At 58.6% G+C, this 230,217-nt stretch overlaps 9 protein-coding genes, 2 long non-coding RNA genes and 1 other non-coding gene across 30 annotated transcripts; 6 read left to right on the plus strand and 6 right to left on the minus strand.

Annotated features, from left to right (window-relative positions):
• Positions 1-9,885: 9,885 nt before the first annotated feature.
• Positions 9,886-39,690, plus strand: PLEKHG5 (pleckstrin homology and RhoGEF domain containing G5). 13 transcript variants are annotated; one of them, XR_009700415.1, is made up of 24 exons: positions 9,887-9,951; positions 10,857-10,933; positions 28,030-28,159; positions 28,241-28,360; positions 29,094-29,196; positions 29,581-29,641; positions 29,997-30,088; positions 30,542-30,678; positions 30,960-31,105; positions 31,692-31,907; positions 31,986-32,174; positions 32,478-32,573; positions 33,272-33,322; positions 33,646-33,795; positions 34,142-34,252; positions 34,381-34,530; positions 34,614-34,751; positions 34,918-35,037; positions 35,649-35,781; positions 35,875-35,990; positions 36,082-36,281; positions 36,750-37,526; positions 37,783-38,877; positions 39,475-39,690. XR_009700415.1 is itself a non-coding variant. In XM_061185054.1 (23 exons), exons 1-23 carry the CDS (start codon positions 9,948-9,950, stop codon positions 37,790-37,792), a joined length of 3,249 nt encoding a protein of 1,082 aa, XP_061041037.1. In that variant the 5' UTR covers positions 9,886-9,947; the 3' UTR covers positions 37,793-38,966. The 13 variants fall into 13 exon arrangements, 12 of the variants coding, with proteins under 12 accessions (XP_061041037.1, XP_061041046.1, XP_061041035.1 ...); XM_061185054.1 differs by lacking the exon at positions 39,475-39,690 and having other exon boundaries at positions 9,886-9,951; positions 31,038-31,105; positions 37,783-38,966; XM_061185052.1 differs by lacking the exon at positions 39,475-39,690 and having other exon boundaries at positions 37,783-38,966.
• Positions 38,515-43,427, plus strand: TNFRSF25 (TNF receptor superfamily member 25). The gene is made up of 13 exons (XM_061184143.1): positions 38,515-38,561; positions 38,869-38,877; positions 38,959-39,125; positions 39,280-39,478; positions 39,590-39,783; positions 39,982-40,116; positions 40,472-40,639; positions 40,731-40,809; positions 41,563-41,618; positions 41,717-41,824; positions 42,000-42,037; positions 42,495-42,675; positions 42,861-43,427. Exons 1-13 carry the CDS (start codon positions 38,515-38,517, stop codon positions 43,181-43,183), a joined length of 1,704 nt encoding a protein of 567 aa, XP_061040126.1. The 3' UTR covers positions 43,184-43,427.
• A 990-nt stretch (positions 43,428-44,417) lies between these two features.
• On the minus strand, positions 44,418-75,153 carry ESPN (espin). 3 transcript variants are annotated; one of them, XM_061187150.1, is made up of 15 exons: positions 74,860-75,153; positions 71,539-71,732; positions 61,009-61,195; positions 60,701-60,883; positions 60,421-60,552; positions 57,786-57,987; positions 56,495-56,766; positions 53,654-53,815; positions 53,365-53,563; positions 52,002-52,028; positions 50,748-50,893; positions 50,409-50,672; positions 45,786-45,865; positions 45,684-45,695; positions 44,418-44,571 (listed from the first exon to the last, which is right to left on the minus strand). In XM_061187150.1, exons 1-15 carry the CDS (start codon positions 75,151-75,153, stop codon positions 44,424-44,426), a joined length of 2,502 nt encoding a protein of 833 aa, XP_061043133.1. In that variant the 3' UTR covers positions 44,418-44,423. The 3 variants fall into 3 exon arrangements, with proteins under 3 accessions (XP_061043133.1, XP_061043132.1, XP_061043131.1); XM_061187149.1 differs by lacking the exon at positions 52,002-52,028; XM_061187148.1 differs by lacking the exon at positions 52,002-52,028 and having other exon boundaries at positions 53,365-53,815.
• Positions 75,154-78,002: 2,849 nt separating this feature from the next.
• LOC133088989 (uncharacterized) lies at positions 78,003-80,731 on the minus strand. The gene is made up of 4 exons (XR_009700568.1): positions 80,686-80,731; positions 78,868-78,978; positions 78,189-78,249; positions 78,003-78,045 (listed from the first exon to the last, which is right to left on the minus strand). It is a non-coding gene; the product is annotated as an uncharacterized LOC133088989 (long non-coding RNA).
• On the plus strand, positions 80,072-83,175 carry HES2 (hes family bHLH transcription factor 2). The gene is made up of 4 exons (XM_061187151.1): positions 80,072-80,265; positions 80,360-80,455; positions 80,753-80,852; positions 80,944-83,175. Exons 1-4 carry the CDS (start codon positions 80,221-80,223, stop codon positions 81,192-81,194), a joined length of 492 nt encoding a protein of 163 aa, XP_061043134.1. The 5' UTR covers positions 80,072-80,220; the 3' UTR covers positions 81,195-83,175.
• A 2,562-nt stretch (positions 83,176-85,737) lies between these two features.
• Positions 85,738-88,677, minus strand: LOC133088990 (uncharacterized). The gene is made up of 3 exons (XR_009700569.1): positions 88,406-88,677; positions 86,037-86,149; positions 85,738-85,823 (listed from the first exon to the last, which is right to left on the minus strand). It is a non-coding gene; the product is annotated as an uncharacterized LOC133088990 (long non-coding RNA).
• A 387-nt stretch (positions 88,678-89,064) lies between these two features.
• Positions 89,065-182,014, plus strand: ACOT7 (acyl-CoA thioesterase 7). Its single transcript, XM_061187152.1, has 9 exons — positions 89,065-89,236; positions 108,019-108,136; positions 115,321-115,477; positions 119,403-119,494; positions 124,750-124,864; positions 132,260-132,346; positions 147,218-147,334; positions 165,438-165,622; positions 181,602-182,014. Exons 1-9 carry the CDS (start codon positions 89,082-89,084, stop codon positions 181,698-181,700), a joined length of 1,125 nt encoding a protein of 374 aa, XP_061043135.1. The 5' UTR covers positions 89,065-89,081; the 3' UTR covers positions 181,701-182,014.
• Positions 182,015-185,278: 3,264 nt separating this feature from the next.
• GPR153 (G protein-coupled receptor 153) lies at positions 185,279-194,621 on the plus strand. Its single transcript, XM_061187154.1, has 6 exons — positions 185,279-185,382; positions 189,259-189,725; positions 190,066-190,495; positions 192,234-192,426; positions 193,032-193,216; positions 193,674-194,621. Exons 2-6 carry the CDS (start codon positions 189,370-189,372, stop codon positions 194,340-194,342), a joined length of 1,833 nt encoding a protein of 610 aa, XP_061043137.1. The 5' UTR covers positions 185,279-185,382; positions 189,259-189,369; the 3' UTR covers positions 194,343-194,621.
• A 3,556-nt stretch (positions 194,622-198,177) lies between these two features.
• Positions 198,178-199,191, minus strand: HES3 (hes family bHLH transcription factor 3). Its single transcript, XM_061187155.1, has 3 exons — positions 199,111-199,191; positions 198,927-199,008; positions 198,178-198,551 (listed from the first exon to the last, which is right to left on the minus strand). The coding sequence occupies exons 1-3, from the start codon at positions 199,189-199,191 to the stop codon at positions 198,178-198,180; spliced, it is 537 nt and encodes a 178-aa protein (XP_061043138.1).
• A 7,394-nt stretch (positions 199,192-206,585) lies between these two features.
• ICMT (isoprenylcysteine carboxyl methyltransferase) lies at positions 206,586-213,487 on the plus strand. The gene is made up of 5 exons (XM_061185071.1): positions 206,586-206,841; positions 207,675-207,763; positions 208,678-208,847; positions 209,635-209,852; positions 212,381-213,487. The coding sequence occupies exons 1-5, from the start codon at positions 206,647-206,649 to the stop codon at positions 212,561-212,563; spliced, it is 855 nt and encodes a 284-aa protein (XP_061041054.1). The 5' UTR covers positions 206,586-206,646; the 3' UTR covers positions 212,564-213,487.
• Positions 213,488-215,941: 2,454 nt separating this feature from the next.
• Positions 215,942-216,014, minus strand: TRNAG-CCC (transfer RNA glycine (anticodon CCC)). The gene has a single exon. It is a non-coding gene; the product is annotated as a tRNA-Gly (tRNA).
• Positions 216,015-216,483: 469 nt separating this feature from the next.
• Positions 216,484-229,954, minus strand: RNF207 (ring finger protein 207). 5 transcript variants are annotated; one of them, XM_061185067.1, is made up of 17 exons: positions 229,473-229,954; positions 228,693-228,825; positions 227,363-227,507; positions 227,179-227,260; positions 227,029-227,104; positions 226,825-226,950; positions 226,330-226,376; positions 225,983-226,055; positions 225,848-225,916; positions 225,261-225,329; positions 225,078-225,175; positions 224,113-224,299; positions 223,755-223,940; positions 223,431-223,482; positions 222,993-223,110; positions 218,554-218,634; positions 216,484-217,336 (listed from the first exon to the last, which is right to left on the minus strand). In XM_061185067.1, exons 1-17 carry the CDS (start codon positions 229,661-229,663, stop codon positions 217,168-217,170), a joined length of 1,902 nt encoding a protein of 633 aa, XP_061041050.1. In that variant the 5' UTR covers positions 229,664-229,954; the 3' UTR covers positions 216,484-217,167. The 5 variants fall into 5 exon arrangements, with proteins under 5 accessions (XP_061041050.1, XP_061041049.1, XP_061041053.1 ...); XM_061185066.1 differs by having other exon boundaries at positions 224,113-224,311; XM_061185068.1 differs by lacking the exon at positions 216,484-217,336 and adding an exon at positions 217,343-217,808 and having other exon boundaries at positions 224,113-224,311.
• Positions 229,955-230,217: the final 263 nt, after the last annotated feature.

Genomic DNA, 230,217 nt, shown 5'->3' on the forward strand with positions numbered 1-230,217 from the left:
CTGGGGACAGACAGAACCTCTGGGAGGAGGCTGTATGTGCCCCGGGGCGGGGGAGGGAGGGGCACAGCCAGGCTCAGCTCTGCAGCACCCGGGGCTTGAGCACAAGCAACCCCTGAGTGGGGCTTCCGCAGGTGTGTGTGTGGTCGGGGGGCTCCTCGTGTTCACCCAAAGCAGAGGTCGGGAAGAATCTCCCACCAGCCTCCGGGCGGGGTGGGTTTGGGGCTTGCAGTCGTGAAACCACAGCCAAGTGTAGCCCCTCCAGGCCTAGACGCAGAGGCATCTGGACTAGGTAACTGCTCGGGGACCGCTCCTCACTCTGCAACCCTGGCCCCTCCGGGTGGGCACCGAGACCAGCCATGGCTGCCGGGGACAAATCATCTCACTCCCCCGAGCTTGGTCTGGCACCCACATCCCCGCCTCGTGTGGGCCCAGGCTACGTGGGTGCCAGTGATTAAGGACCAGAGGGCCCCGCCGCATTCGTCTGGCCCTGGCCCTGGGCCGGAGGAGGAGGAGGAGGGTGGGCAGGCAGGCAGGCAGGCAGGCATCTGGTTTGAATTACTTGAGCTGCCTCTTGGCACCTTAGCCCTCAGCTGGGGGTGTGCAGGCTGCCTGGTCGGCTACCCCTACCAGCCTCCAACCCGCCACAGCCCTGGGGTGCCCCCCACCCGGAAAGTCGAACCTTCTGTGGCCAGTTCCCCCTGTCTGGGCCTCGTGCCTCTCTGTCGCCAGGCAACTGGTCGGGCCAGGGTGGGGGGCGGCCAACTCTACCCCTACCCAGGCTAGCTCCTTCGGAACCCCGGAAGGTTGGGGAGCCATGGCAGGGTCACACAGAGGGGGCTCAGCAACGTGGCAGAGGCTGGCTGGGAGGCCGAGCAAGGTGCCCTTCCCCCATCCAGGCTGGATTCCCGCAGGGCCAGCCCTTTGCCCTCCAACCGCTGGGCCTTCTCCCCCAGGTAGCTGTCTGGGCCCCCAAGCTGGCTTTGAGACTAGATAGTCCTGGGTTCAAATTCAAGTCCTGCTCCTTATCAGCTGAGTCAGCGTCTTCCCCTGCGCCTCATCTGTGCTCTGCGCCAGCCGGCTCCTCCATCCCCCGGCCTTCTGACCTCCCTGCCCACACCCCACCCTCTGCCCACTGAGCAGGGGGCTGGGAAGCTCTGTGACGATGCCCGAGGCCTTTGAGGCCTGCCCAGGGCTTCATGCGTGGTGCAGCCGTTGGTGTAGGTGACACAGTCTGGGGAGGGAGGCGGGGTGGGTGGGCAGCCTGGGGAAGCTTGGCCAGCCCAGGGAGGGAGGGCCCTTGGTGAGAGCCCAGAGGGCAGATGCTGAGCCTCACTGGCAGCTGAGGCTGAGGCCTGGCCCGCAGCTCCTGCCCTCTGACCCTTGGAGGCCTCCCTGGGGCCTTTGCTCTGGGGAGCTGGCAGCCATGCCTTGTGTTTCCTGGGGAGGGGGCCCAGCCAGGCAGCTGAAAACAGCTCTGGGGTCATTCCACAGCACCCCATGGGTGCTTCCACTCCTCACTGAGAAATCCTGCAGGGCCCAGCTGGGGCTGGGGGCTGGGGTCAGAGGTCAGGAGTGGGGGGCTGGAACTGCTCCTGGAGCAGCACATTTTTCTCCTCTGAAAACTTATCTTAGCACAGAGATCACGGAACAATCGGACTCTTTTCCGGACCTCTGCCGTCCCCAGACGGCCAGCCCATCCCCTTGGGGGGGGGGCTCCGAGGGGGCCGGGAAGTTGAAATTTGTAAAATGTCTGTAGGAGGGGAAGAAAGGCGCTTTGTGTGGGGCTGGGGCCCTGGCCATTGGTCAGCTCCGAGGCCCCCGGCCGCTCCCAGCATGCTCCCCTCCCCAGGGAGGGCCGTGCTCGCCGGCCCTTGGCCAGCCCCAGGGTCTCTGCAGCCCCTCTGCAGTCCCTGCACCCACTGTGTCCAGGCCTCGGGGACCCGGGTCCCCGGGGCCGCCCAGCCTCTGAGGGCACGGGCCCGGCGGGGAGGCCTCCCCGGGCCTCAGCATGTTTCTCTACTGGAAGAAGCGGGGTGCCTACGCGCTGGAGGCCCTGCCCGGTGGCCTGGCCGAGCTGGAGCTGGGGGCCGTGGAGCGCTTCTCCTGGAGCTCCACCCTGGACATCATCGAGGACCTCGGGGGTAGGTGCAGTCCCACTTTCCCAGGAGGGCTCTCGGGAGGGCCGGACAGCTGGTCTACCTGGCCGCCTCCCTCTGGCCAGAGCCTGCGGCCCGCTCACCGTGCACGTGATGCTGCCCGTCACATCAGCAGCGGTGGGGGGACAAGGCCCCTCCTGAGAGCCGCTGCTGGTGGAGGAGAGGGGCCTGAGCATGAGGACCCTGGGGGCCTCGGGGGCAGACAGGGCAGGCCGGGCCAGGCAGTGTGGGCCCCGCAGCTGGGCTGGGAGCAGGGCAGCAGGGGCTGGCTCTAGGCTTCAGGCCTGGGCTATGCCTCTGTCCTCTGCCTCCAAGATCAGGGCCAGGTGGTGGGACGAGTCTTTCTGGAATGTTCGTGTTCGAGGCCCCAGGACACGTGCCATTTCTCGTACTATCCCCATTGCAGGTAAGGGAACAGAAACACAGAGAGATTAAGCCCCTCGAGAGGCAGCACAGGTGGTGCGGGATGCTGAGCCCGGCGGCCGGTGTTTGGATGCCGACCTGGCCGTGGCAGTGGGGATAAAGATACAGGTGGTGTCGTGCGGTGGCTGAGAGGACTTGCTGGGGTGACACGTGGAGCCCTTCAAACACCGCACGCCACAGAGCAAGGGCATGGTCCATGCTGGCTGTTATCGTTGCTGTTTTATCGTAGCTCCGCTAATGAGTGGCCCAGCGGAACGTTCAGCCTCGGGCTGGCGACTCCCCTTCTGTCAGGACACCAGTGCCAGTGATGGAAGCCCAGGTCTGGCTGGCGGAAGCCAGCAGGGCGCGGCGTCTCGGGCCTCGTTTCTCTCCTCTGTCGGCCTCATCTGGGGCCCCAGGCTCTGGCACGCCCCCACCCCAGGCCGCAGGCCTGGAGAAGCAGGAGCCTCTCAGGGGCACAACTTCCCAGCCTGGCGTGGTCCTTCCCTGACCCCTCCCTGCAGCCAGAGGGCACGGAAAGTGATGGCTAGGCCTGGGATCCACCACAGAAAGAGACCACGTGGGGCACGGGTTCCACAAAGCAGGGCAGGCAATGTTGCTCTCAAGAGGGAGAATGGATGCCTGGTGGGCATAAACGACAGCTGTCGAACCTGTGAGGAGGCCCCTCTGGGCAACCTGTCCCATTGGCCAAAGTGGACAGAGGGATGTGGCTGCTTGGAGGGGTGGGGTGGGCACAGCGCCCTCCTGTGCAGGAGGCTGGGAGAGAGGAGCCCGTGGTGCTGGGCAGGGCGTGGAGCACGGGGAAGCGAGAGGACCGCTTGGGGCAGGCGCGGGCCAGCCTGGCAGAAAGCTCCCCCTCTCTTTCAGCCGGGCACTGTTCTGGAACCAGAGGGTGGGTTGGGGAAGTGGCCTGGGGGGCAGACTGAGTCCTGTCTGCTTGTACGGCTTCACCCAGCAGGTTCCTGTCTACTGAGGCAGGGAAGGTGGCTGAGGTCCGGCATGAGATCACGCAGCCAGTCCCAGACACAAGCCAGGGAGGCCCAGCAGGGGTCTGTCCCCCTCTTCCTATTTGTCCTCTTCATCTCAGTCACTGCAAAGTGCCAGGCTTTCCTGCTGCTGGGCCCTCACCCATCCCCGGGGCTTTGGAGCAACCCCTGGGAAGCCGGCTCCCCCTCCCCTGCCGCCAGCCTCTCCAGGCAAGGCAGTCCCTGCCATCTGTGGGGCCTCACAGCTCACATTTAGAGGGGACTTGCCCCGTGCCAAGACTTCCCTTGGCTCCTTGCATCTTCACGCCCACCTTTGGAGGCAGGGACCATTCTTGGTGTCCCCTTTGCTCTGGAAGGGAAGGCAAGGCTCAGTGGGGTGGTGAGTGGTGGTACCCAGATCCACAGTTCCCGCCCTCAGTCTCGGAGCCACAGGACCAGGCCCTGGTCACCCACCATCACGACCCCGTGCCTCTTGGCCCCGGCTGGGAAAGAGGTCCCGGCACACGGTGGGTGGGTCACGGCGCGTGAGCCGGCCTCGGGGGCGAGCTGAGGCAGGCGGGTGGGAGAGCCGGGCACACAGCTGTCTGTGTGGGCTCTGTCCTCTGCACCCTGCCAGCCCCTGGCCTGGGCCCAGCACGGGTGGGTGGTGGGTCCCAGCGCCAGCGCAGCCCCGCGATGGGGTGGGGCTCGTGCCCGGAGCGTGATTGTCCCTGAACTGGAATCTCACACCCGTTTCTGCAGTCCTGCTCCTGCCTCGGCCACTCTCTGCTCCTCTGAGGAGCCTGGGAGGAAGCCCGTGGTGGTGGGCAAATGGGCAGGTGCCCACAGCAGCCTCAGCCAGAGGAAGTGGCTGGCTGGCTCCAGGCCTGTGGGCAGACACTGTGTGGACGGTTTCTCGGGCCCCAGAAAGGAATTCTGAATGTGTCCTCCCACCTCTTCTTACTGAGTCCAAGGCGTGTGGGTGGGAAGGGCAATGCTTGGGGGTCTCTAGGCTCCAGGGGACGATGACATCTTTAGTCTGGGCTGCAGGCAGGGACAGCATCAGAGGCCATGGTCCGGACTCCTTCCTCCAGCTGGGTCCCCACTTGACGGCCCTACCCCACAATGCTACATGGGGCTTTGGGAAGGGGACCACATGTCTTTCCCAGGCCACCTGTGATGCTCTGACCAGAGTCTGGGGTAGGGAGAGGCGGATGGTTCCTGGGGTCAGCAGCCATTTGCCCAGGACACACCCCTCTGGCTCTTGGGCAGGTTTGGGTCAAATCTTGCCCTTCTGCAAGCTGCCCTGATGACGGGGTTCAGTCCTAGCACAGCCCGCAGCAGCTGCCCAACCATAGATAGGCTCTCAGGAGGGCTGGGTTTGCATGGGAGGGGGCATTCAAGGCCACAGCTGCTTCCTGGGAGGGGCAGCCTTTGCCTGGCCAGGCCCGGGGTTGGGAGGTGATGGGCAGGGAAGCTCTGCCTTCTTGAGGTTCATTATGCCAGGGGGTGCTCAGAGGTGTGGGGCTCCCCTGAGGAATGACAAGGGTGGTTTCTTGTACGCTTGTCTCAGCCTGTAGCCAGCTGGGAAAGGAGGTCTTATGTGACAATGGGGGGATCATTTCATGTGTGCCAAGCACCTAACCATGCCAGGAACCATGGGGGCACCATGGGGGCAGTGTGGCCTGTTGGTTAGGAGCACAGACTTGGAGTCTTCCAGTCCTAGGCTCAAGTCCCAGCCTCATCACTCACTAGCTGCATGACCTTGGGCAAGTCGCCCAACCCTCTGGGCCTCAGTTTCCTCATCTGTAAAATGGGCAACAATCAACATACCTCCTTCTCTCAGTTGTTTAGAACAGTGCTATCCCCTAGAACTTTCATCATTTTAATTTTTTTACTAGCCACATTAAAAACAAAAAGCAAAAAACCTAGAAACAAGCAAGTGAAATGAATTTTAAGAATATATTTAATTAACCCAGTCTATTTCAAAAACATTACCATTTCAACATGTAATCCGTATAAAAAAATCATCAATGAGATTTTATTTTATTTTACTTTTTGGCCGTGCCGCATGGCATGTGAGATCTTAGTTCCCCAACCAGGGATTGAACCCACGCCCCTTGCAGTGGAAGCACGGAGTCTTAACCACTGGACAGTCAGGGAAGTCCACATCAATGTGATTTTACATTCTGGTTTTTTTTTTTTTTTGCACGAAATCTTCAAATTCTGCTGTGTATTTCACATGTACAGCACGTCTCAATTTGGATGAGCCCCATTGCACATGCTCAGTAGCTACAGTGGCCAGCAGCTGCCCTTTGGGGTTAGACCATGCTGCAGAGGGTTTGACGGTGAAATGAGAACACGTGTGAAAAGCACAGGGTGCCCAGCAGGTGCTGAGTAGGTCAGAGCTATGGTTATAGGCAGGTGTTTCTGGAGCAATCTGGCGGGGAATATAGGTCCAAAACAACAGGTCAATTCAAAGGCCCATCCCAGGACAGTGGGATCTAGGAGGGAGAGATTCATCTGGAATTTGGATATTCTGAGATCAAGAGGCCTTCCGGAAGGTCGCTGCATTCAACTTGGGCCTTAGAGAGTGGGCAGGATGTCAGTTGACAGTAGACAGCGATGGGAAGGATGTGGCAGAGGCAGAGGAACAGAACCAGGAAGGGCTGGGCCGTGGTCAGAAGCTCAGTTCCGTCCCAGGGGAGGTAGTGAGTAACAGAGGGAGGGGGCTGGGGTGAGGCGATAGGGAGTGGTGGGGACTGTGGAGGGTGGAAGGGTGTGTGCCAGTCTAAGGCAGACACAACTGGGGAGCTGGAGCCATCAGGAATATGGGTCCAGAGCTGCCAGGCTCCTCTGGTTTGTCCATGGAAGCCAGAAATCTGGATTTTTATGTGAAATCTGACTTTTCAAAGTTGGCAACCAATTCAAATTCTTTTGAAGCACTGTGCTTGGCCAAGCAAAACATGTCTGCCGGCCGGCTTCTGCCCAGGCGCCCTGTCGGCCAGTTGTCGTAGAGATCGTGTTGGAGAAGGAAAAACGGCATCGTGTGACTAAGATAGAGGGTGGGGGACGCTGGCATGTGGGCTTGTCTGCCTGGCTGAGGGGCCCTGGCTTTCCCCAGGATGCTGGGAGCCGCAGGGGCCCGAGGAGGCCAGGAGGGCAGCTGGGCTGTTTCAGACCCGGAGAGACAACATCTGGCACCCTGGGGGTGGGCAATTTCCAGGTTCCAGGTCTGCCTGGGGCTGGCCAAGGGCCAGCAGCCAGAGGGGTACTCCGGGGTGGGGACCCTGGGGGGAGCGAGGGCAGGTGGTGGAGGCGGCCCCTGGGAGCTGCCCCGCGGTCACAGAGCTGCTTTTTGCCCTCCCTCTCTGCTCTAGGGCCGTCTCCACTGACCAGGTGCTCCTATGGGGCCCCTTGTCCTTACTCCCCATCAACTGCGTGGCTCGTACCCACTCAGACTGACTTTCTGTGACCTCAGGGCTCCAGGGCCCAATAGGAGTTGCCCGTCTCAATTCAAATTCTCAAGAGAGCAAGTCGAATTGAACAGGCTGGCCCAGGCGGCCACCTCTGGCCCAATCAACTATGTCCAGGGTATGTACCACCTGGTACAATGTCTCCCCCTTACCAGGCCCACCCGTTCTGCAGGGCTGCAAACCGGGCAACTTGTCAGAGGGGAGCCCATGGCAGGCCTGGGGTGGGGACAGCCCGTCCCGATGCCTGATTCCTCCCTGGCCCCCAGAGGCCCGTCTCCGGGCCCTGAGAGATAGCAGGGTCCTCAGCGACGTTCCTGTGTTTGGAGTCTCTGGGGAGAGAAGCACACCTAGGGGCTCTAGGAGGCTGTAGCTTTCATGTGGAGTGCAGGGAAACTAGACTCCAGAGGGGCTGGGGCCGAGCAGTCCGCAGAGGGGGCGTCTAGAAAGCAGACTGAGCACCTTGGGGGAACTGAAAACGGGGGGGGGGGCGGGGGGGGGTGGGGGGAGGGCGGGGGGGGCGGGGGGGGCGGGGGGAGGGCGGGGGGGGCGGGGGGAGGGCGGGAGGGCGGCGGGGGATGCTAGAGGCCAGAGAGGTTAGCCAGGTAGAACTCCAGTGCTTGGAAGAACCAGGATAAAGAACTCCACACCCCACGACCACCCCACGGTGGCCGAGGGGAGTCTGGCCCTGGAGTGGCTGTGGCCTGGGGCGGTCATGGCAGGACCCAGAGGGCTGGCAAGGCAGCTCCAGGACCCTGTGGTGGAGGAAGTAGCCCAGAGCCTGCTGAATTTAGGACCAGAATCCAGAAGTCTTGGGACAAAGGGTGTTAGAACCCAACCCCAGGCCCTGAGTTGTGAGAACCCAGGGACTCAGGGTTACAAGCAGTCCTCATCTGGCTGAGTTCCCCAGATTCAGGTAGGGTGCATGGGAAACTCCCCCAAAGCTGGCTGCGGTCTCCAGGTCCCTGGAAACCCAGATGGCAGAGGAGATGCTGCTGGGTGGTGGAGAAGAGCCCTGCTTCCCATCCGACCCTTGAGCCAGCTACGGCTTGACAGGCAGGGCTGGGGCAGGGCCAGCAGGATCGCTGACCCCAGGGACCCCGTCAGGGTCCTCACAGGGCTGTTTCCCCCCTCAGCTGCCTCTGCCTCCGGGCTAGAGGCAGGGCAGGCATCCCTGGCCCTTCAGACAGCTGAGATTCCGAGAGGGAAATCAGAACTGTGTGATTCTGTGAACTGAGTGAGGCAGGGCCCGCCTGAGAGTCCTGAGAATTAGCAGGGGCCCTTCTCAGAACGCCAGGTTCCCACTGCACAAACAGCAGACTGGGGGACACTGGGGGACACTGTGCTGTCGCTTCCCTCTCAGCCTGGAAGCTTCGGAACACCGAGCAAGGCCTCTTGTGCAGCTGCTCCCTCAGCCTCCTCGCCCCAGCCGTGCCAGGCCCCACATGAGGCCCTCAAGACTTGTCAGGGTCACCAATGGGTCCCCAGTGCCCAGCTTGGGGCTAGGTACATGGTGGGCCCTCAGAGGACCCTTGCTGTGTGTTTGCTGAGTGAATCCAGAAAACCCAGAAGACTTGGGATCCATCACAGTTCCCTCTGTCACGAGTCCCTGAGGGCAGGGACGGGGTCTTGGTCACCCCTGAGTCCCCAGGGCCAGCCCATGAAATAGATGCAGGTAGAAAGGCAGGCACCCTACTCTGGTTGGGGAAGGGACCAGGGGAGACTTTGGGAGAGAGACCCGGGTCCCATGGGAAACTGGATCTTCCATACCTGGATCTCATCTACCCAGAGCCTCCCAGCACCAACTTGCAGGTGGGATGGGGTCTACGCAGGCTCAGGAGAACTCTGAGTCCCTTGGGAGAGTCTTGGCCACCTCCCCCCAGGCTGCATTTCTGTAGTGAAAAGTGTTTTGTAAACATTAAAATGTTGTCCAAGTATCTCATGGTGCCATTTACATAAAGTACAAGACCAGGCAAAACTAATGGAAACAGAGGTCAGGACAGCATCCCCTGGGGGGTGGGGAGCGGCTGGCAGCTCCCATGAGGGAGACTTCTGCAGGGGGTCTGGTGATGCTCTGCTTCTTAACCTGGGTGCCGGTTATTTTGTAAAAATACGTTTTGTGAAAATTTTCTGAGCTGTGTACTCATGAGAGCTGCACTGTTCCATACATATTTATTTTATACTTCCATAAAGTTTTTAAAATGCTAACCAACACAGAGATGACAGTAATAAAACAACAGTAGCCACCAAGCCCACTCCATTTATGGAACCCTTACCCCCACCGCTGACAGCATCTCTAAATGAGGGGAGGGTCCTCTGCTGGGGGTGGAGGACAAAGGGTGCAGGGAGCTGTCCTGACCTGCATGCCTATCTACAAGAGGACACCGTTTCCACTTAGACGGTACCTTTGGGGCCAGGAGAAATAGCAGAGTTGTCTAAAATGCCTTCATTCCCACTTTCCAGGAGACTGAGAAAATGTCTCCAGACCACATCAAAAACAGAGGTGTTTTCTTTTGAGGTGGCTGGCAGGCTGAGGGAGTTGGGGGGCGGAGGGATGGCCTTTGGTCACACCCACGACTTTTCAGAGAGGAGGGGGAGGCTCCAGTTTCGGGGAGGGAGGATGGGTCGCTTCCTCCCGGCAGATGCCCCGCGCCCGGGGGCAGGCTCTGCCCAGCGGGGGTCCAGTCGGAGGGGCGCAGGGGGCGGGGCGCGGAGTCCCGCCCTCCGCAGCCGGGGCCGCCGCTCGGCTCCTCCCACCGCCCACCTGCCCCGCCCCGCCTCTAGCCGCAGAGGGTCCCGCGGCCGCGGCGCTCCGGCCTCTCCCCCGGCGCTCGGCCGGCGTCCGCCCCACGCCGCCGTTGCGCTCGCCCCCGGCCGGCCCGCGGCGGCCCCCGCACCGCCCGCGTTCCCGGCCTCCCGGCGCCTCTTCCATGGGTGAGTGCGGGCCCCCCGGCCGGGCCTCGCCATGCAGGCCGGCGGGCCTGGCCGCCTCCGCGCCGGCTCGGGGAGGGGCGCGGGCGAGGGGCATCGCGGGCAGGCCGGGGAGTTTGGGGCGGGGGAGGATCAATGGGAGGGCAGGGCCAGCTCCTTACCCTCGGCAGGCGGGGGCTCAGCCTGCCGCCTCCTTTGGGGAAGGCCTGCTCGCGGTGGGAGGTAGACGCCGGTCTCGGAATCAGGGAAGCGGGGGTCCAAACTGTGCCCCGTGTCGGGGCGCGCTTCATCACCCCTTCCCCTGGCCCTGCAAGCTGACCGGGGCGGGCAGCCTCTTTTCCCCCCTTCCTTGCCCCCTCCGCTGCTGCGCCCCAGGAAGAGAGGCAGCTAGCTTGGAGGGGACCAAATTCTGGGTCAAAGACGGACAGCGGGTGAGGGGGACCACCCCAGGCTTTTGCGGGGGAGACCATCAATAGAGGCAGCGATGTGGAGGACAGGGGTAGGAAGGGATCTTGGGCCCCTGGCATCCCCCTTCCCCCCGCAGTCTTGCAGGGATCCCCCAGGAACCCTGGGGCCCCAAGGTCACTGAGCCATCCCCCTCCCCAGACTAGTGGTACAGAGAGAGGGAGCTGCTCATTTCCAAAGACGTTTTCTCCCCCTGGAATCTGGATACTTTCCCTGGGGAGCTGCTACAAGAAAAGGGCTCTGCTAACAGATTCCCGTGCAGATAAGTTGGCATTTAAAAGAGAAAGGGACACTGCCCTCCTTTGAAGGGTGCATTGAGGAGATGGCCCCACCCATCCTCTGGTCAGGAGGCTCCTGGGGCCCCGGGGAGCCTGGGTGCCCCCGCCTGGGGCGCACCCTCCCTGGGCCCCGCCCGACTAGTAACCCTCTTCTCTCCTTTGCAGAAGACCGGAGCCTGGCTGAAGAGAGGGGGCTGTGCTGTCAGAACCCCGACTGCATGGACAAGGGGCGGGCGGCTAAGGTAGGGCGGCTGGAGGGCCTGGGAGCAGCTGGGGGCAGAGGGGACAGGGCTCTAACTGCTCTCTCTGTCCAGGCCGGAAATCCACAGGGCCCTGGCAGGGGTGCAGCTGGCCTGGCTACAGGGTCGTGTGGGTTCAGGGGTGGGCAGGGCCGTAGGGTGGCTGGTTTAGGAGGCAGAGGGGCTGACCCCGGTTCAGAAACAGTGGGGCGGGGGGGACTTCTGCAAGGGCGGCTGGAGCAGGGGTGCCCCAGAGCCCTTTCCTGCACTGCAGTCCTTACAGCCCTGAGGTGACAGGAGCTGCCGCTCTATGTCACGGATGAGGAAACTGAGAATCAGCAAGAAGGGACACCCCCCCCCCGCACCCCCCCACCAAGGTTCCGTTCCAGTGCCCAACGGGCACTCTTCCTGGGGCACCAGGCCACTCTTCAGGCCTGGGCATGGGTCAGGGACACTTTGGGGCTTTGTGATAGTGACTTTGGGCCTGGGGATGACAAAGGGAAGAAGGGACCAACTGGTCATGGAGTGTCAGGACTTGGGAGCTACGAGTGGACAAAACAAGAGGGATAAGGATAACAGTGATGGCGGGGCACTTCTGCCTGGTTCGTGCTGGGCTCTGTGCCTTCTGTGCTGTGGCAGCTCTGCTGGGAAGGCGTCGGTCGTTGCCCTGTTTTCCAGATGAAGATACCAAGGTTCAGAGAGGTCCTGTGACTTGGAGGAGGCCCCACAGCTCAGGAGAGACCGAGCAAGGGTTTGAACCCAGGTTCGGCCCCTCCCAGCACGCATCTGAGTGACAATAGTTGTAACTGCCACAACTCACTGTGGGCACTGAGGACTCTGTCTCCTCCCTCTGGCCTTCTGACATCTGTCCTGTCATTATTCTCATTTATAGTTGAGAGGTAGCAGCCCACCTAAGAGCATATCGCTAGGATGTGGTAGAGCTGAGATTTGAACCCAGAACCCAGATCTGTATGGTGCCAGTGCCCTGTTCCTAACCACTGTGTGGCTCAGCTCTGCCAGCTGCAGGAAATTAAAAATGCCACCCTGTTACCCCCCTCCATCCAGACACACGCGCTTACATTCTGCACAGGAAGACCACGGTTAGAAGGAATGTGGAGGACTGTTCAGCGGGCGGGGAGAGGAGAGGGAGGCTTCCAGTTGCCGTGGTCACCAGGCAAGGGGGTGGCTGTGATGTCAGATGCAATCTGCTGGCACGGATGGTGCCTGGCATCGGGGCTCTGGTGTTGGCTGGTTGCCTCTCCCTCAGATGGGGGCTCCTGGCAACAAACTGGCCTCAGTTATCCTCAGTTACATCCTGCCAGGGGCCTGCAAAGCCTTGGGCCCTCTGCCTGACGCGCAGGGGTGACAAAGGGGGCCAGGCCACACTGTCCCAGCCTCTCCTGTGGGCAGCTGCTCCTCCTGGGGCGGGCCCACAAGCTGCCGCAGGAAGGGCCAGGGGTGAGGCCTGTGAGATGAGAGCTGGTGTCAGAGCATGTGTGGGCTCTCTGCAGCTTCCAGGTCCCAGCCCTGGGCTGCCTGCAACTCAGCATGGCTGACATTGGCATCAGCAGCCAGAGGGTCACCCAGCCTGCAGGGGGAGAGCCCAAGTCCTATCACTGGTGGGACCCACTCTGGGACAAATGACACAGACTTGGAGGACAAGGATGCCTGAGCCATCAGATGGAGAAGGGCTAGTCAGGGAGGACATCCCAGAGGAGGTGGCCTCTGGTGGAAGTGAAAATGTGGATAGGCAGAGCAGAAGGCAAGGGCCCTCCAGGAAGGGGGGACTGCCACAGGCAGAAGTGCAGAGGCAGGAAAGAAGGGGTGGGAGGCAGGTCTTGCCAAGGGTATGAGCAGGCTGGAGCAGAGGGTGAGAGGAGGTGAATGACACCCAGGTTTGGTGAGCAGGAGGAGCGAAGAATATCCTATTGTTGTTTTCTATTTTCTGGCCGCACCGCGTGGCACGTAGGATCTTAGTTCTCCGACCAGAGATCGAACCCGTGCCCCCTGCAGTGGAAGCACGGTGTCCCAACCACTGGACCGCCAGGGAAGTTCCAGAATATCCTATTGTTGGTGATAATAATAACCACCAGGCAGGTTGTTAGGCCCTCATGCTTGTCTCACTGAACCCTCGAGAGAACCTCAGAAGAAAAGCATTATTATTATTCCCACGTGAAACGTAAGGAAACTGAGGCTCAGAGAGACGAAAGAACTTGCCCACATCACACAGCATGACTGGCACAGCTTGGCCTGGAGGGAGACAGAGAACATCGTTCTCACTCTCCTCCCCAGCCATTCGAGGAACGGCTAGCAGGATGTGACTAGCTTTCTGAAGGAGATGATGTCATTCATTCATTCACCAAATCAGCTTTAAGCACCTGCTGTGCCAGGCCTGGTTCTAGGCCCTGGAGATCTCCAGGGAACAAAGGTTCTGCCCTCCTGGAGCTGCATCCCAGCCCCACTGGGAGGAGGAGGGAAGTGAGGACTTGGGTTTGTCAAACTGGCCCCCCAGGCTACCCTGGGGAAGGGCCATCTTCCAACAGGGCTGGACCCTTCCGTTTCCGGGCCCACCCTTGAGGGTTTTTTTTGTTTATTTATTTATTTATTTATATTTTTGGCTGCGTTGGGTCTTTGTTGCGCGCGGGCTTTCTCTAGTTGCGGCGAGCGGGGGCTACTCCTCATCGTGGTGCGCGGGCTTCTCATTGCGGTGACTTCTCTTGTTGCGGAGCCTGCGCTCTAGGTGCATGGGCTTCAGTAGTTGTGGCTTGCGGGCTCTAGAACTCAGGCTCAGTAGTTGTGGCACACGAGCTTAGTTGCTCCATGGCATGTGGGATCTTCTCGGACCAGGGCTCAAACCCGTGTCCCCTGCATTGGCAGGCGGATTCTTAACCACTGTGCCACCAGGGAAGCCCCACCCTTGAGGTTTTATTTGAGCCTCTCCTGGGTGCTGGGGCTTTTGAGATGAATCAGCCACCCATGCCTACCTCCTGTCCCTGGAGTTCACTCTAGAGGGATGGGGATAACCAGGATGGACTTCCTGGAGGAGGCTTCTGGTGTTGAGAGAAATGAGGGGGTATTGAGCTGGAAGAAAGCTGAGTGAGCCAGGAGGCTTTCTGAGGATGTAAGGAGTGAGCAGGGCTGAGGAGGGGATGGGGAAAGGGAGGCAAAGCTGAAGAGGGAACACCCTGATGTCCAGGTGAGATGTCTGGATTACCTGCCTTGGGGATCACCGGAGGGAAGTTGTGTCCCTACCCTTCCCCAGGATGAAGATGTATAGAGTAGCCCATACCTGGGAGCTCCAGGGTCACAGCCCACCCCTTTCCCGCTGCGTGACCCTGGGCAAGTCACTACACCTCTTTGAGCCTCAGTTTCCTCATCTGGAAACTGAGGCTCCTCAAGTTGCAACAAGGATGAAAAAGAGGGCTCACATGCCAACTGCTTAGCACAGGTGGCTTGCTGCAGGTGTTCAAGAGGATGCTATCTGCAACCACGTGTCCATCTTCCTTGCAGGGGGAGAGAAACCCCTAGACTTCGCGCGTGTCCTCCTTCCCCTCCCTGAGATCTGAGACCTCCTTGGGTTCCATCCCAGACCCCAGCCAACCCCACCCAGCCAGACAAATGTTTATTGCACATCTGTCCAGTTCCCAGGGCAGGTGTCCTGTCGGGGAGACGGAGGAAGTGTTTGCTCCCTCTGTCCCAGGGGCCCGGGTGATGACACGGCGGGTGACCCCGCCCTGCTGCAAGTTAACCACAGGGCAGAGTCTGGGCTCCCTTGAGCTGGGCACTCTGATGAAAGTCTGTATAGGGCACCTCGGGTCAGAAGGGGACATGGAGGAGGGCTGACACTGGCCTAGGGGACCACATTTGAGGGGACAGAAGACTTGGGGGTGTTTATCCTGGAGATGGGACCCTAGGGCGTCATCCTTAAAGGTATTAGTTCTAGCAGCCACCATTTACTCAGCACCTACTGTGTGCCAGGCCCTGCTTTAGTGCCTCACCACAGGGACCTCATCTAGTCCTCATCCCCACCCTGTGCAGTAGGGACCACCCCATCGCCATTTTAGAGACAAGACACTGAGAAGCAGGGAGGTGCAATGACTTGCCCAGGCAAGGCCAGAACTCAACCAGGTCTGTCTGTCCTCAGAGCCTACCATTTCTAAGGAACTGTCAGGAGGAAAGGGAGGTGAGTTTTTCTGCATGGGTCCCAAGGGGCCTGGCAGGGAGGTGAGCTTTGGTTCAGTATAGGCAAGAGTTTCCAACAGCTGAAGCTGTTCCCTGATGCATAGATAGTGAGTATCCCATCCCTAGGAGTATTTAAGCAGAGAGAGTGGAGATTCAATTTGATGACTTCAGAGCTCTCTTCCAGCTTAACAGTGGGCTGTGAGGTGGCAGGGATGAGTCGGGAGGGGTGGTGTGTGTGTCTAGGGGAGGGGTTGTCAGATGAAGACCAGTGGCCACAGGGCAGAGGAAGGGGTGGATCTGAGGTCCTTGTGGAGAAAGAATGGGCAGGATGTAGTGAATAATGGGAGAGGGAGTGACCTATTCTCCTGGGCAATGCTTTGGGGGTAAGAGGTAGGAGTCCAGCCAGGGTGCCCTTGAGAATGGCCAGATTCTGGGGATCTCTGGAGGTGGCTGGTCTGTGGAGATGCTAGTCAGCTGTAGACAGGGGGCAGTCCAGTGTGCAGCTGGAGAATGGGGCAGGACCAGAGGAGCAATGCAAGGGGAATTTGGGGGCTTTGGCTAAGTAATTTGGAGGGGAGAAGGTGAAGGCCCGGGGTGCCCAAGAGGCAGAGACAGAGGACCCACCTCATGCTACTTGGTGGAGATGAGTTGCTCTGGTGTGGACCAGCCCCAGGAAGGTCAGTGCTGACGAGGAGGGTAGCTCCCATTAGGAGGGGGCTCCAGCAGCCTGGAGGCCCAGGCCTGGTGAGGGGCATGATGGAGGTGGTCTAGAATTGGGAAAATGCAGGTAGGCCTGAACCCGGAGGCTCCCACGGGGGTCCCAGACCAACCACGCCCATCTGCTAGCTTCGGTAATTAGGGAAGCAGGGAGGTGTGCTTGGGGCTGGGTGGCCTGCCTTCTCAGTGGGATCCCTGTGTCCCCAGACACTATCTCCACCTCCAGTCCTGAGCACAGAGTTATTCTAAACTCAAGATGCTGGGAACCACCAAAGGGCAGAATGGCCCCCTTTTTCAGGACCTGCTAGGCGTGGGCCAGGAAAAAAGAGGGAGGCACGGAGCAAGGCGGGCCCGTTTCTCAGGCGCCGTGGAGGGCGCCGTTCAGAATCCAGCGGAAGCGAGCCTGGCTTGGGGCGATTCCCGGGACGGGCTGGGCCTGCGGGTCCCCCCCGCCTGGACCCCGGGGGGCAGCGTCCCGCCGCGGGCCCTAGCCGGGGGCGGGCGAGCTCGGGTCTTCAAGCCCAGGTTAAAGACTACAGACTTTGAGCTTTCCGCAGGTCTGTAAAGGGCAGCCCCCTCGGAAACAGTGACAAGCGCCTCCTCCCCTCTGTCCACAGCGCGGACCCTAGATTAGCTCCAAGCGCCGGCCGGCCCTCCTGCCACCCCCGTGGGCCGCCGGGTGGGGCGCCGGGCCCTTCCCGGGACCGCAGACCCTCCCCCGTCCCAGCCGGGCGCGCCGATGGTACGTCCCGGCCCGCCCAGGTGGTAGCGCCCGCGCCGGCCTACCGTAATTCCCCTACGCCCGGCGCCCCTAGCCGGCGCAGAGCGGACCGAGCCCGCCCGGCGGCTCCGGTCCCCCTCTCCCTGCGGGACCGTCGGAGCTTTGGCAGCCTTGGCCCGAGCCCCAGCCACTGGGGAGGAGACCCTTGTCCCTAGGTGAGTCTCACGGGGAAGCTGGGGTCCGGACGGGGGTGGGTCCGGGCGCCAAGACTCTCCCTGAATGAATGGACAGAACCCTGGGTGGAGGGTCCCGCACAGTCCTAGGCCAGCAGGTGTGTGTCGATGGGCGCCACTGGCCCCACCTCCGCTTACTTGAGGGTGGAATGGGCTCCAGCGCCCGCCCCCACAGTGACTCTAGGGTGCGGTCGGCTGGGAGACATGATCGTGAGGAGTCTGCAGGGCCCCAGCCCTGGTGTGAGGGCTGCTGGTGGGGCGAGGGGATCTGAAGGGGCTTTGGCGCGGCTTGGTTGGGCGGTTTCGGCGACCTTGCCCCATCTGGGCGTCCGAGTCGGTCCCAGGCGGAAAGCCCTCTCGAGGCCGGCAGGGGGCGTGAGAGTCTGCACCTCAGGCAGCTTGGGCCAAGCCTGGCCCCCGCTAGGGGGAAGGGCAGAGGGACAGGACGCATGAAGCCAGGAGAGGCCCTGGCCCACCTTGATGAAAGACTGAGGACGTGGAGGCCCAGGGGGCCCCGGGCCTTACAGGTTCCTCCATTGCCTTCCCCAGGTTTGGGGAGCTCTAGGAGGATTTCACTATTCCTCTGCCCCTTTGCCAGAGTCCAGGCACACAATAGGACCCAGCAGCCATCCCTAGATAGAAAATTCTAGAGAACTGGCCAGTGCCCTCTTCACACAGGTGGGGAAGGGCAGAGGGGTAGATGGGCCCCAGAAGCAGGTCTCCTGCAGCCCAGGCCTGTGCTCTCTGCCCCACTCCCTCCCAAGGAGCCTTTTGTGTGGCTCTGAGGAAAGAGGCGCCAGGAGAAGGGCACAGCCTGCCACGCCGGGGTCCTGGCTCCAGGATCTGGCATATCTGTGCAGGGACTGGGCAGGAGGTGAAGTTCATGGACCACAGCCTTTCCTTCTCCCCCTAGCACCGACCAGTCCCAGCTGGTCAGCTCCCTGGGGAGGAAGGGGCCTTGCTGGCTTCTGCAGCTGGTGCAGTGGGGCTGGCCTGCAGAGAGGTTCTCTACACCCCTGCCATCTGCCCGGCACAGGGCAGGGCCGTAGGGCAGGCTCTGCGTCCAGGTGGACCCCAGAACCCAAGGATGAGGGGTGAGGCCCAGGCCTAGGGGAAGGGAGGAGCCAGGTGGGCCACTGGGAGCAGGAGAGCAGCCTGGCAGAGCTGGCTCCCCGCCGGCCGACATGCCCACGCATGCAGCCTCCGCCCCTGGATTTCCAAAGTACCAGATGGGGCCCTGGGGCTGGTAGGCTCCCAGGGGAGCTTAGCTCAGGTAGGCAGCCCCTGGGCAGGAGTGTCCCCCTGGCCAGGGAGCCCCAACTCCTGGTTCTAGGCCAGTCTCCTGTGGACAGAGCACAGAACTGGCTCCAGACCTTGTCTCCAGACCTGTGACCTCTCCTAGACAAGGAGCTCCCTCTCCCACTGCAGACCAGGCTGGGGCCCCAGCCCATTGTGGGGGAGGGGATGCCCACAGGCCTCTGCTTTTCTGGGGCTGGGGAGGTGGTGCTGGGCGGGAGTGGGAGGGGGGCTCCTGCCTTGGCGACTCCATTATTCATCAGCCCCAGCATCTGGTTTCTGGGTATCAGTTTCAACAAGCCAGTCCTGACTCATGAGCCTGGAGCTGCGGCTGGGCTGGGGAGGGGCCCCCTCCCCAGGGAGTCAGGGGCCGGGACCTTTTGGGCCTGTGCATGGGCCATTTCAGCTCTCTCGTGTAGAGAGGAGGTGGGAACCTCAGAGCCTGCTGAGGCCTCCTCCCTCCCTCCCCTGGTGCAGGGGCCTGGGGTGCCTTTCCTCCCTTGCTCTGCAGGTTCCTTGACCCTGCACTCTTGGCTCTGGGGCAGCAGGGCCCTGGCCTTCTAAGGAGCAGCCCCAGCCCTGCATGGAGGACCCAAGCAGGAGCATGATTCAGGGTGGCCAGAACCTGGTCACTCAGGTGACCTCTGGTGACCTGTCCTGGCCCAGCCCTGATGGTCTCCACTTGATGCAACCTGGTTACCCCAGGCCAGTGGGCTTGGGGATCTGCCCTGTCCCCAAGGGGGTGGGCCTCAAGGCCCTGCTGCCCAAACCACCACTTGGCTGGTCTTCATGTCCCCATGCCTTCCCTGTGCCTGAGGCACATGGGTAGTGGTCCAGTGGGCATCTGCTGTTAGAACAAGTCGCTTTACCTTTCTGAACCTCAGTTTCTTTGTCTGTTGAATGGGGGTAGTACCAGTGTTTCCTCCTTATGATCTTTTAGAAGAGTGAACAGGACTTGGCACAGGCCTGGGCACTTGAGACTGCTCAGCGGCTGGCCAGGGGGGGCAGCAGTAAGGGCAGGGGGCATGTGCAACACCTCCAAGCTTTGAGGTGGAAACTGACCTGCCTGGGGCCAGCAAGCCAAGGTCATGGATGCTAGGAGGAAGGAGAGAACCTGTGGACAGGCAGTGGGGAAAGCTTTGTTGACTGTTGGCCACAGAAAGGGACATCCTGGCCAAGACCTTTCAGGCCCCAGTGGCCTTCTCTGGCATGAAGCCCCTTCCTCCGCTTTCATTCATCCATTTATCATCTAGTCTGCACGGAGCACCTATGGTGGCCAGGACTATTCTAAGTGCCGAGGATGAAGCGTGGGCCAGACAGCCAAGACTCCTGGCCACTGGAGAGGATAGTCTAGCAGGGAAAAGTGATAATCAAGAAGTGAACAAAGAAATAAAATAATATCAGGTAGTAATAGCTGCTTCGGAGGGAATGATTCAATGTAAGGGGTTTGAGAGTTCCAGGGTAAGGGGCTATTTATTTTGAGAGAAGGGTGAAGGCCTCCTTGGGAGGTAGCAGTTAAGGTGGGGCCCAGTGCCAGCTGTTGGAAGATCAGGGGCACATTGCGTCCCAGACAGAGAATGCAGAGGTGCAGGCTCTGAGCTTGGTTAGTTGTAGGGATGAAGGAAGCCAGCATGGCTGGACCACCCTGTGGAACTGGCCAGAAGGCACGGTAGGAGCCAGGCCACAGTTGGGATTTTATTTTAAGCAAGATGGGAAGCCACAGGAGGGTTTGTGGGGGAGAGACATGATCAGGCTTTAGTTTACAAGAGATCTGCCAGTGGTGTGGACAGTGGATGGCTCAGGATTTGGGAGCAGAGGGGGTCCTGGAAAGCTCCTGGCCCGAATAAATTGCTGCTCTCTCACCCTCTTTCCACCCAGAACCAGATTGAGGAGGAGCTGACTAGGGGATGGGGGGGCTGATGACAGCATGTCCCCCTCCCCCATGGGTCCTGAGGAGTTCCCCAGGGAGGCCATTCCAGAACCCCAGAGTCAAAAGTCTGGGTGTCAGTCCTGCCTGTGGACTTTCCCCTCACTTTATCCGCCACGCGATGAATGAAGATAACAGTGCCCGCCTCCGCCTCCCGGGAATGAGTGTAAAAGCGCTCTGAGAACCTACAGTGGGGACCCCGGCACCACACCCCAATCCTGGTCGGTGTCCTCGCCAGTCTCTGATGAGCGCCCCCTGGCGGTAGGGCACCCGGAAGCTCCCGCGTGGCCCCTGGCCCGGAGGGACCAGCCCGCAGCAGCAGGGGCCTCGCGGAAAGCTGAGTTGGGCTGCGGGGTTTTCCGCGACAGCCCCGTCTCACTCTGCTCCTGGATGCTCCCCAAGGACCACCCTCTCCGCACCGCGCGCCTGCCTTCCGCCCGCCGCCTCCACCTGTGGTCACCGGCGCCCCTCTGCTCCTCTGCCAGCACCACTGGCCTGGGCAGTGGGAGCGGGGGTCCCCCGGGCTCAGGCTCTGAGGCGGGGGTCTCTTGGATTGTGGGCGGGCACTAAGATGACCCTCAGGAGGGCCTCTGAGCGCCGGCTGTGGCTGAGGCGGGGAAGTCGGTGGTCAGAGCGGAGACAGATGTCCTCGGGGCTGCACAGGGAGCAGGGTCTGAGGACCCGGAGGGGGATGTGTCCCTGGTCCGGTCCCCCCTTTTCTGCCGCCAGCATTAAGGGAGCTCCCTCGGGGAGGGGGAAGAGGTCCCCCGGGCTGAGGCTCTGGGGCGGGGGTCCCCAGGGCTGGAGGGAGGGACTGAGATGCCCTTTCGGCCGGGAGGGATCTCCTGTGCCCAAGCCGTTTGCGTTGGGGTCGGGATGGAGGTGTGAGCACAGTGGGGCGCCCGCGGGACTGGGCGGGGGCCGGGATTCCGCAGTCAAGGCGAGGGCGTGTGTCACCGGCGGGCCCCCTGCCCCCAGCATCCAAGGAGCTCCCCTGGAGGAAGGAGGAGGTCCGGGAGGGACCCTCTGAGCTCGGGACCTTTGGGCTGGGGGTCAGAGCCGGGCTGCGGGCGGGAGGGTGGGTGTTCCCCGCCCCCGGGGTCCCGGTGCGCTCAGCGGGCGGGCGCGGCCGCACAATGGCAGGAAGCGGGGCTCCGCGCTTTGTCCGGCGGGCGGCGCAGACCGCCGCTTCCTCCGGCCGCCATGGGGACTGGACCCGGCGTCTCCGGGCGCCGCGCGGCCTCCAGGCCGAGCCCCGGGCTGCCCTCCCGGGACTCCGAGCCTGGCTGGGCGGGGGGTCGCGGCCGCCACGGGGAAGGCCAGGTAGGGGAGCGGGGGGCCGGGCGGGGAGGCCGGAGCGGGTGCGCGCGCCCTCGTCCGCGCGCGTCTTTAAGCGGATGGGCAGGCGGCGGCCGAGACCCCTGCCCCGGGTGCACACCGCGGGGGTGCGGGGGGCGATGAGGGGCTGGGGGCCTGGGATGTGTCCCCCACCCCGGCACCAAGGGTGCCAGGCAGCGGAGGAGACCGCCAGCGCCTGGCCTTTTGTGTCTGGGCCTGACTCCGGACACACCTGTGGGTCCCAGGCCCTGGACTGGGCCACCCCTCCCCCTTTCCTTCCTCTGCCCAGGCCCTGCCCACACCCCTCCTACTCCTGCCTCTGGCCAACACCCTGGTGTGACAGGGAAGACTGACTTCTTGTGCCCCCATCCCTGTGGGGATCAGCCTAGACCATGCTCCCCAAAGGGCCCGGCCCCCCGTTATTTGTAAAATTGTGGTCCATTCTTTGCCTTTGGAGATGCAGCGTGACCTGGCTGTTCCATCTGGTGGGCTCGCCCCTCTTTGGCTGAGTCCTGGGAGCGTTTGGTCCTGGACCCTGCTATCCGTCTCTGGCTGGCTGGGGTGCTGTTGCCCTCAGAGGGTGGGCGTGGTGGGCAGCAAGGAGGCGGGGAGTAGACCCTGGGTCTGAGAGAAGAGGCCCAAGCATCTGGCTTTGGGAAGGGGCTGCCCTGCTATAGTGCTGGGGAGACCCCCAACCCTGGAGGGGGTGAAGGTGAGAGAAGGGGTGGGGAGCAAACAGTGTGGGCTCTGCCCACCCGAGCCTCCGCCTCCCAGTTGGGCTGGGGGTTCTCGGAACTTCATCCTCAGCCAAACCTGCTGAATACTCACCTGCTTCCGATCCTGGGCCTGACTCACATCGCCCCTGGTGTCCCTGAGCCTGGGGGCTGCTGGGAGGATGGGAGCAGAGGGGGTCAACCACCAGCTGGGTTTCCGTCGTTATTATTAGCATTAGTGTCTGGTAGTAACAGTAGTAGCAAGAGGAGAAGGAGAAGCTGTGGCGGAGTTAAACAAGGCCCACCACAGTGCTGGGAAATGAATATTCCCGAGTCTCTCAAGCCCAGTGTCTTTGCAGGGCAGGGTACATAGTAGGTGCTTGATAAATATTTGTTGAATGCTATATCTGCCTTAAAGAGTGAATCTTTGTGAAATCTGCCATATACTGGATTGGTTTAAAAATGAGATTGTGGTACAGAACCAGGCACTTGGGCTGGAAGGGTCCCAGAGACCCCCCCCCCCGAACCCTTACAACCCTTACATGGCTCCTGCCATGTCACCCCCCCCGCCACCCACTGTGAGACCAGGGCCTGGGCAGCTGGTAGGTCCGCAGTCCCACTGCCCAATGCCAAGCCTGGAACTAGAAAAATGAAGCTGTCAGGGAAATGGTGAGAGGCCTGGAAGGGGTCAGGGGGGCACCTGTGCCAGCCTGGCTGCCAGGCTGGACACAGAGGGCGAGAGGGCTGCCGAGCTGGCAGGCTGTGGGACTCCTGGGAGGAAAAGACAAGTGCTTTCCCCAGATTTGTTGTCAAGAGGCGATGCTCACGGCCGTGGGTCCCAGCATCTGCAAAGCTAGGCCCTCTGTCAGAAGTGCCCCGGGGATGCCAGAGGGTGGGGGGCAGAGCCATGGAGGAGAATAGGGGTTTTCACACTTTTAAAAAAATGTTTTGGTTTGTTTGTTTAATCTTTTGGCCACACCATGCGGCATGCAGGATCTTAGTTCCCTGACCAGGGATTGAACCCGTGCCCCCTGCAGTGGAAGCGCGGAGTCTTAATCACTGGATCACCAGGGGAGTCCTCACACTTTAGCAGTAGATCAAGTGAAGATAGAAACAGCTGCTTTGCTTAGAGTGCCCCTCACCCTTGCCTCCAGCACCGAGAACACACTTGAAGACCCCTCAAGAAGGGTGTGGAAGTGCAGGGCGCCTGGTGCTCAGGCTGCCATCGGGAATATGGGCCATACTGCCCAGGGCCCAGCCCCCCAGAAGCCAGCGCCCCCTGGAGCAAGTGGCTTCTGTAGTCTGCTCCCTGCCAGCTGTCATTTCTGTGTCCATGTTTCCTTTCTGTGTGATGCAGGAGTGGAAGGGACACAAGAGCCAAAACAGCAACCATAAAACTATTCAATATAATTGATTTCCTCTTGTCTCCTTAGCCCCCCAGGCTGACCCGAAGGCAGCCTCCCCCACTCCTCTCTCCCTTCTCCACTACCCAAGAGATGGTGTGAATGTGGTGAAAATGTGGGCTCTGAAGCTACATACCCTGGGTTCAAGTCCTGACTCCACTGGCTGTGTGACCTTAGACAAGTTACTTAACCACTCTGAGCCTCACTTTCCTCATCTGTAAAGTACAGACAATGGTAGCCCCTACCTTCTGGGATGAGGAGCCCCCCAGTGCAGCCCCAGGCACATGAGGACCACGTTATCAATGATCAGACTTTTTCAGCTCCCTCTTTCTTCCTCTCTCGGGCCACTTTCTCTGCTGTCTAACCCATCCTCACCCTGTCTGTCATCTTGAAAATCTCTGATCGGGCTCTCTCCAGCCAAGATCTCCAGTGATCCTCCATCACGCTACTTAATAATTGAACCAGTATTTATTGAGCGGCTAGGACTGGCGACCAGGCAGCGAACCCGACGGGACAAAATTGCTGTCCTTGTAGTGCTGGCGGTGTGGAGGCAACAAAGTGAAGCACACTGACTGTCCACCAGTGGGAAGCGTGAAGGAGAGAAGGGCGGCGGGGTGGAGGAGGTGACGGGGAGCGCGGAGAAATGAAACCTTAGAAGGGTGAGACGAGGACTTTTGAGTGAAGGTCTGCAGGAAGGGAGGCGGCTGGTTAGCTCAGCGTCTGAGGAAAAGCATTTCAGGCTGAGGGATTAGCAGAAGCCAAGGCTCAGCGGCGGAACACGTCCGAAGAAGCACGTCAGGAGGCGGGAGGCCAGTGGGCGCGGTGGACAGAGCCAGGATGGGAGAGCAGGACCGGAGGCCCCTGAGGTCACCAGCCTCGGCAGGAGATGGGGAGCCGCTGCGGGGTTTTGAGGAGGTACGTGTGACTCCTCTTTGACCTGGGTCCACCGTGGCCGCTCACGGAGAGCAGACTGGGGTCAAGGGCGGAAGCAGGGAGACCAGCTCTGAGGCCTTGTCACCCTGCTAAGAGGCCATGGGGGCCGGGGCCGGGGCCTGAGGCGGCCTGGAGAGGGTGGCTGGGTTGAAGCTACAGATATTAAGGGTGGAGCCCGCAGAAGTGTTTGCCTGAGTTGGGGAATAACAGAAAGATCACGGGTGACCCCAAGGTGTTTGGCCTAATGTATTCTTTTCCTGGGGCTGCCGTAACAAATCAGGGTGGCTTTAGAACAACAGAAGTTTGTTCTCTCAGTTCTGAGGCCAGAAGTCTGAAATTAAGGTGTGGGCAGGCCGTGCTCCCGCTGAAGGCTCCAGGGTAGGATCCTTCCTTGCTTCTCACAGCTTCTGGCACGTCTAGGAGCTCCTCAGTATTCCTTGGCTTGTAGATGCATCAGTCGTGTTGCTGCCTCCGTTGTCACATGGCCTTCTCCCTGTGTGTCCCATCTCTGTGTCTATTCTCCTCTTCTTTTAAGGACAGTAGTCATACGATTACTCCATACTCTATGCTGTATGATTGCAGACCCCAGTATGACCTCAACTTAACGAATGACATCTGCAATGCCCGTCTTTCCGATAAGGTCACGTTCTGTGGTGCTGGGGGTTAGGACTGAACCTGTCTTTTTGAGGGACACAATTCAACCCATAACATCACCACACCCGGAAGGCGTTGCTAGTAATTGAGATGGGCGGAGCTGCGTGGAAAAGTTCAGGAGCTCATGCAGACGTTTTATTTTTTTTATAAATGTGTTTATTTTTGTCTGGGTTGGGTTTTCGTTGCTGCGCGCAGGCTTTCTCTAGTTCTACGCGAGCGGGGGCTACTCCTCGTTGCAGTGCGTGGGCTTCTCGTTGCAGTGGCTTCTCTTGTTATGGAGCACGGGCTCTAGGTGCGCGGGCTTCAGTAGTTGTGGCACGTGGGCTCAGTAGTTGTGGCTCGCGGGCTCTAGAGCGCAGGCTCAGTAGTTGTGGCGCATGGGCTTAGTTGCTCCGAGGCACGTGGGATCCTCCCGGACCAGGGCTCCATTGGCAGGTGGATTCTTAGCCACTGCGCCATCAAGGAAGTCCCTGTGCAGACGTTTTAAGTTTGAGATGCTTGGTCCCGACTGGAGAGTTCACTGTGGGAGCCTGCCCCATGAGACTGACTGAGTCACTGGAGGGTGGATGTGGATAAAATGAGAAGGGGTCCACGGATGGCGAGAGAGCAGGAAGCAGGCAAAGGGACTGAGAGGGGAGGGAACCAGCAGAGCACGGGTCCTGGGGGCTGAGGAAGAAATGGTTCCCAAGAGACCACCTGTGTCAAATGCTGGGTCCTGGGAGAACAGACGAGAGGACTCAGAAACGTGGACATCATTGGGGACCTGAGAAGAGTGAGTTGGGGAGGGGGCCAAAGCTTGATGGGAGAGGGTCTGAGGGAAAATGGAAGAATTAGAAAATCTCCAGTTGCAGCCATCATAGTAATAATTGATTTAGGCAAAAGCCATCAACAAGGGCTAAAGCCCTGGAGTGTGCGATTGCTGGGGAGCAGGGTATCTCAAAGTGTCACCCCGAGATGACTTCCTCATTACAACGAGAGAATGCGACTTTACAAAGTACAGCGAGATCCCCAGATGATCTGACACCAGGGCACACTGAGGAGGACACAGTCCACTCTCTGGCGTCCTGGCCCAAATGCTCAGCCTGAAACTCTCCCAGACCTCCAGACAAGTCCACGTGGAGGACCTTTCTGCCAGACTGCTGGCCTGGCTGCTTCAAATATATCAGTGTCATGAAAGACGGGGGCAAAAAACTAGGGCGTTCATTCTTTTTTTTTAAAAAAAAAATTTATTTATTTATTTATTTTTGGCTCATCGGGTCTCAGTTGTGGCATGCCGGCTTAGTTGCCCCGTGGCATGTGGGATCTTAGTTCCCTGACCAGGGATCGAACCCGCGTCCCCTGCATTGGAAGGCAGATTCTCAACCACTAGACCACCAGGGAAGTCCTGGGCATTCATTCTTTTTTTTTTTTTTAATGTTTATTTATTTATTTGGTTGCACCGGGGCTTAGTTGTGGCAGGTGCGCTCTTTAGTTGCGGCTCGCCAGCTCCTTAGTTGCAGCACGTGGGCTCCTTAGTTGTGGCGGGCAGGCTCCTTAGTTGCGGCACACGGGGTCCTTAGTTGCGGCACACGGGGTCCTTAGTTGTGGCATGCGAACTCTTAGGTGTGGCATGCTTGTGGGATCTAGTTCCCTGACCAGGGATCGAACCCGGGCCCCCTGCATTGGGAGCGTGGAGTCTTATCCACTGCGCCACCAGGGAAGTCCCCGGGCATTCATTCTTAAAGGGATAAACAGACAAAACCAAATGTACGTGTGAACCTTGATTGGATCCCATGTGGGAAAAAAATCTATAAAGGACATTATTTAGACAGTTGGGAAAATGCCAAGGTAGACTCTAGGTGGGCTAAGTATCATCGCTCAGTTTCCCAAGTGTGACAGTTGTGTTGGGGTTTTGCACGAGCAGGTCTGTGTTCTCAGGTGGTGTCATGATTTCCTCCCCAGGGGAAGGGGGGTCATGAGCCAGTGCGGCAAATGTGAACAACTGGGGAAGCCAGAAGGGTGTATGGATGTCATTGTACTATTCTTATAACTTTCTGTAGGTTTGAAATATTCTGAAACAAAAAGTCAGGGAGAAAGAAAATAGAGGGTAATGGGAGGAAAGAACAGGAAGGGGTGAGTTTAGCTGTAAAGGGAAGGAGAGAAACAGGTTGGTTTGCCCGTGGGAATGATCCGGTGAGAGGGATGAATGCTGAGCGGGGTCCCCGTTCTTAGGCTGGAGACGGGGGTCTCGGTGGAAGGCTGGCCTGGGATTGGAGCAGGGCAAAGCCCCTGCAGCCCGGGGCAGGTGGGTGGACGTGGTGGTAGGAGCTCGTGGACTGCCTTCTGATGGCTTCTGTTCCCCTAGAAAAGTAGGCAGTCGGGTTGGTGGGGAGTGAGTTAGGGAGGGTTGGGGGATGGAGAAGATAGGACAGTCATCCATGGTGGTGGGGATGAGAGTAGCCTGGGACGATTGGGTAAGTCTGGGATCCTGTCACTAAGCAACGGCCCGTGGGCACCACATAGGCACCCAGAGGCCAACACCATTCTCTGACTCCTCCATAACCCCCTTCACACCCTAACTTAGAAATCCAGGCGGGGTCAGCTGTTCGGGGCCACACAGGTCATAGAATCGAGGGCAGAGGCCCTGGGCAGGGAGGAGGGGGAGGCATTCTGTTTCAGACACTGAGTTGGGCAAACCAAATGTCCTCCCCAGCTCCACTTTTTGGTGCCCTTTCTGCCTGCGCTCCGGAAGAGGCCCTGGTAGCACCCGCCTCGTGGTTACCTACTTGAAATCTCCCCTTTGGCATTGCGTTCCTTGTGGGCAGGACTTTGCTTTCTCTGCATCTCCCAGAATGGACACCTAGTAGGTGCTTGGGAAGCATTTGACGGGCGTTCTGTGGGGCGTGGATGGTTGGACCTGAAGAGTCACCCCCGTAGGGGCCAGGAGCCCCGTGTACTGCAGTGGTCTGGGTCCACCCCACCACCCCATCCTTCCCCTCACAGGTATGCCACCACGCCGACTGCCAGCAGCTGCACCGCCGGGGCCCCCTCAGCCTCTGCGAGGCCTGTGACAGCAAGTTCCACAGCGCCATGCATTATGATGGGCACGTCCGCTTCGACCTGCCCCCCCAAGGTGAGCACAGGGAGGGGGCCTAGCCCCTAGAGCTCCCTGCCTGGGGGCACAGTGTCCTGCTAACTGTCGGCATCACGACAGGGCCATCAGAAGGACACGAGTTGACTGTAAACGATGAAACCCAAGTCCACTGCCGTCCCTCTTGTTCCACAAGTTTTTTAACAGGAGAAAAAGTTGGGGACCGGCCCAGCTCGAAGGCAGGTCTGTCTCTACCAGGTGCCGGGTCCTTCTCGATGGGTCTGCACCTCCCACAGCTGCCCCTGCCTCTGTCCCTGCCCGGCCCAGCACGGAGAAGGTCCCCTTCCCTCTTGTCCTCAGGGCAGGGGATCTCTGGGCAGATTCTCCAGCCAGGCAGCCAGTGAGCAGAGGGTGGCTTGGGGATGGGCAGGTCGGAAGGAACCTGCAGCAGGAAACAAGAAACCCCTCCTGCTGAACAGGGACCTGGCCCAGGCCTACCGCCAACTGGCTGTGCTGGGGTGGCTCTGATCTCCTTTCCCAGCTGGTCAGAGGGACCAAAGGCCTCGTCCCCTCTGCCAGGGCCTCCTGGGACTTTGGGTGTGGTCACCGTGGTGGGGGAGGGGACGCCTGCAAGAAAGAGCCATGGACTATGGTTCCTTCCTGCAACAATCCCAGAGGCAGGGCTTCTTTATCCCTATTTAATAGATGGGTAAACTGAGGCAGACTTGTACTGGGGGCAGGGCATCACCCGGGGTGTCATCCCAGGGCCCTTGTGTCTTTTTGAGTCTGGGGGTGGATAAATGATAAGCAGTGACTGAGTCCCTCCCCTCACGGAACTGAGGGGCCCTGGCTAGTCTGGGGTGGGGTCCGAAGGTCGGTAGCAGGCCCTGTTCCCTCTGGATTCGGCTGTGTTGGAAGGCTAAGGAGGGGGCCAGGGAGGGAGCGGGCACAACCCCACTCCCACTTTACACCGAAGGCTCTGTCCTGGCTCGGAATGTGTCCACCCGGTCATGCCCCCCGCGCACCAGCCCTGCAGTGGACGTGGAGGAGGAGGAGGAGAGCTCTGTGGATGGCAAGGGGTAGGTGAGGGGTTGGTGGGCACGGCAGACACCTGGGGGGTCCCAAGGCTGGGTCTCAGGTCACAGAGCCAGGGACTAGAGGCTTCAGAAGAGCTGACTGGAGACCCCGCCGGGCCCCTGCTGCTGCCCGGATTCCTGGAGGGTGAGCCTCTAGGGCTTCTGGGATCAGACTGTACCTGACTAGGTACCGCTGGGTGTGACTCCCGGGTTGGCCACCAGAGGGCGAACAGCCCCTCGTGAGTCCTGGCTTGCCTGAGCGAACCTGAGTTACCTGGTCACCTAGGGCCAGCAACGGGTGGGCAGCCAGCTGGGGCCCGCCCATATCCCACCCTGGTGAGGGCCCACCCACGCCTCCAACCTCTGCCCTCACCGGCTTCCTTGCAGGGACCGGAAGAGCACAGGCCTGAAGCTCTCCAAGAAGAAAGCCTGGAGGAGACACACAGATGTAAGGAGCCCCCAGGCTGGCAGAGCAGGCGCCCACAGCCTCTGCCCCTCCCGGGCCCTTTCCGTTCCCGAGGCTGGGCCCGTCTGCTCTAAGTTCCAGGACGAGGGATGGGGCCTGGAGTGAGCGTGTCCCTCCCTCGCCCCCCAGCCCTGTAGCCCAGTCCTGTTTACCTTAGCCCAGGTGGGGGATGCTCCAGGAGCTCCTGCCTCCACGGAGGGATGCCAGGTGCCTCCCTGGGACGGAAGAGGGCTGGGAGACCCCTGCGTTCACTTCCCTGCTGGGGTTCCCATCCGGAACCCTGGGGTGGGGAGGCTAGGGGGCGAGGGGTGCGGAACTGAGACCCCTGTCCTGTCAGGACCCAAGCAAGGAGTGCTTCACGCTGAAATTTGACCTGAACGTGGATATCGAGACAGAGATCGTGCCAGCCATGAAGAAGAAGACGCTGGGGTAGGGCTTGGTGGGGAGAACGGGGCTGGGGGGCAGGTGTGGCCTCCTGCAGGTGTGACTGTGTGTGTCTGTGTGGTGACCTGTGAACAAGCATGTCCCCCACCTGTGGGCACCCCACCCATGTGCAGTGAGGGCCGGGGTGCCGTGTTTGTATCCCAGCCCCTGCGCATGGTCCAGTCCTGCGGGGGTGAACGGGTGTGGACGGACATGCAACGGTGTCTGTCTGCCCTGGTGTGTAGACGTGAACATGTGAGGGCAGGGGCGTGTTGTCTCGTGTGTAGACGCACGCAGGAGCGTGTGAACCTCTGTGGGAAGGTGTGTATGTGCGCACGGACCTGTGTGTGATCCCCTGGGTGTCTCCCTTTTGGGTGGGCGGGGTGGCGCTGGGGCTTTGGACAGGGTGGAGGTCCACGTGACGGCCCCCAGCACACACGCACCTCCTGTCCCGGGCAGGGAGGTGCTGCTGCCAGTATTTGAAAGGAAGAGCATTGCGCTGGGCAAAGTGGATATCTACCTGGACCAGTCCAACACGCCCCTGTCCCTCACCTTTGAGGCCTACAGGTTTGGGGGACACTACCTGCGGGTCAAAGGTGAGCAGATGACTAGATGGGCCGGGTTTCTGGGGCATGGCTGGGTCCCTTGGGGAGGGTGCTTCTTCCCAGGCTCAGGTTCCCATTGGCCATGGCCTTGAGCAAGCTCATTACCATACAGGTGTCTCTGCTGGGCGGCAGTGCCAGGCGTTGGCAGGGCGGGGCTTCAGGGGAGAGCAGCCAGGCCTTGGTTTGGATCCTTGGGGGAGAGGGTACTGGGGCCCCCTTCTCCACTGGGCCTGGGCGTTGAGGACCTCTACTTGTCCCTAATGCCACCCCAGCCAAGCCAGGGGACGAAGGGAAGGTAGAGCAGGGGGTGAAGGACTCCAAGTCCCTGAGTCTGCCAATCCTGCGGCCAGCCGGGGCCGGGCCCCCCACCCAGGAGCGCGTGGACCCGCAGAGCCGCCGGGAGAGCCTGGACATCCTGGTGAGGAGGGGCTGTGTCGGGGCTGGGGACGGGGAGGGGCCAGAGGGGAGGTCACCTGGGCGCCTCGCTGCTCCCTCTGGGGGCTTTACTTTCCGCTTCTGGGAAATGGGGCTGGCCTTGAGGATACGGGGCCCTCTCTGGATCTAACCATACCCCACGGTGATGGGCCTCGTCTCTGAGAGTCTGCTTGTGCCCGAGGACTCTGTGTGTGTGTGTGTGTGTGTGTGTGTCTAAGCAGACATTGCGTGGGGAGCGAGACTTTGTGTGTCACTGGTTGTGTTCATGAGTATGTGTCGGGGATCCACTTGGATCTGGGCTGCTGAGTGCATCTGAGTGTGTGTGTGACTCTGCGTGTTCTCCCCACCCGCTTCATGCTGCTGGCTGGGGCGGCAGGCGGGAGGGGGATCCAGCTGTGTCTGTCTGGACCTTCCAGCCCCCAGAGCACGTGTAGGTCTCAGGAGAGGCGGCGCCCCAGGGTGCCGGGGCGTGCAGAGACCCTCCTGCCTCCCAGGCTGGCCAAGGTCCTGGAAACCCACCATGAGGTGGGGCTGTGGGGGTCTGGCCCTGACGCCTGCTCCCCGGCCAGGCCCCTGGCCGCCGACGCAAGAACATGTCGGAGTTCCTGGGGGAGGCGAGCATCCCCGGGCAGGAGCCCCCAGCGCCCTCCAGCTGCTCTCTGCCCAGCGGCAGCAGTAGTGGCAGCAGCAGCAGCAGTGGCGGCAGTGACAGCTGGAAGAACCGGGCGGCCAGTCGCTTCAGTGGCTTCTTCAGCTCAGGCCCCAGCACCAGCGCCTTCGGCCGGGTATGTGGGCGCGTGGGCCCTGGGGCAGGGCAGCTGGCTGGCCTTGACCCCTGACCCTGACCACAGGCCTGCTTTCAGGAGGTGGACAAACTGGAGCAGCTGGAGGGCAAGCTGCATGCCTACAGCCTCTTCGGGCTGCCCAGGCTGCCCCGGAGGCTGTGCTTTGACCACGACTCGTGGGAGGAGGAAGGTGACGAAGAGGAGGACGAGGACGACGCCTGCCTGCGGCTGGAGGACAGCTGGCGGGAGCTCATCGACGGGCACGAGGTGGGTGCCGCCCGTGGCCTTCCCCTCCCTCCTCAGGGAAAGGGGGACGTTATCCCCCTACTCCACGGGGCCCTTCCTAGGGTGACGGGATGTTCCACGGGACAGCCCTGCCAGGCTGCTCTCACCGTTAACCCGCTTTGGAGGAACTCAGGCAAGGTGAAAATGTGGCTGGCCCAGAACTTGGGGGACCCCTGTGTCTCAGCTGGGAAAAAGGTTGCGTGCAGGGCCGCTCACCCTTCTCCCCCTGCTCCGGCCATCCCGGCACGCGCCGGGGCTCCTGTAGACACCCTGCCCTTCCCACAGAAGCTGACCCGGCGGCAGTGCCACCAGCAGGAGGCGGTGTGGGAGCTCCTGCACACAGAGGCCTCCTACATTAAGAAACTGAGGGTGATCACCAACGTGAGTATGGGGTGGGCCCAGAGCCACTCCGCCTACCTGCCCTCCCGTGGCCTCCTCTGGGTGCCCCTGAGCAGAGTTTGGGCCTTTGCAGAAGAAGCAGGTGTTAAGCAACAGAGGGGAAGGAAAGTGGGAGAAGGGCCACACCCTGGGGTGGAGGTGATTCCCAAGGGCCCCGGGGAACCTGCGAGGGGGCTTGGGGTGAGTTTGCCAGGTTGAGCTGATTAATACAGACCTCATCCTTTCACTCATCCTTTCATCGGCTGTTTCTAAACACCTGCTATGTGCCAGGTGCCCAGCAGCCCACACCCTAGACGAGGAGGCAGAATGGGTAGGCACTGGGGGATGTGTGTAGGGACTTCGACCTTGGGGGAGCACCTGTCCTGGGCTTGTGGGTTCAAGGAAGGCACCCTCGGGGCAGAAGCTCCAGACTGCGCCAGGGCAGAGGTGGAGGAGAGAGTTCCAGGTGTGGCTGCAAGGGCAGTGTCCCAGAGCTTCCCTCCAGGAGGGGCCTGGGCAGGGGGACCCCCAGGTGGGCCGTTGGGGCCGTCTTTTCTCAAAGTGTGAACCCTCTCTGTCCCAGGCTGCCTCAGGGCCTCCCAGGATGGGGAAGGGGTAGAGGGGAGCCTAAGAGTCTGGGTGGGGCGTCGGGACTGGGACACCCCCCCTCCACCAGCTGCAGTGCTCCCTGCCCCCCACAGCTGTTCCTGTGCTGCCTCCTGAATCTGCAAGAGTCAGGGCTGCTGTGTGAGGTGCGTCAGGGCCTGGGGGTGCGGCGGACAGTACCAGAAAGTAGCGGGGGAGGGGGGAGGGGCTAGAGCAAGGGAGGGGACAGACAGGGGCGGGGCTGACTGGTGGAGTAGGTGAGGGGTGGGGCCTGGCCTCAGTGGGTGGGGCTGGGGCTGCAGAAAGGGTGGGGCGGCGCCTGGAACCAGGGTGTGGGGATGGGGGCGTGCTGAAGAAAGGTGGGAGCGGGGGCCAACGGGTGGTGGGAGGGGAGGGGAGGGGAGGGGGACGGTCAGGGGCGGGGCCCGGTGGAGGGGCGGGGCCGAGCGCACCTCCCACCCACCCACAGGTGGAGGCGGAGCGCCTGTTCAGCAACGTCCCGGAGATCGCGCGGCTGCACCGCGGGCTGTGGGGCAGCGTGATGGCGCCGGTGCTGGAGAAGGCGCGGCGCACGCGGGCGCTGCTGCAGCCCGCGGATTTCCTCAAAGGCTTTAAGATGGTACGGGCCGGGTCGGACGCAGGCAGGGACACTGAGGCGGGGCTGGGCGCCGATCCCATCTGCCCATCACCCCAGCCTCCCCCTGACCGATGGCCCGAATGACCCTTAGTGGTCAGAGGCGTGGAATTCAGAATCGGTTGCCCTGGTGTGAACCCCACGTGGCCATGTACCCTTGCTACCTGGCCGAGGGTGATCGCTTTCGCTGAGGCTTCCTCACGTGGAAAACAGGGACAATAAGCTTGCCCCCTGCGGTGGTCGCGAAAGGCAGTAAGGAAGAGCGAGGGCCGGGCCCAGCCCGCGGGGAGCGCGCGGTAACCGGTGCTGTGCTTGTTCCGCCCTGCGACAGTTCGGCTCCCTCTTCAAGCCCTACATCCGATACTGCATGGAGGAGGAGAGCTGCATGGAGTACATGCGGGGCCTACTACGCGACAACGACCTCTTCCGGGCCTACGTCACGGTGAGGGCGGGTGGGGCTCGCTGGTGGGCCCGGGCACAGGACGGTGGGCCCACCTGGGCGGCAGGTGCAGGGGGGGCTGGCGGTGGGCGTGGCCTGCCATGAGCCCCGCCCCCGCCTCCCCGCCGCAGTGGGCCGAGAAGCACCAGCAGTGCCAGCGGCTGAAGCTGAGCGACATGCTGGCCAAGCCCCACCAGCGGCTCACCAAGTACCCGCTGCTGCTCAAGTCGGTGCTAAGGAAGACCGACGAGCCGCGCGCCAAGGAGGCCGTCGTCACCATGGTAACTGGGGCGGCGGGCAGGGTCCCTCCCTGGCTTGCGGCCCCTCCCGGCCCTGTACCTGAACTGCCCTGGCCGACCCGTAGATCGGCTCGGTGGAGCGCTTCATCCACCACGTGAACGCGTGCATGCGGCAGCGACAGGAGAGGCAGCGGCTGGCGGCTGTCGTGAGCCGCATCGACGCCTACGAGGTGGTGGAGGGCAGCAACGACGAGGTGGACAAGGTGGGCGCCTCCATCTGTGCGGGGGTCGCTGGCCCTGCTGGGAGCGAGGAAGGGCCAAACTGGCAGACAGATGGGAGGCTATGCTGGGAATCTCTCTGGAGGACTCCCCGCTGAGATGAGGAGTCAGACTCTGACCTCTCCAGCACCTGCCCCCTCAAACCCCCAGCTCCTGAAGGAATTTCTACATCTGGACCTGACGGCACCCATCCCTGGCGCCTCCCCTGAGGAGACACGCCAGCTGCTGCTGGAAGGGAGCCTGAGGATGAAGGAGGGGAAGGACAGCAAGGTGACTCCACCCCACACCCAGGGCCCTCGCGCCACCCCCTCTTACCCTGTGGGTTTCGAACACCCCTTCCTTGGGACCTCTTGTGATTCTTAGCTGCCCAGTCACTTGGGTGGCAATTTAAGAACTGGTGACTTTATGATCGTATGAGGGATGATTATCTGCCTGCCGTTTACTCTTTACAAATACAGCAGCGGGGTCCCAGCCCATCAGGTGCCATTCTAGCCCACTTGCCAGTGCCACATGTGTTCCTGGTGGGAAGGAGGGGGCACCTTCCGTGAGCAGGACAGGAACAGCCCAGAGTCTTGCTACTGAGCTATTAATTTTTCAGGCACTGTGTAACCCAGAGCCTACAAAGCGTGATTTTAAAACCACCTTCCTTTTCCTCTTTAATGTAAACTTTTAACTGGCATAAATCACAAGTATATCGCTTGATGAAAGAAAATCGGCTTGCCCTTCATTTGAATTTTACTCTCAGATTCGTGGGGAGTCGGGGAAGGGAGGTGTTTGACACCAGTACTCCCAGGAGAGGGTGTTGCCGCAGACAGGCTGAGGGTCCCTGCCCTGGCCCTGACCTCTGGCTTCTCCTGCTTCCACGGCCTCCCGTCCCCAAGATGGACGTGTACTGCTTCCTCTTCACCGACCTGCTCTTGGTGACCAAGGCGGTGAAGAAGGCAGAGAGGACCAAGGTGATCAGGCCACCGCTGCTGGTGGAAAAGATCGTGTGCCGGGAGCTTCGGGACCCTGGTGAGGAGCCCGGCCCCGCCGCCCCTGGGCAGGGCCTGGGACGGGCAGGGGCCGTGGTCTCAGCCAGCGCTGAGGCGAGCCCTTCCTAACCAGGGTCCTTCCTTCTCATCTACCTGAACGAGTTCCACAGCGCCGTGGGGGCCTACACGTTCCAGGCCAGCGGCCAGGCTTTGTGCCGTGGCTGGGTGGACGCCATCTACGATGCCCAGGTGAGAGCAGAGCGGTGGGCAGGCTGGCAGGGCGGCCTGGTGGGGGCCGCTGCTCACAGCCCGCTGGGGCCCTGTGCACCCACACCCGCAGAACCAGCTTCAGCAGCTGCGCATGCAGGAGCACCCAGGCGGCCAGCAGCACCTGCAGAGCCTGGCAGAGGAGGAGGATGAGCAGGAGGAAGAGGAGGAGGAGGACGACGAGGAGGAGGAAGGAGGGGAGAGTAGCACTTCGGCGGCCAGTTCCCCTACCATCCTGCGCAAAAGCAGCAACAGCCTCGACTCGCAGCGCTGGTACGTTTGTCCAGGACCACCCAGCCAGCCAGAGCAGGGCAGGTACTCCAGCCACGACTCTTGACCCCGAGGCCATTAGCACTGGACAGGGCCGGTCACATCCGTTTCCTCTGAACGGCTTTATGATGTGAACCCAGTGGGGGTGGGGATGGGGGCTCTGTCTCCCACCAGAGTCCGGGGGAGGATGGCAAACGGTTTTCAACTTGAGTGCCAAATCTGGTACATTAGTGGTAGCTGCCTGGAGCTGAGCTGAAGATTCTTAGACTGTATCCAACAGGAGATGCCGTGGTCACGACAGACACCATTATTGATACCTGTGTTGTGGGCTCAGGTGTCACCTGCTTGCCATCTCTTGAGCCTTGAGCTCCAGGAGGGCAGAGGCTGTAGACTTCTGCATTGCCCAGCGTGGGCTGCACCAGGCCATCTCGGTTTCCTTTGGCTGGGCTGACTCTCCTCTCGGCTCCACAGTGTCTCGGATGGCTCCACGGAGACCCTGGCCATGGTGGTGGTGGAGCCTGGGGAGATGCTGTCCTCTCCTGAGTTCGAGGGCGGCCCCTTCAGCTCCCAATCCGACGAGACCTCTCTCAGCACCACCGCCTCATCTGTCACGCCCACCAGCGAGCTGCTGCCCCTGGGCCCAGTGGATGGCCGCTCCTGCTCCATAGACTCCGCCTACGGCACCCTCTCCCCGACCTCCCTGCAAGACTTTATGGCCCCAGCCCCTACGGTGGAGCCAGCACTCCGGCCCCCAGAGTCATCACAAGCCCCTTCACCCCCACCCTCGCCCCGCCTCCGCCGACGCACTCCTGTCCAGCTGCTGCCCTGTCTGCCCCACCTGCTCAAGTCCAAATCTGAGGCCAGTCTCCTCCAGCTGCTATCGGGGGCCACCACCCGTGGAGCGCCCCCAGCCCCTAGCCGCAGCCTGTCGGAACTCTGCTTGGCTGCTACCGTCCCTGGCACCAGGACTCAGGGCTCCCCTCAGGAAGCTGGGCCCAGCTGGGATTGCCAGGGGGCACCAGGCCCTGGCAGTGGCCCCGAGCTGTCAGAGCTGGAGGGTGGAGCCGGCTACCCAGGTGGGGAGCCCAAAGGACCCACCAGGAGGAGCAGAGAGCTGTCCTCGCGGGCCTCGCCCAGGGTCCAGCCTGAGCCCCCCCCAGGGACCTCTGCCCAGCACAGGAAGCTGACGTTGGCCCAGCTCTACCGAATCAGGACCACCCTGCTGCTTAACTCCACCCTCACTGCCTCGTGAGTGGCCTGGCCTGGGGCGGAGGACAGGTGGCCCAGTGTGCTGGGGGCACTATCATGGCGGGGAGCAGATGGCATTTGGGGACGGGTATGGGAGAGGGAGCCTGAGACCGGCCTCAGTGCCTGGTGAGGATGAAACAGTGGGCAGTGGTGAAGAAGAGGCCTGAGGGTTCCGGTCGGGAGGAGAGGGTGGCTGGAGCCCCTCCGAATGCCTTCAGCCAAGGAAGGACCACCTCTCCCCTCCTCTCCACTGCAGGGAGGTCTGAGCAGAGGGAGGCTCCCAAGGGTGCCACTGACCAAGGGACAGCAGACAGCACGCCTCCTGGGGTGTGCCGGCCCCTGCTCCAGCTGCCGCCTTAGGTGTGCACGAGCGGAGTGCTGGGCAGGACCCCTGCCACCGCCCCCAGGGCCCAATTTGCACTTTGCCAGACTGGATGGAAGTGGAGGAGGGCTCAGCAGAGGCCCAGGCCCAGGCTGCAGGACCCCCTCACAGTCGTCACTGTCACTAACCTGCCTGTGCCTCTGCCCCCCAGCCTAGGCAGGGTCCCTTGCCCCATACTCCCTGAAGTCACCAGCTCCTAGCCTCTGGGCTGGGCTCCAGGGCTGGGATCCCAGGCAGCCCTTCCCACCTCCACCCTCATCTGGCCCCAAATGGGACGGTTCCCCTGCCCTCACCTCCCTCCCTCCCTCCCTCCCTCCCTCCCACCTACCCACCCACCTAGTCCTTGGGTTGGGCTCCGTGTAAAGTTGCATATTTATTGAGCTTTTGATTCTTTTATAAAGACTTGTATATACTCCACCGGAAAGAGTCCTTTGCTTTTGGAACGCCCCCCTTTCGGGACTCAGGTGCACTTGGGCGCCTCCCTGGGCTCCCGCCCCCTCCCTCCGGTGGGGCCCTGCTGGAAGAGACTGTGGGAGAAGTGAATTAGTGGGGCGGAGATCGCCTGACCTGTACTCCCAAGATCAACCCCTGTCCCCTGCCGCAGACATGAGGTCCACCACTAGAGCCCCCCACGAGGTGCCCTCCCCCACGTGGTACCTTAGAGGGCCCTGCCCTGAGCCACCCCTCTGAGCTTATGCCAGGGTGGGCCATGGTCTCAGGCTCTGCTGAGAGTACCCCCTAGAACTCCCCTCCAGGGCGGGGGGGGTGGGCACGCAGTACGTGGGGAGGGTGGGTCTCCCACCTGGATACTTCTGGCCCAACCCCTCATGGCTGAGGGCGGGCTCTGAGGCCCAGAGAGGGGAGGTCACCTCCCTAGGAAGCGTTGGTCTCAGGGTTGAAGCTAGAACCCAGGCGTGGGACCTGGCTGCAGCCCTGTGCTGTGTGCACCTCGCCCACCAGCCGCCTCAGGTGAGCTCAGGTACGGGCTTCGGCCTGGGGGCTCGCTTCCCGGTACCGGCGGCCCCGCCCTGCCCCTCCCCCTCCCCCTAGGCGGGCTCCTCGGGCGGCGCGGGGTGGGCGGGGCGGGCCTGCGGGCGCCGGCCTGGGCCCCACCCGCGGCGGGCGGAGCGGGGAAGCCCGGGTCGGGTCGAGGGCCCAGCGTGGCGCCCAGGGCCATGGAGCCGCGGCCCAGGGCGTGTGCAGCGGCGCTGACTGCGGTGAGTGGGGTCGCGGGGGCACGACCTCGAGCCTGGCTGGGGCCTGAGTCCCCGAGGCGGCGGAGGAAGGGGACGCGGGGATGGGGTGGGGGTGGGGATAGGAGTCTCCGATCCGGCCTCGCTGGGGGCTGGGCCGGCCCCTCTTCCGACCTAGTTAGAGGTTCAGCCGGGGTGGGGCCCTTCCGCCGAGAGGAAACACCCTCTCGGGGGCCGGAGGGATCTGGGGGCCCCAGGCAGAGAAAGATCAGGGCCCCCCACCTTACCAAGGGCGTGGGTGGGGGTGGGGACCGCCTGATGCCCAGCCTTGTGAGAGGGGCTGGCGGGAACCCTCTTCTCTGCTTCTCCCAAGCCTGGTCTGTGCACAGGGGAAGGAAGTTAGTCCAGAGCCCCACCCATGGGCACCCCTTTGGGGCAAGAACCTGAGAAGTGGGCTGCTCTGTGGGCACGTGCTGGAGCCTCTGAAGGGTGGGGAGACCGGCTAGAGAGAGTCCCCTGCCTGGGCAGCCAGGCTGGGAGCCAGCAGCCCCTGTCCCGCAGGCCCTCCTCCTCCTCCTGCTGGGTGCCCAGGGCCAGGGCAGCACTCCCAGCCCCAGGTGTGACTGTGTGCACAGCTTCCAGAAGAGGAGTGGTCTGGTCTGCTGCAGGGGCTGTCCAGCAGGTGAGCAGCTGAAGGGGTGGGAGGGACGTGGCGGGAAGTGAGGGCCCATGGGGCAGGCGGGGGTCAGGAGGGCTGGGGAGTGGTGGTAGGCAGGCCAGGGATGGGGCGAGGGGGGGCTGGGAGGGAAGTAGGGAGCCCGGGATAGGAAGGCGGAGGGGAAGGCGGCAGCCCTCTTTGACCCCAGGTTGGGTTCCACAGGGCACTACCTGAAGGCCCCCTGCACAAAGCCCTGTGGCATCCCCACCTGTCTCCCGTGCCCCCGGGGCACCTTCCTGGCCTGGGAGAACCACCACAAGACCCGCTGTGCCCGCTGCCAGGCCTGTGATGAGGAGGGTGAGGGGCTGCCTAGTGCTTGGGGGCAGGGCGGCTCTGGAGGACAGGCCCTGGCCAGGGTCTTTCTGAAGAAAGTGGCTGGCTCGAGCCCAGCCTTTGGCTGGGAGAGCCCTGTGCCCACCCCACCCCGGTGCCCTCTACCCTGATCCTGCCTCAGGATGCCTTTGTGCCCTCTCATCCTGGTGACCTTCCAGCTTCTGGTCTGTGGTGATCCCCACACTTCTCTCACTTTGGGGGTGGCCCTGTCTCTGCTCTCCTCATCTCCATTCTCCAGGGGACCTGTCCTGCCTCTCTGTGGGGCTCTTTGGCTCTGACAGTCTCTGCTCTCCCCCGTCTCCCCAAATCCCCCTGCCAGCCTCCCAGGTGGCCCTGAAGAACTGCTCGGCGGTGGCGGACACCCACTGCGGCTGCAAGCCAGGCTGGTTCATGGACTGCGTTGTCAGCCAGTGTCCCCACAGCTCTCCCTTTCGCTGCCACCCGTGCCCAGACTGTGAGGCCCTGCACCGCCGCACACGGGCCCCCTGTGGGTACCCCCGATCCGGGCCGTCTACTCCCACACCCTTCCCCTGCCTCCTTCTCTCCCGTCCTGACCCACACCATCTCCCGGACCACAGGTTCCAGCGGAGACACTCACTGTGGGACCTGCCTGCCCGGCTTCTATGAATATGGCAACAGCTGCGTGTCCTGCCCCACGTAACTTCCTGGCTGCCCTGGGCTGGGGGAAGGGAGGCTGGGAGCAGAGTGGGGATCGCGGGTCAGGGAGGAGGGGGCTTGGCCCTGTGGTAAGTGGGTCCCACTTCAGGCAAACACTGGATGGTAAAGAGAAATTTGAATTCACCTTATGTCAGATAAATAAGGGGGCATATCTTCACTTTATGTCATACTTTCCTTTAGTAATCCTTCCAGCCCTACGTTAAGGATAGGATGTGTCACTTACAGAGAGAGTCGCGTTAATATAGTTTCAAAACTTGGGCTGAGATTCAAGATCTGCCCCTTGTTCTCGGAGGGATCTTGGGCAAGTTACTTCACCTCTCCGATCTGTGGCCTCCCCACCTGAACGTGGGGGTGTTAGTGGCTCTCCCCAGGGCTCTGATTAAGGGGTGACTAACTTTATTCACTCATCTGCTCCACAAGTGTTTCTTGAGCATCTATCATTTCCAGACACCGTTCTAGGTGCTGGGGAAACAACAGGGAACAAAAGAGGCAAATCCCAGAGTTGACATTCTAGTGACCCTCAGTCTAGTCTAGAAGAAGCTCAATAAGTAGTGTTTCTTGTTATTGTTATGGACACCAGTGACGTTTCAGCAGTACTTGGGGAACATTCTTGGGTAGAGTGAGGTTCTCAGGAGGGAAGGGCCTCCTGGATGGAGAAGATGTCAGGTGGTCCTGAGCAGTCCCCCGCGGTGTGTACTCCCTCACCCTCCACCGCATCCCCTCCCCTTGCAGGAGCACCCTTGGGGGCTGTCCTGTGCCCTGTGTGGCTGTCTGTGGCTGGAGGCAGGGTAGGTGGTGAAATGGAAACTCCAGTGGGAGAGCTGGGAGGGGCTGAGGGGAGGGTGGGGGATGGCTACCACCCACCACCCACCAGCTGCTCTTTCAGTGTTCTGGGTCCAGGTGCTCCTGGCAGGCCTGGTGGTCCCACTCCTGCTTGGTGCCACCCTGACCTACACATACCGCCGCTGCCAGCTTTGCAAGGCCATGGTTCCTGGTAAGCGCACACGCGCCCACGTTCCTAGAGGCCTGGGGTCAGGATGGGTAGCCCAGAGCCCATTCAGCCTGATGCAGTGGGGGAAACTGAGGCAGGGAGTGCTGGGAGTGGGTGCAGAGGGACGCAGGTTCCGGAGCCTTGCCTGGTTGCTGATTAGACTCTCTGTGTCTCTCAGCAGGTGAAGCTGGGGTGGAGGCCCTGACCCCCCTGCAGGTAAGATTCTCAGTAGTGTTCTAGGATGAGAGTGAGCAAGCCTTCCGGAGCTGAGCGGCTGGGCCTTACTATAACTCGTGATCCCAGCGCGGCGCCTGGTAGCTGGCACGGAGTAGACCTCACGAACACATGTGCTGAGTTATCAGTGAGTGAGAGCAGCTCAGGGCCCATCCTCAAGTGGCTCTGAGTCTACGGGGGTCCAGACAGGTAAACAGAAGCGAACAGTTCAGTAGGAAGAGTATCACCACGGCGAGGCCTCTACCAGGATTGGCGGAACAAGGAGGGGGCAGCAGGGGCAGGGCATTCCAGGCAGAAGAGATAGCTCTGCTACTGGGTCACAGTGAGAGAGCACGGCCACTGGGGGATGTTTGCTGACTGAGCCAGGGATGCCCACCCCTGGCCAGAGGCCCCAGAGCCAGGCAAGCGAGGCTGACCTGGGGCCTCTCTTGGCTTCCAGGCCACCCACCTCTCACCCCCGGACAGCAGCCCCACCCTTCTGGTAACACCCAGCAGCAGTGAGAAGGTCTGCACCGTCCAGCTGGTAGGCAGCAGCTGGACCTCTGGCTCTCCCCAGGCCCAGGAGGCGCCCTGCCCGGAGGTGACCTGGTCCTGGGACCAGCTGCCCAGCAGAGCTCTTGGTAAGGGATTTCAGGGCCCTGAGGCCTTGACCCCATTCTCCTGAGTCCGAGGTGATAAGCTGTGCTTTCCTGAGGCCACCTGCCCACTTCCCGTCCCCTAACTGACCAGGTGGACCTCCCTGCCCTGCCGGGCCCCTGCCGCTTGGCCCCTGCCCGCATTCCCCATTGGCTCTCTCTGGCCGCAGGCCCGCCGCCCCCGCCCTCGCCAGCGCCCCCTGCAGGCTCGGCGGCCGCCATACTCCAGCCGGGCCCGCAGCTCTACGACGTGATGGACGCGGTGCCCGCGCGGCGCTGGAAGGAGTTCGTGCGCACGCTGGGGCTGCGCGAGGCGGAGATCGAGGCGGTGGAGGTAGAGGTCAGGCGCTTCCGCGACCAGCAGTACGAGATGCTCAAGCGCTGGCGCCAGCAGCAGCCCGCGGGCTTGGGCGCCGTCTACGCCGCCCTGGAGCGCATGGGGCTGGACGGCTGCGCCGAGGACCTGCGGAGCCGTCTGCAGCGTGGCCCGTAACGCCGGGGCCCACCCGCCACTTCGAGGCTCTGGTGGCCCTTGCAGAAGCCCTAAGTACGGTTACTTATGCGTGTAGACATTTAATGTCACTTATTAAGCCCCAGGCACGGCCCTGCGTAGCAGCGCCAGCCAGCCTCACCCCTGCACCCCCCCAGGGTTCTAGTTAAGGCGAGGAAGCGCCAACGACCATCAGCTGTTTCTCGGCCTGTGTTTGGCTGAGGCCTTGGTATTATTAAATCTATGAAAAAAAGCTGCTGCTTGGTGTTTCCGCGGAACAGGGGGTGTTAAGTGGCCCAGGCTTGGTTTCCCAGGGGCGTCGAAAGGGCCAGAAGTCTTGCCACACACGGTGGAGGCCAGTGTGGCCCTTAGCCCAAGCCTGCCCCTCTGGCTCCGCCGTGGCCCAGTTACCCCGAGGAGCGGAAGTCGCGGTGACGACGAGTGAGAGTGAGCATGAGCCCCGGGCGGCTGAGAGAGCTTTAATGCGGGTGCGAGGTGGCGGGGACCGGGGAGGCAGCAGTTGGAGACACAGGTTCAGGATCCCTCGTCCTCCACTCACTCCACCAGGACAGTGAAAGGGTCCGGGGAGTGCGGGGCCTGGCTGGGGACGGCGCGCAGACTTGGAGGTGGGGCGCCGGGAGCGGCAACTCTGTCCCGACGAGCAGTTTGCAGTTTTCATCGTTTCTGGTAAACAAATGACTGAGAGGAAACCCTCGGCGGGGATGGGAAATGCGGCCGGGGCTGGGCCGGGCGCTGATCTGGGTCAGGGAGAGAGGAAAACCCCTTCCCCGAGCGCGGGGCCTGCCTCCGCCCAGGATGCGCCAGCGACGCGGGTTCCGGGGTGCAGGGGAGGGGGCGGCAGCCGGGCGCGCGACCCGCAGGAAAACAAAGTCACCACCCACGGGGCTGGGGAGAGCTCTGCACACTTTGACATTCAACGAACATGCAAATATATGTAAGTAGGCATGCAAATAAGCAGCGTCTTTTTGCGTCAACAGCTTGGGCACTTTTTCTGGGCGACTGCGGCGGCGGGCGCGCTCCAGCGTCGCCCGGAGCTGGGGATGCGGGTGCCGGGGGGTGGGGGTGGGGGAGGGGGGGTGCCCGGGGTAGGGGGTCAAGGAGGGGTTCCAGAGCGGGAGGGGAGGGCGGCGCGGCTCCCAGCCCTTCGGCCTGGGCCTGGCAGGCCGGGGCGGGGTCTGGGGGCGGCCCCAAGCTCGCGAGGCTGCGAGCAGGAGGGCGGCGTCTAGTACTTAGCGATGTCCCCCTTCTTCAGGATGATCTGTCGCTGCCAGGGCGCCAGCTTGCTCTCGTCGTAGCCGAGCGTCCGCAGCTTCTCCGACTGCTCTTTCTCCCGCTGCATCTCCTCCTGCTTCTGTCGCGCCTCCTCTTTCCTGGGCGTGGGGTGGGGGGCACAATCCCGGGCAAGGGTGAGAGGGTGGGCCAGGCCCCATGGGGGGGGTCACCGGTGGCAAGGAGTGGGTTACTGAGGGCAGGGGCGGGGTTGCTGGGGACAGAGGCACTAATGAATGGTGGGCAGGGCAATGGGTTGTAGGGGTAGAAGGTGACTGGGGACAGGGGGTGGGTTAGGAGGCATGTGGGCGGGATTGCTGGGGACAGAGGAGCTTGACTGGGGGCAGATTGGGGTCACTGGGGGACACACAGGAGCTGGGAAAGCGAGAGGCTGTAGCTGGGTTATTGCTGGCTGGGGGCGTTACTGGAAACAGAGGTGCTGGGTGACACTGTGACAGAGAGTTAGGAGGGCGTGGTGCGGGGGCTAGGACCCGAGTTCGCAGGGACTGGGGTTGGGCTGCTGGGGAACAGAGGGACCACATTATTAGGAGACAGGGGCTGGGTGATTAGGGGCAGGTTATTAGACCATGGCTAGACCTGCACTGCTGATGAGGTAGCCGCTAAGCACGTGTGGCTGTTGAGCATATGAAATGTCGGGACTGAGACGCACTGTAGGTGCAAAATGCTCATCGCATCTCGCAGACTTAGTTTTAAAAAAGAGTGTAAGACATCTCAATGATTTTCATAATTATTATTATTGGGTTAAGTAAAATAGACTATTAAGTTCACTCATCCTTTTATTTTTTCACTGTGGCAGCTAGGAATTTAATATTACATATGTGGCTCAACTTATACATCTATCAGACAGCACTCGGCTAGATTACTAAGGGCAGAAACTAAAGATCTGAGGGACAGATGCTCTAGGTTATCGATACTGAGGTTGGGTTAACTGCAAGGCAGAAAGAGTAGGTTAACGGGAGATGGGGGCTGGGTAATTGGGGACAGGTCATTATAGCGTAAGAGCAAGACTTTGAGGTGCAGTGGATAAGTTCCTGGGGGAGAGGGGTCTGGTGGCATTACTGGGAGCAAAGACACTGTGCTAACAGGGCTGAGTGACAAGGGGATGCGCTCAAGATGGGGCTGGAGGAAGGGGCAAAAGGACTGAGACTGGGTGGGGGGAGGGGACACAGGTTGGGCCCAGCCCCACACTCACCGCTTCTGCTCCCTGGAAGAAAAGAGATGGTGTTAGTTGGTGCCACCACCTCAGGGACACGATCAAGACACCCTGCCAAGCCCCGCATCTTCCTCAGCTCACCTCTCCTCTTCTAGCTTCTTCCGCAGGATGTCCCGCCTCCAGGCGGGCATGCTGGCCAGCCAGGCCTCCTCCTCCTTCTCCTGAAACACAGCACAAGGCTTCAGGGCCAGCATGGGCTGGGACACGGGGGTCAGCGGGGGTGTTCCCCCACCCAGGGGACCTGCATGAGTCAGGGACAACGGGACACAGATGGGGTCGCACGAAGAGACTCTTTTGATGCCCTTCTATAGGGCAAATGGATGAAGACTCAGGCCCCCGTGTCCCAGAGGCGGCGCCGGAGAGGTCAGAGCTGAGTGTAGGAGGCGTAGGAGAGGAGCAGAAGGGGAGACTCCCCAAGGTGGGGGGCAGGGGGGGTGGATAGATGGCTCCAGGCCCCTGGCCCAGAATCTCTGGGCAGACTCATACTTGGGCCTCCACAGATCCTGCCTGCTCAGAGAGGCTCAGGCCGGTCCCTGGTTCCACTGTGAAGGACCTTCTGTTCCATGCCTGTCCTATTCTGAGAGGGGGTAGACGCTAGCTCTACAATCGTGTGGCTGCAATGACATGGGGGTGGGGGCATCCAACACAGGCAGCTTACAGCAAAGTGTTTTATTACTTGCATGTTACAGAGGAGAAAGGGTCTGGACACGTCACACGAACACTGCACATGTGGCTCCCTTGACCTCAGCCAAACAGGTAGCTATGAACTCCAGTGAAAAACCGAAGAGAGAAAGAGAGCCACACTGCCCCAAGGGGGACCCACAGTCCCGCACTCAGAGGGGCTGCTTCTTCCACCTGGCTCCACACGGAGCCAGGCATCGCTGGAGAGCCAGAGGGGGACACCTGGTTGGCTCTGTGCCGTGCCCTGCCCATTCCGGCCAACACCCCACAACTGGCCACCGTGGGATCTCAAAGGCTGAGGCAGCCTGGTTCTGGGCACTCTGGCTTTTCCAAGGCCACTCGTCCTGTCCTGGTTTCTTCCTGCCGTATTCTGACCTCTGGAGGGCATCAGACAGGCATCCAGGCCCGGGTTAAGACGCTCGAAGGTAAATTCCGAATTCTGCGGCTCAGATGTCAAAAAGCTCTGCCTCCTTCTCCTTCCAGAAGGAGAAGCTGCGGTCGATGTACCGGCAGATGTCCTCATTGCTGAACTCGCCCATCTCAGATACCAGCTCCAGGGGTTCTTCGGCGGGGGCTTCGGAACTAGGAGGGTCCGGCGTCGGGGGAGGTGCGGCTGGCGGGGGTGGGGACGGGGGCTGCGGCGCAGGGGCCGGCGCCTCTGGCTGCCCTTCTGGCCAGTCGCCCGTCTGAGCTGGAGCGGCCTCTTCGGTCGGCTCCCTCTCTTCCTTATCTGTCCCTTCCTTTTGCTCTTTCTCCACCTCTTCTTCCCGGGCCGGCTCAGCCTCCGGGGTGTCTCCGAAGAACTGGCGCCTGAGGTCCTCGAAGCCGTCGCTCCAGCCGCGCCGGCCGGCCTCCACCTCCTCGAGTACCACGCGGTGGAAGAGACGGATGAGCTCCCACGGGTGGCTGCCCAGCCGGTCGAACATCTCGTAGCACAGCAGGTGGCGAAACTTGCGCTCCTCGCGGCTCAGGCCCATTTCGAGCAGCTGGAAGTAGCCGAGCATGAAGAGGTCGAGCGTGAGGCTGTCGTAGCGCCGGGGCGCGCCGCCGTCGAGGGGCGGCAAGAAGTGCTCGGGCCAGTACAAGCCGTGTGCCAGGCTCGGGCCGCGAGGCTGGCGCGCCGGCACCTGCCGCAGCAGGCTCCGCCAGTGGCCCAGCAGCTTGCCCACCACCTGCCGCTGCTTCAGCAGGCGCAGCAGCCGCTCGTCCGGGCCATCGCCCGCCGGCGGCTGGGAGGCGTCGGCGGCCTCCGGGCCGGGGTCGGCGCCGGCGCCGGCGCCGGCGCCCACCACGCGGGGCAGCAGTCTGCGCAGGCGCACCTGGGCGTGGCGCCCGGGGCCGCGGAAGGTCCACTTGCGCCAGTGCTCCAGGAAAAGGTAGACGATGCGCTCCTTGCGCATGTCGATGTAGTCCTGGACGTCTCGCAGCTCGGTGGAGGGTGGCGGCCTGCGCGCCAACTGCTCGGGCTCGGGCAGCGCCGCCTGGCGGCCTGGCGCCTCGGGCGGGCCCAGGACGCCCAGGGGCTCCCCCGCGGCCGGCAGGCCGTTGGCGGCGGCGGCGCTTGGCTCGCCGGTGCCGGCCGCCACGTAGTCCTCCTCGAGGATGGGCTCGCGGCGCGGGGCGCCGGCGGGCAGCGAGAGCTTTCGGGGCGGGCCGCGCGCGGGCGCCGAGCCCTGGGCGCGCCGCTCGTAGGTGGCGCGGAGGTGCCGCACCGAGACGCCGCACTCGAGGATCTCGCGCGCCACGGCCTCGCGGCACCAGCTGAGCGAATGCGAGCGGCCCAAGCAGAGCGGGCCTGGCCGCCAGGGGGCGTCGGTCAGCGGCGGCAGCGGCTGGCCTGTGTCGGCGGCAAGTAGCTCGGCCAGGTGCGCGGGCCGTCCGCCCAGCGCGGCCAGCAGCGTGGCCATGCTCTTGAGCAGCGTGGAGATCTTGCTGCACCAGGCAGGCAGGCTGGCGGCGCGGCCGTGCATGCGGCGCGGGTCGACGGTGAAGCGCGGCGCCGACAGGGCGGCCGAGATGGGCAGCAGCTGCTCCAGCTCCAACTCCAGCTGCTCCAGGCGCGCCTCCAGCTTCTGCGCCTTGTGCAACACTTGCAGGTTCTCGATTTGCTGCTCGATGCGGAGGATGTCGGCCTCGGTCATGAGCTCGCCGAAGGGCCCGAGGATGGCGTTGTGCTCGCGGGAGTACCTCCAGCCCTCGCGGGGGTAGCAGCACGAGCTGGCGGCCGTCAGCTAAGGCGGGGAAGACAAGAGAGGGGAGGGAGGCGCGTCTCCCTCTGGCCCGGCTCTCGCAGCGGCCGCCGGGGGCGCCTTTTGCATGTCCCGGGTGGTGTAATGGCTCCGCGGGGCTGCGTTTGCAGGGACGGGCCGCGCCTGGCCGGCGGGCCATTACACTGGGACGAGGCTTCGGCCCAGGCCGCCGCTCCAGGCGCTGGGCAGTGTCCACTCTGGTCGCTGGCGGGGACACAGCCGGTCGTTGGGCGCTGTTGCAGAGGCAGGGCCGGCAGATGGGGTCTCCACACCTGGCTCGGTCGCTCATTACACCACCAAAGGAACATGCAAAAGGCGTTGAAGCTGCGACAGACGGCAGCCCTCTCCCTCCCCATCCAAGGTCTGCGATTTCTAGGCCAGATCCCAGCGAGGCCGCTCCTCACCCCAGACAGATGACCCCTAATCAAACTCCCCTGCGGCCCAAGACCTCCCCGTCCATGCTGTCAGTTTTACTGCTGAATGAGAGGCCCTTAAAGTGGCTGAAGCTGTGGCTTTCACTCCTGTTCCCACCCTCTCTGACTCCTGGAATAATAATACAACTTACAGAGCTAGGCTTGCCGGGCACTTATAGTCTCATCTGTTCCTCATTTTAGTGCCAGGTTTTTCCAGCCCAGGTGGGGGGGGGGGCTGCCGTCACCTCCTCACAGGCCTCCCAGTTCATCCTGGCCCACCACAGTCCCACACACAAAGAAGTTTCCCAAATACAAATATGACGATGCCAACTTCTCCGCTTAACCCCACTCCCAGGCTCCCCACTACTCCAGGAGAAAGTCCATTGTCTTCAAGGCCAGGCCTTAGTGATCTGGCCACTCCTGACGTCTCCACTCCACCCCCTTCAGTGGTACTGTCTTGGAGCTACCACACCCACTCTGACTGTCAGACCTTCCCGGTCCTTCCTGCTCGCTCTTTGACCCACTTTTTCCCCTGTCCACTTCTTCCTCATCTTCCAAGTCTACCTGAGACATCACTTTCTCCTCGCCTACCACCACCCCAAACCCAAACAGGATGGTCGGTTTAGGGCTGCCCCAGTCCTCTGCCCTCCCCATCAGAGCACCTCCCCACTTGCTCACTCTCTCACATTGCCCTGTTTTGTCTCCTTGGGGGCACTTATCACTCGACTTATCACTTGCTTGTTGGTTGACACCCCCCGGCCCTGACATATTCACCGTGAATCCCCAGAGGCGACAACAGTGTGTAACACATAGACGGCGCCGGGGGGGATGTCTGTTGAGCAGATCAATGGCAAACTATCCTGCCAGCCAGGGATGATCAACCCATCCGACAGATGAGAAACCTGAGGCTGGATGAAGCTCAGTATCAGTGGAAAGTGGTAGTTCAGGGAAAGAGCCCAGGCCAGTCTGACTACGACCAAAAGCCTCTTGGTTACTCATGTGGTCCCTTGGATGAGTCAACCTCACCCGGGAGCTTGTCAGAAGCGCAGAATCCCATCCCCACCCAGAGCACCTGAATCAGAAAAAGCATTTTAATAAGATCACAGGCGATTTGAGGGCATCTTAGACTTTGATAAACACTGCCATCTCATTAAAGGACAGGCTGTTGGGGGGTGGTGCTGGCGGTGGAGACTAGGAACCGTCCCAGGAGAGGGGTGGTGGTCCAATCGTGCTTTTTCCCAAAGGTAATGGGAGCCGTCTGAGGCTGAAAGGTCCCGGGCAGATTGGGGGATGATGTAGGGCATGGGCTGTGGACCCAGGTGCGGACCCCAGGGCCCTCTGGGAAGCCCAACCCCGCCCACCTTCCGCCTCTGCTCCTCCTCCTCCTGCATCTTCAGCTGCAGCTTGCGCACCATCACCTGGCGCTTCCACTCGGGGATGGGCCGGCCCTGCTCGTCGTGCGTGGGGATGAGCGCCTCCACGTCGAGCTGCACGCCCGGCGCAGGGGTGGCAGGCGGCGCCGGCGCCACACTGCCGTTGAGCAGTGGCTGGGACCCCGCGGCCGGCGGGGTGGGGCTCCGCGCCCGTGACGGTGCCGGCGAGGCCGGCGGCAGCGGCGAGTCGGGCTGCGGGGAGAAGCGGCGGGGCTGAGTGCCGGGTGCGCGGGGTCGAGGGGCTGGGGCGTCTGTCGCATCGCCTACCTGGGAGGCCGGCTGCCCACTGCCCGAGAACACCGTGGTCAGCCCCTTGCTCTGCGGCGTCGGCTTCAGACTCTTGCCCGCCTTGATCTCAGCCAGTAGCTCTGAGTTGTCGCCCGTCGGGGACATCATGTTGAAAGACTTGGTGCCTGCGCGGAGGCAGGAGAGGAGACGCTGGCCTGGTGTGAGGCTCGCGTCCCCGCCGCCCCCTACCTGCCCTCTGCTGCCCCCTTCCCCAAGTCAGCGCAGGCCGGGGCCTTCCCTTGGGCTCAGAGGACAGCTCTCCAGGTCCCGGGTCCCGCAGGCAGCTCTCGGGGACCCCAGAGGCGGGTCCTCAGCTGGCAGCCCGCGCAGCCCAGCCATCCTCCCGACCCTACTCACGGGGTGTGGAGCCCCCGCCTGGAGGCCCCTGGGAGTTCATGATGGCTCCTGGGCCGGCCCTGGGGCCTCTAGCGAACGTCTCCGCGCAGCGCACTGACTGCCCAGCTCCAGAACACTACCTGGGGCCAGCCACCCGACCTTTGTCCCGGCTTGCCCGGCCCGGCCCCGCCAGGGTGGAGCCTCCCTCTGGCCATCTCTCTGCACCAGCAAACCCCAGTGACCCTTGGACTGAGTCACCTGGGGCGTCCATGGCTATAGACTCGGGACCCTGGATGCCAGAAGCCAGCCGGCCCCCTCCCCCCCCACACCCACAGACAGACACACGCGCAGACGCACTGGTTGCAAGCCTAGACGGAGCACACTTACGGCAAAGCGCAGCGCAGCTCTGGCGGACCCGGGAAAGCCGAGACCTTACTAAGGATATGGGGTGGGGGCACTCAGGACGAGGGGCCAGGCGGACGACATGTAAATGCGCGGCGCGGAGTTTGCATTTTCCGACGAGGCCGGCGGAGGTGAATGGAGTTGGGGGAGGGTTGCCTTTAGAGACAGACTGAGGAAGGAGTCAGGACTGGGTGAGGGGAAAAAAGGGGGCCAACAGCTTCTGGGTTCCCCGGGCTGGGGATCCCAGAGCGCGGTAGTGGGAGGGGAAAAAGGGAAAAGTGCCGGTGGGCGCCGGCTGCGGGCTCATTTCTTTAGGCAAAACCGTCTGCCCGGCACAGAATGCGGGTAGAACCTGTAGTGTCCAGGACCCCTCGCCTGCCGGACCCTGGTCCCGTCCTTTCCTCAAGACCCCAGCCCGTCAGCCTGGCTCCTCCTGAGCGTGCCCTGCGCCCCGCCCCCGCGCCTCAGCCAGGAGCCGCGCACGCAACAACTCACTCTTCCTGTGTCTCAGCACTCTCACTTCTAGGGGCCGAGAGCAGAGAAGTGACAGCGAAGTTGGGGGGGGGGGGGCTGGGGTGAGGCTAGGACATCACGGAGAGCAAGAGAGGGCCAGGGAGGGCAGGAGGAGGGGAGATGCGCGGGGGCGGGCGGGGCGGGGGGGCCGGTGAGAGGAGGAACTTTGCGGTCCATCTGACCCGGGCTCAGGCTGCTCTGGGGCTCCACAAGGGTGGTCCGCTCAGTTCCCAGCTTTGTTGGTGCCCCTGAGGGCTGGGCTGGGCTGCCATTGGCCCTGGCCCCCCTAGCAAGGGCCTCAATCTTGGCATTGGGATGGGATAGGGCACCCAGCCCAGGTTCTGCTGCGAAGGGGTGTCTGGAGAAGCCCAGAGTCTATTTTTCTTCTGTTCCTAGTTTCAGCCTTGCTGAAGTCTGCCAAGGGAAGACACTGACCTCAAAGTTGGGGGCCTTTCTGGAGGCTCAGCTGACGGTGGACATGCTACCATGGGCTGTGGTCTGCAGGGGCTGCGGCTCCATAGGTACCCCAAGGAGCCCAGGCTGGCCCTACCCTGGACGCTACTGCAGCCTTGCATCCCTAGTCAGGGAAATGAAGCTTTGGATGCTACCAGTAAGCATGGTCCCCGAACCGAGTGGCTGGGTGAGGAAGGCAGCTCGGCCACCCCCTGCCAGGCTGGAGTGGACGCATCAGCACCCAGATACCACCTCCTGGGCCTTCCAGGAGCCCTGGCATGCAGGAGACTGTCCCGCATTTCAGAAGAGAAGCCCAGGAATCCTGGTCACCAGTCTAGCTCTTAAAAAAGGATGCTCAGGGGATTCACCAGGAGGGGGAGGGCAGAGTATGATGGGTTACTGGCCTTGACCCTATAGCCAGGCCCTGGGCTGTAGCTAGCTTGGGAGAACAAGAGAAAGCAACCAGGAGTGGAAGAGTGACTCAGGATAGGCATGGGGCAGGAAGAAGGTTGGCCAGCAACCCTGCCTCCTTGAAGCTAATTCTACTTCTCCGAGCTTCCCTCTAGCACCAGCTCATCAGAAACAGCAGCCACCAGAGCTGGGAGGCCTTCCCTACTGGGTGGAAGGCAGGGCCAGAGAGGGAAGGGGACTTGCCCCAGGTCACCCAGCCCAGTCCTGCTCTGGCAGGACCTAAAGCAACTCCAAGCCTCCCCTTAGGGTCAAGTCCTCATTGGGGTGGGGCTGCAGAAAGATCGAGGAGGAAAAGAGGAAGCACCAGGGCAGTGGCAGCTGCCCGGGGCGGGGGGTGGGGGGTGGGGAGGAGGGGGGTCTTGGTTTCCCTCCCCCTTCAGGGCTAGCGCCGCCCCCCACCCCTCAACCCGCCCCTACTCACTGCCAGTGGACGAGGAGGAGCGACGCTGCCCGCAGCCAGGGCCAGAGCCCTCGAAGGACAGAGGAGGAGCGGGCGGCGGCGAGCTCAGGGCCTCGGGCAGGGGCGGCGGCGGCGGCGGGGGCGGCGGGGGCAGTTCCCTGGACGTCTTGGGGTCCGCGCCGCAGCCGTTGTGCACGTGGTTCCCGGGGAGCTGCGCCGCCTGCGGGGGAGCGGAGGGGCCAGCGAGTGAGACGCGGGCGGCCCGGCCGGGTCCCGGGAGGCCGGCGGGTGCGGGCTGGCGGGCACGCACCTCCTCGCTGTGCGCCATGCCCGGGCGCGCGGCCAGCGGCTCCCCGGGGTAGCGGCCCAGCTGGCGGTAGTAGTCCCCCGTGCTGGGCTGCTTGCTGAAGGCGCGGGGCTTGCGGCTGGAGTCCTGCCTCCGCAGCCCGTTGCGGCCGTCGCGGGAGCTCAGCTGCGGGAAGACAGCGGGCGGAGTGAGCTTCGGACACTTGTCCCTTCCGCCTCCCACATCCCCCCCCGCCCCCCGCCCGCCTTCCCAGCTCTTAACCTTCCGGGGGCTCGTGGCCAGCCGCGGTCCCAGACCCTCCTGTTCTCAGAGCGGGGATGGGGCGAGGGTCCTGCGGGCCTCGGTGAAAGGGCACTCTCGGTCGGCCCCACAGGGAGGGGTTCTGGGCGCGGGCCAAGGGGCGCAGGGGCCCCCCACTGTGGCTAGAAGGGGCGGGCCGAGGGGCGGGGTGGCCCAGCCCAAACGCCAGGGGGAGCTGGAGAAGGGGTAGCTCCCAGCTTAGGCAGCGCTAAGGACTCAGCCGCACCCCACTCCCGGCGACCAGACGGTCCCACGCGAAACCAAGGCTTCGCGGAACCCTCTCTCGCGGGAGTTCCGCCCGGAGGAAGTCCACTGCTTGCCCAGGGCCCTCCGTCGCCCGGCCCCGGCCTGGGGCTGCTCCTACCTGCGACCGTGCCGGTGGCCCCCGTTGTGCACCTGGCAGCGGGGGCGGCATGGCCTCGACACCTGCGCTACCTGATCCTCCCTCTCAGGTTACAGCCCAGCCCGCCCTCCCGCGCCGATGAGCGCCTAAGAGCTCTGTCGGCCTGACATCACCCAGGGCCTGCCAATCCCGGGCCGAAACCCCCAGCAGTCGGGAATGCCACGGGGGCGCCCACAGCTCTGTCAACACGTGGCTGCTGCGCCGCGCCTACCCCGCAGGCCAGATGTGGCCCCGCCCCCCTGCGCCTCTCTCCCTCCGTTCTGGGCTGAGCACCCCAGGCTTCATCCCCCCACTCACCCCCTCCATCCGCCAGAGACAGAATTTGGGCCTCACCACGGGCAGTGGAGCCCCCCACGTCTGGCCCCCCGGGTTCCGGGTCACGCCCCCGCCCTTTCCCTCCCGCATCTGGAAACCATCGCCGGCTGCGTAAGGGACACCGACACCCGCGCCCAAGCCTCGGGTTTCAGGGGCGGCAGGCCGGGCTCGGGTGACAGCGCGGGCAATCCACTCCGTCGCAGCTGCCCCCCACTAAGCCCAGCCCGGGAAGAAAGACAGGAGGCGGAGGGGCCAAAGACCAAGTCACCTGGCAGGGGCTGTCCCCCGCCCCACCCCCAGTCCGAGCGTCCCCACGGTGGCCCCGGACCCTCCAAGCCCCACCCGGCCGGGTTCACGTTGCAGGGAAACGCGACACCGCAGGATTTGTTTTCTGGGCCAGCCTGCCCCCTCGGCGCCCCCTGCAGCCCCGAGGCGCTGGAGCCACGACCCTGCTCCTGCCCGCGGTCCGGAAAAAGCTGGGGAGTTGGGGGGGGTGCGGGGCACACAAAGGGCCCTTGTGGAGCGGCCCAGCGCCTGCCGCCGGGCACGCACGCACCGGGAGAGGCACGGGACCTCGCAGTCCTGGTGCTCTGGCTCAGGGGAGGGGCCGCAGGCCGGGCCGCCCGTCCTGTGGCTTGGGGCAGGGCCCACACGCCTGGCCTGCAAAGTCTGCTGGCCTTATGCCCCCTGCAGGCCTCTCCTGGGCCCCCTTCACCTTCTGGAGATGAAAGAGGAACCCACTGAGAGCCTGGTCTGAGGTAGCAAGAAGAGTTGCAGTGGAGCTGTGTCCTCCCCTTCCCCCAGCCGGTGGCCCTGCGATGTGGGTCACCTGTGGGAACTGTTTACTGAGCTTGGCCCTGGAGCAGCTTGCCTTGGGCTCGAGAGAGAACTACAAGGTCAGGGCTCCCACAGGACCCTAGGGGGGCTCTGTCTGCTATCCCACACTCAGCTGCCTGGGGCCTCAGGCTGCCCTCCCCTCTCAGACCAGCCTCCCTCTGTCCTCTTGGCCAGAACCCCAGGGCTCCCTCTGGGCCTCCTTGCCCAGGACTCTCAGAGCTGTGCAGACCAGCCCTCTGCCCCCTCCCCTGCTCCAAAGCCTTAGCCAGGAACCTACAGGCCCTGCATCCGGGCACCCCACACTCAAAGTGCCCGCACCGGATTCGGCCCCTTCTTACAAGCTTGCTTCTCCCCAGGGCTCCCATCTCAGGACTGGCTTGTCTACCCACCTGGGAGCTGAAGCCCCAAACTGGGGAGCCAGCCTCCATGTTACCCCCACGTCCAGCCCCCAATGCTGAGAGAGTGCTGAGCCCTGCGGGTGCTCCCTGCCCTTGCCTCCACCCTCCTCCTCCCAGCCCTCACCTTCACACTGCCTGCATCTCCCACCTGGAAGACGCTCCCTTGGGACCCTTTCTCCACCTGAGCCCGGAGCTGGGCACGTGTACGTCTGTGGAGAAGCAGTTTGCACGTATTCTCTGCCGATTCCATGAGCTCCCTGCCACTCTGTGCAAGAGGTGGTGAGGACCCAGCTCCCGGAGAGGCATGGCTATCTGGGTATATGTTCCTTCCCCCCGCCCTGCCCCCCAACTCCCCAAAGGGTGCTGGCTTTGTCTTCCTCATCTCTCTGTCCCCAGTGCTCAGCCCTGAGCCGCCATGGGGCTGACCAGAAGCTTTGACTCCTGAACAGGCCATTGGACCAGGGACCACCGCCCCCCGCCCCCCGCCGCCCGCCCTGTATCCACGAGCCGGGCCACTTGTTGGCCTCTGCTGCCCCCCCATCAGCCCACTCCCGGGGCCGGAGGGCAGGCAGGTTGGGGAGAGTTCACTACCTCCTTCTTGAAGGCCTCGGTCTCCACGTGGCGGAGTTTGTTCTTCGTCTGCGTGTAGATGTCAGCTGCCTGTAGCCCCGCGGGGGGTTTGGGAGCTGGGTAGCCTGGCGGGGGTGGGGGCAGCTGGGTGCCTGGGGGTGAGGGTGGTGGAGGGAAGCTGGGTGGTGGCGGTGGTGCTTTGGGTCTCTCCATCCTGCTCCGGGGCAGGCCCGGCTCTGGGCTCAGCATGTCCATGTAGCTCTGTATGTCTGCAGCTCTCGTGCTGGGAAGTCCTGGGACAGAGGGAAGGCTGGGTTTGGGAGTTTGCAAAGAGGCTGCCCCCAGGCCCAAGACCCTCTCCTGCCCGGAAACGACCTGCCACGAGAGTAGGCAGGCTCCGGGTGCAGCCTGACACGGCCCCACTGTGGGCCCCACTGTGGGCCCCGCAGGGCTGGGCCCACCCTCACCCTCACCCTCACCCTCACCCTCACCCTCACCCTCACCCTCACCCTGGCCCTGCCCACCTGCAGCCCTGCACTCGTTGGGGAAAGGCCTGTGCTCAGGTTTGAGGGGAACTGGCAGGGGGCCGCGGGCTCCAAGACAGGGCTGACGGAGCAGAGCCACCTGGAGGGTGGAGGGGTGGCTCCTCGGAGCAGATGTGGCCGGGCAGGCAGCAGGAGTATGGACGGCCACACCGCATCTTTGCAGGGGGCCCCAGCAGCTCTGCAGGCCACCACCTGGCGGCGTAAAGCAGGCATCGCAGGTGGACAGACACCTAAGCTCAGGGCGCGGTCAGCATGTGTGAACACGTGTGCCTGGCTTCTGCCTGAGTGTGCATTTGTGTATGTTCGTGAATGTGTGTACGTGCTTCTTTGTACTTATGAATGTGTTTGCACTGGTCTGTGGACCTGGGGTGCATGAGTGCGCACATGTAGCATAGGTGTCTGTATGGTTCTGTACGTGTGGCTGTGCATTCATACCTGTATGTTGTGTGTACACATGTGTAGGTGTGCACTCTTTGAGTGTGGGTAGGTGTGTGTAATGTCTGGGGAACATTTTGTGCGTGAGGATACTGAATTGCGTGTGGGGTGCATGCGGCTTTTGTTGGTGGGAGGGTACCTGTGGATGTACAGGCATGTCTGTGATGGACACCCACAAGCGTGTCACCTGTCCTCACCAGAACCAGCCCTCCTGGTGACCTGGGCAGGCTCCAGTGTCAGCTGCAGGCAGAGTGGGCCCAGGGATGGTCCTCAGGGCGCAGTGGTCTGGCTCCAGTTTGCTCTCCCTCCTCCCTCTTCCCAGGCCCACTCACCATGCGGGGGGCGCCGGCCCTTGATGCTGGAGTGGCTGGAGGAGCAGGAGTCGTAGTTGGAGAGGGTGCTGGTGGGTGAGCTGAGGTCAAAGTTCGGTGGCTGGACCGACATGGTGGTGTTGGGTGAGGACATGCCCGAGTCAGGCTGCTTGGTCTCCAGGTCAGCGGATGGATCCCGTGACAGCACGCGGTGCTCCACGCTCTGAGCGGGAGAGGGGGCTATGAGGGCAACCCCGCTCCAAAGACCAGCACACCCTGGGCCAGGGTCCTGCTCGGGCACACCCTCGCTGTGTGACCTCGGTCAAGCCACTTCCCTTTCTGGGCCCCCTTCCCCATCATCTCTCAGGTTCTTCCCAGGCTAAGATTCAAACCTAGCCCCCCAGCGGCAGGACCATGGATTCCTGGGAAACTCCCAGCCCTGGCTGGTCTCTGCTCAGGGGGGTTGAGAGGCTAACAGAAAAGAGAGAGGACGCTGGGCTGGACCCCAAGCGAGGGCGGCCACGGCACCAGTCTTACTCCTTTCTCATCAACGGGCAGAGGGCCAGGCTCCGGCGTGGCAAGGAGGCACAGGCGCTGCTGCAGCGGGTGGGAACATTTGCAGCAGCTGGGGATAGGGGAGGGGTGCATGGCACCTGCAACTTGCAGGAAAGACTGATCCCCCGACCTGGCCAGCAACCACCCTGTCTCTCCTTGCCGGACTGGGGCAAATCCCAACACGAGCCTAGCCCCTGTCTCCTGATGGGGCCTTTGGGGAAAGGATGGGGCCTGGGGTGGCCCAGCTGAGCTGGTGCGGGGGCAACCTGAGCTCAGCCATCCCCCACCACTGCCTCTCCCCTGCCCACAGGCCTGACCCTCCCGCCTGGGAGCGGGCTGGGGTGGGGGCCATGCTTACGTTGCCCATGCTAGCCCTGCTGCCGGCAAGGCTGCTGCTCGCTTGCTTGCTGCCTTCTGCCCAGGCCGGCTCCTCCCTGCCCTGCGCCCCCTCCCTGCCTGAGAAGTGTCACAGGTCCCCCGGGAACGGGAGGCAGGCCTGGCACCAGGTAACGGCTCAGCGGCCACGCTCATTGGCCCCGTAATTAGGGGCTCTACGGGAGGGTTTGCCTTTTCTGGGCCAGTATCCTCCATGGCTTGGATCTGTCACTGCCTTGTGAGGGGGCCAGGTCCTCCACACCCCACCCAGTTCGGGGGGGCCAGGCCCTGCTGCCTAACCCCTGAGCCAAGGGGAGCCATAGGAGCTGGGCTTGGGGGGCAGCCCGAACACGCTCTTTCCTTGGCTGGCTGCAGTGGGTACTTGCCCAGCCCTGACAGAGATTAGGGGCAAAGGCTTTGCAGCCTGGGGGGATGGCTTCAAATTTCATCTCCTCCACTTACTAGCTACATGACCTTTCCGTCACTTGTCCTTTCTGTCTGTACCTGAGTTTCTTCATCTGTAAATGGGTATAACAGTACTGCCTGCCCCATTATGTTATAACAAAGATTTTAAAAGTTAGTGAAGTGCCAGGGCATGGTAGCCAGTAAATGCCATATGTGTCAACTGTTAGTATTAATTCACTGTGAAGATGAACTGAGATTACATCGTAAAGCACTAGGCAGGGTACCTTACCGGGGTCAGAATTCAAGGAATGGTGCTTGTTTGCTCATTGCCTGCAGCTAAAGCCTCCATCAGGGGGCGCCAGAGGGCGCTGGAGCTCTGTGGACCACTGCTCTCTCCAGATGGCCCTTTCTTGGGGGGAGTTCTTCCTTGGGACCAGATGCCATCTCTGACCCCTGGACCTTGCTGTGCTCTGGAGTCCCCAGAACCAGGGTGCCCCCATATACTCGACGACAGGGCAGACAATGCTCTGGGCAGGGGGTCATCGGCCTTCTCTCCTCCAGCCTCATTCCGCAGCCCCTCTCGTGGCCAGGCTGCCCCCCTTCTGAAGATGCCTGTGAAGCCAGCCCTCTTTCCTCCCTCCTGCGCCAAAGCAGACGTTGCACCAGAGGAGCCAGAGCCCAGGACTGGGAGCCACCCACATCTGCGCTCAAGTCCCAGTGGGTTCCTTCATGGCTTTGTAACCATAATAAAATAATTTGAAAAGAGTAACACAGGTTTTCAATTATGAAGTAGCCACACAGTGAGCAAACATACAGAGTAGTGGTGAAGAGAGGTAGCTCCAGGCCTGGACACCAGGGCTCCACCATTTAATGATTGGGTGATTGGGTCTCCCCAAGACTCAGTTTACCCACCTGTGAAATGGGGATACGAGCACTCCCTGCCTCAGAGTGTGGTGGTGAGAGTTAAATGAGCTAATTAATACCTGTGGGCAGGTGAATGCACTTTACTGTTCCCACTGGTGTGTTAAGTGTCGTTGTTTCTCCGAGCCTTGGTTCTCATCAGGACGAGGCTGGTCCTCCTTCCCTCGACATTTCTGCCCGCACACCCTCACTCCCCAGTGGTCAGTGGTTCTGGCCTGAGAGGTCATGTGGGGTAGTGATCTAGGGCACTTACTCGTGTGACCCCGGGCAAGGGGCTTCACTTCCCTGAACCTCAGCTTCCTCCGTGGTAAAAAGGGTAACAACACCTACCCCTGCGGGGAGGTGGGGGCAAGCTGTGGGGGTAATGCAATAACGCGGGGGAGCAGCGCCCGGGGCGTACCAGGTTCTCCACGGTGCGCAGGTAGCGGGTGCAGTGGCTGTGGCCGTTGTAGTCCGCGAGGTCGGCGGCCGTGTACCCGTCGCGGTCGCGGACGTCCAGCTCCGCGCCGTTCACTACCAGGATCTGGCAGCACTGCAGGGGCGCGCAGTGAGGACCCCCGGCCGACAGCCAGGACCCTGGCGCCGGGGCAGCGCTGTGCTGAGAGCGCGGCGCCAGCAGAGGGCGCCCGCCCCTCCCGTGCTCGCCCGGCCTCCCGGCCACGCCCCCGGCCCGCCCTCACCTCCAGCTCCCCGTTCTCGGCGGCGTCATGCAGCGGGGTCCCGCCCCACAGGTCGGCCGAGATCTCGCCGCCGTGCAGCAGGAGCCAGCTGAGCACTTTGGCGTGACCGCGGCTCGCCGCGAAATGCATGGCCGTGGCGCCGTCCTTGTCCTGCTCCGACAGGCTCACGTCGGTGCAGCTCACCTGGGGGGGGAGGGGACGGGGCACAGAGGGGCGGGGGCTGGGCCCAGGCCCCTCTTGGCCCCGCCCCCGTCCCGTACAGGCCCCGCCTCTCCCGGGCCCCAACCCCGACCTGTCCCGGAGCTCACCAGCCACACGATGACTGGGCTGTGGCCCATCTGCGCCGCGGCGTGCAGCGGGGTCATGCCGTCGTGGGCGCGCAGGTGCGGGTCCGCGCCGCACTCCTGCACCAGGTACTGCGTCACCTCCAGGTGGCCCTCCTGGCACGCCAGGTACAGGGGCGTGGCACCGTTCTTGGTTTGGGCATTCACTCCCCTGCGGAAGACGCAGCACCCACCGTGGGCTCTCAGTGCCCGTCCCCCTCCAAAGCTTTCTTCACCCCTCGCCCGCTTCCGGGGAGCTCTGGAGGGCTGGGAGGGTGGGTTGGAGAAAAACCTAGTGGCTGGGCCCGGCTGCCCAACTCCCTCTGGACTCAGTCTTGTGCCAGCCTCCCTGGGTGGGGGGGGGGGCCCTCTGGCTTGCTCCCCACCTCCCCCCGGCAGCCTTCTTTCTGCAATGCACATCTGACTGAGCTAGTCTCTGCCCTCAGTAAATAGCACACCTTTTTACCAAGGTCTACAGGGATGTGGTGACCTGGCCTCCCCCTACCTTTTCAGCCACACTGACCCACAGTCAGTGTGAGTCCTCACATCTGCTGTCGGACCTCTGTGCCTTTGATCATGTCCCCCCTCTGTCTGGAATGCCCTTCCCGTCTCTCTTGAAGACTCGGTACAGATCCCTCCTTCATGAGGCCTGCCCTGATTTCTCCAGCAGAACAGTCCCTTCCCACCTCTGTGCCTCATACTGCCCTGGGCTCACTCCATGGGCCACCTGTCATGCTCGATCATAACTTATTTTGGCCTGTGCCTCCCCCAGAAGACTGAATTCCCAGAAGGCAGAGTGGTAGTGTCACCAGATAACACACAGGATGCCCAGTTACAATCTGAATTTCAGATAAACAACAAATAATTTTCTAGTGTAAGTCTACCCCCAATGTGGCATGGGATGTGCATATACTAAACCATTATTTGTTGTTTATCTGAAATTAAAATTCAGTGGAGTATTCTGGTTGTGGTTGTCATCAGCCTGGCAACACGACAGGTGCCGCCGTCCACTGAGCACCTCCCATGCGCTACGACACTAGCACGCAGGTCCTCACTGCACGTCCTAACTTAGGTCCTACTGTCATCCCCATTTTGCAGTGGGGCAATTGAGGCTCAGGGGCTGTGACTTGCCAAAGGTCACACAGCTGGTAAGTGGCATTTGAGCACAATCCGTCTGCGTGATGCAGGCCCAGACGCACAGCAGGAACGAAGGGAGCGAGGAGAGGGATTGGGGGAAGGGCCATTCCACGTCTTCACTCCCTCAGCCTTCCCTCGGGCCTAGCTTGCAGCTGTCACTGCCCCTCATCCCTGCTCCCCAGCTCCCACAGAAGGGTCCTAACTGGGGAATCAGTCCCATGAAGTAGAGTGCTGCTGGGAAATAGGGAAGCTGTCCCTGCCACTGGCTTAGCCTCAGTTTTTCTGACTTCACAATGGGTGTGGATGCCAGGGTGCAGTTACCAGATACAGGCACTAGGTGGGGCCACAATCTAGGCCCAGACAGAGGAGCTCGCAGCGGGTCTAGGACACAGCGGGTGCGGGGTGGGGAGTAGGAGCTGAGTCCCTCTGGGCTGGATCAGCCCTCTGGGCCCCAGGAAGCGCAGTTCTTCGTCCGCCTTCATATCCTCCCACCCACCCGCCTCTCCCATCTATTTGCTCACGGCCTCGATCACACGCTCCACCCCCACCGTCCACGCCCTCCGTCCCTCATCTAAGTGCCAGCCGCGTGTACGGTAACGTGGGCACCAGGCCACCCACTCCTCCTCCATCTTCCCCCTCACCCACGCTCTTGTCAGCCACCCACGACCCGGCCCCTCGCTCTCACACAGCCCTCGGACCCTCCCGTCTGACTTCTCCCTGTCCCTAAAGCCCCAGCCCTGTCCACTTCCCTGACCCCTGACCCCAAGCGGCCTGCAGCGCCCACCAGGCACGCAGCCCCAGCTCTCTCCGTCCTCCCGACGTGGGAACACCCCCTCCTCAGACACAGAGCTGCCACTTCGGGGCTGACACCGAGTCTGGGACGGTGCCCGGCTGCCTGCCACTACCCGACCCGCGTCGGGGGCGCAGCGGCGTGCCGAGCACGGCGCACAGCGGCAGACAGGGTCGCGCCCACACGCCGCACCTCAGGAACACGCTGGCTCTCAGCCACCGGCCTCCACGCCCCGGTGCCAGCATTGCCCCCCTCCCACCTTCACAAGCTGGTGCGTCAGGAACGGCCCGTTTAATATTTCATGACCGACACTCGATGGCCTGAATTATTCACCCCGTAACCAAGGCGCAGTGAGTGCTGGGGTCCTGGGGCTCGGAGACTGGAGGGGCCACCGCCCAGGGCCCACCGGGCTGTCTCGGGGGAGGCCTGAGGCAGTGTACACAGCTCAGGGCGCTGGATCTGCCGGCAGCCCTGTTCTCCCAGGCCACCCCGCCTGGCTGGGATCCATGACCCACGGGTGCCCAGCCAGCCTGAGGAGGTCTCAGAAGGTCTGATAAGCTGGCACAGGGCAGGAGCCGAGCAGGAGGGGGAAGCTGTGCTCACAGCCTCCTGCCAGGCCACTGGCTGACAACCCCGGTTGGCGTCCCTGGTACGGAGTGAGCGCTCAGTAACCCATTCAGGAGTCACAGCCCCCAGCCTGGGAGACCCCAGAATAAGGGGCAGGTTCGCTGATGAGCTGGGGTGGGAAAGGGGGTCCTGGTCTTGTTCCTTTCTTCTGTGTCGACCTGGAGGCAGGAAGAATGGGCACCCTCAAACTCACTCGGGTAAACTCTAAAAATATGGAGGAGGGACTTCCTTGGCGGTCCAGTGGTTAAGACTCCACGCTTCCAATGCAGGGAGTGCAGGTTCAATCCCTGGTTGGGGAACTAAGATCCCATATGCTGTGCAGCGCGGCCAAAAGATAAAAAACATATATATACATGAATGAGCACAGGAACAAAGTAAATTAATGAATTTCATCCTTTTTTTTTTGGCGGCGCTTGTGGGATCCTAGTTCCCTGACCAGGGATTGAACCCGGGCCCTGGCAGTGAAAGCGCCAAGTCCTAACCACTGGACCGCCAGGGAATTCCCAACACTAGTCTTTAAATTAATGAATTTAGATGGCGAGAGAGTGAATTTATATAGTAGTAGAGGTGACGGTAACGGGTGACAGTGACAGTGGGTACCACCTACCGAACTGCTCTGCTCTGCGCCAAGCACTGGGACGATGACGATAACGGGTGACAGTGACAGTGGGTACCACCTACCGAACTGCTCTGCTCTGCGCCAAGCACTGGGACGCACACAGCACACATGCTCTCTGTCTAGTCCTCCTAAAGACCTTACCCGGTAGGTGTCCGCATCGTTCCCCTTTTACAGATGAGGAAACTGAGGCACAGAGGGCTAGGATCACTTGAGAGGCAGAGCGGGACCCGGTGTGAGAAGGACCTGGCGTGTGTGCCACCCACAAGTGGTGTCTTGCTTCCCACCTCTGTTCACAAAGCCGTCCACGAGTGGGGAGAATGATCGTCGCTGAGACATGCTTGCAGAGCCCCCAGCAGGGCCTGGCGCCGTCGCTGTATTTTAGGATCCTTCCTCCCTGTGCCTCTGTGAGGGCACTGCTGACCTGGGGTGTCCAGGCCCCAACAAGCACGGGTCAGGCCGGGCGGCATTTCTGCTGCAGAGAGTCGCTGCCTAGAGCAGAGGGATGGGGTCTCGGGAGACCTCTGGCCTCAGGACCTGCCCGGCTCCAGCCCATGGAGTTCTAGCCATAGTGGCGCCATGGGTGACTGGTCCAGTCCCAGCCCCTGCCCTTAGCCCTGGCCTCCACCCACCACCCCAACTCTGTGGCTCACTGTGCAGGGCCCTGGGGCGTCCTCTAGCCCCCCCGCAGCCTCAGTTTCCACATATGGCAAATGGGCATCACAACTGTTGCCTCTCCAAGCCTCTTGTGAGAGACAGAAGAGGAATCTTTGAAAATTGCAAGGTTCCTCCCAGGGAAGGCAGGGCTTGGCTTCCTGGTACCGCTGCCACAGCCTGACCCGCCAGCCCCCTCACCCGTCCCCTGGGCCTCCACACCGTCACCTCCACGCCACCAGCCTCGACTGACGTGGCCACACCCTAACAGGCGCCCCTCACCCCGCTGAACACCTGCTCCTCTTGGCTACGGACAGGCACACACCAGGCCTTCTCAGCCTCCCTCGATGGGCCCTCGACCCTTGCCCAATCTCCAAATGTTGGGGTGCCCCAGGACCTCCTTTCTAAACACACTCTGCCCCTGGTGAGGTCACCTACTTCCCAGGGTTAAAGGTCACCTGTTCCCAATGCTGCCCATCCCCCCAGCTTGGTCCTGGAGTACATGCGGCCCCTACGTCAGCTCACAGCTCACTCATCCATCTGTGCATTGAGCAGCTTCTTGAATTTTACTTGCCTTTTTTTCTTTTAATTAAAAAAATTTTTTGGCCATGCCACGCAGCTTTCGGGGTCTTAGTTCCCCGACCAGGGATCGACCCGCGCCCTTGGCAGTGAAAGCAAGGAGTCCTAACCACTGGACCGCCAGGGAATTTCCCCTTTACCTGCCTTTACATGGAGCAAATCTCTCCACACTCTCCCTCAAACTACCTTCCCCCCTTACTGTCCCCATTTCAGTAAAGGACACCAGGCCACCCTCCCTTGAGTCCAAGCTCTAGGAGTCTTTGGTAACACTTGACCCTTGAGTTCTTTATAAGTCTGAGTCTCCCTAGCAACCATCACATAAATCATGATACTTTTCTTCCTCTTGGGAACAAAGATGATATAGACAAACTATAACTATTAAGCAAGTCATCCTGATGACACAAAAGAAACATGGAATGCTCGTAAACATTTGATAGAAATCTCCGTCCAAGATTGGTGCCACCTTACTGTGACCGTTGCCACTAGGAAACAAGGAGTGATCTGCCCACAGAAGCAGACTCCGGTCAAAGAACAGCATTTCCAGTGGCCCTCCCCACTGGCAATCATTTCTGCCCCAAGGGAGGTCTGGCAGGGGATGATCTCCACAAGGATTAGTTCTGGCTGTGAGGTAAGTCCCGCTCTGAACAAAGACTCGGAGCCTTTGGCGGTTCTACCTCTCTTATCCTCTAATCACGCCTCCTGACTTATTTGAAATGAACCCAAATGAGGCCTGGCCCAGTGAAGCAATGCAGCCCTGATTTAAGGAAGATTCTAGAACAGTCAGCTTTACACCCAATCCATCAGCAAGCCTGGAATATCCCCAGAAGCCTTCACTGGTCTGCAATTCTCCCAGCCTTCCAGGCCCTCCTGGCTCGCGATGAAGCCAAGCGGGATCCCCCCTCAGGCCTCTGCCCCGGCCAGTTCCACCTGCAACGCTCCCAGGCCAGGTCTTGGCATGGCTGGTCCTCTCCCATTCAGCTCTCACCTCCTCAGTGGGGCCTTCCTGGACCCCCTCAATTTAAAGAAACCCCCCAACCACTTCCTACGAATACTCCGTTTCACTTCATAGCACTTGTCCCTCTTGAATTGTCTTGGCACTTTTTTCATGCATTCCAGGGATACATATCACGAGGCTGCCACAGGCCAGGGCGGGGCAGAGCTTGAAAACAGTGGAGACCTGCCCTCTCAAGCTTGGTTCCACCAGGGCTGCCGGACACACCCTGACACACTGGAAAATAAGAACGTCTCTGCGTGTACACGTGCTCTTGACGTGGCTCCTTCTTTGCCCCTGGGAGACCCCCAAGTTGGCTCCATGAAGTCGTGAGGACTCACTACATCCCTAACGCTAGCGGGGCTGGGCACTTAGGGTACATGTGGATGCTAGTTGTTGAGTGGATAAATGTGGGGGTGAGCGAGACGGGCAGCCAGGCCCGGAGCTCTGTGATGCCGCCTCGCACGTGGCCTCAGCTGGTCCATTTGCCAGACGGGCCCTGGGAGGCCCAGAAGGGAGTTCCGTCTGAGGTCACGGGCAGTGAGCTGCTTGCAGGGCCGGACAAGACCCAGGGATCCCAGACTCCTCAGTCCTTCAGTGAGTATTTACTGAGTATCAGGCACTGGGCATACAGGATGTAGAAGAAAAAGAGATGCTCTCATTGCCCGGGGAGACAGACGGTAAGAGGATGTGCTGAGATGCACAGAAAGTAATGCCAGGTAATGAGGAGGGTGCGGGAAATGAGGCGGGAGAGGAAGACTGGGAGGGAGGGTGCGGGAAATGAGGCGGGAGAGGAAGGCTGGGAGGGAGGGCGTGTGGAAATAAGGCGGGAGAGGAAGACTGGGAGGGAGGGTGCGGGAAATGAGGTGGGAGAGGAAGACTGGGAGGGAGGGTGCGGGAAATGAGGTGGGAGACGAAGACTGGGAGGGAGGGCGTGTGTCTTCTTCAGGCGGGTGATGATCTGAAGGAGGCGTGGGGCCGGCCTTACTGAGAAGCGGAGATGGAGCAAAGACTTGAAGGGGAGGAGGGAGCGGCTTTGGGCTCTCTGGGGAAGAGAGTGAGGCAGTGGGAATGGCCTGTACAAAGGCCAAAGGTCGGAGGGCAGGAGCAGCAAGGAAGCCCAGGAGGTAGAGTAGAGGAGGTGATTAGGGCGCAGCTGGAGGTCAGGTATGGGGGTGCCAGAGCGAGGAGGGCCTCTGGGCTGCTGTAAGGAAGCAGCCTTCCCTGTCCGTGAGAGAGGAGCCGCTGCCCGGTCCAGGGATCTGACTTGTGGTCTCCCAGGTGGGCACAGCCAGACAGGAAGTGGGCAGGGGGAGGGCAGAGAGGCCAGCTGGGGCCCCAGTGACATGACAGGCTTGGACCAGGACTTACCGGTGGAGGTGAAGGCTGTCCCCACTGAGAGGGGCTTCTCATGACCCCACCAGGCCCCTCCTTTCTCAGAGCCTCCACCTGGGTCAGGGCCCCCAGTGTGCCAGTGTGGCTCCCCCCAGGCCCTGCTGCCCAGGGGACCTCAGCAAACACCAACAAGTGCCCGGCAGGGAAGGGCAGCCCCAGGCCCAGGCCTTCTAAGGGGGAGCTGAGCCATAGGCCTGGGGCTCCCTAACAGGTGAGCAGCTAAGGTTTCCTGTTCAAGGCAGGGGCTGCCTGAAGCCCTTCCCTGAACGGGGCCCCAGGAGCAGCCAGGCTCCATGAGGCTTGGCACTAAGGAAGGAAAAGGGGGCCACCCAGGTGAACTTGAAAAGACCCTCAGAGATGAGCGCCTGGCCCAGGAATGGGAGACAGACCCAGAGAGGAGGTGCAGTTTGGCCAAGGCCACACAGGGAGCTGGTGGGACCCCGGGTGGTCAGTTAGCCTCTCGGAGACACCATTTCTGTATCTGCAGCACCATGAGGCAGGGACATTTGTCTGTTTGGTTCACCGATGTATCCCTGACACTTGGAATATTGCCTGGCCCAGAGCAGGTGCTCAAGAAACATTAGTTGGATGAGTCAATCTGTAAAATGGGCTGATTATAGAGCTACTGCCTAGGGTGAGGCTCAGACTACTGCTTGGTGTCAGATCCCTAGTAGGCATTCAGCAGGTGGGAGCTGGTCCGAAACCTTTGCGCAGACTGGTTTTCCAGCTCTCTATGACTGGTAGACCACGGTGGGGCCCCAGGAGGAAGGAAAGGCCTGGAGCCCTGCCCCCAACCCTCCCCAGCCTCAGTGCTCAGGCCTAAGGGTCCCAGCTGAGCCCCAGGGCTCCCCTCTGGTTACTGAGGCCCCAGCAAGCACATGGTCGAGGCATGAGATGGTTCCTGGGCCCCAGGACCCTGCTGGCTGGATGGTCAGGAGCTCTGAGGGCTACCTGCTCCTCGTCCCTTCTGAGCCCCAAATGGGGATGTGGACTCGTGGCTCTGCTCCACCAGCCACCAGAGCTCCTGGCCAGGAGGGCTGACCCTCCTGACTCTGCCTCCCTCAGACCCAGGGCCTGAAGCAGCCCCAGCCCAGCTCCTGCCAGCCCCCGTGCCTCTAGCTGAAGGACTCTTTTCCCCAGGGGGCTCAGAGGGCGGGTCCCATGGGGCAGCAGCCCCTGAGGTCACGGTGGCAATTCCTCCGCCTCTGGGAGGACTTGCCCAGTGGACGGGGAGAGACTGGAGGAGGGGTGGGAGGGTACAGGCCATTCCTGCAGTCCTTTCTAATTCCCCAAGGTGCAGCCCAGCATTAGCTGGGCCCTCCCCCGAGGCCGCCCAGCCCTCCTGCCCCTCTGTAGCTTGTCATGGCCACAGATCATGGCTGCCCACAGCCTCCCGGGCAGGATCGGGTTTCCCACCGGTAGGAGCTCTCCCTCCATCACCTGCCGCCAGGGAGAGCTGAGCCCTTGTGAATAATTCACAGTGTTTCACAGCAGGCCAGGGAGGCTCAGGAGAGCGGGGCTACGGCGGCCTCTAAAGCCAGGCTGCCTAGGTCCCCTGATTGCACCCTGCGGCCTGGGGCAGCCTGCACCTCTGCGCCTCCCCAGCTCCCAGCCCTGGGGTCCCCACCCTTGAGGGGCAGGAGTCGCTACCTCCGAGTTAGGGTGTGGGCACTGGCCCCCAAAGCCCCCCACCAGCAGGCCCTACCTTAATTCCCAGCACCCCCTCCTGCCTGAGCCCAGCCTGGCAATCACACAAAAGTGCCTCCTTATCAGCCAGGTCACGCGTCGTCGCTGTGGGAATGGAGCCCCAGGCCTCTGTCCGCTTCCCTGAGATTCACGGGGGGCTGGTGGCTCATCAGCCCAGGCCATCTGGCCACAGAGTCGGCGCCAGGGCCCAATCACGGCCAGCACCACAGCCTGGCCTGGGAGCATCAGGGTCTCCCAGGCCCTGAGCCTTCGAGGGTGTCCCCACCACAGCCAGAGCCTTCCTAAGGCTGGAACCGCAGCCCATGGAGGCTCATCCTAGGCCCCAGCCTTCTCAGGGAGGAGGGGCTCAGGGGCCAGCCTGGGGCTTCACCCCTGCCCCCCACCAGCACTTCCCGGGGCGGGGCAGAGCCCCCTCAGTTCACACCATTGGAGCTAAATTGGCATGGCCATCAGCCTGACTTCCTGGGGCCCATCATGCGTGACGGGGGAGGCCGGCGGGTGCGAGAGGATGACCACCGCCTGTCTCTCTCCTCTTAGGGCCTCAGTGCCCTCCGTGATAAGTGATAAGTGAGGGGGTGGTGTCAGAACCACCTGGGTGGGGGGGTGGGGACATGCACAGGGGCAGCGCCCCAGCCCCTACCTGGGGAGTCTACGTTGAGTCTGGGACCAGGCCCCCAGGGTGCTGATGGCTGCAGGTTGGGAGCCTGCACTCGAGAGTGTTTGGGGCCTCCTCCTTGAAATCCCACTGATTTTGGTGTCACCCAGACCCTAGCTTGTCCAGGAGTAGAGGATTCACGCCAGAGTGGTGCCCAGTGGCCTCTGGCAGGGACGGCTGTGAGGAGACCCCTGGCTGGTCTCCCACGAATCAAACCAGGGAACCCCCTTGCTTAGCAAGAACGAGCCAGGCTCAGCCGTCCTGGTCCCAGCCTGGGGGCTTTAAGCTGCTCTGTAACCACACCAGCATGCCTGCACCCGAGGGGCTGCCAGACGCAGCCACCCTGCCACCAGGCCACGGGGCCAGGCTGGCCTCCTGCTGCTCCCTGGTGCCCAGTGGCCGGGCAGGCGCCCTTAGGAGTGGAGCCAGGGGTGAGGACAGACCCTCCCGCCTTGTGACTGCTCTCCTCCTGAGGCTGGGTCCTCTGTCACCACTTATTTCCCAGGTACCCCCCTTGAACTGACAAAGGTCACCAGTCAGAGCCCCGGTCTGTTGGGTCCCCAGGGCCACTGATGTCCCACTCCCTCAGACAGGGTCTGGGTGGCTTTCCCCCAGGACCCCTGCCTCCCTCTGGGTGCACCTAAGACCTGGCTCCCTCCCTCCCCCAGGACCCCCTCCCCACGACTCCCATGATCCTCAGTGAACCCCATTCTTCTGCACACCCCACCCCACCCCGGGGCGTGCCCAGACTACTGCTCAGCTGCGTTCTCAGACCAGCCGCTCGCCGAGGGCTGGGGAGGTTCGGGAGCCCCATCCCCCTGGGGAGTGGGAATGAGCTGCCGGCCACAGGAGAGGACAAGCTGCCCTCTGACAGGCTGGGGGCTGAGGGCCCAGGAGGCAGGGTGGGGTCTGGGCAGGGGGCCTCTCCCATCACTGCTGGATAACTGACGTGGCTCCTCCTCCTTCTTGACTGGGGGTCCAGGAGATGCTCTTCATCCCTACGCCCCACTTAGGACAGTCTTGCAAATTAGCACAGGTCAGAGCCAGAGAGCCGCCTGCTGCAGGCTGTAAGCATCCTGGAGACGAGCAAGGGGTCTGCATGCACAGCCGCTGCAGCTCAAGTGCAGCTCGTACTGGGGGAGGGTCTGCTTGCAGGGCTCTGGGGCATGTGTCTGTGGGCAGCCCACCAGGAGGGGAGAACTTTCAGCTTGGGTGGGAGCTGTCTCTGGCCAGGCCCCTGGCCACGGGGATGGCCCAGAAGCACTAACTCCCCTGGCGTGCTGGAGGCGCACGGCCGACTACAGGCACCCTCCAGACCCCTGGCCCGCCCCACCCAGAGGCCCCCTGAAGCGGAGGGTCCTTACTCAGGGTGGTGGCCGACGAGAAGCCTCAGGGAGGGGAAGTCTCCTTTGGCGGCGGCGTAGTGAACAGGCAGGGCGCCCGTGTCTGTGGCCACGGTGGGGTCCCCACCGCCGTAACGCAGCAGCCAGTTCACCACCTCAGGGTGGCCGAAGCGGGCAGCCAGATGCAGGACTGTGGCACCAGAATTGTCTCTGTCCTGTGGGAGGAGAGCCCGTTAGTCCTAAGGCCTGGCCCTGCCCCCATCCCTCGCTCAGACCACGTCCTGCATCCCACCAGCCACTGGGGCAGTTCTGTCCTCGGGCACCTAACTGGCCCTCTTTGAAACTCAGTCCATAGCGGCAGCACGGGGCCATCCATGCTGGGCTTTCTGAGGCTGCAGGGCACCCTGTCATCGCCCCAGCAGGAGCACCTGCCTGTCACCCAGGTGCTTGGGGAACACCTGAAGGAGCCGCTGGGCCAGGAAGAGTGCGCTGTTGGGCCCTGCTGTCAGGGGTCAGGGAGCAGCCCCTGCGCCCACCCCCTGCCTCCTTCCTCTCCTCCTTCCCAGGTCTCACAAGGGAAGAGGCCTCCAGGTTGACACATCTCCAACGACCCAACCTCAGTGCAGAGGACTGCCCCACCGCCAGCAGACTCCCTGCTCGCAGCCCCCCGCCCCAAACAGGCTATGTCCTTGCCTCTGGCTACTGGTGGGCAGGGCCGGGGCAGAAGCCAGTGGTGGTACATGTGGGATAGAGGCAGCCCCTGGGAAGGGCTTGGGCAAGACCCCTCCCAGGCACCCCAAAGGGGACGGGTCGATGGTTTAGGTGCTGAATGAGTCTTCCGTGAACATCCAGGTGTGTGTGTGTCTTGCGGGAGGGGGTTGGCAAATGCTGTTTATGTGACCTGCAGGCCAAGACGGACAGACACCCAGAAGCCTGGACTCAGAGGCTGGGAGTTTGGGAGAGTGGGCACCAGTTCTAGAACAGAATGAGCTCCCAGCACCAAGCACGTGGGGTGATGGAGAGGTGGGCAGGGAGCTGGGCAGGGGCACGGGGAAGGGGGTGGGGCAGCCGTGGAGGCAGGCACGGGTTACCGGGGTCAGAGAAGGGAAGCTGCTCTGCATGCCCACCCCCGCCCCCGCCCAGAGAGAGGGCACCATGGGAACAGGTGTGGCCGAGGCAGGGGGCGCTGGAGAGACCCCGAGCTTAAGGAAGGTGAATCTCAGTAGCGTGAGAAGCTCCTCTAAGAAATGCAGGGAAAAGAGGGGACAGAGGGAATGGGGCCCAGGGGCATGACGGGGAGGTCACAGTTAGGGGATACGGGGTGGGGGGCAAACAGATGGGGTGGGGGGCAAACAGATCGGCTGTTGGGCAAGAACAGAGGCAGGGAGGAAGGGGAGGCAGAGAAAACAGTCCAGAGGAAGCAGAGGACAATGCTGAGACTCCTCTGTGTGTGGAATGCCTGGGGAAGACCAGAGACAGGTGTAGTCTGTCCTCCTGAGCCCAGGGGACAAGGCTGGCTAGAGGTGACCCAGACAGGCCCATAGTGAAGTATGCCCTGCACCCCAGCTCTTGAGAAAGGCCCTCACTTCCCACTGGCCTTGGGGACTGTGGGTCTGAGGCTCCAGGGGGTCCTGATGGCTCTGGGCCTCTGGGTGAGGGTGGCAGTAAGGAGAGAATCACAGGCCTGTGACCTGTCCCCAAGGCTCCAACAGCTACGTAGGCCCCAGGAGCCTCACGTGCTATGGCCCGCACCCTAAAGCTGCTTATCTCCCTGAGCTGAGCAGGGCCCCGGATCTAGGTCATTCTCCCCCTACACACACACTTCGCCCCCAGCACCCAAGCCCTCCAGGGCGAGAGGACGGGAGACTTGATAAGCTGGGCACAAGGCCGCCTGCTCCTCCACCTCCTCTCCAGTGGCTGGGGAGGCTTCTGGCCAAGGCTGGACACCGGGATCGGGGAGGCATGCCACCTCCCAAAAGAGTGGGCAGGGACCATGTGCCAGGAACTCCTGATAACAGAGCTAGCCCGGAGATAAGGGGCCGGGCCACCTCCCAGGAAGGGTGGGATGGGAGGCCTGGCCATCCTGAGGCCAAAAGGTGGGGGGATGGGGTCTGGGCACCGCCATGACACAGCCAGCCAGCTCAGAGTCGGCCCTGCTTCTTCTCCTTCTATATCCAGTTAACACAGCGGTCCTTGTAAGTGGGAAATCAGTTCTGTTCCTCCCTCCACTGGCTTTGCCCTACAACCAGAGTATCGTGCAAATTCCTAACGCCAGCCTATGAGACCCTCTGGGACCTGGCCCTGTGGGCTTCTCCCTTCCTCACCCCGCTGCAAACATGCTCGCCTCCCTGCCGTCCCTGCTACAGGACAAGATGTGTCCCCCTCAGGGCTTTGTACTTCCTGCTCCTTGGGCTTGGTCATCACCTGGCCACTTCCCTCCCATCAGCCAAGACTCCCTTCAGACGTCACTCCTCAGAGGGGCCTCCCCTGGCCACCTTGCCCACGCAGCTCCTGTCGCTCCCCACCACGTGGCCTAGCAGTACCTGGCGTTACCTGGTCTACTTTCTAGACTGCGTGTTTGCTGTTCATTGCCCCCATGGACCGGCAGCTCCCGGAGATCAGGAGCGCACCTGAATCCCCGGGCCTAGAACCTGCTGGATGCTCTGTGTCCAGCAGGATAGAGCAGGAGAGCTACACATGAGGGCCTGAGGTGCCTTCTCCAGCTCAGGAGAGGCCAGGTTGGCTAACACCAGCCTGGTGGCCATTGAATGAGACCCACTGGGGTCTCAGGGCAGGAAGACTCAGGCTGGGCTGAAGAAGCTGGGAGGCCAGAAGGTGCTGATGTCCTGGGATCAGCTCAGGTCCTTGGGAGGCACCCCCCCATTACCAGCCTCCACCCTCCCCTCACCTTAGGGACACATGCACCTCAGCCTGGGGTGGGCTGTAGGATTTTGTGCAAACCCCCCCACCCCCCCCCCGCCACTTCCCAGACCTGATCCTGGAGGACATGGGCTTCTGACTCCAGGCCCTTTGTCCCCCTCCCCTGCCCACTCTCCGGGACTCCCTGGATCACTGTGTTTCCCCCACCCCCCAGCTTAAATACTATCCCAGTTGAGCCCCATTCCATTCTGGTTTCCTATCACCCAGATGCTCTTCTAGGCGGTGGCCAGGGCTTGCCAGGGCATCTGCCCGGGTACTCTCAACCCGGGGAGCCCACCCCGCCCCAAGCCCTCTGGAGGGAGCTCCCAAGCCCACCCACCCTTAAGACCCGAGGGCTCCAGACCAGAACTCTCTCCTGGGGAGGAAGCCCCCCCGGGTGCCCCGTGCGCGGCGAGGACTCACCTGCACTCCGCAGCCGCCCTGAGAAAGCAGCCACTTCAGGCAGCAGAGGTGGCCGGTGGCGGCGGCGTCGTGGGCCGGCGTGGCGCCGTTGCGCGCGCTGGCCGCGGCGGGCAGACCGGCCTCCTCCACCAGGAAGCGCAGACAGTGCAGCTTGCCGGCGCGGGCCGCGTGGTGCACTGGCAGCGCGTCCAGCGGGTCGCGCAGCGAGGGCCCCAGCAGGCGGGCGGCGTGCAGGGACCTCAGCACGTCCAGGTCGCCCTGGCGCGCCGCCTGAAGCGTCTGCTCCAGGGCCATGGTGCCGCCCGCGGCGCCGCGACCCGGGCTCAGCGCGTCTCCCGGGGCGCCATGCGTCTGTCCTCGGGCACCGGGAGAGCCCGCGGCGCGACCGTCGGGGCCTGCGAGTGGGGAGGCGGAGCGGCTGCCGGCCCGGCCTCTGCCCCGCGCTGCCTCGTCCGCTCCACTCCGCTCCGCCTCCGCCGAGCTCTGGGGCTGGGGGCCCCCGCGGCGCCCAGCCTAAGCCTCGGGCCCGCCCCCCGCGCCGCCTCCGCCCGGCCCCGCCCGCCGCGGTCCGAGTCCCCCGCCCGCCCGCCGCAGCCGCGCCGAGGACCGGACTCCGGCGACAGAGGAGGTGCGCCCAGGGACTTCTCTCCAAATTTACCTCCGGTCAAAAAAGCAGCCCCCGGGACTTCCCTTGGTGGTCCAGTGGTCAAGAATCCGCGCTCCTAATGCATGGGGCGCGGGTTCGATCCCTACTCGGAGAACTAAGATCCCACAGGCCGCGCCCTGCAGCCAAAAAATTAAAAAAAAAAAAAAAAGTGGACCCCGATGATCAGAGCCGTCCAGGCGCTGGCGGGCAGAGCCCCCAGACGAACTGACTCATCGACCCAGTGCCAGTTCCTAGGCGCTGGGGACACGAGCCAGCAAACGATGACCACAGTTCCAGAGAGTGACAAGTGTGGTCAGAGCCGGAAAACGGGGACTTAGTAAGTTATAGGGGCTACGTGCGCAGTCGGGGAAAGGGGGAGGGCAAAGGCCGTGCGCTAAGAACAGGCCTAACAAGTCCCTCAGGGGTTCTGGGGCTCTGGGTCTATGCCCTGGCAGGTGGCATGGGTGCTGGGCCCTCAGCCCTCCTCGGTCCCTCCAGACCCCCAAGAACTGCCCACGTAGCCTCCCCGAGGCAGGGAGGGAGAGAAGGGAAAAAGGGCAGGGATGCCTAGTGGGCTCTGGTTTCCGGCTCTAGAGACCCTGGCCTCAGAGAGCGCCCAGAGCTGCCGCTGGGTGTCTGTCTGAGGCGGGGGAGTCAATCGTGAGCTTGAGGGCCCAGGGCTGCCGAATGGAGAGAGACGGGAAAGCAAGGGCTGGGGGGCAATGGGGAGGTGCGCCAGAGCAGTTGCCCGGAGAGCAGGGCCAGGACCCCTCCCCAAGGGGGCAGGATGGCCCTGGGAGGGCAGCAGGCCAGGAGAGCACACGTGCGCCAAACCACCCTGCCTGCTTGGCCGGAAGCCCTTCGTGGGAGCTGGAGGGAGGCACAGCAGGCTGGACAGGAGGAAGAACTGCTAGAAGATGGGGGCTGTGTAGCTGTGGGAGCACAGTCAGCACATCCTGTGCCCTTCCTCCCCGCCCTCCCCGTCACCCCCCACCTCCCCACTGAAGCCCCGTGAGGGCTCTGCACTGGGCTGTTTCACCCAGAGGGTAGCGGGGCAGGCACAGGATGGTGCTGGAGATGCCTTAGAGGGAAGCGGCTTCCAGGAACAGTGGGAATCCAAGTCCCTGGGACCAACACCAGGTGGCGCCATGTGCAATGGGCTCCAGCGCTCCATGGCACCCTCCTAAACTGGCGCCTCTGGGCCTGAGTGGCCAGGTGGGTTTCCAGCTACTTTCACCTCGCCAGACCCACCTCACTCCCCCATGGGACCTATGATGGCTGGGGTCTCGGACCCCTACCCAAGGGGACAAGGGGAGGGAGGAGTCTTATCCTGGCAGCCTCAGTGCTTTGACTGGCTCTTGGTGCCTGCCAGAGCTGCCCTCCTCTAGCCCACCGAGTGGAGCTGTACCCTGAGGCCTGCGAGTGGCAGGGGTGCTTTGATGACAAAGAGCTAAATGGCTTATCTTGAGGGCCCCTCCCTTGTGCTTCCTCCATGAAAAAAAAAAAAAATCCCTGCACTCCCATGTTGGCTCCCCTGCTCCTGGACACCCTCAACTATCACATGGTTTTGTCATTTTGGGGTCCAGATCAGGGTGATGTGCTGCTGCTATGGCATTGGGCAAGGCAGGAGAGACAACCCTGAGCCGCTCCCGCTGCTGATAGGGACATCTCCATAAAAGTCACATGTGAGCACTCATCCTTGCTGACCATCTTCTCAGACTCCTTTCTGAGGATGCCACTCAAAAGTCAGGCTGAGATCCAGGCCTTCTCTGTCCTCTCTGGGCTGCACTGGGTCCACGGGGTCCTGCTCAGCATCTCTAGCGAGCCCACGCCAGCAAGAACATATTTTTGGAAACCCTATTGCTTACCAGGCACCATGCCAGGCTTCACCTGCATATTTAGCCCCATAGTGATGCTATGAGAGAGGTACAACACTATACCCATTTTACAGCTGGGGAAACTGAGGCACAGGGAGTTTTTGTTTGTTTGTTTGTTTGTTTGTTTGTTTTTTAATTTGTTTGTTTGGTTTTGTTTATGGTTTCCTTTGCTGTGCAAAAGCTTTTAAGTTTAATCAGATCTCATTTGTTTATTTTTTGTTTTTATTTTCATTACTCTAGGAGGTGGATCAAAAAAATCTTGCTGTGCTTTATGTCAGAGGGTGTTCTGCTGATGTTTTCCTCTAAGAGTTTTATAGTATCCAGTCTTACATTTAGGTCTTTAATCCATTTTGAGTTTGTTTTTGTGTATGGTGTTAGAGAATGTTCTAATTTCATTCTTTTACATTGTTTGTTTGGTTTTATTTTTTAATGTATCTTGTCCACACTGGCACTCTGTCACTGTGGCAAATAGAAAGGGGCAAATTCAGGGGCTGACACTCACAGAGGCTGACCCTGCTGTGCCCTTCTTCCCTCTGCACCTGAAGTTCCCCCTGCCCAGAGCACCCCCAATGTCTCCCACCCTCCAGATGTCAGTTGAGGGGCTCCCTCCCCCACCAGGAGGCTTCCTCTCATTCTTCTGCTGGGATCAGGCCATCTGCCCACCTGTTATGTGGAAAACACCTGTTCAGACCTCTCCCCCCACCCAAGAGCAGGCACCCAGGTGGAGTGCGCCCCCACTGTACCCTAAGTGGTTCCAGCTTCCCTAAAACCTGCAACCCCATACTCCATCCACTCGGTTGTCTTACCTAAGTTCCCCTGGTTATAAACGACTCCTTCCTCCAGGTAACCAGCAAAACCCCCAGAATCCTTTGGTTGAAGGGAACAGCAATGGGAGAAGACAGGAGAGACTTAAAATCTGGGGTAACTGAAAATGCAGTCTGCTTCCCCACCCTCCAGGCTTCAAACGGTGGTCCACAGGCATGGAGGGGGATGTTCTAGGAAGAACCTTCCTCCCCAGGAGCTAGTTTCAGGGTATCTCAGCAAGGATGCAGAGGTTGGTGCAGGGGGGCCTGTCGGCACAGAGCTGAGTGAGCCAGTGTGTGTGGCCAGGGGTGGCATGTGGGGCATCAGTTAAGGATCCATGAAGTCCTTTTCTTGAGCCCCTAAAGAATAATTAATGAGGGAATTCTATGGTGGTTCAGTGGTTAGGACTCCGCACTTTCACTGCCAAGGGCAAGGGCTCAGTCCCTAGTTGGGGAACTAAGATCGCAAGCCAGGTGGTGCGGCCAAAAAAGAGAGAGAGAGAACAATTAATAACCTTGGAGGAGGCCGGCCCATAGGTACCCTGAGCTCAACGATTCAATTTGAGGAGACAGTGGCTCAGGCATGCCCAGGCCCTGCTCCGCTAGATGTGTTGACTTATTCTCATAGTTAGGACTGTTACGGGGGTTAATGGAAAGGAGGGCCAAAAGGCGCTTGACATACAGCATGTGCTCCATAAGGGGTGGCCAGTCAGGTACGGGTGGCGCGAGCTCCCACTCGACCGGATGCTCCGGGCCTCTTCCTGATGGGCGCGCTGGTCTTCTCAAGCCCTGCCTGGGGAGCACGCGGCCGGGGGGACTTAGGCGGAGCGTCGAAGGTGGGGCGCGGAGATGGGGTTTGCGCGGCGGAGGGGAGGGGCCCCGTCCAGCACCCAGGACAGCGCCGGTCGGCTCCTCCCTGTGGTTCCTCCTCCCGGCCCGGTTAGGTGGGTCTAGCCCGCCATCCGCCCGCGGGTCGGCCCGGCAGTCCGCCGTGCTGGCCGTTGCCCGGCCAGCCGGTTGACGGAGGGCAGCCCCGAGCAGATGGGCGGGGGACGCCCAGCCAGTGTGCGGCAGCACCGGCCACGCGGCGAGGAGGCGGGCCCGGAGGGAGGAGATGGGCAGCAAAGAGCTGGCACCCAGGACTGCCCCGCCCCGCCCGTCACGTGAGCTCCGCCTGTCCTGTAGGTGGGAGCCCGGAGCTGGAGCCAGTGAAATGAAAATGAGCTCCGGGCGCTCCTGGGTTGCCTCGTTTTCTCTGGGCCTCAGTTTCCCCGTTCAAAACCGAGGACAGGGGAACCAGGTGGTCCCCAACTCGCTGAGGGCCGGAGGATTCTCTGGAGCCACCGGGGCCCTAGTTCTGCCTGGCCAGTTTCCAGCCGTTAGAGCCGGAGCAAGTTGAGGTCTCTTTCCGGGCCTCAGTCTCCCCTTCCAGCCCCGCAGAACAACTGGTGGGGCGAGTCCCTCCCCATAGTAGAAATCCGAGTGGTAGCTCCCTGAGGCCCGGGACTTGGGGGTCCTGCCGCCGCTGGGTAACCTGCCCAAGCCCAGGGCGGGGCTCAGAGGAGGCGCTGATCCCGAATGAGGGAAGAAGGGCGGCGTTGGACAAGAAGGCACAAGGGCCTGGCGCCACCCGCTCGCCTCCTGCCCGAGGGTCAGGGCAGCGAGGGTTTCGATGGCGCCCACACACACCCCTGCAGGTGCTCTGGGAGGAGGGCGCCCCGGGCTCGCAGCAGATGGGACTCGAAGGCCTGGAGCAGGAACCCGGGGCCTCCGCTGTCCCCCCTTCCGCCCCAACCCCGCGCAGGAACAAAGGCGGAGGTGGGACCCACAGGCGGCCTGACTCCGCGGGGCGGGACGGGGCGGAGCGGGCGCGCTGCCTCCTTAAAGCCGGGCTGCGGGCGTGGCGCGCGCTCCACTAGCGCCCGCTCCGGCCGCGCAGCAGACCTCCCTGCGGGCCTCGGTCTGCGCTCGGTGTCTGGGCAGGCACAAGTCTCCCACGCGCGGGCCCCGCAGCGGCGCCGCTTTCCCGCCGAGCATGGGGCTGCCTCGGAGGGCAGGGGACCCGGCGGAGCTGCGCAAGGTAGGAGCCGGGGCCTGGCGTCTGGGGGCAGAGCGGCGGGGGCGGGGGCCTGGACGGCGACCCGCGTAACCGCGGCCTTCGCGCCCTCCTGCAGAGCCTGAAGCCACTACTGGAGAAGCGCCGCCGCGCGCGCATCAACGAGAGCCTGAGCCAGCTCAAGGGCCTCATCCTGTCGCTGCTGGGCAGGGAGGTGAGTGCCGGGGCGCTCGGGTACAGGCCGGGCGCACTGGGGCTGGGGGTAGGGGGTCCCGGGGCGCGGGGCGAGGAGGCCGGGCGGGCCGAGATGCCCTTGCCGGAGAAGCCGACGAGGGGACAACGCGCGGCGCCCAAGGCTGAGCCCGGGTAGGACAGGCTCGGTGGAGCCGACCCACCGCGGGCTACGGCAGGCCCGGCACCAGCTCCTGGGAGAGCGGTACTCACGGCAGCCTGCCGGAGGTCTGTCTTGTTTGTCCCTTTCTCTGTCCCTCTCCTTCGTGGCCGGGCGCAGAGCTCCCGCTTCTCGAAGCTGGAGAAAGCGGACATCCTGGAAATGACCGTGCGCTTCCTGCAGGAGCTGCCTGCGTCCTCCTGCCCGACAGCAGCGCCCAGTGAGTGACCCTGCCCCGCCCCGCCCCGGCCCGGCTCCACGCCCCGCGCCCCTCACTCCACCCCGCGCCTCACGCCGCTCTCCGTCCGCAGCGCCCTCCGACAGCTACCGCGAGGGCTACCGAGCCTGCCTGGCGCGCCTGGCCCGCGTGCTACCCGCCTGCCGCGTCCTGGAGCCCGCCGTGAGCGCTCGCCTGCTGGAGCACTTGCGCCGGAGGGCGGCCAGCGCCACCCCCGACGGCGGGCGCGCGGGGGACTCCTGCGGCCCGCCCGGGCCCTCCCCGCCGCCCGCGCCCTCACCACCTGCGCCTCCTCGGGACCCAGGCCTCTGGCGGCCCTGGTAGTCCCCTGGCCGGTCCACGGGACCCTGCTGACAGCGTGGGACCAGGAATGCTGGACAGACTGAGGAAGCTCTTGGTGGCGGCTCTTCTTCACACCACGAGGGACCAGACTGGTACCTACAACCTGGCCAGACCCGGATGTTTGTGAGCTGTGTGGCAGACTGACCTCCATGCGGGCTCAGGAAATAAGAGGAGAGGCCCACTCTCAGCCCCAACTTGGGGTGTCTGGGCTAGAGGTAGAGGGGCAGGTGGCTGCAGGGAGAAGAAAAAGCCTCCCACCCCAGTTGGTGGAAGGGTTCTAGAGCTGGGCCAGCCACTGCTGCCTGAGCAGCCCACACACCTGCCCCAGCGCTGGCACCAGCCCAAGGGCTGGGCCAGGAGCTCACCTGAGCCAGGTGCAGCAATCTGCTCTGACTGGTCACCACTCTCCCAACCCTGCTTGAACCTGCCTTCTCGCCAGCTCAGCTTGGTAACCTCTGGGCACACAGCAGCAATGGCCTGAGGGGCTCTGAAGGCTGGGGAGTCATGACCTCCACTCCTGGGCTCCCTGCCTAAAGCTTCCAATTATAGGGACAGGATGCAGCCAGGGCTCTGTGTCCCTGGGGGTGGGGGCTTCCTTAGGTAGTCTTGGGAAGGATTTATTTCCCCAAGCATTAAGTTAACACCTGTGTACCACACACCAGGCCAGGTGGTCTTGGGGTGTGAAGAAGGGGTGGGACAAGAATGAGGGTGCCCTGTGGCCTCAAGGAAGCTTGCCACCTTAAAGGGCCCAGGTCCAGCACAGAGCTGGTGCCAGTGTGAGGTGAGCAGGTCCCATGTCCTGGAGCAGCAGAAATTCAAGGGATGACACAGCAGGTTAAGGAACAGGAATCCCCTTTTCTCATTTTCTCTTTTGAACTGCTCTCTGCTACTGTCAGGACAGATAACTGGAAGCAACTTGTTCTTACGACTTTTCTTTCTTTCCCATGGAAGCCAGAGAGCCTTCAAAGGTCCAGTGGTGGTGGTGGGGTGCTGTGGATCCCAGCAGTGGGTGCCCAGGAGAAGGCCGGAGCATCTGTGGCCCACCCTCAGTCGTGTTCCCAGCATCTCGTGGGGATTCGCTGAGCATTTGTGGGAGGTTGCCAGTCCTCCCCCCAGTCCCCGGTCCAACAGCCTGTGCGAGGGACCAGGGCACTAGGGGCAAGAAGATAGAGCTGTTGGGGGGGGGGTCACTAAATTGAGCTATGCCACATAAACCCATGATGACCATGGCACTGATTCTGGTGGCAGGATGTGGGGAAGTGGTGGGCATTACTGAAGAAGTCAATGTGAAGACAGCAGGGTGAGCCCACAGCAAGGGGGGCTGTCCTACCACCTGTCTGGGCCCAGCTGGTTGGACTGCAAGCTCCTGCGGGGCAGGGCCGGGGCTGAGTGTACCGCCTTGTCCCCAAGGAACTCGGCATGTGGTGGGTCCTCAATAAACATCGTGAGCCAACGAATGGGTGATGTGACGGGCCCGCTCTACTGAACCCCGACAGACTGGTTGTTGCCTCAACGCCTAACCCCAGAGCCCTAATATCACTTTGAAAAGCTGCTGCCCCAGAGCATGAGCTCCGAGGGACAAATGTGGGGAAGGGTGTGGAGAGTAGGGAGGGCAGTTCCTTGGAACACAAGCCTGCTTTCCTGAGCTGCCAGGAGCGAGTGGAGGGGGCACATAACCCACAAGCCCACGCTCGCCACGAGAGTTCAAGTTTCCCCCTTGCGTCAAGGACTCCCATCCATCGGCACAAACTGGGCCGACTCCCTGTCCCTTTAAATAAGAGCTTTCAGTATGGGTTGAAATTCGGTAAAAACTGACCAACCAGAGGCCCCTCTCCTCCTTTCGACCACTGCTTGCTTCTGAGCCCCATCTGGGTCCCCAACTCTGTGACTCTCGTTGATCTGACCCCAATCAAGCCACAATACAAGCAGTCAGGGACGGGGCGTGTAGGTAGGCCAGTGACACACAGGGTCAGGCATTCTGGGGATCTGAGCTGGCGGCCAGCCAGGCCTTGGCAAGGAGCTGAGACATGCCTGGGTGGGTGAGGCTCTGGGCCTGAGGCAAGAAGCCAGTTTCCCAGCAGGGACGTGCAAGAGCTGCCTAGAAGGTCTCAGCTGGTCCTCTGAGTTGGGCTTGTGAAATAGGGACGCCCACATCCCTCCCCTACAGGGCCCCTGCAGGTGCCTCCCCCTGGCAGCTCCCCAGGTATTCCCAGAGCCCCGTCTCATGGCCAAAGGTGAGCCCAGGGCAGAGCGGGCTTCTGCGTGGGAGGGAAGCCGCCTCGCTCAGGGGCATTTAATGATCCTTATAAGGCTCACAGAGTGCCCAGTGAACAGCTCTTGTAATGTCCTCTCTGTTCTGGTCCCATGACTCAGTCTAACTCTGTCTGGTTATCATGCTTGGTTAGAGGCAAGGCTTCCATGTCTCATAAACCAGTGGGTGAAATCGTCCAATGACCTAAGCACAGTCAGGGCACTGAGCTGTCGGGGAGACTCAGGCTGGGGCCAGGCCCCACCTGTCCCCCGGCACCAGTTAATTTGGAGAGGGCAGATCTCGTTTCCATGAGGGTTGTCAGGGAGGACTCCTCTAATAAACATTTACAAATTACTGTGCTCTGCCTGTGAAGCCCAGACTCTGAGGATGAGTCTTTCGCTGGTTTATCTGGAATAGGATCAGAATGAACATAGCCTGCGGGGAACGCCTGGAAGAATCTGTGGCTTTGAAGAATCCTCGCCACCGTGCTTTGGGGTGACCACCCTGGAGACAGCGGCGGCACGTCCCCATCGTGCGCAGGCAGCCACCTCCTACTCCAAACGTCAATAAGCAGCCATATTTACTTTTTATTTATTTAAAAAAATTTTTTTTTTTGGCCTTGCCCCAAGGCATGTGGGATCTTAGTTCCCCGACCGGGGATCGAACCCGTGCCCCTTGCATTGGCAGTGCATAGTCTTAACCACTGGACCGCCAGGGAAGACTCCATATTTACTTTTTTTTTTTAATTAAAAAAATTTTTTTTAATTAATTAATTTTTGGCTGCGTTGGGTCTTCGTTGCTGCGTGTGGGCTTTCTCTAGTTGCGGCGAGCGGGGGCTACTCTTCGTTGCAGTGAGGGCTTCTCATTGCGGTGGCTTCTCTTGTTGCGGAGCACGGGCTCTAGGTGCGCAGGCTTCAGTAGTTGTTGCACACGGGCTCAGCAGCTGTGGCTCGTGGGCTCCAGAGTGCAGGCTCAGTAGTTGTGGCACACGGGCTTAGCTGCTCCATGGCACGTGGGATCTTCCCGGACCAGGGCTCGAACCCGTGTCCCCTGCATTGGCAGGCGGATTCTTAACCACTGAGCCACCAGGGAAGTCCCCCATATTTACTTTTTAAAAACACACCAGGGTGGGACTTCCCTGGTGGTCCAGTGGTTAAGACTCTGCGGTTCCAATTCAGGGGGCGCCGGTTCGATCCCTGGTTGGGGAATGAAGATCCCACATGCCGCGGCACAGCCAAAAAATTAAAAATAAAGTGACAAGAGATTGTTAAAGCAATAATTGGTTATTTAACACACACACACACACACACACACACACACACACACACACCAGCTTGCTATAGCCGGTCCAGAGAACTAACCCACCCAATGGTGTTATTTCCCGTTTTGCCTGGCCCCTTCCCCGTGTGGGTGCATCTCTGGGGTGCTGGGTGCCTGTGTGTGCGTGTGCGTCCCTGTGCAGCCAGGTGGCCACGCTGCAGAGAGCTGCCCGGGCACTCGATGTTGGGGAGAAGGCAGCCACCCACTGAGGGTTCCCAGTGAGGAACTGGTTTCACTCTGGGTTTTGAGAGGCCCTGGCAAAGCCCCAGCCACTTAAAGCAGCTATAATAAAACTCTGAATGGTTTCAGGAGCGTTGAGAAAGGCGCTAGAGGGCACACCCTAGGTGCACACATGGTGTCTTGTCACCAAAGGGCCATTGGGGGGCAGTAGGGAGCAAGGGCTGGTGGCTGGTCACAGGACCGCGCTTTGTGAGCGAGGGGTTCCCTGGCCTGGGGGCTAAGGAAGGAGATTTCCAGCTGAACAAGTGCCTGCCGCTGGTTCTGTTTGGAGGGAGGGCCCGAGAGCCGCCTGTCTTGGTGCTCGGTGAATTAAAAACCTCAGGGAACACAGGACAAAGTTCTTAAAGAACAAAGAACCATTCTGGACCTCAGAAATCAGAGACAGATTCAGGTTTTATGGGGACTACATTTTGAGGCCCTCTGTAAGAAAACATGTAAAATTATGAGTATAGATTTAGGATGGAAGTGAATATTTATTCAGAAGGAAAAAATAAGTCACTTCAAACGAGTGGTGCCTGCAGGTTGATGTCCCATCCCTTTTGGTTTCTCCTTAAGCAATTTACCAACATACTTCCATAAATATGCTTCCTGGTGACAATCCTGGCCTCCCCCTGCTCCTAGAATTATTTTTTTTAATCCTGGACCCTCGGCAGTGAAAGCACAGAGTCCTAACCACTGGACTGCGAGGGAACTCCCTCCTAGAACATTCTACTACCTGTCCTTGCTTGTGGGCGATCCAAGCTTAAGCCTCATCAGCCTCATGGTAAATCCACCCCTACCCAGAATGGGCTCTGGGTCTCCTGCAATGACAATAACGAGACAAATGCCTTCCATTTGCTTCCTCCACCCATTTCAGGCTAAATATTACAAGGTATAGACTCACACAAACATTGACATCATTCATGGTAATTTTTTTCCCCCTTTGCACCACCTGGAAAGCTTGTTAAATGCAGATTTCTGGGTCCCACCTCCCGGGGTTCTGATTCCCTGTGTCTGAGTCAACAGCCTCATACCTTTCACCTGATGGGGGGTTAATCTGCTTGAGCGGAAACTCCCTGGTGGTCCGGTGGTTAGGACTTGCCGCTTTCACTGCCGAGCGCATGGGGTTCAATCTCTGGTCGGGGAACTACGATCCCATGGTGAGGCCAAAAAAAAAAAAAAAAAATATATATATATATATATATATATATGCTTAAGCAAAGAGGCCACTCCTGAGTATGGGGGCAGCTGGGGGCTGGGCTGGGAGGGGGTGGGAGGTGGGGGTGGGAAAGGGAAGTTAGCATTCAGCTGGGTACAGAGTGTCCGTTTTGCAGGATAAGAAGAGTTCTGGAGACGGAATGGTGGTCATGGTTGCACAGCACTGTGAATGTACTTAATACCACTGAACTGCACGCGTAAAAATTGTTGAGATATTAAATTTTATGTGTATTTTACCACCAAACAGTAAACTAAAAGATACCTTATCTGGAATTGGGGCAGCTACTCAACTGGGTCCTCTGGGATCCATCTGGTTTCCCAGGAACCAGACTGGTCAAGTAAATGAAGCTGCGATGCATCCTTTAGGTCTTTTAAGTGTGGCATTAATTCTTGCTACTCTAAGAATCTACATTGTTTTGATTTACTATCTTGGTTGGGTGCAGTTTGGAAGTTTGCACTTTTTTTAAAACAATGTGTTAGTAATTTATTTTTTTAAATTTATTTATTTATTTATTTTTGGCTGCGTTGGGTCTTTGTTGCTGCGCGTGGGTTTTCTCTAGTTGCGGCGAGCAGGGGCTACTCTTCGTTGCGGTGCGCGGGCTTCTCATTGCGGTGGCTTCTCTTGTTGTGGAGCATGGGCTCTAGGCGCGTGGGCTTCAGTAGTTGTGGCACGCAGGCTCAGTAGTTGTGGCTCGCGGGCTCCAGAGTGCAGGCTCAGTAGTTGTGGCGCATGGGCTTAGTTGCTCCGCGACATGTGGGATCTTCCCGGACCAGGGATCAAACCCGTGTCCCCTGCATTGGCAGGCGGATTCTCAACCTCTGCGCCACCAGGGAAGTCCTGGGACCTGGCTATTTAATCCGGAACCACTCAGTCTAGGAATTTAGTCCAGCAGGTGGTCAGAGCCAGGCTTTTTGTGTCCGGGATTTGTCCCCCAATCAGATTTTGAGCTTTCTGAAAAACAGAATGGGGACTTCCCTGGTGGTCCAGTGGTTAAGACTCCACGCTCCCAATGCAGGGAACTAGATCCTGCATGCTGCAAATAAAAGATCCCACATGCCGCAACTAAAAGATCCCACATGCCGCAACTAAAGTTCCCACACGCTGCAACGAAGATTCCGAGTGCCACAATTAAGACCCGGTGCAGCCAAATAAATAAATATTAGAAAAAGAAAAGAACAGAATGTCTCCAATTCTCCCGGTGACGTGCCCACCTATACAAGTAGGGCAGGGCCTCAGTAAATCCTCGTTCCATTGCACTGTCTGGGAAGGGTTGTTTAGAGAGAAAGAATGAGCAGGGAAGGTGAGCACAGAGAGGAAGAGAGGCCCTAACTTATTCGTGTGCTGGGCCCCTTACTTTCATTATCTCATTTAATCTTCCTAAAGGTCTGGAAGGTGAGTATTATTACACCCATTTAACAGATAAGGAATCCGCCTTGCCTAAGGCTCCAAAGCTGGCTGTTGCTCCTGGGTCCCATCATAAGAAATCCATCCATTTCAGGACCCATATTGCGAAGAGGTGGTGGTTAAATAGGCTTGGTGACCCTAGATGCTTGCACACTAGAAAACGAAACTTTCAGTGTAATAATCTTGAAATGACAGACATGATCCGGTCAGCTCCCTCTGTTCCTGGGACTTAGAGACGTGTGGTGGGCCGCCTCGCCGGTCTGGTAATGCAGGAGTAACCAGGATGAGCTATTTAGTTCAGTATAAATGGGCGAGCTTGAGTTCCATGGGTTTTGATTTTTAAAAATCTGACTACAGAAGCAATGTACGTATATTGTAAAAAATTGGGAGAAAGTCAAGTCTCATACGGGGTAATGGCTCTCCGAAATTACAGCACATTGGGACTTCCCTGGTGGCGCAGTGGTTAAGAATCCCCCTGCCAACGTAGGGGACACGGGTTCCAGCCCTGCTCCAGGAAGATCCCACATGCCACAGAGCAACTAAGCCCATGCGCCACAACTACTGAGCCCACGCGCCACAACTACTGAAGCCCGCATGCCTAGAGCCCGTACTCCACAACAAAGAGAAGCCACCGCAATGAGAAGCCCGTGCACCGCAACGAAGAGTAGTTCCCGCTAGCCGCAACTGGAGAAAGCCCGCGCGCAGCAAGGAAAACCCAACTCAGCCCCAAAATAAATAAATAAATAATTTTTAAAAATTACAGCACATAGATGTGATCACCTTTCCCCTCTTTTCTGGGTGGATTTTGAGACACCGACTTGTCCTGGACTCCACTGCTGGGCACAGGGTGCGCAACAGAACAGATCAGCATCTTTAGAGCTCCTCACTGCAGGACACGCACCCCCAAGCAAACGCTCAGCACTCTCAGGAAGTCCTTCTGGAACAACCCAGAGGTGGTGTACAGCGGGCGGTGTAGACGGACCCCAATTCCTGGCTTCTCTCCAGCAGCTGCGTGTTCCTGCAGCAGAGACACTCGCTGAGGCCTGATGGTTCCTGGCTCCCCGTTTTGTGCACCCACGTGCCTCCCAGCTCGGCCATGAATGCTCCTTTACGGGAAACCGCTCCCAATTTCCTCTCAGGGCTGATCTGAGAAGGCGAGTACCGGTCGCGGCCTCCCGAACTGCCGGGCGCGGGCAGGGGGAAGGCCGCATACAAACACGCGCCACGCGGGGCGAGGCTGACCCTCGAGGTCGCCCAGCCCCGCGCCGGCTCCGCCCAACCGCCGCCGAACCTTCTGGAAGCGGCGCCCCACCGCTGCCCCGCCGCCGCCAGAACCGGACGCCTGGGGAGCCGGCGCCGGCCCGGGGGCGGGACGAGGGCGGGTGCGCGGGGCGGGGCTTCGAAGGAAGCTGCGTTCGATTCGCCGCCGGCGCACAGGCCCCGCCTCTCCGGCGCAATGGCTCCGCCTCTCCCCTCCCCCTCCACGGCACCGCCCGGGCTAATTCATTCAGCGCCGGGCCTGCCAGACACCTGCGCGCTCCCTCAGGCTCCCGCCGCCGCCACCATGTCGGGCCCCGCCGCCGAGACCCCGTCCGCCATCCAGATCTGCCGGTAAGAGGGGCGCGCGGAGGGCGGGCGGCCAGGACTCCGAGTCGCCGCCCGGGCCTGGCCGACCCCCACCGGCCCCGCGCCCTCCCCTCCCCAGTCGCCGCCCCCGCCGGGCCGGTCGCCTCCGGACCCCGCCCGTCCGCCCGCCGCGGCGGGGATGCGCCTCGGCTGCCGCAGATCCGGCAGCCTCCCCGCGCGCCGCCGCGCCGGCCTCCGGCGCATCTGCGGGGCGGCGCCGAGGTCACGCAGGCCGTTTGCGCGAGGAAGCGGCGCGGCGCCCTTCCCCGGGCGGGGGTCGGAGCGCAGCCCCACCACGTCCCGCCCCGCCCGTTGCCCGAGCGCCCCGGAGCCCCAGCCCAGGTCCCAGTGAGCCCCCTAATTCGGGGTCGTTATCCGGGCGGTGGTGCAAAGCCAACCGGATCCCCCGACATGTGCGGCGCAGGTAACCCGCTCGCTGGGCGGCGGCCGGAGCCGGTTGAGCCCATCGGTGGGCGCCCGAGTGGGCGGGGACTGCACATATGCGGTCCCTTCAGTGCCCTGCCACGGTTTTGGGCGGGAGGCGGCTGAAAACAGGAAGAAGGGTAAATACCTTTCCCCTCTAACAGTTCACGGCTAAGAACAGAGGATGGTCCATTGAGCCCGGAAGCATCTCACACAAAGGGGGCAAGGGGTTGTTCTTGTCAGGGGACCATCCCTGCCTTCCGCCACCGGCACCGGTATATAGAGGGCCCCGAGGACGCCGGAGATCACGAGCCGGCTCATTTCCGACAGATGCGGGAGGGCAGCCTCAAGGTTACTTTCCATTCCCTTGGAAAGAACGGAAGCAGGCATGGTGGCATTGGAGCCTGAGCTAAGGAAAAGCGAGGAGTCTGGCAAGGCCGAACAGGCGCTGGGGCCTGCAACAGGGCCTGTGCTGCTTGATGCACTGTTGACAGTGACCCCGCCTTCCTGTTTGGGGCCCGGTGCCTCAGATTTGGATACCGGGCGTCACACTGACCTTGGGTCCAAGCCAGGTTGGTTTCCTGTGGATGGTGACATCTCCTCGGAATAGGCAAAGGCTGGGCAGACAGTGCTGGGTCGTGGGGTGCCCTGAACCCACCCCCACTTCTGACTGAGTCAAAGTCCTGTCCTGACCTCAAGGTCAGTTTTGACTTTTCTAGGGAGAAGAAATCTTTGGGGGAAACTTGAGCCATTGATTTGTTATTGGCTGTGTGGCCGTTTTGGCGCCACCCACTCCAGGTTCCGAGGGCAAAAATAATAGAAGTAACTGATATCAGGAGACAGACGGGCCTGGAATCAGGTCCTTGGATCGGTCTCTGCCTCATATTGGCCGGGTGACCTAGCAGTTCGTGATTTGCTAAGGGCTCGTAACATCTCTCATCTCGCTTGGTTTGCCCAGCACCCCTGGGAGGGAAGATGGCAGGGAGCCCACCACTCTTGCCAGGGAAGAGGAAACTGAGGTCCCGGGAGACCCATTGCCTCTGTAAGGTCATCCGGCCACAAGAGCCCAGGGCTCTTGCGGGGTGGGGAAGCACAGCTCCTGATGGGTCTTCTACCTCCAGACCCACTTTCTTTCCACTGCGTTCCCAACAAAAGAACATACTGATTTCAATCTACTCGTGGAAGGCTGGGCTTTTATTTACCTCATCAGGATGATGAGTAGCCCGTCTATACATATTACCTTTTTAAAAACCAGCTTCTAACATAGTTAATAGGCTTTTGGATAGCCTGGACACTTCCACATGTACGCGCACACTTCTTACCCACGGTGCTTGCTTGCCGGGCTGCCGCTCATATATTCACAATAGCATATTGTCTCTGACTGGGGACACGTGGGCAGGATACCTGGCTGAGGTGAGCCTCAGGTGGCCAACACAACTGCCCAAGGGAGTTGGAGGGGTTGTGATGAGGCCCGTGGTCACAGCGGCTTGGCCCTGAGAAACCCCAGGACACTGGAGTGGATGTAGCAGGGTGGGGAGCCCTTTAAGGACATCTGAGCTGACACCCCATGTTGAAAGAGGAGCCTCCTGGCCTAGGGCAACCCAGCCCATGAATTTAACAAGCTTCACTGGACGCCTCCAAGGGGTGAAGTGCCCTGAGGGAGGGACACGGACATGGAAAATTCAGTCCCCAGCTTAGCGGGTTCACAGTCTAGCAGGGGGAGGATGCCACACCCACCACCATCCTAGACGATTAAGAGGGTCCCATGCTCTCGGTTCAGAAGGAGGTGTTGAAGGGCTAGGGGCCCTAAAGTCTGGGGAGGGCAGTGGTCAGAGCCAGCTCTCCAGTCCCAGGCCTGGGTGTGAATGTGGCCTCTGCCCCTTGGAAGCTGCCTAACTTTCTGTGACCCGTTTTATCATGAGTTGTTCTGAGTGCTAAAGAAAGTGTATCTAGAGCCTGGCAGAATGGCTGGCACCTTGTAAATAAACGGAAGCTCTTTTTGTCTGAAAAGTGGGACCCAGGCTCAGGAAGCCAAGGGCCTAGGTTCGAATCCCAGCTCTGCCTCCTGCAGGTGTGGGCTTTAGGCCTCAGTATTCTTGTCTGTGAATCGGAGATAATAACAGTGCCTGTTTCATGGTGGCTGTGAGGATTAAAACCTTTGGCACAGTGCTGGGCAGTTGAAAACAGAGGGGGTAGTTTACCCCTGAGAGCCCAAGCTTTGGACAGCCAGACCGCTGCGGTGCGCTGTACCCTCCTGTGTCCCGTGCAGTGGAAGCGTGGAGTCCTCACTGCTGGACTGCGGGGAATTCCCATGTCCCTCCTTCTTTTTATCGAGCCCTACAGATGCAGGCTCTGGGACAGCATTTAAAGTCTCAGAAGAGCACTTTTCTTTTGGTTTATTCTGAATGATGTTAGTTCACGTTTTGTTAGCAAATTGCTTTTTTCCTTGTTGGACTCAGAGTTCTAGAATGTCAGAATCAGAATGACCCCTAGGAGCCCCCAGCCCAACTCTGTTACTTTACCGATGGGGGAAAATGAGGCTCTCAGAGGGTAAAGACTTGGCCTAGGGTGGCCTCGGACCCTGACAGCCAAGGGAGCGAAGGCAGCTGGTGGGTTGTTCCCTGCCCAGTGCTCCACTGTCGTGCTTTTCCACTGCTCAGCCTCACGTTCACATCCGGTTGTGAGGCTGGATCATGGCATCAGTGTGGGCCCCTAGTAGGAGCCCCTGGGTGTTGGTCGAAGTGAAGGTGAAGGACATGTCCCATACCAGGTTGGTGGAGAGTGCAACGTCCACTAGAACTTTCTGCAGTGATGGAGATGCTCCGCGTCTGCGCTGTCCAGTACGCTAGGCACTAGCCACAAGTGGCCAATGAGTGCCTGAAATGCAGTCAGACATGGAGGAACTGAATTTTTAATTGCATTCATTTAAATTTATTTAAATGTAAACGGGCTGGCCTCCTGTGGCTGGTGGCTACCTTATGGGACAGTGCAATAAGTAGAGGAATTTAAAAACCAGAATTCCTGGTAGGCCTCTGAGGGGCAGGGTTTCCTAAGGGAAGCTTGGAAGCTTTCTGGGGACTGTAGGCAGCTCTCCCAACAACAGAGCTAACGGAGGGGGACCTTGGCAGGTACATGGCCCAGGGCAGATACCCTGGAGTCCTTTGTAGGTAGATGTGTGAGGTCTGCAGGGTTTCCTTTTGCTTGCCCTGCTTGTAGGTGTAAATCCGCTAGGAAGTGTCTTCAGCTCAGGGATTGCTTTGTTCACTGCGGTACCATGAATGCCCAGCAAAGTGCCTGGCATCTGGTAGATGTGCCAATAAAGATTAGTGGAATGGACTTGAATTTTAGTACAAGCACACCTCATTTTATTGTGTCTCACTTTATTGCACTTTGAATATATTGCTTTTTTTTTTTTTTTTTTTTTACAAATTGAAGGTTTATGGCAACTTTGCATTGTCAGGTGATGGTTAGCATTTTTTGGCGATAAAGTTTTTTTTAACTAAAAAAATTTTTTTATTGACGTATAGTTGCTGTACAGTATTACATAAGTTACAGGTGTACAATATAATGATTCACAATTTTTAAAGGTTATACTCCATTTATAGTTATTAGAAGATATTGGCTATATTCCTCGTGTCATAGGTATAAAATAAAGTGTTTTTAAAATTATTACACATTTAATAGTGTAAACATAACTTTTACATGCACTAGGAAGCCAGAATAGTCATGTGACTTGCCTTATCTTCGAGGTATGCCCGTTTGGAATTTTTTCTCTTTGGGGCTTTGTCTTTGGGTTTACAGGGAAGTCAGTGAAAACATAGAATCTGAGTTACAGAAACCGCACTCGGAGTTAGTATTCTGGCACATTCCATAACGTGATGCACAGTGCTGGCTCCCTTCCTGCGGGGATGCGGGAGCTGTGGGTGAAGATGCAGTCTTTGCAGCCCAGGGAGCCTGTGGTGGGCCAGGCTGTGCTCACCCACCGTCCAGCCTCCCCGTCAGTGGGCCAGGCAGCCTGGCATCGCCCTCGCCTTGGCACCACTGTTTCCCAGCTCCCTGGTTTCAGTCAGGCCAGGAGTTGCTTCCCCCTGTGGGTGGCGCTTCTCTGGGTGGGGCCCAGCCTGGGGTGACTATGCCCTGTGCCTCCCGGTCCACTTTCTTTCACTCTCAGAGGTATCCTGAGGAGGAGGGTAAATTATATGGTCACCCCGCCTGCGGGCTACCTACATCTGAATAACTGAGGAAGCTTATTATAAATACTGATTTTCTGCATGCAAATTATGCTTCAGTAGAAAAGTCAACAACATGCAGATTTAAAAAAAGAAAGAAAATTATTTATTTATTTGGTTGCACTGGGTCTTAGTTGTGGAAGGCAGACTCCTTATTTGTGGCTCACGGGCTCCTTAGTTGTGGCAGGCGGGCTCCTCAGTTGTGGCACGCGAACTCTCAGTTGCGGCATGCGTGTGGGATCTAGTTCCCTGACCAGGGATTGAACCCGGGTCCCCCGCACTGGGAGCGTGGAGTCCCATCCACTGAGCCACCAGGGAAGTCCCCAAAATGCAGATTTTAAAACATTTATGAGATACTTGGGGAAACGTGAATAGTCCCTTGACAGTTAGGGATACTAAGGAATTTCTGGTGGTTTTTTTGGCCCTGCCACGAGGCCTGCGGGACCCTAGTGATCTCGGAGAGGCAGCAGCAGTGAGTGGTGGCTTGAAGCGAGATCTTAGTGCCCTCCCAGGAATTGAACCTGGGCAGCCTGGATGAAAACCAGGAATCCTAGCCACTAGTTCACCAGGGGCTAGAGTCTAGAAGCAAAGTTCCCCTGGTTCTTACCCCCACTGAAAAATGCATTTCTCGAGGAGGCAAAAAGTGTAAAAACAGGTACAAAGTTTATCATTAGAGACACAACACGACACAACACGTGGGAGAGCTCACAGAGAACAGTTTGTTTAGTTAAGACAGAAGCAGGGCAGAGATGCACACCCGGAGAGAAAGGGTGTGGGCGTCCCCCCTAATGAGGAGGAACAGTGAAGAGGCGGTTAAGTCATTTATATAGGGCAGTTCTTCCGGGTCTTTGTTTACCTTTGGCCAATTATCTGGTTTCTTTTTCCACACCTGACCTGCCCTAGGACCCTTCCCAACCTGTGTGCACAACTTTTTTCCAAGATGGATTCCGGCCCAGAGGCCTATGGGGGGCCTTGGCATCACCTATTCTGGGTGATTTTTGACCCCCAAGGAGCCTTTCTGCACAGGTGCAATGTCTCCCTTGCCCCAAGGATGGGAAATGTAAGACCTCTTGATCTTTTACTCAAGCAAGGTTTAGCCCCTCTCTGTTCCTGCCATGACTGTTATCTTAAAGTGTCCACAGGAGACAAAGTCCAGCTATTTACCCTGTTCCTCTTGTTATTTCTATCTCGAAGTGCAGACAGGAGGCTGGTCATAAATATCTAACCTGGAGCCCACCTATCTCCTGTCTCAGGAAATGCAAACGGGAGGCTAGATGTAAGTGTCCAGCCTGAAGCCCACCTTTTTCCTGCCCCAAGAAAAGTAAACAGGAGGCCAGTTGTAAATGCCTAGCCTGGAGCCCATCTATCTCCTGCCTCACTAGTTCCCTGACCAGGGTTCTAGGTATCGAACCCGGGCCCCTGCAGTGGACGCGAGAAGTCCTAACCACTGGACTGCCAGGGAATTACCACCCACCCACCTTTTTTTTTTTTTTTTAATTTTATTTATTTATTTATTTATGGCTGTGTTGGGTCTTCGTTTCTATGCGAAGGCTTTCTCTAGTTGCGGCAAGTGGGGGCCACTCTTCATCGCGGTGCGCGGGCCTCTCACTATCGCGGCCTCTCTTGTTGCGGAGCACAGGCTCCAGACACGCAGGCTCAGCAATTGTGGCTCACGGGCCTAGTCGCTCCGCGGCATGTGGGATCTTCCCAGACCAGGGCTCGAACCCGTGTCCCCTGCATTGGCAGGCAGATTCTCAACCACTGTGCCACCAGGGAAGCCCCTCTCTTTTTTTTAAGGTGGGGTAATTGTATTGTAGTTATGCTTTTTTTAACAACAACCTTTACTGAGGTATAATGTATGTGCCATAAAATGCACCTATTTTTTTTTTTTTTATTTTTTTTATTTTTGGCTGTGTTGGATCTTCATTTCTGTGCGAGGGCTTTCTCTAGTTGTGTCAAGCGGGGGCCACTCTTAATCGCGGCGCGCGGGCCTCTCACTATCGCGGCCTCTCTTGTTGCGGAGCACAGGCTCCAGACGCGCAGGCTCAGTAGTTGTGGCTCACGGGCCTAGTTGCTCTGCAGCATGTGGGATCTTCCCAGACCAGGGCTCGAACCCGTGTCCCCTGCATTGGCAGGGAGATTCTCAACCACTGCGCCACCAGGGAAACCCTGCACCTATTTTTAATGTACAGTTCACTTTTTTTTTTTTGGATTTTATTTATTTATTTATTTTTGGCTGTGTTGCGTCTTAGTTTCTGGGCAAGGGCTTTCTCTAGTTGCGGCAAGTGGGGGCCACTCTTAATCGCGGTGCGCGGGCCTCTCACTGTCGCGGCCTCTCTTGTTGTGGAGCACAAGCTCCAGACGCGCAGGCTCAGTAGTTGTGGCTCACGGGCCTAGTTGCTCCGCGACATGTGGGATCCTCCCAGACCAGGGCTCGAACCCATGTCCCCTGCATTGGCAGGCAGATTCTCAACCACTGCGCCACCAGGGAAGCCCCTACAGCTCACTTTTGACAAATGCGTACACCTGTGTAATGATCACAGTTGTGACATAGATCTTTTCCATCACCTCAAAAAGTGCCTTCCTGGGGACTTCCCTGGGGGCACAGTGGTTAAGAATCCGCCTGCCAATGCAGGAGACACAGGTTTGATCCCTGGTCCGGGATGATCCCACATGTCGTGGAACAACTAAGCCCGTGCGCTACAACTACTGAACCTGAGCTCTAGAGCCCTAGAGCCACAACTACTGAACCCGCATGCCACATTACTGCAGCCCGAGCGCCTAGAGCCCGTGCTCCGCAACAAGAGAAGCCACTGCAATGAGAAGCCCACGCACGACAATGAAGAGTAGCCCCCGCTCGCCGCAACTAGAGAAACCCCGCGCAGCAACCAAGACCCAACACAGACAAAAATAAATAAATAAATAAGTGATAAAGTAATTAATTACATTTCTAAAAAAAAAAAAAGTGCCTTCCTGCCCCTTTGCAGTTCGTTTCCTCCCAGCTCTGGCCCCTGGCAAACAGGTCTGCTTCCTATCACTATAGTTTTGCCTTTTCTAGAATTTCTCATCAATGGAGTCATAGACTGAGCATAGTGCTTGTGAGTTTCACGTGTGTGTGTGTGTGTGTGTGTGTCGGTGATTCTTGCTGTTGTTGCCTAGTAGTCTTCATTATCTCTTTATCAGACAGTGAACATTTGAGTTCTTTCCAGCTTTGGGCAGTTATAAAACAGTTCACAATTGCAGATTTCAAAACATTTAGGACGTAGCTGAGGAAACTTGAACGCTTACTTGATATTTAATGATATTAAGAGGAGCTCCTGGGCTTCCCTGGTGGCTAAGTGGTTAAGAATCCGCCTGCCAATGCAGGGGACACGGGTTCGAGCCCTGGTCTGGGAAGATCCCACATGCCATGGAGCAACTAAACCCATGCACCACAACTACTGAGCCTGCGCTCTAGAGGCCACGAGCCACAACTACTGAAGCCTGCGTGCCAAAAATACTGAAGCCCGCGCGCCACAACTACTGAAGCCCGCGCGCCTAGAGCCCGTGCTCCGCAACAAGAGAAGCCACCGCAATGAGAAGCCGTGCACCGCAACGAAGTGTAGCCCCCGCTCGCCGCAACTAGAGAAAGCTGTGCACAGCAACGAAGAACCAAAGCAGCCAAAAATAAATAAATAAATAAATTTATTTTTAAAAAAATAAATGTTAGTTTAAAAAAAAAAAAAAGAGGAGCTCTTTTCTGCTTGCTAGATGGGATGCTGCCCAATTCACGAGTTGTTGAATAAAGCCAATTAGAAAAAAGTTATATTAAGGAGTTCATATTTTAGGTGGGATAATTGTTTTGTGATTCTGTTTTTATTTTTATTTTTTGGCCGCACCCCCTGGCTTATGGGATCTTAGTTCCGTGACCAGGGATCGAACCCGGGGCCCCCGGCAGTGAGAGCACTGAGTCCTAACCACTGGACTGCCAGGGAATTCCTGTGGTTCTGTTTTCAAACGGAGTCTTTATCTTTTCGAGGGAATGCTGAGATATTTACGTTTCGTGATCTGAGCGCAGGTTGGAAAAGAATTTCCAGACACAAGGCAGAATGTAAGGAAGACAGAGTTTATTAAAGAGAAGGGTTGCTGCAAGAACAGCTGGCCGACTTCCTGGTAGCCAGGGAAAGTCGACCATGAGCATGGGTTGCTTCTCTGTTTTTATAGCCAGGGAACATGCGAGTCATCTGCTAACTGGACAGAGTATGTATACTTTCAGCGTGCTGAGCGGGAGGAAAACTGGCAAATGTCTTTCCTTATATGGGATGGGAAAGGGACAGGGCATGCTGCTTGGGAGGGCTCTGGGACATGGCAATGGTCCCATTGTGACAGAGTGATGGGAGTCCTGTAACTCTTTGTTCCGGCAATATTGGCCCTTTGAGTTTATCTAGTTTGTCCTTGGAGCACACTACATTCCCCCCTCTCTTTATTTACAGGGCCAATTCTTTGGCCCTATTGGATACCCTGCTCACGTCTACCTACTTGCCTAGCTCCTTCTCAGGCGTTCAGGAACCCTTTTTGTAAGGAGAAGGGGTTGACAATCTCTCTGGCTACTTCCTGCTGGACAGGGGCGTTGTGGGGCCCTGGGTCCCAATGCCCACTCTCTATCAGGGTATATTTACGGAGGGAGATGAGATCCTGCAGAATGATTAGGCAGCTTGTTCCAGCATATTCCGTGTGCCAACTGGCTGGTACTCTTGTTGTAGCACCATCTGGAACTGAATCTTTTGAACCTGTTGGGAGATGAATTTAGATAATGTGTTAATAATGCAGGGACCAAACAACAAAACAAAGGCTATCAGGATTAATGGTCCCAACAAGGGCAATAGCCATGTCCATATCTGGATCCCCATAGAGGAGAGGAGGTTGGAAAGCCAGCTTGGGGCCCTGTCCTGCTCTCTCTTTTAAATCTTCTATTAATTTGATGTTTTTCTTTAAAATCTGGAGGTCTTCTTCAGCCTGGCCGGAGGTATTAATATAGAAGCAGCCTGTCTCATTTAGTAGGGCACAGACACCCCCGCCTCAGCTGCTATAACATTAAGGGCCCTCCTATTTTATAAAACCACCTCGGCCAGAGAGCCTAGGGCTGACTGCTCTTCCTCAGTGGCTGCTACTGTAGCCTTCCAAGGTTCCTGGACCACGATGGTGAGATGGAGAACGCTCCTCTCTAAGGGGTATGCCTGCAAACCAGAAGAGCCCTCTAAAGACTCTACGTATTATTTCAGGCTGATCAAGAACTGGGTTATCATAAGCATGTCCCCACCAAGCGGCGGTTCATTTTTGTCTCTCCAGGACAGGTCTTAAGGCCTCTTTGAGGAAGGACCCAAGGCTGGGAATGCCTCCCAAGGAAGCTAAATTCTTTGTAGTCATAATGGTCGCCTCTGGGACCACAGCAGTAATTGTGCAGGAGCCCCTCCAAAGTGTGGGAAGATCCAGATAGACCCCGTTACCGCATAGAAATGAAAATCCGGTGCCCCTCAAGGATACCCCCGCTGTGGGTCCCCAGAGCCAGGCTCTGACCTTTTGGGAGTTTTCCTCTGGAAATAGACTGGGGTCCCATGGCCTAGGATTATATTGGGAAGGCCAGACTCCGAGGAAATAATCATCTGTACATAAAGGAGAGAATCCGGGCTCTGACTGATGATGAGTGTGACGGGCGGATTGGCATAACAAATTTCTGAATATTAGCTGAATTATGTTATATTTTGGAGGAGAATCTTGCCGGGAGGTTAAACTAAGTAAGTGTCTGGTGGTCACACTGATCCCCACATATTTAGTTCCCAGGACCGAGCTGTTTATGGGGATATGGTCTTTATTAATATTTTCTTAGTCACATTTTTCCTTGAATTTCCCCAACACAAAGTGAAGTTACCTTCATGTACATCATATTTATTTTCCTCGGACCAGGGATCCCACTCCAGGCTAGTCTGATTAAAATTGAGGGTGTAGTTACAAAGAGAGTCATCTACCCAGCCCCAAATGGATCCCCAACCATCTGGGTTTTGGAGACAGAGCTGTGCCTCGTCGGCCCAAGCTTGGGCTGATGCCCATATCCTGTTTTTCTCTTCATGAGTACAGCAAGCGGTCAGGACTACATGAACGTCTCGCCGGGTCAGGTCAAAGGCTATGGTGAGGGCCTGAAATTCCTTAATAAAAGTGGTGGGATCCTGACTGAAGGAACCTAACTTGTTTTGAATTTGGGAAATGTCCGACATGGGAAAGGGAACATGGAATCTAATAGTGCCCATGTCTCCATTTGCTCCTTCCCTTAAGAGAAGCATATTAGAATCTGTTTCCTGGCGTTGGGCAATCCTCGATCTTGTGTGGGGAGGGGAGAGGGGGCTTTCGCCCTGATAAGGGGGTGGCTACTGGGAGCTGTGGGTTGAGGCGGGGGCAGGGGCTGAAGCGAAGGGGGTTGATGGGGTGGGGGACAGGAAAGGTTGAGTAGAGGGTTGCTTAGGAGATCTGATGGAGAGGGAGGCAGAGGGGGTCGGGGTGATAAGGTGGCAACAGAAAGACACATGGCGGCATGAGTCCCTCAGCTCCAGATTCTGACTAAGGGCCATAAAGTTCTGGATGTAAGGAACGTCTGAGTCCTTTCCTTGTTTCCGGCAAAAGAGATCAAGTTGGAGGATCGTGTTATAATTTAGTGTGCCATTAGGAGGCCATTGTTCTCGGTCCCCCAGTTTATACTGGGGCCAAGCCGTATTACAAAAGAAAATGAGCCTCCTCTTTCTGAGATTCTCAGGGTCAAATTTTTCCAGTTCCTGAAGATACAGCCGCGGGGTGAGTCTGAGGGAGGCTCCCGAGACATACCAGAACCCATTCTTAGCCTATATGCCATAGAATGGGGGTACTGAGAGTCACCGGGTGACAGAAAGGTGTCCCCTTTGTCCCAGTGATCTCTCCGTGCGACTAAGGCACAAAATGGGTCGACCGTCTCAACAATCGTGTCCGACCGTGAGAGGTGACCCCTGAGCAAGCGACTAAGGCACCTTGTGACTCGGGCAGAGAAAGAAAGGAAAGAGAGAAAGATTCCCGGGACCCACCGGGTGACTCACCGCTTGGCGATGCCCTGAAACGTGAAAGGCACTCCTGGGACGGCTCAGAGGCAACGCCTAGGCTCCTGTAAGTCAATCCGGACGGAGAAAAAGGTGAAAGCGACAGAGAAGAGAGGCGGAGGAATCGGCCTCGTAGTCCTGCGGGAAGGCGGCGGCCAAGGGGAGGGGGCTCGGCGTTCTGCTTGAACCAACATGCGCCTCACGGTGCACGGAAGTTGTCTTGCTGGGGGCAGACGCTCTAACAGCCTGGTCCGTTCCGTGATCCCCTTATCCTTCACGGGAGTCTTCAAGCGGCAGGCGCCCTAACGGCTTTTAAATGCCTGACCCGTGCCCGCACGATACCAATCGGCCTAGTCCGCAGTCGGGAGGAAGGCAGAGGGACCCTCACCCGCTCTGGGCGGCAGTTACTGGGGCGAAGTGAGCGTGGAGCCTTCGGAACACACCGGGGTGTGGCCCTGGCCAGAGTCCTCCGTTGCTTCCACGGCAACTTGCCTGTTCACAGAGGGTCCCAAGGAATGAGGAGAAGAGGTGGGGAAAGAGATCCCCCAAGAGATATCCCCGTACGGGCCACCATGTCGTGGTCCGAGCGCGGGTTGGAAAAGAATTTCCAGACCCAAGGCAGAATGTAAGGAAGACAGAGTTTATTAAAGAGAAGGGTTGCTGCAAGAACAGCTGGCCGACTTCCTGGTAGCCAGGGAAAGTCGACCATGAGCATGGGTTGCTTCTCTGTTTTTATAGCCAGGGAACCTGCGAGTCATCTGCTAACTGGACAGAGTATGTATACTTTCAGCGTGCCGAGCGGGAGGAAAACTGGCAAATGTCTTTCCTTATATGGGATGGGAAAGGGACAGGGCATGCTGCTTGGGAGGGCTCTGGGACATGGCAATGGTCCCACTGTGACAGAGTGATGGGAGTCCTGTAACTCTTTGTTCCGGCAATATTGGCCCTTTGAATTTATCTTGTTCTTTGTCCTTAGAGCATACCACCCCGACTCCAGTCGCTAGTTCCCCTCTCAAGGGCAATGGAAGCTTCCGGTTTCCCTGGCCTCCCTCCAGGGATGGTCTACACGGGGCCTGCAGGTGTAGTCAGTCACCTAGTTGCCATCATTCTGCGCTTTGCCTTTTTTCATCTAACGGTGCTTCTCCTAGACCGTTCCTCCCTCTTGCTTGGGGCTGTGCACTCTTGTGTTGTGTGGATGTAAGTTAATCTGAGTCCCTTATTGGTGGACATTTAGGACACGGCCAGTCTTTGCATGATAAACAGCTTTGCAGTGAGTAACCTTGAACACGCTTGGTTTAATCATGTGTGCAGACATCTGTAGGGTGAATTCCTCTCCGTGAAATGGTTGGCTTAGAGCAGACTATGCATTTGGAGTTTGGACGGATAACGATAACACCGGGTTGCCCTCCGGGAGGTTGTAGCCACTTATGCTCCCCGTTCATCGATGAGCCCCTCGGGACAGGTGGGCACAGGCAGGGCGGTGGGAAGGTCCGGGTGTGCCTGGCCAGCAGCGCTGGTCTGGGCAGGTGCAGCTTGGAGCCCTGCAGGGCAGTGGGAGATCAGGCGAGGAAAGTTCCAGATCCCTGAGAGCTTCAAACGCCTCACTAGGAAGTTGAATCTTTTGTTTTTCTGGCCACCCCGCACGGCATGCAGGATCTTAGTTCCCCGACCAGGGATCAAACCCACTCCCCCTGCGGTGGAAGCACGGGAGTCACTGGATCACCGGGGGAAGTCCCGGGAGTTGGATGTTGAATCTTTATTCCGTAGGAGGGGCCCTGGAGGGTCTGAGCAGGGGAGTGCACTCCTGCTTAAGAAGAGGGACTCTTGGGGCAGTGGGGTAGGCGGTGGGTTAGGGCTGGGAGGCAAGAGGCAGACAAAGAAGCCCCCCCACCCCTGGTCCCCAAGTGACTCCCCACATACCTGCCTCTGTCTTCCCGAAGCCGCCCCGTCCCCCAGGACAAGTCCAGACGCTGTCCCCAGCCAGCCCCAGGCCCTTGTGACAAGCTCCTGGCTCCATCGTCCCACTCCTCCCTTCACCCCCGTCCCCCCACAGGCCGCTGGCCAGCGCTGGGGGGTTGTCATCTGTTTCTGGACCCACTGAGCTCTCCCAGCGCTGGGGCCTTCCCCTGAGATGCACCCACTTCTTGGAACATCCCCTGCCCCCTGTCCCTGGCTCAGCCCTGCTCCCCCTCCGGGACTTGGCCCAGGTGTCACGTCCTCTGCGAAGTTTTCCCCGGCGTCCAGGTGAGTGGCTGCCCCTTCTGGGAGTGACTCCTTGACCCGGGTCTGTGCAGCTTCCTTTGCGCTCCTGCCCTCAGCTTTGTGTCTACTCCGGAGGGGAGCGGAGTCGGGGTGGTGTGTACTTCGGTTAGCCATGGGCCCAGCCCTGGCCATCTCATCCTGTGCTCTGGGGCAGGAGCAGCTGGAGTGGAAGGGGAGGGGCAGTGGGTGACATGGTGACATTCAGAGGCCACTGCTGGGAGGGCGGGGGGAGTGGAGGATGGTGAAGGGGATGCGCGGGGTGTGGGCCTGCTCGCCAGAGGCAGTGTCTGTGCCGCCGCCGGCCAAGAGGACGTGAGGGGTGGGAAGCCGCAAGGGCTCCCTGCGCTGACCTTACACTTTCCTCTGAAGTTTCTGGGGTCCAAGGAGTGAGGAAGTCGCAGGTTGGCATGGGCAGAGGAGCAGAGAGAGGTGGGAGGGAGAATGGGTCACACAGAGTCTCCCCCCAGGACTGGGTCAGGCCCGCCACCTGCTCTGCCCCCCGCCCCCCTGCCCCCCAAGCTGGGCTGCGTGGGGTTGAAACATTTCAGTCGGGCGTGGCCAGTCAAATATCAGGAGATGTCACGTTAGACTCTGGATTGCCAACTTCTCTTGAAAACCCAGAGCTTCGGCATCCTGGACTCAGACCCCTGCACGGCCGCAGCCGGCCAGCGTGCGTGCCCAGTACTGCCCCGTTGCGTCCCTGCTCAGACACTCGTGGGCAGTGCCGTGTGGCATCGTGCTTGGTCTGCTGGGCTGTCTTTTCTTCTTTTTTAATGTCTTTACTAAAAGTGGGAAAACAAAAGCTCCACAGAGGGGCCACATGTTCTCCTGGCGGCCCTCGTTCCTCACCGTCCTGCCTGGAGGTGACAGGCGTAGGGGGAGCTCTGGGGAAGGCGAGTTGAGGAGGACCCTGCCCAGCAGCTCCTGAGCCCTTTGGAGGGGGGGAGGGCAGGTGTGGGATCACAGCTCAGCATGGGGATGGAGGCCAGGAAGGAACCACGGTGAGGCCATGGGGAAGGAGTCTTGATTTGGGGCCACAGGAAAGGGGTGAGTGAGCTGGGCTCTGGCCCCCCGGTGTCTGCAGGAACTGCAGAGCCGAGTCAGGGTCAGGTCCTGGGGGAAGGTTTGTGTCTGCGCCACGTGCCTGGGTGGCCAGCCGGCCTGGGGGGTTAGGACGGTCCTTGGGGCAGGACCCAGGGTGACCAGGACGGGAGGGGGCTGGAGAGTATGCAGTCTGGAGCGCCTGGCATTTACTCCTAAGTGCCCAGGGACCCCGGGGGCAGTGGGATGTTGACGGCGTGGGGTCCCCAGGGACCCCCAGTGTGGCAGGGTGGCGCAGGCGCCATCCCCTGTTCTCCTATTTCAGAGGCCACCTCCTTATCAGTCCCTCCCTCCTCAGGGCCCTGCCGGATGCAAGCACTTCCTCCTGCACCCTGGGGCCCTCTGTCTGCACTTCTCCCCCTGGCCCTGCATCCCTCTGCACCAGCCTGGCATGGGCAGCCCACTTTACAGACCGAGAAAGGGAAACCCACAGAAAGGAACCAGGCTCCGCCAGAGGCAGGCTCTGGTACTCCTGGTGTCAAAACATTTCGGTCCTCACCTGTCTGGACTAAAGCCCTTACCCCACCTCGGCATCCACCAGGCACCTGTTCCCTCATGCAGAGATGCACCATCTGGTCTTTACTAGGTTGAAAACAAATACAAAGGAAAGAGTCTGATACAGCAGTTTTGTTATTTGAATTGGCTACCTCTTAACTCAAACTTAAAAAAAAAAACAACTCAGTATAAGCTCGAAGTTTTTAAACTTAAAAAGTTTTTAAATTTTTTAATTGTTTTTTCAGCTTTATGGATATATGATTGACATATAAAACTGCACAACATGGTGACCCGGCACACGTGTGTGTGGTGAAATGACCACCACAGCAAGTTCACTTAACACCCATCATCTCACATCGCTATGATTGTTTTTTCTTGTGATGAGAACTTTTGAGATCTACTCTCTCGGTAACTTTCAAATATATGGCATAGCGTTGTTACCTTTAGTCACCATGCTGTACGTTACATCCCCATGAGTTATTTTATAACTGGAAGTTTGTACCTTTTGACCCCCTTCACCTGTTTTAACCCATCCCCCCTGCACCCCTCTGGCCTCTGGCAACCACCAGTCTGTTCTCTGTATCTATGAGTTTGGGCTTTTTAGATTCCACGTATAAGTAAAATGATCTAGCTTTTGTCTTTTTCTGTCTGACTTATCTCATGGAGCTTAATTGCCTTCAAGGTCTATCCATGTTGTTGCAAATGGCAGGATTTCCTTCTTTTTTATGGCTGAATTATGCACACACACACACACACACACACGCACACACACACACACACACCCCCCATGTCCGCTTCATCCATTCATCCATCAGTGGACACTTAGGTTGTTTCATGTCTTGGCTACTGTAAATAATGCTACAGTGAACGTGGGGCTGCAGATCTCTCTTCAAGAGAGTGATTTCATTTCCTTCAGATTAATACCCAGAAGTGGGATTGCTGGATCATATGATAGTTCTAGTCTTAATTTTTTGAGGAACCTCCAGGCTGTTTTCCACAGTGGCTGCACCAGTTTACATTCCCATCAGCAGTGCACAAGGGTTCCCTTTTCTCCACATCCTTGCCGGCACTTGTTTCTTGTCTTTTTGATAATAGCCATTCTAACAGGTGTGAGGTGAGATCTCATTGTGTTGGTTTTTTTAAAAAATGTTTTTATTTTTTGGCCGCACCATGCGGCCTATGGAATCCGAGTTGCCTGGCCAGGGATCGAACCCACGCACCCTGCTTTGGAAGCGAGGAGTCTTAACCACTGGACCACCAGGGAAGTCCCCTCATTGTGGTTTTGATTGGCATTTCCCTGATGGTTAATGATGCTGAGTATCTTTTCATGTGCCTGTTTGGAAAAATGTCCATTCAGATCCTCTGCCTATTTTTTAATTCGATTGTTTGTTTGTTTTGCTATTGTATGAGTTGTATGAGTTCTTTATGTATTCTGGATATTAATGTTTTCTCCCATCCCACAGGTTGTCTTTTCATTTTGCTGATGGCTCCTTTGCTGTGCAGAAGCTTTTTAGTTTGATGTAGTCCCACTTGTTTATTTTTGCTTCTGTTGCCTTTGTTTTTGGTGTCAAATCTAAAAAAATCATCGCTAAGGCCTATGTTTTCTCCTAGGAGTTTTATGGTTTCGGGTCTTGTGTTCAAGTTTTTAATCTATTTCGAGTTGATTCAAAAGTCTTTTAAAATGAAAATTTGAGAAACCAAGTGACGCTTCTTTCCTGTGCTCTGGGGGTTCCCCTGGTCATTGCTTGGTGACCGTCGCGGCTGCCCCTGAGCCAGTGATGCAGGCAAGAAGCAGGGGGCCTGAATGCCCGCCCCCACAGGATGAAGGGGTGACATTTGGGATGGGCGACAGGTGCAGACAGCTGTCAGTCACCCCAGGATGTCGGTGCTCATCTGCTCCAGAAAATGGCAGCTACGGCTCTTTCTTGGAGCCTCCAGCCTTCCTGCGGTCAGTTGGCTGACACTTAGAGAAGAGGGAAGAAGTGCTGGTGAACGTTTATGTCTGACCTTGTGCCAGCTTGTTATCTGCATTGTCTTGAGTGATTCAGTCTTCCCCACCGTCAAATGCGGTGCTGTTGTTCCTCTTTTACAGACAAGGAAGCGGAGAAGTGAGGGTTTTGGCAGCTTTGCTCAGGTCACGCAGCTAGTGAGAGTGGGAGCCAGGAACTATCTCTGAGTCTGCCTGAAAGGAGCCAGACCCGGAGGGCAGTGGAGCTCCGTGGCCCAGAGTGGGGGGTCCGGCCTTGGGGGCCACGCTAGCCAGCGGGTTGGAACAGGCTGGGTAGGCCCAGGGATGCTGGGCACCCAGGAACCGCACACTCGCTCATTGCCTGGTACCCGTCTCTGGGCCTGAGGCTGGTGCAGGCAGATTTCATCAGCCAGACTGGAGTCTGGGAAAGTGCCAGCCTCTCTGGGGTTGCCCAAGGTAGGAGCACTAGGCTGGCTTGTTGGGACTCCGGGGATTTCACGGGGCTTCCCCACTGCCCACGGCAAGGACAGGGTTTTTCTTCTTGGGGAAATGGGGTGGCATTTCAGTCCTTCCTGACCTTGGGGAGCTCCCAGCTCTCAGTCCAGGGAATCGGGCCCCTCTGGTGCTCTCTCAGAGCCCAGGCGCAGGTGGCGAGCGGGCGTTCACCTGCTGATGGGTCTGGATGCTGCGACTTGTTTCCAGTTCTCAGAACATCTGTGGCCGCACGAGCCCAGCTCCCCTGGGACTCCTGATGGAGGTGGTGGTCCTGGGAATTTGTCCGTTTTCCAAAGGGTCAGAGCCTGTGTGCTTGTGCTCATTCAGCTCTGCTGGTCGTTGGCAGTCCTGGAAACCAGGAGGGGCAGGTGCGCTGGGCACCCTACAGCCGGGTCGCCTTGCTGCCACGCTCACGGCCTTTGCGAAAGTCCCCGCCACCCGCCCTTCCTGGTACCTGCCAGGCCGGGTGCCTGCGGCCCTAGGGCAGGAAGGTGGAAACACGTGGAAACACGACCCTGCAGCCCCTTGTCTGGCCGTCAGATCAGCACCCACCCTGAGCAAACACGCGGGAAGTTCTTTTTCCTTCTCTGGGAGCCATCGGGCCCTTTGGAGGACCTTCTGCCCCTCCCCAGGGTTGCTGCTGTTCACGAGTGACGTCCTTCCCGAGGCTCACCCTGCTGCTTCCCCCCCCCCCAGGATCATGCGGCCAGATGACGCCAATGTGGCCGGCAACGTCCACGGAGGAACCATCCTGAAGATGATCGAGGAGGCAGGGGCCATCATCAGCACCCGGCACTGCAACAGCCAGAACGGGGTGAGCGTCACGTGGAAGATCCCGGGCCCTGGGGGCCTAGCGTCCCCTCTGGCGGTACTGCACCCCTGTCCACTGTCGGGTCAGGAAGGGAGTTGGGGTGGAGGCCAGGCCTGGAGCCTTCCCCGCCCCGGTCCCCGGGCCTTGGGGGCTTTGGGAAGCTCCGGCCCTGGACTGGGGACCCCTTGGGTTGGCAGTTGGTTTGGGGCTCAGTGAGGAGGGGTGGGGACCTCCAGAAACTAAGCTGAGAGCTGCCAGCTGACAGAGCCACCTTTCCAGCCCTCCCCCTGTGTTTAGGGAGAGTCAGCTTCCTGAGCCCCCGGGGGCCCAGCCCCCCCAGAGCCTGCATGGGCGGCAGTTAATCCTGGGTGTCACACGGCCTGGACCCGGATCCCTCCCCTGCTCCACTGACCCTGGGTCCACAGGCAAGTCTGGGCTCTTCCCTTGGTGGCTTCCGGGCCGCACAGGCCAGCACAGACTCCTGCGATGGTGCCGGCTCTCCTCCCACCGCCCAGACAGGGCCAGGCTGGTGGCTTTAGGCTTCAGGGCAGCTGCGAGGCGTTCAGCCCGTCATCTCCTGCCCGGCCCCCAGCCCTGCGGGACCGGGACCTGCCGTTCTCTCTGAAGCCCCTCCCCTCGGGTGCTGGGGGAAGGAGTCAGTCTTGTGCCCCAACTGCCAACTCGGCACCAGACAGGCACGGAAGCGGCTCCAAGGAAGCCTGAGGCTTTGGGTACCGGGGGGCCTCGGCTAGCCGCTTGCTGTGTCATTGTCCTCCAGGCCCAGAGGCCGATTCCACGCCCGCGCAGACTGTGTGCACGTGTGCGTGGGTGTGCAGCGCTGCACGTGTGTACGTGTGCAGAGTGAACCGAGCCGGGTGAGTGTGTGTGGGTGGACGTGGGCCTGGGGGCCTCCGCCTGGGGAGGAGTGGGAGTGGGTGGGGCTGGGTTCTCCATGTGAGGAAGGGGCTCTCCCGCCTGCTAAGAGTTTGCCCTTGAAGTTCTGGGGCAAACCCGGCCACATTCAGAGAGCGCCCTCTGGTGGCTGTGAGGACAGGCCTCAGCCCGAGGGGCCGGGGCTGAGGTGGGGGCCGGGCCCCTGGTAGACCCTCCGAGAGGGAGACAGTGAGGCTCCCAGCCAGGCCTGGCAAGAGAGGCTGGACGCTGGGAAGGAAGAGCTCCAGGACTGGGGAGGGAGGGAGGAGGGGCTCGGGAGGCCAAGTGGGTGACAATGCCCTGGTAACCGTCAGGGTTCAGTGACCACCTAGGGTTTTGCAAAGCTCTGTAGCATTTAGCTTGTGTTGTCCTCACGACACCCCTTAGAGGTCGAGGTGGTTACTGTATTATCCCCACTGCACAGATGAGGAAGCTGAGGTCCAGAGAGCTTGGATACTTGCCCGAGGCCACATGGGGAGGCAGGTGGCTGGTCTGGGTCTTGAACCTGTGCTTTGAATCCCTGTTCGTTCTCACTCCTTCCCCAGAGTGAGCCTGGGGTGCAGGTCTGACCTGTTGGCTGGGAGATGCCTCTGGGCTGGTGGCCCCAGGATAGCGATCTGGAATCCCGGGCTCAGGAAGGGGGTGTGAGCCCCAGGCAGCTCCAGGGGGCTGAGGCTGGCCTCTGAATGGCTCTGCTGGGGCTCTGGGTGGGCTGGGGGCACTGCCATCCACACTCCCCTGGTGGTCTCATCCAGCCTGTGGCTTTAGTACCACGACACAGCCCCGAGGTCCTCTGTCCAGCTGGTGCCTCTTGGCTGTCTCCCCCTGGATGCTTAATCAGCCCTCGACCTGGATGGGCCCCAAAAGACTCTCGGGGCCCGCTCCCAGGCTGCTTCTCCCACGGCCTCCCTCTGCTCAGTAAATTTAGACCTCTGGAGCCTCCGCTGACCCCCTCTTCCTCCCACCCGTGGACACTGGCATCCAGTCCTGTTGACTTCACCTTGTGGATAGTTCCAGGTCCGAGCCTGCACACCAGCCCCACCGCCATCTGGGCCAAGCCACTGTCACTTCCTGCCCAAATTGCCTAAACAGCTTCCTAACAGGCCTCCCTGCCCTTGTCTGCTCTCCAGCAGCAGCCAGAGAAACCCGTCCTGTGTGAAGTCAGGGCACGGCTCCTACTCCTTGCCCTCGTCACGCCCCTGGGCCGCGCCAGCATTCCTGCCCCAGGGCCTTTGCGCTGGCCCTTTCCCCTGCCTGGACCGCTCTTCCCGCAGAGACCCACGTGGCGCCCCCTTCCTTCCGGTCTCTGTAAATGCGATCTCCGCGCCCCTGACGACCGGCTCCCTCAGCGCTCCCAGCTCTCGTCCACGCACCGTCCCTCCTGGCACACTGCGTTGTGCTCATTTAGCTCTGGGCTGCTTCCCCCGCTAGAATGGAAGCCCCACCAGGGCAAGGACTTTTGCCCGTCACTTCCCTGCTGGATTCCCTTAGCATCTAGGCCAAGGTCTGGAACACAGTGGGCTCCCATTAGCTGTGTGTCTGGAGTAGTTGTCTGTGGAGAGCTTCTGTTTAATGCACACTTACGATGCACCAGTGGCCGCACTGCGTGCTTGACCTTCCTTACCTGGGGAATCTCCTTAACCCCATTTTGCAGGTGGGGAAACGGAGGCCTGGAGAAGTCATGTGGCTCCCAAAGGTCACAGAGCTGCATCCTCTGAGTGGGCATCAGCCGAGAGGGCCTGGGTGGGTGAGGGGGCAGGTGCAGCTCAAATAACAAGAGCAATAGGAGTTAACCCTTTCTGGACCTTGATCCCTACGTTTCTGTGAGAACAGGGCAGCCCACCCCTCCTCTCCACACAGCATCCGCTTGAATCCTGGCGGCAGTCACTGGTACCATTTATTATCTGTATTTTGCAGAGAGACCAGGTCAAGAGCTAGTGTCAGAGCTGGGATTTGAGTCCAGGGCGCAGACCTGTTTTCTCTGGCTCTGCTTCTGAAGCTGCTGTCCCGGCTTAAAGCCCTGTGGCCCCTCAGGAGCCCAGCCCCGTGGTTTTCCAGGCATCTGTGCCCAGTGGGCAGTACAACTCAGGCTGCCTTCGGGAGCATGGCAGAGGGTGCTTCTTGGGCTAGATGCTGATCAGAACCCTCACGGCTGCTTGCCAGGTCGGGGCTGCTCCTCCTACTTTACGCCCCGAAGCAGGGAGTTACGGGTATGTCCGAGCCGCTGGGAGCCACAGACACCTACAGCCACAGACACCTACAGCTCGGAGACGCTCACACTGAATAAACATTTGTCAGCCTGTGTTTTGAATTTCTGGGTCACAGAGGTCTTTATGGAGTGCCTGGGGTGGCCCGCTAGGTCTCGGGAAACGGCAGCTCCCAGTCAAGTTGGAGCTGCCTGGGTCCCAGCCTGTGCCGTCCACACCCAGCTGGACATGGATTCAGCAGCAGCCTCTAGCTCCCCGGGGGTCGCCCTGCCCTCCCCTCTGCCTGGGGTGTCTGCACCCCACACCTTCTCCTGCCTGACACCTCAGCATCCAGGTCTCAGCCCCTCACCTGTAGCTGCCCCTCCCACATCGGCACCTGCACCCCACTTCCCACACCCCACACCCCACACCCCACACCTCACACTGCCCTCTTCGGAGCACCTGCCACGTGCTTATCTGTCATCCGTCCCCCAACCAGACCCCAGGCCAGGGGCAGGCACCGAGTGCAGGGCCTGGCTCCATAGATACCACCACAAGTGAAGGAATGCCTCTGTAGCCTTAAAAAGGCTGGGGTCCATCTAAGGCTCAGATGTTTAAAGGCACAAGAAACGAGCTGCATTTCCATTTAAAATATTAACGTATAGGAGTGTTACCTGTGTGCGGACATATCCATTCCATAGTTTAGCCACCCTTCAACAAAGACAGCTGCTTTATTTCGTTTTGGGTCTTGCAGGCGGAGCTTGGATAGAAGCTTCCAGAAGTGGTTGGAAGTTCCAGCCAGAGGCTGGCCCCGCATTCTTGCCCACCTTGCTTCGCACTTGCCCTTCCAGCTTTCTGCCAGTGGGTGGCGCTGTAGCCACACAAATGTACTCGGGGTGACGCCCAGCAATTCCCTCGCGTTGTTTTAGCTTCAGGGGTGACACGTCTGTGTGGGGCGAGGGTGGGGGGACAGGGCCCCGGCAAGTCAGAGGGGGGGCGCCACAAGCTGCGCTTGCCTACTCAGCTCCTGCTCTGCTGCGTTGAGAGCTGATTCCAGGACATTTATAGGAACAGAAACTATCAGAGGACCCCCGTGTGTCTGAGGCTCTCCGGGGAAGGGGTGAAGATGGAGGTCCCCAGGTGTCCCTCCAAAGAGGCAGGTTCTGCGGGTTTGGGGCGGGTCAGGGAATTTGCATGTTTGCCAGGTGTCAGGTGAGTTCTCGCGCAGGTGGGAGAGCTGTGCGTTGGTGCCACAGGTGGTGGCAGGTGGCCGGTGGGAAGAGTGCAGACATGCCAGAGCTTGAACTGACTGTCACCTACAAGCTTAATATCTCCAACCCCTGCAGAAGGGGTGCTGTGAGGACCAGCTGGAAAAGTGAAGCCCAGCGCTGACACGGCGCCGACAGGCCCTCAAGAGTGGGCCCATCTCCTGCTCCCTGCTCCCCACCCAGCCCAGGGGTACCCATGCTGTCCAGTGTCCTAAAAACCCTGATTGGTTTCTGGTAGAAAGTCAAAAAAGTGCCAGGTGCTGTGTTTGGCAGTGAAGATCCACGGTCCTGTGGCTCACACATAAGATTGTCTTTTGTGTCATTTGGTTAGCATGGATGAAAAGGAAGCTGATTCCATAATATATGAAGAATTCATACAACTCAACAACAAAAAATAGACAACCCGATTAAAAAATGGGCAGAGAAACTGAATAGACATTTTTTCAAAGAAGATATACTGATGGCCAACAGGCACATGAAAAGATGCTCAACATCACTAATCATCTGGGAAATGCAGATCAGTACCACAATGAGATATCCCCTCACACCTGCCAGAATGGCTGTTATCAAAAAGACAACAGATAACCAGTGTTGGTGAAGATGTGGAGAAAAAGGGGTCCTCATGCGCTGTTGGTGGGAATGTAAACTGGTGCGGCCACTGTGGAGAACAGCCTGGAGGTTCCTCAAAAGCTAAAAATAGAGTTGCCATATCATCCAGCTATTCCACTTCTGAGTATGTATCCAAAGAAAATGAAAACACTAATTCGAAGTGGTATCTGCACCCCTGTGTTCATGGCAGCATTATTTACAGCAGCCAAGACATGGAACAACCTAAGGGTCCATTGATGGATGAATGGATAAGTAAATTATGGTATACACACAAACACACAATGGAATGTTACTCAGAGGTTAAAAAAAAAAAAAAGATGAAATCTTGCCATTTGTCACAACATGGGTGGTCCTTGAGGGAATTATGCTAAGTGAAATAAGTCAGATGGAGAAAAACAAATACCTGATGATTTTGTTCATACATAGAATATAAAAGACAAAAAATAAACGAACAAACCAAAAACGCATAGATAGAACAAGGCAGTGGTTAGCAGAGGGGAAGGGGTGGGGTGGGGGAGTGGCCCAGGGGCAAAATGGGTAAAGGAATCGACTGTCTGGTGACGGATGGAAACTATACTTTCCGTGGTGAGCACGCTGTAGGGTATACAGTAGAAATATAACGTTGTTACACAGGAAACTTACACAATAATATAAACCAATGTTACCTCAATAAAAACTAAATGTAAAAAAAAAAGCTGGGGCTTCCCTGGTGGCGCAGTGGTTGAGAGTCCGCCTGCCGACGCAGGGGACACAGGTTCGAGCCCTGGTCCGGGAAGATCCCACATGCCGCGGAGCAACTAGGCCCGTGCGCCACAACTCCTGAGCCTGCGCTCTAGAGCCCGTGAGCCACAACTACTGAGCCCGCGTGCCACAACTACTGAAGCCCACGCGCCTAGAGCCCATGCTTCACAACAAGAGAAGCCACCGCAATGAGGAGCCCGCGCGCCGCAGCGAAGAGTGGCCCCCGCTCACCGCAACCAGAGAAAAGCCTGCGCGCAGCAACCAAGACCCAACGCAACCAAAAATAAAATAAATAAAATAAAATAATAAATTTATAAAAAAACAAAACAAAACTGATTTTCAGTGCTGGTGCGGGAGTGCTGGGGCCACGTCAAGCACTCTGCCCTGCTGAGAAGCACTTTGGGAACACACACCGAAATGTTTGTCCCTTCCGCCCGGGAAACAATCCCCAATACCGAAAATGACTTAACTAAAAGGACCCTCATCACAGGGTTATTTATAATGAGACAACTGAGGATTGATACAAATCTAACAACGGAAGAATATTTTATTTGGCCGTTAAGAAATATCGTTGCGATGGAGTATCGTGAAGTGGCAGTCGTAGAAAATGTCAAGAAAAGAAGTGAGGAAGTAAGTCCCTCACATTCATAGGATGTGAGCTCCCAAGTGGATCCAGCTGGACCCCACGTGCACGTGCTGACTGGCTGCGTCCATCCAGTTACCAAGGGGTCCTGGGTGGCCGGGGACATACACCCTTTTGTTCCTTTTGAATTTTGAGTCATGAGAATGGGTCGCCTATTTGAAGGATAAATAACGTTTAAAAAGAAGAACTGTGATTGCTAAGAGCTTGTCATAACACGGGCAGGTTATTTTTCCTCCTGTTGAGTGAAAAAAGCAGATTGTGAAAGTATATTTAGTGCTTGCACAACTACGTAAGACTATATATGACAACTATACATGACTGTGACAACTATCTATGACTAAAACTGCAAAACAAGGAGCCAGACAGCCAAACAAGTGAACCAGTAAAACCCCTGTTCTTGGGGCAAAAAGCCTGGAAAGAAAGATCCCAAAATAGAAACCATGGTTATCTCTGGATGGGAGGAGTGATTTTCCCTCCTCTGCCTCCTTTTCTGTACGTCCCAAATTTTCCATAATAAGTATGTATGCCTTTTTTCACGTTTCATTGTACAAGTAATACGTATCTTTTGTAGAAAAGTCAGAAAAAAGAAACAGGCCTCTCGGAACCTCACCACTCAGAATCGCCTGTATCAACTGCTTTGCCGTGTTGCCCTCGGGCAGTGCTTCACCTCCTGGTTTTGCATGTAGGAGTGTGTGGTGGCAATAACTTGCATTACTTTAACAGTGGGGAAAAAACCAAGGGCCGTTTTGGGGGAGCGTGTCCAGGGTGGGGCCTCGTGGGAGGCTGACCCGCCTCTGGTCTTTGCAGGAGTGCTGTGTGGCCGCCCTGGCCCAGGTGGAGCGCACGGACTTCCTGTCGCCCATGTGCATCGGCGAGGTGGCCCACGTCAGCGCGGAGATCACCTACACCTCCAAGCATTCGGTGGAGGTCCAGGTCCACGTGATGTCCGAAAACATCCTCACAGGTAACTTCCTCTTGCTGAGCCCGCGTGCGGGGTTGGGAACAACGGTGACAGTAGCAATAAGGCAGCAGCCGCAGCCCACGTCCATTGAGGGCTGACTGCCCCTGGATGGTCCTAACACTGTCTGTGGGTGACCTCCCTGCATTTCCACCTCCACCTGTGAGCAGGGACTTCTGCCGTCCTCGCTTTGTTTGCAGACGGGGAAACTGGGGCGCAGACGAGTTAGGCAACGAGCCCAGGGTACAGCCCCCCTGCCTTCCTGGGGAGGAAGGGGCCTGGCGGCCAGCTGGTCTGGGCAGAAGGGTGGGAGCGGGCTGGGAGGGCACATGCCGCCCTCCGGCCCCCCTGCCGTCTCCCCAGCCCCCGCCTTGCCCTTCCCTGCACGGTGGAGCTGCTGCCCCTTGGAAGACGCTGCCCTGGCTTCTGCTCTGCTCCCCTGGGCCCCGCAAGCCAGGCCTAGGCTGGTGCTCCCTGGGCGAACCTTTGACTCTGCTTTGATCTGAATATTCTCTTCCTCGGAGTGGTAGCCATGGAAACCCCTTCTCACCCTCCCACTGGGCACTGCAGGGGAGTGTGGCTTCGGTTCACAGTCGCTGCTTTTTATAACGAAGATGCTGATGAGGCAGGCAGGCCCCTTGGGCCCCGCACTGCCCGCTGCCTCATCCCAGGCCACCCACTGTCTCACCCAGAAGAGAGTCCGTTCTCGTTCTAGAGGGAGGAGCTGCCTGGGTCCTTGTGCCTCCTCCTGATGCCCTCTCCTCGGCCGTGGCTGCCTGCAGAGCTCTGTGCTCAGAGATCTTTAAGGGGCTCCAGGCTTCTCCCCGACACGGGCCAGGAGCTCAGTTATTCATCTGGAGCATTGCGGTGACCGCAGCAGGCCCAGCCACTGCACAGTGAACGATTTAGCCGAGCCACGGCCTGGGGTTGGGGGTGGTGGGGAGCGGTCAGCGGGCTTGTGCCCCATGTTCTGCGTCTGTGGCCTGAGCCCGGTATTTGGCAGGCAGCTCTGGCATCGAAGGGACCTTGGATGCTGGTCTCGGGCTGTGGCACAGAAAGGGGTCCTCTGGCCCTGACTTCCCACATTGGGGCTGGCAGCCCACTGGGAGGAGGCCCAGTGCGGGGCGGGCCCCTCCCCTCCCCCCCACATCCCCCCTCCACGTGACCCAGCCCTGCTCTCCTGGGCTGTGCTGGGGGTTGAGCCTCCCTGCTCCTGACACAAGAGGGGAAATGGCCGTGCTCTCCCGTTGGCTCATGACAGCCACGGACTCAGTCACTGATGAGTGAATGAATGAAGGAGTGGATGAGTCAGGAAGATTTGGGCCTCTGCGCTGAGGGGAAGCGGGCAGGGGGCCTTGTCTACAAGGACGTGCTCCAGCCCACTTTCTGCGGGATCCCCCCTCTGGGGGCAGGAGTGGGCAGGAGGCAGGCAGTGCTTGCCCAGAGCTGTGGTAGCGAGATGACAGCCCCCGCCCCGCAGTCAGGATGCTCTCCACCCGCCAGTGTCCCCAGCCGCCCTGACCCTGAAGGATGGACACACAGAGCCTGAGCCGCCCCGAGAAGGAGAGAAGTGACCGTGAGGGGCACAGCCTCCCGGGACAGCGGGCCGGGCGTTGTGCATGTGAGAGGGACCGAGCTCAGAGGAGGAGGGGACCGGCCAGCACTGCCCAGCCTTTCGAGACGGGGGAGGCCCGAGGCCCCGGGAAGACCCCAGGGCCGGATCACAGGATGGGGACAGCGAGACCTGGAGCCCTGGGGCTGTGCCTTCTCTACATGTCTCAGTCACCTTGCCTGCCTTGCCCTGGAGCCCCTGCTGAAGGGCCGGGCGCCCCCTCCCTTACTCTCACATCCGGATGCCCTCTGTGGGTCTCAGCACCGTGTCTGTGCATCTCTCAAACTCTCTCCGTCTTTCCATGTTTGGATCTGTGTGAGTCTCTTTTACTCTGGGACCCCGTGTCTCGAGGCCTTCCTGTCTTGATGCATCTCTGCCTGTGTGTCCACGAGGATGGGAGCCCTACGAGGGCAGACCATGTAGCCGCCTGGTCCGGGGCAGTCCCAGCGCCCGGGGCAGGGCCGCCCAGCAGGTGCTCTGTGAACACGGGCCGGGTGGGCGGGTGGACTCGGACAGGTGGGGAGACCGGGCTGGGTGGACAAACAGGCAACCAGGCTGAACCCTGAAGCTGTTCGTGTGCCGTCTCCGTGTTTCGAGACCCCAGAGGGCAGGGCCCCCGTTCTGTGCATCCCCCTCGCTCGGGGCCTTGCCGCCTGTCGTGAGGCAGCCGGGCGAGCATGCGCCCAGGCAGACAACCAGCAAACCTTTGCTCATTCATCTCCGGCAACTGTCAAAATATTAAGCTAACTGGGATGTGATTGCTGCGAATCACTCCAGAAAATAGCTGGGAGCTCTCAAGATTTCAGAATAGATGTTTTTAGCGCTGCACTTGTCTTTTGATGGTTTTATTAAATGATAAAGTACAATTAGCGTGTTTTGCCTCATTTGCTCCACGGTGTTCATTTGGGTCTGGAGGAGGGCCACTTGGGGTTTCCATGGAAACCAGCTTGTCAGGCTGGCTCTAGCTGAGTCAAACAGGAAATCTTTATTCCCCAAAGCAGGTTGTCAGATTCACTCTCAGTCAAAGTGCAGTGAAGATATTTTTCCGTGTTATTTGCCTGTGGTCCTGGTGGTGCCGTGGAGCCCGGGCGGAGCGGCGGAGATCCTGGCATGAGGAGCAGGCCTGGGCGCCAGGGGCCTCACCCTCTTTCTAATTGACCCGCCAGGGCTTGGCTTGGTCCTTGGGGCTACGTTTAAGGGGAGGAAACTGAAGCCCCAGGTTCGCCTTGGGAAGGCAGGTCAGAAGGAACTGGTAGGAAGTGAGTTACTGAGGGGGACTTTACGGCAAGCCCTCCCCCACCCCGGGCTGCTCCTTGCTTCTCCACTTCCTCTCTCTGTCCTGCAGTTCTCCTGTTCTCCGCTACATTGGGAATCGTCCATGTCGAAGAGGCAACTTTTAAAAAGCATCCTTGCAAACACTTCTCTGAAATTACTGGGACCTGGGAGGTCCGGGTCTGTACTCAGAATGGCGTCGAGTTGCTGTGTGAGCCTAGGCAATCCCCTTGACCTCTCTGGGCTTCACGCTCCTCCTGTACAAGTGAGGGGTGTGGACCAAGTGATCTCCAGGCTCTTTTGGCCCATGGTTTTCAGCCCAGACAGGCTTCCCGCCCTGACGGCACCACTCTGCCCTGAGGCTGGGCTCAGCGCCCCAAAGAAGGTTCTGTTTCCTTCAGCCCAGAGCAGAAGCCAGCAGCCCACCGCCCTCTCTCAGCCCCCACATGGAAGCTTCTGCATTGCAGCGCTGAGTCACCAGCAGCAGAAGTGTCTGGTGTGGCGCCTCCCACCTGGAAGGAGGTGGCCCTGGGGAAGGGGGGGCCGCGGGGGGCGGGAGCTGTGATGAGCCGACCCCAGGCTGTGCTCTGGGCTGTGGCCCCGCTGCCCGGGTGGGCTCTGCCTCCACCACCCCTCCCCCTCAGGCCCATGAGCTGCTTCCTGTCCCGCCGGAGCTCCTCTTGGTGGCCAGTCTGCCCCTCCCCACAGCCCTTCCCTCCCTCTCGCTCCGGAGGCTCCCGGGAGGCCTGCCTGGAGTCGGTGCCCTCCAGATGCGGGCCTTCCGAGTTAGAAAGTGCTAGAAAGCTGACAGGCCCAGGCCCCCCAGGCTTAGACCGCGTGGCCTGCAGTCTTTCCAGCAGCCTCAGGGCGGGGGCAGCATGCTGGTGTTGGGGGGCCACGCCTCTCCCCGGTCTGTGCCCATACATGCACCTCGCGGCTGAAGAAGGCCTTGGGGGTGGGGGCCAGAGGTGGCATAGGCCCTGCCTGCCCTGTGCCCGGCGCCCTGCCGGCTCCCAGCCATCACTCACGTGTTTGTCTTCTCTGAAGGTACCAAAAAGCTGACCAATAAGGCCACCCTGTGGTACGTGCCCCTGTCGCTGAAGAACGTGGACAAGGTCCTGGAGGTGCCTCCGGTGGTGGTAAGGAGGCCCCTCCCACTTCTCCCGGGTGGGCGGCAGGGGCCCGGGTCCTAGGAGAGCAGCATCGGGTGGGGCTGGGCCGCAGTAGGAGGCGCCATGGGAAGGGGCGTCCCTCCTGGGATCCTTCATGCTGGGAATGCCAGTGGGGGCTGGCCTGGGCCCCGCGGACACCCCTCCCGGAGGAGCCTGGCCGGAGGGAAGGCGGGTGACGGGGCTGTGCCGGGCGTCCAGTCCTGGGGGCACAGGCTGGGACGTCTCTGCTTCAGCCCCGCTCTCTCCCCCTTCCGCATCTGCTTCCTGCCTTGGTTTCTCTCATTTTGGTTTTGCTGTGGACAGAGGCATCTCTGGGTGAAGAGACTTGGCCATGTTCACTCCCGGGGGCCCCGCTGCAGGCAGGCTCGGGGGGCAGGCGTTTGGAGGGGGCACATTGGGCTGATAGAGGGATTTAGCTCCTTCCCTAACGGCACCCCACTCCTCTTCGTGTGGCTCCCCTGGCCCTGGATGTCCCGAGGACACACCTGAGCGGCTCTCCCCGGAGGCCTGGTGCTCTGCTCTAACCCCTGTGAGGGCGGGCTGTTCTCGGAGGGCCGGGGCCTGGCTGAGCAGTGTCTGCCCTCAGGGAGCATTTTTCTGTGGTCGAGATGTCTGTAGAAGAAACTTTTAAGAATAATAAAACTGGGAACCAGACAGTTAGGAACTGGATAGAGCAGTAAAAGGTCCCCAGCCTTTTTGGCACCAGGGACCGTTTTCATGGTAGACAGTTTTTCCATGGACGGGGGGATGGATGGATGGCTCAGGCGGTAACGTGAGCGACGGGGAGCGGCTGATGAAGCTTCGCTCGCTCACCCGCCGCTCACCTCCTGCTGCGCGGCCTGGCTCCTAACAGGGGGGTGGGGACCCCTGGTATAGAGCACACGGAGGAACGGCCCCTGTCCCCTCCCCCCCACTGCAAGCCCTCCCCACCCCGTCTCCGCCCTGCGTACCTTCCTGTGGGCCTGGGTCACTTGGGGCGATGGGGGGCTTGCTCCTTGAGCTGCTGCAGATGTCAGCCCGGGGGCGTTCCCTGCCCTCTCCCTGTGCCAGCTCACGTCTGACCTGGGACCCTGCCTGGGCCTCCGTGGACGCAGTCAAGGCTCCGGTGGGGCGTTTCCTGGGGGGCGACCAGCTGCTGGGCTCCAGCTGCCGTTTAGTCTAGACTTTAAAAAAGAATCTTGGTAGCAGGAGCTCTCTCCATGCGGAACAGGAAGTGTGCTTAGACCTTGGTCTGCATCGGGTTGGTGGTCCAGGGTTTGGTACCCTGAGGGCAGGGCGGTAGTGCCAGGAGCACCAGGCCACCATCGGTGCCACCTGTCCCTCCACGTGTGAGGAGAGAGGGGCGCTCAGGGCCAGGGTGTGAGCCGGATGGTTCCCACACTTCCCACCTGTTTGAGTTTCCTGGGGCTGCTGTGACAGTCTGGGGAGCTTAAACAACCGAGTTCATTCTCTCCCAGTTCTGAGGCCAGAAGTCCAAAATCAAGGCATGGGCAGGGCTGGGCTCCCACTGGAGGCTCTGGAGGGGGATCCTTCCTGCCTCTTCCAGCTCCTGGGGGCTGCAGGCATTCCTTGGCTTGTGGCTGCATCACTCCAACCTCTGCTTCTGTTGTCATCTGGCTGTCTTCCCGTGTGTGTCTGTGTGTGTGTGTGTGTCTGTGTGTGTGCGTGTGCACGTGTCTTAACTAATTACACCTGCACAGACGCTAGTTCTCAGAAAGGTCACATGCACAGGTCCCACGTGGACAGGAATTTTGACAGGATGCTGTTCAACCCAGAACACTGGCCTTCCGTCCAGCCCTCTGTCTCTCTCTCTCTCTCTCTCTCCAGCTCTCTCTCTGTCTCTGTCTCTCTGTGTTCCCCCCCCCACCCCGCCCCCATTCTTCCTGGAGCTGCTCTCCTCTCTGCTGCTGGCAAGATGGAAATTGCATCATTTTCAAGCAGCACTAACTGAGGGGTTTTCAAACCCAAGAAGCAGGTGTGAGTCTGAGGCGCAGTGACGGTTCCCTTTAGAGATTACAAGCGTGCTAACCCCCGCTTTCATCTTTCCCACTAAGCGCTTGGTGTTAAATTAGCCACATCTCATGTAAATACTCAGGCACATTATTTAACTGATTTAGTTTTCAGACGCTACACAGTTGAGAAATCTCTAGCAGGCCGTATCTCTGGTTTCAGCATCACATGGTGGATCTTAAGGGGTGGCTGCTGAAGGAAGATTCCTGGGCCAAACACATTAGCTTTTGTTTCCTTCTGGCTCCTCAGGGGCCCGTGTGCTGAGAGCCGGTGGGTTTTTAGCCGGCGGGGGGGGAATGAGGAGGGGGGGGTGGGCAGCGTCAGTCTCCGGGGTCCCTGCAGGGACAGGGCAGCTCTCTGCATCACCCCTCTCATCCCCTGCCCTCCCTCCCACCTCCTGGCGGAGACCCCGGTAGTTCCCATTCCCTTTGTTTAGCCGAGTTTGATAAGACATAAATATCCACTCTGCCCGTGTTAGAGGGGAGTGTTGGAAGCGTCCCACCGGGTGCAGAGAGAGCTCCAGATGGGAGAAGCCACACGGCTCCCAGCTGCAGCCATTGCTAATGTTTATTTGCGCTTTCTTCCCCCCACACATGCTAGGCCCACGTATAAGCCTTCAGTTGATTTGAACTGTTTTCGTTTCATCATTTCATTTGAAATGTTTCATTCTGCTCTTTTCATTGGCACGGCCCAGCCGAGTCCTCACGCGTTGGTCCTGGAAAGCTCGGGTCTGGCTCTCGTGGGCGTTTACGCTCAGGTGCTGCTAGCTCGACCATCAGACTTCCTTATGTCCTGCCAGCATACTCCTGCCGACCCTTCACAGGTAGCAGTCATTTATTAAGAACACATACGTCTCTCTGTCTACGTGTGTATCTTACACACGTCTCACACATGCACATATATTACACACAGGTTGATCATACGTATATCTCACACGTACACGTACATAGATATCTCACACACAGAACATGCATCACACACACACACACACACCCGCTGTCACACATACATGTGCGTGTGTGGACCGACCACATGTGTGCGTCTCCCCGGGGGAAGCCCACCTCCCCCCTGCAGTGTCACTCAGTGAGGACTTTGTCACTTTGCTCCACCTCTTCCCCCAGGGAACAGCGACCTCAGTGGCCCTGTGATGGAAAAAGAGACCCCTGCGGTGGCTGGGGACAGCTGTGGCCCGCGAGAGGCTGGGGGCCATTGGAGAGTGGACACTGGTTTTTACCGGTGTCTAAACATGAGCTTGAGTTAAAAGGCTCGCACTGACTGTTGCCTTGGACGTTTGAGCTGAGCTGTCTCCTGTTTCAAAACAGCTGAGTTTGATGAGTCCTTGGGGGTGAGAGTTGGGTGCCAGCCCGTCATCAGGATGTTCTCGTGATGTTGTCCCCAGATGTAAAGCCAGCAGGAGGCGTTTGTTTGTGAACAGGCTGCGTTTTCTTGGTCCTCGTCGCCCGTGTCAGGACCGGGACCCTCATCGGTCCCCGTGTGACTGCAGAGGTCTGAGGCGTGTGCTGGACATGAGGATTTATTAGACTGGGGAGGTTGGCTCATTTTTTAAAAAATCTCTTAAAAAGGCATTTCTTGAGGACACGTAAGACATCCTTGAGTTTTACAAGAAAGGCACAGCACAAACTCTACTCTTAGAGGCATTGCTCTGCGTTGTGGGATGTGGGGGAACCATCTGTTTATGGAGGAAGAAGTTAATTGTCCACGGCGACTTGAATACTCACCATGCTTTGTTTCTTTTGAACAAACCACTCAGCTCCTTTCACAGCCTCCTTTAGAGACGGGGTCGCAAGCCCAAGATAATGGTAATTAAGCCATGGAATGTGTTCAGACCTGGGCAGTTTTGGAGCAGAGCCACGAGCAGGAAAAGCAAGATGTTTAAAAGCGGCTTTTGGAAGAAGGTCTGAAATTGCAGGGGGCAGAGAGGAGCACACAGGGCCCTGAGCCTGGCGGCTATTCTGCAGGCTCAGCGGGAGATGCAGGTAGAGTGGATGGAAGGGCAGCAGTCAGAGCCCATCAGAAGGAGAGCGGCCGGGCAGGGGTCAGCAGGGAGGGTGAGGCTGGTCAGGGGGCCTGTGGACCCCAGGCCTGTCTGATGGATCCCAGGGTAGGGGGTGTTCCCTACACTGGGCCCCGGGACGGTGGGCACCAGAGGGCCCAACATTCTCCATTGTGCCAACCTTGATTGTCACCCTTATTTTTAACTTCTTGGGTCAGAACCCCCGTGATCCATCAGGAAAGCTTCAGGGGGGCTGTTTTAGCTTTGGCGGGTGTCAGCTGGCCAGGAGTCAGCAGAGTGAGGCTGTCCAGTGTCAGGGGCACACGGGGACCTGTTCCCTCCTCTCCCTGTTTGTGGGAGAGGGGGTGCAGCCTTCCTGGGGCTCCCTGACTCTGTAGTTCTATGTCCAGGAAAGAATCCCAGGAAGGAATGGGGTAGGTATAACATGGTAAGTGGCTGAGATTGTCAGTATGATTTTTTTTTTTATATATACATTTATTTATGTATTTATTTTTGGCTGCATTGGGTCTTCGTTGCTGCGCACGGGCTTTCTCTAGTTGCGGCGAGCGGGGACTACTCTTCATTGCGGTGCGCAGGCTTCTCATTGCGGTGGTTTCTCTTGTTGCGGAGCACGGGCTCTAGGCGCATGGGCTTCAGTAGTTGCAGCGCGCAGGCTCAGTAGTTGCGGCGCGCAGGCTCAGTAGTTGTGGCGCACAAGCTTAGTTGCTCTGCGGCATGTGGGATCTTCCCAGACCAGGGCTCGAACCCGTGTCCCCTGCATTGGCAGGCGGATTCTTAACGACTGTGCCACCAGGGAAGTCCCTGATATTGTTTTAATGGTGAAAAATTGGGAGCAAACTAAAGGCTCAGATATGATGGATCCATCACATAAATTATGGTAGGAGGGTACAGTGAGAGGAGGAAATACCATGACTTTGAACTTCACATACAGCACGGCAGAGCCTGTTATTATACACGGGCATGAAAATAATTCTAGGGAGGACGTAACGCAAACATTTGACCCAGGCACTCTTGCAGGGGGAAGAATACATGATGTTTTCCCCTTCTCTGTGTTTTCGTTATTTATATTAAACATATACTATCAGAAAAGGAATAGATAGTTGCAGTCACAGAAAGGCAGCGCACACAGGAGCCGAGCCTGGGGGCAGGACCTGACCCTCTCCCGTGCCCCCCGCAGTACTCCCGGCAGGAGCAGGAGGAGGAGGGCCGCAAGCGCTACGAGGCCCGGAAGCTGGAGCGCATGGAGACCACATGGCGGAACGGGGACATCGTCCAGCCCGTCCTGAACCCAGGTAGGGGCTGGGGCGTGGGCTGGGGCCGAGGCAGCGCGGCCACTTCACGAGCGTCCTCTTCCTGGGCCGGTGCGTCCCCTGGCACTGTCTCCCGGGACAGGCCCTGGGGTCCCGGGGGCGCTGTCCCCTTGGCCCTGCACCTTGCAAGCCCCTTCCCAGTCGCACAGCCGACCACGGGGATGGGGGGACAACCCCGCAGGCCTCGGTGCGTCGGCTCCCGTAGAGCGCTGACCTGGAGGCCCCCGTGGGGAGAGGCCCCGCTGCCCAGGCAGAGGGACGCACGCTCGGCCACGGAGAATTTGTCCCCCAAGTTCGCCCGAGAGTGTGTTCTGGACGGGGTTTCCAGCTCATGAAAAAGCCAAAATGGCAGCAGCGTTTCCCACATGGTTGTTCCCCGCCCGCCGCCCAGACGCGGCCTCACGTTAGACGGACTCTGAGCGCCCGGCTGGCCGCGGGGGCCCGAGGGCTCTGCCAGGCCCGGCTCCTCGCGGGGCTGCTCCCTTCCAGCCTTCATCCTTGTGCCTGTAAGTCCGGGCTGCCGGCTTTAACAAGACGCGCCTCCACAGTCCAAACAGGTGAGGCAGGGTTCCCGAGTCCCTGACAGTTCAGGGCTGGGCCTGGGGGCCTCGGGGCCTCGGGGCCTGGTGACGCACATCGCCCTCCTGTGCGCACACAGTGAGCACGGCCTACCGTGTGGAGGGCGGGCTGCGTGCCCTCAGCCTCTCCGGTTGGCCGGGCTCCTGGGATGAGTGTCCACGTCCCATGCTGGGCTCCAGAGCGACTCCTCAGGGGCCCTGCACGCGGGTGCTGGGGTTCCTGATCTGGTCCTGGACTGCCGTCTGAGGACCGGCCCCGGGCATCCCTTTCCCCTCTTGGTGCTGCTCCGCGTGCCCCGGGCGCTGCCCCCTCACCGCTACTGAGGAGCGCGGTGAGCTCTAGCGCAGGGGCTGGAGGAACTCCGCCTGCCCGCCCGCCTGCCTTCCTGGCTGCGGCCCACCTTTGGCATCAGGGTGGGCGTAGGGGGGCTGGGACTGGTGAACACCTCGCAGGCGCGCAGACTCGGACAGGGCTTTCTGGGTTTCGAATTCTGTCGTTTATCGGGTGTGCACTTGACTCCTCTGGCAGTGTCTGTGCAGTTTGTGTAGGGGTCTGCAGTTTGCGGTCTCCTTCCTGAGTTCCACCCTCACCTGCCCACAGTGAAGGCCAGGGCACTGTAGGTTGGTGTATTTACTGTTCTGCTCTTTTATTTATTTTAGTTATTTATTTTTGGCTGCATTGGGTCTTCGCTGATGCACGTGGGCTTTCTTTAGTTGCGGCGAGCGGGGGCTACTCTTTGTCATGGTGCGCGGGCTTCTCATCGCGGTGGCTTCTCTTGTTGTGGAGCACGGGCTCTAGGCGTGCGGGCTTCAGTAATTGTGGCACATGGGCTCAGTAGTTGTGGCTCGTGGGCTCTAGAGCACAGGCTCAGTAGTTGTGGTGCACGGGCTTAGTTGCTCCGTAGCATGTGGGATCTTCCTGGACCAGGGCTCGAACCCATGTCCCCTGCATTGGCAGGCGGATTCTTAACCACTGCACCACCAGGGAAGTCCACTGTTCTGCCTTTTCAACAAACACCAAAAAAAAAAAAAAAAAAAAAAAAAAAAAAAAAGGAAAAAAGAAAAACCTATAGGTATAAATAGAATGTTGCTGTTTTGATGAAACCTGATAAAGTTGTATCTTTTAACAATAAAATGTAAATAGATGGTAATCCACAGGCCTTCGGGCTCTTGTGATGACTCAAGTGTATCCAGGCCCTGGGGCACATGCCACCATCAGGCAGCGACCTCAGGCCCAGCCTCTGCTTTCAGGAGGCAGGTCAGGCAAAGGCACGGAGGACTGCAGAGGGACGCAGGGGAGCCGAGAGCTCTCGGGAAAGGCACAGACTCGGTGCCGGGGGTGTTCCTGGGAGAGAGGCTGGAGCGGGCCCAAAGGCAGCGCTCCCCACCCTGGAAGACAGGTCCACGCCCAGTCCCTGGGCCCTGTGACTGTGACCTTATTCGCAGAAGGGGCCTTTGCAGGTGGAGTCAAGTTAAGGACCTCAAGATGAGGTCATCCTGTGTTACCCACAAACATGGGGCGGGCCCCAAATCCAATGAGCAGTGTCCTTGTAAGAGACAGAAGGGTAGAGACAGTGTCAGCCCAAAAGCAGCAAAGAGGGGAGCTCGGAAGAGGCGCTGGCTGGCATCTGGGGGCTGGACCCACCCATCCTTGGGCGGTTACTGGCCAGTGCTGGATGGAGGCCGGGGCCGAAGGCTCAGTCTCGGGCTTTGAGAGCCATGAGGTTCATCCTGGTTTACTCCTTTGACTGTCTGGGGAACTAAGATTACTCAGGGTTTTCAGTCAGTTTAAGTTCCTTCACTCATGAGATAATTTTCTGTTTGCCGTCCTCTGATTGTAGATCTGATCCATAATATTTTTCAGGATCTGTTATTCTCTAATGATATTAATGGAAAGTGGCATTCTAAATCTCAAGATTTCTTGATAGATTTTTACAAGCTTTTATTTTTTCCTTTTCTGGCCCTAATAAAAACGCATCTGTCTCAGCAATAGGGACTGGCTTTTAACCACTTCTTAAGGAAGTCACATATCCACTCTCTGGTCTTTCTGAATATTGCAGTGTGCGCTTGTCACTGGGGTCTTCTAACACTCTCCCCTTTCCTGGGAGAACCCCCGCCCCGCCCTGATGAGGCAGGCTTGGCCCGAGAGTTGCCACCCCCTGCGCCTGCAAGGCCCTCTGGACCTGCCGCTCTCTGTTACTTTTGAAACCAGAGTCACATTTCAGCCTCTGTGGCTGTTGCCTAGCAATCCCCACAAGGGGCCGACCTCCTCTCTCAGGTGTCTTTTCAGAGAGTCTGGGAGTTCTTTAGAGGCCCAGTTTTTCTTATTGTTTTCTGCATCTGATGAGACAGAATACAATTACCTTGAATTCTTCAACCCATGGCGATTAGTTGTCCAGCTTTAACTGTGTAGGGACTATTTGGCCACGTGACCCACCATTCTTTCTGGGAGCTGTTGGGTTTATGGCAAAATCAGCCCTGGGACTTCCCTGGTGGTCCAGTGGTAAAGAATCCGCCCTCCAATGCAGGGGACACAGGTTTGATCCCTGATCAGGGAACTAAGATCCGACATGCCATGGGGTAACTAAGCCCACACGCCACAACTACTGAGCTCGCGCGCCTCAGCTAGGGCCCGTGTCCCATAAACTACAGAGCCCACGCGCTCTTGGACCCGCGTGCCGTCAACTAGAGAAGAGAAAACCCGCACGTCACAACTAGAGAGAAGCCCGCGTACCACAACAAAGAGCCCGCGCGTCACAACGAAAGATCCCGCGTGCCTCAACGAAGACCCTGCGTGCTGCAACTAAGACCCGACGCAGCCAAAAGTAAATAAAATAAATAAATAAATCTTAAAAAATCAGCCCTGCCTCTTCCCCGGCCTTTGTGTTTGAAGCAGTGTTCACCTCTAAGTCTGGTCCCCACTACCGGGACGGCCGGGGTCTTGGTGAGTCACACCCGCCCCTCATTCCTGCTCAGGCCCTGGACCCTGCCTCCCTGAGGTCAGCCAGTGCCCGGCCACCCCTGCAGGCTGATCAGCCCTGAGCCGCCCCTAAGAGTGCTTGGTACCTGTTAGGGGCTTGCGCTGGGTGGGAGAGCCTTCTCCCCAGGGTCTGGCCAGGCCCCGTCACCCCGCTCCCAGCAGCACTTGACCTGGGGGGGGAAGGGGGAGGCAGGAGGAGGAATACAGGGTCTGGAGCCGGACCTCTGGGCTTGGGTCCCAGCTCTGCTCCGTGGGGACTTAGCCCTTCTGTGCCTCAGGGTCCTCGGCTGCAAGCACGGAAGTGGGAGTTCTGTGCTCGTCTCTGGCTGCCCTGGGGACCTAACTCAGGTTCTGGACCTCATTTTGAAATCGCAGGCTCAAAGATTAGGCACTGCATTAGTCAAGGTCATTGTAGCTGCTTACGCTCTAAAATCCTAGCTCCTAACTCAGTAGAGGTTTATTTCCTGTAAACTCCTAATCGGGGGATCTCCTCCAGGAGGTGGGGACTCGGGATTCAGGCCCTTTGGTCTCGTAGCCCCGCACCTTTGATCAGGTGGCTCTCGGGGCACCTCGGGAGGGGAAAGAGCAGGGAGGCTCACCTCTCGGGCGTTTTGATGCCTTGGGCCTGGATGCAGCACTTCCACTCACTCTCCTGTGTCAGGAGAGCAGCCGTGCAGCGGAGGCTGGGAAACGCGGTCCAGCCGTGCACGGGGGAGGGCGAGGAGAGGGGCTGCCCGGTCCTGCCTTCTGGTCACACGTGGTACACCTCACCCTCAAGGACAGCGACCCGGAATCCTGTCCAGCCCCACCATCTATTTGTTAAGGCAGCACTGGCAGCGATCACGGATAATCCCCAGATGTCTGTGCCTTGACCTTGAACTTCGAAGATCCTCTTCACATTTGCCTTTAGTTCCCCTAAGAAACAGGACGTGAGGAACGGGGGAAAGGCCACTGAGGACAGGAAGTGCCTGATCCAGGGGCTGTGAACCCACAGACACGGTCCCACCCTGCAGAGCCCCATGAGTTACGGGCCACGGCCCAGGGAAGGAGGACTTGGGTGTTGGGTGTGTGGGTGTATTTTTTTTTTTCCCATCAGAATTTTGGTGTTTTCCCTCGTTAAAAGCTCATCAGTGCCAGTTCCAAGAACACTAAATCATTAGACACAGCTTAATTGATATTTTAAACATGACTGCAGAACAGTGGGGGCATCTCTTTGACTAGGTTGTTATAGTCATTTCAAGTGGCTTGTCATTTGAATAAGTAGATAGTTGACATGACAAAGATTTTTGTATGCTGTTTCCATTGCTTGAAATTTTAAAAAATTCTTTTGTCATTGTGCACACGCAAACCTCTTAGCTGGTCAAAGCAGTTCCTGAGAGCAGGCCAAACTTGAGGCTTTTCATTTCCATTCATGCTGTAAAATAGCTACTTTGATGTCTTTTATGAGTGGGACCCAAAGCAAAGAAAGCATAGTAGGGCACCCCGTGGCTCTCGGGGCCTTTTTGTTCTTTGAAGAGAGAGGCCCAAGGGAGACAGTCCTTGGAGATCAGGGGTGTCGTGGGCTGGCAGAGCTGGCCTAGAGTGTTTCTCTGATGGCTGTGGTGGCAGAGGGACTTCGCTGGCATCTTCTGTGGCCCTTGGGCTGTGCCCCTCCACCCAGCCTCCCCAGGCCGGGTCCAGCCATCTGAAGCCCCGAGGCCACAGTAGGCGTGGCCCTGGGTGCACCCTGACCTGCTGGGGCTGTTACCCGCGCTTCCTGAGCACAAGGAGGGTTTCGGGTGCGTCTTCTCCACTTGGAGTGAAATTAGGAACCGGGCAGGGCAGAGTTCTGGACGCCTTCTCAGGGCCTCCCTTCTCATCCCATGCAGCGTGTCTGGTGACATTACCCGAGGCCCAGCGTGGTCTCAGATGATCCAGGCCATTCGGGCCGCCCCGGGGCCTGGGAGGCAGCTGCGAGAGGAAGCATCTCCTCCCTCCGGTCGTCTGCACTGACCGAAGCCCCCGGGGATGCGAGGGGACCCTGGAGCTCCCCTCCCAGAGCCTGTGGAGTCGTCCGTGTCATCTGTTGGCTGGTTTTAGATAGCACCCTTGCGCACCTGCTCCCGCGGGGCCCACGTGCAGGTGGGTGGGCTGGATGGCGGAGTCCTCAGACCGTGGCCTCTCGGGAGGGAGTCCTCCACTCGGCTGCCGACCACCAGCTCCTGACGCCGCGACAGGCTGCTGCTTCCGACGTCCCCGGCGTGAGGCTTCACCCGAGGCAGGAGCTGGGACCTCCCGTGGTGGCTGGCGCCCGCCTCTGCCAGTCACACCGAGCCAGGGAAGCAGGCGGAGAGGGAGCAGGCCTGTCGCCAGAACCCCCGGAGGTGGGAACTGACTGTGGATAATAATGAGAGACCCCTCCCCCCGTCCCACCCCGCACCCCAGGCTGGAGCCACTTCGTTGCCTCTGACACAGCCGAGGGCCCTTCCGGCTGGGAGCATCCCAAGATGCTTGAGGCCTTCCCGTAGGGACCTCTCAGAGCAGATGGCACTTCACACACGAGCTCGAAACTTGAGTCTAAATCTCTCTAAGCCGTGAGGCTTGAGAACAAATAGAAAATATCTTGAGTTTGGAAGTCAATCCTTAAGGCCCCAGCTCACCGGAACTCCAGTTTTTCCTGCTTCGTGACCCCTTCAGGCAACCACACAGTCTGAGATCCCACGTGGGGGAGCATCAGAAAAAGTCTCGGAGGCAACTGTCGATGCTTAAGAGACCCAGGCCCCGACCTCTGGGTGGGCGCCCCTCCTGGGTCCTGAGCAGCGTTACTTCATGCACAGACTTTTCTGTCTACCGCCAAACACAGGAAGGACCTTTCTTCACCTGCAGGGTGTCCCAGCTGTTCGGGGGCCCCGCAGGCTGGCTTCCTCGGCAGCTTGGTCTTGCTGGGGCAGGAAGGGGCACACCAGCTGTCCGGGCAGGAAACAAATGGGCGTCATCCCTCCCGGAAGGCTTTGGGAAGGTGGAAGCAGGCACAGCAGTGGGGTCTGCTCAGAAGACCCTGCGTTGGTGTTACCCACCCCGTTGGAAGAGTCTGTGTCGAGGGATAGTATCGATTTCTGGAGACGGGACTTTATCTCATCTTTTTTTTGAAGTGTAGCCTCTTACAGATATTTCAGCAGCAGCAGTGCTGCGTGGGTGAGGGATGCCCCCAGAGACTTGGTGCTCTGGGAAGATGAATGGGGAACACTGGAGGAAAGGCCAGCACACCTTTTGGTGCTGTGTCTCCGGGGCCGGGTCGGGACTGAGGGCTGGCAGGAGTCCCAGGGTGAGGTCTAGGGATGCACGTCTGTGGCGTCTCTGTCCAGTTCCGAGTCTCCACCTACCGTTGTGTCTAATGAAGTCGAAATTTAAACTTTTGAGAAGTTGCATAATAAATTACTAAAATATTGTCAGTGCCTGTTTACAAACTTGAGAATGAAAGTCAGATGGGTGACTGTCTCCTAACCGAGGGTCATACCAACCCTGGGGGCTTATAGGCAGGAGGTGTTCACTGGCTGCTCGGGAGTCAGGGCAGGGCCTCGCTGGGGACACTGGTGTCCCCAGGGAGTAGTGTCATGACCCACTAGCAGAGTGGCTAATTAATCCTTGAAAGCCTTCCCCCCTCATGGACTGGAGCGTCTTGAGACCACAGTTTTCCTTAGAGAAATCCCACCTAAGGTGATGGCAGTGGGAAGCCTTCGGGGACCACGCGAACATCAGGGCACTGTCGCCACTGCTGGGCCCTTTGGCCGTGGGAATCGATCGGTCCCGTGGCCTAATCTCTCTCCTTTGTGATTCCAGAGCCGAACACGGTCAGCTACAGCCAGTCCAGCTTGATCCACCTGGTGGGGCCTTCCGACTGCACCCTGCACGGCTTTGTGCACGGAGGTAAGGACCAGTGACTCTCGCTGTCCCCTTCCTGCTCCTGGTTCCTTGTTAATCCCCCCAGGAGGCCATGCTGCCATCTGACCCAGTTTAGGCTCTTGTGTTTAATGAAGTGTAAATTTAAACTTTTAAGAGGTTGCATAATAAATTGCTGAAATACTGTCAGCGCCTGTTTTCAAAAGTGGGAATGAAAGTCAGATGGGTGACTGTCCTAAGGGAGGGTCACACGCAGCCCTGGGAGCTCATGGCCACGAGATGTTTAGTGGCTGCCCGTGGGTCAGGGCAGGGCCTTTTGGGGGACAGTGAAGTCACCAGGGAGTGACAGTGTGACCCGCTAAGAAAGAGGGCTTAATTCAGCACGTTTTTGCCTCTGGCGTTTGCATGTGTTTCTTCCTTTAATCAGATTCCACCTCAGACAATACAGGCCTTGAAGTTCCCAGCTTGGGAACCATGGCTGGAACACAAGAGGACTTAGCTGCAGGCTCACAGAGGGACACTTTTTACTTTAACAGTGTGTAGTTATTTTTTTGTGTGATTTAGGGAAAATATAAGTAGCACATCAAACCCATAATTTAATGGAGATTATCATCTCAGATGAGATCAAAGTAAACCTTAAAAAACAAGTCGGTTTAAAGAAAAACATAAGGGGAAATGTTGCTAAGTGGTGTAGCTGTTAGCAGAAGTTGTGTCGGTGGTGTGTGGGTGGTGGAGTCTGGGCACCGCTCCTCCGGGGGTACCGAGCAATTCATCGTCCCCCAGGCATGACTGGCACTTGCACATGCCGTTCATCTGCACTCTTCATTTCCAGTGGCCTGGAATGCCAAGTTCGCCTTTCTTCTCCACTCTTGAAAACTCCTATTCATCCTTCAAAACCCAGTTCCAGTGGTACCACTCTGTGCAGGATTACATTGATACTTCTACCAGGGGATGCCTCAGGAGCAGGGTTCAGTCTTATTCTTTGTGTTGGCTCCAGGGTTTCACACAGAGCCAGAGAGGTGCTTTGCAGAAGCTTGTTCCGTGAACAAGAGGCACAGGTCAGGCTTGGGTTGAAAAGCTTGGGATGAGGGGCCCTGGACCTGTCAGAATCAGAGAATGAGCCCTGATTTGAGATATATTTTTCAAGTTTGTTTCTTTTTTTAACTAATCCTCTTCTGTGTATTTCTTTTTTCAATTTCATAATTATTTTCCTCTTTCAACTAAATGCTGCTCGTGATGCCCTTAGATATGATTAACTTAGTCCTACCTAAGGGAAGCTCTACTTTACAACAAAGGGTGCTTTCCAGCCCCGTGAATGTTGTGACAATCAGGGTATCTTTCTTCTCTGAGAGCAGCCGTGGCCTTACCAGCCTTCTTGTTCTTCGCCAGCCCTTGCCAGCCAAAGGCCGGGCTTCTGTAACTGCTAAGAACTGTCTTTGAGCCTCATAGAGCTCCGCTCTACCTGAAATTTGTGAAACTCTATGCTAGAATTTTTGCTTATTTCATCCAGATGTTGGAAGTTCACTAAATGTGGCATTTCCATCATCACTGTCTCCTTGGCAGAAAGTTTATACTCTTCAGTCCGATCTTTCCTCACATGCTGAGAGGCGTCCGTGAAATGCAGGAAGCGAGGGAATTGTTGGAATCCCCTGGAAACCTACAGCACATCGTGCTCATTTACGGAGCCTGTGCGGCTGCATTTAAAACAAACGCGTTTTTTAATGTGTGTTAAAGAAGTGTTTACAATGGCTTTACAATATTTAGTGCCTATTTTAGTAGGGGTTTTGTGCTCATGATTTTAAAACCATGCCTAATAATTTTACGAAACCTAATCACTTCTTATAGTGCCTCATAACTCACCAGGCGCGAAGGAGCAAAATAAATACCGTACTGAAAACACTGAGGGCTGTGATTTTATCGTATTTTCCTATAGAGAGCATACTGTCGGCAAGAATGGTGTCTAAGCCATTTGAATGAACGTCTCCTGTAAACTGTAATTCAGTAGATGCCAATCGCAGGAGGAAACGGTGCACTGAGATGGATGCTAATTTGGCTTTTATTCAGTAATTCTGCACTGCGTATGGGTCTTTGGAAACCTCCTCCCGTCCTATTTTCTGTGATTTTCACACATTGGATAGTCTTCATCTTGAGGACTGGCTCCTACCCTGCCACTTAAAAGAACACACACAATACAGATCTTGGCAACGCCGAACTGGTGAGAGATGTAGTGGGAAGGGTTGGAAATCACAGAGGGAATCCAGGACTCCTGTCAGACGCTGGGTCTTCCCTCCTTTCCTGGCTGCAGGGACACAGCCTCCGATAATTCATCGAGGGGATAGAAAGGATGCAGGGAGTGAGCAGAGGACGCTCGTTTTGCTGTGTGGGAAGGCGGGCTGGCTGCTTCTCCGTGGTTCTGAATTTCAGGGCCTCTGTGCAGAAGCGCTGGCCGGGCTTTTGGCTTCTGCCTTCTGAGTCATGCATGAATCCATGTGCAGTCCTCTCTTTCTCCTCTTGGTAGTTCTGGGATCTCAGCCCAGAAAAGGCCGTTCCCCCTCCGCTGTCCCCTCCCCCATGGCCGGCTGAAAGGGGTGACCCAGCAGCTATCTGCGGGGGTGTTTATGTTCTTGCCACAGTCAAGACCTTTTTATAAACTCACCCGGACACCCATCCTTGATAAAAACACCCGGACTAGGAATTGATTTTACTTCCCGGACATGATAAAAGCCCTAAAGTGAGCATCTTACTCAGAGGGGAGCTCGGAGGATCTTCCCCTGAGGTTAGGAGTAAGGCAAGGGACCCCAGTTAACGTTGTTTTGGGGATTTTAGCCACTGCAGTAAAACAGGAGGAAAAAAATAAAGGCATAGGAAGTGGCAGAAAAGAAGTAAAGCTATCTGGCTTTGCAGATGGTGCCGTAACATACCTGGAGAACCCAAGAGATTCAGTGATAAAAATAACTCAAATAATTAAAAATTCAGTAAGGTAGCAGCACATAAAATGAATGATAATAAAAAAGGCTTGCCTGAAATAGAAAAACCGCTTTTCATTGTTTTTGCTTGCAGGTCTGTTTGTTTTCTAAGGTGTGTTTTGTGTCGGTGAATTTTAACTCGGATCATGAAACATGACTTTTTCATAATTTGATGAAAAGGGGGCGTTGGTTTTGTGTCTGCGCCTTTGATTCATCTTCTTGAAGATGGCGTTCCCTTCTCCCGTGTTGGTTCCTGAGATGTCCTGTGCTCTGATTTCTTTCCTGGGGGACTCTCCTCGCCTGGCCCTCCGTCGGCTGTTTCCACGTGGGTTTCCCAGCCCGAGGGGGAGTGTTGCTGCCACAACTGGCCGGATGTGAAAGGAAGCGTGCTCCCCAAAGCCGGGACCGCTGTGCTCTGCCAAGTCCCATCTGGCCGTGAGGGCCGGATCAGAGAGGGGAGACCCCGGAGATGGGGGCACCACAGCTCTGCCCGCGGCGTGTGTGGCTCTCAGCCGTGGGCCCCTGCCGCCTCGCGGCTCACGGCTCCCTGCGCTCACCCTGTGACTTTCTTTCCCTCAACGTGCCTCTTGCTCTCCTGCCTCGGTGTCTTTGTTCACCCTGTTCTTCCCACCTGGCGCCGTCTGCCTGCCCATCCCAAATCCCGCGCCCTCCTGGTGCTCCCTGAGCCCCTCCCTCCCAGGCAGCTGCACGCCCTTCGCCAGCCGCCACGCCATGGCCTCTCTCGTCCTGCCCCCCCGTGCTGGTTGTGGTTTTCTCAGGCACTCGTCTCCTGGAGGTCCCCATCTCCCTTGCCGGTCTCCCATGGTGCTCTGCAGAGAAGGAGCTTGGTGAACGGCCACTGAGTGAATGAAAGAAATCTTTTGGAAAGACTGTTTGAGTTGACGCTGCCCGGTGGCCACGTCCTGAGCCATTGGCAGCTTTTCTCTGTTAGAATCACAGGCCGTAAATCCAACTGGGCACGTGGCTCCCATGTCCTCAGACTGAGCTGCCGGGTTGGGCCCACTCGTAGGGCAGGCTCTGCCCCGTGCTTCACAGTGCCCTGTGGTGCCCACGCTCCTGCAGGGGACGCGTGTCCGTCTGCCTGACCCCCCCTCCCCACCCCCAGCCCCGGCGCTTTCTGCTCGGCGCCCTGGGGTGTCTGCACTCCATCCCTCCCGTCCCCCGAGTCCAGTGCCTCTCAAGGTCCTCCCTGGAGCCGGCTCCAAGGTCCTCCCTGGAGCCGGCTCCAACTCGTGCCTCCCGTCAAGCTCATTTCTGACCTGCCGTTGCCAAAGCCGGCGGGCGGGTCTGGCCCTCACAGTACATCCGGCTCCCCTCCACCCTGCCACCTCCTTCCCAAGGCCCAGGATCGCCCTCCCCTGCTTTCCTCCGCCCGCTGCCACCCCTTCAGTCCCTGTGCTGTTCTGCCTTCCTTCCTGTCCTGCCTGGCGTCGGGTACCCGGGGCCCCATCCTCGCCCCTGCACTCCCTCCCCCCGGGACTCCTCTGTCTCACGCCAGCCTAGGCCAGTGGCTCCTGACTCTAGCTGCTTCTTCGGGACGGGCCTCTCCGACTTGATGTCAGGCACGGAGCCCCTCTGCTCCCCCTGTGGTGGCGGCCAGGCCGCCCTTCTGGTTGTCGAGCCAGAATCCCTGCGGTCCTCCGGGACTCGGTCTCTCTTCAAGGCTCTCTGTCTCATCTGTCAGCCAGTCCTTCGGGCTCTACGTTCAAAACATCAGAACCTGAGTTCTCGCCACCTCCACCGTCACCTCCAGGACATGCGCGTTACCGTGGAAATGGCCTCACACCTGGTCCGAGTTCCGTGACCAGGAGCAACCCAGCAGCCTCACGGGTCCACTCAGAGCCGAAGGCAGGTCAAGCCGGGCCTGCTCAGCCCCCTCGGTGGCTCCTGTCTGACTCCAAGTAGAAGCCCAACCTTCCGTTCGTGCCGCTTCTCCGCTCGCAAGGCCTCCGGGACCTGTCTACCCACACGCCTCCCTCTCCACCGTGTCAGCTCCCGGGCTCTGCTCCTCGGGTTCCCGGGACACGGCGGGGGCGGCGGGGGCACTTCCACCTGCGGGCTTTGCACCTGCCCTTCCCTCTGCCTGGGTTGTGGTCCCCAAACAGCTGCGCAGATACCTCTCTCTGTCTTCACGTCTCTGGAGAAAAGGAGAGGACTTTCCTGACCACCCCGTGTAAAACGGCCCCCACCCCGGCCTGCTCGCTCCCTGGGCCTGGACGGATCCCTTCCCTGCGGTGTAGACGGGCCACGTGCTGAGTGAAGGGGCCAGAGAGAGTGAAGATGAGAGAGAGAAGACGGTCCCTGAGTGGGCAGAGGGGCCCCAGAACTGACGGGGGCAACAGCAGGTCAGCCCCCCAGCCCCCCAGAGGACGCGTGATGACGGCCCCTGACTTGGTGAGCGTCCGGCAGCCCCTCCCGTGTGCCAGCCCCATGTGGGGCTCAGGGACGCAGTCACTGCCCCACCTGAGACGTCCAGAGACAGAACTGCTCCTGTAACACGTCCTGCACACGAGCGTCGAACCACCGAGGGGACACGCACGGCTGCCCCAGGATCCCGAGGCCAGGGGACCTCGCGGGACCTGAAGGAAGAGGGGGAGGCAGAAACGGCAGCCCCGGGGTGGCAGGGGGCACGCGGGCCGAGAGGAGCCCCGGCCAAGCGAAGGAGGTCTGGGAGGCGAGACGAGGCGAGGCGTGCGACCCTTGCACAGACGCTCGTGTCTGCTCGGGTTTCGTGGGGCGGTTATGAAAAAGGGGTCCTCTGCACCTGGAAGAGGAACCGATTTCACGGAAAAATGCAGAAGGAGGCACAGATGCTCCTCTCCAGCTCTGTGACCTCGTTTCGTTGGAGCCCCTGCTGCGTGCTGGAGTGGGTGTCAAACCTGTGGCCGGGGAGGAAGCAAGGATGCCAGGAAGGCGTGTTTCCTCCTTCTGAGGAGCTTCTGGTCTCATGGGGTCAAGAGGTGAGGGCGTGAAGGCCGGTCTGGGCCCCCGTTTCTTCATCGTGAGGCTGAGTTGTGTCAGGCGATGGCTCCCGTTCCTTCCAGTTCTCACTTTGCAAGAATCCTTGTTTCTGAAAACACCATTCTCTGCCGCCCAGGCTCCAGAGAGCAGCGTGCTGTCCATCTGGACGGAAGGGCGGGAGCTGGGGTCTGGTTACAGCCCTGAAACCCCAGGCGCTGTGAGCTGCCCGTGAGCTTCCTGCCTCCCCGCTCAAAGGACCTGCTGACACCCATCCCGGAACTGGTTTCCTCTTGCCCGCGCTGGTCCCTTGAGCAGCTGGGGACATGTGTGGTTCCCGATCCCTCTCCTTCCTGAACTGCAAAGCATCTCGCTTGAGAAACCCAGTCAGCTCTACAGCCTGCGCACGTCCTTCCCTACGAATGGACCGGTGCCTGGGGTTTTGGTGCCCCGTTAATCAGCTTTTGCTTCCCCTTTGGTTGCGATCATTAGGGGCACACAAGGCAGATGTCCCCTAACGGTGTCTTTCCTGTTCAACGTCAGGAGCATGAATTCTTCCGTGTTAGCCTTCACCCCTGCCTGCAGCCTGGACTCCTGGGAGGAAACTGACACCCTCCAGAGTGGTTATGGGCCGTCAAAGGCGTGACCTTGCCTCGTGTGGACTCCGGCGAGGCCACCACGTCCCACTGGGAGGGGCTCGTGCGTAACCACTGCCACCTTTCCCTCTTCTCCATGCCATTTGGGGCAGGAACACGCGTGCCCTACTTCCCCTGTTGCCTGTTCAAAACAGGGAAGGCATTGATTCTCAAACAGCAGTAAGCAAACTTAATTGTGACCTTCTCCAGTTCCCTGACACAGAAGTAAGACGTGGCCTCATGGCCGGGCAGCCCTTCCCCCGGCTCCCTGGGCCTGCGCTGCCCCGGGGCGGGGGGAGCCGCATCCAGCTGTGCCTGAGGCCTCCACCAGATCCCACCGTTGACATTTGTCATTAGAAACCAATCGTCTTCACTCACTGTGCATTAATTTCCAAAAACAACCTTTATTAGCTACCTTAATTAATATTCCTCTGCCCTTGGTCCCGGTTCCCAGAGACCTGCAAGTACATTTGGAACCTGAAGGGGGAGAAGCCAGACAGTCTCGGGAGGCTGTTGCCTAACTGGCTCTTAGAATAACTCCCGCTGTACTTTCCAAACGGTGGGCTAGTTAAAATAAGATGAACTTACTATCGTTTTCTTAATATAGGAGGCTGGCACCTACACTCCTTCAGCTGGGATTAAATATAGAAATGGGGGCATCACGAATCGCCCCCCACAGCGCAGTCGGTGGCGCCGGGCTCCGAGCTGCCGACGGCTGCTTTGGGTTTGCAGCAGGCGTGACCCAGTCAGCCAGACAGGCCGGGAAAAGAAAATTCAGCCTCTATTTTCAAGCCAGTCAACATGTTGTCAGTACTTTAAAAACAAAAACAAAAGCAAACCTGTAAGCAGTTGGGTGTTAGATTCCAAAATATCTCTTGTACCCGATGTTTATCTGGCATGTTAGTGGCCAAGCAAGTCTTACTTTTTTTCCTTCCCATAATTCCTGAAATGAACGCAGTATCCAAGGGCAGCAAATCCTACAGTTTTGTTGTCATCTTTTAAATGGCGAATCTCGGGTAATAAGAGCAGCTCACGACAGACTAATTTGCCAAAGTCCTTTCCCCATCGTCAGCGGCACCTGTCGTATCTAAATGGGAAGGAATTGATGAGGTTTTTCAGTGGGAACCTGGAAAGAGGCATTTTTGAGAAAACTCGGATACTTGATATTTTTAATTAAAGCGTAAAAAAGTGAAGGGGAGAAGGTGACTTCCAGTGTCAAAGAGGGCTGGTGGCTCCCTCTGGCAGGACAGGGGGCCTGGCTGGGCAAAGTTAGAGGAAGGGCAGTTGCAAACCAGGCAGCTGGGTTTCTGGTTGTTTTTGTTTTTAAACAAAATTTACTTTTCTCAGTGGACACATTGATGGTAATGTCTTGTGTCTACAATCATAGATAAGGGTATTTTGTGATAACAGTCTTTCTTTACAAATGTCATAACGGGATGAGATTATGTGGATTTTATTGTCTGTTTTCTGCAAGGGCCATTTTCCCTTAGCAACAGAGAACAAGAATGTCTCAGCCCAGACCCATGCAGCGATGGGTCCAGGGTTGTTCCTCACCGGGAAGAGGAAAGAGGGCTCGTAATCAACATTTTATTATACAGGCAGACCTTGTTTTATTGAGCTTCACTTTATTGCGCTTCACAGATTTTTTTTTTTTTTTTTTAACAAATTGAAGGCTTGTGGCAGCTCTGCATTGAGCAACTCTGTCCAGCACCCAGTTTCCAGCAGGATTTGCTCCCTTCATGTCTCCGTGTCACATTTTGGTAATTCTTGGAATATTTCAAATTTTTTCATTATTCTTCTATTTGTTATGGTGATCCGTGATCAGTGAGTTTGGTTGCAACAGTTGCTGTTGCAAAAGATTACAACTCACTGAAAGCCCAGATGATGGTTAGCATTGTTTAGCAATACATTCTTTTTATTTAAGGTATGTACATTGCTTTTTTAGACATAATGCTATTGCACACTTAATAGACTACAGTGTAGTATAAACATAACTTTTATATGCACTGGGAAACCAAAAAATTCGTTTGACAAACTCTTTTTTTTTTTTTTTAAACTACATGCATTTTAATTTTTTTTTTAAAATTAATTAATTAATTTATTTATTTATGGCTGTGTTGGGTCTTCGTTTCTGTGCCAGGGCTTTCTCCAGTTGGGGCAAGCGGGGGCCACTCTTCATCGCAGTGCGCGGGCCTCTCACTGTCGCGGCCTCTCTTGTTGCGGAGCACCAGCTCCAGACGCGCAGGCTCAGTAGTTGTGGCTCACGGGCCCAGTTGCTCCGCGGCATGTGGGATCTTCCCAGACCAGGGCTCGAACCCGTGTCCCCTGCATTGGCAGGCAGATTCTCAACCACTGCGCCACCAGGGAAGCCCTGACCAACTCTATTTCTAAATTCCCTGTATTGCAGGGGTCTGGAACCGAGCTCGCAATGTCTCCGAGGTGCCTGTAATCTCGGTTTTACGAGATCAGTTCCCTTCCCGCTAAGTAGCCGCCAGAGTCCACTCTGCACACAGGACCCCAGAGGGCCCGGTTATGCTTCACGCTTCTCCGTCGCGTTTGTGAGAACAGACTCGGGGCCGCCGGGAGCCGCGGGCACAGGTTTCTGCTTCCAGCGCTGACCCCGTGCTACCCGCACGCAAAGCGGGTGGCCGGGAGCCCTGCCTGTAGAAGGCCAAACACTTGAGTTCTGCACAAGTCTAAGTTTTTCCCCCAGAAAGTTTTTCCGTGTAGTGAGCCCTAAAATCTACCTTGCTGTCACTTCCCACTGACCCCACCGTGGTCCCCGGGAGGTGGAGATAACGGAGGTGGGCGGAGATGGTCCAGGTGAGGCCCGTCTGCAGCTCCTCTCCTTGTGGAGCAGGCCTCCTGTCCCTCAGTGCTGGGATTCCTCCTCAGCCTCGTCACCCGCTGCCCGTATATCACTGTCCCAGTACCTGGGATCGACCCCGATTTGGGGTATCATCTGATAGTAGACTCGCGTGGTGGGGTCATGTCTGCCCCCTGACCTGGGCGCTGGGAGGCCAGGGCCTCAGTCCAGGAGCCGTCACTGTAACCACTTGTTTCCTATGGGTCTCAGCCAATCGCAGTTCTCTCCCTGGTCTCCCAGCTCAGATTTGTGTGCTGGCTCTTGGGGTCGGCAGGGGGCTGTCTCTTCAAGTGTGAGATGAATAGTGATTTTGTCATCGAACACGTCCCCTAGCAGCTCACCTGGCTTTTCCTGGCCTCACCTGGACTAACTGTGATTGTTACCCAAGTTTGGGCCCTGTGACTCGCTATTGGAGCTGCTTCCTGGGGTCGATTCAGCATTCCTTTGGTCCCTGATTCACTTACTCACTTGCAGCCCTTTCTGAGCGCTGTGTGTCAGGTTCTGAATTGGTCAGGACACGGGGACAATAAGGCGTGTCCCCACCCTGTGCCAGCTTCCGTGTCACGTGATGTGGTGGCCTGGGGGTGCCACACCGGACTGATGGGGCATGTGGCACCAGGAGCTCAGCCAGCTGCTCACGTTCCCCCACCCCACCCCCTGTGCCCTGGGCTCAGAGCCCATCCTGGCTAGCACACGCTTTGGATCCTGCAGTATATTTCGTAACAGTGAAGTCCCTCGTGGAACCTCTACCCGCATTTTAAAAATTTTTTTTATTTTTTATTTTTTATTTTTGGCTGTGTTGGGTCTTGGTTGCGGTGCGTGGGCTTCTCATTGTGGTGGCTTCTCTTGTTGCAGAGCACAGGCTCTAGGCGCTCGGGCTTCAGTAGTTGTGGCACGTGGGCTCTAGGCACTCGGGCTTCAGTAGTTGTGGCACGCAGGCTCAGCACTTGTGGCGCACGGGCTCAGTTGCTCTGCAGCATGTGGGATCTTCCTGGACCGGCGATCGAACCCGGGTCCTCTGCGTTGCCAGGCGGATTCTTAACCACTGCACCACGAGGGAAGTCCCTGCATTTTGGATAAATGGGGCAAAACGCTGGTTGAAGGAGCTGATTATTACTTGTTCCATTTAGTCTTCCATTCTTAGCTTCTGCTTTTCAGGACCTACAAATAAGGGATTAATTGTAGGTACTTTCTGTGTTCTAAACATTAATCCCAATATAAATTCTTTCTTTCCGACCTCCAAGCCACCCCTCCCCGATGACACCGCCCAGTGACTTGGGAGCTCTGGGTCTGGGACCCCCACCCTGCACACACGGATGTCGCTGCCACCGCCACCTCTCAGCAGGACCTTGAGCTCTCTTCTCCACTGTCCTGTCTTAGTCTCAGTACCATGGGATCTGGGTCGAGAGGCGGCCTGGTCTCTGGTGGCCTGTGGTCAGGGGCTGGTCCCCACCTCTGCCCGAGGGCGTGAGCCACGGACACGTGCCTCTCTGTGCCTCTACTTCCTGCTTTGTAAAATGGAGACAATAAGGGCCCCTCCCCGTCTGAGGCTGCTGTCCAGGGAGAGCCAGCACTCATTCATTTGTTCGTTCATTCATTTGTTCTTACACTGAGTATGTGCTAAGAGCCTACCATGGGGCCGGCCCCGGGGGGCATCAGTGAACAAGGACAGTGTCCTTCCAGCCCGAGGGGCTCTGAGCCACGCGCTGGAGCGTTGCCTGTGCCTGGACCTCCGTAAACGCCCGCTGTTTTTCGTCTAGTTCTCTGCTCCCACCACCATCCTGCGCCAGACTCCAGTGTCGCCTTTCTTTGTTTTTCTCTCGAAAAAAACCTCTGGCTATCTCTGTCTCATCTGTTCCCAGAAGGACCCTGATGTGGCTGAGTTCGCTGGTGTCTCCATCGAAAAACAGGACAGCCGCACGTAATACACATTCCGTCATAAATTTCTAACATCCTCTGGTTAAAATGCCCGCAAACCCCCCTCCTCCGTGACACACGCATACAGTTTCTACCAGAATCCCCTCTGTCTCTTCATCCTTCTTGCATTCAACTGTTTCAAGACTCTGGATCGGCCTTTTCTTAATGTAATAAATTATCGTATTTGCAGCTGTGTTTTATGGCAAATGCAGCCGACCCCAGACACTGAATGAGCTTTGTTGGTCACTTATCGCACTTGGAGTAAGTCTACGGGAAACACCTTCTGAATTCAAGCCTCCAGCTCACGCCGAGTCCTTTCTAGAGTGGGACCACTTGTCCAGCTGCTCTAATGACGTGAATTTTATGAGGCAGGTCAGCCTAGGAGCACTCAGTCTGGGCTCTCTCACTCCCTGTAGGAAACAAACACACACGCACGTGCACACACACGCAGGCGCAAACACGCACACTGACCCACGGCCTCATCCGCAGGCGGTGTGTGTCGCCCTTGCCCCACGTGTTTCCTGGTGTTCTGAGACATTTCCCTTGTCTTTCTTCTTCTGTTGATATTTATCCTCTAGACCACAGCTCTCTACCCAAAGCCCCGAATTAAATCGGGGTGGAGTTCAGCGACGCCCACTAGCCCCTGAGTCTCTGAGCTGTAGCTGCTGGGCTCCTCCTGTTTGCTCCTCTAAGTCACCTGCGTGTCACTGCTGCCACCTCTTCTGATTTGCAGATGCAGCACCCAAAGCTCGGAGGATGATCTGCCCGCTCAGGGTCCCCAGCCAGGCGGGGGCAGGGGGCACTCAGGCCCAGGCCGTCCCAGCTCTGAACCACCATGTGGGAGGGACAGTGCCCTCCCCTGCCAGGTGACCTGTATGCTGGCCTGTGTTTTCACCTCCGTGGAGCCCCAGGCCGGTGAGGGACTTGGCTGCTAAGCCGGCACTTGCCCCGCCTTCATCAAGGCCCCTCCCTCACTGTGGGTAGAAAGGCCAGGAAGGACTCATGCTGGGCTTAGGCATGGCTTCCCGGGTCCATTTCCAATATGACTTAAAATAACCCACCAGAGGCTTCTCGCAAAGCCAGGTGTTACCCCTTGTCTCAGACCTTGAGCGCCAAGCTGCTTGAAGCCCGGAGCCTCCCTGCCCTGCCAGCCGCCCAGGGTTAAAACCTGGCACCGGTGGTTCTGTTTTCTGCCGAAGAGCCTTTCCCCAGCCTCTCATTTACACTCTCTTTAGAATTGGACCTTGTGTGACTTTGAGCCTCCGTTGAGCAGAATGACGCAGTATCTTTGAAAACGCTTTGAGAGTGGCAGGTGCCAGCTAACTCTGCCCCATTGTCTCCATGCTTTACCATCATCATCAGGATCTTGCATGAGAAAAGTCATGGTAATAGAAGCATAATTTTAAAATCAACAACCCTAATGTTTTTTTAAAAAAACTTTTTTATTATGGACATGCTCAAATATACACAAAAGTAGAGAGAAGAGTATACCAAACCCCAAGGTATGCCCCTCCCAGACAGAGGGCCCCTCCCTGACTCCCATGTTCCTTGTAAGTAGTGTCTTCTGCTGTAGTATCTGTACGAGGCCTCTGGTCCATTACTGAAGGGGCTTCTGTCCTGTTTTTAGTTTATTGTATTTTGTTTCCCCTTCACAGTAAAGAGAGTTTTAATTAATCACCAATGTTTAAAAATTGGTAGATTCCTCATAAGCTCGTAGGTTCCAGGCTTCTCCTGAAATATCGTTAGTCTGGTCGTCCTGGGCCCTTGTTCCTGGGGGTGAGGGACAGTAGGAGGGGCCGAGCAGCAGCTGTCCTGTAGAAGGGTCCCCGCCAGCTCTCCTCGCTGTCAGCTGTCCGGCGTCACCTGCCTGGCACTGAAGTCCACGAGCCCCACCTGAAACATGACTCCCTGAGAGCCAGGGTTTTATGAGCCTGCCTCTCTCTGCATTTTTAGAAATCATTCTGTATCCTTGGGTGAATGTATATAACTTTTTTTTTTTTTTGGCTGTGTTGGGTCTTCGTTACGGTGCGCAGGCTTCTCATTGCGGTGGCTTTTCTTGTTGCGGAGCACGGGCTCTAGGCGCGCGGGCTTCCATAGTTGTGGCTCGCGGGCTCTAGAGCGCAGGCTCAGTAGTTGTGGCGCACGGGCTTAGTTGCTCCGCGGCATGTGGGATCTTCCCGGACCAGGGCTCGAACCCGTGTCCCCTGCATTGGCAGGCGGATTCTTAACCACTGTGCCACCAGGGAAGTCCCCATGACTTTAAGATTTCTGATAGTTATCAGGTAGATCAATATCATTTTGCTGCTTTTATAGGTCAAAAGCGGTTGAATATTGGCCATTTCATGTAGTTTGACCTAATAAAAGATATGGTTTAAGGTTTTAAATATGAGATAAGAAGAAGAATATTGTGTTGCCCTTGGTGGGGCAGGAACGGGGGGTGGGGCGTTAGCAGCAGGTATGCCGTCCTGATCCCGTCAGTTAAGGGGGCGCGAGCAGAAGAAAGCGTCTACGGCCTGAGGTTTTAGACACCTTGGCCCGACAGTGCTCTTCCGGTCAGCCCACGTGTCTAGTTTTGTTTGTTTTCTTATGTAACAGCTTTATTGAGATGTAATTCACATGCCGTACAGCTCACCCATTACAAGTCATTGATTTTTAGTGTATTCAGAGTTACACAACCGTCACCACAATCAATGTTAGAACATTTTCATCACCCCAAAGAGAAGCTGCATAACCACATTAGCAGCCGTTCCCCACTTCTCCCGAATCCCCTATCCCTAGGCAGCCATTAATCTACTTTCTCTATCTGTGGATTTGCCTATTCTGGATATTTCACATAAGTGGAATCCTCCAATATGTGGTCTTTTGTGTCTGGCTTCTTTTACTCGGCGTAATGTTGTTAAGGTTCATCCATGTTGTAGCCTGTGTCAGTACTTTGTTTCTTTTTACTGCTAAACAATATTCCATTGTATGGCTACGCCATATTTTCCTTGTGCATTTATGGCTTGCTGCACATTTGGGTTGCTTCCATTCTGGGCTATTATGAGTAATGCTCTCGTGGGATCAAAAACTCGTGTACAAGTCTTTGCGTGAACCCATGCTTTTATTTCTCTCCGGTGTACACCTAGGAGTGGAATTGCTGGGTCACGTAGCAGCTCTGTGTTTAGCCTTTCGAGACCCTCCCAACTGTTTCCAAAGCGGTTGCACCATTTCCATCCCCAGCAGCCGTGTAGAGGGTTCCGATTTCTCCACATTCTCACCGGCGCTTGGCATCTGGCTTTCTGATTGCGGCCATCCTGGTGGAGAGTGTGACGAAGCTTTCCTGGCAGGATAGGATGCCTGTAGAGGTTAGGAGAACGGTCGTCACTTTGTCAGTGGCCTAAAACCTCAGCCACAGTCATCTTCCAAAGCTCTCAAGGAAGCCAGGTTTGCGGCCCTGCAGGTGGGAACGGGGGCATTGTTTCCCATAACTTGTTTCCAGGACGGGCAGTAGGCTACCCTTCCCCATGCCTAACCTGCCGCCTGCCCTTCTCTGCAGGGGTCACCATGAAGCTCATGGACGAGGTGGCCGGGATCGTGGCCGCACGTCACTGCAAGACCAACATAGTCACGGCTTCTGTGGACGCCATTAACTTTTACGACAAGATCCGAAAAGGTAAGAGAACTCCGCCGACAAAGAGGGGCGCTGCCTCGGCTGCTTGGGTCCTGTGTACAGTTTGCTTTTTCACCCTGCCTGTCCCGGGCCCTGGCCTCTGCCCATCTGCCAGGACACAGGAGCCAGAGCCTCGAGTCTGCCTTTGGTGATGCATCTGTGAAGTTACGGTTTGCCGGTTTGACTTTTCAGTCTGGTAAATTCTGTAACTCAGATGTGATTGGGGCCTTTATCCTGCTGAAGAGCAGCATAAACTTGTTCTCTTAAACTGCCCCAGGCACAGAGCCCTGCGAAGACCCTACGCGCATGGTAGCTGCGACCACTGCCACCAGATCCCGTGGTGAAACGTAACCTCTCTGGAGGGGGCACAGGTCACCCGTGCCGTACGCAGTGGCGGGGGCAGAGCAGAGAAGCCCCCGGCCCTCTCCTCGGCCAGCCTGCCTGCACCATCCAGGGCAGCGCTGGTGTTGGTGGTTTTCCCGACACCGAGGTCCAGTCCCAGCCCCGCCCAGAAACAAGACGGTTCCCATGCTTGTTTCACATTAATGCTCATCTGAAGAGGTACAGGGACTGTCCCCTCCTGGCACGTGGTGATTTCTGTCTGTCGTGTCTTCTGAGATGAGGCCATGCGCCCCCGGAAAGCAGCCCTTCACCGTGGGGTCGGGGATGTCCGGGCTGCGAGAGCCTCACTGGTTCTGAAGGAGCCTCACCAGGGAGGCAGCCGTTGGAAAAGCTGAGTCAGACCCGTCCCCGGGCCGTGGGGGGGACAGAGGAGAAGGAAGGGAGGCTGACTCCTTGCCCCCGGCCTCGAGGGGCGCCGCTGAGCGGAGCAGTGCTGGGTCCAGACCCACAGAGGCCTCCTCCGGGCTCCGAGGCCCCGGCCTGGTCCCAGCCCGGCCGCGCGCTCTCTCCTGCAGACACGCCTGTCAGTTGAACGCCTGAGCGCTGGGGACAGAGCGTCCTGAGATCGGAAGGGTGAAGGGGTGCTTCCCCTTCCTGGCCTAACTGAGAGCACGTCAGTCTGACCCACACTGGATTTGGGGTGCTTTTAGGGGAAGGGTGGTCTGCAGCACTGCTTTCCTCTGCTTTGCAGAATCCCTTCTCAGCTAGGAGGCGATTGCCTCAGACACAGAGCACAGTGTCATTTTAGGATTTGCCCAGAACAAGTGGATCTTGTCTGTCTTGGCTGGTCCTCCCCGGGCCTTGGTGCTGTGTGTGGTGGTGGTGGTGGGGACGTTTGGGAAAGGAAGACTCCTGTCGTGCCACGATTCCTGGCCTCTCCTTTTCTGGAACTGCTCCCTGGGTAAATTACTGTGATCACAGCTCCACTGTTAAACATGACTTCAAAACCCACTGTGCAAAACGCGCTTACGTTCCACAGAGCTCACTTGTTCAGTGTCTCCCGGGTGCCCTTTGAGCACCGCCAGCTAAGAAACAAAGTGGGCCTTCCTCGAGAGCCCGCCAGACTCCTCAAGGTCAGCCCTGTTGGCAAAGGTGCTTTGCAGTTGAGGGAAGCTCCCAAAGAATGAAGGTCGACCTTCGTTAGAAAAAAGGAGCCGATGAAAGAGCCCTCACCCCCGACACTTCACCCTCAGTCCCTCGTGTGACCAGAATTACCTTTCAAAGAGGTCAAGGAGGGGCTGCGTTGGTTCATTTTGGGTGGAGACAGTGAACCCCGGCTGGAGGAGAGCGCTTTTTCTAGGGGTACGTTGAGGGGCCTGGGGGACGTCAGGGCTACGTGGGTGCAGAGAAGACTTTGTTTCTAAAATGTTACTCGTATTCCAAAGCACAGAAAGGGACCCCCATTTTCACCAGCCGTACTTCCTGGCGGAACATTCCACCGTGGATGGAGTGAGAGTGCGGGGCGGGCTGGGGGCTCGCCGGCTACCCCCTGTGGCGTGGAGCCCTCCGCAGGCCCCCCATGCGCCTCGTGCCATCACAGCCTTGACCTTGGGCCTGTGCGGCCCGGGGCCCCAGAGCTGGGCCTCCTGGCCTGGGGTGCCCCCCAGGGAGCAGAGAGATTGCTTCTGTTTTCTCAGGTCACATCTTGTTTTGTGTATAGAGGAATTTGGGCCAAACTGAAATAACAGTTATGGAGTCCCCTGGGGCCGTTGGACAATGTCACACCTTATTTGTTGTTTTCCAGGGAGTGTCCCCGCTCCTCCGCTCTCCGCCCTGCGCTGTGGCTCCAGCGAGGAGCCCGGCTGGGCGCTGCCAGGCCAAGGTCGCTGTTCGGCTGCCTCACACACAATGTCACATGCCGTGTTTCATGCCAAGGGGCAGCGGCCCCTGTTCCCCCGTGCTGTACTCTCCTTTCTGGGGAAGCGCAGGGCGAGGCCGGCTGTGCCTGGGGTGACCCCGTGGGCTCTGGGTTCTTGGCACTGGGCATTGGAAGTGTGTCAGACACCCGGTGAAGGGGTGGGGTTGATATTCCCGGTGGCTCTGCTTTGATTTTCTGATGCCAGTCTGCTGAGATGGCTGTGAGCCCGCGGGGCTCTCCGGGGCTCGGCCTGCGAGCTGGGCCAGTCCCTGGCCTCGTGGTTCTGCTCCAGCACAAAGGGGCCGAGAGGTGAGGACGCGGGGCAGTGAGAGTGTGTGTGGGTGTCCCCGGGCGGCACAGCCGCGACCACAACCTGGGGGCTCGAAGCACAGCAGTGTGTTCCCTCCCGGTTCTGGAGGCCAGGTGTCCGCGCCCTCCAGAGGCTCCGGGGAGGATGCCTCCTGCGTCCCTGGGCTGTGGCCCATCCTCCGTCTCCCTCCCGGGGCCGCATCCCGCCTCTCTTCTCTTCCTCTGTGACTTATGAGGATGCTTACAGAGGATCTAGGGCCCACCTGGGTGATCCAGGAGGCTCTCGTGCCAGGTCCTTAGTGACACCTGCAGAGACGCTTTTTCCGAGTAAGGTCACCTTCTCGGGTGCTGAATGGGCTGATCTTTTGGGGGCCGCCGTCAACTCACTACAGATGCTTTCTTTTCTTACAGTTTAATTCTTGTAGACACAAGCTCACTTTCTCTTCTGCACAACTGTAGGTGGGTAAAGTCTCTTCTGTGCCCCAAACCGCCCTTTCCCTGTCCCGTTGCCCACATGGATGTGGGTCCTGCCCTGGTGAGAGCCAGCGGTCAGGTCAGCACCAGCCCAGAGGAGGAGCAGCTCTGAGGGGTCCAGAGGGAGGTGCCCCAGTTCTGAGACAGGCAGTTGCACAGCTGGACGGGGGGCACCCCTGGGACCTGACTCCAGAGAACAGCCCCCCTAGGGCAAAATCGAGAGGCCATGTGCTCCCGGCATGGGGACACTGAAGAGGGACCAGTGGCTTTCCTCCAGGTGGCAGAAGAAGGAGCCGAGAAGCAAATGTTTAGTGATGACAGGAAAGCACAATGGCGTGGACCAAGGGGTCACACTTCTTCTTCTGGGGGTGTAGAATTAACTTGTCCCTAGGTCGAGGGTAAAACTTAGCACAAGGACTATTTTTTAAGTCATGTTATTTTCATGGAAAAGGTGCCAGCAGGTGGTCCTGGGCACACGCAGGTGACTGAGCAGGTGGGCACCCTGGGATGCGGCCATCGTGCAGCAGCTGTCCATGCCAGCGCCCGGCCTCATCGGGCAGTGCCCACCCGTCCTGTTGGGGAAATCCTTGAATGTCACCCTGGTCACATCCCACCTCTAGACACACAGCCGGGGGTCCCCTCCTTTCCCCCCACCACCACTCATGAGCAGCCTCCTCCTGGTCCTCCCGGGAGGGGTGCCCCCCACCCCCTAAGGCTGCTGTGACACAGTGGGGGAAAGCCCAGAAGTTACTATGCGTTGCCAGCCGCACATGCCGTCCGTATGAGTTTCCCATCACTGTTGTTTGAATTTTCACAAACCAGTGATTTAAAAACAAAAAGCATTCTTTTATGGTTCCCAAGGTCAGGTGTCTCAAAGAGGTCCACAGGCTGTGATCCTTCTGGAGGCTCTAGGGGAGGGTCTGTTTCCTTGCTTTTCCAGCTTCTAGCAGCGCCTGCATTCGTTGACTTGGGGCCCCTTCCTCCAGCCTCTGCTTCCATCACCCCATCTCCTTCCCCTTGCTCTGACCTCCTGCCTCCTTCTTATAAGGACCCTTGAGGTGACAGGGGGCCTGCCCGGATAATCCGGGATCCTCTCCCCATCTCCAGGTCCTTAACTTAATCCCATCTGCAAAGTCCCTTTTGCCATGTGAAGTAAGGTATTCACAGGTCCCCTGGGTTAGGGTGTGGGCATCTTTGGGGGCCATTATTCTGATGACCATAGGTGGTATCTTAGCAGATGGGGTATGACTTTATGACTTACCCATTTCAGCATATTTCATTAGAAAAACAGCTGGAATGGAGAGGAAGCCAAGCCCTTGGGTTGACCAGCTTCTTCAGGTCTAAGGCAGGAAATGCTTTGCTCTATCTCCGTTCAGCCTCTGGAGAAACTCCTCACTCAGAAGGACAGTGCTTTGTATGCTTTCAGCCAAATGCCAGCCTGGCTGTGGCCTCACCTGTCACTCGGGTGGGGTGTCTGTCAGGAAGCCATGCCTGCAGCTTAGCAGCCTGAAAACATAGCCCCAGAAGGTCGGAAGATGACTTTGAATTTCAGCCACGAAGGGTGTGCGCTGAGAGGGGGGCCTACCGCACCCACACTTACGACACGGTGGGGGCAGCCCGCAGGGGCGGGGACTGTGCCCTCTCACAGGGTGGCAGGTTTGCTGTTACCACTCAGATTCCTCTAGGACGCTGTCACTGCCGGCCTGGACCATGGCAGGCCCACCTCTCTTACACCCTCGCCCCCGCCCCCAGACCAGCCCATATCCACGGTCTTTAACGCTGGTGACCTGTCCTTCTGATCACGGCCTCGATGGCTGCCCGTGACACACCAGGCTCAGCCCAGCCCCTCCGCCGGCACTGGAAGTCCGCCAGGACTCGCCCCCCTTCCCGCCAGGGGCCAGCAGGTTTGGGGACCTCGGCAGTTGTGCACAGAATCAAACTCAAGCCGGGCAGTTGAGGTGAAAGAGGAGCGCTTTGTCCACGAGCCGGGATTGTGTGGGATCCCAGCATCACAGGCCCTGTGACCCATCAGAAGATGGGTAACGGCGTGAGGCCGTCTGCCTCACTGGTCCGCAGCCAACAGTGTTCTGAGCACCCTGTGCTGGCGGGGGGGTGGGGGGGAAGGGGGGCCCCAGGTGCCCGCCTTATAACGGGGCTGCCAGCATCACTCAGGGCAAGCTGATGAAGCCCAAAGACCTGAACTTACTTCCACTTGCTCCATTTCTGAACTGTTTTTTAACTGAGATGCTAAAATGCTAAGAAAAGTTAAAAGGGGAAAATAGTTGCCTTTGATATAGTGGTTTTGGAGGCCTTGGGTAGGAAAACCTAAAGCTGACCTAGTCCTCTTGTGGAGAACTAATCTCCCCAGACTATCAGGGTAGGAAGGGAGGAATCTCTAGAAGATGCTTTGGGTGTGTCATGTCAGAAATACCAAAGTTAGGTCCCCACGGTGAGCCACAGCCACCCCCCACCTCTGCAGGAGACCCTCCAACACTAGCAGAAAGATAGACAAGATGAAAAGGCAGAGGGCTATATACCAGATGAAGGAACAAGGTAAAACCCCAGGAAAACAACTAAATGAAGTGGAGATAGGCAACCTTCCAGAAAAAGAATTCAGAATAATGATAGTGAAGATGATCCAGGACCTCAGAAAAGGAATGGAGGCAAAGATCGAGAAGATGCAAGAAATGTTTAACAAAGACCTAGAAGAATTAAAGAACAAACAAACAGAGATGAACAATACAATAACTGAAATGAAAACTACACTAGAAGGAATCAATAGCAGAATAACTGAGGCAGAAGAACGGATAAGTGACCTGGAAGACAGAATAGTGGAATTCACTGCTGCGGAACAGACTAAAGAAAAAAGAATGAAAAGAAATGAAGACAGTCTAAGAGACCTCTGGGACAACATTAAATGCAACAACATTCGCATTATAGGGGTCCCAGAAGGAGAAGAGAGAGAGAAAGGACCAGAGAAAATATGTGAAGAGATTATAGTTGAAAACTTCCCTAACATGGGAAAGGAAATAGCCACCCAAGTCCAGGAAGTGCAGCAAGTCCCATACAGGATAAACCCAAGGAGAAACACGCCAAGACACATAGTAATCAAATTGGCAAAAATTAAAGACAAAGAAAAATTTATTGAAAGCAGCAAGGGAAAAACGACAAATAACATACAAGGGAACTCCCATAAGGTTAACAGCTGACTTCTCAGCAGAAACTCTACAAGGCATAAGGGGGTGGCATGATATACTTAAAGTGATGAAAGGGAAGAACCTAAAACCAAGATTATTCTACCCGGCAAGGATCTCATTCAGATTCGATGGAGAAATCAAAAGCTTTACAGACAAGCAAAAGCTAAGAGAATTCAGCACCACCAAACCAACTCTACAACAAATGCTAAAGGAACTTCTCTAAGTGGGAAACACAAGAGAAGAAAAGGACCTACAAAAACAAACCCAAAACAATTAAGAAAATGGTCATAGGAACATACATATCGATAATTACCTTAAACGTGAATGGATTAAATGCTCCAACCAAAAGACACAGGCTTGCTGAATGGATACAAAAACAAGACCCATATATATGCTATCTACAAGAGACCCACTTCAGACCTAGGGACACATACAGACTGAAAGTGAGGGGATGGAAAAAGATATTCCATGCAAATGGAAATCAAAAGAAAGCTGGAGTAGCTATACTCATATCAGATAAAATAGACTTTAAAATAAAGAATGTTACAAGAGACAAGGAAGGACACTACATAATGATCAAGGGATCAATCCAAGAAGAAGATATAACAATTATAAATATATATGCACGCAACACAGGAGCACCTCAATACATAAGGCAACTGCTAACAGCTATAAAAGAGAAAATCGACAGTAACACGATAATAGTGGGGGGCTTTAACACCTCACTTACACCAATGGACAGATCATCCAAAATGAAAATAAATAAGGAAACAGAAGCTTTAAATGACACAATAGACCAGATAGATTTAATTGATATTTATAGGACATTCCATCCAAAAATAGCAGATTACACGTTCTTCTCAAGTGCGCATGGAACATTCTCCAGTATAGATCACATCTTGGGTCACAAATCAAGCCTCAGTAAATTTAAGAAAATTGAAATCATATCAAGCATCTTTTCTGACCACAACACTATGAGATTAGAAATGAATTACAGGGAAAAAAACGTGAAAAACACAAACACATGGAGGCTAAACAATACGTTACTAAATAACCAAGAGATCACTGAAGAAATCAAAGAGGAAATCAAAAAATACCTAGAGACAAATGACAATGAAAACACGACGATCCAAAACCTATGGGATGCAGAAAAAGCAGTTCTAAGAGGGAAGTTTATAGCTATAACAAGCCTACCTCAAGAAACAAGAAAAATCTCAAGTAAACAATCTAACCTTACACCTAAAGGAACTAGAGAAAGAAGAACAAAGAAAACCCACAATTAGCAGAAGGAAAGAAATCATAAAGATCAGAGCAGAAATAAATGAAATAGAAACAAAGAAAACAATAGCAAAGATCAATAAAACTCAAAGCTGGTTCTTTGAGAAGATAAACAAAATTGATAAACCATTAACCAGACTCATCAAGAAAAAGAGGGAGAGGACTCAAGTCAATAAAATTAGAAATGAAAAAGGAGAAGTTACAACAGACACCGCAGGAATACAAAGCATCCTAAGAGTCTACTACAAGCAACTCTATGCCAATAAAATGGACAACCTGGAAGAAATGGACAAATTCTTAGAAAGGTATAACCTTCCAAGACTGAACCAGGAAGAAACAGAAAATGTGAACAGACCAATCACAAGTAATGAAATTGAAACTGTGATTAAAAATCTTCCAACAAACAAAAGTCCAGGACCAGATGGCTTCACAGGTGAATTCTATCAAACATTTAGAGAAGAGCTAACACCCATCCTTCTCAAACTCTTCCAAAAAATTGCAGAGGAAGGAACACTCCCAAGCTCATTCTATGAGGCCACCATCACCCTGATACCAAAACCAGATAAAGATACTACAAAAAAAAAGAAAATTACAGACCAATATTACTGATGAATATAGATGCAAAAATCCTCAACAAAATACTAGCAAACAGAATCCAACAACACATTAAAAGGATCATACACCACGATCAAGTGGGATTTATCCCAGGGATGCAAGGATTCTTCAATGTATGGAAATCAATCAATGTGATACACCATATTAACACATTGAAGAATAAAAATCATATGATTATCTCAATAGATGCAGAAAAAGCTTTTGACAAAATTCAACACCATTTATGATAAAAACTCTCCAGAAAGTGGGCATAGAGGGAACCCACCTCAACACAATAAAGGTCATATACGACAAACCCACAGCAAAGATCATTCTCAATGGTGAAAAACTGAAAGCATTTCCTCTAAGATCAGGAACGAGACAAGGATGTCCACTCTCACCACTATTATTCAACATAGTTTTGCAAGTCCTAGCCACGACAGTCAGAGAAGGAAAAGAAATAAAAGGAATACAAATTGGAAAAGAAGAAGTAAAACTGTCACTGTTTGCAGATGACATGATACTATACATAGAGAATCCTAAAAATGCCACCAGAAAACTACTAGAGCTAATCAATGAATTTGGTAAAGTTGCAGGATACAAAATTAATGCACAGAAATCTCTTGCATTCCTATACACTAATGATGACAAATCTGAAAGAGAAATTATGGAAACACTCCCATTTACCATTGCAACAAAAAGAATAAAATACCTAGGAATAAACCTTCCTAGGGAGACAAAAAACCTGTATGCAGAAAACTATAAGACACTGATGAAAGAAATTAAAGATGATACCAACAGATGGAGAGATATACCATGTTCTTGGATTGGAAGAATCAATATTGTGAAAATGACTATACTACCCAAAGCAATCTACAGATTCAATGCAATCCCTATCAAATTACCAATGGCATTTTTTACGGAACTAGAACAAATCATCTTAAAATTGGTATGGAGACACAAAAGACCCCGAATAGCCAAAGCCGTCTTGAGGGAAAAAAACGGAGCTGGAGGAATCAGACTCCCTGACTTCAGACTATACTACAGAGCTACAGTAATCAAGACAATATGGTACTGGCACAAAAACAGAAACATAGATCAATGGAACAAGATAGAAAGTCCAGAGATAAACCCACGCACCTATGGTCAACTAATCTATGACAAAGGAGACAAAGATATACAATGGAGAAAAGACAGTCTCTTCAATAAGTGGTGCTGGGAAAACTGGACAGCTACATGTAAAAGAATGAAATTAGAACACTCCCTAACACCATACACAAAAATAAACTCAAAATGGATTCGAGACCTAAATGTAAGACTGGACACTATAAAACTCTTAGAGGAAAACATAGGAAGAACACTCTTTGACATAAATCACAGCAAGATCTTTTTTGATCCACCTCCTAGAGTAATGTAAATAAAAACAAAAATAAACGGGACCTAATGAAACTTCAAAGCTTTTGCACAGCAAAGGAAACCATAAACAAGACGAAAAGACAACCCTCAGAATGGGAGAAAACATTTGCAAATGAATCAACAGACAAAGGATTAATCTCCAAAATATATAAACAGCTCCTGCAGCTCAATATTAAAGAAACAAACAACCCAATCCAAAAATGGGCAGAAGACCTAAATAGACATTTCTCCAAAGAAGAGATACAGATGGCCAAGAAGCACATGAAAAGCTGCTCAACATTGCTAATTATTAGAGAAATGCAAATCAAAACTACAGTGAGGTATCACCTCACACCAGTCAGAATGGCCATCATCAAAAAATCTACAAACAACAAATGCTGGAGAGGGTGTGGAGAAAAGGGAACCCTCTTGCACTGTTGGTGGGAATGTAAATTGATACAGCCACTATGGAGAACAGTATGGAGGTTCCTTAAAAAACTAAAAATAGAATTACCATATGGTCCAGCAATCCCACTACTGGGCATATACCCAGAGAAAACCATAATTCAAAAAGACACATGCACCCCAATGTTCATTGCAGCACTGTTTACAGTAGCCAGGTCATGGAGGCAACCTAAATGCCCATCGACAGACGAATGGATAAAGAAGATGTGGTACATATATACAATGGAATATTACTCAGCCATAAAAAGGAACGAAATTGAGCCATTTGTTGAGACATGGATGGATCTAGAGACTGTCATACAGAGTGAAGTAAGTCAGAAAGAGAAAAACAAATATCGTATATTAACGCATGTATGTGAAACCTAGAAAAATGGTACAGATGAGCCGGTTTGCAGGGCAGAAGTTGAGACACAGATGTAGAGAACAAACGTATGGGCACCAAGGGGGGAAAACCGCGGTGGGGTGGAGATGGTAGTGTGCTGAATTGGGCGATTGGGATTGACATGTATACACTGATATGTATAAAATTGATGACTAATAAGAACCTGCAGGGGCTTCCCTGGTGGCGCAGTTGTTAAGAATCCGCCTGCCAATGCAGGGGACAAGGGTTCAAGCCCTGGTCCGGGAAGTTCCCATATGCCACGGAGCAATGAAGCCCGTGCGCCACAACTACTGAGCCTGCACTCTAGAGCCCGCGAGCCACAACTAGGGATGCCCGCGTGCCTAGAGCCCGTGCTCCGCAACAAGAGAAGCCACCGCAATGAGAAGGCCACGCACCACAACGAAGAGTACCCCCCCTCGCCACAACTAGAGAAAGCACGCACGCAGCAAGGAAGACCCAACGCAGCCAAAAATAAATAAATAAAATAAATAAAATAAATAAATAAATAAATTTGAAAAATAATAAATTTAAAAAAAAAAAGAACCTGCAGTATAAAAAAACAAACAAACAAACAAAAAAAGCAACTAATACTAAACTTTCTTTGGTTTATTTGTATGGAAATATGTTAATATAAATGTTTCAGACATTACATGAAATTTCTAAAAATCTTATATGTTCTGATATAATGTTATAAGTCATAATTCTAGTTATTACTTTAAAATGTATATCTCAGAAATAACTAAAAAAATTTTTTTAAATAAATGAATAAATAAATAAAAATAAAAAAAGAAATACCGAAGTTGCTTCGCTGATTCCATGCTTTCCTTAAGGACATTCACTGCCCCGGCTCTCTGGAGCTTAAACGCTGAACTGTCCTTAAAGTTTGCAACACTTGACAACGTGGCCTTGGGAAGAACAGTGTTTTATTATTCTGTTTTCTTTTCCAAATCCCTGTCCTCTTGCTGAAATCTGCCCTGGAAGAGGCCCCGGGTGCTGGGGGAGTCAGTGGGGCACCTGCCAGCCCTCCTGGGTTGTGCCACTCCAGGCAGCTCGACCGGGATTTAGAAACCGAGATGAGCTCACAGCTCTGCTCTGCAGGCGCTCCATCTATGTAAATTTAACTCTGGCAAACGTTGCTCACTTTCGAGTGCCAGACATTGTGCTAATAAAGTGCTTTTTACGATTACCCCTCACTTGGGGGTGTGAGACAAGAGCTCTTGTTATCCCCGTTTTTCCGATCTGGAAACTGCCGATGGAGGGGTTAAGGAAACTGCCCACGGCCGCAGGGCTGGTCCATGGTGGAGCCTGGCCGGGAGGCCGGACGGTCGGCTCCAGGGCCAGAGCTCTCAGCCTAAAGCCCTGGTGCCTTCCCACCACCGACCGGGCTTGAACCACATGGCGTCCGCTGCGAGGGCCCGGGGGCGTCCGCCTCGGTGGGTGATGCTGATCAGTGCAGTGCCGTCCATCTTAGACGCCCGCACTGGACCGCCAGAGCCACCGCCGTTTCCCCCCCGCACCCCCACCCCCCACAGTTGTGTGTGAAACTCCTGCCTTCCTCAAGCAGCTTGAAACAGGGCTGAGGGTTCTCGCAGTCAGGGGCATCCAGTCCAAGGAAGGCCCGGCTCTGCTCGCGTCCCCCTCATCGGTCTCAGCCCAGGGGCCCCCTTTCCTGCTGAATTCGGACAGCCAGAGGCAGACAGTTCAGTCTCTGCTCCCAGCAGCTCTGTCCTCTGGTTACGTCAGATTTGCCTGCAAGAGCCCATCAATGCCAATGCCGCCTCCCACAGCGGTCAGTAGCCACACGTGGCTGTTTCCATTATAATTAAAAGTAAATAAAATGAAGAGTGCTGTTCCTTGGTCAGCAGGGCTGCGTTCCTTCTGGAGGCTCTAGGAGAGAACCGTTTTTTGCCTTTTCCAGCTTCTAGAGGCAACGTGCATTCGCTGACTTGTGGCCCGTCCTCCATCCTCAAAGCCGGCAGCCTCTCTCTGACCCTGCGTCTGTTGCCACGGCTCCTCGCTCTCCCGTCCTCTTGTGAGGACCACTGTGATGACCTGGGGCCCACCTGGTGATCCAGGCTGAGCTCCCACCTCAAAATCCTTAACCTCGTCACACCTGTGAGGTCCCTCTGCGTGTGAGGTAACATTTTCACAGGTTCTGGGATTAGGATATGGACGTCTTTGGGGGCCCTCGTTCCACCTGCCATGGTAGTTAAATTCCAGCTGACACAGAGAGGCAGGTAGGGCTCCAGCCCACTTCTGAGCTCTGCCTTTTCCCTGCCCTGTGTCTTACCCTGTGAGCCCTGTGGACAGGACGCTGGCAGATAACTTGGAAGAACAAGGGGCTCCCCAGCTCTTGGGGTTTCAAGGCAGCATGAAAAGAAGTGCCCCTCCCTCTGTCCCAAGCCTCCCAGCTGAGGACATGGCACCTCTGAGGTTCGGGGATTAGGGGTGAGCGTGGAGGCAGCAGGCTTGTCCCCGCCCCTCGTAGAGTGTTTGCGCTGGAGCTGGGGTCCCTGTGAGCGCAGCTGAGTACCCGCCTCTCAAACAGGCTCACGTGCTGCGGATGCTGAGCTGTGGCCCAGGCCTTCTTCCCCTGCGGGCCGGCCACGGATGTGGTCACACCTCAGTGTCAGGTCCGCACAACTGCTAATGTCCTGGGGACCCAGGGAGGAGGGGCAGGGGTTCGTTGCCGTGTTCTTCACCAGCTGAAGAGCTGGAACCCCCTCGCGGAGATAGTCGCCCATTTTATTCATTTAGACAGCGTCAGAAGCAGCTTCTTTCCCAGTGTAAACGTGCCTGCTGCAGAAAAAGAAAAGGGAAGGGAGTGCTTTGTTTTAAATGTCACTGCTTACTATTACCTTGTTGGAATGACTTTTTTTTTTAATATTTCCACTTTTAATTTATTAGGCTTATATTGACAAAGAAACCATAAGCTCATTTATTTATTTATTTGTTTAATTTATTTATTTTTGGCTGCATGGGGTCTTCATTGCTACGCGCAGGCCTTCTCTAGTTGCAGCCAGTGGGGGCTACTCTTTGTTGCAGTGCGTGGGCTTCTTCTCATTGCAGTGGCTTCTCCTGTTGCGGAGCACAGGCTCTAGGCGTGTTGGCTTCAGTAGTTGTGGCACGCGGGCTCAGTAGTTGTGGCTCGCGGGCTCTAGAGCACAGGCTCAGTAGTTGTGGCGCACGGGCTTAGTTGCTCCGCGGCATGTGGGATCTTCCCGGACCAGGGCTTGGACCCATGTCCCCTGCATTGTCAGGCGGATTCTTAACCACTGGGCCACCATGGAAGCCCTGGAACGATTCTTTTCACCCCCTGCAGACACAACAGGGAGTTCTGCGGGCACACTCTCCCTTTGGGTTTGAGACGCCTTTCCCCAGAGGGCTGTTGCAGAAGGGCACTCAGACCCCACCAGAAATGACTGTCCTGGGCTTCTGTCCAGACAACCTAACATGCGGGAGTGACCTCCCCCAAGAGACGGCCACTCCTGCACCCATTTGCAGATGAGGAAACCGAGGCACAGCAGGTTCCTGGCTTGCCCCCTGCCCACGTTCAAACCCAGGCCTGTTGGACCCCAGAGCCAGAGGACCCCAAGGCTCCTCCCCAGGGCACAGTAGCCTGAGGGAACTGTGGGCCCCGGGGGCTGCTCCGGGCTCAGAGAGGCTGCCTCTCGTGGAGACACTCATGGGGACTGTCTGGTTGTGTCAGGGCTAATCTGTCCCTGCTTCCGAGGCTCAGAGGAGAGGTGGGTGGTCCCTTCCTGGCCTCCTTCCCTGGATCCTGAGTGGCCCCAACACCCCACCCCTGTCCAAGGTGGCATATGGCACCCAGTGCCACCAGGAGGTGCTGTTTCTCCCCTTGAGCAGGTCACCCCACTCTTTTTTTTAATATATATATATATATATATATATATATATATTTATTTATTTATTTATTTTTGGCCGCGATGGGTCTTCGTTGCTGCACGCGGGCTTTCTCTAGTTGCAGTGAGTGGGGCCTCTCTTCATTGCAGCACGCGGGGCTCCTCCTTGCGGTGGCTTCTCTTGTTGTAGAGCACGGGCTCTAGGCGCACGGGCTTCAGTAGTTGTGGCTCGCGGGCTCAGTAGTTGTGGCTCACGGGCTCTAGAGCACAGGATCAGTAGCTGTGGCTCACGGGCTTAGTGGCTCCGTGGCATGCGGGATCTTCCCGGGCCAGGGCTTGAACCCGTGTCCCCTGCATTGGCAGGCGGATTCTTAGCCACTGCACCACCGGGGAAGCCCCAGTCAGCCCACTCCTAAATAAACTAGTCGTCCTCTGGGCGTATTTGGACGTGTGACCTAATGGAAGAGTCCCCAGGCAGCGTCTCAGCACTTCGGACCGCTCAGTCAGGGCGGAACACACCTCCCCGCCGCCCCACGGAGCGCCCTGGAGCACGTGGCAGGTCGTGCCCGCTCTGGCGGTTTCTGAGACAAAGTGAACAGCAGCCAAGCTAGACTCGGGCTGGGGTCGTCCCCTGCTCAGATGGGCCCCCAGTGTCCCCGGCTCTGACCCCTGTGCCTGGGGGAGGGTGGAAGGAGCCCGGCCTTGCTGGGCTGCTTGGGCTGAGGGCGGCCACGATGCTAGTTGAGGCGAAGTGTCTACAGAAGTGTCCCCATCCGGCTGGAGTCTGCAGTGGCCCGCTGTCCACACAGGGCTACGTGTTGGTTCAGGGGTGATGGGGCGTCCGCTCTCGTGGGGTTCCCAGGCTGGGAGGGAGGCAAACATCAGACAGGCCATAAAACGGGTTGGATACCCTGAAGGAGAGGAGCTCTGTTCTAGAAAGAGAGTGACGGGGGGCGCCCGAGCTGCCGTGAGAGGGTGGACCGGGCTGGGCAATGGGGCAGGGGCGGCGTGGGGTCTGTGGGGTGGAAGGGGGGGACTGTAGGGTGGAGGGTGGGTCTGTGGGGTAGAGGTGTCTGTTCCCACAAAGCTGGGACCCATTGCTGGGGACCCTCCACCACTGTGGACTGGCCACTCTACACTCCTGGGTGCTGGGGGAGCCTAGTGATGTTGCAGTGGCTGGTGGCAGCGGAGGAGGCAGGAGGTGAGGGATTTGGTGGGAGCCTTCCCAGCATCTGGGAGCTGACGAACCGTGGACGTGGCTGGAGCTGGCCTGAGGTGCTTCTGACCACCCCATCCCCAGCGAATGACCACAGACCCCAGAGTGCACTTTCTGAGCCGAGGGTCAGGGAAAGGGAGGCCCTCAGCAGCACGGGGGTCTCTCCTTGTCAGTTTCAAATTAGGTCCCAGCCCCTCAATGACCTAGTCCGTCTTCCAACCTTCAAGCACCTTCCCGTGGTGGCCAGCCAGTGGCAAATAAAGCCTGTGGGCTGTGAGAATAAAGATGTCACCATCTCTGAGAGGTGAAGAAGCTGGTGTTTTGGCTATAATTGAAGTTTTCCCGACTTTTAAGAAGTGATCAGGGACTTCCCTGGTGGTCCAGTGGTTCAGAAACCACCTGCCAATGCAGGGGACAGAGGTTCAATCGCTGGTCTGGGAAGATCCCACCTGCTGTGGGGCAGCTAAGCCTGTGCGCCGCAACTACTGAGCCCGCGTGCCACAACTACTGAAGCCCGCTCGCCTAGAGCCCGTGCTCCGCAACGAGAGAAGCCACCACGATGAGAAGCCCGCGCACCGCAACGAAGAGTAGCCCCTGCTCGTTGCAACTAGGGAAAGCCTGTGCACAGCAACAAAGACCCAACGCAGCCAAAAAAATTTTTAAATTTAAAAAAGAAGTGATCACTGTGTCTCCTACCATGAGTGACACTCAAGATGGCGTCCTCTTGTGTCTAATGCTCATAATCAACTTCTTCGTTGTTTGAAATCACTTTTGATTAGAAGTTTCTTCAGATTTCTACCCGAAATGAGACGTGATTAGCCACGTGGTTGGTGGGGGGCTTACACAGGAGACAAAACAAGGGTGTGTTTCCATTTGTTCTTTGAACAAACGGTCAGTGTTGAAATGCCCCGAATTCACTGCCCCTGCATCCCTGCCCCTTGGCCAGGGAGTTCTGGTGGGTTTCCTCTTGAGGGGGGGTCTTGTCCCTCCCTGCCTCTCGACTCATGGGTCCCAAGTCTTCTGTCTGGTCGTGGGTGAGAGGGTGCTGGCTGGCACTGGGGGTGGCATGATGGGGACAGGCAGGGATGCCTGGAGACCCTCAGGGATGCCCACCTCCCCTTCCTGCTCCCCTGGAAGCGGCCCATGGGGGCCGTATGGGGGCTGTTCCCAGGGTGGGCCCAGGCACTTTGCATGCCACGGATAACCGCTCCCGCTTCTGGCTGCCCACGAATAACACGGATAACCGCTCCCGCTTCTGGCTGCCCACGCACTCAGCACCCTAACAGCCACCCGCTGCCCCAACTTGTCTATCTTCCTGGTCTCTAAACATGTTTTGTGGGGGCCTGTCTCCATGGAGCTGGGACATTGGGGTTCCCGGGGTGTTAAAAGGTCCCTGCAGTCAGCACCGGTCAGACCTGGCCAGGGATTTCCTTGAGCCCAGCCCAGAACCAGGCTGCATTTGGGGTGGTGGTCCTGACCACATGTCAGTGGAAAGGATTAGTGCTGCATCAGGGTCCAAAACAACACTGCTGGCGGTAATGACCGCACTGCATGCCCCCTGCCACCAGGCAGGAGCCTCGGCACCTGGCTCGTTTCATGCCAGCCCCATAGTTACCCTGTGAGGCAACTTGCTTCTGTTTATACGAGAAAAGCTGGGCTCCATGAGATGAAGTCGAGGGACGGGAGGGCAAGGCCAGTGGTAGTTGGGAGCCTGTGACCAGGAGGGCAGGGGCAGAAGAGATGCTCTAGGGTAGATGTTCAGGACCCAGGGGCATGGGGAGTGCAGAGAGGTTGGGACGGGGTGGAGGGAGAGCGGGACCCCCAGGACAGTGTTACAGGAACATGTGACTGTCTACAAGGGAAACTGCTGGTGTGGATGGTGGGGAGCACCTGGGGACCCTGACCGTGGGCAGGGCCGCGGGCGTGTTGTCGGAGGGCAGATCCGCAGCTCAGAGGAGAGTGCTGGTCCAGTGGGCAAGACTGATGGGGAGGGGAGCCTGACGGGACAGACGCAGTCCCGCCTGCACGGAGGGTAGGAGGACGTGGGCCGAAGTGCAGACAGTGGCTCCAGGGGGACTTAGGACCACGGTCAGCGTGGCAGCTTGGCCTGACGGTGCATGTGACACTGCGCTCAGACCAGCATCGGGAATGCTGGAGCCAGGGAGCTGGGGGGTGGGGGGGGGGGCCGGGGAGGGTGGAGGAAGGTTCTTTAGCGGCGCTCGGAGCAACTTGGTGGGGCAGCCGTGTGGCTCCAGTGGCACAAGTAAGGCCAAAGCATGGACAGTGCAGATTCGTCCTTAACCTGCGGAGGGACCTGAAAGCAGGTTGGGGGCTGGCCCCGAGCGGCAGGACCGACTGGAAGCATCCTTCCAGCAGACGCTGCCTCTCCCGGGGAATAGAGACCGACGCTTGGGTGGCCACCAAGATCCCTTCGGCTCTAAATGTTTCCGTAAGTGAAGGAAACGCCCTCTCACTAACTAGAAAGGTGAACGCTCAGGGGGCTCCGATGTGCTGCCGTTGTGATGTCCTGGCAGTTAGCAGGATGGTCTGTGCTGTCTGACCAAGTGTCTTCCAGCATCCTCGGTACTGCTGATTTCTGCAGCCTCCCTGCCCAGCCCGACCCGGCCGCCTGGCCGCCCTGACCCTCCCTGACCCGCTGTCTGTGCTCCGCAGGCTGTGTCATCACCATCTCTGGGCGGGTGACCTTCACCAGCAATAAGTCCATGGAGATCGAGGTCTTGGTGGATTCCGACCCCGTGGTGGACAACTCCCAGAAGCGCTACCGGGCCGCCAGTGCCTTCTTCACCTATGTGTCCCTGAGCCAGGAGGGCAAGTCTCTACCTGTGCCCCAGCTCGTGGTGAGTGGCCCCTCCGGCCCGTGTGTCCCTGGGGACAGCTGCCCCCGCTGCTGGGCCGGCCCCGTCGGCGCTCGCTGGCCTCCCAGGAGAAACCGAGCTACATGAATCCATTCTGGGCAGCTGGGTCCGCTCAGCTCCTGAGGGGCCAGCGACCTTGGCTGCGGGGCAGGTCAAACGTGAGACCCCGTCCCTGCGGACTGTAGGGGAGGGACTGGGCAGACAAGGTGAGAGGCGTCCCTTACGAGCTCCTTGCCGTGGGATAAGCACGCCGCCTTGCGGGTCCTGGCACCGTGTACAAGTGCTGGAGTGGGGGTGAGGACCCTCCCAGGGTGAGCTCTCGAGGAGGCCCTGGCCTGCGTGTCCTGCATCATGGGGCCAAGCCAGAGCCCTGCACCTCGGAGCTGGGCGTCTGGGCCTCTTGGCCTTTTCCTGCCCTGGCTCCCCAGCCAGGCTCTGCCCTGGGTGTGCAGAGAGCAGTGGCAGGTGGGCGGCCGCCACCGGGAGCAGAGCTGGGGGCTCTGGCCCAGGCACGGATCCTGGCGGGTCTCAGCCACCAGCAGGGTTTGCTCGGCTGCCGTCCTGGGCTCCACAACCCAAGAGGCTGCTATTGTGGGGGGTGGGGGGTGGCACACGTGAGTCACTAGCATTTTCTTAATTTGGAAAAGAGAAGGTTGGATTCACTGAACATGTAAGGGTTTCCCTCCCTCTCGCCCCCGGCCCCCTCCTCAGCTCTCGGCGCCTGCGGGCCCCCAGCGCTCGAGGCCACAATCCCCGGAGACTTCCGGGGCTCCCACCCCCTCACGCCCGCCCCGTGCCAGACCCCCATCCACGGTCTGGCCTCGTCCCTGCCCTGCCTTTCTCCAAAGCACCAGTCCCCCGGCTTGCGAGAGCTGCTCATTTGCCGGTTGTCCCTCCCCCACTGGACTGAGCGTCACCAACTGGAACACATGTGCTCCTAGTGGCTCACTGGGGCTGGAACAGTCTTGGCACTTAGTGGGTGCGGTTGGGAAAATGCGTGAATCCTGCTGTGTGCAAGGCCTGAAGCCAATCCCAGGAGGAGAGACAGGCGGCGTGGACGCTCGGGGGAGCCGGGGGAGCACGCTGGGCCGGTGGCCTCCACCTGGGGTGGACGTGAAGTGGTGCCCGGGGAGTGGGCAGGAGCCCCCAGGAAGGCCAGTTGGGCGGTCGTGGGAGCTGTAATCCCAACACCTTGGCGCGTGCTAGCTGTCGGGGAGCCCGGGAGTCAGGGAGCCCGAGGCGGCCAGCGTCAAGGCGGGGCGCAGGGGGGCAGGATGGCGAGGAGGCCCAGCTCAGAGGCACTGGGCGACTGTGCGTTGGATGCAGGAATGAACGAGTGAACGAATGAACGATGCCTCCAGATTCCCCTTGAGGCTGATGACAGCTTATGAGCCTCACACATTCCTTACCTATGCCGGTCAGGGTAAGTGCCCCCGCCTGGAGGGCGGCCCTGTGCCCGCTGGTTCTGAGTCCTCTGCCTGCTTCTCTCGGCCACCCTCAGCCCAGCAAGGGTGAGGCACTTGGGGAAGGTCACACAGCCGGTCCGCGGGAGCCTGGGTGTAGAGGAAGCCTCCGTTCAGGCTGCTCCTGGTTTGTCTTGAGCCAGACCCTGCGTCTGTCACTAGGGGGCCAGGAGGAAGCCAGAACCCTGGGCGGTGGTTGAGGTGCGGGTGCGGAGCTGAGAAGCCTGGGGAGGGGCCGGGGGTTAAGGTCTCGAGCGCCTGACGCTTGTGTGGAAGCGACTGGCGGGCGACTCAGGCCCCCCGCCAGCCTCCCAGGGCCCCTGCGGCATCTGCTCCCACGCAGCTCCTGTGCCTCCTGGCAAAGAGCATGTAGTGCAGGCCTCTGTAACGATAAACATACTGCGCTTCGGAGCACTTCCTCATCCAGGCGGGCGCGAGGCCCCCGCTTGCTCCTTGCTGTGGCTGAGGATGGCCGCCTGGCCTGCCGTGGAGATGCTAACCCCCCAGCTCCGCTCCTCTCTGGGGCCTCGCAGGCCCACAGGGGCAGCGCCTAGGTTTGGTGGGGGAGCCGTCTGGCCTCGTCAAGGCCCCTGACGTGGCCGGAGGAGCCTCGGCTGCCCACTGGGCCCTCTCCTGTCCCTCCCCCGTCCTCTGCGGGCCGCCCCCAACTCGCTCTTCGCTGGCATTGGGTCCCCACCCTGGGGCTCCAGTGAGTCGGGGGGGGGGCGTGGGGTGAGGCTGTACAGGGCAGGGTTGGTGAACCTGGCCTTAAAGGATGGGGGGCTCCACCGTGTGGAAGGAAGGAAAGGGGAGCCAGGGTGGGCACCGTCCTCAGGCAGGCTCTGCACCGTCACCTCCCCACGTACGACCCCAGGCTGCTGGGGAGGGGTGGAGGGTCCGGCAGCCTCGGCCTCTCCCTCCCGAGTCCCCAGCGCTGTAGCCCCCGGCCTCGCATCCCTCCTCCTCCCCACCTCCCACCACTGCCCCCCCCCGGAGGGGCCCTGGGCCCGCCTCGTTGGAGCACGAGGACCGGGGTGCCCGTCCCACCCTCCATCCTGATGGCTTAGCAGGATGGCTTCCACCCCGCCTCGGCCCCTCGGCTGATGCACGCGCGTCCCCCCGACCTCTGTCCACAGGCCTGACCTCCTCCTGCCTTGACCTTCGCAACCACGTGTCTCTGGGTCTCAGACCCCTTCCTCTGGGAACCTTGCCTGCTCCTCTTGGCCCCCAGATGCAGGCTCGCCCTCGTTCTCCCTCGGACCCTTGCTCCATCTCTCTCCATATTGCCACAGGGCCCCTGGGGGACACCTGTTGGCACGGCTGCCCACAGCATCTCCCTCCTGGATGCTGAATTCCCGCCCCACACAGGCAAGCCCTTGACCTCTGTCCTCCCTGCCTCCCCAGCCTCCAGGCTCCAGCAGAGTGGCCAGATCCAAGGACACTCTCCGTCTTTATCTCACTGGCCTCTCCCTGGCGTTGGCACGCCTCACTGAGAGGGCCTCTGCTGAGTGTCCAGATGGCCACCCCATGGCCCCGAAACACGGGGCTCTGACAGATCCCAACCTGCACCCTGCCCTCCTTGGGTGGTAGGGACCGGGCCCCGGGCCTCCTTGCTTTACTCTCCCATATGGGCTGCCACGGCTGCCTCTCTCCACAGGGTCTTAGCAGGCATTTCAGACGTAACATTCCGAACTGAACCGTTGTCTCCCAGCCGCCTCCCCCCAAAACTCCCACTCCTCCTGGTGGATTCCCTCCCGGTGAGCCTGGGAACCGGGCTGGCCCCTCTCTCCCGCTCAGCCCCAAGCTGTACGCCCTCCCCCATTCCTGCTGCCCTCGCCCTGACTCTGCGCTGCATCCTGGCAAGTTTTTCAGAACAGAATTGCGTTGGCCGCCTCTTCCGCCTGAACTGCTCAGCGGCTCCTCGGTGCCCTCGGCACGGGGTCCAGCCAAGCCAGCCGCCTCTGTTCCTCAAATCCCAAACTCAGTCCCGCCTCAGGGCCTTTGCACTTGCTGTTCCTCTGCCTGGACACCTTCCCTCAGATGGTCACGACAGCAGCTCCTTCCACCGTTTCTCAGATATTTCCTCCTTTGATGACCTTCCCTCCCCTCTCTGGATAAAGCCTTACTCCGCACGCCCACCCCATCACCCAGAGACTCTTTGCCGTTGCCTGGAAACCGGCCTGGAGTTGGTGGGAGAGAGAGCAAAAGGAACTGAGAGGGCTGGGGGCTGAGCTGGCCTCTTGTAGCGGGAGAGGAGGGACAGGGACACACCCGAGGCCCCCCAGCTGCTAGAGGGCAGGCCCGGCCCAGGACCAGCCTTCCGGCCGTCCCGGCCCTTTCCTCTACCGTCAGCTGAGGGAGAGTGGGGCCTGCGGGACACCCCAAATGGCCCTGAGACCAAGGATAGCCAAGGAGTCGGGACCATCTTCATTTTGAAAAGGCTCCCACAGAGTACATGCCGGAGGACAGGGTGTCCCGGCAAGGTCTGCATTCCGGCCGTAGCCAGCTGTAGCGTGCGCCCGCCCAAGAGCCCAGGAGCTGCCTTGGGTCTGATTGGAGCTCTCTATGGCTACCCCCTCCGCCCTGCCCGCACCCCAGAGCTCAGGCTGCTGGGGAGACCAGTGCCGCAGCCAGGGTGGAGGGGCAGCAGTCTGGGCTCAGGGAGGAGAGCCTCCGGCCCCGGGCTCCAGTCTGCACGGAGAGCCCTTTGTGGAGGAGCCCGTGACCTTCCCAGAGCTGGGACGCTCTCATGGGGCCGGGCTGGTCTGTGAACCCTGGGTGCTGTCTGTGCCCTTTCCAGAAACCTAGGGACCTGGGAGTCAGGGGGTCGGTGCAGGAGGGGCTACAGGGGGTTAGGGGAAAGTCACCTGCTTGAATGAAGGGGAAGGGAGGGTGACCGAATTCCCAGGTCTGAGGGGCCGGTGATTGGCAGTGGCCACATCTTCCCGCTGGCTGGCTGCATGTCGATCCAGGCTATTGTTGCTAATTAAAGATGGGCTTTGATTCTTCACTGAGGTGTCCTGGGGCCCACCGATGTGGATAAAAATAGCCTCTGGGGGTGGGGGCAGACTCCCTAGCCTCCAGCCCAGCCTCTGCGGCGCTCACTTGGGAACCACCGACACCACGTTGTCTGCCTCTCAGCCCACGTGTGCCCGCGTCGGGGCTCAGCCCTCCCCACCCCTGCTGTCAGCACTTATCCTCCTGTCTATTTTTAGCTCCTGTCCCCAGGGCCCGGCTGACACGGAAGGCAGCGTGGCTGTTGGAGTTCTTCTTGATGAATATTTTATGCTGGGGAGGGCCTACTGCACCGCGCCCGCCCGGCAGCTGCCGGCACTTCCAGGCTGCTTATTAGGGGAGGCAAGCGCGGGACGCGGAACCAGCCAGGCCCAGGCCCTGCCTCCCTCTAAAGGCCTCCCTATGGCCGTGCCCTCTGACCTCGGGAGTGGCGGACAGACCCACACCACCTTCCAGCGCTGGAGAGGTGGCCCGTGCAGAGGGACGTGGGGGAACGCCACCGAGGTGGCTCCCTGGGACCCGGCTCCAGACTGGCCCCAGCACCTCCCAGCACCTCCTATGGGTGACTTTCCAGCCCGGGTGTGGGAAGCCTTTTCAGTCTCCACAAGCGTGAGAACCCGGTGGACAGACTCTGTGTTGAAGCCAGAGCAAGCCCGTCCTGGGCGCAAGGCCGGCCTCCGTTCTCTCTGGTTCACATGTGGGCGCTGCAGCCCCCGAGGCCCCAGGAGACTCACGTGCGGGAGAGGTCGCACCCTCGACAAGGGAGAAGCCTGGGCTCCATCGCAAGCACACAGGCGACGTGGGTTTTGAGAGAGCTCGTTCACAGCTGCTTCTGTGGGTCATTTGGAACAGGAATGTTTTCCCCAGCGAGCCGAGCGGCACGGCCACGGCACGTGGAGGCAGCGGAGCGGGGTCTTTCCGCAGCCGGTTTGCTTGGCTCCCAGAAAACCCGAACCACAGAGCGGCCTGCGGCGCGGGGGTCTTGGCCGCTGCTTGTAGACCCTCGCCTCCCGGTCCTCATGGACAGCTGGCGTGCAGAGGACAGGGGCCCGGACCCTGGGGCCTCCGTCGTCAGCCACTGAAGTGACAAGTCGGGATGAAAGCGGGGGCAGTGAGGAAATCGGGGTGGCAGCCGGCCTTCCCTCTCGCAGCCGGTGGAGCTCCGCCAAGAACACGGCAAAACGTGTGCCTCTGCGCTTTCTCAGCTGTGAGTGCTTCCGCTGTACATCCCAGCCGGACCTCAGGGCACTCTCGAGAGCCGGTCGCCGCCAGGTTTCCTGAGCGCCCACTCCCTAGGGCCAGGTGCCCACCGAGGCCATTCTCTGTCTCCTGGGAGGGGGCCGGCAGGGTGGATGCCCGCGGTGCCCACAGCAACGATGGTCCCATGGGAGGCAGCTGAGAGTTCACAAGGTGCCGACCGGCCTCCCCGGTGGGTGTCAGGGTGGGTTGTCCGAGCCCACAGACAGGCCACAGTGACAGTGATGGGCAGGGACTCGCCCAGAGTCCAGTGGCCGGCCCTGACATGGAGTCGACCTGGAGCAGACCCTGAGCCCCTTGGCCATGGCAGCCCCTTCCGGTCTCTGAGCGTCTGCTTCCCCACTGGAGCCACCCCGGGCCGGCAGGTCCTCTGTGGTCTCGGCACCATCTCCGTGATCTAACCAGAGAGCTCCTCGCTACTTTGCACCGAAGAGGAAGCACGGGGCCAAGGCTCCCGGCAGTGGTCAGCTCCTCGATCCTAGGACCCGGGCCTGGCGGTGAAGGGGCCTGGAATGCTCCCAAGGGCCCGTTCCTTGAGATGAAGCAGCAGCAGCAGAGGCGGCCACCACCTCCCCCGAGCATGGCCAGCCCTGCTCTTTACAGCCTGATATGGCGAAAGGAACGTACGTCCCGCCCCCAGGGAAAGGAGAGGGCCCTCACATGGGGCTTGTTTTGGGCTGGGGGCCCCAGGTGGCCCCACGGCTTGGGGAGACACCTCTGTCCCGGACATTCGGTGTGCTGGAATGATTTCTACTGGCTCCCTGATTTAAGAAACTCAGGCGTACTGGAGCACAGCAGGACTGACTCGTCTGTTCCTGGAAGGGTCCGGGGAGCCACGTCAGTGAGGGAGGCTGTGCCCTTGCTGCGCGTCCACAGGAGCGAGTCGGGGACTAGAATATTCGCGAAGCTTCTTGACCCCATGTCCTCTCTCTCCCTCCCTTGGCTTTGGAGGCTTAGCAGGGAGTCTGCCTTGTCATGGGAAAATGCCAGAATCCTGAGGCTGCTCTTGTCCCCTGAATGGGTGGTGGCTGGGAACTTGTAGTGGCCTGTGAGTTGCACCTCCCCCTGGAAGCAGGGGTGTGGGTACCACAGGGGGCGTGGATGAGAGGGTGCGGCCCCCGCCAGCCTGGCTCTCACCTCCGCTCTGCCATGAGCCCAGACTCTTCCTCTGACCTTCTTAACCCGTCCAGTCTTCACGTCTCCTGAAGATCCCATGTCCCCGACGGCTCTGGGCTGGCCTCTTTGTGGAACAGCAGTGCTCTGGAGAACACTCAATTCACGTTCAACAGTCAGCTTCAGAAGAGGGCCCAATGCACCGATGACACACTTTTTCTCGTTAAAACGTTGGTAGGTTCTACCTCTGGAACATCAGCTTCTTGTTGCTTCAGTGCTCTGTCTCCAAATCCAGGTGACCCCAGCTGTTGTGATTTCTATAGAAGGTGAAAGCCCGAGGCAGGCTCTCAGGGGCCCTGTTAGGCCTGACCCCGGATGGTTCCGGAAACACGGCTGCAGGAAGAGAGGCCCGTGGGCAGAGGGTGCAGCGGAAAGAGGAGAATCCCAGCTAGAGTCGGGACAGCCTTGATTCACTGTGGCCCCCCGGAAGGTGACTTCGAAGCTGGGGAGAGGACTGTGAAGGTCATTGGGCCCAGGCAAGGGCCACGGCCGCAGGACCTGAGAGGGTCTTTCAGGAGGGTGAGCTCATGCCAGGTGTATCCTGGGGTGGACCACAAGGCCGCCCCCCCATGTGAGAACCGTGGCTTCTTGGCAGCCTTGTGCTTTCTCTGTGAGGTGGCGTGGAGTCCCCTGGCAAAGGCCTGCCAGGGACAGGGACACTTCTGAACCCTGTGCTCAAAGATGCAAGGAAGAAACAGACCCCGGAACTCCGCAGTGGGAGGAAGAACGCAGAAGGATCTCCCCGCTCATGTGCACACACAGAATCAGAGAACAGCATGCCGGCCCTGCCAGCAGGAGAGGAGATGCTTCCTCGGGGGCGGGAGGGGGTTGTCCACGCCTAGGTGTGCCGGACGCCCCACCTTGTGCCTCTGTCACCAGCGCAGGCCCCTGCCGAGCCCCTGCGTGGTCTGAGCCTTCTGGAGTTGCTTGGGGACAGAGGTTGCCTGAATGTGTCCATTGAGCAGACTCTTTAACACACAGTCACACTGATTTGGAATTAAGGCCTTCTTGCTGCAGTCTTCGTTGGTTTGCTCGTTCACTCAGCAAATGCTTTCTGGGCCCTGCCGCGTCCCAGGCCCCGTGCTGGCCTCAGACAGACAGCAGGGAAGATGCCGACACGAGTGAGCACACGCAGGGCCAGAGGCTTGCAGTGAGGACGCTGCCCCTGGCCGGGGCCCAGCCCGTGGGAAGGGCTCAGAAAAAGGCGGTGAGGACCTTATAGCTGTCGTCTGGTGGGGACAGCCGTGTCCACACAGCTGGTACAGGGGCCAGTGCTGTGAGCAGGGCCTGTGTCCCCTCTCCCAGCGGAGACTGGTACCCGTCGCTGCCCTTTCCCAGGCAGCGCCCGAGCTCCCTGCCTCTTCCGTAGCCTCCTCTTGGCCCTTCCGCAGGGGAATTTCATGACCGCACACGAGGGCAGTGATTTCAGGGGCTGAGATGGTGCTATGGCGTGAGGGGAGCCCCTGGCGAGGGTGTCTACAACTCCCCATGGCGGTCCCATCACTGGAGGCTTGGGGCTGCGTGTGCTGGTAGCGGTGGTGGTGAGACCCAGCCTGCGGCCGCTGGGAGCTATGCCCCCGGACAGCGGCTTCCCGGGTGCCCAGCCCAGCACCCTTGGGGTCGGGGTCTGCAGGTGGAGCTGCACTTGGGGGACACAGCTGCCTGCGGGGCTGGGGGCTCCTGGACACCACCATGCACAGAGCCCCTCGCCATGCCACGCCACGCCGAAGGGCTCCAGTAGTTGGAGGATGTCTTAATTGCCTTCATGATTGTCCCAAGATCCCTCTTGTCTCCTGTTATGAAGACTGGAGAGGCTGTGCCGCATGGCTTCCTAATTAAGGTCTGCGTCCCTCAGGCTCACAGGAGGTTGTTATATCACCACTGGGAACCCACTTCGCACCAGACGTTCGTTAATTACAAAAAGGACAAGCTCTTGATTTTACTGAGGGTGGAACTTAGTCACTTACCCTCCCTGCCAAGTTCCAAATGTGTGTTCTGGAAGCATAGAAAATGCAAAATGGAAAACATTTGGTTTGCACTGACAGGAGCCCGGAAGACAGCATTGGCAGGAAGCGCAGGGGGTGGGGGGGAGAGGGGGAGAAGATGCACATCGGAGGCCCGGAGCCAGCGGGCGGGCGGGAGCCAGCGGGGCGCCCGGAGCACAGAGGGGCCGGCCCTGGGACCCTCCCCTCACCCCCACGTCCCTGGGGCTGTGTGACGTTCCAAAGGCCCAGCTGCCTTAAGGTGACCCCCAGGGCCATTCGCCCTCCTCCCAGGGCAGTGGCTGTGGGTCGGCAGACAGGCGCGCACTTGGCCTCTAAGGCCGTTTGTGACGACACTAGTTCACGAGCGTGCACGTGCGCACGCTCACACACGCGGTGTGACTGCCGTGCGCGGAGAGCGGCCCGCACTGGCACTGCAGGAAACCCTCTGCCACGTCACCTCCTTGAGAACCCCATTCTACAGGTGGGAGGACCTGGCCCTGGGGAGGTGGGCAGCGTCTCTTGAGGCCACACAGCAGGTCCCTGTGACCCTGTGGTCCTCACCACCCCTCCACTGTCCCTTCCACCGGGCAGGTAAACAGGGGTCACCACGCCTTGAGCGGCCTGTGGGCCCCTTTGCTGTCACCTCTCCTTTTTCATACCCACAGGGGGCCCCCCAAGGCTGGGGGAAGGGCTGCCGAGAGCCACTTGCGGGGGGGGTCGTGAGCCCTCCTCCCTGCCAACAGCTTCAGGCACTTGAGGGAAAATGTGATTTCCCACGGAGGAGCTTTGTCCTTCTCCCCATCACCTCCAACCCCCATTAAAAACAGCAACAGCCAACAACTTATGTATTTATTTACTTTGCCGGATGGAGGGAGACGGGCTGCGAGGAGGCGAGGAGGCGAGGAGGCGAGGAGGCGGCAGCTGGGCCGTGGGCGGGGCCGCGTGCGGGGAGCCATCTGTCTCGTTCTGTCCGCTCCGTGCCCAGCAGGGAAGTGGTGGCCCCTCTTAGTCACTTGGCCAGGAGAGCTGTTTATCAGAGCTCGTGGCCCTGGGGAGACTGAGTGTCCACCAGCCAGCAGGGCAGGGCGCCCACCTCCACAGAGAGCAGAGAGGCTGCTCTGCTCACCTCTGGCTCTGTTTCCCCCTGGGGTGGCGGCCAGGGCCTGTCTTCATAAACGTGTGCCCTCGCTGGGCACCTTCCAGGGCAGGCCAGTGAGGAGGGCCGTCAGCATTTGGGGTGGCAGCACCGAATCCTCAGAGCCTGGAACGTGCAGCACAGGCCGCCGTCCCCAGAGGCGAGAAGAGGGATGAGCCCTCATCTGGCTCCTGCCTCCCGGGCCTTGCAAATGGCTTGGCCACGCTCTCCAGCTGGCCAGCTGCCTGTACACCCATCATCGGGCGGCGTGGGGTCTGTCCGAGGGCAGCTCCTGGCTGATGCGTTAGCTGCAGGATACTGAGCGTCAGAGACTCAGGGCCGCAGCTCCGAGGCCCAGTGCTGGGCGCGGGCCCTCCCTCCACTGAGCGGAGACTACAATGTGCCCTGTCTCGTACCTGCACCTTGGCCTCGGCCCCTCCTCAGGTCATGCTTTGAGAGGAGAATCCAGAGCCTTTGGTGCACCCGTTCTGGACACGTGGTGGCCCATTGGCTGCCGAGGGGGTGAGTAGCTGCAGTCGTCTGGGGTGACCCGGTAGAGGGCTGGGCTCGTCACAGCTGCACATCAGGGCCTGGTGGGACAAGGGGAGGCAGGCGAGGCGCCCACCCTGTGCGGGCACGACCTGGAAGTGGACACCCCGCCCATTGCCCCAGAACCGGCCCTGATGAGGACCCAACATGGTCCTCCCCTGGCTTCTAGATGCTGTGCTCCCCCCAGACATTCACCCCTCACTCCCAGAGCTTATGACCTAGAGAGGGCATTCCTCGTGAGTGTGGGGGGAGCATGGGGGTCGTGGCCCCAAATGTGATGGAAGGGCCGGCATTCTTGTTCGCGTGTGTGGAGATCCGGAGGACGCTCGGGCAGCCTCATGTGGCCCGCTGGCACTCACAGGACCTGGCAGAAGGGGAGGGTGCAGCGCCCGTCTGCTCTTCGCCTCTAGTGCCCAGGCAGCTCCTCGGGGAGGCGCCTGGCTCCGAGGCTGGGACAGGAACTCACCCCTGCCCCGGCCTGTCGCCTCCCGGATGGAGAAGAGCCACGGGGGCTGGGCCGCTGCAGGCCCAGGGGGCTCCAGGCTCTTTCTGGAGGGTCACCAGGGTGACACGGGAGGGCCACTGCATGCCCTGCTGCCCACCGACAGGCCCGCCCCGAGAGCCCGTCAGCAGAGGCTGGTCTGGAGGGCGGCAGCAGCTCAAACCGAGGCTCTGCCACTTAGCGGCTGTCGCTTGGGCCGCTCGCGCAGCCTCTGCCCCGCGTCCTCATTGGTGGGAGGGGAGCGTGACAGCTCTGGACCCCTCCTGGGTTGTTACACAGACTCTTATGGGCTGGGTGGTGCCCGCACGCCTTCCCAGGAACCCTCCCCAGGACCTGGCCCTCGAGACCACCTCGCTCTGCTCTTCTCTGTCTTTGGTGCCTGCCATCGTCACGTTCCTAGCGCTGCGTCGGCTACCTCTTTTCCCGTGTGTTGTCAGCTAGCGGGTCAGCTCCCCAAGGCAGGGTCCCGCAGCGCGTGGTCTGTGTGCCTGTGGGGAGTGCACGCATCCAGGCCCGGGCGCCGTGGCAGGCAAAGTGCCTGGTTTAATTCAGTGAGCATCACCCCCGCCCTGGTGCCCCTCCCTCATGTGCCCGGATTTGGGTGGGGGCACCGTCCTGCTGAACCTTCCCTTTGACTTTCTGTAAACTAGGATGGCACTTGTACCTCTGGGGTGCTTTTGAGATATAATTACACGCCGTACAGTTCCCCTGCTTAAAACGTACAATCTGGGCTTCCCTGGTGGCGCAGTGGTTAAGAATCCGCCTGCCAATGCAGGGGACACGGGTTCGAGCCCTGGTCCGGGAAGACCCCACAGGCCGCGGAGCAACTAAGCCCGTGCGCCACAACTACTGAAGCCCACGTGCCTAGAGCCCGTGCTCCACAACAAGAGAACCCACCGCAATGCGAAGTCCGCGCACCGCGACGAAGAGTAGCCCCCGCTCACCACAGCTAGAGAGAGCCTGCGCACAGCAGCAAGACCCAATGCAGCCATTAATTAATTTATTTATTTATTTATTATTTTTAAAAAAGAGGGACTTCCCTGGTAGCGCAGTGGTTAAGAATCCGCCTGCCAGTGCAGGGGACACGGGTCCGAGCCCTGGTCCGGGAAGATCCCACATGCCGCGGAGCAACTAAGCCCGTGTGCCACAACTACTGAGCCTGCGCTCTAGAGCCCACGAGCCACAACTACTGAAGCCCACACGCCTAGAGCCCGTGCTCCGCAACAAGAAGCCGCTGCAATGAGAAGCCCGCGCGCCGCAACGAGGAGTGGCCCCCGCTTGCCACAACTAGAGAAAGCCCGCACGCAGCAACGAAGACCCAACGCGGCCAAAAATAAATACACAAATAAATTATTTAAAAAGAAAAAGACAGAAAGAAATGCTTGCATTTCTTTAAAAAAAAAAACCCGAAAGACACAGCGCACCGCCAATCTTCATTCCCTCCCCCAACCCCTGGCCACCACTAATCTGTGTTCTCTGTCAAGTTGCCTGTTCTGGACGTTTGTGTAACTGGGCTCACACGTGAGGTGGGCCTTTGTGCCCGGCTTCTTTCTCCCGGGGCTGTCGGCCAGCTCTGAGGGCGTGCCACAAGCTGACCTCAGGAGAGGGTGGGCAGCGCTTCCCATTCAGCCACCCCCAAGATAAGAGTGAGGTTCCTTAGGAAAAGGGGTCCCTGGCTAAATCATTGTGGGACAGCCCTGATTAAACACCGTTAAACAGGTTTATTTGACTTCAAGATTTTGACCTGTGTGCGTCATTAGCTGGGAGAGGCTAATTAGCATTCAGGTTTCCAGACCCGTTTGGCCACAGATCATCAAGAAGGCGTCATCTCCCTTTTGGAGCTGGGAGACAGAGACCCGGGATGCAGGAGGCCACAGAGCCCACACTCCTGCCGCAAGCTTGCAGGCAGTGGTGTCAACGCAAACGGAACGGTGGTGTGCGTCCTCGAGGGAAAGAACCCAAGTGTGCAGCGTGGGCGGCCCCGAGGGGTCAATGGCTAGGTGGCCACAGAGGGTGGGCTGCTCCCCGGGCGTCTCCCGGGCCCAGCAGCCCTTCCTCAGTCCCAGTGCCAGCCCCCCACCAGGCCCTGACCTCACGTGGGCCATCCTTGCCTGACAGACAGGACGCCAGCTCCTGAGCTCACGCCAGCACCTCCACGGGGCCATTTGCCACCCTCCCTGGGTCCCCTCCCTGCTCCCTGGAGCCCCAAGGGCACTTGGCTGATGACCCTGGCACTTAGGGACCCATTTCTCTCCCGAATCCCACATCTGCTGGTTTCCAAGACCACTGATGGGCTGGAGAAACAGGAAGCCCCTCTCGCGAGGCAGGCCCTGGCTCCGGGGGGCCCTGCAGAGGGCCTGGTAGCCGCCCCCTCTTGGTCCTGCTGCCTTACCCAGGCCAAGCTCACACTCTCTTGCTTCTGAGAAACCTTTTTCTTTCTAATAAGCCCTTGCCTTCTTTCCCCTGCCCCCGAGATGGCAACTCCACCAGCTAGAAGGAGGGCCTGCTCCAGAACCCCAGCGGAGAGGGGCGGGTTTTTAGAGCTGGCAGGAACCTTGGAACGTGGTCCAGACCCTGCACTGCCCTCCTCCAGATCTCCTCTCAGCCAGCCCCACCAGGCCCCGACTCCCCGGTTCCCAGCTCTGGGACCCCATAGGCACTGATGGGGTCGTCTGCAAGGCAGGCAGGAAGCCCGGCTACACCCCTCCTCCCACTAAGGAAGGGCTGTGCCTTCGGGCTGCAGGTGGATGGGAGCCACAGGTCTCCTCAGCCATGCCAAGCAAATTCCATATAGGGGAGGGGGAGGAAAAAGCCCCCACTGTTCTAGCCTGGTGGCCTTGACCTTGCATTCTTGGCCACTTTGGCTGTTCCCCATTTGGAACAGGGATGGAGATGGGGAGGGGCCAGGGTCCTGCTACCCAAAGTGCTCTGCAGGCAGCAGCATCGCATCACCTGGACCCGTGTTAGAAACGGGTCTCAGGACTTCCCTGGTGGTACAGTGATTAAGAATCCACCTGCCAGTGCAGGGGATACAGGTTCGAGCCCTGGTCCGGGAAGATCCCACATGCCGCAGAACAACTAAGCCCGTGCGCCACAACTACAGAGCCTGCGCTCTAGAGCCCGCGAGCCACAACTACTGAGCCCGTGTGCCACAACTACTGAAGCCTGCGTGCCTAGAGCCCATGCTCCACAACAAGAGAAGCCACCGCAATGAGAAGCCCGCGCACCACAAGGAAGAGTAGACCCTGCTCGCCACAACTAAGAGAAAGCCCGCGCGCAGCAACGAAGACCCAATGCGGCCAAAAATAAATAAATTTATGAAAAAGAAAAAAAACAAAAAAGAAACGGGTCTCAGCCTCTGACCCCCAGACCCACCGGGTCAGAATCCACATTTACAAGATCCTCAAGTGAGAAGTGCGTACGTGAACATTTGAGAGGCCCCGATCTAGCACATTCTGCCTGGATGTGTGCAGAAACCTTGGGCTGGGCCCAGCAGGATGTGGACTTGTGTTTGTGGGGTGCCTTGGGCAGCAGGGGCTGGAGGACTGGGGGGTCTTGCCCGCTTAGAACTGCCTGCGGAAACTGAGAACAGTTCATCTCCCTGTGCTGTTTCAAGTCAAATTGAGTAGCCTCAAATTTTATTTTTAAAAAGTCAGCCAGAGGTGAAACCAGAGCAGGCCTTCAATAAAGTGTCTTGGAAAAGCCACCATTTTCCATGTCTGCCCCGAGACTCTTCAGACAGGAACCAGAACCACTGTAAGAAGCACGATCGCAGTGCTTCAGAAACCCGAATGTTCTCCTGGCTCCGAGCTGCAAGGTTTGACGCTTTACACCTGGTGACATTTAGAGAACAATTTCTGAGAAGGCTGAGGGGGAGGAAGTATTTGGTATGACCTGACATTCCATCCTCTGGCTGATCGTTCTCTCTTCTGCCAATATACCATTTGTCTGTAAAACCCTTGGGCCAAAAATAGCTGCTAGGGCTTGGTGTCATTGTGGATGAAGGGCAACTGCCCCATTTCTTTGGCTTTCAGACACCCTCAAAGTGTCGCAAGGCAGTGTCATCCCAGAGGAATTCCCACAGCTCTTTAAACCCGAATCCCTGGCCCTGGGCGGCGAGAGAGAACTTTGCTGTGGGACAGATGGGGCCTTGGGAAGTGACCCCCTGATGCTGCCGCAGTGGACCTCTCTGGCCAGGGCCACACCACTTAGCGGCCAGGCCAGGCCACTCTCAAGAGTGAGAGGGGGCACCGTTCGCCATCCTGCTGGGTCGGCAGGCACAAGCCAGGACTGTCCTGGGCAAAACCCAGCCCTTGGCCAAGTCCCGCTGGTCACTCGGGGACCTGGCTTCTTAGGTTGCTCAGAGGAAGGAAGCAGCAGGGAGCAGCAGAGGAGAGGTGAGGAGGACACCAGGTGCCACTTCCTAGGCGTCTGTGCTGGCCAGGGCTCGCTGCCCACAATGTGGTCGCTCACTCCTGGTACAATAAAGTGGCCTTCTCAAGGTCACCCAGCCAGCACCGTGTTTGTCCCCACTTCCCTTCGGGGCAGAGACGGAGAGCAGCTGGCATTCCCTGGGAGTGGCGCAAACGTGCGGGTCCCCCTTTTCCTTGCTCTGGCTTGGCTCTGCTTTAGGCCTCCCCTCCCACGTTTCATCATCAACTGCATTTTCAGCTGAAGTTCATTACCAAAATGGCGCTGGGCTCAGGATTCGGCCTGCTGTGGAAGGTGACATGGGGAGGGATGCTCGCTGTGGGCTGTCAGGAAGATGGGGCCTGGGCCGGGTTCTCTGTGCCCTCGGGCAGGGGCGGGGCGGGGCAGGGCCCAGGCTAGCCTGCAGTCACAGGTTCTCTAACCTGCCTGCTTCTCTGTGTGTGGTCCGCAGCCCGAGACTGAGGACGAGAAGAAGCGCTTTGAGGAAGGCAAAGGGCGGTACCTGCAGATGAAGGCAAAACGACAGGGTCAAGCGGAGCCTCAGCCCTAGACGCCCCCTCCTGCCGCTGGGGCCTGGAGCAGCCCCCAGCGTCTCATCATTTAGAAGTTACCCCTTGGCCAAAAACCCAGTTAACGTTGACAGCTGGTGTTGTGTGAAGTATTCGTCTCGCAGTGTTAACCTGTGTTAACCTCTCCTGGAAACCTATACACCAAAGCTTTATTTATATCATCCCAGTGTAAATGCTACACAGTATTGTCCCGACGCCCCAAGGCATTCCCTGGAAACCCTGGGGAATACTGGGGTGCACGCTGTACGGTATGGAAAGAGTCCAGCATCACTAATAAAGCTGCTGTTTGGCTGGACCTTGGTCTGGGTGGTCGCTTGTCTTGGGCGGCTGCTCTCCCCGGGGTGTGGGGGGCTGTGGGCTCCCATGGGTCCCCCCCCTTCCTCAGGGCCACCCTCCTGCCCCCGCCCCCGGGTGCCTGTACCTGCACGTACCCCAGAACCTCGGGCACAGCGGCGCCCACTTGTGTTTGCCCGACGGCTTGCTGGACAGAGAGAGAGCACCCCTTCCTCCCTTCCCACCCTCCAACCCCCTCCCGGGCCCTGGTTCCGTGTCCTGGCTCTGAGGCCCCACCGGTGTCCCACTGGCCTTCCTGTCGATGGGGGCTGGGGTGCTTTTGTGAGGACTCAGGCAAGGAGCTGGGCAGAAAAGGTGGGCTCAGCCAGACCAGACCACAGCTCAGCATGGGGCAGCCCTGCCCTGGGCCTGGCCTCTGCTCCCTGGAGGCAGCTGAGACACCTCGGAGCCAGAGGCAGGGATCCTGCTGGAGGGTGCCTCCCCAGCTGGTGCCAGGGTCCCTGTGCCCGACGTGGGAACCCCCAGCCACTCAGGCAGGGGGGTTATTGGCAAGGCTCATGGGGTGGGGGTCCGAGGGGCAGTGTGTGTGTGTGTGTGTGTGTGTGTGCATGCATGTGCACGTGTGTCGGCATCCCTGTCTCTGCACACGTGTGTGTGCACATGTGAAGTATGGGGCTGTGTGTGTGCACCTGGTCCAGCAGCCTCAGGGCAGATATGCTGCCAAGGCCACTCCAGCCCCCCAGCCCCAGCCCCAGCCCCAGCTGAGAAAGGCCCCTCCACCAAGCACTCCCGGTCACCATCGCCTGGGAGAACGCTCCTGACCCAGGCTGGTCCCCGAAGCCTGGGGATGAGACTGGCCACCAACAGCTACGGACTCACACAGGGCTCCCTCGGGCCCCGACAGCGAGAACGTGGCTCCAGATGTGCAGAAACGCCCGCCAGGACCTTCGGAATCCGTCTCGGGCCCCAGTCCTGGCTGACGGGGTTATTTCCTGCCTGGGAGCAGGGGGAGGGAACAGACCACAGTAGGCCACGGCAGCCCCACCCTGCCCCCCGGCCCCCTGGAGGCTGCCTCAGCCTCCCCAGCTCCACCCACACCATGTGCCAACTTCCTGAAGGCCATAGGCGGTGCCCTGGGCAGGGAGTGGTGCGGAGGCGAGCCAGCCCAGGCCGGCCAAAGCCTTGGCCTGAGAAACCAGAGTCGGCCATGCCAGCCCCAAAGTGCCTGGGCCCTGGGCTTCCCCACGGTGGCCATCAGAAGCTCATCTCCCACCTGCCCCCAGAGCCCGCTAAGCCAGGGGCAGGGGCATGAGTACAGGTGGCCGTGGTGAGCTGGGCTCGCTCGTGGAGGTGCACTTGGGGCCACAGGCGTGGGGCAGGCTGCCTTCTGCCAGCTGGGCAGTGGCCTGGCCCATGCTCTGGATGGCTGGATTGCCTGTTTGCCTTAGAAATGCCACACTTGACTACCAGCTACCCTGTGTCAGCCTCCTACTGCTGGTGCCCTATTTACAACCAGGGTCACATGGGCAGGGAGCTGGCCTGTCCACGGAGAGCTCATCAGGGGCCCTGACCACCCAGAAGCCACACACAGGGAGTGCATGGCCCAGGACGTGCCATTTACCAGCTCTGCTTCATTATGGAACCTTGCTATACAAACACTTTTACTTTTGTCTCATGAGACTGATCCTGGGGACTTCCCTGGCAGTCTAGTGGCTCTAGTGGTTAAGACTCCATGCTTCCAATGCAGTGGGCGCGGGTTTGATCCCTGGTCGGGGAACGAAGATCCCACGTGCCGCGCAGCGTGGCCAAAAAAAAAAAAAAAAAAAACCTGCTCCCAAGACTCACTCTGGGCCCCCTAAAAGCTGCTTCTAACTCCCCAGCTGTTTCTGGGGTGCGGAGGAGATGGTGTAGGTGGGCACAGAAGCCAGGCTATGGAGTGGTACAGGCAGCACTGGCTGCATTTGGTTGAGTCCAGTCCCGAGCAGATGCCCGCCTTCCTCCGGACACAGGGCTGGGCACTCGTGGATGCTACCAGTTGCGGGGCAGGACAGTGCCCTGCGGGGCAGCCCGGAGTGACTCCGGAGGCCTTTCGTCCGGGGTGTGTGTGGTCACTGGCTTTCTAGAAGAGGCAGGCAGGATCCTCTGACTGGATGGGAGGCCAGGATGCCAGAGGCCACTCTCTCTTGTGACTTGGGTCTCCAGAGACCCCCATCAAGGGGACTAATGGGTTTCCCCACCTAGCCTAGAGGTGACAGCCTGTGCCCCGCTAGGAGTGCTAAGTGGAGGGCAAGCTCCTGAGGGAGGGAAGAGAGAGGGCCAGGGGTGCCAGGTCGCAGGTCCTGGCCTCTCCCAGCTGCGTGGTCGTGGTCCAGCTTCACAGAGAACACTGCTGAGCCCACGGGGGGAGGGACAACCACCCGGCGGCCCAGTGGTCCATTCACTTGATTCCCGCGGTGGAACCCCCCCCCCCACGAAGGCCCGAGGGTAAGTCTGAACCCTTAGCTGACCCAACCTCACCTCTCCCTGCCCTGGCTCCCCCACATGAACGACTCCCCAATTTCTAGAGGCCACCAGTCCTCAGGGCCCCGAAGTCCTCCTTACGCCCCGCCCCTATAGTTCACCTTAGGTGTGACTTCCTTCAGGAAGGCCTCCCTGAGCCCCCCACCGCCGGCCCTAGGTTCCCACTGTCCATTCCTGCCCCAGGCCCCTTTGGCCTACGTCTTCCCCAGGAGGCTCGCAGCCGGCGTCGGGAGTATGGACAGACCGGGAGTACGGACAGACCCGAGTCGGCAGCGAGAGGCCCAAGCGTGATCCAGGCGTCGCGGGAGGCGCCGCCCACCCTAGGGGGCTTCGGCCGGGAGGCGCGGATGCGGAGGGCGCGCCCCCGCGGGTACAAGACAAACGCGCGGACAGACAGACACACGCGGCGGGCCGCGCCTCCGAGGGGAGGGGGTGGGCGGTCCGAGGGGCGGTGTGGAGACGCCCGCGGAGGCCTGCGCCCTGCTCCGCCCCCCGCCCCCCGCCCCCGGCCGCCCGGGTGCAGCCAGCCGAGCGGCGGGATCGGAGCGCGGCGGCGGCGGCGGCGGCGGCGGTGCGAGGGGAGGGAGGGAGAGAGAGAGAGGGAGGGAGGGAGAGAGGGAGGGAGGGAGGGAAGGAGGGAGGGAGGGAGGGGCGGCGGGGCCGAACCGAGACGAGCGGAACGCGCAGGCCACGGGCGGCCGCCGCCAGGATGCCCCGGCCCGCTGGCCGCTCCGCCGCCGGCCACCCACGCGGTCCCCGGCGGCCCGCGCTCGGCCCGGGGGCGCGGGAGCCGCAGCCGGAGCCGGAGGCGGGAGCAGCGAGCTGGAGCCCCGGGCGCCCGAATGCAGGGTGAGCGCCTCCGCCCTGGCCCGGGGGCGGCCGGGCAGGGGACCCCCGGCGGGAGGACTTTGGGCGGGGAGGGGCTGTCCGTGGTCGGTCGGTCACGGGGGCTGTCCGATGGCCAAGGGCTCCGCTTAAGGCTGTGCACCCCTCCCCCCAACTTGGGGACCTTCGGGGTAACTTCCCCGGGGTCCGCCCCTTCTTCTGAGCCTGGCAGCGCCGCCCCGGGGGGCTTGCTTTCAGGGGGCGGGGATGGCCGGTCTGGGGGTCCCGGGCCCACCGCTGCCCAGCGTAAGTCGGGAGGCGTCCGGGACCGCAGTCCCGTCAGCGTTCGGCTCGCGGCCGACGCTCGGACGCGCCCTCGGGGCTGGGCAGAGCTGGGGGCCCCGCTGGGGCAGGACCGCGCGCCTGGCCGGGCGGGGGATCGGAGGACAGAGGAACGGGGACCGCGGGGGTGGGGGGCGGGCGTGGCGGAGATGTGGAGGCTACTCGCCGAGAGCTCCGCCCTGGGCGGCGGCCGAGCGGGGCCCTGCGGGACTGATGGGTAGCAGCGCCGGCGGAGAGCAGCCTGGGGGCGGCAGCCTGAGCCCGGGAATCCTTTCAAGTTCTGGGTTCTCTTTGTTGCGCAATAGAGCCCGGGGGCCATGCGGCCTCATTGGCCCGGGGCCGCGACGTCACGCCGGAGCCCCGCCCGCAGACCCTGCGGAGAGAGTCCGGTGGGTCCCAAGCCCGCCACACCTGCAGCCTGCACTGCGGTGTCCTGGGGGGAGTGGGGGCAGGGAGCGTCTCCGGGATCCAGGCGGAGGGGGAAGCCCAGTCCTGAAATGCTGCGGAGCCTGAGTGGGCTGCGGGAGAAACTTCCCAATAGGGGGCGGCAACACCCCTGGAGTGCTGGGGTCTGGACCCTAGTGTCCCCTGCTCCCTGTGATTGAGAATGAACAGAAGGTGTCACCAACCTGGAGGAAGGGAGACTCCTTGTTTCCGCAGAGCCAGCCCCCTCTCACTCTGCATTTGGAGACCTTGCTCTCCACCCCACCCCAGTGACACTCCTCCCCCATCGCAGGACCACCACGCTCAGGAGTCCACAAAGCCAGCCTTCATACTTCCTCCCTGTGCTGCACTGGGCTCTGAGCCTCAGTGTTCCCATCTGCACTGTGGGGACAGTAGGACCCATCTTGCAGGGGCAGGAGGCCCAGAAAGACAACCTCAGCTCAAGGAACAAAAAAATGCCAAGTTTCCGAGCATTTTAATGTTTCAGACATCAGGATTTTGATGTCAGGCGGGTGGAGTTTGGATCCTGGCTCGGGAACCTAAGAGCTTGGTTACCTCCCCTTAACCATCTGTAAAATGGGAACGATGGCAGTCCTTCAGACAAGATCACTAGGGGTGCGAACTGAGGGGAGTGTGCCTGTCCGAAGGAGGATTGCCTCCTCCCTCTACTTGTAGGGCACATTCTCCTGCCCACAGACCTAGGGCCTTTCCCTGCAGTGAGACACTGCTCGGCTAGACTCAGGGAAGAACCGGCACCAGGAAGGGTTGTACCAGTGGCAGCCTGTGGCACCTTCCCTACCACTCTGCACCAGCAATCAACAGGTGGGCAGGGTGGGCTGGGCCGGGCGCAGGGTCACAGGAGTCAGACAGCCTGCTTGGGCTTCTGAGGGAAGGCCTCCCAATCTGACGGCCAAGGCGGCGCGATGCAAGTAGAAATAGATGGCAGCCCACCAGGTGCATGCCGAATCCGGTTTTCTGTTTGATAATGTAAGTCTCTGGCCCACAGCAGCATGCAGACTCTGCCCGCTCTGGACCCCTGGTAGGCTGCCAGACACCCCACCTGGCTGTGTGTAGCCCTGTGGCCTCATTACCCTCCAAGCTGGGCTGTCCCAGGTTCTGGCTGGGGTGACTGTGCATCTGCCTGCAGGTCTGAGGCTCATGCACACCTCTGAGCTCAGTGTCTTGAAGAGACAGCATAGCTTGGTGGGCAGGGAGGTCTTTGGTACAGACATCTACGTGGCAAGCATTTATTGAGCACTTACTGTGTGCCTGGCTCTATTCTAAGCGCTTTCCCTGGCGTAGCTTACCGGCTACCCACACACTTCTCGAGGTAGATACTATCATGTCTACGTACAGATGAGAAAACTGAGGCCCAGCTGAGTCACGTGACTGGCTGGGGCGCTAAAGCTGGAGCCCAACAGCTCTTCACCCCACACCGGGTGGCCTCTGTATGCTGAAGTCAGGGAGGCTCGCTGGACACCGGAACGGCTGGGGGAGGGTTCAGCGGGGCCGCCTCACCTCCCACGCTGGGTCTGGGGTGGGGAAGGGGAGGCAGCTTTGCGAGCAGAAGCCTAATGTTTGGGAAGGAAGTTCCCTGGCCCCAGAAGTCCCCCAGCCCCCACTAAAAGGCCCTTAGTGGGCACTGGTGTGGTCCAGATTAGACTCCTCCTCTGGGTCAGGGGTCTGGGCAGGCCCACTGCAGGGGCACAGAGATGAATGAGACCCTTCAGGACTCAGAGATCCTTCGGTGTCCATGGGGCTCAGGCCGCACTCTGCACAAGACAAGCAGGGGAGCCTGGCAGCGGGCTGGGAGGTGCCACTTCCCCTGTCCTGAGCGCCAGGGGCCTGCGATGGCCTGTCCACCCCAAGCTGGAAACAGTCCCTGAAGGATCACGTGGCTGTGTCTGGTTCAGTGGTGCCCATAAGTGTTGGGGGCAACAAATTTGCAGCCAATGAGATTACACAGGCTAGAGGGTGAGAAGGCCCAAGTGTAGGCAGCGTACATAGTGGACCTGCACTTAGCACTGCACTTGTGCCCCACGCCACCTGCTCCAGGCTGTGGCCAGAGGGGCCTGCTGTGGGGGGCCTCGCATCAGAGGGACCGGCCAGCGCTCTGCACAGGGACGTGCCGAGCTGGGAAGGGGGACTCACCGCCTGGCCCACGGGCAGGATGGGGCGGCTCCCCAACACGTGCCTCCTGCCCCGCGTCCTAGGTCCCTGGTTCCTGCCTATCCACAGGCTGTCCTTGGGGGCAGGTTCTGGTCCCTGGACCAGCTACAGTCTCATGCTGCCCACGGCATCCAGAGCAGCCACCGTGTGTGAGACCGGGTCTGCCCCAGGCATTAGAGATGTGGCGTCTGTCCACCCCAGCCTCCCCCTGGAGGAAGCCTCATCGTCCCCGTTTCAGAGTAGGACGTGGGTGCAGGGACCTTGCTGGGGCCACATGGCTAGTGCGCTAGAGCTTAGTGTGCCCCCCAGCCCGGGGTAGTGCCAGGGCCTGCCAGGTGTGCACGGCCATGGAAGGCCTGCTGGGGGCTGACCTGGGTAAAGCAGGCCGCCCTTTCCCAAGGTGGGCACGAGAGTGGTCCCCAGAGCATCCATTCCTCACAGGGGAGGTTCGAGGGGCTCATCCTCCAGGCATGTCCTCATTGGCCAAAGGAAGTGGGACCAATGAAAGTGAGGGCCCCCAGCATGCACTGGGGGAGCCTCGCGTGGGCTGCGTGAGGATTTGGGGAGTTTGATGGTGAGAGGGCTGGTTCTGGGACAGGACCAGGTACACACGCGGCACAGCGCCCACCTGGGCCCGGCCTGGCGGCTTCCCTGAGGATGCAGGCGGCCTGGAAGGAAGCCTAGATGCCGCACCTTGACCAGGAGTAGGTGGAAGTGAGGGGATGTGCACTTATTGAGCACCCCTGTATACATCCCCTGGGAGCCAGGAGGCTCCACAGAGGGGAGAGGAGGGCAAAGCAGCCCCGCCCAAGCCAGGACCAGACAGGCAATGGAGCATGCGGGGACCCCCTCTATCTCCCACTCCCAAGAGCCCCAAGAGCTTCACTGCCGGAGCCCAAGGGAGAGTCACTGAGAGCTCTTTGGCTCCCCCCGAACCCACTGCAGATGCTCACGGCCCCTGGTGTCCCCAGGCCGCCACGTGTGAGGGCTGCTGCTCTGAGCCGAGGCCTGGCTTGAGGAGGATGTCCCAGCCGCCGGCCAGCTCCCGTCTGCACCATGAGTGATGAGCGGCGGCTGCCCGGCAGCGCGGTGGGCTGGCTGGCCTGTGGAGGCCTCTCCCTGCTGGCCAACGCGTGGGGCATCCTCAGCGTGGGGGCCAAGCAGAAGAAGTGGAAGCCCCTGGAGTTCCTGCTGTGCACGCTCGCGGCCACCCACATGCTCAACGTGGCCGTGCCCATCGCCACCTACGCCGTGGTGCAGCTGCGGCGCCAGCGCCCCGACTACGAGTGGAACGAGGGCCTCTGCAAGGTCTTCGTCTCCACCTTCTACACCCTCACCCTGGCCACCTGCTTCTCCGTCACCTCCCTCTCCTACCACCGCATGTGGATGGTCCGCTGGCCCGTCAACTACCGGTGAGTTCCTGGGCGTGTGCCCGTGTGCACCTGAACATCTGGTGTCCTTGCAGAGGGGAACGTGGGTGCCTGAGCGCACAGGTACCCTCGGTGTGGGGACAGGGTCCCTGTGCGGTGTGCCGCACCCATGCTGTGCTGGGGTTGCAGGGGCGAGAGCGCATGTAGGTGTACGTGGGTGTGTACACTGTCCGGTACAGAGGGGCTCGGTGAGAAGGACACGTGACGATGTGCTGACTGCGGGGCTGGGGCAGTTGAGGACCCTCTGCCGGTCCCCAGGGGCCTGCGGAGAGACCCTGTGAGTGACGCCAGGTCCCTCTGTCCTGCCCCCGCCCCATGCCAGGCTAAGCAACGCCAAGAAGCAGGCGGTGCACACGGTCATGGGCATCTGGATGGTGTCCTTCATCCTGTCGGCGCTGCCTGCCGTCGGCTGGCACGACACGAGCGAGCGCTTCTACACCCACGGCTGCCACTTCATCGTGGCTGAGATTGGCCTGGGCTTCGGCGTCTGCTTCCTGCTGCTGGTGGGCGGCAGCGTGGCCACGGGCGTGGTCTGCACGGCCATTGCCCTCTTCCAGACGCTGGCGGTGCAGGTGGGGCGCCGGGCTGACCGCCACGCCTTCACCGTGCCCACCATCGTGGTGGAGGACGCGCAGGGAAAGCGCCGCTCCTCCATCGACGGCTCCGAGCCCGCCAGGACCTCGCTGCAGATCACCGGCCTGGTGGCCACCATCGTCGTCATATACGACTGCCTCATGGGCTTCCCTGTGCTGGTGGGTGAGCCTGTCGGGTGGTAGGAGCCTGGCGGGGGGACGTGGGCTCTGGGACAGCCCTGGGGCTGGGCGTGCTCCAGGCATTAGGTGGTTGAATCCTCACACCCGATCTTTTCAGGAGGCATCATCGTCATCCCCATTTTACAGAGGTGGAAACTGAACTTCAGAGAGGTCAAAAGACCCGCATAAAGTCAGGGCATCCATGGTGGGGTCTGAACCCATGTCAGGTGGCTGCAGAGACCAGGGTCTTTTGTCACACGGCAGGGGACTTTCCTCTCCTGACCTGAGTGAGACCCATTTGATGCAGAGGGTATGGAAGGTGGGGTGACATGCCACAGGCTTCCTGGGGGGTCCAGGTCCCAGGATGGACAGAGGGGGGATTTGGTGTGGCAGAATTGGCTTTGATCCTGAATCGGGAGGCAGGGCAGGCCTTGAATGTGTGCTGGCGAGTTGGACTTGATCCCAGGAGCTGAGGAAGGTCCAGGTGAGGGCTGGTCTGAAGACCCTGCCAGCAAGGGTCCAAGGTCCACCGAGGCTGCCTGGGGTCCTGTCTGTGAGGCTGTGCCCCAGGCCTAGCCCAAGAATGGACTCAAAGACAAGCCCTCCCACTGATAGGGCTCCAGCCCAGCCCCTGAAGGCTATGGAGCTGGACAGGGAAGGGTCTAGGGGCAAGGACCAGATAGCAGCTGGGCAGGGAGTCATTGCAGGACGCAAGCTCCAGAAGGTGACAGGTGGTGTGGCAGCCTCATAGTCAGGGGTGACCTTCTGCCCCACCCTCAGTGGGCCAGGTACCCCCCAGGTAGAGTCCTCCTGTGTGCAGTGGGGCCTGGTGTCCCCAGTCCCTTTGCTGATAGAGGGAAGGCGCATGTGTGAAATTGCAGAGCCAGATGGGAACGGCAGTGGGGGAAGGGCCCCCCAGCTTCTCTTCAGGGCCGTTTGTGGAACCCACTCCATGCTGCAGGCCTGGTACGGTGTCTGGAATCTTTACCTCACCCTGTGGGGTGTTCTTGGCCCATTTTACAGATGAGGAAACTGAGCCCTAGAGAGGTTTAGCATCTTTCTGAGGGTCACACAGCTTGCATGGAAGAACCAACATGATGTCTGCATCATGCCCACTTCTGCTCTGAAAGAGGAATAGTTATGTCACTCAGTGGGGGAATGAACTCTCCTGGGAGCAGAGGAATGAGGGGTCCCTAGGCAGTGACCCAAAGGCCACCTGGTTGGATCCTCTGACCCCCAGAAACTGCTTTGATTCTAGACCTCTGGGGTCTGAGGTCTAGACCCTCAGAGTAGGGGCAGGGCCAAGGAGGCCATTAGCCATGGAGCAGCAGGGATGGTAGAAAGGTCCCTGAACTGGAAGACTTGAGACCTGGCTCTCAAAAAGGGGATGGTAATCCACACCTCCTCCTCCTTGGGCAGTCACGGGTGAAATGAGGGAGGCCATGCCCAGTGCTACCCGGTGCACTGTGAAGGGCTATGCACACACGGGGCTGTGACTGTTCATCTTGGCACCAGCGGCTGTCGGTGGGCAGGGACTTCTCCCCTCACACTCTGTCTCTTTCCTGCCCAAGAGCCCAGAGCTTTGTCCGTCTCCTCCTCCTCCCCCTCCATCTCCCCCTCCACCTCCTCCGGCAGGTGGGCACTCAGACCTGCCCCACAAGTGGGAGTACTGAGGCCGGGAAGGGAAGCTGGGTGATGGGGGTCCTGCCGGGTGCCAGGCCCAGCCCTGTGCCCACAGGTGGTGAGCTTCAGCAGCCTGCGGGCTGACGCCTCGGCGCCCTGGATGGCACTGTGTGTGCTGTGGTGCTCAGTGACCCAGGCCCTGCTGCTGCCCCTATTCCTCTGGGCCTGCGACCGCTACCGCGCTGACCTCAAGGCTGTCTGGGAGAAGTGCATGGCCCTCATGGCCAACGATGAGGACTCGGATGACGGTGAGGATGGTCTGAGAATGCGCCCCAGGGAGAGTGGCGCCTGGGTGAGGTCACTGGGGGTCCACGGGATAACAGCTGTCAGAGCCCCCTTGTTCTACCCCAAAGGTTCTTAAACCCCTAAAGGACCCAAGCCTGGTGGCCCAGGGGGCATTCCCCTGTATGGCTTGGCTTCCCCCAGGGTTCCAGTTAATCAGACGTTCTGGTTAACAGAGTGACTGTGGACTCCAGCCTGAATGTGTTTCGTGGAGCTTCCAACCTTAGGGGTCCTGGAGAACTGCCCCGGGGCTCCCGTAGACCGGTCCTGTCTCCCTGCCAGCAGTAATAATGTGACCCTGGGCTGAGCCCTTGCCACCTGCCAGGCAGCGTCAGCTCCTTGTGTCTATTTAGTTCTCACCCCCATAGAGGAGGAAACTGGCTCAGGGTCTGTGACTTCCCCAGTCCCTCAACTAAAAGGTGGCAGAGTCAGGATCTGAATAGAGGACCCTGCCCTTCTCCTTTTCTGTTAACCAGCCCACCAGCCCCGCGTGTGTCTCTGGGGGTCTCTGGGACCCATTCCTGGATGCCCCCAAGTTTCCATGGCCCTAAGCTTCTGCCCCGCCCTGCAGAAACCAGCCTGGAAGGTGGCATCCCCCCAGACCTAGTGTTGGACCGCTCCCTGGACTACAGCTATGGGGGTGACTTTGTGGCCCTGGACGGGACGGCCACGTATGAGCTCTCTGCCCTGGAGGGGGACCTGCCCCAGTTCTGCCCTCCGCGGCCCTTGCAGGAGGACAAGATGCAGTACCTGCAGGTAGGGACAGCCAGGGCTGGGGACGCAAATAGGCCTCTCCAAGGCCTTTCCTCTCTGAGCCCGTCTCACGCCTGCCACAGCTCCTGGGGCTGGCTTTCATCCTCCCAAGACGGGCTGGCCCCAGGTCACAGAGCCTGTGCAGGTGGACCCATGGGGGGCACCCCAGCCCCTGTGCCCAAGTTCCCTGGTGCTCTAGGAGGATGGTCCATTTGGTGCCTGTGCTGTTTCCTTGGGGCTCAGCACCCTACTCAAGGGGACTTCTCCCCAGGTGACCCAAGCTACAGATGACAACACTGTGGTTTGGAGAGATTGTCGCTTGCCCCAGATCTCACAGCTCCAAACCAGGGTGCCCTGGACCAGGCCTGGTCCCTGACCTCAGGCGGCCCTGCCCGGTGAGGGGAGGCTAGGTCCCCCTTTTCCAGGAGGGCAGCCCGGGTTAACCCCTTGGTCCTGACAGGTCCCGCCCACGCGACGCTTCTCCCACGACGACGCGGACGTGTGGGCCGCCGTGCCGCTGCCCACGTTCCTACCGCGCTGGGGCTCTGGCGAGGACCTGGCCGCCCTGGTGCTGCCCGGCGGGCCCGACCGGCGCCGCGGTGGCCTGCTGGCGGAGGACGCTCCCCCCTTCCGCCCGCGCCGTCGCTCGGCCGAGAGCCTGCTGTCGCTGCGCCCCCCGGCCCTGGACGACGGCCCGCGCCTCGCCCCCGGCTCGCCCCCCGGCAGCCCGCGCCGCCGCGCCGGGCCCGGCGCCCGCAGCGCCTCGGCCTCGCTGCTGCCCGACGCCTTCGCGCTGACCGCCTTCGAGCGGGAGCCGCAGGCCCTGCGCCGCCAGCCCGCCTCGCCGGGGCCCTTCCCCGTCCGCGCCCTTCCCCGCGACGGCGCCCAGCCCGGCGGGGACGCGGCGCCCCCTGGCGGCGGCGGCGCGCAACGGAGCCCCGGGCCGCGCCCGGCCGCACACGCGCGTCCCAGGACCCTGCGGACCGGCCTGAGCGCGTCGTGGGGCGAACCTGGGGGCCTGCGCGCGGCGGGCGGCGGCGGCGGCAGCACCAGCAGCTTCTTGAGCTCGCCCTCGGAGTCGTCGGGCTACGTCACGCTGCACTCGGGCTCGATGGGGTCGGCGTCTTAGGGCCCGCCGGCGCCTCCCCAAGTCTCCAGGCGGGCCGGGCCACCCACGGGGCCAAAGCACCAAAGATGCCATCCTAACCCGGCCCAGGCTCGGGGCGGGCTACGCTGAGACCGCCGGCGGCGCCTGGACTTGCGCTAAGCCCTGATGGGGCGGGCTGTGTGCCGCGCCGGAAGCGTCCATTGCCTGGAGGGGCAACGCCCGCCCTGGACGACCACACTGGGCACGGACCAGCCTCTGGGCAGGGCATCTCCGGGCAGAGTGAGGCTGGGGCTTGGGAAAAGGCGGGCTCCGCACGGGGCAGCTGGGCTGGGGACGTGGGGTCGGGGGGAGCCCGGAGACGGGGCTACCGCTGGACGGAGCAAAGCCCAGCCCTGCAGGAGCCACCAGACTGCACCCGGCTTCCCACTCTGCACCGTAATTGTCACACCTCAGGGGGTGGGGTACAGAGGGTCTGTAAGCACAGGGGTCTTCAGAGCCCAAGCCAAGTTCTCTGAGCAGGTCTCCCTGCTGACTTGTTCTGCCTTGGTTTCCGCATCTGTAATGAGCAAGTGACCATGTTAATGCTCAGGACTGCGGACAAGTCTCCTGGTCTGTGTGCCCTGGCCGCCACCGAGTGGACACGGAGTAAGAGTAGTGGAGGACCCTCCATGGGTCCTTTGTGGGGGCCAGTTTTCAGGGGCCTGGCGTGGCCCCCAAGCCTGAGGCCTCCCACACTTAGTGCCCCTGGCCCCCTTGAGAACTCTCCCCAGCCGAGCTAAAGCACAACACTTTTGCACCATCACCATTGGCACCACACCCACCTTGGCCGCTGTTAGCATCCCACCCTCATCACTGTGCCTCCATTGCCTATGCACACCATGTCAGCCACCTCTGTGACTCCCACCATGAAGGTCGTGGGTACGTGGTGGAGAAAACTGAAGCAAAGGGGGAGCGGGCTTCCTTATCCTGGTGCCCATCCCCAACCCGTGCAGGTCTGGCCAGGAAGGGATCTTGGCTTAGAGGCCTCGCAGCTTCTGGGTCCAAGGCCTGGTCCCTGGTAAGAGTTCCTCCACCCTGGGGCAGGGGTCTTCTTTGCTCGCCATGCTAGGCAGACCTCTTGCAGGCCTGGGCTTGGCCGTGGGCCCTGGGGAGGGCCTGCTGGGTCTTGCATGGAGGAAGACCCTAGACTCAGGCTAAGGAGAAGCCCGGGAATAGCTGTGGACTTTGAGCTGGAGGGGCCAGGGTGAATGCAGAGGCTGTCTCCTTCCATCCCCTGCCTCCATGCAGTGGCCCCTACATGTGAAGATCTGGAGGGGGTTCCAGGGCCCGCAAGGAGCTGGTCTACCCCCTCTTCCCTCCTGCTCTGCAACCTGGAATTGCAGCACTGCCTCTGCCCCTCAGGTGGCCAAGCCTGTCTCCTCACCCTCCAGACAGGCTCCCAGCTCCAGAGAGGCCTCTGGGAGCCGGGAGAACAGGGGGGACTACGCAGCTCTGTCTCACCTTCAGAGGCCCATTCAGTCTCTGGCTGTGGGGTAACTTGGGGGGAGGAGCTGGCCACAGGCGAGTAAGGCAGGGGGCTCCGGTCCAGCCTCAGCCGTGGGAGGCCTGCCTTGCCAACGCTGCTGTGCCTTCAAGGATCAACATGTGATATGGGGGCAGAGGTAGCCAGTTAGCCACTGTTCCCCCCCAACCCGGCCGATTTGTCACCTTGGGTTTTTATATCCAGTCTGTGTATTTCATATCCAATGGCAATACTTGCAGGGAGGCATGGTCCCCTGAAGTCCCTCCAGTCCTGGTTTTTACAAAATTACTAAAGAGGAGGGAGGACCCCAAGCAGAGGCCCCCGGAGCCTGGGGCTCCCTCTCTCACTTTGTCTAGCCTCCAGGCCTGTTTGCTGCCCTGATGAGCAGCTTGACCCTGGGTTCACTGTGGAGGGAGCTCTGTCTTCATACCACCACCCAGCCCAGAGCCAGGGATCCGTTTGTAGCTTTTTTGACAACTGAGCATTTATCTTCTGTACAGAATCTAATAAAAACTTCCTATGATTTGCACCAGGCAATCCGAGGCCGGTTTCATGGAAACACTTAGAACCTAACAGCACCGCTGGCCAGCTGCCCCTAAACGTCTCTCCCTCTGGGTCCTGAATTCCTCTGCTAGTGCACCCTTCCTTTGGGTTGGACTTGCCCCTTTCTCTAGGCAAATCCAGCGGCCCCACCCAGCGAGTGAGTCAGACCTGGAGCAGCTGCAGGATGGAGCGGCCTGGTGGGCTCCAAAGCCCCAATAAAGGGCGGAGATGACCTATGAGTGCAGATGGCAACCCCTGCCTGGGTTTGGCTTCAGGGACCGCTAACCACAGTGAGGCTGATTCTGGAGGGCGAGAAGGGCAGAGCAGTTGGAGCTGTGCCTAGGGGAGGAGGACCCATTGTGCCGGTTGACCCGCCCACCAGCCTGGGTTGGAATTTGGACGACGTGCCCTGGGTCCACGATGTAAGATCGCCACCTGGTGGCCGACAGGAGCCTGGTGGCCTGCAGAAGGATTAGTGTCGGGAAGTTGAGACCCGAGAGGCCGCCCCGGGACCACCACTGCAGGACCCCCGCCCCAGCTCCGGAGAGCCCAGCTCCGGAGAGCCCTCTCCCCGCGGTCTGACCAGGACGGGTTTAGCACACGGCAAGGCAGGGGCAGCCCAACATGAGAAACGTTTTATACAAAGTTGATGTTTGTAGTTCAAAAAGATTGACTTAAGTAGGCATCATGGGAGAAATTAGAACCTTCGTGGCCTCTTTATACCCATTTCAGAAGTTCGCACTGTCCTTATTTTGAATTTCAAGGTGGTGGGAGGAGGTGCTAGGATCTCTTCCTGGGCTCAGCGCAGGACCTGTCCTCCACCCCCAGGCTTCCCCTCGCGGGCCGGGAGCCCCGGGTTCGAGTCCGGGCACAGCAATGACCTCATTTTCCGACGAGTCGCACAGCACTCCCAGGGTCGTCAAGGGTGGTGGGCTCCCTGGAGGCCCCAGAGGTCCGGAGTCGGGGACTCTGCGGGGCCGGGGTCTTTTCCAAGTGGGGAGAAGTGAACTCTCCCTTGAGAGGAGCTGAGGTGTGCCCTAGCAGCCTTCAAGTTGGTGCGACAGTGGGCGGGGTCCCTACGAGAAGCCGCGCGGAGCCAAGCGTCGGGTGGCCGGGGCGGTAGGTGGAGCATCTTACCGGGCGGGACCACAGCGCTGAGCGGGCGCAGGGCAGGGTCGCTAAGGAGGGGGCTTCCGAGAGGGCACACTTAAGAGCGCGCGCCAGCGGGTGGGCCGCGCCGCGTGCGGAGGGGGTGGGGATCCCTGGAAGCCGAGTGGGTCCAGGATGGGGATGGGATGGGGGCCCCTTGCCGGGGGGGCGGGGCCTGGCGCGCTTTGTGCCGGTGGGAACCGGGCGTCCCTGGCCGGCTGAATGGGCAGGGGCGGGGCAGCGATTCTCCTCGCTGCGAGGGGTCCGCTCTGTGCCGCTGCCGACGGCGACCTTCCCACCGCGGCGCGGCCGCGGGGCGGGGACGAACTGCCCGCCAGGGGCCCTGGGAAAGGGGCGCAGCCCGGGACACCCACTCCCAGCCCCACTAGAAGGTGGGAGGAGGAGAAAGCGGGTCCGGCCTAAGTGGGTAGGGCTGGGGTGGGGGGTGGGTTATGCCTAGACGCGCAGAACCCGGTCCAATCGTAGCTTCGTGTATTTCCCCGAGTTCGAAGAGACGCGGCACCCTCCCGGCCACCCCGTCCCGGGACCAGAACCGATGACCGGAGTCCCGGCCGTCCAAAACAGTCTCTGCGTCCCCAGGCCAGACGAGGGCCTCCGTGAGTCCGAGGCCGCACCTGATCCTCACCAGGGCCGCCACAAGCGCAGCCCCGGCCCCGGGCTCTCGGCGAAGCGGCGAGACGCCGACTGCGGCGCGGGGATGCTGGTGGACTGACCGGGGAGACCTCCAGAGAAGAGGAGCCGGGGTGGCGGGGACCGCGAGCGGCCGGCGGCCGGATCAGGGGCCCAAACTGGGGGGGCGCCGGGGCCGCGCCGCGCGGGCGCCTCGGGGACGGGACTGGCGCTGTCCATGGTGCTGCCACCCGCGCGCTCGTGCGCCAGGGGGCAGCGCAGGCCGTCGCCGCCCTCCTCTCCGCGCCGCAGAAGTTGGCTAACGCCCGGCAGACAGCCGCGGAAGCCCGACGGGTACTCGGCTCCGCTGGGGACCTGCCAGAGCCCTGGGGGGAGGGGAGCGGATGAGAGAAATGCGGAAAGGAGGGGAGAGGAGGAGGAAAGGAAAGATGGAGAGAGGAGAGAGCGAGGGAGGGGAGAAGTGTGGAGGGAGGGAAGAGAAGGGAGGGGAGTCAGCCCGAACCCGCTCCCCCCTTCCCGGGTTCAGACCTTCGCCCACCCGGATTACAACTCCACAGCCAGCCGGGCTTTTGCTGCCTGCCCACTCACAGAAATATGGGGCCCCCTCCTCACTCAGCTGCCCACTGCCCTGAGCAGTTCTTCTCCATCCATCCCTCCTTTATCTGGCCTTGTAGAATCCATGGCTCTGACCCCACAAGTTCCCCCGACTCTTCGCCCGACCCCCCAACCCACCCCGCTACCTTGCACCGAGTTCTGAAGGCTTTTCATGTACTTGACGCTCAGCTCCAGTATGTCCGCCTTCTCCAACTTGCGTTTCCGGATCTGGGGATCCGTGGAAAGGGCTCTTAGCACCGCAGCCTGGGCTGGAGCGGATGAGGCTGGGGATCGTATCATCCTTTACCTCCACCGACTCCCCTTTCTCACCTGGTGCGAGTAGTGTTTCTCTAGCAACGATCTGAGCTGCTCCAGCGACACATTAATGCGCGCCCGTCGCTTCTTCTCCATCAGCGGCTTGGAGATCTGTGGGTGAGCAGCAGTTAGAGGGCAGGGCCTTGGCCCTCTCGCCCTCTGCCTCACCCCTCACCCCCGCAGCCCTCAGGACCCCAGACCTTGCGGAAGTTGCCGGCGGGGCCGCCAGAGCTGCCCTGGGTCTTGGACTCAGTGCCCATGTTGTCGTAGCGGAGACCACTGGAGGCGGCACCGCCTTTATAGGGGCCCCTCGTTTACATGTCAATGAGGCGCTCCTGGACTTGTGGAACCCCCAGGGGGAGGGCATGAGAGAGGGACAAACTGGGAAGTTCGCCACCTCCCTCTGCCTCTTCTCTTCCCTTAGTCCAGGCCTCACCTCCAGGACCCCTCCTTCCTCCTGAGGGACCACCTTTACCCTTTCTCAGTCTTTCGTTTTTTTTTTTTTGTCTGCGTTGGGTCTTCGTTGCTGCGCACGGGCTTTCTCTAATTGCGGCGAGCGGGGGCTACTCTTCGTTGCGGTGCGTGGGCTTCTCATTGCAGTGGCTTCTCTTGCTGCGGAGCATGGGCTCTAGGCGTGCGGGCTTCAGTAGTTGTGGCACGTGGGCTCAGTAGTTGTGGCTCGCAGGCTTAGTTGCTGCACGGCATGTGGGATCTTCCCGGACCAGGGACCAAACCCGTATCCCCTGCACTGGCAGGCGGATTCTTAACCACTGCGCCACCAGGGAGGTCCTCTCAGTCTTTCCTTTATCCCTCTCACCCTCACCACTGCCTGAGTCTGGAATTCCTTCCCATGCCCATCCCCTCCCGTCCCAGTCTCCCTAAGTTCTGGGCCTCACCACCAAGCCCACTGGGGGAGGTCCATGGGCCCAGCTGGCTGCAAGACCCTCTAATGACTATGACTGAGCACCGGGCCTTCTCGGGCCTGATGAAGATGCGGAGGCAGGGAGCACCCGCCAGCGAGGCCTTTCTGCGGGCTTCACGCTCGGGCCGCGCTGGCAATGCTGCATTAGTCGCCCTAATGTCGGGACAATGCAGCAATTTTCTGCCTGTGGCCACTCAAAGCCAGGTGCAGACCAGGCCCGCGGGGGCCAAGCAGCAACATGTGTCCCATTAAAGCATGCAGCCCGCCCGCGGGGCCACAGCCAGCCTCCTCCTCCTTGGGGCCTCGGGACTGGGAGCAGTCCTGCGTCGGGGTTCCATCTGGGCTCGGGGCCCTCCGGCCCTGTTAGGACCCAACCCACACTCTTCAAACTGGGGGGCAAGCTGCAGGCAGCCTCAGGCCAGGGCAGTCAGAAAGGCCTCCCCCACCCCCAGTCCTGAGTTTGCAGGCTGGAAAACTCAGGCTCTGAGGAGTTTTCCCTCACAGGGAAGGCCTAGGAGTTTATTCCCCCCACCCCTGCCCATTGGCCTTCTCTGGGTCCCAACAAATGGGAGGTGGTGGTGAAGACCACTGAGCATGTGGGGAGAGCGCCGTTCTGCACGTTTGGAGGCCCGGGATGTCAACCCCCTTTTCATTATTCAGGCGGTGGCTGAAGACCCCAGGAGCTCAGAGGAGGAGACACCTGCCCCCGGACCGGCTAGGCCCTAGAGCAGGACTCCGGTGCAGTCCCTGCTTGGGCTTCAGGAGGCTGGGCTCCAGGAGCTGTGAGGGACGGGAAAACTGACGTCTGCGGGAGTCCCTGGGTTCAAACCTACACAGCTCCCTTTACTGAGTTCCCTTGGCTTCAGTGAACATGCGGCCCCTAGTGCTGCTTGTGAGGGCGCTGTGGAAGTCGCAAGGACCCGAAAGTTCGGCAGTGGAGCCCTGCTGCCGAAGACTGAACAAACTGGCCTTCGCGAGGCCCCAGTGGGAGGGGGAGGGGAAACTGCTGGGTCCTTGGTGGGCCCCAGCTCCATCCTCTTACCCATCCACCCCCGCTCGGGGTATTGATGGGCCCCCTGCCCGGCAGTGGCGTTCCCAGGCGCCAAGCAGCGTGGAGAATCGCTCCCCGCCCTCCTTTCAGGCAGAAGCTTCGGCGACAGCGGCTCCCAAGTGTTCTTTCGCCCCGGCCGCAGGGCCCGCCGGCCAGATCCGGGCCGGGCCCGGCCCAGGGCGGGTGGCGGGGCCGCGGCGGGACTGCGGGCGCTGGCACGCGCCGGGCGGCTTTGAAGCGCAGGGGCCGGCCGGCCCCGAGTGGCTTCCGCGGGTTCGCTCCGGCTTGGGGCGGTGGCGGCGCGGTACAAAGGCGCCGCGGGGCGGGCGGGCGGCGAGGCCGGGCACAAAGGGGGCAGCCGAGTGTTAAGGGCATTGTGCCGGCCCCACAAAGCCGCGCCCCCGCCCGCCCCCTCGGGGCCAAACTCCGGGCGCCCCGCCGCGCGCGGGCTTCCAGCTGCTGCACATCTGCAGGGAGTCTGGGCGCGCGCCTCGCTCGGGCGGTCCCCCTCATCCCCGCCCCGCTCTCGAGCCGCGCGGGCAGCCGGGCAATTTGTCCTCTAATTATGATCCCTCCCCATAAACCGCCGCCCGCGCCTTTCAACTCCGGCGTTATTAGCAAACCAATGGCCCTCGGCGCAGCTCTCGCGGCCCACAGCGGGGGCGCCGGGCCCGCCCCCTCTCCAGAGTTTGGGCCGCAATAAAGAGGCCCGCGAGACGCCCCCGCCTGCACCCTGGCCCCCGCAGCTCCTAGGGCCACCACCCCTCTCGAGCCCGTGCCCCGAGATCCCGGCCGCTCTGGGTGGGGCCGCTCACGTGGGTGGCTTAGTGTTTCTTAAGCAGTGGAAAATTGACCGCAAAATGCGCTAATTCGCAATGTTCTGCTTTGGCTGCGGCAGGCGAGGCCGGCCCGGGCGGCCCGGGAGGAATTCGGACTGTCAAGCTCCGCCCTTGCCGGTTCAATGGGCCTCCGCCTCCGCTGCCCCCGACCCCCACCCCGGCACTGCCCGCTGCGCCCCCTCCCCCTCTGGCAGGTCCTCAGCTGGCGTCTCCCCACCTAGGCCGATCCCCTCCCCCACTTTCCGGGCTTGCCCGGGTCCTCGCGCGGCTCCCTCACCACAAACAGCCACCTTGGCGCGTTCGTCGCCTCCAGCTGGCCGAGGGTCGCGCGGGACTCAAGGCTGAAAGGGATCTCTGTGCAAATTCCATCTTACCTTTTTCCCACCTTCAGAGACAGTTTCCTCGCCACCCTCGCCACCCTTTACCCCCAATTCGGGTCAGTCTTCTGGGCAGCCGATACCCCCACTAAGTTAAAGGCAGATTTTTGCATTTGGCAAGGTCATTGGAAAAGACCGGAGTCTCCACCGAGATCCTGCTCGGAGACCCAGGCTAGGGAGCCCCAGGTCTGTTTGCAAGTTTTGCGTCTGGGCATCCTACACACCCTAGGCAGGCTGGGCTCTGAGGGCGCGTGCAGAGGCGGGGGAGGCGTTTTCCGAGGTAGGGGGAGCGGCTGCGGGTTCACCTCGTCCTCTCTGAGAGCAAACAGGACCAAGCGCTCTCGGGCTGCCGGCAAGGGCATGGACCAACTTAGAAACCCGGCTTATGCAAGCCAGGATGTAGGCCACCGACTCCCTTTCCATCTTTAGCCTCTGGGGTTCCCAGGGGGCTTGGAAAGGAGCACAAGTCCAGGCAGAGCGCTGGGGGGACACAGGCTGCCCTCTGCTCATTCAGGAAAAATTCTTTCTATAACTCAAGAGAGCTCTGGGGGCTTCCAGGGCTACTCAAAGCCCGTGGCTTCCTCAGGCTGGGGAATTTAAGGCCCAAAGTGACCTGTGCCTTTGTCCTCTCTTCCTCCATTTGGTTTTCTTGACTTTGGCAAAAGAAAGAACATTACAGAACGATGCAGGCCCTGGATGGGAACCCCTGCTTTCCTGCAGCCCCCAGGCATTTAAAGCTACCCGAGCTGTTAGGTGCTGCGGAGGCCACTGCCTGTGCAGTGGCTGGAGGGAGAAATGTGCGTCCCCCTCCGGGATGCATTTCTAAATGGAATGAAGTGATTGCTCCATGTAATTAACTATTGGGACGCAGCAAAAGCTCAGAAATGACTCAGCCAATTGTCTCCAGATGGGCTTGGAGAGGCTGCGATTGTTTAACTCTCTTTGGCTGGGTTAGGACTCCGAATAGCCCGGCAGCCAAGGGCCCTCCAGGGGACAAAGGCTGGGACTCCGGTGAGTGCATCAACACTGAACCGGGCTGGCCCAGCTCAGAGAGGGTGAATTCTGGGAGACCCTCATTGTCCCAGCCTTTTGTGCTTCTCCCCAGCTGGCTCTAATCTTTAAATATTTACCCGGCCCCTTTGTGCACATATGACTTATGCACGTTGGGCTGATGTGCTCATAAATTATGAGTCATTTACCAGACTGGGGTGGGGGGGGGCGGGCTCTCATGCCTGGAGTGGGGAATGGCCAGAGGAGGCGAAGAAAAAACAACTTTTGGAGGATCAGAGCGAGCTGCAGCCACACTGTACAGGCCCCTCTTGGCCTCCACGTGGGAGGTGGATGGGGCAGAGGCCTGTGAGTGACAAGGAGTCCCAGGAGGTCACCCACCATCAGGGAGGAGGGAGAGGCAGAGTTCCAGAGCTGTTTCCTACTTGGTGTCAGGCTTGGACAGGAGCCAGCCTTTCATCCTGGGAAGCTGGTGTGGGTGGAGGTGCTTGGTTAACACCCATCCTTGCCCCTTCTCCTGCTTGCTCTGCAGCATTCCCCCTTCCTACATTTCCTCTTTCTCCGTAAAGCAACCCTGTTTGAGAAAAGGGAGCCTAATTTCACCTCAGCCTGCAGCTTAACTTGGAAAAGTCAACATGGTTCTGATGGCTTTTTAAAACAAGAGGGATCCCCACTTGGGCCCAGGATGGAAAGCCACCTCAGCTGGTGGGTGGATGGCTGGATTGGGGGGCGGGGAGGGGAGGCCCTAGAGAGGGAACTTCCTGCATGAGAAAGGGTTCCCTTTGTGCTTGCCTCACAGCTCCTAGAACAAAACACATTCAAATGCTTATTTAGAGGGGGAAAAAATGGAAAGCAAGGCATCCCCAGGCTGACTAGTTTCTCTTTATTTTCTTATGTTACTGTAGGTGTGCTGTTCCTCTAGCCTAGGGGATGACAAACTGGAGTGACACGGGAGAGCTGTGTGCAGAGTGGACATGTTTGATCAGATTGCTTTCCTCTCTGGTGGGAAAGCAGGTCTCTGTGTTTCTGTCTATATCTCTGTGAATTACTGTTTCTCTGTGTGCCTGTGTATCTCTCTGTGTGACTTTGTTGCTCTGGATCTATGCCAGTGTGTACATACATTTGCTTACTTGCCTTTCTCTTCCATCACTCCTCTGTGAACCCCCGGGCCCTGACAGATTCAGCAACTCTAGTGACTTCTAAAAATTCCCCTTCCTGCTGGTCTGGCCCTACCTGGAAGGGGACTGCCTCCCCCTTCTTTCTCCCTTCTCCAAGTTGGGACTGATGGAGATGTATGGTCTAAGAGGAAATGATGGGCAGAGAAGAGAGAGTTGCTCAAGCCTTCCAATCTGCATTACATGTTACTCTGTGCCCCCCAGAACAGGGACTGCCCCTGCCATAAGTCAGCATGGAGAGCAGATACCAGTGGCCAGAAAAGGAGCTTCCTGGGAGCAGCCCTCTGCCCCAGGACCAGACTCACTCCTAGGAGTGAAGATGCAGTGAGCACCCTCTAGTGGCCCTGAGGTGTCCTGGAGATGCAGGAGAGGTCCTGAGTGGGGGAGACAGTAGAAACAGGGGACAGTGGCAGGACCCTGGCTCTCAGCCCCCAGTAACAGTCCAGGCTTCCTTCCCACATGGCGCTGCAACTGGGTGACGCTGGATTTTAAAACATTAAATCTCCTTTCAGTTCCCATCTACCGAGTTTAGCAAATGTCTTCTGAGCACATTTTAAACATGATACTGGGTTTACAGAACATCGGTATGAGACCCGTGAAATCAGGATCCCCATTTTATAGGAAGTTGAGGCTCATAGAGTTGCTTTGCCTGAGCTCACAAAGCTGCTGAGGCAGGCTCTCCACCCTTCCCTGAACCCAGCTTTCCAGACAAAAGGCCTCCTGCCTGGTCCTGCAAGGACACAGGAAGGTAGGGTGGCCAGGGACTCAGAGGCAGACTGGGCTGACTGCAGCTCACAGCCCACCTGCCCTTATGGCTCTCTGACCCACTACTCTGGGTTCCAGCCTCCCCCAGGGCCTGTCCCCTATCCCGCTTCAGGCTTGCTTCCTCCTGCCTCTGTGTCTGCAAAACTCGGTCCCCTCCCTCCTGTAGATGTCCTTGCTCTCATTTCCAGCCTCAGGCGGGCTGCCAGTACCGACTCTACCGGGCAGACTCCTGACGCTCCCACCCACAGGCCTCTCCCTGGGGTCCCTCCCATACCCTCTCTATCCCTACTTGGCTCCTGACCCACTCCCATCCCACCATAGTTTATTCTAGTCATTTGCTTACTTGCCTTTTTCCTCCATCAGGCCTTTGTGAGCGCCCGGAAGTGGAGGCATTTACCTTTTAAAAAATTAAGCAACAGGACTTCCCCAGTGGTCCAGTGGTTAAGACTAAGCCCTTCCACTGCAAGGGGCACGGGTTGGATCCCTGCTCCGGGAAGTTCCGCAATGCCGCGCCGGTAAAGTAAGGAACAATTCCTAAGTACTATAGATTGATTGTGGGCCATATGGAAAATACAAAAACATATAAAAAAGACAGGAAAAGTCTCCCAGAGTCCCTACCACCTGAAGATTACCGTTGTGAAGTAATTTTGGCTTCTATTCCAAACATTTTCCCAGGCTCACACATATGCTTTTCTTTTTCCCAAGTGAAGTCAGGATCACACTGTAAAGTTTTGCATGCTGCCTTATAAAAAACGTAATGTCTTGAGGATTTCCATCGTCGGCTAACATTCTCCCTCGACACGAACTGAAGTGGGCGGTCACCCCGCTGCGTGCATGTCCCAAGGGTAGTGTCCCCGCAGCCTGGGCGCCCAGCGGGCGCTCGGAGACCCTGCTGAGGGCGGGTGGTCTCTGCGCGCGGAACCCCCGGGGCGGGGTGGGGTGAAGGCGGATCGCCAGCTCGCGCCCGCATGCCCAGGACTGTCGGTTTCGCGGGGGACCGCGCGGGGCCAGTGAGCGGCGGGGGCGGGGGCTGGGTGCTTTAGATTTCACGTGATTTCTCTGGACGGGGACATTCTGGAGTTTGGGGCCGACTCCTGGCAGACGCCGCCGGCAACTTCTCGGCCCAGGACCCAGCCTCCCCGCGGCCCCGCCCCCCAGCCGCAGCTCTGCCTGGGTCAGGGGGTCCCGGGGGGATGGCGGGGCGGGGCGGGGCGGGGCGGCAGGGCGGGCCGCTCCTGTCAAATTCGGGCCCCCGCCGCACGGCGCGGCGGTATCGCGAGAGCTCGAGGGCGGTGCGCAGGTCTGGGCGGCTGCCCTTCCCGGCCGGCGTCGGCAGCGCAGTGCGCAGGCGCGGCGGGCGGGTTTCCCCAGGCTACGGTTGGGGCCGCCGCCCGCTGGTTCGCCGCCCTGCGCCATGGCGGGCTGCGCGGCGCGGGCTCCGCCGGGCTCCGAGGCGCGCCTCAGCCTCGCCACCTTCCTGCTGGGCGCCTCGGTGCTCGCGCTGCCGCTGCTCACGCGCGCCGGCCTGCAGGGCCGCACCGGGCTGGCGCTCTACGTGGCCGGGCTGAACGCACTGCTGCTGCTGCTCTACCGGCCGCCGCGCTACCAGGTGCGGGCCGGGCCGGGGCGGGGACCGGGGTCGGGCGGGCTGGGCGCGGCGCGTGGGCACCGTCCCCCCGGGGTCGAGGTCCGGGTCTGCCGAGAGCGCGGCCCGCGAGAGGGGCTGCCTCCCCCCGGCCGCGTCTTTTAGCAGCTGCGAGTTCAGGTGGCAGGAGGGCCCCCTCCCTGCCAGTCCCGGGGGGCGTGGGGCGCGGGCCCCCTCCACCCGGCGGAGTGGGTGGGAAGTTGCGGTTGGTGCCGTTCAGCAGCTGCGGCAGATGCACGTGGGGTGGGGAGTGAGCGGGCCCACGAGTTCTTTTATGTAATTTAAGGTGTGGAGAACTACCTGCTGTCAAGTCTGAGGTCAGAGCCCCCCGCAGTTACGTGGAGGGGGCTGGGCGCAGAGTCCCGGCTGCCCGACCAGATTCGCTGCATGGACTTGGGAGAATCCGGCCAATAAGCTAGGTTTAACTCAGTTTTCCCACAGCCCTGAGTGACAATAACAATCATAATAGTAATGGTAGCTAAACCTTACTTACGAAGCACTTCGTCTTAAGTGCTTTACTTGGGTAATCTTCACAGCAGTCCTCAGAGGTAGGTACTCTTGTCATCCCCATTGTGTAGATGGGGAAACCGAGGTCCAGAGAGATGAAGTAACTTGCCTAAGGCCACAGAGCCATAGAGGGGTGGGCTTGGGATTTGAACCCAGGCAGCCCTGCTTCACCCTGTTAACCTCTGAGCAAATCGGCTCCATGGACTTGCGGGTGGCCTACTTATCCCAGGAAGTAGGATGTGTGCTCTGTGAACAACCAGGTGACTGATCCCCTTTTGGGTCCGTTTCAGATAGCCATCCGAGCCTGTTTCCTTGGCTTTGTGTTTGGCTGTGGAGTGCTGCTAAGTTTTAGCCAGTCTTCTTGGAATCACTTTGGCTGGTAAGAAGTGCTTTGGGAATGATAGTTTTGAGGTGAGGGTGGGCGGATCAGAGGGTCAGTAGTGATATTCCCGCATCCCTGGCTGGCTGAAGGCTAGTGAGGGCTCTAAGGGAATGAGGCCTCTAGCTTCCTAGATTCCCGCATCTCGAACCTTGAGAACTTGTGCCCGTTGGTTACTTCTGTCGCAGGTGGAAACAGGTCTCCCTGGCGCCCTTCGCATAGGTGCTCTCATCTGCTGCACCTTCAGTAATGTGACCAGCCCTTCCCAGAAGAGGGTACTGGTCCTCAGTGACAGGAAGGGGCAAGGCTCTGGCTCGTCTTCACAGGCCTTTTCCGTCTCTAATTTCTATTAGGTCACATCTAGTGCCTCCCCCACGGCCAGTGTAGGATTTTTCCCTACACTGTGATTTCAGTCCCTTGAGCCTTCTAGGCCCTGACCTGGATATGAACCAGTGGCTTCAAGGTAAAAAGCTTCATCTCCTATTATCAATACTCTGAGCCATCTAATCCTTCTTTGCTGGAATTATTTCAGTTTTTCGAATTTTTGTATTCGACATACATCACTACTTTATTTTGATACTTCTCTCTTTCATGTTTTACTGTGTGTAGTGTCATTTTTTAAAAAGGCTGAAGGCCCATAGTGCCTTCCTAACCTATGTTTTTTTGTTTTTTTGTTTTTTTTCTTTTTTTCCCTCCTGTGACATTCAACAACATAGTCCCTTTACAACCCCCCTTTCTGCAAACCTCAGGGAATAATGCTACATGTGGGTGCCTGATGTCCCCTCTCAGACAGGTGACAGCAGGCCCTCATCATAGAATTCAGGGACAGTTCAGACCAAATCTGTACTTGGACTTAACGGCTAACTTGATTCCCTTGCCCCAACTTACCTCTCGTTCTTTTTGTTTTTAAATAGGTATATGTGCTCCTTGTCATTATTTCACTATTCTGAATACTTAGTCACAGCCGTCAATAATCCCAAGAGTCTGTCCTTGGATTCCTTTCTCCTGAATCACAGTGTGGAGTATACAGTAGCAGCTCTTTCTTCTTGGATAGAGTTCATACTTGAAAATATCTTCTGGCCAGGTCAGTGTGCCCTGCTCTCCCCTCTGCAGGGGAGATGGGTGGCTTCCACGTGGGCCTGAGGACAGTGACGTGGGTTCACCTCTCAGGTCTAATCTCCCCGAGTGATTTTCCCCAGACCTCTATCCTCACTAAGCTCTTTATAAAGGACAAGCTCCACTTGTGAATTCCGCTTCTGGATTTTGAATGGAGGATGTGTTGACCTTATGCTTTAAGCCTTGCAGGACGTAGTGTGTACCATTTAACAGGAAGTCCCAACCTCTGATAGCTGTAATACCAATTTTACAGTCAGAAGATTTGGATCTGTTCATTTTCTGTGACTTGAGAAATTTCATGTAAAAATTTTATTAGCAAAAACTACTGCATCTGGAACCTACTCTGACACTGAACTTTCCACAGCAAGTTAAATGAAATGTATGTAGTTCCTAAGATTCAGTAAAGGGCCAAGACGGGAGATGCTGGATCCTTCTCGGCTTCACTTAGCTGTCTTTGTCTCCAGAGGAAGGATGGGAGCGTGTGGCGGGGGGGTGTGGATGAGAGCCCGTCAGCTCTTTGCCATGACACTCTAACTGGGCTGTTGGCGTTTTAACGTGAATGGGTGAACAGCACAACTTAGGGGAATGTGTTTTGTTTATAATTAAATTTTAATGTGATGACAGATGCCGATTGCCCACTAGCATGTGTTCTAGTGTTCCTGTCTTTCGAAACGTAGGTTAATTTTAAGCATGCAGAGGGGAACTCAGCAGTCCAGGGTCTTCACTCCCCGGTTGTCACCATCCCTCTCCTGCAGAACTGAAGCAGATCACCTGGCTCAGCGCCACGGGGCTGCTGATGGTGGTCTTTGGAGAGTGTCTGAGGAAAGCGGCGATGTTTACAGCTGGTTCCAATTTCAACCACGTGGTGCAGAATGAAAAGTCAGAAACCCACACTCTGGTGACAAGCGGAGTATACGCTTGGTTCCGGCATCCTTCTTATGTTGGGTGGTTTTACTGGAGTATCGGAACCCAGGTATGCTATCAGATACGATACTGGTCTCCTTTAAAGTTTTTAAAAATATGTTTTAAATTGACATATAATTTAAATATCATAAAATTCACCATTTCAAAGTGTATAATTCGGTAGATTTCAGTATATTCACGAAGTTGTTGGTCTTTTAAATTTTTTTTCCATTTTCTTTTTTTTTTTTTTTTTTAAGTGTTGTGTTTACTTATTTATTTATTTATTGGCCACGCCGTGCAGCTGGTGGGATCTTAGTTCCCTTAGCAGGGACTGAACCTGGACCCCCTGCAGTGCAAGCATGGAGTCTTAACTACTGGACCACCAGGGAATTCCCTGTTGGTCCTTTTAAAATAGGTACACGTGTTCCCTGCCATGTTTCAAGTGATAGTTAAATAAAAGTCAAAAGAACTGATTTAGTCTTTAGCATTTTTTGCTATGTACTTAAAATCTGGGTGTCCTAAGCTTGTAAACTCTCGGCGATTCTAGGTGCCATTACCCCCCCTGTCGTACCCCTTTTCTGCCTCTTTAACTTAGATCTGGAGCATCCCAGTGGGATGAGGACAGAGATGGGGCTTTGGGGAGAGCCCTCTGCCACTCAAGGGGCAGCTTAGCTGATTTTCATTAGAGGCTGCTGTGGATGAGCCCAGGGTCATGTGTCAGGTTTAACATGAGCGATGGAGGTTTGCTCTGTCTCAGGCTGCAGACCGAACCTTGTTTCTTTTTTTTTTTTTTTTAATTTATTTATTTATTTATTTATGGCTGTGTTGTGTCTTCGTTTCTGTGCGAGGGCTTTCTCTAGTTGCGGCGAGCGGGGGCCACTCCTCATCGCGGTGCGCAGGCCTCTCACTGTCGCGGCCGCTCCTGTTGCGGAGTACAGGCTCCAGACGCGCAGGCTCAGTAGTTGTGGCTCACGGGCCCAGTTGCTCCGCGGCATGTGGGATCTTCCCAGACCAGGGCTCGAACCCGTGTCCCCTGCATTAGCAGGCAGATTCTCAACCACTGCGCCACCTGGGAAGCCCCTGAGCCTTGTTTCTTGAGCATTGTCTCTTGAATCTGTTTTCTTAGTCCTAGAAGGACTTGGCCAGAGAATGTGGATAGAGCTTAGAAAACTCATCACCTCTTTGGGAACATCCAGTCTGGGCCCCCAGGCATCCCATTGCAGTGCATGCTATGGGGGGGGGGCACTCTGGTGACCCCCAGTGGTGTAGTAGGTTACTGCACAGCATTTGTGTGAAAACTTGCAACTCTGAAACTTAAGACTGCCGCATTAACGATCACATTCCCCGGGAACAGATTGATTGTAGTGGAATCATGTAATTTGCCGTTAAGTGCTAACTAATAAACCTAAGTGCTCTAGGACTGGAGAGCTTTTCATACTTCTTTGACTATAGATCTTTCTACACCATGACCCAGCACACAAGTGTGTGTAAAAGCTGCACACATCTTTCCTGAACAATACTCACCCTGACTGTGTACAAAACGCTCTGTTTCCTATCTTGTTAGTGTTTGTAATGCCGTTTCGGATGCACGGGATTGATCTCCTGGCTCCATGACGGGTTGTGGCTTGAGACTGGGAAACCCCGCTCTAGGGTCTGCTGGCGGTGGCGGCACAGGCTCTGGGGTCGCTGGCGGGCGGGTGGGGCCGGTCCGGCTCTAACATCAACTGATTGGCCTCCGTTTCCTTGCGGGTTAAGCGGGGGTGGCGGCGCTACTCAAGAGGCTTGCTCTGGGCGTCGAATGGCTTACTGGTTGGTGGTAAAGGGCTTGGCATGTGCTGGGAACACAGTAGGTGCTCAGTAAACAGTGGTGAGAAGAAGTGGGGTCACCCATGTGGGGAAGACATACGTCCCGGGCGGGGGCCGGGGGGCCCGTCGGCGTGGGCAGGGGTGGATCAGTGGGCTCCCGAGCTACACAGAAGTGGGCTGAGGAGCTGCTTTCCTGGACTTCAAAAGCCGGGCTCAGGAGGCGCGGTGGAGGCCTTGGTGCCTTCTGAACAGGGGAGTGATCTGACGGAAGAAGTGGCTTTGGGGGCTCAGCTGATAGCAGTGTATCGACGGCACGTACGCAGGAAGGTTGCGGGGGCCAGAGGCAGGGGGCCGGGCAGCTGTGGGGTGGGAGGGAGCGTGCTAGGGAGGGGGCAGGCTGGGAGCCACGCGGGAAGGCGGTGGTGCTTGGAACGGGAATTCACGTATGGGGGTGGAGGGAGGAGTTGCTAGCACCCCTGCCTGGGGGTTGAAATCCAAGAGGTTGCTCTTTCCTTTCAATTTTTAGGCATCTCTCAGGTAAGAGGAACAACAGAAAAGCATACGAACGAAAGCTACAGTGATGGGTGTTTAGCCCTGTTGTGAAAGTGATGGTGGGGTTTCCGTTAATGGCGCCCTGGCTCAGGGTCTCAAAGACCCTGGTGATATTTCGGGAGTTTCTCAGGCCCTTGGCAGGAAGTCCCCTGTGGTTGCTGGAGAGCAGCACGTGCCGCTAAAGTTCAAGGTGTCGGATCGCACTGACCCCAGCCCACTAACCCTGTGTCCCTTCGCCAGGTGGTGCTGTGTAACCCCATCTGCGGCGTGAGCTACGCTCTGACAGTGTGGCGCTTCTTCCGCGACCGCACGGAGGAGGAGGAGATCTCGCTGATCCACTTTTTTGGAGACGAGTACCTGGAGTATAAGAAGCGGGTGCCCACGGGCCTGCCTTTCATAAAGGGGGTCAAGGTGGAGCTATGATAGGCCCGGACGGCCCAGGCCAGGCCGGGGGGCCTCCCACTCCAGGCAGCGTGGGACGGAACTGCTTCCTGTCGGCCACTCTGCAGAACGGACTTTCTTAAATCATTTTGTATGTCACCAGTTACTCTTCTGGAATATCACTCAAGATCAAATGGTCAGAAGGCCTTAGGACCAAAGGACCCCCCTCCCACCCCCACTCCCACCTCCCCCTGCCCTGGAGCAGCGTGATCTCGGGCTGCATCAAGGTAGGACGCAGATTAAAGGTGGACGAGATGCAGATAACAGCAGTACTCGGCAGTGCCCCCCCGACGTGCCCGGGGAGAGCCTAGGCCACACTCCATCCCCCACGAGGCCAGGGCTGTTAAGTTGTGACCAAGACCTCTGGGGAGAGGGGGGCTCGCTCCTGACGCTGAGTGCGGCTCCTGCAGCAGGAAGGGGTACGTGGGCACCAGTACCTACTAGCGTTAGAAACCCATTCAGAATCCTTACTTTGGCCGAAACACACAGACAGCACAGCTTTAACCTCCCTGTTTCTGTCCTTAAGTGCATGAGCATCTCTATAGTTTTAAAGACACTTCCTTATAAGGCACTTTGGCTCTTCATATATCTCATCATGTTTACTTACCTGTTTTCAAAAACAGCAGTATGAACTCAGGGGACTCGCTTGGCGTGTGAGCCCCACCTTTTATTTGGCAGAAAGGCAGCACAGACACCTCCAGATGACTCAGCTGACGCTTTGTGTTACCAGGGCTCCCCGGGCCAGGGAGACTGTGGGCCCCTGTGGCTTTCCTGGGTCCTGGCTCCTCCCAGAAGGGGGCTGTTACCAGTGACAGGCATGTCAAAGATGTGTCATTTCTCCTTTATCCAAAAAAATGCTTCCTGGACACCTGCTCTGTGCAAGGCATTGTTAAACGTTGAGAAATACTGCTCTCCGTTTACTTGGGGTTTATTCTTACTCTATCATAGCTTATATTTTTGTGTTTTGACTTAAATCTATTAACCATTGATTTCTATGTTCTGTTCTCAAAATTCCATCGTCCCTAATGCCATTTCAAACTGTCTTTTCCAAAGGGGTTTGAGCATAAACAACTATGAAATTCAAGCAAGTCAACTCATGAAAAAAATAGGGCAAATAATCCCAGTTGAGATTTAGTCAGTACTTTTGTTTTTCAAGTTCGGGAAGAGTGGTTGGCTTTACGAGTCAAACATACAAGCTTTGAGACCCTTGTTGAATTCTGGACCAGAGAGCAACTTGCTCTCAGTGTGAATTCCTTCCATGCAGTCCTGCAGTGGCACCAACAGAGCGTGAATCAGAGGTGGCATCGGCCCCTGGCTGGAGCGCTGCCACGCCACGCGACGCGGTTTTCGAGGAGCCACTAAACCTTTCCGTGCCTAGACCTCCCCATCTGTAGGATGGGGTCAATACCACCTACCTCGCAGGGGTCTTGTGAAGACTTAGAAGAACAGTGTCAAACGTTTTTAATACTTGGGTGACAGAGATGACATAAACGAAACCAGTATTGCATGAGTTACACAAAAATGGACATTTGATTCACTGTACCAGATACCGGAAATGTGTGTTCAAAAAAGCATTTTACCAACTCAAAATATTAACTTATTTCTAGATTTCATGGCCTAATTAGTTTTTTCATCATTATATATACCAAAGAGGTTTACACGTTCATCGGTGACAGGTGCGCCATTTGCTGGTTTGCGGGCCGGACAGATTCCAGCCTCGGCCTCCTGAGGTCTCTCAGGCAGACAACCCAGGCAGCAGCCAGAGCCTCGCGGCAGATTCCTCTGGCGGGAACGCTGCCCGGTGGGACATCAACATGCACTTACTGTGTTTGGGGACTTGAATCAGTGCTAAACTTGTTCTCCAGACCACTCCTAGTGAAATAAACGCCACTTAATAGGATTGCAAAACTGAGGAGGGCGTAGCTGGGGTTTTGGCGGCCACCCCCAGCTCTTTGAGGGAAAGTCCTTTCTTGCTGCATCTAGCAGGTTAGGACCCAGCTTTCGTTACCACTGGGGGTCGTGAAGTTGTCTCTTTAGCAGATGGAGAGGAGCTAGTGACGACCCTGGCTTTGCGGACAGTGAGACCGGAGGTGTTGGCCTCTGACGGTCTGTCCCTCCTCCGCCTGAGGCCTGGAGCTCAGGAGGCAGGCAGGGAGATGCTGCCGTCACACCACCTGCGCTGGCTGGACGTGACATTCTGCTCTGCTTGAAAGAGCAGTTCACAAGCAAGTTCCCACCCGGATTTGTAACCCAGGGCGGAAGTCCGCAATTACTTGGGGATCAAAGATGAACTACTTAGGGGCGGGATTTGGCAAGTGATTGACTTTCATCTAGCACTGAGATCTTCAGGTTATTTTTAACTTTATAAATTCAGCAGTGACAGCGCACAGGGAAGAGAATCAGGTTAATGAGGTACAGGCTTTGTGGGTATTCCCGAAAGCTTATTTTGGGTAAAGGCCACGTCGCCGGTTCCCTCAAATTAAGAAACCGTCAAGAGATTTCTTTTTCCATTGCAGGTTTCAAAGCGGAGACTCTGAAATGGAAAATAGGCACTGCACAGAGCAAAGCTATTTTGAAGCAGTGCAAAATGAAACATTTCATGAGGGTTTGCAGGCTGGGGCCGAGAATGGCAGTTTACGGAAACGAGGTTGTAGGCGAGCCTGGCAGAGGGCAGAAGGCAGCGCACCCCACCAGCCCTTCATTGTCATAAACTGCTGCATAAGCCTACAAAGTGAACTTTGTTAATCCCTTCCACTTACTTAGCACTCTGGGTGATTAACATGATGGGGAAACATCGCTAAACCAAGCGGTTGTGTTGACAGGTGAGGTTCCGTAGGGTTTGGACGCAGCCCCTCTGTGACAGGAACAGTGAACCACCGTCCCTTCTCTGCACTTCCTTACTGCCTTAGGGAGTCGTGCTCTCCCTCTGCGTTTTGCCTCTGCAGTGACCTGGCGAGGCCAGGCGACCCCAGCCTGTCTGGCACGGTGGGAGAGGCTTGCTCTCTGTGCCCCGCTATGGAAGCCTGACGCCCTGTCCTGGGCTCGGACGACCGGCCATCAGCAGCGGTCCCAAGCGCTTGCTCCTGAGGGTCTGTCCCATAGCTTAAGCTAGGAGAGTAACCTAATGGAGTAATTACTCTTCTTTTTACACGCAGAAATGTTTATTTAAATATTGGATTTTCTTTCACAGAAATTATTTCCAATTCTTAAATAAAACTGTACTTGATTTCACTATGAACAATAGTATGACTATGTGGGATTCAGAAACTTTTTTTTAAAAAATATTTATTTATTTATTTGGCTGTGCCGGGTCTTAGTTGCAGCATGCAGGATCTTTTAGTTGCGGCATGCGGGATCTAGTTCCCTGACCGGGGATCGAACCCGGGCCCCCTGCATTGGGAGTGCAGAGTCTTGACCACTGGACCACCGGGGAAGCCCCCGGAAACTCTTAAGGTCTTTTTGCTTCTGGCTAAGAAATGTCCAAAACCTACAGCGTAAAACCAGATGTGTTTTGCCTCCTCGATTCTGTTCTGAAGTCCTACCTCTAACCAGTTTGTCATGACAAGTTCCTCCAGCCCCCCAGGCTACCGTGGAGGTTTGTGATGCTTTGGGATGGGAACGTCGGTGCTCTTGACAGAGCAGGTGTGGAGGTGTCGGGTACTGATGTGGCAGATGGGTCAGTGTATTGACCTGCAGGCCTACCTGGCACATAGAAGCCACTCGCTGTTTGAACCACTGAATCAAGCTGATGTTTGCTTAAAGCATGATTCTTTGGGCATCATTTTGCCTCCAAAACTTTACATTTTAGGTCATGCAGGTTAATTTTCTTTTTTAAGCATTTTGTTTAAGTTCCGCTTGATAAAAAGGGTACTGGGTAGGAGTGGAAAACCACTAGAGCAAAGTTGCTGGTGAATCGTGCTTTAATATCAATAGAAGGTGAACACAGGAGAGCGACAGCAGGCAGGGACCGCGGTGGGGAAGTCGTGACGGAGGCCACCTCCTGCCATGCAGGCCACCAGGTGCTATTGCATGGCTTTATGCGCTCAGCCCTGGCCCTACAGTGAGAAGAGCTGGAGCGAAGGGTTTTTCCCCCTATGCTGAGTCAGCGCTCAGATTAGCGGGTGGAACTTTCCAGCGGTGCCCGGTTAACAGTGGGGCTGTGGTTCAGGAGGAGCCGGATTCCTCTGTGGCAGGGCAGGTGCTGCACAGTGGGCGGGTCTCATCACCCGAAATTCAGACGGGTGCACAGCCACCCCAGCGGGAGCTCTCGGGAGCAGCACACAGACGCCAGGGAGGTGCAGGGGGCGTGAGGGGCTTCAGGCTGGCTGTTCACTCATGTAACATCGCCCACGGGGACTGGGATGCCATCCCGAGTCACCGCGATGAGGACCAGGACTCGGGGCGACACGAAGTCTAGCTCAGGCCAAAGAACCTGAAATTGGGACCTGGCAGGGACTGTCTGGGTTTTACTGCTGATAAATGATTACACATTAAACAGAAAATCATGATGGGAACTGCCTCTTCTTAAATATCCCAGCCTTGACGTGCATGTTGTGAAACGCCCGACCTCCAGGAGCAGTCCCATGCTAAGCTGGGTGCTCTCTCCATGTGGGGACGTCACCCCCATTTTTCGGTTTGGGTCTGTGAGAATCTTTATTTTTCACTGGAGGCTCTTCTGCGAGGCTGCTCAGTGTCCGGCTGTTTCTCGGGTCTGAGGTCTTCTCTCTCCTCTCCGAGACACTCACTGGATCGCTCCTAAAGAAACACTTAATGTGAGCTCCTCTCTGCTCCCCTGTCTCCCTGTGTCCCAGCACTAAAATCCACCCAGGCAGAGGCTTTCAGAATGGCAAGCCTTCCGGGAAGGCACCAGCAGGTGATAGAACCTTAACTACATCATCTCCTAAAGGATTCTTTTTTTTTTTTTTAAATAAATTTATGTATTTATTTATTTTTGGTTGCATTGGGTCTTCGTTGCTGTGCGCGGGCTTTCTCTAGTTGTGGCGAGCGGGGGCTACTCTTCATTGTGGTGCGCGGGCTTCTCATTGCGGTGGCTTTTCTTGTTGCAGAGCATGGGCTCTAGGCGTGCGGGCTTCAGTAGTTGTGGCTCACGGGCTCAGTAGTTGTGGCTCGTGGGCTCTAGAGCGCAGGCTCAGTAGTTGTGGTGCACGGGCTTAGTTGCTCCGCGGCATGTGGGATCTTCCCAGACCAGGGTTCGAACCGGTGTCCCCTGCATTGGCAGGCAGATTCTTAACCACTGCGCCACCAGGGAAGCCCCTCCTAAAGGATTCTTATTCACTTCTGATGACTTTTAGTTGCCAAAACATCAGCAGTGCAGACCATTTCAGTGGCTTGTGGTGACCCTGCTCTTTGAATTGACCCTCCCCTGAAGCATGGTGCCTGGGAGGGTAGGGCTGCTTTCTGCTCTGTCACCAACCCCGTGGTGGCTCTGGATGCAGCAGACCTCTCCCCACCCCCAGGCCCTTTTAGCTCTTTCTACAACTCCAGAGAAATACGAAAAGATCAGCCTGTGACAGTGACACATCTGTTATTGCACATTCTTTTCTCCCTCTGGCAATTATTTTGGCAAACACTGTGGCTCCAGTGAGTAGCAATGCTCTCTCACAGGAAGAAATAACCCTCGATCCCTTTTTCTCGAGTCACAGTGGTGTAGGAGCCTGCGCTCTCAGAGGTGTGGGTTGGGCAGGAGGCAACCACGGCTGTCCCTAGTTATAAACCTCACGTCATGTCTATCAAGGTCACATCTGTCATCTACGAGGTCATTTGTTTGAAGGCACCGCCCAGTTTAAGAACCCCTCTGACCCTGTATTTTACACACTGAGGCCCAGCTGAGGCCGTAGAGCTGGTCAGTGGCAAGTTGGGACCAAAAGAAAACCGGAGGTCAGTCTTTGTCACCTGTATTTGTCTCTGAGATTAAATCGTTTGCCCGCTCAGGTTGGAAAGACTCACTTTACCTGGCCTGGGCCTCGCCGTTCACGCCGTCATCATGCGTGTTTTGTAGATGGTCTGACGGTTCATCCACAGGGGCCTGAAACCTGCGTGAGAGAAAGCAGTTCCCAGGAATCTGGATGCAGCAGAGCCGGCCCACTGCGTGTGCTTAGGCTCACTGCACAAACACCAAACTTGAGCAAACACTTTGGGCCTCAGATATTTACCGAGGGCCGCGGCAGTGGACGAGAGAGGCTGGGCCCTGCTCCTGTGGGAGACCCGTTCTGCAGGGGGGAGACACGCCAAGGTTGGGAAGGAGGCCCAGCGGGACGGATGATGGGGAGTGACAGTGAGGGAGACCTGCTTTCAATAGGGTGGTTTGGGAAGGCCTCCCTGCTGACGTTCAAGCTGAGACCTGGGTGATGAGGTCCATGGAACAAGATGAAGCAAGAACATTCCAGGCAGAGGCAAGGAAGTGGCAGCCAGTCTAGCTCCTTTGCGGGACTGAAAGGCCATTGTGCCTGGGGTGTGGGGAGGGGCCGACGTGGTCAGAGGTGGGCAGAGAGGGTCCCGAAAGGACTTTCAGGCCCCAGCATGATAGGCTTTAGAAAGACCACTGACTGTGACGTGCTGGAGGGGCCAGGGTCGGGGGGTTGACGACGGCGGTTTGGATTGAGGGTCACAGTGGAGACAAAGCAGGTGGACCAAGACAGTTGAGTCAACAGGACTTGAGGGTGGGTTGGCAATAGGGGTGAAGGAAAGAAAGGAATCCATGTCTCCTGGGCTTTTTACTCGAGCGCCTGGGTGACTGTGATGCCTTCACTGAGATGAAACAGGAGTAGCATGTTCCGGGGGGAGGAAACCAAGTTCGGGGCCATTGTGGGGTTTGAGGTGCCCTGAGACCACCAAGAGGAGACTCTCCCAGGAAGGGACACTTGGAGATGAGTCTAGAGCTTGGGCAGATCTGTGCTGGGGAGGGGGATTAGCCAGGAGACTGGGTGAAGCCCCTTAAGGAGAGGGCGTAGGATGAGAAGAATGCCTGGGACTGAGCCCTGGGGAAAACGGACATTTGGGCCTTGAGCCAAGGAGGCAGAGCCAAGCCAAAGAGACTACGGAGGAACAGCTGGGGGACTTCCCTGGTGGCCCAGTGGTTAAGACTCTGCGCTCCCAATGCAGGGGGCCCGGGTTCGATCCCTGGTCAGGGAACTAGATCCCACATGCATGCTGCAACTAAGAGTTCGTATGCCACGACTAAGCAGCTGGCGAGCCGCAACTAAGACCTGGTGCAACCAAATAAAGATGAATTCAAATAAATAAAATTTTAAAAAAGGTTCTCTTTCCCTTTAAAAAAAACAAAAGAAGGAACAGCTGGAGGGGCAGGAGGAAAACCAAACCGGGAGTGTGGGGCGTCTCAGAAGCAAAAGAAGAGTGTGATGAAGGTGACAGACAGCCCAGGCTCCCGAGTGCTCTTCGAGGCCAAGGGATGCAGCCGACAGGTTGCTGATGGTGGGAACAAGAGCAGATTTGGTGGGTGGGGTTGGTGTGAGTTGCCAGCAGTGGGAGGGGAGGAAGCAGAGGGCAGCTCCAGATACCTGGAAAGTGGTGCCGTGAAGAAGGGTAGAGGCAGCCTCCCTGCTTGCCCCAAACCTCCAGGAGCTGGGCTCCTGCCCGAGCTTTCCATTTGCTGACACCAACCACAGATGCCACTTCCCCGCAGAGATGTGACTCTGCCGGGGTGTTGCCCCCTGCAGGCAGGCAGGAGCACCCTACCTGAAGCCAGCTGCTCGCCGAAGCAGAGCACACAGAAGGGAAAGGACGCCAGTGGTAAGAGCACGGCTTAGAACGGGCACGCAGCGTGAACAGGCTGGGTAGGCGGCACCAGGATGTCACCTCCACCCAGAGGCCCCCCAGGATAATCCCAATCTCAACTGCTAACACCAGAGGTTAGTTCTGCCTGGTTTTGAGGTTTTATAAATGGAATCACACAGTATCTGGAGTAAACTGCTTAGTAAATGTCAGCTTAGGAGGACACTGTAACTAGTCCTGGCTGGTCAGGGATTTGATCAAAATTGTGCAAAAGGCATGATGAGTGCAGCCTCTCAGTGTGACATGTTAAAATAGTCAGTTTAAAGGTGGCTTGGCAGTTCTGGATTAATACAGCAACTGCACACACACACACACACACACACACACACACACTCTAATTTTCCTTCTTCCCCAAACTCATTAAAACTAGTAAAGGGACCAAAACAATGAGGGGGAAAAAAACCTCTCCAGGTTGACAGCAGGAAAGGATAACAGCAAAATTTTGGAACTGGAGAGCATGTAGACAATGGTCACTAGTTCAGCAGACCTGAGCGGCTGAGGCCCGACCAGTTCCCACCACAGAATCCTCAGGGGGCCCAGGAACGGGCAGCCCCGATGCCTCTGCAAGCAGGAGGGTGGGACTGAAATAGGACGATGAAGGTCAAGATCCCTACCTCCGAACTGCTGCCCCCACCCCCAATACTGAAGGGTTAGTCTCTGGGAGGGTGCGACCCACCGTGAGAACTACTGAAGGACAGAAAATCAGCTGTGCATACAGATACTCCATACGGTGATCTTCCAGGAAGGAAACTGGGCAAAGATCTAAAACTGACATTGGGGCATCAAAAGTAAGATAAAGCAAAACAAAAAACGCTGCCCACCCAGATCCCTTACACCGAAGCACCGCCCATGTTCTCAGAGCTTCCAGCCTGCTCTCCCCAACCCCAACTCCTAACATGAACAGGTGATCAAAGATTTCCTGACAGCTGAGAAAAGCCTTTAACAGGGAAGGTAGAAACCTACATAAACAAAAAGTAACTTGGAGGAAACAGACTTCAGGGAGAAGGAAACTTAAAAAAACAAAAGCAAAAAAACATCTATCAGCCCCCAAAGGGGTAAGATATTCTGTCCATGAAACAACAGAATGCTGTGTAACAAGAGCAGTCAGGGTACCAAAAACACCTCTTTGGAAATGAAAAACAATTTAAAACATTTAAAAGAGCTCTTGGAAATTTTCTTCAAAAATGAAGAACTAAATAGAAGAGTCAGAAGATAAGAGAAGAAATCTCCCAGAAAGTATAGCAAAAAGACGAAGAGGTGGAAAACAAGACTGAAAAGAGATGGTAAATCAGAGGGCCAGCCCCGGAAGGCCAATACCCAGTAAGAATTCCAGAAAGAGAAAAAGTGGAGAAAATCAACTAACCAGTTCAAGAAGAAATATGCCCAAACAAGTACATGAATTTCCAGATTGAAAGGACCCACCGGTACCCAATGGATGGAACTAGACCCTCACCAATGTGAAATTTCAGAACACTGGGAGCAGAGAAGATTCCACAAGCTTCTGAAGAGAGAATAAGTGGGGACTTCCCCAATGGTCCAGGGGGTAAGAAGCTGTGCTCCCAATGCAAGGGGCCCAGGTTCGATCCCTGGTTGGGGAACTAGATCCCGCATGCATGCTGCAACTAAGAGTTCACATACTGCAACTAAGAAGTCCGCATGCTGCAACTAAAGATCCCGCATACCGCAGCTAAAGATCCCACGTGCCGCAACTAAGACCCGGCACAGCCGAAATAAATAAATATTAAAATAAATAAATAAATAAAGAGAATAAGTGGGTCACATTATAAGGATTAGGAATCAGAATGCTTTCAAACTTCTCAAAGACAGCCTTGGAAGCCAGAAGACAATAGAGTGATGCCTTCGAAGGAGAATCATTACCAATTTAGAATTTCCATCTAGAATTCAATACCCAGCAAAACTATCCGTCAAGTGCAAAGGCAGAATAAAGATATCGCAGCCTTGCGCTGTTCAAAACATGTCCCTTCTCTGTACCCTTTCTCAAGGAGCTGCTTGGGGGATGGGCTCCACCAAACCATGAAAGAGGACACGTGTCATATGGGAATCAGGAGATCTCACTTTGGAGTGAGGCAAATGGAGTCCCCTGGAGGGTGGTGGAGGGAGAGGCTAGGTTGACCACTGTGTACCAGCCCTACAGGGCAACCACCCTGGGGCGCAGACTTGAGAGGCAGGCACATTGAGGACCTGCCACCAAAAATCCTCTGCCACTGTAACACCTCCAGTGCCCAAGTATGGTGCTGAGAGCCTGGTCCAGGTTCCTATCTAGACTTGGCTTAACCATGTACTGGGGAAGTTCTCTTTCCTCTGTGTCCTGCTGTCTGGATCAGCTAAGGACCCTCATTACACCCCCAAGGTGTAAAGAGATGGGCAATTGTGTGCAGAAAAAAAGCAGAAACTCAGAGCAGCCTGCTCATTCTGTGTTTTGGCAGATGTCCAGCACCTGGTCCTCCCAGATGCCCTGATTAAACCTTCATGACCTGGCCCACTGACTTCCCTGAAAGGGGCTCTTCCAGAGGTGTGGCACCTTTCCCACGCCCATTCTGAAGTGTCTCGGTTCCCCCGGAACACTCCCTGGTCTCACCTGGGCTCTAGCCGCTCCTTCACCTTGGCAATGGAGCGGACGTAGGGCGTGATCTGCTTGGTGATGGTGGTCAGGTAGGCATTCTCCTGCTTCAGCTGGAGGAGGTCATGGAGCTGGGCTGTGGGGGCCCAGGCCAGAGCGTTAGGTCTTGTTGGCTTCAAATTCTTACTCTCCAGCCTTGAACCATCTAAATAACCCAACTATTTCAGTGATTACCTCTAAGTAAAGAGTGAGGTAAGACTCGTGAAGGCATCCTACTTACTGAATCCTGATCTCAGATATATCATTTGGGGGCCAGTTAGCAGCTGTGAGGCAAAGTCAAGAGCTAGGGGGAAGAGCACGGGGGTTCGTATCTGGTTAGTGGGTAACTGGCTTCCTGCCCCTGAAAGCATGTGGATTAGCTCCAGGACAGGGGTGCGCCCAGCAGCTGCCCGGGACCTTCATAAATCTCCTGCTCGTTAGCCACGCGCTGGTAGGATTCCTCCCAAATCTGAAAGAGAAAGTAAGTTGGATATTGCACGTGGCCGTGAGTTGGAATTTCCCTTGGCAGCATTTCTGTCCTCTAGCTACTCAGAGCCATAGGACACTCCCAGCCAGTTCACGTGGTTCCAGGCAGCAAAGGCCCAGGTTCCAGAGCCTGCCACACGAGGGACTCCTGGGGCACCAGGCCAAGGTCCTCCCCCCGCTTCCTGTCTTGGGGTAGCCCATGTACATGCTGACAGGTGAGGCTGCAGGGGAGGGAGGTTCCTCGGGAAGGGCTACCTCCTGGAATACTGCTCTCATGCCCTCCACGGAAGCATACTCCAAGGCGATCTGTGTGTCCACCTGCAGGGACTTGTGCAGGATATCACCCATGATCTCAGCCTTGATGAGCGAGTGGTGCTTGGTGAGGTCCCGGTGCAGCTCCTGTACCTGGTCCTTCAGGTTCTGCATCTCTGCCTGCAGGCGCTGGGGGGGAGAGACCGTGTGAGTGCCTGTGTTTCCTGCAGGATGGGTGCACTGCAGGGGCCTCGGTGGAGGGACGGCTGGCAGGCCAGGTGGCCAGGACTAGATTTGGCCACTGCACCTTGGCGAGAAGGGATGGGGACTTTCCCATCTGGCAGGTCCCTGGCCCCCTCACCCGGTAGGAGTTCTCAAAGTGGCGGCAGTGTTCCATGAAGGGTGAATCGTCGCCCTCTGCCAGCAGCACCTTGGTGCTGATGGACCGGTGCAGCGTGGGCTTTTGGACCGGTGACCCCAACATCTTTCCCACGGGGGAAGGGCAGCTGGGCCCCATCAGCATCTTGGGGCCCGAGCCCCCTGCTAGCCTGGGGAGAGAACTAGTGTGGATGTAGACGTGGGGGGTCCAGAGGGTCTTCCCCTCCCCCAGCCTCCCAGCGCGTTCTCAGCCTTCTCACCCCAGGCTGCACACCACAACCACGCAGGGGCTCTGAAAAAACCTGACGCAAGGCTGTGTACACCCAAGACCAATAACATCAGCAGGGTATTTTTAAAAATCCTGAGGGTGATGCCAATGTGCAGAAGAGTCCACCAGGATGTCCTCAGGGATGTCCACCAGGATGTCCTCAGGCAGTATGTTCACTCACACACACTCGACCTTGCAAATCTGGCCTGATGCCCAGTATCCCTTGCCTGGGGCCCTGGAGCTCTTAGCAGACATATCCAGCTTAGGCATTTCTCCTAACTCCCCCAGGGGTCTCCGGCTCTCTAGACTGGGTTCCCCCCGCCCCCCCACCCCGGAAGTCAGACCCCCTGCGGCTTCTGGCGACCCAGGCCCCACCCTAAGCTACCCCTTCCTTTCAGGGCTTAGACACCCCAGTCCGGGTGCAGCGGCGGCGGTTGGGGGCGCCCCTGAGTCCCTCTGTCCACCCCTGGCCTGGCTCCACTCCAGGTCAGCCACGGGCTTCCGATCCAGGGCGGCCCCGACGGCTGTTTCCAGGCTGGGCGGACTCTCCCTCCCGCGTGGACGTCTTTGGAGCCCAGACGCGGCGCGGGGAGCTCGGCGAGCTGGGAAGGGCGGCCCCCACCCCAACGGGGACCTTGTGCCCGCACCCCCTTCCCGGTCCCGGCGCCCCTGCGGCTCACGTGCTGGTACCGCCCCCGGCACCCGCCGCCCGGCGCGGTCCCAGCAGCAGCAGCGGCTCCAGGCAGCGCGCGAACTCGGCGCGGTGGTCGCTGGCGATCTGGGGGGGGCGGACGAGCTCGTGAGGCAGCTCCATACTCCGCGGGCCTCCGCCCCGGCCCGGCCCACCCCGCGGCCCCGCCCACCTTGCTGCTCTGTGCCGGCCGTAGGCGATGTGGCCGCGTGACGATGCCCTGCAGCCTCTCCACCAGCTCCTGCGCTCAGGTGGGTGGGGGCGTGGGGGTGACAGGGAGGCGGGAGGACCCGAGGGCGCGTCCGTCTTTAGGACTTCACCTGCCATCCAATCCTCCACACCACCCCTGCCCCCACATCCACAGGAAAGACTGGGGGGTCTGGACTCCAGGCGACACCCTGCACCTCGGGGGAGGAGGCTTATGCCCCCTCCTAGGCTTTGCTGTCCTCTTATTTTTTTATTTATTTTTTGGCCGCGCTTTGCGTGGCTTGCGGGATCTTAGTTCCCCGACCACCAAGGATTGAGCCGGCTGGAGTCCTAACCATTGGACCGCCAGGGAATTCCCTGATGTCCTCTTAAAAGGGGTTCAGGTAGCCCCTAAATGTTCTGTAGATGATGGTGTGGAAGAGGGGGCCACCCAAAGACCCCCTGGCCCAGCCTCCAGGTAACAGGCTGCCCAGCCCTGAGGTGGGGGGCTCTGGTGTGCAGGGTGGGTTCCTGGTGGGGAGGGGGGGAGACACAGAAGCTGTGGGCACTCACATAGCCCAGGTCCAGGAACTCAGCCTTGTTGGCCAAGCTGAGGAAGGAAGAGCAGATGACCAGGTGGACCTGCGAGAGGGACAGTGCTCAGTGCCTGGGCTGGGTGCCCGGCCCTGCGCCCCCAGCTCCCCTTACCTGCAGGGTGGGCAGCAGAGTAGCCAAATGGGAGAGCTGCTCCTTGAAGGCCTTGTCCTTTTCTTCGTACTGGCTGGGGGAGGAGCAGGCAGCCTCATCTCCAAGGGGAGGGCTGCCCACCCCCACTTGGGGGGCGGGCTCAGAACTGGGTGGTTCCATCTCCCCACCAGCTTTGTGCATCCTTCCTTGACACCCCTTCCCTGAGCCCTGAGCCACGCTTTCCTCCTCACCGGTAGACACCTGGAGGTCTTGCTCTCCAGGGTGGGCCGGGGCCTGCCCAGGCCCAGGCTATGAGATAGGTGTCTGGAAGTCAGGGGGCAGGGGGTGGAGAGCCCGCCACCACTCACCTCTGCACAGCCTGCAGCAGCAGCGCTTTCCTCTCTGCCAGTTTGTCCTGGGAGGGAAGGTCTGCTACTGACCGGGCAAACTCGGCCCTGCCACCTCCCAGCACTCTCCCAGTCCCCTGGGCCCCAGCCACACAGCCGCTTAGGCTGGCTCTCTCTCCAGCCCACCAGCCCTGCTGCCCGAGCCACCTCCTTCTTGCATCTCACTGCCTGAGAGCCCTGGTGCCCTCACCTTAAATGTCACCTCCTGGGGGAAGTCTTCCCTGACCCCCTCCCACCACCAGCGCCAGCCTGGGGCAGGCCCGTGCTCCACCTCTAGAACTCTCCTGGCAACTACGATTAAGTAACTTCTGAACGTAGCTCAACGCTTGCTGCCCTGCTACACTGGAAACTCCACAAGGGCCCCGGGGGGGGAGGGGCCTGCCCTGTGTCCCGGGGACCGGTAATGGCTGATAAGGATGGTCAGCCTGTGGCTGCCTAGTTCCCCCTACCCCTCACCTGCATGCTGCCGAAGAGGGCGTGGATGGCGCCCTCCTCATCCGCCGCGCTGCGTCGCACCTCGTCCACCATCGCCTGCAGCAGTGCGATGGCCTCCCGTGTGGCGGTCTGTAGGGCCTTCACCGCCTGGGGACAGGGCGGCCTCAGCCTTGTGGGCGCGCGTTCCCAACCCCCGCCCCGGCGCGCCGGGCACCCCGCGCTCACCAGCATCGCCTGCTGCAGCCGCTCGCAGCCTTGCACGTACGCCGACTCGAGGTCCACGCAGTGAGCCCGGCTCTCCCTACGGGGAGCCCGCGGATGAGCCCTGCTCCGGGCCACCCTCCAGCCCCCTCACCTCCCGCGCCCTCTACCCACCGCTGCATGTCCCGGAAGCAGCGGATGCACAGCAGCGACTTCTTGTCGGTGGAGAACATGATGTAGGGCTCGGCGTGCAGGGCTGCGGCGGGGGGGCGGGGAGGGGGACGGCGGTGAGGGCTCCGGCCGGTCCCCGCCCCCATCCCCGCCCAGCGCTGGTCCCCATCCGGCACGCCGCACTCACTGCACTTCTGGAGCACGTCGCGGCTGCGCTGGCCCAAGGCCACGATGTCGTGGCGCGCGAACATGCGTGCCCTGTGCGTCTCATCGCGGCAGCGCGCGCACAGCGGCTGCCCGCACGTGTTGCAGAAGTACGTGGTCTCTGCGTCCTGCGGACAGAGCTCGGGCTCAACCCGCCCGTGAACTGGGAGCCTGATCCCCATCACAGCCCGCGAGGGAACTGCACGTCGTGGCTGTGCGTCTCGGCCCCAGCCTGGGGCAGGCGCGCGGTCACATGCAGCCCTTTCATGTAACCCCAACGCGCAGCGCTCTCATGTACCCAGTTTACAGACGAGAATATTGAGGCTCAGAGAGTAGGTAAGTAGGTCCAGTAAGGGGCAGGTACCCAGGACGGTCTTGCGGAGGGGGTTACATGGGGTTGTGGGGAGGGCAGGCACTGCATTTGCAAAACATTTCACCTATAACAAAAACGTGTGTGTACGCCTGTGCGTGTGTGAAGCCCCTCTTGGCACCCTCAATAGTAGCCACATGGATGCACACCCCGGCCATCTGGAGTGGGAACTTGGCTGGGAGGAGAAAAGGAGTGAAGACCTGCAGGTGCCCTTCCCCAGGGCTGAGAGTCCAGGGCACTGACCCCAGCAATGGCTATGAAAGCACAGACCCCCAACTTCCTATGTTGGCACTCAAGGCCATTTCCTCCCCACGCTCTCCCTACCTCCAGCCCCTCACCTCCTGCTGGTTATCTCTGTACTTGTGCGTAGCACATATTCTAGAACTTGCCCGCCCTCCCAGACCTTTTGCTCCTGCAGGGACATCCTCCTGGGATTTGGAACACCTGGTCCAGCCTCCACAGGCCAGAGAGGGTCTCGCGTGCCCTTCACAATCCAGCCTGAAGCCTGGCCTCTGCTCCCTGGTCTTTCAGGATCACCCCTCCCCAACAGCACAATGTCCTCACTTCCCCTCGGGCTGTTGATAGCTGATCACAGCTACCCAGGTAGCAGCGGACCCCAGAGGGCTGGCCTAGGCCTGTGCCCTGGCATGCCCTTCCTGTTCCAATTCACAACTGTGTTCTGAGTTGGGGACCAGTAAGCTCCCCCCAAATCGAAATAGCCTTAACCCCTGCAACTATCTTGGTGTTGGCCCAAGGCAGTTGTTTTGGACCTCAGTCTCCACACCAGTAAAATGGGGCCCACATTCTGGATACAGGGTGCCTTAGAGAGGCGTTGGAGAATGCGCTGATGGGTGATCCTCTGATGACATGGCGCACACTGCAAGCGTCAGGACAGTGCAACCTGGCACCCTCCGCTCCCCACCCCACCCCCAGGCGCCCCTGCCTGCTTGCCGCACTCCTGGTCGCAGTTGGCACAGCGCACCACCTCCATACCATCCCCTGAGCTGTCCACCAGGAACTGCAACAGCCGATCCACCGGAGGCAGCCCGCTGGGGCCCTTCACCACCGTCTGGTGTCTGCGGAGAAGCTCCAGCCAACATCCAGAGGCCCCTTCCCTAAGGCTCCCTACCCGCTTCCTACTCCATACATTCCAGGCTGGAGCTAAAAATAGGGCGGCGGGAGGTGGGATGCCTGCAGGCCTGACGTCTATAAATATCTCAGCCAGTGCTCTCTCTGACCCCGTCCCTTTCCAGTCCTAGGGGAATCTTGGGATGGGGTTGGCGACTCAGGGTGTCAAAGGCAGAAGGCTCCCCTCAACCCCCTCTCACGGCATTGGGCAAGTTTAGGGCCACCCCGGGTAACTTGAGCCAACATAACCTGCTTGTGTTGACTGAAGACTTCAGGACCCCCAAGTGAGTTACTGGGAGTGTCCAGATGCTGAGCTGAGATCCCCTACTCCAGCAGCATTGAATCCGACAGCACGCGTACTCTAGCCCGCCCTTGCCCCCTGACTTTCTGTGGGAGGCCTTGGGCCATAACCCCAGGTCTCAGTTACCCCATCTGTAAAATGGGCCGGAGCCTTCACGTTCTCTGGCGGAGAGGTGCAGGCTGTGTGCAGCCTCTCCCAGCCGTCTCCACAGGGAGTCAGAGCCTTGCCCTCCCAGCACCTAGGTCCCTGCCCAGCGGGGCCAGTCTCCCGTCTTCCGGGGCTCGAGGCACTCACTGGCACAGCGGGCAGGCGAGGCGGCCGTCGGCGGTGCGGCCGCGCAGGCAGCCGGCGCAGAAGTCGTGGAAGCAGTCCAGCAGGCAGGGGTGCTCGTACTGCGCGCGGCACAGCGGGCACACGAGCGGGGGGCCGCTCGCCGCGTCCAGGGCGCCCGGGCCCTCCAGGGGCGCAAAGATAGCTCCCGACATCTTCGGGCACAGCGCAGGAGGGCGGCGGGGCGCCCGCGGCCCCTCTGCCCCGGCGCCGCCTCCCTCCTACCTGGCCCGCTGGACCCCGCGCGGCGTCCAGCGGTCGTGGAGCGGGGAGCGGCGAGCAGCGAGGGCCCGGGGCTGGGGGCTGGGGGCTGGAGCGCCGGGCGCGGGGAGAACGGGCAGGAGGCGCGCGGAGGGGCCAGACCCTGTGCCGCCGCCCTCCCCGCCTCTCCACGGCAGCCCTGGAAGGTCAGTCGGTGCCTCCTACCCAACGCCCAGCCTCCCCGGGCCTCCCCCTCTCCCACCTCCCCTCACCCCCACCCCAGGAATTCCCCTCCCGGTGTCCTCTGGGTGACCCGCAGCCGACACCCCTTCTGCGCCGGGCGCTCCCAGGCTCGCGCGCGGTGCCCCCGTCCACCTTCCCGAGGCCGGCGCCGGCTGCCTCGCGCCAAAAACCTGGACGGATCTCGGCGCTCGCCGCCGCTGTGACCCAGGGCTCCGGTTACGGCCACGGCCGCGGCCACTGCACCCCTCGCCCGGAGGAGGAGAGG

The sequence above is a fragment of the Eubalaena glacialis genome, chromosome 3 (genome assembly GCF_028564815.1).
Source record: "Eubalaena glacialis isolate mEubGla1 chromosome 3, mEubGla1.1.hap2.+ XY, whole genome shotgun sequence".
Lineage (NCBI taxonomy): Eukaryota > Metazoa > Chordata > Mammalia > Artiodactyla > Balaenidae > Eubalaena > Eubalaena glacialis.

Coding starts and splice junctions, on each gene's coding strand:
- PLEKHG5 (XM_061185052.1), top strand. Junction 31,106..31,691: donor GGGAGAGCCTGGACATCCTG/GTGAGGAGGGGC, acceptor CTCCCCGGCCAG/GCCCCTGGCCGCCGACGCAA. Junction 35,991..36,081: donor ACGCCATCTACGATGCCCAG/GTGAGAGCAGAG, acceptor CCACACCCGCAG/AACCAGCTTCAGCAGCTGCG.
- TNFRSF25 (XM_061184143.1), top strand. CDS start 38,515: ATGAGGTCCACCACTAGAGCCCCCCACGAGGTGCCCTCCCCCACGTG. Junction 40,810..41,562: donor AGCTGCGTGTCCTGCCCCAC/GTAACTTCCTGG, acceptor CTCCCCTTGCAG/GAGCACCCTTGGGGGCTGTC. Junction 42,038..42,494: donor AGGCCCTGACCCCCCTGCAG/GTAAGATTCTCA, acceptor CTTGGCTTCCAG/GCCACCCACCTCTCACCCCC.
- ESPN (XM_061187148.1), bottom strand. CDS start 75,153: ATGGCCCTGGAGCAGACGCTTCAGGCGGCGCGCCAGGGCGACCTGGAC. Junction 61,196..71,538: donor CTCGTCGGCCACCACCCTGA/GTAAGGACCCTC, acceptor CGTCTTCCGCAG/GGGAGTGAATGCCCAAACCA. Junction 60,553..60,700: donor CCGAGAACGGGGAGCTGGAG/GTGAGGGCGGGC, acceptor GCGCCCCTGCAG/TGCTGCCAGATCCTGGTAGT.
- HES2 (XM_061187151.1), top strand. CDS start 80,221: ATGGGGCTGCCTCGGAGGGCAGGGGACCCGGCGGAGCTGCGCAAG. Junction 80,266..80,359: donor ACCCGGCGGAGCTGCGCAAG/GTAGGAGCCGGG, acceptor GCCCTCCTGCAG/AGCCTGAAGCCACTACTGGA. Junction 80,456..80,752: donor TGTCGCTGCTGGGCAGGGAG/GTGAGTGCCGGG, acceptor GGCCGGGCGCAG/AGCTCCCGCTTCTCGAAGCT.
- ACOT7 (XM_061187152.1), top strand. CDS start 89,082: ATGGCTCCGCCTCTCCCCTCCCCCTCCACGGCACCGCCCGGGCTAATT. Junction 108,137..115,320: donor ACTGCAACAGCCAGAACGGG/GTGAGCGTCACG, acceptor TGGTCTTTGCAG/GAGTGCTGTGTGGCCGCCCT. Junction 124,865..132,259: donor CCAGCCCGTCCTGAACCCAG/GTAGGGGCTGGG, acceptor TTGTGATTCCAG/AGCCGAACACGGTCAGCTAC.
- GPR153 (XM_061187154.1), top strand. CDS start 189,370: ATGAGTGATGAGCGGCGGCTGCCCGGCAGCGCGGTGGGCTGGCTGGCC. Junction 189,726..190,065: donor CGCTGGCCCGTCAACTACCG/GTGAGTTCCTGG, acceptor GCCCCATGCCAG/GCTAAGCAACGCCAAGAAGC. Junction 190,496..192,233: donor TCATGGGCTTCCCTGTGCTG/GTGGGTGAGCCT, acceptor CTGTGCCCACAG/GTGGTGAGCTTCAGCAGCCT.
- HES3 (XM_061187155.1), bottom strand. CDS start 199,191: ATGGAGAAGAAGCGACGGGCGCGCATTAATGTGTCGCTGGAGCAGCTC. Junction 199,009..199,110: donor AGAAACACTACTCGCACCAG/GTGAGAAAGGGG, acceptor ACGGATCCCCAG/ATCCGGAAACGCAAGTTGGA. Junction 198,552..198,926: donor CCTTCAGAACTCGGTGCAAG/GTAGCGGGGTGG, acceptor CCCTCCCCCCAG/GGCTCTGGCAGGTCCCCAGC.
- ICMT (XM_061185071.1), top strand. CDS start 206,647: ATGGCGGGCTGCGCGGCGCGGGCTCCGCCGGGCTCCGAGGCGCGCCTC. Junction 206,842..207,674: donor ACCGGCCGCCGCGCTACCAG/GTGCGGGCCGGG, acceptor GGTCCGTTTCAG/ATAGCCATCCGAGCCTGTTT. Junction 208,848..209,634: donor TGAAAATATCTTCTGGCCAG/GTCAGTGTGCCC, acceptor CCTCTCCTGCAG/AACTGAAGCAGATCACCTGG.
- RNF207 (XM_061185066.1), bottom strand. CDS start 229,663: ATGTCGGGAGCTATCTTTGCGCCCCTGGAGGGCCCGGGCGCCCTGGAC. Junction 227,261..227,362: donor CGACGTGCTCCAGAAGTGCA/GTGAGTGCGGCG, acceptor CCCCCGCCGCAG/CCCTGCACGCCGAGCCCTAC. Junction 218,635..222,992: donor AAGGAGCGGCTAGAGCCCAG/GTGAGACCAGGG, acceptor TCTCTCACGCAG/GTTTCAGGCCCCTGTGGATG.